This window comes from Corylus avellana, chromosome 1, assembly GCF_965113065.1.
Source record: "Corylus avellana chromosome 1, dhCorAvel1.hap1.2, whole genome shotgun sequence".
Taxonomy (NCBI): domain Eukaryota; kingdom Viridiplantae; phylum Streptophyta; class Magnoliopsida; order Fagales; family Betulaceae; genus Corylus; species Corylus avellana.
Genome location: NC_142490.1, coordinates 44,867,079 through 45,141,798, shown reverse-complemented (window position 1 = coordinate 45,141,798; position 274,720 = coordinate 44,867,079). Strand labels below are relative to the sequence as shown.

The window sequence follows — 274,720 nt, the reverse complement described above, 5'->3', positions numbered from 1 at the left end:
GTTTTTCTGTTGCTGTAATATTTCATAAATAAGAATACATTTTCCCTTTAGTTATGATCTTTCTTCTACTTTTGGTTGTATGTCAATGGACTAGTATAACTTTGTTGCACGACTTGAAAATCGGTTTTTCCTCAACTTTTGGACACTGTATTTTTCTTACAAGAAGTTCATCTCAGGCTGGTATGTAAGAATTTAATGTCCCACGTGACATGGCACATATGAATATTTATTAGACTCCTTAAGTTATGAGATTATTTAATCCTAATCCTTAATAAACTGTTGGTTAATTAATTAAGAGAAGTGGTTTCCTATTGAATTAACTCTTACTTTGATGGGAAGTTGAGTTATAAAGGAATAAAGGAAACCGGTCCTCTCTCTGCCCTATAAATGTACGCAATTTCCATCATCTTCGGGTACCTTAAGTGGGTCAAGTGAGAGAAACCGATTTCTGGTATTTAGGCTTTTAAAGAAGAATTAAAGAAGCAATGGATTCTGGTATGTTTTCTTTTATCAATTTATTGTGAAATTCATGATAGTTAAGATCTTGAAGTTATAGTATGTTATGTCAATTTTATGTTTTACATGTGGTATCAGAGCCTTAGTTGTAACTTTCATGATTTTCCATTAAGAAATATGTTAAATATTAATAGTTAACCTCTTAATTAAATCCGTATCTATCGTAATTTATTTTTGCATATGCCAATGTGATGTTTTTGTATTTGTCACTTGTGTATGCAAAACTAAAACGACTAGATGCTAAATTGAGGTTTCTATAATTATAGTACATTGAATTTGGAATCTATATTTATTTATGCATGTCATGTACACCTATTTCGTAATTATGATTTATGACATGTGACTGATTAATAATACTCTTCATGAAACGTCCCAACATATAGGTATATTGGTGATCTCTTTTAGGTTATGATTTCTAAAAGAGTTATTGTGTGGACAATAAAGAATTGGGACCCTACTATACGAATTGCACTTGCTATTAATTGTTTGTATTATTATGGTATAAAATAAATATTTTGCTGTTACGGTTTATGTCATTTTGCTAATATATTCAGAAGCCATTTTGGTACGTGTTTGGCATATATGATTCTGAGTTTGGCATAAAGTGCATAATTACAAAACATATGCACCATTAAAAGCATGAACTCGTGGATGTTATGTGCAATAAAGGCTAGTTCAGTCTTTATTGTGTACGTATGAATGATAAACCTTCTCAATGTTTATTGTGTACACATGTATGTCTTTATTTCTATATGATTAATCGAGTTCTTTCTTTTATTATGCAAAACTCTTAGTGCACAGTTTAGAAATATCATTTAATGCAAATTATAAATATTGACAAATGCAAAAGTTTTATGTAAATATATTTGCTATTCGCAAAATTCATTGCTCCAAATTTACTGTTGCTTTAAAGAATTGAATTAATGTTATGACAGTAAATGTTGTCTTTAAGAGATTGATTATTTTATTTCATGTATTACTTTTGTTATCTATAAACATGAATATTTATGTGAATCAATGTTAAAAAGGCATATTATGACTATTCGGTTTGCATTGTCATTATTTCGAATTGAGATCTATATTATGAAATAGTTTGGTGATCACCAAAGTGACCCAACTAAAAGGATACATAGATTTCAAGTCGTATGTTAGAAACTTAATACCCATATCCCAGGTATTAAGATAATGGCATTGCAAATTTTTGACGGTTTTTCTAATCACATGAATATTTTGGATAGGCCTAAAGGTGCACCACCTTTCAAGTGATTGATAAACTAAGATAGGATAATTAATGTGCATCCTTAATTGAGAGTTGGAACCGGATACCCAAAGGTAACGGATCTATCGAATTACGGATGCATTATTAATTATTCCTATAGGTGAAAGGGAATCACCATAATGATCATATATATATTTTTAGTATATCGTAATTTCCACCCAAAGGTGAATTGCGGTAGTACTACTTAAAATATTATTTTATTTTTTATAACTCATAGCATTAATATAGTGAACATTTATTTTATTGCAGTGTCAGTTCCTATTTCGCTACATTCGCATGCTTCATCTGTTCCGATTCTTAATGGAACAAATTTCTCTGACTGGTCTGAACAAGTTCAGTTTCACCTTGGTGTTCTGGATCTTGATTTGGCACTTCGGACTGAGAAACCGCCTGCTATTACTGATTCAAGCAGTGCGGAAGAAGAGGCATTATACATGTCTTGGGAAAGATCGAACAGATTGAGCATTATGTTCGAACAGATTGAGCATTATGTTTATGCGAATGAGCATAGCGAATAATATTAAGTCAACACTTCCTAAATGTGATAGTGCTAAAGAATTCTTTACAACTGTGGAAGAACGTTTCCGTTCAGCTGACAAATCTCTTGCTGGGACATTGATGGCTGAACTTACCACCATGAAATTTGATGGTACACGTGGGATGCATGAGCATATCCTTGAAATGACAAATCGAGCTGCTAAGTTAAAGGCTCTTGGGATGAATGTGGATGAATTTTTTCTTGTGCAATTTATCTTGAATTCCTTGCCTTCTCAATATGGGCCATTTCAAATTCATTACAACACTATTAAAGATAAGTGGAATGTAAATGAATTGGCCAGTATGCTTGTTCAAGAAGAGGCAAGGCTTAAGCAACAAGGATATCATTCTGTTCATCTTGTAAGTCATGGAGCCAAAAAGAAGTGGAAGAAACCTAAGAAGGGCAAAAAGATAGAGTCACCTAAAGTTAATGGACCTCCTCAAGTAATTGAGGTTCATCAAAAGGGACTAAACAGTGTTAAGTGCCATTTCTGCAGAAAGTTTGGGCATGTTCAGAAAGATTGCCTCAAACGTAAGGCATGGTTCGAAAAGAAAGGTAAGCCTTTAGCTTGCGTATGTTTCGAATCAAATCTTACTGTTGTTCCTTCCAATACTTGGTGGATTGACTCAGGTTCTACTGTTCATGTTTCTAATTCGATGCAGGGCTTCCTTACAATCCAGAATTTAAACCCAAATGAAAATTTCATAGTCATGGGAAATGGGGTTAAAGTTCAAGTTGTTGCCATCGGAACCTTTCGTTTGTTTATAGATACTGGTTGTTATCTAGATTTGTTTCAGACTCTTTATGTTCCTTTTATTTCTCGAAATTTGGTTTCTTTATCTAAACTTGATCTTGATGGTTATTCCTTTACATTCCGCAATAAAAGATTCAATTTATTTAAAAACACCTCTTTTGTTGGTTCAGGGAATCTATGTGATGGTCTTTATAAATTGAATCTTAATAGCCATTTTGCTGAAAGCCTTCTAACTCTGCATCATAATGTTGGAACTAAACGTAGCCTGATTAATGAAAATTCTTCCATCTTGTGGCACAAAAGACTGGGTCATATATCCAGAGAAAGATTAGAAAGATTAGTAAAAGATGAGATTCTTCCGAATCTAGATTTTTCTGATTTTGGTGTGTGTGTGGATTGTATTAAGGGAAAACAAACCAAACACACAAAGAAAGGTGCTACAAGAAGTGGAGGACTTCTTGAAATTGTCCATACAGGCATTTGTGGACCTTTTGACTCGCCATCTTTTAGTAGAGAAAAATATTTTATCACCTTTATTGATGATTTTTCACGTTATTGTTATATCTATTTGTTGCATGAAAAATCTCAAGCAGTAAATGCTTTGGAGGTATACATTACTGAGGCTGAAAGACAATTAGATAGAAAAGTGAAAGTTGTCAGATCAGATAGAGGTGGCAAGTATTATGGAAGGTATGATGGATTGGGTCAATGCCCTGGCCCATTTGCTAAACTCCTTGAAAAGCATGGCATTTGTGCACAATACACTATGCCAGGTACGCCTCAGCAGAATGGAGTAGCTGAAAGGCGTAATCGTACTCTAATGGATATGGTTAGGAGTATGTTAAGTAATTCCTCTTTACCCATTTCATTGTGGATGGAAGCCCTTAAGACCGCTGTATATTTATTGAATAGAGTCCCTTCTAAAGCAGTTCCAAATACTCCTTTTGAACTGTGGACTGGAAGGAAACCAAGTTTAAGACACCTGCATGTTTGGGGTTGTCCTGCGGAGGCTAGAATTTACAATCCACATGAAAAGAAATTGGATTTGAAAACCATTAGTGGTTACTTTATTGGTTATCCAGAAAAATCCAAAGGGTATAGGTTTTACTGTCCTACACATAGTACGAAAATTGTTGAAACCGGTAATGCCAGATTCCTTGAGAATGGTGAAATCAGTGGGAGTGATAAATCACAAAATGTGGTTATTCAAGAAGTTAGGGTAAAAGTCCCACTACCCATAACTTCTAAAGAAGCTGTTGTTCCTACAGTTGTACAATCATTTGACAATGTTGAACAACAAGTTATTGATCAATCACTCCATGATGAGATTATCACCAATGAACCAATTATAGAAGAATCACAAGGAATAGCATTAAGAAGGTCTCAAAGAGAACGAAGATCCGCTATTTCAGGTGATTATGTTGTTTATTTACAAGAATCTGATTTTGATATAGGGACAAGTAAGGATCCGGTTTCATTTTCACAAGCCATTGAAAGTAATGATTCTGTTAAATGGATTGATGCCATGAATGATGAGTTGAAATCAATGGACCAAAATAAAGTCTGGGATCTCGTTGAATTGCCTGAAGGATTTAAGACAGTCGGGTGTAAATGGGTCTTCAAGACCAAGTGCGACTCACATGGCAATATTGAACGATATAAAGCCAGGCTTGTGGCCAAAGGTTTTACTCAGAAAGGAGGCATTGATTATAAGGAGACATTCTCTCCTGTGTCTAAGAAGGACTCACTTAGAATCATTATGGCTTTGGTAGCTCATTATGATTTAGAGTTGCATCAAATGGACGTGAAAACTGCATTTTTGAATGGGAGTTTAGAGGAGGAAGTCTATATGGACCAACCTGAAGGTTTCTTAATAAAGGAAAAAGAGCACATGGTTTGCAAATTAAATAAGTCAATATATGGACTTAAACAAGCTTCCAGACAATGGTATCTTAAGTTCAATGATACCATTACTTCCTTCAGTTTTAAGGAAAACACTGTTGATCGGTGTATATACTTGAAGGTTAGTGGGAGCAAGTTTATGTTCCTAATTCTATATGTTGACGACATATTGCTTGCTAGTAGTGATCTTGGTTTATTGCACGAAACCAAGGAATTTCTCTCTAAGAACTTTGAAATGAAAGATATGGGTGAGGCAACCTATGTGATAGGAATAGAAATATTCCGAGATCGATCACGTGGACTGTTAGGGTTGTCTCAAAAACAATATATTGAAAGAGTTTTAGAGAGATTTGGCATGGAGAACTGTTCAGCTAGTGTTGCTCCAATTCAAAAAGGGGATAAGTTTAGTCTCATGCAATGTCCACAGAATGAATGGGAACGTAAACAAATGGAAAGAATTCCTTATGCTTCAGCGGTAGGAAGCTTGATGTATGCACAGACATGCACTAGGCCAGACATCAGTTTTGCAGTTGGTATGCCTGGCAGATACCAAAGCAATCCTGGAATGGATCATTGGAAAGTTGCAAAGAAAGTGATGAGGTACTTACAAGGACCAAAAGATTACATGCTCACTTTTAAGAGGTCTAATCACTTAGAGGTGATTGGCTACTCCAATTCAGACTTTGCCGGATTTGTTGATAGTAGAAAATCAACTTTTGGTTATCTATTTTTGTTAGCTGGAGGAGCAATCTCATGGAAAAGTGCAAAACAGACCATCATTGCTTCATCCACAATGAAAGCTGAATTTGTGGCATGCTTCGAGGCCACTATTCATGGCTTATGGTTGCGGAACTTTATTTCAGGACTTGGAATTGTCGACACTATTGCCAAGCCGCTGAAAATTTATTGTGATAATTCTGCAGCTATGTTTTTCTCCAGGAACAACAGGTATTCTAATGGTGCTAAACATATGGAGATTAAATATTTTGTCGTTAAGGAGGAAGTTCAGAAACAAAGAGTGTCTATAGAACATATTAATACAGAGCTCATGATTGCAGATCCATTAACAAAAGGGTTACCACCAAAGACATTTAAGGAACACGTTAACAGAATGGGTCTTAATTGTAACCCGTTGTGCCCATAATGTTTATGGATTGCATAATGTTTGTTTATGTTATTAGACATTTTTGAGATCTCATTAAATATGTTTCTGATTTTCCTGTTTTCCATTTTGTACGTACATATAAGATTGGATGAATGACAACAGGGATAGTCTTTGAAAAAAGACATTTTTGTGGACCATTTTTAGACACTTCTCATTTATGAACCATGATTGAACAGGTTGCTAGTGTTGTGGCACATGGAAGGGACTATGTCGTCTTTTGATGTACAACCGCCATGACTCATACTAGTTGGTTGTTTAATTATGGTATTTAGGATTGCCAAATTAAATAAGGATGGATTAAATTTTTGTGCACCTAATGTTAACCTCATTGAGTCTAAAACAATATTAGTCATATGGGCCAAGTGGGAGAATGTAAGAATTTAATGTCCCACATGACATGGCACATATGAATATTTATTAGACTCCTTAAGTTATGAGATTATTTAATCCTAATCCTTAATAAACTGTTGGTTAATTAATTAAGAGAAGTGGTTTCCTATTGAATTAACTCTTACTTTGATGGGAAGTTGAGTTATAAAGGAATAAAGGAAACCGGTCCTCTCTCTGCCCTATAAATGTACGCAATTTCCATCATCTTCGGGTACCTTAAGTGGGTCAAGTGAGAGAAACCGATTTCTGGTGTTTAGGCTTTTAAAGAAGAATTAAAGAAGCAATGGATTCTGGTATGTTTTCTTTTATCAATTTATTGTGAAATTCATGATAGTTAAGATCTTGAAGTTATAGTATGTTATGTCTATTTTATGTTTTACATGGTAAACTTGGAAAATTAGTCCAAGGCAAATAACATTTTACATATTAATATATCCAAGGCAGATTTTGTCCTCGTCATCACATGGGTGGGGAGAAAAGGACTAATTTTGATGTGCTGCGGCCTGCGTGCGTGGAAGAGCTCGATTTCTATATCCATATATCTCGTGCAGCCTTCAATTAGTCCCAAAGCTTCCTAACTAAAAAAATCAACGAATTAGGATTTTCTCAACTTCAAAAGAACCTAGACTATCCCGTTAATTATATTTAGAGAAATGTTTGGCTTCATTAAAAAGTCCATCTTTTGTCCATTTTAATCCTAGGTGGCATGGTCAATTTTAAAATTGATAGATTTTAAATAACAAATTAATAGATTTATAGAAAATGGGTCATGCCACTTAGGATTAAAATGGCCTAAAGATGAACTTTTTAATGAAGTCAAACATTTTTCTTATATTTAAGGGGTATTTTTGTCATCTTAAAAGGTGAAAAAAAAATATCATTTAAATATAATTAACTGGATACTGATGCAGCATGACTTAGTGGCTGTAGCGAAGAACATCAATAAGCAGCAGATAAATATTTATAGATCTTGATTCTATCAATAATTTAAGAAATCTTTTTGACAAAAGATAAATACTCTCTAGGTTTTTAAAGAAAAGAAAGAAGAACATTCAACTAGTCTGAGGTTTCTTATTTAACAAAATCAATAATCAACATAAACTGCTTTTCTCTGGAGGCTATAAGCATATATTTATAGCCTAAAACCCTAAACTTAATAAAATATGACATAAATACCCCCAAAACCCAAAACCTAATAAAATAACGAAATAAAGACTCCCAAAACCCTAACCCTAATAAAATAACAACATAAAGCCGGCTAAAAAATAAAACAAACTGACATATGGCCATCCAAACGGCACGACACTTAAATGACAAAAACATAAAATAACATATGGGATCGGAATACACTCCGATCTACATCAGATACTCTCCAGTTCATTTGAACTAGGGAGGATCCAGTTCCTTTATAGTGTTGTGCATCACCATAGAATGATAATAAAGGGTAATTTGTTGCTTTTTTCACGTGTGTGAGTTGTGGACAAGGAGATGTGGAATTTAAAAATGGGGTTCAATACAATATATATAACATTGGAATTTAGTTAAGCTACTTGGTTTCTGGTTGGAAGGAAATGAAAGATTTCTTATCTTTGAGTTTGTGTCTAACACAAGCCTTGATCACAATATATTTGGTGCCACTGAATTTCTATTTGCACATTATGATCAAAATACTTTTATTTGGGTACCTAAAAAGAGCAAATTTTAAATATTTGACTAAAAGATATGATTTCTTGAATACGCAGATCTTGTGAAGCGTGCAAACTTGAATTGGGGAAGGTGATACAAAATTATAGGTGGCATTGCTTGAGGGCTTTTATACCTTCAGGAGGATTCCCGACTTCAGATCATTCATCATGACCTCAAAACTTGTAACATTCTATTTGATGCAAAAATAAATCCTAAAATTTCAAGATTTGGCATGGCGAGATTATTTATGTTCAATCAAACTGAAGGCAGTACAAATAAAATTGTTGGGACCTAGTAAGTATCAAAACAAGTTATCTAATGACTACAACTATACATGCTTGTATAATTGATACTTACGTATAAGTAATTGCATCGGATTATCATGCCAAGATAACAATAGAAAAGATTGAAATTAAGTGATTTTAACATAGACATTAGCAACTCTATTACCATTTAAACTAAAGCAACATTTACTAATATTGATATGCAGTGGATATATGGCTTCAAAATATGCAATGTTCAGGCACTTTTCGACAAAGTCGGATGTCTTCAGCTTTGGTGTCTTGATTTTGGAGATTGTAAGTGGTCAAAATATTACTAATTTCTGTGACACACGAAATATGAAGTACCTTAATTCTCAGTTATATATGTATATCAATTAGTACCAGATGCTTGACTTTTATTAAAAAGAAGTTCAAAAATTAATTATACACCCTTTTGTTTAACATGCATGCGCGCATTGATATATTTATGCAGGCATGGAGAAATTGGAGGGATGGGACAGCTTCTAATCTCATAGATCCAGCCTTGTTGAAGGGCACCAAACGTTTGTGTCCTCAAGCTTTCGTCATTTTGCCATTTAGACCACAAAACATTAACGCGTACCATTACAAGTTTGTAAGGATTTATAATAGGCCTATATCAAATAAGTGAGGGAGTAATTAGTTAAGACAGTTGGCCAAGGTTAAGGGTAGTTGGGCTTAACTATTAAAGTAGTTATCAATCAATAGAGCTTTATAAGCCCAAAGTGTAGAAGAGATCAATACGAAATTGCTTTGAAGCTTTTGCTTGTAATCCGAAACCATGGAGACTTGTTGAGTGTCTCGAAGACTCAATACAATTCCTTTGGATTAGTCCAACTCCATCTCACTGCCCTTTCCATCTCTCTATCCCTTTCATCTCTTACATTCATACGTACATCCTATTCTATATACAGAAAATATATAAAGAATATCAAAATTCTTTACAAGTGGTATCAAAGCAATTTCCTATTGATCTCTTCTACAGTTTGAGCTTATAAAGTCCTACTAATTGCTAACTACTTTAACAGTTAAGCTCAACTACCCTTAACCCAACCCAGCTGTCTTAACTAATTACTTCTTCACTTATTTGATATAGACCCATTATAGATCATTTACAAAGTTACGCACTCCATTAACTTCTAACGTTAAAGAACAAAAAAAATATCACAATTGACATGTACGTGAACGTTTTAATTTAAACTACCAATCCCACGAGCTGTGGGGCTAGTGGGTCCACCCTAACTAGTCGAGGGAATAAGTACTGTAGATGCTAAATTGGTATTGGACCTTTCTTTAATATCTTGGGCCAAGACTTGACGTCATTGGGGTTGGGCCATTTTGGTTTGATGGGTTCGTACCTTATGGACTAGTAGTAAACAAATGGGCTCTTAATTATTATCTCTAATTAATTTTTTTGTTTTCCCCTTGATAATAATGATTGAGAAAAGGGAAATGATAGAGAAATGAGGAAAGGAAATAGAGTGTGTATGCATTTTTCGTTTGTTATCCTGACTTTCCCACCGCCCTATATTTCAACAACTCCTCCCTAAAGTTAATTTGTTGGAACTAGTGGCTCATATTAATATCAGTAGAATGTGAATTTTTCTATATATATGTATGATGTAACTCTGAATCATTAAAAGTAAAAATATAGCCGTCTCTATGTAGATGTAGGCAAATTACCGAAACACGTTAAATCTGTATTTCGACTCTCTCTTTTCGATTCTATATTATTCATTAATTATTGTGCACGATAACAACACAATTGAATGTGGCTGGATTGACTTGGTCGTCAAGCAGACCCCTTGTCGTAATGGCAAATGTTTGCATCTTCCTATGCTTTCAACATTGTACCAACACAAACCTGATTTCTGCTTGCCATAAATCTGTGCATGTTACAGACACACACATGGCAATGGTTTCTTCAAGATTGCTTCGTTTTTTTTCTTCAATTTCCATATTAGTTACTCTAGCCTCTGCCCAGCCACCCTTCATATACCATGTCTGCTCAAACATTCAAGGTAATTATACCAAAAAGAGTACCTACGAGGCGAACCTCAACCACGTCCCGGACTTCAGCAAAATACATCTGCTTGTGCAATGTACTCTTGATTTGTCCCACCAAGAATGCAGTAATTTTTTTTTTTTTTTTTTGAAGATAAGAATGCAGTACTTGCTTACAAATCATTTCTCGAAAAATTCCACTCTGTTGTGTTGGGCAGGCCGGTGCGAGATATTATACTCCCAGCTGTAATTTTAGGTACGAGAGTTTCGACCTTACAGCTGCTCCCTGGTCGCCGGTAAAAGGTACGCTAATCCTATGAACTTTGTTTGTTACGAATTTTGTGATTTTGCTGTGAACTTTGTTTGTGGTAAACCTTAATTAATTACTGAAACAGAATCAGCAGTTGACATGCCTTTAATGGCCTGCTTTTGATTTTTCACAGCAAGGGGAGAAACACTTGAATTGCTATCATCATTGTCGTTCCGATTGTTATTGTGATGCTACTTATTCTCAGTATTTGCATCATTTTAAGAATGAGGAAGGCAAAGGATAATTTTGAGGCTAAGTTAAAATTAGTTCATGTGTGGTATGCTTTCACATGGAGTAAAAAAAAAAAAAAAAAAAACTTTCAGAGGAAATAATTATTCTGAAAATATTTACATTTGGTTTGAGTTAACTCTTGGGTAGTAATTTCAAATCTTTCCCTAAAATGGGATCATGATACGTAATCACTAACTGTTGATAATGGTTCAAATTGTCAACAAGTGTGAAGATAATTGCTGGAAAATATCAATATTCAAGTTGGTGGGCTCAAGTCATATTTATCTATAAGAAGATAAGGTTAGTTTTAAAAGGAGTCCAAGAACAACTAGAATTGGATTTTTGGAGAAAACGTGTGTGGATAAACATGTGGGCTGAAATGCTTATCTTCATCATGGAAAAGACTTTGTATTCATGATGGTTTCGTTTTCTCAGCAGCAATTGGATTATAATTGTTTCTCCTCTTTTTTCGTGATTAAACCTCTATAAAAGGACATGCAGTCCTTGGTTAAGTGGGGGATCCGAAAATTCAAATTGGTGAGAGCACTTTGTGACATTTACAAAGTGTAGAGAGTTTTTCTTTACTGGGTATTTGAGAGGGACAGTTGAGTGGGGTGTACAAGGGGTTAAGGGCTTGGGTTTGAGATATTAAACTTGAGCGGTTCAGGCTTGTACCATTATACTCAATATTTCTCAATAGTAAAGAAGGAGACCGGATCACGCCCTGTGGACGTAGGCATATTCCCGAACCACGTAAACTATTTGTGTACGTGTGTGATTGGTGTGTGTTCTCGTGTGTTTTCTTTCCAAACTTATCTTTCGCATAAAGGGCTGGTAGGAAATTGGTAACCAATTAATTATCAATTTTCCCAACACTAACCCATTTCAAGCTCCTCTGCTTCACTTACTTAAAAGAATACACTTTAACCATTTGAATATGTATTAACTTGTTCCTCTTCTCTGAAGCTGCGGATGAAATAACAAGTGTCGGATGAAATAACTTGTATCCATAATGGCGAGAATGTAGAGTATCTTCCAAGCTATGTGAGTATGAATCTCATTGGATAAATTCTGGTTTTACTTGAAACAATGCACATGAAGTTGGAAAGTAATTGGAGTATAACTGATCTGTTTCTTTAATTTTGTGCAGGCATGGAAAAATTGTGTTGTGACAAATGCAAATTCCAAGATCACCAAAGAAGTAGAAAAGTACAAAATAGAAAAATAACACAACCACATAAGACACTAAGATTTAAGTGGTTCGGCTTAACAAGCTTACATCCACTAGCGGAGACGCTCTAGGAGAAATTCACTAACAAAAGAGTGAAGTATAAAGAGTAGTATGAATAAAACCACTCAAACCCAAAAGCCCCAATACACCCCAATTTCACTAAAAAAAATAAATAAATACAAAAGAGAAAATATTCTCTAGAATTTTCTAAGCTTTTCAGCATTCCAAATGTGAGATCAAACTAAATAAAATTGGTGTATTTCTTCTTCCCCTTGCAACACAAGTCTTTCTCTCTCTCTCGGCAACTTCAGCTCTTTCTTTCTCTCTATTTTCTCAACTAAAGTTGCTGCATTCTCCTTATGACCGAATGGCTTCAACTTTTAACTACAAAGCCATTTTGTCAAAGCTTCTAGAAGAAGCTTAATGAATGAAGAGACAAATGGGCGTGCATGAAGAAGGTAAGTCAAAAATGAATAATGGGGTGTAAAAGTAACCATAATGGTTTGGGGCCCACGGTAAGACTTGTGAAAACAAGTCACCTAATCTGACAAATTGGATGGAGGGCACTGTGTCAAATCTTATAAGCTATGTTTGGCAAGGGGAAGCCCCGCACTGTAGCTGGAACAGCACTGTTCCAGCTACAGTGCGGACTGACACATGGCTGACTTTTTCAGCTTAAATTTTTTTATTTTAAGCAAAATATTAAAAAAAAAAAGAAAAAAAAAGGAGGAAAACGCTGGAGCCACCCCCTGGCCGATTTGGGGGTGGTCGAACCACCCCCGTGGCCAAGGGGGTGGTCCGGCCACCCCCTTGGCCAAAAAAAAAAAAAAAAAAAAAAGGGAACGGTGCATTTGGGGGTGGCCGGACCACCCCCAAGGGGCTGGGGGTGGTTTCGGCCACCCCACCGGCCGTATGGGGTGGCCGAAACCACCCCCCAGCCCCTTGGGGTGGTCTGGCCACCCCCAAATGCACCGTTCCCTTTTTTTTTTTTTTTTGGCCAAGGGGGTGGCCGGACCACCCCCTTGGCCACGGGGGTGGTTCGACCACCCCCAGATCGGCCAGGAGTGGCTCCAACCACCCCCTTGGCCAAAAATGGGGTGGTCCGGCCACCCCATTTTGGCCAAGGGGTGGCTGGAACCACCCCAGCGTTTTCCTGGCTTTTTTTTTTTTTTTTTTTTTTTTTAATATTTTGCTTAAAAAAAAAAAAAAAAAAAATTAAGCTGAAAATGTCAGCCATGTGTCAGTCCCGCACTGTAGCTGGAACAATGCCGTTCCAACTACAGTGCGGGGCTTTCCCTTGCCAAACATAGCTATAGATCCCACACTGAGGGACAGTTTAATGATAAAAATATGGAGATGCATCCACATTGGATTACCTAATCTTCAAGAAAGCTCGGCTGATAGACCAACCATGGCTTCTGTGGTTTCCATACTTAATAGTCACTCTCTCACTCTCCCCATACCCTCCCGACCGGCATTTTTTTGGCATAGCACCTCATCAACAACAGGAATATAGTTCGGGGGGTAGTCCTAGCGGCAGCAAATGAGGCTTCAGTTGCTGAACTATATCCTTGCTAGGGTTTGAGGATAGTAGCTACATTTGTGGACAAAATCATGGGTTTATTTTGAAAGCTATAGTAGCTTGGTTAAAGATTTTTTCTTTCTTTCTTTTGGTTCTTTATACAAGAAACACATTGAATTGATTTACAGTTGGCTTCAGTGTCATAATTAATAAATGTGTTGAATCTCTTTTGGATGACAAATGAACTTATTCACAAAAAGCAAGAAAAAACAAAACTACATGTTGCTGCCTCCTAGAACTACGTAGTTCACATAATATACAACAAAGCATTTCAAGAGATCCAGAGTCAAGGGCAATCCTGAACTGCACATGGAATAGCTCACAAATTCTTATTTGCAGCGGAATCTCTAAATCTTCCATATCTAAAGAAAGGGTGACAATTCATTTTCGCATGTCGAATTATAATCGTATCAAAATATGAATATAAAACTATATACCTCAACACTAACCCAACTCTTCAAACTAAATGGGCCACGCCCTTTAACTTTAATCTGATAATTTCAAGTTGAAGTTGAATAAGTGCCGGGTTTGTATAAAAAATCCTTGTACTCATTCGACACCAAATAAGATAGATGTGGGCTTTGCCTGCCAGTTTGGTTCAGTTACGGAGCACTGGTGTAAGCCATCCAATCACCATTTAACACATCATTAATTTAAGAAAAATGTAAAAAATAAAAGTGAGAACAAACACACCAAATCAAAATGAAAAAGAGAAAAAAACACTCCTGGCCCGCCAGACCAAGCGGTGGGTCTAGGTTGACTTTCTCACCACCCTATATTTCAACAACTTCTCCCTACAGTCAATTGATTAATGGCTGGATTGACTTCGTTGTAAAGCAGACCCCTTGTCCTAATGGCAAATGTTCGCATCTTCCTATGCTTTGAACATTATACCAACACAAACTTGATTTCTGCCAAACCATTTCCGATTGCCATTAATCTGAGCATTTTACAGACACACACATGGCAATGGTTTCTTCAAGATTGCTTCTTTTCCTGTCTTCAATTTCCATATTAGTTACTCTAGCCTCTGCCCAGCCACCCTTCATATACCATGTCTGCTCAAACATTCAAGGTAATTATACCAAAAAGAGTACCTACGAGGCGAACCTCAACCACGCCCTCTCCTCCATCACCTCCAACACCGATGGTGACAACGGGTTTTACAGTAGCACCTCTGACGGCCAAATCCCCGACAAAGTTTTTGCAATTGGACTCTGTCGAGGAGATGTTAAGAAAGATGTTTGCCGTAGTTGCCTCAAGGACTCTACAGTTGCTCTCACACAGCTTTGTCCCAATCAGAAGGAGGCAATAGGATGGTATGACAATTGCTCCTTGCGCTTCTCAAACACCCCCATATTATGCATCGAGAGAGAAAATCCAAGTTTTATAGTTTGGAACTCAAAGAAGGAATCGGACGTAGATGGGTACGGCGAGGCGCTTAAGACCCTTCTAGATACCATGATAAGTGGAGCTGCATCTAGTGTTTCTCACAAGTTTGCGACGGGAACCTCCGTCGCCCCGGACTTTAGCAAAATACATCTGCTTGTGCAATGAACTCCTGATTTGTCCCAGCAAGAATGTAGTAATTGCTTACAAATCATTTCTCGAAAAATTCCACTCTGTTGTGTTGGGCAGGCCGGTGCGAGATATTATACACCCAGCTGTAATTTTAGGTACGAGAGCTACCCTTTCTTCGACCTTACAGCTGCTCCCTGGTCGCCGGCAAAAGGTACGCTAATCCTATGAACTTTGTTTGTTACGAATTTTGCGATTTTGCTGTGAACTTTGTTTGTTTTCTGGATTTATTTAACGACTGTGAGGTGGTAAATCTTGTTAAATTACCATTTATTTCGAAAGTTTAAACTAATAGAAAAAGGTAAATTTAATTACTTAATTATTACTTTAGTACTCTCCCTTACGTGTGGACTCAAACTCTCTTAAGGCCCAACATATGGGAGTAAATTGACGGAGTCAACGTTTGATCTCAGGACCTTTGACTTTGATACCATATTAAATTACTATTTATCCCAAAAGGTTAAGCTAATAGGAAGAGGTAAATTTAATTACTTAATTATTACTTTAACATATCATATTAAATTATCAATTATTCCAAAAGCTTAAGCTTATAGAAAGAGGTAAATTTAATTACTTAATCATTACTTTAACAAACCAAATATGCAGTTGACATGTCTTTAATGGCCTGCTTTGATTTTCACAGGAAAGGGGAGAAACAATCGAACTGCTATCGTCATTGTTGTTCCGATTGTTATTGTCATGCTACTTGTTCTCAGTATTTGCATCATTTTAAGAATGAGGAGGAAGCCAAAGGATAATTTTGAGAGTAAGTTAAAATTAGTTCATGTGTTGTATGCTTTCCCATGGAGTAAACAAAAAAAAAATAAATAAATAAATCTTTCAGAGGAAATAATTATTCTGAAAATATTTACATTTGGTTTGAGTTAACTCTTGGGTAGTAATTTCAAATCGGATCATGAGACGTAATCACTAACCCATTTCAAGCTCCTCTGCTTCAGTGTGTCCCTGTTTCTTAAACAATTCCCTTTAACCATTTGAATATGTATTAACTTGTTTCTCTTCTCTGAAGCTGCGAATGAGATACAAAGTGTTGAATCCGTGCAATTCGATTTGGGCACTATTAGAGCTGCCACAGACAACTTTTCTGCTGCAAACAAACTTGGGAAAGGTGGATTTGGGACAGTTTACAGGGTAGGAAAACATTATGATATATAAGAAAATGATCATCAATTGTCTGTCAAAATTTATCAAACCAATATATTTAGTTATTCGAAGTTGACTTCCAAAGTTTTACTTATAGTTTGTTAATCTCGCATGCATTCAGGGTAGGCCTTCTAACGGACAAGAGATAGCTGTGAAAAGACTATCAAGAAATTCCAGGCAAGGAGATGTGGAATTTAAAAATGAGGTCCTTCTAGTGGCCAAGCTCTAACACCAGAATTTAGTTAGGCTCCTTGGTTTTTGCTTGGAAGGAAATGAAAGACTTCTTATTTATGAGTTTGTGCCCAACACAAGCCTTGATCGCTATATATTTGGTACCACTTAATTTCTATTCATACATTATGATCAAACTACTTTCATTTGCGTACAAACAAAGCAAATTTTAAATATTTGACTGACTAATACAATTTCATGAATATGTAGATCCCATGAAGCGTGCAGATTTAGATTGGAGAAGACAGTATAAAATTATAGGTGGCATTGCTCGAGGACTTGTATACCTTCATGAGGATTCCCGACTTCGAATTATTCATTGTGATCTCAAAATTGGCAACATCTTATTAGATTCGACAATGAATCCTAAAATTTCAGATTTTGGCTTGGTAAGATTATTCGTATTAGATCAAACTCAAGGCAATACAAATAGAATTGTGGGGACCTAGTAAGTATGAATTTTTTTTTAGCTAATGACTACAACTATGCTTGCTTGTATAATTGAATGATTTTAACATAGTCATTAGGCACTCTGTTACAATTCAAACTAAAGTAAAGTTCGTGGATATTGATATGCAGTGGATATATGGCTCCAGAATATGCAATGTTTGGGCACTTCTCAACAAAATCAGATGTCTTTAGCTTTAGTATTCTAATTTTGGAGATTGTAAGCGGTCAAAAAATTACTAATTTCTGTGACACACGGAATATGGAGTACCTTCTCAGCTATGTATGTATATCAATTAGTACTACATGCCTAACTTTTATTAAAAAAAAAAAAAAGAAAAGTTCAAAATTAATTATACAGCATTTTGTTTAACAAGGATGTGACGCATTGATATATTTATGCAGGCATGGAAAAATTGGAGGAATGGGACAGCTTCCAATCTCATAGATCCCACCTTGATGAAGGGTAGTCCAATGGCTGAAATGATGAGATGTATTCACATCGGTCTGTTATGTGTTCAACAAAACGTAGTTGACAGACCAGACATGGCTTCGGTTGTTCTCATGCTTAACAGCGATTTGGTCGCTCTCCTTGTACCTACACAACCTGCAGGCTTTATGCAGAGCAATGTTCAGTCAGCCACATCACTGCAACCGGACATCAATTGCGGAGGAACTAATTATGAGGTTTCAATTAGTGAGCTATATCCTAGGTAGTTTTTTGTGGAATGAGGCTGTAATAAGCATGTCAGTACATAAATTTAACTTGCCATGATTCATCTGATGCCCCATGACCAAGGGAACTGATTAGGATGCTTCTGCAGAACCCTTTGGACACAGAGTGCCCAACAGGTTTACGGCAACCAAAAGCATGGGAAACGATAGAAAATCATTTGGTTAGTCAAAATCCATGTGGATTTGAATTCTAGAGCAAACAAAAGAGTAATTCTATTCTTCAGCATCATTTATTACAAGCTTTAAGTGTTAAAAATGGGTGTGATTGTGAAGATAGTGATACCACTGATATCGATTAGGGCTCTGTCCCATGTGATGATATACCTGTATAGATCTTCGAAAATTATGTGAATAAAACTTGTGAAGTCCACGAATGTCAAAATTTCCTGTTTGCCATGGCAATGACATACATTAAAAAAATATCCACCAAGGATAAGATTCTTAGATATCCCATTTGTCCACAACCACTCATCTCAAGATCAGTTATATTAATATATTCAGAAGCCTTGAATTAGTCAAGAAATTTGGTGCTATCCCACCCGAGTAGGCTAGTCAATGTAGAAAACAGAAGCTAGATATTGAAATTAATTATACAGAAAAGTAGCACGGGAATAAGAGTGCATAAACCATAAAGAGCATGGAAGCACTTTAAAATATAATTTGGTCCATCCATTTGTAAAATGTAAGAAGTGGTTTCCACGGCTAAAATCCACGTTCTTCTTGTCCAAAATAAATTTGAAAGTTTATAAGACTCGGAATTTTCAACATCGTGCACTTGGGTGCTTGGAATACTGAATTGAACATCGGAATGATGATCATATAGGTTCCGACATCCGAGAATAAAATCTTCCCATCTTACGAACTACAGAGTCTACAGAGAGGAACAACGAAGATGTGTTGTTCAAGACTGCTTTACTATTTCTGCTTCATTCTCTTACATACTGTTATTCTCACATTTCCCCTGCAAGACCCTTACATCTAAATCTGTAAACTACACCAGTAACAGCACCTACAGGGCAAACCTCAACAGCCTGCTGGCCTCCATGTCTTCCAACACAGAAATCGATTACGGGTTTTACAATTTCACTGCCGGAGAAAACTCTGACAAAGTAAACGCGATTGCGCTTTGTAGAGGAGACATCTCTATGGAAGAATGCCGCAGTTGCGTCAATGAGTCGAGTCATGATCTCTTACAGTTGTTAAAATAAACTATAAAATACTAGAGAATATAGGGATAAACTGAATATTGTATTTCTGTGTGTTTTGAACTGTATACAATGGGGTCTATTTATAGTTGAATAAGGCCAGACAGAAAAGGAATTACAATCAAGGAATTAATGTACAATATTACAAAATAATATCAATGTATATACAGGGAAAATATATCAAATCAGCAATTAAGGTGATTATCAGAATATATTCTGATTTTATTCTAACATCCCCCTCTCAAACTCAAGGTGGTAATGTAGATGTCAACTTGAGTTTGGAAACAAGATCATGGAACCGTCCAGGTGGATGTGCTTTGGTGAACACATCAGCCAACTGATCAGCGGAAGCAATGGGACAGAGACGGAGAGTCCCCTGCAAAAGATGATGGCGTACAAAATGACAGTCGATCTCAATGTGTTTAGTACATTCATGGAACACATCATTATGCGCAATTTGAATCGCACTTCGATTGTCACAAAAGATAGGAGAACTGGAGGTCTGAGAAACACCCATATCATGTAGGAGCCAACGAAGCCAAAGGAGCTCAGAAGTGGTGTCAGCAAGAGCACGATACTCAGCTTCGGTGCTAGAACATGCAACAATTGATTGTTTCTTGCTACGCCAAGAGATGAGAGAATCACCAAGTAAGAAACAATAACCCGTGGTGGAACGACGATCAGTGAGATCACCTGCCCAATCAGTATCTGAATATACATGTAAGTCTAATGATGAGTGAGAAGAGAAATGCAAACCATGAAACAAGGTGCCCTTCACGTAGCGAAGGATGCGAAGAACAGCCGCATAATGAACCGAGCGTGGCGCTGTCATAAACTGACTAACAAGGTGGACTGCATAGGCAAGATCCAGACGTGTCACAGTAAGATAGATGAGACTGTCAACTAACTATCGATAGAGAGTGGCATCAAAAAGTAGCTCACCATCAGTGGCACGAAGCTTGACATTTGTCTCTAGAGGGCTATCAATAATTTTGCAATCAGTAAGGCCAGCTCGTGAGGGGAGATCTGAAGCATACTTGGCTTGAGAGAGATAGTAACCATTTGGATCAGAAGACACTTCCAATCCAAGAAAGTAGCTGAAAAAACCCAAATCCTTCATCTCAAATTGTTGGCTCAAAAATTGTTGAAGGTTACGAATACCAGCAGTATCATCTCCAGTAATAATCATATCATCAACATATAGTAAGAGGAGAATGAGACCCGCATCAGATCGCCGGATAAAAAAAGCAGAGTCATAGGGGCTAGAAACAAACCCAATCTGCGCAATAGTGGAACTGAATTTGGCAAACCAAGCCCGTGGAGCCTGTTTCAGACCGTACAATGCCCGGCGAAGTCGGCAAACCTTGTGTGGCGGATGGTCGTACCCAGGAGGAGGCTGCATATAAACTTCTTCACTAAGATCACCATTGAGAAATGCCTTTTTCACATCCATTTGAAAAAGATCCCAACGACGCACAGAAGCCACAGCAAGGAGTGATCGAATATAAGTAAGGCGAGCCACTGGTGCAAAAGTCTCCTCATAATCAATATCATACTCCTGATTGAACCTTTTTGCCACAAGACGTGCCTTGTATCGTTCAATAGACCCATCAGATTTTGTCTTAATCTTGTATACCCACTTGCACCCTACCGCAGTTTTGCCTGGACGTAAATCAACTAAGTCCCAAGTATGGGTTTTGGAAAGGGCATTAAGTTCTTCAGACATAGCATTCTGTCAAAGAGGGTTAGCATGAGCCTCACGGAAGGAGTGAGGTTCATGGAGAGTAGCAAGAGCAGAATAATAGTGATAATCATGAAGATGGGAAGGAAGAGATGTTACCCGAGTAGAACGACGAGGAATAGAGGGAGCGGGCTCAAGAGTAGATGGATTAACAGGCAGGGCAGAGTCATTGGGGTCGACCGTCGGAATGTCGTCTGGAAAGCTTGTCATCCCTGCATCAAGATCAGTAGTGTCGGGGAGCAAATCAAGCGAGACATTAGTGAAGATAGGAGAAGAATTAGAAGGACGAGTAAGAAAAGACTCCATATCACTAAATAGCCTATGTTCCCAAAAAGTGACATGCTGCGAGATGCGGAGCCGTTGGGAAATAGGATCATAACAACGATATCCTTTGTGTTTAATGCCATACCCAAGAAAACAACATAGACGAGAACGAAGTTCTAATTTTGTTCGTTCATGGGGTGGAAGTAGCACGAAACAGACACAACCAAAGAGGCGAAGAGATTGGTAATTAGGAGGAGATCCATACAAAAGTTCATAAGGGGACCTATTTAAGGTAGTGAGAGACAGGACCCTATTAATGGTATAAACAGCGGTAAGAGCGGCTTCTCCCCAAAAGTGTTCAGGGATAGAAGCAGATAGGAGCAAAGCCCTAACAGTGTCTAAGATGTGCCTGTGTTTACGTTCAGCACGACTATTTTGTTGAGAAGTATTAGGGCATGAGTGATGGGGAAGAGTGCCATTTTGTTTAAGGGTAGCAAGGAAGGTAGATTCACAATATTCCATGGCATTATCAGAACGAAAAAATTTTATGTTGCGAGAAAATTGGGTTTGAATCATCCGTTAAAATTCAGAGTAAATTTTTGGAAGTTCAAACCGATTTTGTAAAAGATAAAGCCCTGTGTATCGAGAAAAATCATCCACAAAAATGACAAAATAGCGGGATCCACCCATGGTGGGAATAAGCGCAGGGCCCCATAGATTAGAATGCACCAAATCAAAAGGAGCAGAAGAAACAGTTGCACTATTATTAAAAGGTAAAGCACTTTGTTTTCCAAGTTGACATGCAACACAATCAAATGACTCAGATTCAACAGACCCTAATTGATCACTTGTAGCTAAAGAACGAATACGAGAAATAGATGCATGTCCTAAACGAGAGTGCCATAAACTGAGGGTGGTAGAGGGAGACCGAGATGGAGTGGCAGATGACACAGCAGGAGGAAGATGGAGTGATGAAAGCTCAAACAGACGTCTAATCTTACGACCGGTCCCAATTAGCTGTCCCGTCTATGGATCCTGCACATCACAACCTCGGTTAGAAAAGTGCAGTTCTAAGCCAAGTTCACAAAGTTGACCAACAGATAAAAGATTTAACGAAAGATTAGGCACTAAGTATGTATCAGACACAGATAGTTGATGAGTTGAAACAGACCCGACGTGACTAACAGAAAGATAAGAACCATTAGCAGTGTAAATGGTTGTAGGCCTAGGTAGCACAGATTTTGTAGAAAATATGGAAGAATTCAGTGTCATGTGATTACAACAAGCAGAATCAATATACCAAGAGGAATTACCTGGTGTGGTGGACATGGCGGTATTAAGATTGGACTTAGATAAAACCTGATGAATGAGAGCTTCAATTTCTGCAGGAGAAAGGGTACTGGGTTGGGGTGCAAGATTGGTGTAAAACATATCTGATGTATCAGTATGAGTGACCGCAATAGCCTTATGACTAGGAGCTCGATGATTCCCACGAGAAAGTCTTTTCCTGCATTCACTATATCTGTGGCCAAACTTCTGACAATAGTGGCACTGGATGTTCCGATTGGATGAGGAAGACCCGGCAAGAATAGAATTAGGAGCACGCGCATTGCGGGATGCAGTGGCCATGACCATCTTAGAGGTGTGTAACTTCATAGTAGAGAATCGAGTCTCTTCTCAAACAAGTTCACTAAGAGCACTCTCCAAAGATGGCAGTGGTGAGCGGTGAAGAAGAGAAGCTCGAGTATGCTCAAACTCATCTCGAATTGCTGCAAGGAATTTGGCTAGGCGCATGCTATCGCGAAAAGCGATGTACTCAGAGGCATCAACCTTATCCCTTTACTTTGTCTCACATAGTGCTAATTGATTCCAAAAACAAGTCATTTGTGAATAAAAATCAGTAATACTCTGACCTGGTTCCTGGCGCATGTGATGGAGCTTGGTCACAATCTGAAACCGCTGAGCAAGAGCAGTAGTGCTGTAGCGCTGAGCTAACATGTCCCAGACATCTTTGGCATTGTCAAGATTGCCAAATGTCATGCTGATGGAGACAACACAAGTGTTGGAGAACCAAGAAATAATCCTGTAATGGATACTTTTTCATGTGCGGAGGCGGGTAGAGAAAGCCGCAGCAGGTTCCTCTTTTCCAGCAAGAGGCTTAGGTTCTTCACCAGAAACATACTCCCAAAGACAATGTCCTTTGAGCCACCTACTCATATTTTGAGACCAAGCTGGGTAATTGGAGCCATTGAGAATAGTAGCAATAGGTTGGGTAATATCTTTGGTGTTTGGGAGAGTGGTAGGAGGTACGGCCTTTAATTTTTTTTTTTTGATATAATCCAATGTGGTTGGGTGTAGGATAGGTTCTGTGAGCCTGGTGAGAGAGTTGAATCTGGTGTGGCTGAGTGTATGATAAGGGATATGAGCTTGTTTTAAAGGGTTAGGATTTGGTGTGGTTGAGTGTATAATAAGAAATATAGGCTTGGTTAAAAGGCTAAGATCTAGTGTGGCTGAGTGTATAATAAGTGTGTGAGCTCAAAAAATCAGAGCAAAATCTGGTGTGACCGATTGTAGAGTAAATAGGTGAGCTCAAAAATGACTTACAAAGGTAGCGGTGCGTGGCGGCGCGTGGTGGGTCTGGGTGGTGCGTGCTTCAGTTGGTTAGATAAATCGGCAGCCTCCGATAACGAATCTATGATTCATTTTTGAAAACGGCTGACAGAGGCGGCGCGTGGTGGCTGGAAGTAGCGCGTGGCGATGGTTCAAAATTCTACCGAATGTTTTGGCGGCGCGTAGAATCTCCTGGTGGTGCGTTCTTTCGACAGGTCAGTACATCAGCAACCTCCGATCTGGATTCTAGTAGAATTCTCTGAAAACGGCTGACTGGGGCGGCGCGTGGTGGCCGGAGGCAGCGAGTGAGGCGCGTGAATAGTGACGCAGAAACTTCAGGCGGCACGTGAGAGTGCGTTGAACTTCAGAACGTTGATCTGATAACTCCACAGGATAGATCAGACCTTTTTGAGCCTGTTGGTATAATAATTATACCAAAACAAGATCGAAAAAGCTTTTAAACGGACTGACTTCCTACTTCTCTAGACAAGGCTAAAACTTGGCTCTGATACAATGTTAAAATAAACTATAGAATACTAGAGAATATAGGGATAAACTGAATATTGTATTTCTGTGTGTTTTGAACTGTATACAATAGGGCCTATTTATAGTTGAATAAGGCCAGACAGAATAGGAATTGCAATCAAGGAATTAATGTACAAAATTACAAAATAATATCAATGTATATACAGGGAAAATATATCACATCAGCAATTAAGGTGATTATCATAATATAATCAGAATATATTTTGATTATATTCTAACAACAGTATTGTCCCAACCAGAAGGAGGCAATCATATGGTACTCAACCTGTATGGTGAGATATTCGAACAAACTCATCTTTGGTGTTATGGAAGATAGCCCTTTACTTGCCTACTACAACGTACAAAACGTGTCAGACGTTGAAGGGTTCAACCAGGTGCTAAGACCCTTGTTAGATAGGCTAAGAAACCACGCTGCATCAAAAAATTCTACTCGCAAGTTTGCTGCAGCAAGTGCGGCTACCCCAGACTTTCAAACAATATTTGCAATTTTGATGTGCACTCCTGATTTGGACCAGCTAGAATGCGGCAGCTGCCTGAGGCGGGCTATCGGATATATTCCACAATGTTGTGATGGAAAGCAAGGAGGGAGATATATAGCACCCAGCTGTGATTTAAGGTATGAGAACACTTTCTACGACCCTACAGCCGAGGAGGCACTACCGCCACCACCATCCCCGCTGTCATCGCCACCACCATCCCTCCCATCAGTACCGCCGTTTCCACCAACAGAAGGTATGCTTTTACCAATGTCCAATGTCCATAAGAGCCAGTATCATAAATTAATTTCAAGGCTTAATTATAATCTTGCCAATTTATTGACTCATTCTACCCCTGGTTTTCTCGGTATCCATTGGAAGAATGTTGTAATGAAAGCAGAGTTCTGGTGTTTGCAGGAAAGGAAAGAAACTCATCTCAATCTGCAGTCATCATAACTGTGCCTACTGTTGCTTTTCTTTTGCTAATCAGTTGTATCTACATCTTCTATTTAAGAGTGAGCAGGCCAAGGGAGAAAGATGAAAGTAAGTTCAAAAAATCAGTTTATCTTTCCTTGCTGCTAATGATATCATTTCTAAGTAATTTGGTAGCTAATTGTAAATATATGAGTAACTGCCGAGACCCTTGTTGATGTACATTGTATGCACATAATAACAATTGCATTACTCTTCTTTTGGCAATGCACCAATCTAATTCATATGTATTGACTTGCTCCTATGAAGTAGTGGATGAAATGAGTAGCACTGAGTCATTGCAATTCGACTTTAACACGATTATACTTGCTACCGAGGACTTTTCTATTGCAAATAAGCTTGGAGAAGGTGGATTCGATGCTGTTTATAAGGTGATTTGAGATTATCCAGTGGAAAATTAAGCATATCATCTTTAATAAGATGTTATATCTAAAATTACGAATTCTTGAGAGTTACATATGCTATATCATGAGATATCTGAATTTGTCAGGGAAGACTTCCAAATGGACAAGAAATAGCTATGAAAAGATTATCTAGGGAATCCGGACAAGGAACTCAAGAATTTAAGAATGAAGTCATATTAGTGGCTATGCTTCAACACCGAAATCTGGTAAAGCTCTTAGAATTTCGCTTGGAAGGAAATGAAAAACTTTTAGTCTATGAGTTTGTACCTAATGCAAGCCTTGATTGCTTCATATTTGGTATGGTTGCACTTAAAGTTAAATATTGGATTTTATTCATAATAATTTCTTTTTTAATTGAATGATCTAGTCTTCAAAATATATTTGCTTAATAAAATAGCATTTTTGCTTGCATATGTAGATCGAATCAAGCGTGTCCAGTTGAATTGGGATAGGCACTACAAAAAAATAGGATTTTCTGAAGTGGCTACAGTACATGTTTTGTTGCAACGTCAGAAAAATATTACAGATTATAAGAATTTAAAAATTGTATAATTTCTGACGTGGCGACATTTACCACGTCAGAATTTTTCTGACGTGGTACACTGCCACGTCAGAATACTCTCTCTCTCTCTCTCTCTCTCTCTCTCTCTATATATATATATATATAAACAGATAATTACATATAAATATATAATTATGTAGAATTTTTTTTTTTAGGAGACTTTTCTTGACGTGCGACACATGGCACGTCAGAATTTCCTGATGTGCCAAACATGGCACGTCAGGAAACTTCATGCGGGGAGGCGGACTCACCATGGGCGGGATTTTGAAAATTTTTCCCCCAACTTTTTTCCTCTTTTATTCTTCCCTCTTCTTATTTTGAAATTTCACACACTCTCTCTCTCTCCTCTTTCAATCTCCCTCTTCTGATCTGCACGGCACGAAGCTAGTCTCTAGAGGAAGAAGAAAAAGAAAAGGTGAAGATAAAAATAAGAGAAGCAGCAGATTGAAGAAAAGCAAAAGAAGAAGAAAAAGGAAAGAAGAACAGAAGCAGAAGAAAAAAATAAAATAAAAGGAGAAGAGAAGAATAAGAAGAAGAAGAAGAGAAGATAAGAAGATGTTTTGGGTTTTTGAAGATTTGTTGGGTTTTGAGGTTTGGGTTTTTGATTTGGATTTTTGATTTTTGATTTTTTGAAGACTTTTTCGGTTTGGGTTTTTATAAATAGAGAAAAGAAGAGAGAGACAGTACTGAGAAAATGGAGAGTATGGAGACATGAAGCAGATCTGCAGAAACAAATTGAAGAGAAAAAAAAGGAGAAAAAGATCTTTTCTTTCTCTGCAGAGAAAAGAAAAGAGAAATTGGCGCAACTCCCTCACGTGTGACGAAGCTGCCGTGCAAAGATTTCAAATAAAATAATAATTTAAAATAATAAATTTTTTAATTGAAAAAAAAATCCATAAAAAATTATATATATAAAATTAATTTTTTAAATTTCCTGACGTGGCATTTCTACCACGTCAGAAAATTGTTCTGACGTGCCACACAATAAAACGTCAAAATTTTCTGACGTTCCACCCATTGACGCGTCAGGAAAATTTTTTTCCTGTCACCTATGTTTCTGACAATCTACACGCGTCAGAAAGGACACGTCAGAAAATTTTTCTGAGGCGTCGGACACCATAAATGTCAGAAATCTCCAGTTAAAAAAAATTTGTTTTTTTTTGTAGTGAGGTGTTACAAAATTATAGAGGGAATTGCTCAATGGCTTCTTTATCTTCATGAAGATTCTCGACATCGTATTATTCATCGAGATCTCAAAGCTAGCAATATTCTCTTAGATGAAGATATGAATCCTAAGATTTTAGATTTTGGCGCAGCAAGATTGCTACATCAAACTCAAGGCAATACAAAGAAAATTATTGGGACCTAGTAAGTATATTAACATAGCCTAGAGGTAATAACCAGAATACACCATACTTTTATCCCACCTTCTTGATATATATAAAGCATTGCCAAGCAGCTTTTGGATCAGCCCTTTGTTAAAAAAATAAAAATTTTAAATTTTAAAAAAAAAATTAAAAAAAAAATCCAAGGATTTATTGATAAAGCCATACCAGAAAAGTTGGAGAAAAGTTGGAGAAAAGTGTGGTCTATAGCATTTATAAATTAGTATTACAAGTTATTTGTATCATAGAAACAATATCGAAAAGTCTTCAAATATACTATTAGCGATACCATAAATCGGATGCAAATTCATTGAATTTAACAACATATGGAAAAGGTATTTAGAATTCAAATTAGCTCTTATTTCTCTGAGTAATATTTACAATATAACATGCTCCTATTTATAGAAGAATCATGTTGAATACAAATAGACTTCTACTCTATTTAGGTTAGCTATGTGATATTCTTTACTTACTTTTAAAAATGATTTTTCATTCTTTTTGTTATTATATTATTGCCATCACTTAATCAAATTAAGGAAAAAAAAAAAAAAAGAAAAGAAAACATTTGAGGTGAATATTTAATTCCTCAAATGTGCTAATAACCACCCAATAATTGCTAACCATTTATAATTGCTGCTGCATAACCGCATTTGTAGGCAGTTATAATAAAATTGTTAATCGTCTATCCTTATATATATATATATACATAAAAGAATACTCGCTTATTAATCACCAAAACGACCTCATTTTAATGTTATTATATATATATGCACAACTTTATTATTAAAAAAAAAAAAAAACCTAAAATTATTTAAAATAAATTCAAAAAAGAGGCATAAAGAATGCCCAAAAGCTCATATATAAAAAGCAGTTGTCAACTCCTGGTAATTAGTTTTTGTAACCGCTAACTATGGAGCGGTTGTAGTTATTATAATTCAATAACCGCTTTAAGTAGTTGTAGTTAGTGGTTAGAACCACTAATCACTAATTGTAACTGTTTGTACAAGCCTTGTTTTAGTTAGACTGACTTCCAATAACAAAGTGAAATTTTTTACATTAATAAGCAATACTACATGTGTCCATAATTGGTATTTGAAAAAAAAAAAAAAAACCTTTATTTCAAACATTAGTATTAAAAATCTACATGTTATTGCTTGCACGTATTTTAAATTGTGTCACTCTTAAATAATTACGAACCTAATCTATTCATTTGAATGTTGACTTGTTCCTATGCGAAGTTGTTGATGAAATTAGAGGCGTAGGATCCTTGCAATATGACTTTGGCACTATTAGAGTTGCAACGGATAACTTTTCTGAAAAAATAAGCTCGGCCAAGGAGGATTTGGTGCTGTTTATATGGAATGGAGAAGGTTACCATGCATGTATCTGTCATGATAATTTCAAATCCCTTATGTCTACATGCAATTCATCATTATATGTTGATAGGGCTCTTAGATGGACAATTTATAACTGTAAAAAGACTTCCTGAGAATTTTGGAATAGGAGATTTAGAATTTAAAAATGAGGTCGTATTAGTGGCTAAACTTCAACATCGTAATCTAGTAATGCTACTTCGCTTCTGCTTGGAAGGCAGTGAAAGACTACTAATATTTTTGTACCGAATACAAGCCTTGATCACTTCCTTTTCGGTATGTTTGAACTTTTCTTTTTATTTGATATTGTATTCAGAATAACTTCTAGGTTGAATGCACCTCCACATATTTTACTTCATTGGATCATATACTTGCTCGGATTTGCAGATCGAATTAAACGTTTACGTTTTGATTGGGAAATGCGCTACAAGATTATAGGAGGCATTGCTAGAGGGAGTCTTTACCTTCATGAAGATTCTCGACTTCGTATTATTCATCGTGATCTTAAGGCTAGCAATATTCTTTTAGATGCAAAAATGAATTAAAAAATTTCTGATTTTGGCATGGCAAGATTGTTTTTATTGGATCAAACTCAAGGAAATAAAGTAGAATTGTTGGAACCTAGTACGTATTCTTTTTTATTTGGGGAGAGCTGATGTTTGCTTTGTACAAAAGAAACAACATCAAAGTTCTAACAAAGATTTTTAACTTGTTTTGAAAATCAAGGGAAACTAACAATTTTGAAGAGAAGTATGGAAAGCACTGTGATTATATCCAAATTAAACTAATATTATTGATGTTGACATGCAACGGATATATGGCTCCATAATATGCAATGGAAGGAAAATTCTCTGTAAAGTCTGATGTCTTTAGTTTTGGTGTATTAGTGTTGGAAATGGTGAGTGGACAAAAGAACAATTGCTTCCGAAATTGGGAGAATATGGAGGATCTTCTAAGCTATGTAAGTACAATCATACATGGGTGCAATTCCCTTGTCATATAACTTTGACACCAGTAAATTATCGCATAGGAATTATAATAATTATGTAATAAAACTTTTTGTGTAATATTATGTTTGCCCATCTAAATTATATACTATAGACATGGAAAAACTGGAGAAAGGGGACTAGTTCAAATATTGCGGATCCAACAATAAGGCTAGGCTCGACAACTGAAATTATAAAATGCGTTCACATTGGGTTATTATGTGTTCAAGAAAATGTAGTTGACAGACCAACCATGGCTTCAGTGGTTCTCATGCTTAATAGCTACTCCATCCCTCTTCCAATACCCTCATAGCTTGCATTTTTTTCCTATGGTACCGTTGACTCAGAGGCAGCATCCCGATGGGAGCAAAGCACATGGGTTACAGAGTCAAATGAAAGATCTAAAGAAAACTCCGTCCAAGCCTCAATAAATGAGGTTTCAATTACTGAGCTCTGCTCGCGCTAATACTGCTTTGTAAAAGCTACAATTAAGACTGTATATTTTGTAATGTTAAACTACTATGATCCATGATTATGTATCATATATAGTAGCTTTTTTAGTTCTTTTTTATGTTTGTATGTAGCAAGAGCTGTTTGGTAGTCGAGAAAAAAAAATGATCACATTGTCCCTTTAATCCAATTGAAAAATTTTCTCCCCGTTTTGATTGTAGTAGTCTCATATAATTTTAGTTTATTTTTAGTGCACCATTTAACAATTTTTTCTTTACTGTTAACCCATATTATTGTCATTTGAATATTTGAGCTGAAGAAGGTCTCTTTAGCTTCCCATTTAACTATTCATCTTCCAATTGTCACGTACACTTTAATTTCGAAAATCTTTTGCAAAAATGTCTTAGAAAAGAATAGCAAAAAATATAAATAATGATAATAATGAAAAAAAAAAAGAAGGAAAAAATAAGAAAGAAAAGAAATAAGTTATGCTGCCTGAATTTTGTCACCCGCCTATTTAAATGGTTCATGCCAAATTTGAGAGGAACTCTTTAAGGAAATTAGTCAAGTTTGATTTAACTTATACAATTTTTCATTTACATCTTGACATAATTCAAACCCGATAACAACACCAATATATAAACACCTCTAACAAAAACCAAAAATACAAAATTATGTTCAAAATTTAAAGTTGATGCATGTAATCAACTTTAAATCATGACTATTAAAATGGATAGGTTCATTGTCCCTTTCTTACATGCCATCCCCCTTGACCGCATTATTTAGTAGGAAACGCGTCCTGGACCACTGAAGAAAGTTGTTGTCCATTGATTATGGCGATTGGCGTACTATTCCTTCGTCAATGGAGAAACAGTAAAGTGCACGGCACTTGCATGGACTAGTACTAGATTTTGATTTTAAAGTGTAACTTCTGTCTCAATCAACTGTTGGTCATTTCAGCGATTAGATTATTAGTCAAAGCATGTGAAACCAAAATATTACATTTTAAATTTTATAAAATAATATCTAAATTCTTTCTATACGTCGGTCTTCCAATTGCACTACAAAAAATAAAAAAAATAAAAAAAAAGAAGAAAGATTTAGTGACATAGTTATTGGCCTTTTTTGTCAAAAAAAAAAAAAAAGCATCACAATTGATTTTGCAACGCCACTTTGAAGAAGAGAAAATGCTTTCCTTTGTAAATGATCCCGGCATGTCGGGGGTAAGTCGCTCTTCTTTCTTAAAAACAGACCTTAAGCCTAATAGCCTTTCTCACCAGAAAAAGTTTGTTTCACAAGAAATATTTTTCGAAATAAGCCACATTAAATTTATCAACAGAGAATAGTTTGTTGAGGAATTCGCTGACTCATATGAAGAAGACAAAAAAACAAAGAAAGACATATATATGTGTTGGTCTCATGAATTTCGGTAATAAACATTAACCCTCAGCTGGTATTATCTGGAAAAATGCAGAATTCAAAAGTGGTTTTGAAAATCTCTAGCTATTTACATAATTGTTTCTCTGATTTTGTTAAGCATTACGAGAATTACCTTCGGTAGTAAACTTTTTTTTTTTGGATCAATTGTAATAAAGATTAACCCTCAGCTGGTATATATTATGATTAGCCCTGGCCTTGTCTATACGTAAGCACTAACCCATTTCAAGCACCTCTGCTTCAGTGTGTTACTGTTTCTTAAACAATTCCCTTTAATCATTTGAATATGTGTTAACTTGTTCCTCTTCTCTTAAGCAGCGGATGAAATAACAAGTGTTGATTCCTTGCAATTTCATTTCCGCACTATTAGAGCTGCCACAGACAACTTTTCTGACGCCAATAAGGTTGGGAAAGGTGGATTTGGAGTAGTTTACAGGGTAAGAAAACATCATGATAAAAAATGGATCATCAATTGTTTTTCAAAACGTATCAAACCAATATATTTAACTCTTTGAAGTTGACTTGAATTGTTTTATTTATTGCTTATTTTCATATATTCAGGGTAGGCTTTTAAACGAACAAGAGATAACTATGAAAATACTATCAACAAACTCTGGACAAGGAGATGTAGAATTTAAGAATAAGGTCCTACTAGTAGCCAAGCTCCAATACCAAAATTTAGTTAGGCTCCTTGGATTTTGCTTGGAAGGAAATGAAAGACTACTTATCTATGAGTTTATGCCTAACACAAGCCTTGATCACTATATATTTGGTACCAATAAATTTCTATTTGTACATTATGATCAAAATACTTTCATTTGGGTACCAATAAAGAGTAAATTTTAAATATTTGACTGAAAAATATGCTCATAAATATTACAGATCCCATGAAGCGTGCTGAATTAGACTGGGGAAGGCGGTATAAAATCATAGATGGCATTGCAAGAGGGCTTTTGTACCTTCACGAGGATTCTCGACTTCGGATTATTCATCGTGATCTCAAAACTGGCAACATTCTATTAGATACAGTAATGAATTCTGAAATTTCAGATCTTGGCATGGCAAGATTATTCGTATTTGATCAAATGGAAGGGAGTACAAATAGAATTATGGGCACCTAGTAAGTATGGAAACAAGTTAGAGCTAATGACTACAAGTCTACAACCATGAATGCTTGTGTAATTGTTCAAATTTCATTGTATTAACACACCAAGATAGTCATAAAAAGAGTGAAATTAAATAATTTTAACATAGTTTTTAGCAACTCGATCTGTTACCATTCAAACTAAAGCAAAGAGTATTGGTATTGATATGCAGTGAAAATATGACTCCAGAATATGCAATGTTTGGATAATTCTCAACAAAGTCAGATGTCTTTAACTTTGGTGTCCTAAGTGGTAAGAAAATTACTAATTTCTTTGATACACAAAATATGGAGTGCCTTCTCAACTATGTAAGTATATCAATTGGTAAATCTCTTACTTTTACTAAAAAAAAAAGTTGAAAATTAATTATACAGCCTTTTGCTTAACATTTATGTGGTGCATTGATATATTTATGCAGGCATGGAGAAATTGGAGGGAGGGGACATCTTCGAATCTCATAGATCCCATGCTAATGAAGGGCAGTTCAAAAGCTGAAATGATGAAATGTATTCACATCAGTCTACTATGTGTTCAACAAAATGTAGCTGACAGACTAGACATAGCTTTAATTCCTCTCATGCTTAATACCGATTCTATCGCTTTGCCTGTACCTACACAACCTGCAAGCTTTATGCAGACCAATGTTCAGTCAGCCACATCACTGCAACCGGACATCAATTGCGGAGGAATGACTAATTATGAGGTTTCAATTAGTGAGCTATATCCTAGGTAGTTTTTTTGTGGAATAAGGCTGTAATAAGCATGTCAATATATAAATTTAACTTGCCATGATTCGTCTGATGCCCCAAGATCAAGGGAACACGTGATCGATCTGCTTCCTCTGTTGGATAAAATGCTTGTAGCAACTGTAAAAAAAAAAAAAAAAAAACCCTTCAATGACACAGAGCATGGGAAACGATAGAAAATCATTTGCTTAGTCAAAACCCAGGTGGATTTGAATTCTAGAGCAAACAAAAGAGTAATGCTATTTTTCAGCCTCATTTATTAATTAAAAGCTGTAAGTGTTAAAAATGGGTGTGATTGTGAAGATGGTGATACCACTGATATAGATGTTCGAAAATAATGTGAATAGAACTTGTGAAGTGCACAAATGTCAAAATTTCGTGTTTGCCATGGCAATGACATAGCTTAAAAAAAGATCCACCAAGGATAAGATTCTTTGATATCCCATTTGTCGTCAACCACTCATCTCAAGATCAATTATATTAATATATTCAGAAGCTTTGAATTAGTCAAGAAATGTGGCGTTATCCAACCCGAGTAGGCTAGTCAATGTAGAAAGCAAAAACTAGATATTGAAATTAATAATACAGAAAAGTAGAACGGGAATAAGAGTGCATAAACCATAAAGAGTATGAAAGCACTTTAAAATATAATTAGGTCCATCCATTTGTAAAATGTAAGAAGTGGTTTCCACGGCTAAAATCCACGTTTGTCCAAAATAAACTTGAAAGTTTATCAGACTCGGAATTTTCAACATCGTGCACTTGGGTGCTTGGAATATTGAATTGAACATCGGAATGATGATCATATAGGTTCCGACATCCGAGAATAAAATCTTCCCATCTTACGTACTACAGAGTCTACATAGAGGAACAACGAAGATGTGTTGTTCAAGACTGCTTTTCTTTTTCTGCTTCATTCTCTTATATCCTGTTACTCTCACGTTTGCCCAGAAAGACCCCTACGTCTGCTCTACAAGTGGTAACTACTCCAGTAACAGTACCTACAGGGCAAACCTCAACAGCCTCCTGGCCTCCATGTCTTCCAACACCGAAATTGATTACGGATTTTACAAATTCTCCGCCGGAGAATTCCCCAACAAAGTAAACGCGATTGCGCTTTGTAGAGGAGACATCTCTACGGAAGAATGCCGTAGTTGCGTCAATGCGTCGAGTCATGATCTCTTACAGTATTGTCCCAACCAGAAGGAGGCAATCATATGGTACTCAACCTGTATGGTGAGATATTCGAACAAACTCATCTTTGGTGTTATGGAAGATAACCCTTTACTTGCCTACTACAACGTACAAAACGTGTCAGACGTTGAAGGGTTCAACCAGGTGCTAAGACCCTTGTTAGATAGGCTAAGAAACCACGCTGCATCAGGAAATTCTACTCGCAAGTTTGCTGCAGCAAGCGCGGCTGCCCCAGACTTTCAAACAATATTTGCACTTTTGATGTGCACTCCTGATTTGGACGAGCTGGAATGCAACAGCTGCCTGAGGCGGGCTATCGAATATATTCCACAATGTTGTGATGGAAAGCAAGGAGGGAGATATATAGCACCCAGCTGTGATTTAAGGTATGAGATATACACTTTCTACGACCCTGCAGCTGAGGAGGCACTACCGCCACCACCATCCCCACTGTCATCGCCACCACCATCCCTCCCATCAGTACCACCGTTTCCACCAACAGAAGGTATGCTTTTACCAATGTCCAATGTCCATAAGAGCCAGTATCATAAATTAATTTCAAGGCTAAATTATAATCTTGCCAATTTATTGACTCATGCTACCCCTGTTTTTCTCGGTATCCATTGGAAGAATGTTGTAATGAAAGCAGAGTTCTGGTGTTTGCAGGAAAGGAAAGAAACTCATCTCAATCCGCAGTCATCATAACTGTGCCTACTGTTGCTTCTGTTTTACTAATCAGTTGTATCTACATCTTCTATTTAAGAGTGAGCAGGCAAAGGGAGAAAGATGAAAGTAAGTTCAAAAAATCGGTTTATCTTTCCTTGCTGCTAATGATATCATTCCTAAGTAATTTGGTAGCTAATTGTAATGATATGAGTAACTGCCGAGACCCTTGTTGATGTACATTGTATGCACATAATAGCAATTGCATTACTCTTCTTCGGGCAATGCGCGAATCTAATTCAGATGTATTGACTTGCTCCTATGAAGCAGTGGATGAAACGAGTAGCACTGAATCATTGCAATTCGACTTTAGCACGATTAAAGTTGCTACAGAGGACTTTTCTATTGCAAATAAGCTTGGAGAAGGTGGATTCGGTGCTGTTTATAAGGTGATTTGAGATTATCCAGTGAAAAATGAAGCATATCAACTTTAATAAGATGTTATATCTAAATTTACGAGTTCTTGAGAGTTACATATGCCATATCATGAGATATCTTAATTTGTCAGGGAAGACTTCCAAATGGACAAGAAATAGCTGTGAAAATGTTATCTAGAGAATCCGGACAAGGGACTCAAGAATTTAATAATGAAGTCCTATTAGTGGCTATGCTTCAACACCGAAATCTGGTAAAGCTCTTGGGATTCTGCTTGGAAGGAAATGAGAAGCTTTTAGTCTATGAGTTTGTACCTAATGCAAGCCTTGATCGCTTCATATTTGGTATGGTTGCACTTCTAGTTAAATATCAGATTTTATTCATAATAATTTCTTTTCAATTGAAGTGTCTAGTCTTCAGAATATATTTGCTTAATAAAATAGCATGCTTGCATGAATATGTAGATCGAATCAAGCGTGTCCAGTTGAATTGGGATAGGCGCTACAAAATTATAGAGGGAATTGCTCGAGGGCTTCTTTACCTTCATGAAGATTCTCGACATCATATTATTCATCGGGATCTCAAAGCTAGCAATATTCTCTTAGATGAAGATATGAATCCTAAGATTTCAGATTTTGGCACAGCAAGATTGCTAGATCAAACTCAAGGCAATACAAAGAAAATTATTGGGACGTAGTAAGTATATTAATATAGCCTAGAGGCAATAACCGAATACACCATACTTTTATCCCACCTTCTTGATATATAGCATTGCCAAGCAGCTTTGGATAAGCCCTTTGTTAAAAAAATATAAATAAATCCAAGGACTTATTGATAAAGCCATATCAGAAAAGTGAGATAAAAGTGTGCTCTATAGCATTTATAAAGTAGTATTACAAGTTATTTGTATCATAGAAAAATATGGAAAAGTCTTCAAAAATACTTTTAGCGATGCCATAAATTGGATGCAAATTCATTGAATTTAACAACATATGGACAAGGTATGTTAGAATTCAAATTAAACTAATATTATTGATGTTCACATGCAGTGGATATATGGCTCCGGAGTATGCAATGCGTGGGTACTTTTCAGTAAAGTCTGATGTCTTTAGTTTTGGTGTTTTAGTTTTGGAGATAATATGTGGGCAAAAAAATAGTTCTTTCACTGAAGGAGAAAATGTTGAAGGCCTTCTAAGCTATGTAAGTGTAATAATCTTTGTCTACATTTCTTTTAGCTTCAAATTGTGACTAGCGATGCAAATGATATTGCCAAAGTGAAAGAGTACATAGTTTCTCCTATATTATTTATGGGCATTTAATTAAATTATCTTTATAGGCATGGAAAAATTGGAGGGAGGGGACAACCTCAAATCTTATCGATCGCACATTGAGGGACGGTCCAACAACTCAAATAATGAGATGCATCCACGTTGGTTTACTATGCGTTCAAGAAAATGTTGTTAAGAGACCAACAATGGCTTCAGTCGTTCTCATGCTTGGTAGCTATTCCATCACTCTATCGGTACCAACAAAACCTCCATTTCTCATGTACAGCACCATTGGACCAAACCTTTCATCCCAATCGCAAAATAGATTAGAAGTGATAAAGTCAAATCCATGTCGAAGCAGTTCTGTCGATGCCTCAATAAATGAGGCTTCAATTACTGAGTTATATCCTCGCTAGCATTTGAGAGGAGAAATGTTTTACCATTTTTGTTTTGAAATACAATAGTACCTACCTTTTGTTTTTCTTTTTAAGAGTTTTCCCTTGAAGATAAAATATATTTATCAATGAAATAGGGTTATTTCATTAAATTCAGTGAGGAATTCTTTCATTATTCAATCTCAATAAATCTGATGGAATGACAATCACGTACACAACACAAGCGATTTTTTCCCTGCTCCCTATTTTGCCCTCATTATTATTAACATTTGAGCAATTTATTATTATTATTATTTTTTTTAAAAAAAAAGACCCCTCTACCGGTAAAACGTGATTGTCACATTTGTCCTAAAATTTTGGCATTTTCTTAAGTGGCGATACTACCGCGATGCGGTTATTTCACATCTGCATGTGTGGATAGCGGTTAGTTGCGAGTTGCGTTAATAACCAGCCGCGTGATCGACAAGAAAGTGCCAACAACTGGACTTGTCCCATAAATAACAACCAACACTCAACAATTCGCAAAAGCACAAAAAAATTGTTTGAAAAGTTGGTATATGCTGCCAATCCGGTCTTTTCTTTTGTTTCTTTGATTTCATCGGCTGGATTCCCTTCTTTACTGTTGGTATAATAACTCTTTCTACCCTCCCTTCAGCTGAGCTTGTTGTTGGAGATTTGACTCTAAGATAAATCACTTCTGTTTCCTTATTTCTAGATGTAAACCATGCTGTAAAGGTGGTGGCTGAGCATCCTTAGCAGTTAGCAGCAACGCTGGTAGATGTCACATTGCCAATACCTTTTTCTGTAGCTGGAATTCGTGATTGACAACAGGAATCCTTATGCATCAAAACTAAACAATGGACCCAAAAAAAAAAAAAAAAAAACCAAGTTTCATGCACTCACATTAGTAGCAGGTGGACCATGGCTATACCTTTTACTGCAGCTGGTGTTTGTGACTGAAAACAGGAAGGTTTTTTTCCGGCTGATGTGTGCACCGTGCTGTCTTGCTCCTTGACCAGAGCATTGGTGGTCCTTGCCAGCAACTTATCGTTACCTGTTTTCTCTCTTTTTGACTGGACTACGGGGCGTGAACCAAACTCAAAAGTTTCTAAAGGTTTGCTTGGGAATGTGTTTAATGGGTCTAAAAGTGCGTTTAATACTAAAAAAATCCGTTTGAAGAAAAAAAATATTCGTTTGATAAAAAAAAATTAAAAGCGCTTTTAAGGGTCCAAAAAGCCTAAAAATAGCTAAAAAAATACTTTTGGCAAAAGTTTAAAAATGAAGCTTTTACCCAAAAGCTCTTCTGAATTAAAAGCTCTATTTCTCAACACAATCTCAAATAGGCTCTAAGTCAATAAGCACTAGTACACAACGCTTTTGAAACGCTTTCCATTTCCATCTCCAGACTAAGGTTTTTTGAGACTCGGAATTTTCAACATTGTGGACTTCAAGGCTTGGAATATTGAACAACTTTCCGATAGGGGAACTTTAACCGATAGAATCCATCATTCATTTACTCCATAAAAACTACCGGAATGATCATATAGGTTCAGAGATTAAAACCCTTCCAATTTACGTACTACAAAGAGGAACAACGAAGATGTGTTGTTCAAGAGAAGTTTTCTTTTTCTGCTTCATTCTCTTATATCCTGTTGCTCTCACGTTTGCCCAGAAAGACCCCTACGTCTGCTCTAAAAATGGTAACTACACCAGTAACAGTACCTACAGGGCAAACCTCAACAGCCTCCTGGCCTCCATGTCTTCCAACACCGAAATTGATTATGGATTTTACAAATTCTCCGCCGGAGAATACCCTGACAAAGTGAACGCGATTGCACTATGTAGAGGAGACATCTCTACAGAAGAATGCCGTAGTTGCATCAATGGGTCGAGTAACGATCTCTTACGGTATTGTCCCAACCAAAAGGAGGCAATCATATGGTACAAAAAATGCATGGTGCGATATTCGAACAAACTCATTTTTGGTGTCATGGAAGATAACCCTTTACTTGCCTACTACAACGTACAAAACGTGTCAGACGTTGAAGGGTTCAACCAGGTGCTAAGACCCTTGTTAGATAGGCTAAGAAACCATGCTGCATCAGGAAATTCTACTCACAAGTTTGCAGCGGGAAGTGCGGCTGCCCCAGACTTCCAAACAATATATGCACTTTTGATGTGCACTCCTGATTTGGACAAGCTGGAATGTAGCAACTGCCTGAGTTGGGCTATCAGATTTATTCCACAATGTTGTGATGGAAAGCAAGGAGGGAGATATATGGCACCTAGCTGTGAGTTAAGGTACGAGATATACGCTTTCTATGACCCTGCAGCTGAGGAGGCACTACCGCCATCCCCACTGCCATCACCACCACCATCCCTCCCATCAGTACCACTGCTTCCACCTAAAGGTATGCTTTTGCCAATGTCCATGACATGTAATATATCTTGGATGGTAAAATTGGTAGATTCTTTGTTCTTTCAAAACACATTACAAGATTATGAATCTCGTGTTCATGAGAACCATTAGTTCACCTTTCTCCATAAGAGCCAGTATCATAAATTAATTTCAAGGGTAAATTATAATCTTGCCATTTTATCGACGCATAGGCAACACTTAAAAATCCGCTATCTGACTTAATTCTTGGGTGGAGGATAGCTCAAGTGCTTGACATTTACTTGTGCATTAGCATAGTATAAGCATGTGATTAATTACATGTATGGAGTTTCTTCCCATTATTACAAAAAAAATACACCACACCACGCCTCCTCCCTTCCTTGTCCTCTAGCACCAAAATTGCCAATCGCTTTTGCAATTTGACTAGGTAAAGGCGATGTTATGCCAGACGTTTGCTATATATGGTTACCTCAATGACTCTAGATATCATTTTAGACAGTTCTTCCCATCTAACAAAAAGGCAAGCAGATGGTATAGGATAATCATGTTACACTTCTCAAACCGCACTACTTAGCCTCATGTATGTGATTATCTGTTAGTTTGATACAATAAATTAAGATCTCAGTCAAAAAAATATAAATAAATAAATAAATTCAGATCTCAGATTAATCTGAAGTCTTAAGTCAAGTCAATGTGTTCGGACCTAATAATGTCATATCAACCATTCACTCTCGTCTTTACATGTGTATATTCTAACATCCACCTCCATTGCCATTGCATCAACCAATTTACATAGAAAAGGCACACATGCATGCACTTATGCTCATCACAAATTGTTGTACACACATGTCAACTACGGTAAGTGGTTAGTATGAGTGATTGTGATGTTATATCTATATTGAAGTTTTTATTAGGGTACTTTTGTTTTTCCTCTGTTCTACATACACAAATTGTTTGGCTCCAAAACTTGTAATTATGATAACTTTTTTCCAATGTTCTAATAAAAGCAGAGTCCTGGTGTTTGCAGGAAAGGAAAGCAACTCATCTCGAACTGCAGTCATTATATCTGTTCCTACTGTTGCTTCTGTTTTACTAATCATTTGTATCTACACCTACATCTTCCATTTAAGAGTGAGCAAGCAAAGGGAGAACAATGAAAGTAAGTTAGAAATTGGTTTATCCTTCCTTGTTTCTAAGGATATCATTTCTATAAGTAAGAAAAAATGCCACATTCAGACAATTTGTGTTGTAATGGTGTATGTGCTGCTTTATGTACTAAGCGATAATTGTAAAGATATGAGTTTTCTGTGTAACTTCCAAAACAAAATGAACAATATTACATTAGAAGACATTTTTGTTGCATTTGGAGTTTGGAAGAATGGATTTCAAAAGTCAGTATTGTTGATGTACATTGTAGCAATTGCATTACTCTTCTTTGCACAATGCACAAATCTAATTCAAATGTATAATTGCCTTGTTCCTATGAAGCAATGGAAGAAATCAGTAGCGCTGAATCATTGCAATTTGAATTTAGCACGATTCAAGTCGCTACGGAGAACTTTTCTACTGCAAATAAGCTTGGAGAAGGTGGATTTGGTGCTCTTTACAAGGTGATGTGACAATACGAGTGGAAAAGCATATTATCTTTAAAATGATGTTAAATCTAAAATTCTGAATTCATGAGAGTTGCATATGCTATATTATGAGATATTTGAATTTTTCAGGGTCTATTGCCAAATGGACAAGAAATAGCTGTGAAAAGGTTATCTAGGGGTTCTGGAGAAGGAGATATAGAATTTAAGAATGAATTCCTATTAGTGGTTAAGCTTCAACACCGAAATTTGGTAAGGCTCTTAGGATTCTGCTTGAAGGGAACTGAGATGCTTTTAGTGTATGAGTTTGTACCTAATGCAAGCCTTGATCACTTCATATTTGGTATGGTTGCACTTCTACTTAAATATTAGATTTTATTCATAGTAATTTCTTTTGAATTGAAGTATAGTCTTCAATATATATTTGCTTCGTAAAAACACATTCTTGCATGAATATGCAGATCCAATCAAGCGTGCCCAGTTGAATTGGGATAGGCGGTACAAAATTATAGAGGGAATTGCTCGAGGGCTTCTTTATCTTCATGAAGATTCTCAACTTCCTATTATTCATCGGGATCTCAAAGCTAGCAACATTCTGTTAGATGCAGATATGAATCCTAAGATTTCAGATTTTGGCACAGCAAGATTGTTAGATCAAACTCAAGGCAATACGAGGAGAATTATTGGGACCTAGTAAGTATATCAACATAGGGTAGAGCTAGTATAATACTAAATGTTATATATAAACCAATAGAGTAATGCTAGAAACTACAACTTTTATCTTTTAACTATCTCACAATGCTCACATGACAGTCCAACCCAATCATTGGATCAGTACTTGACAAAAAGACAAATTCGAGGATTGGTTGAAGCTGCCATGTCAAAATTGTAAGATAGTTGGTCAGAATTGTCAGATAGCTGTAGGATAAAATGCGATTTCTATCATTACTCAAAGCAATATTAAGAGTTATTTTGTGTCATATGAAACAATATAGAAGTTCTCAAAAATGCTTTTAGCCCTCCCACATAAATAGGATGAAAACTCAATGAATTTTACAATATATGTAATGTAAAAGCTTGGTTAGAATTCAAATTAAACTGATATCATTGATGTCCACATGCAGTGGATACATGGCTCCAGAGTATGCAATGCGTGGGTACTTTTCAGTAAAGTCCGATGTCTTTAGTTTTGGTGTTTTAGTGTTGGAGATAATAAGTGGGCAAAAAATTAGTTCTTTTGCTAGTGGAGAAAATGGAGGTCTTCTTAGCCATGTAAGTGTAATTATCTTTGTCTTCATTTCTTTTCGGCCTCAAATTGCGACTTGTAATGCAGATGATATTTCCAAAGTCAAAGAGTAGTCTCTCCAACATTATGTCTGAACATTTAAATTATCTTTGCAGGCATGGAAAAATTGGAGGGAGGGGACAACTTCAAATCTCATAGATCCCACATTAGAGGTCAGTTCAACAACTGAAATACTGAGATGCATCCACATTGGGTTACTATGTGTTCAAGAAAATCTTGCTAAGAGACCAACAATTGCTTCAGTCGTTCTCATGCTTAGTAGCTACTCCATCACTCTATCTGTGCCAATAGAACCTCGTGTACAATAGCACTAGACAAGACATGTCATCCTAATGGAAAAATAGTTTAAAGGTGACAGAGTCAGATCCATGCAGTAGCAGCTTCGTCCAAGCCTTGATAAATAAGGCTTCAAGTACTGAGCTATATGCCCGCCAGCATTTGAGAGAATAATGTTATACAATTTTTGTTTTAAAATACAATACTATTACTACCTATGGTTTTTAGTAAGGAATTCTTTTTTTTCTTTTTGAGTAATTTTGTAATAAACCAGGGAAAATGCAAGCTATTTATGCGCTATCACTATAAAAAGGACTTGTTAAGTTGCAATTGAATCTCCTTAAAATCATATATAAAGTCCAATTTCACCTAGTATGGAACCAATGTGAAACTTAGAACCCATGAGCACAACTATAATCCCATCCAGTCAATATGGACAATTTACCTTCTCAATATGAGACTAACCTTACGGGGTGTCACAATTTTTTTTTAGGGTTAAATCCAAAATTGGTCCTTGTTCTTTTGAAGAGAATCAAATCAATCATTGGGTTTTCAAAAGTGATAAAATCAAGAAGGATGATAGAAAAGGAAAGGCCCCTGTAAGCACTAATGACATTCCACCTGGTTTTGAGCCAACTTCCAAGAAAGATGATTTCAAGGCAAAGAGGATAAAAAAAACAAGCCCAAGTGGCAGCTGTGATGTTCTAGTGACATTTGGTTATTTACAGATGGTTTTTATAAATCTGGTTGTGTATTTTAACTGATGCATAGGGAATTTGTTGATGTTGTTAAGTATTAGTGTTTTTTTTTCAACATTACTGTATATACATATGCATGTACTTGAGGTATTTTGATAACACAGTGGGTGTTGTACGTTGCTTAAACATACAATGCTATTTTGGCACTATTTTGGATGTAATGGATGCAGTTTGATATACGTCTGGAAGTATCTGCAATGCTTAAACACTATCTGTATTTTGATATACTTGAAATTCAATGCATATATCGTTTGCTTCTGATTTTGTTCAAAATCTAGTTGGATAACAACTATCAAGTCAAGTGATCCTAAGGCCATAACACACGTCAGGTATTTAGAAATTTCTACAAACACTTGTTATTGGTTTTGTTATTTCAAGTTTGAATCATTGACAAAGCGGTCCTACTACAAAAGGCCATAACTCAAGTTAAGTCAGCCGGAAGTCATTCAGAAATTTCTATAAACTATTGGTATTGTTGCTGTCATTTCAAGCTAGTTTGAATAATGGATCAAGTGGTCCTATTATAATAGATCATAACACAAGTTACATCTACCACAACTCATTCAGGAATTTATACAAACAGTTGGTACGCGATATCTCCTACGTACCCTGTAGAGATTTCAAACCAACATTGCAACATGGAAAGTAGAAGGTACAACAAGAAGCAAACCATTAAACAGACAAAACAACATCGACATACCAAAACAAGAAACTAATACATTACAGCATTAACATTATAACATACCGTAAAGTATTCTGTATAGAGATATTCAAGGCCGGGAAAGGGACGGACGAGGTCCAAGCAGCCTCGGCGCGCTTGAGACAGAGCTTGTCCATAAAGCTCTTCCAAGACTTCTTGTCCCTGCCATTGTGATGGCGGTCATGGTGGCTCAGAGGCTCTCAATGAGGTTTTTCCTCTTTTTTTTTTTTTCATAGTTTTCATATTTTTAACACTTTATTCTCGGGAGCATTTTTCAGAGCTCAACGGCTAAAAAATCACGTGCACCTGACTTTTATTCCGTTCGAAAAGACAGAAAAAATAAACTAAAGGATCAAGGAAGCACTAATTACTTAGAATTTTATTGGGATTGCGTTTGAGAAATAGAGTTTTTAAGTCAAAAAGAGTTTTTGGACAAAAGTTTTATTTTTAAGCTTTTGGACAAAAGCTTCATTTTTAAGCTTTTGCCAAAAGTGCATTTTGGCCATTTTTAAGCTTTTTGGATCCTTAAAAACGCTTTTAATTTTTTTACCAAACGAGTACTTTTTTCTTCATACTGACTTTTTAAGTGTTAAAAGTACATTTGGGTTCCTCAAATGCAATATCAAACAAACCCTTACAATACTTTGATACTTAGTGTTTAAAGGTTAAAACGATAAAACGGTAATACATCGAAAATAAAGTGTATTTTGCTTTAACGCGTGAGTTTGACTCTCTACAATGAAGAATTACTAACATAAGCTTAATTAGTATTAACCGTCTTAAGTTTTATGGATATTCTCGTGGGACTAGGTCAAATTATGGATCAATTGGTTTTAAGGAAACAATTGCAATTTCTAAACACTTTCCAACAAATAGGTGCTAGTATGGTCACACGGTAGAGTAGTTACAGTTGATCGCCATTTCCTACCATTTTGGCTTAGGAAAAAAAAATGGTATATTTTGCTCTTCTTATTTTGATATAAGCCGTCAAACCGATCACCACCTCTGTCAATTTTATCTCATTTTTCCGTTTCTTCCCGCAATTCACCCTTCTGTGTTTCGGTGTAATTTCCTCTTTGTTGAATCGAGTCTTTGACCATCTTATCTGAAAATCAATTGGTGTTCAGTGAGGGAAGCCAAATCCTTTTATGGCATTTGAAATCGCACCTCACAAGACATGTTCTAAGAGCCGTCCAAGTGAGCAGAGCAGCGGCATTATTGAACCTCAACAATCTCTCCCTTAATATGAGGCTCGTGCGACTCGAACCCATGACCCTGGCTCTGATACTATTTGTTAGATTGGGCCTGTAACCATCTCATCTGAAAACCAATTAGTGTCTAGTGAGAGAAGCCAAATTGTTTTATGGCATTCGAAATCGGATCCCGCAAGATATGTTGTAAGAACTGTCCAAGTGAGCAGAACAACGACATTATTGAACCTCAACACTCTTCAAAAGTAATGGCGCAGCCACTCAATGCGTCATGTATGCAAATTGCAATAGACTGAACAATTTCCTAAGTCAATTTCCTAATCCTAATCTAGTGGATCTTCCAGATTTTGAGGTTGCTGATTTATTGATTGAAGGTGGAAGGTCTTGGAATGTGTCTCTCTTGGGTGATTTGTTTGACTCTAATTCAGCTCAACACATTCAAAACATTCATTTATCTCAAGAAGTTTTTAGTGATAGGTGGACATGGGCTGCTTCTCCGAAGGGGCTGTTTTCTGTTAGGTCAGCTCATGAATTAGCCTCTCAGGATTTGGCTTCCCGTTCTTCTCCTCTCTCTCCTGAAGATTGGTCATGTCTTTGGGGTTTGAAGTTGCAGCATAGGTTAAAACATCTTCTTTGGAAGTTGGCGTGGAATATTCTTCCTGTGCGTGCTTCTTTGGCCAGATTTGTTAACTCATTTGATTTGGATCCTTGGTGTTGCCCATTCTGCAAAGGCCCTCAAGAATCTCTCTCTCACATTATGCTTGACTGCTCATTTGCTAAGATTTTATGGAGGAGCTCTCCTTGGCCCCTTCTTACTGATGCTTTTTGTGAGCAGCCTTTTGCAGATTGGATTGTGGCTATTTTGAGGCCTCATCAGAAGCTTGCAATTCCCATTCAGGAAGTCCGTAAGTTCCAACTTCATGCTGCCATCACCATGGATCATATATGGTTTTCTAGGAACCAGCTTGTCCATCAAGCTCTTAATCCTTCCCCTATGCAGTCTCTCTTACTGATTGCTTCTACCATAGCGGATCATCGTAAAGCATGGACTAATTCCAATTTGTCCTCCATTTGGTCTCCTCCTCTGCCAGGTACCACTAAGGCAAATTTTGATGTGGCTTTATCTTCAGATTTTGCAGTGGCTGCCACAGTCGTAAGTGATTCAAATGGTAATATCATTGGAGCTGCTACTAAGAAAATTCTTACGAAGGATGTCGCCTTAGGTGAAGCTCATGCAGCCCTTTTGGCGGTTCATACTGCGGTTTCTTGTGGTGCTTACTCTCTCATCCTTGAAGGGGATGCCCTCAATGTAGTCCTTGCTATTCAACAACCCCAGCTGTTTGCGGGTTGGAATTTTTCTAATGTTATTTATGATATTTCTTTGTATTTACATTCTTTCTTTAGCTGGAAGGTTGAGAAAGTTTCTAGGAGTGCTAACTTTAGAACACATTGTTTGGCTAAATGGGCTGCTTCTCACCTAGTGTTTGGAAGCATTCCCATAGGATCATCTATTCTCTCATCCATACGGATCAAGAGTGGTAAAGATCCCCCTTGTAACCTTTTCCCCTTTTCAATTAGAAAAAAAAAAAAAAAAAGTGTAAACGCAAAGTGTCCATGTCAACATTCACTCACCACCGGACGCTTGATAAACCCTATATTATATTTTTGAAGCTTTTGTTTTGTCTTAGAAGTGTCAACCACGACCATTTATTATTGAACGAGGACGGATATAAAAGTAGCAGAAAAAGGCAATATAAAACTCCTATAGTTTAGTCAAAAAGGAAAGCACAGAAAGGATGAAGATTCTCTAGTTGATTAACATTAAATCAATTTAAACAATTTGAATATCTTCCGAAGGCTAGAAAAATAGTCTGCACTTCGATTCCCTTTGACGGGCATTAACCATTAACAGAGATGGCCAGCATCGTTGACCGTTTAGGACATGTTGTATTTACGGTAAAAGTGAAGATAGTTGACTTCATGCATAGTCCAATCTTGCTGCTAACTCTTTTAGGATGTTGTATTTACACTAGAAGTGAAGATGGCTCCAAAAAATGATTTTCCGGCGACTCTGGCTCTGCCAACAATTGCTTCCATAGACACTTACCATTTCCCGATCGATGATATCTTCCTTAACGCAATTTAAACCTCTGTTAGAAGACGACATCGTTTGGGCATACCGCCCTACACCAAGGTCAAACACCTTAAATCACCACTTTATTTTAAGTTGATTGTAATAAGTAAATTTAATCATTGAATCAATATTTTAACAATATCAACGAGATTGAAATGGTGATTCATAAATAAATAAATAAAACAAAAAACAAAAAAGATGAAAATAAAAAATAGTGATTCAACTAACCTATTAGAGCATTCTCAATAGTCTCACTAGATTTTACTAAATAAAAGAGCTAATCTACTTTCTTGATTTTAATTATCCACTTTTTTAAAGCATACCAAGTAGCTTTACAATTTTAGCTAATCTATTTTTATTATTCCATTCAAATATTCTTTTTCAAAGCCAAACCCAAAAGGAAATAGAAAATGGAGGAGAGAAAAACTTAAATTTTTAATGATTTTTTATTTTTTTTGGTGAGTGAACATTGCTCACACCTATAAGTATTTTAATCTAGCCCATATACAATGATCGCCTCATTCTTGGCTCAAACTCGTAACTTTGTGTTTGGCTTTGAGTAGAACTCACTCTGAAAAACCAGTTTGTAAATGGATGATGTTTAAAAGTTTATATATACATAGTTAATATTATAGTTCACCTATGTAGGATATTAGGTTTATAACATACTGATCACCCACCAAAAATGTCTCATCAAATTGGTGAGATTGAGGGCTATTTTAGACAATTTCAGCAAATTGGCTCACCAAAATAGTTCGTTGAAAATGCTCTTAGGCCTTTGCTCGTTAGGGACCATAATACTAATGGCCTATGGGGCTCGACTACTAAGAACATAAGGAGTCTTCAAGAGATGCCCATGCTAGCGAAGTAAAAACCAAACTCACACCTTAGTCGACTCCCTAGTGTCAGCTCACTCAACTGTTTGCTCACACCAGATAATTATTCCCTTCATGGGTAATGCTATTTGTTACTCTCTTTTATCTCCCAATCCCACGTGGCATGGTCCTCATTGTCGGCGGACCCAACCATTCAAAAATCTGCTTCAACGGCCGCATGCGACGATAAAGACATCGTTTGCAAGATTTGCGACGACAGCCCATGGCTAGGGGCTTCCAGTACTGTTCGATAAAATGCTTGTAGCAACTGCTGGGATGAGAAACTTTTTGGAAAAAACAAAAACTCCAACGACACAGAGCGTGGGAAACGATAGAATAGATATCATTTGCTTAGTCGAAATTCACGTGGATTTGAATTCTAGAGTCAGCGAAAATGGCGATCCCGATCGCTGATCGCGATTGATGATGTCCTAGCCTCTTGAGTCTGTCCCCATGTGATGATTTAGATATCTTAAAACTTATGACATGAACGGCAAAATTTCGTGTTTGGCAGGCAGTGACATTGATGCGCTAGCTATCCACTAAGAATTAGATTCTTTGATTTCCCATTTGTCTCAAGATCAATTTGAATTAGTCATCTCGATCGTGATCAATTATGAAATTATGTTCATATTTAGCAAAAATGGAGGTAGTATTTACCAAAGCACTTAAAAGAGTAAGAGGAATACTAGAAATTATATTTTAATCTTATAATTATTCCTTGCATAAATTTGACAATCTTCAAAATTTCAAATCAATCATTATTAAAAAAAAAATAATAAAAATAAAAAATTAGTTAAAAATATCTTTATGGGATAAAAATGTAGTATAAAAATATCTAATTATAATATCAATGGTTCTCTCTATTTGTGAAACACAAAATGGAAAATGAAAACAAATAAATAAATAAATTGCATGTACTATTTGCCAACTACTTCTAAGGCAAAAAGCCACATGTTGTTCTTTTCCAAAATAAAATAAAGCTTTCGGACTCGAGATTTTCTATATCGTGGACTTTGGTGTTTGCCACTTGGAATACTGAATAAAGAAGCAGTATAAGTTTCCGATAAAGTCCATCGCTCCTTTCCTCCATATATAACAATTTCCGGAATGATGATCATATAGATTCCGAGATTGAAATATCTTCCCAACGTACTGCGAAGAGGAACATCAACGAAGATCATGTGTTGTTCAAGACTAGTTTTATCTTTCTGCTTCATTCTCTTCCATGCTGTTGCTCTCACGTTTGCCCAAGACCCTTACTTCTGCTTTGAAACTGGTAACTACACCACTAACAGTACCTACAAGGCAAACCTCAACACCCTCCTGGCCTCCATGTCTTCCAACACCGAAATAGATTACGGGTTTTACAATTTCTCCGCCGGAGAAGACCCTGACAAAGTCAACGCCATTGCACTTTGTAGAGGAGACATCTCTACGGAAGAATGCCGAAGTTGTGTCAACAAGTCAAGTCACGATCTCTTACAGTATTGTCCCAACCAGAAGGAGGCAATCATATGGTCGCAACATGTATGGTGAGATATTCGAACAAACTCATATTTGGTGTTATGGAAGATAGCCCTCTATCTGCCTATTACAACACAAAGAACGTGTCCGACGTAGAAGGGTTCAACAAGGTGCTAAAACCCTTGTTAGATAGGCTAAGAATCCGCGCTGCATCAGGAAGCTCTACTCTCAAGTTTGCTGTGGGAAGCGCCGCTGCCCCAGATTTTGAAACAATACGTGCACTTTTGATGTGCACTCCTGATTTGGACGAGCTGGAATGCAGCAACTGCCTGAGGAAGGCTGCGGAATATATTCCACAATGTTGTGATGGAAAGCAGGGAGGGAGATATATAGCACCCAGCTGTGATTTAAGGTACGAGGTATACAGTTTCTATGACCCTGCAGCTGAGACGACATCTTCAGAAGGTATAGTACTATTCATGCTTCACGCCTTAGAAAAAAAGCTATCTTATTTGTTTCGTAGCCTCCCAATAAATATGTTCTATATGCCCCCTGCTTTTACCAATATCCATGACATGCGATATATGTTTGATAGTAAAATAGGTAGATTCATTGTTCTTGGCTTTTCCTTTTTTTTTTTTTTTTTTTTTTTTTTTTCACAGGGTTAATTATTTTCATATATAGGAAAACACATGCATCAATGAGTTGGATCAATGTTTCAAAACACTTTTACAAGATTATGGATATATAAGAGATATATAACAGATATATATCTCTTATATATATGTTCACGAGGTGTTTGATCGTATATGTCATTGATCATATACACCAAAATTGCCTGTGGCCTATACTATTTAGCCTATACTATAGTATAGGCCATAGGCCCATTTGGTTATACTATAGGCCTATACTATTTAGCCCTATTTGGTTATTTGTTAGGTTAATCTAAAGTCCTAAGTCAACTCAATGCGTTCGGGTCAAATAAGTATGCCATATCAAGTATTCACTCTTGTGATCACTATGTGTATTTTCTAACATCCACTTCCATTGTTACAGTTTGTTACAGTTTGCTAGATTATTGGTTAAATGATTAAATTTATCATTTTTTATCAATTTTAATTTTAAAAAATAAGTAGTGATTTAACATAATATTAGAACAAAGATCTTGAGTTCGAATCTTGTCTCTATAACTTACTTCCCATTTCAATTAAATATTTTATGTATTGGGCTTCACTTATTAATTACGATAACTTTTTAACTATATCCATTAGAAGAAATGTTGTAATAAAAGCAGTCGTTGTGATGTTTGCAGGAAAGGAACGTCACTCATCTAAAACTGCAGTCATTATTGCTGTGCCTACTGTTGTTCCTGTTTTACTAATCATTTGTATCTACACCTTCTATTTAAGAGTGAGAAAGCCAAGGGAGAAAGATGAACGTAAGTCAGAAATTGGTCTACCTTTCCTTGTTGCTAACCATATCATTTCTCTAAGTAAGAAAAAATGCCACATTCAGACAATTTGTGTTGTAGTTGATGTATATGCTAGTACTTTACGTACTAAGGGATACTTGTGTAAATAAGTAATTGCATACTTAGGGTTAATTTTTGCCACTTTTAGAATATGACATAATTTGGGATTGTCTATTACTTTAAAATAAAATAGCTACCATGCATTTAGTAGACAATAAATCAGTTTTTTTTTTTTTTTTTTTTTTTTTCTAGAAATTATGGCAACTAATTGTAAAGATATGAGTTTTCTTTGTGATCACTTCTCAAACAAAAACGAACATTATTACATTAGAAGACAATTTTTGTAGCGTTTGCAGTTTGGAAGAAAGGATTTCAAACCCGTTGTTGATGTACAATATTGTATGAACAAATCAAATAGCAATTGCATTACTCTTTCTTGGGCAATTAATGCACAAATCTAATTCAGATGTATATATTGACTTGCTCATATGAAGCAGTGGATGAAATATTGAGTAGTGCTGAATCATTGCAAATCGAGTTCAACATGATTAAAGTTGCTACGGAGAACTTTTCTACTGCAAATAAGCTTGGAGAAGGTGGATTTGGTGTTGTTTACAAGGTAATGTGACGTTATGAATGGAAGAGCATATCATCTTTAATTATATGTTAAGTCTAAAATTATGAATTCATGAGAGTTACATATGATATAACATGAGATATTTGATTTTTTTCAGGGTAGATTTACAAATGGACAAGAAATAGCTGTGAAAAGATTATCTAGCAGATCAGGGCAAGGAGATCTAGAATTTATGAATGAAGTCCAATTAGTGGTTAGGCTTCAGCACCGAAATCTGGTAAAGCTCTTAGGGTTTTGCTTGAAAGGAAATGAGAGGCTTTTGGTCTATGAGTTTGTACCTAATCAAGCCTTGATCACTTCATATTTGGTATGGTTGCACTTCTACTTCAAGATTAAATTTTATTCACAATAATTTCTTTCTAATTGAAGCATCTAGCCTTCAATATATACATATATGCGTGCTTAATAAAAAAGCATGCTTGCTTGACTTTGTAGATCCAATCAAGCGTGCGCAATTGAATTGGGATATGCGGTACAAAATTATAGAAGGAATTGCTCGAGGGCTTCTTTATCTTCATGAAGATTCTCAATTTCGTATTATTCATCGGGATCTCAAAGCTAGCAATATTCTGTTAGATGCAAATATGAATCCTAAGATTTCCGATTTTGGCACAGCAAGATTGTTAGATCAAACTCAAGACAATACAAAGAAAATTATTGGAACCTAGTAAGTATATTAACATTGGTAAGAGGTAATAGCCAGAATACACAACACTTTTATCCCCTTTTCCTTATGTGACACTGTCTTTTGTTAAAAGAATAATGTTAAATTTTACACCCTCATTCTACTATATTAATGTGACAGTGATCCAAGAGCTTATGTGTATTGTCATATCAGCTCAATGGAATATGGGTATAGAATGTAGCATTATTCTTGTTAATATATATATATATATATATATATATATATATATATATATATATATATATATATATATATATATATCAATCTAATGGGTGACTGATGGTGCCACATTAGGAAAGTGAGATAAAAGTTGAATAAAAGTGTAGTGTATAGATTACTCATAAAGTAATACTATGAGTTATTTGTGTCTTAGAAACAATATGTAAAAAATCCTAAGAATTCAATGAATTTTAGCACATGAAAAGCAATGATAGAATTCTAATTAAACTAATATTTTTGGTGTCCACATGCAGTGGATACATGGCTCCGGAATATGCAATGCGTTGATACTTTTCAGTAAAGTCCGATGTATTTAGTTTCGGGGTTTTAGTTCTGGAGATAATAAGTGGGCAAAAAAATAGTTCTTTTGCTAAAGGAGAAAATGTAGAAGGCCTTCTAAGCAATGTAAGTGCAATTATCTTTGTCTGCATTTATTTTTGGCTTCAAATTGTGGCTAGTCATATAGATGATATTGTCATAGTCTTTTCTTTTCAAATGATATTGCCAAAGTAAAAGAGTAGTCTCTCCTATATAATGTCTAGTCATTTAAATTATCTTTGCAGGCATGGAAACATTGGAGGGAGGGGACAGTTTCAAATCTTGTAGATCCTACAATGAGCTCCAATTCAACAGCTGAAATAATGAAATGCATCCACATTGGGTTACTATGTGTTCAAGAAAATGTTGCTGAGAGACCAACAATTGCTTCAGTCGTTCTCATGCTTAGTAGCAACTCCATCACTCTATCAGTCCCAACAAAACCTGCATTTCTCATGTACAGTAGCACTAGACCAGACATGTCATCCCAATCACAAAATAGCTTAGAGGTTATAGAGTCTGAGTCAGATCCATGCAGTATTAGCTCTGTCCCAGCCTTGATAAATGAGGCTTCAATTATTGAGATATATGCTTGCTAGCATTTGATGGAAGAAATGTTTTACAATTTTTGTTTTGAAATAAAAAATACTACCTAATCTTGTTTTTTTTTTTTTTTTTTTTTCAAGAGTTTTATTTTGAAGATGATAAAATATACTGATTTATGAATGATATTGTGTTATTTTCCTTCTTCATAGCCACGTTTCATTATTTTAAATAGGAAATTCTTTATATATTTTTCTTAGCTCTTTTCTCTCTCTCTCTCTCTCTTTTTGTTGTTCCCACCATTCCACACCAAAACCCTCCCTCTCAAACCTCACTAGTCACCCTATCAATCTAGTTTGTTTTGAGTGCACATGTTAGTGTCAAGTCTTAGATTGAAGAAAAAATAAACAAATTAAAGTGAGTAGTTAATATACATAACTGGAACCAAACTCGATCATTAGCTTAAGCTTTTGGGTTAAAGTGATATCTAAACATGTTTACTAATGTGCTCTTGATGGACTATTCCTTAAGCAATTCTTTCTACAACAAATTGGTATTAGAGCTTATGGACATAATGGTTTTAACTTTTGGCACATCGAGATGCATGCTTTGTGATGATAACAAGGCTTGGTGAATATTTTGGATGTTGATGTGCCATCACCAAAGGAAGAAATTACGAACTTGAAGAAAAAGCCCATAATGCGATTTAATTTGTTGTCCCTTACAGATGGAGTCTTAAAAAAAGTCATCGATAAAGAAACTGTCACTAGTCTTTGGAGGAAGTATGAAAGTTTGTACATAAAGAAGTCACCATCGTTAGTGTCTTTAAATCAATGATTATATATATACCAACAAGATGAAGGAATGCATACATGCCTCTTTGTCATCATCTTGATAAATTTAATAAAATTATTTTTTATTTGAAAAATATTAATATTAAAGTTGATGACGAGGATAAAACATATTACATCATTATTAATTGGGAAAAGTCCACATAACCCCCTCAAATTACCACTCAATTGATAATGTCCCCCCCAAACTTTCAATTGTGACAATGTCCCCCTCAAACTACCAAAAATTATTAATGTTCCCCCAATGATGAAATTACCCTTAAAAAAAATTAAAAAAAAAGAAAACTAAAACTTCTAGAAAAAACCTAAAACTATATTTTTTTTAAATCAATTTTATAAGAAAAAAATTAAAAAAATTTCGATTTTTTTTTTTTTATAAAAATTGAAAATTTTCGTTTTTTTATTTTTATTTTTGTTTTATAATTTTATTTAAATAAAAATTTACGTTTAAAAAAAATAAAATTTTTGTTTAGTAAAATGAAATTTTTTGTTTTTTAAAACTAAATAATTTTTTTTAAATAAAAATTTCCGTTTTTAAAAAAAATTGTTTTTTTTTAAATATTATTTTTAAATTAAAATTTTTCGTTTTTTAAAAAAATCAATTTTTTTTTTGAATTTATAGGGGTATTTTTGTCTTATTGAGAAATTTATAGGGGCATTTTTGTCTTATTGCTAGTCTTGGGGGGGACATTGACAATATTTTGGTAGTTTGGAGGGGACATTGTCACAATTGAAAGTTTGGGGGGAACATTGTCAATTGGGTGGTAGTTTGAGGGGAGTATGTGGACTTTACCCTTAATTATTAATTCCTCAATTTTGCGTTTCTTCTCGTTATTCAGTCATCTGATTTCCTCATCAAAACTAATGGCGCGGCCACGCAGGGAGTCCTCCTGCTCTCCCACCACATGTTTCTTTAGCTTTAAAAAAGAAAGTGCATCATGTGTATGCTTTAGGTACGCAACCAGATACGGAGCCAATGAAACGTGAAACATGAGTGTAAACACAAAGGGTCAAAGTCGATCGACCCGTCATTATTGAACGAGGAAGGAAATACAAGTGGCCAAAAAAAAGTATATAAAACTCTTGTAGTAAAAAAGGAAAGCACAGAGATTAAGGAAGAAGACTGTCTATAGTTGATTAATATTAAATTAATTTTAAGAATTTGAAATATCATCCAAATTCTAGAAATAGTTACTTGGGATTCCATTTGTGGGACTTTGATTAACCAATCGAAATGGCTAATTACCACAAGGGTGGTAGTTGAGTTGGTAGAAGAATTCATTTCATCCTAGTGGTGGCGTGTTCGAATCCACTTGCGGTAGTAGATGCGTGAACCAGATGCTACTTTAAATGGGCTCTACTGGCTCACATCTTTGTGGGGTTGTGGTGATGAGCTCGCCTTCCTAGGCAGTAGCTATGGCTCAAACCGGATATTCCACAGCGAGTGGGAACCCTGATGGTAACACCCAAGGGAGAAAACTACACTGGCCGCCCCTTCCCACCTTTTTAATTAAAAAAAAAAAAAAAAGAAAAAGAAAAAAAAAGGGGAAGCTGGCCTGTATGGGCAGCATCGATCCTTGACAGTTTAATTAGGATATGTTGTATTTATACTATAAGTGAGGATAGCTGACTTCATACATATATAGTCCAATCTTGCTGCTAATTCTTTTAATTAGTGAATAATCCCCAAGATTTGCCCCGGTAGTAATGCGCCGACGTTTTAGTCGGCTACGTACTTGAAAAGGATGTGAGGAAAATATTTTTCTCTTCAGAACCCCAATAAAATAACGCTTGCAATTTGCGATTTACGACGCACACATGCTCCGGTCCCCCAAAAACAAAAAGAAAAGAGTTTTGATTGCATAATTTCTACTGGTTAATATTATAACAAGGGAGCTAGCAGAAAGAATATTTTCTCGAAACCAATTATTTTCTGCAATTAATTACGTGCAAGCATGCGTTTTACGCGTAGATTTCTCTTCCAATATCAAATCCATGTTTCCCAAATGAATTCTATGAATTTAAGCAACATTAATTTAAACAATTATTCAATTAAACGTAAAGGGATTTGTATCTTGTGCCATCACACAAGGCATTTACAAGCTGAAGATGCATGCCACATCTCTAATTACTCAAGAGGTACGTACCTTATCTTATGTCAACAAACTCAAGCTTTACTTGAACGTAACATATTCTAAAAAGTTTATCTTCCGGAGAAATTTCAGTTGTCCCCTCTTAATTATCAAACATTTTTTAATGTCTCGCTCATAAACTTTAAAAATTTGTAATGTGGGGAATTTGATTTTTTTTTAACCCCTTTAAATCACGCCTTAGGATTTAATTTTTCATTAACTTAAGTGACTAGCATATAAAATGTCCATTCTACTCCAATAAAATTTTTAAAATATTTAATTAACTCAAATGATAAAATCTTAACAATAATTATTATCAATTTACAAAAAATCAAAGTCACCAAATTTAATTTATATAAGGAATTGATACATTAATTGAACAGCAAGTGAATTCTTCGAAAAATAATGAATCAAGTTTTAACATATATATTATCTTCGAAAAATACTGTGTTGGAGCTAGTCTCCTGAGACATACTTCTTCTCTGCATAGTATTTCTTCTCACTCTCAGCCTTCTTTGCATTGCGTTTCTGCATTGAAAATAAACAGCATTTCTTTTGATAAGTGAAACTGTGAAAGCAAAACAAAGCAGGAAAATCAAGCCAAAATTCTTCTGAAAAGAAAAAACAGCATCCTGAAGGACGGTTATCAATTATTTAGATAAAGCATGACCAACATTAACACAAGAAAATAACGAAATAATCTAATGCTCCCCATTCTCCTTCCTTTACAACAAATGAGATCTGACCTACATGCCCAGTTAGATCAAACCAGAAAATACCTTTCATCGAATTGGTTCATTAATTAATACATTCCCCAACAACATGCATAATTTGCTGATTTGTATTTTCAGATCTAAAGAAGTTTCTCATGTAGGCATGCAAGCAAAGCAAAAGAATAAGGAAATACCATGTAAGCCTCATGATTGGCAATTATCCTTTCGGCTACTGAAGTCGTGGTTATATTTTTGGGGCATGTGTTCGAAACAAAATTAAATGAACCAAATTTGAACATTTAATAGTTCTCTACTCGATTACCGTCTTACTCGCTAAATTGAACTTAAAACTTTCTTTTAAACTAAGAGACATACTAAAAATGTACAAGTAATCAGTAGTTATCGATCTGATCAGAAGTCACTCATATAGGCAAAATGATTAAGAAGGCAATAATCAAATCAACAAGTAATTGGATTGCCAATTCAATGTATGCAGCCAATCGTGGCCTACCGTACCAACTGGTCCACTTGCCTTCCTTTACATAAAGAAATATTAGGCCAAAGTTGAATATTTTCAACTTATTGGATTCGTTTCAGATGATAAACATGGGCTTCTTGGAACATAGTGGCAAGTTGCAGCCCCTGCAACTTTATCATTATTTTGCTGCAACTTTATCATTATTTTACTCCTTAGCAGCATAGAATAAAATCTTCCAATGTCACAGAAAACACAAGGGCACTGAGAATGGGGTCTTCATCAAGACTACTCTCTTTCTTCTTCTATGGCTTCCTCATACATCTTGTTAATCCCGCCATTGCGCAGCGAGATCCCTACGTGCTTCACGAATGTTCTACAAATGGTAATGTTAGCAGTAACAGTGCCTACAGGGCAAACCTCAACACCCTCCTTTCCAACCTCTCTTCTAAAAGCCAAATCGATAATGGGTTCTACAATTACTCTGCCGGAGAGAACTCCGACAAAGTTAACGCAATCGCACTCTGCAGAGGAGACCTCACGGCAACTGACTGCCGGAGTTGTGTCAATATGTCTGCTCACGAGCTCTTAGTGTTATGCCCGAACGAGAAGGAGGGCATCATGTGGTATATGAACTGCACAGTGCGATACGCGAACAACTCCATATTTGGTGTTATGGAAATTGAGCCTATGACTTCTCTAATGAGCGTAGCAAATGTCTCGGAGAAGAGTGGGACGTACAAACAAGTGCTTGCGGGCTTGCTGGATGGCCTAAGAAGTAAAGCTGCATCTGGTGATTCCCTTCGAAAGCTTGCGATTGGAGCTGCCAACTCCACATACTTCAATCTATATGCACTTTTGCAGTGCACTCCTGACTTGGATGAGCAAGAATGCAGCAATTGCCTTAATCAGACTATCCGGTATCTTCCAGAATGTTGTGGCGATACGACAGGAGCGAGAGTTCTTACACCCAGCTGTAACTTAAGGTATGAGGACTACAGATTCTATGACAATACTACCGCTGAACTGCCATCATCATCCTATCTTCCTCCTCCTCCTCCTGCAGCAGCTGAAGGTATGCTTCCATTCTCCTCTTTTATTCTACCAGAAAGTCTAAACAGCGTACTTTCATTCCATCCCGCTACTATCTCAGTATGCTGATATTATTAATTAGTTCTTAATTTATTTTTCTTCTTAATTTTAATTAAATTTGATCTAAAGGTGGATTGATAACAACCGGGCGAAACAAAAGTTTAAGTGAGGGGGATGAAAATTAAAAATAAAAATTTAAGGAGAAGAAAACTAATTTAATATAGTCATTTTAATATTACCGGTAGAAAAATAAAATAAACAAAAAGCCTTAAGTTACCACATTTCTTTTCACACTGCACAAGAAGTGCAGCCTTGTGCAGTGTGAAAAACTACATGTCATGTGAAAAAGAATTGCAGTTTCTTTTGATACATGACTTTTTAATATTTTTTTACTTCTTTGTACAGCGTAAAAGTTATATTCTTTTAATTTTAAAGGGGTAAAATAGTAATTTAGGTAGACAAAAAGTGAAATATAAGTAGTAACAGTAGACTTAATAGTACTTTTGTAAAGAGTTTTAAAAAATTTTGGAGGACACTCGTCCCCCAACCATGTACAGAGGTCCGATAACGTACAACACCTTAACATATTGGGATGAGAGTATTTTGAAAAATTCACTTGCAAGAGTCAGCAAGTCTAAAGGTTAAATTGTTGTTAATTTTGTTAATGACTTCTTTCTCCTACATACTCCATGCATCAATTCGATGGTATCAACATTTAGTTCATTCCTATATGGTCTCCTCTCCTCCAACACCAAAATTAATTGACCATGGGTTTCACAATATTCCCAATTATGGCCAAAACACAAACGATTGACCTGCATCTTAGGACCTTGTTGTCTTTATAAGTTTGCAGCAGGAAATGCAACCCCGCCAAACTTTCACACATCAAAAGTATATACTTTATACATGCAGTCGCTTCATCTGTCTGAGCAAGAATGCGACGCCAGAACCAACCCTAACATGGTGATCGAGCCCCTGGATATATATTAGTGGAATGCTAGATCGAGTCGAATTCAAAATTTCATAATGAGCCACCAAACTTCGGGTTGTGCCACATGCTTAAAACATATATAGCAAATACCCAAAAGAAAAAAAAAAAACGGCTGTCACTCACGACAATTTCTCCAAGTGGGCTATTTTTTATTTTCTCTTTTTCTGTTTTCTTAAGTGGGGCTATTTTTTAATTATTCATGCACATGCCTCCACTTTTTTTCGTCGTTTTCTTTTTGGACGAAGGTGGGGTTGGTTTCACACCTGCAAAACTATTTGCAAATTATGATAAATTTAAAATTCAGAATGCTTTATTGAGACGGATTTGTGGTTTTTGCAGGAAAGAAGAGTAACTCATCTCAAACTATCATTATAGTTGTGGCGGTTGTTGTTTTTGTGGTCTTAATAATCTGCACCTGCGTCTGTTTCTATTTAAGAGTGAAAAAGCGAAGGAAGAAAGTTGAAAGTAAGTTAAAAATGTCCTATTTATTAAGGATTTTATTTCTATAAAATATAAAAATAATTTAATAAATACCAAAATCAGACAATTATTACTATATACGTGATATATACATATGCTACTTTCAATGCAGTTATATATCTAATTCAGATGTATTAATTAACTTCTTTCTCATGTGAAGCTGTGGATGGAATTGTTAGTGGTGAATCATTGCAATTCGACTTTGCTACAATTAGAGTTGCTACAGAGAATTTTTCAGAAGAAAATAAGCTTGGGCAAGGTGGATTTGGTGCAGTTTACAAGGTAATTTGGAAATATCAATATCATATAAATTATAATATGCCATTCTTTAATCTTGGATTCTTAAGGGTTACATCTAATATATTCAACATGCTTTTCATTAGGGTATGCTCTCGAATGGACAAGAAATAGCGGTGAAAAGGTTGTCTATGGGTTCTGGACAAGGTGATCAAGAATTTAAGAATGAGGTCTTGCTAGTGGCTAAGCTTCAACACCGTAATTTAGTTAGGCTCTTAGGTTTTTGCTTGGAAGGAAACGAAAGGCTTCTCATCTATGAGCTCATGCCTAATGCAAGCCTTGATCGCTTTCTATTTGGTACAATTAAAATACGTCTCCTTAAATAGTTGATTCTACTCATAATGTTTTATTTATTTTAGATTGCATGTTAGGTTGAACACAATTGGATATATCTTTATTCAATAGATTGATATACTTGAATGAATATGTAGATCCAATCAAACGTTTGCATTTGGATTGGGAGAGGCGTTACAAAATCATAGATGGCATTGCTCGAGGGCTTCTTTATCTTCACGAAGATTCTCAATTTCGTATTATTCATCGTGATCTCAAAACTAGTAACATTCTACTAGATTCAGAGATGAATCCCAAAATTGCAGATTTTGGCATGGCGAGATTGTTTGTACTAGATCAAACTCATGCAAATACAAGAAGAATCGTTGGAACTTAGTAAGTATCCTAACAAAATCTATACAAAATTAGCGATAGTATTGCATGCTTTGAATTATCTATTATATATGAGTAGCGTTATTTTGTTGGAAGAAAGAAATCCTATCAAATATTTTGCCAGTCAAATAACATTGCTATTACTGATGTTCTCATGCAGTGGATATATGGCTCCAGAATATGCAATGCATGGACACTTCTCTGTAAAAACTGATGTCTTTAGTTTCGGTGTATTAGTTCTGGAGATGGCGTCTGGGCAGAAAAATAGTTATTTCCGCATAGGGGAAAATTTAGAAGATCTTCTTAGCTATGTAAGTACAATTATCTTTGGGTAAATTTTCCTTTTGCCAATAATAGTGGCACTAGTGTTAATGCACATGACATTGATAGTGATACTATGTCTACCCATGTAATTATCTTGTAGGCATGGCGAAATTGGAGGGAAGGAACAGCATCCAACCTTATCGATCCCACATTGAGAGCTAGCTCAACATCTGAAATAATGCGATGCATCCACATAGGCTTGCTATGTGTTCAAGAAAATGTAGCTGATAGACCGACTATGGCTTCAATTGTTCTCATGTTTAACAGTAACTCTATCACTTTATCGGTGCCTTCTCGGCCTGCATTTTTTATGCACACCACCGCCGAATCAGATGTGTCATCTGACCAATCCTTCCAAGCGTCAACAAATGAGGCTACGATCAGTGAGTTATATCCTCGATAGTGTTTGATGGAAGTAATAAGAATTCTTCATTCAAGTCTTTGGAAAGGCCATGTAATTTCAGTTCACTTAATGTAAGCTCCATTTGGTTTACGGAATGGGTATTCCATTAAAAAATGAATAGGTATTAATAGGAATAGAAGAAGTTGGAATGGAATAATCATTTCAATTCTTTAATTTGGTAGCAACACATATTTCATAATTATAATTGAACTAAAATTGATCGAATCAGAAGTCTAGTTTCAGCACAAGAGGACGATCCAAATCACAATCCAGAAAGAAGAAACTAAAATGTTTCGAGTGTCACAAGGAAGGGCATTTTCAGAAAAATTGTCCTGAGCTCAAAAATAAAGGGAAAGAGAAAGTCTCTAATGCTAGGAATGCAGCTGTTGTAGAAGGCGATTCCGATGACAATGGAAATGTTTTGGCCGTGTCATCTTCCTGTACTTCCGAAGGCTAGGTTCTTGATTCCGCATGGTCCTTTCATTTATGTCCCAACCGTGACTAGTTTGCTTCTTACAAGAGTACTGAAGGCACTGTTTTGATGGGCAATGACATGGCTTGTAAAATAGTGGGGATCAGAACAATCAAAATCAAGATGCATGATGGAATTGTGAGAACCCTGACTGAGGTGAGACATGTTCCTAAATTGAAACAAAATCTTATCTCTATGGGTGCTCTAGACTCCAACGGTTGCAAAATTGTGTAGCAAAATGGAGTTCTAAAGGTTATTCGTGGTGCCCTAGTCTTGATGAAAGGCAGCAAGGTGGGAAATTTGTATCATCTTGCTGGTGATACAGTGACGGGTGGAGTAGCAGTTTCAACATCAGGTGATAGTGATGTAACCTCAACACACTTATGGAATATGCGTTTGGGCCATATGAGTGAAAGAGGTTTGGAAGAGTTGAGCAAGCGGGGCTTTCTAGGGGGAACGAGAACTGGCAAGTTGGATTTCTGTGAGCATTGTGTATTCGGCAAGCAATGCAGGGTGAAGTTCACGACAGCCATATGTCGCACAAAAGGTACTCTTGACTATATTCATCTTGATGTATGGGGACCCTCACGGGTGTCGTCAAAAGGTGGAGCTCAGTACTTTGTTACCTTTATTGATGACTTCTCTCGGAAAGTATGGCTGTATACTTTGAAGAGTAAAGATGAAGTCTTTGAAACATTCAAGAAGTGGAAGACGATGATTGAGAAGCAGACTGGTAAAAAGATCAAACGATTGAGGACCGACAACGACAGTGAATACACTTATGGGCCGTTTATGAAGTTCTACTAAGACAAAGGTATAGCAAGACACTTCACGGTGAGGAAAATGCCACAGCAAAATGGGGTTGCTGAACGAATGAACCGTACCCTATTAGAAAGGGCTCGATGCATGTTATCCAATGCTGGATTGGGTAGAGAGTTTTGGGCTGAGGCAGTAAACACCGCATGCTACCTTGTAAATCGATCACCTTCCACAGCTATCAATTGCAAGACTCCTCATAAGATTTGGTTAGGAGAATCTGCTGATTACAGTTCTCCTAGAGTCTTTGGTTGTGCAGCTTATTTTCATGTTACAGAAGATAAGCTTCAACCAAGGGCTAAAAAGGAAATTTTTCTGGGATATGCAAGTGGTGTGAAAGGATACAGAATATGGTGTCCTAAAGTGCATAAGTTCGTGATCAGTAGACACGTGACATTTGATGAATCTACTATGCCAGCTTCCCACAAGCAGAAGGACGTGCAAGAGGAGGCTAAGGGAGATTTGGTAGAGGTGGAGTTGAATACTCCAAAGGCATCAATGAGTGAAGCTGATAATGTCCTAGATAATGAGCATCAGCGATTACAACAGCAATCAGTATGACAACAACAACAATCTCTGGCAAGCGGCAGAGCAAGAAGAACATATAAAGCACCGGTTTGCTATGGGTTTGAAGACGTGGTGGCCTATGCTCTGAACATTGAAGAAGATGAGCCATCTTTTTTCAACAAGGCAATGCAAGATGATAATTGCAAGGAGTGGAAGACAGCCATGGACGAGGAGATGTAATCTCTTAAAAGGAACCAAACTTGGGAACTTGTTAGGTTGCCCAAGGGAAAGCGAGCAATTAGATACAAGTGGGTATATGCAAAGAAAGAAGGAATTCCAGGATCCAATAGTATCAGATATAAGGCTCGATTGGTGGCCAAGGGATTTTCTCAAAAGGAAGGTGTGGACTATAATGAGGTATTTTCACCAGTTGTCAAACACACCTCAATACGAGTTATATTGGCCATTGTAGCTCAATTTGATCTCGAACTAGAGTAGCTCGATGTCAAGACAGCCTTTCTACATGGTAATTTAGAGGAGGAGATCTTCATGAAACAACCAGAGGGTTTTGAGATTGCTGGTAAAGAAGATCATGTGTGCAAATTGAGAAAATCTTTGTACGGGCTGAAGCAGTCGCAAAGGCAGTGGTACAAAAGGTTTGATACTTTCATGATGGGATAGAGCTACACCAGAAGTGAGTATGATCATTGTGTGTATTTCAAAAAGCTTCTGGATGGATCATTTGTTTATCTGCTATTATATGTTGATGTCATGCTTATTGCGGCTAAGAGCATGAAAGAGATCAACATATTGAAGACTCAACTCAATAAAGAATTTGAGATGAAGGATTTGGGTGCAACGAAGAAAATTCTTAGTATGGAAATTCATCGAGAGAGGAAGAAAGGCAGATTATATTTATCGCAGCAGAAGTATCTTGAGAAGATTATTTCCAGATTTGGAATGGAGAACTCAAAACCAGTAAGTACTCCATTGGCAGCTCACTTTAGACTCTCAGCTGAGATGTCTCCTAGTACTAAGGAGGAACGAGAGTACATGTCTCGTGTACCATACACAAATGCAGTTGGTAGTTTGATGTATGCTATGGTGTGTACCCGGCCTGATATTTCACATGCAGTCAGTATGGTTAGCTAATACATGGCAAATCTAGGGAAAGAACATTGGCAAGCTATGAAATGGTTGTTGAGGTATCTGCGTGGTACTCTGAATGTAGGATTGGTGTTTCAAAGGGACAATACTTCAGAGTCTCATGTCAGCGGCTATGTCGATTCTGATTATGTCGATGACTTAGATAGACGACGGCCTACGACGGGCTATGTGTTCACATTAGCTCATGGTCCAATCAGTTGGAGGTCTATGTTACAGCCAACAGTTGCTTTGTCTACTATAAAAGTAGAATATGTGGCAATGACTGAGGCTGTCAAGGAGGCATTATGGCTTCAGGGTTTAGTTTGTGATTTGGGATTCTCACAGGAATATGTTAACGTCTACTGTGATAATCAGAGTGCCATTCACTTGGCAAAGAACCAAGTTCATCATGCCAGGACCAAGCACATTGATATTCGGTTTCATTTTATCAAAGAAATTATTATTGGAAATGGTGAGATTTCTTTACAGAAAGTTGACACCAAAGATAATCCGCTGATATGTTGACGAAGATTGTTCCAGCAATCAAGTTCAATCATTGTTTGGACTTGATCAATATTCTACACGTTTGAGCGAGGTGTAAAGGAGAAGACAAGATAGATGATCAGATTTCTAACAAGGTGGAGATACGTTCTTTATTAGACTTGATGGTTTTCAAGTCAAGGTGGAGAATGTTGGGTATGACTTGTCATCCATCAATTATTCTTGCTATCTCATGTTTGAAGAATTGAACATCATAATTGCACATGGGTAGTTGAGAAGCTTATGGTTTAGAGTTGGGTATCTTAATTGCACATGGGGAGTTGAGAGGCTCATGGTTGAGAGTTGGGCATCTTAATTACACATGGATAGTTGAGGGGCTCATGGGCATTTAAGAAGGGTTGGTGGAGCTTGCCTATATAAAGGAATGAGAGCTCATTTGTGGATCATACCATTCTAAGAGAGCTAAAGAATAGTGAGAGAAAGAAGATCCAAAGCTTAAGTGAGCCATTTGAGAGATGAGAGAATTCTCTTTGTAGAAACACTATCAAGTGTTGTTTTGGGTGTACTTGGGTCTTTGGGTGTGAGCCACTATTTGTATCTCCCTTGTTTTTCATAATAAAAGATCTTGATCTGTCTTCTCCAGTGGGCGTAGGCCAAGTCAGGGCCGAACCACTTAAATCCTTGTGTCTATTTTGATAGTTTTGTTTCTTGTTTCTTACTTCTCAATTTATTTTTGTGCCTCTGTTTCTTGTTTCTTTTTATTGTGAGATTTTACTGATTGTATCTATGACGTTGTATTAACATATAGAGCTTTGTGTTATGTTATATATGTAAGAGCGCTATGTTCTGGGATGTTAAAGTTTAAAGCTATTATGCTCTAGATCTAATTTTGAATGGAATATGAAAATTTTCTTACTAAAAAAATAAAATAAAATCTTAATAATTATTAATTAACCAATGATTATTATGAAATTATGAAGAAAAAAAAAATCATGAAATTTACTTTATATAATTAAGGAATTGATACATTAATTGAATAGATCATGAATTGTTCGAAAAATAATGAATGGTAGGTGATAAGATTGAGCTTGATCAGCACATCTTCTAAACAAAATTAAATGAACTGAGTTTGGACATTCAATACAATAGTACTCAACTCTATTGCAACCATACTTACTAAATTAAAATTAAAACTTTTTCTTCTAAACGAAGAGACATAATAAAGATTTACAAGTAAATTAATAATTATCGATATGAGAAGTCACTGATCATGTGATCACTCCTATAGACAAAATGATTGAGAAGGCAATAATGAAATTAATAAGTAATTAAATTGCCAATTCAATGTATGGAGCCAATGGCAGCCTAGCTACCGCACCAACTGATCCACTTGCCTTGCTTTACTTTATATATTGTTGAATATATTGGAGATGAAGGAGTGAGAGAATAGAGAGAGAAGAGAGAGAGTGGAAGCATATAGGACTACATTGTATTGAGTCTGATGATATATTGATGTGATTACAGAGGTCTCTATATATAGAGAGGCTATGAGTGATAAACAAGAAACCCTATATCTCCACATTGGACTGCCCCACAAGCAGGGTGGAAAAAAGCAAATTGGGACGCTAGCCTCGACGTGAACAAGGAGAGAATGGGTATTGGAATTGTGGTTCATGACCATCTGGGCAACGTTCTTGCAGCACGAGTCTTGACACACGAGGGCACACCAGATCCAAGTTTAGCCAAAGCAATGGGTGCGTAATTTGCTGCTTGTTTTTGCAAGGACTTGGGCTTTCAAAAGATTATTATAAAAGGAGATGCAAAGGTAGTGACAAATGCGATTTGTAATAAGGAGATAAATATGTCTCGCTTTGGTCATATAATATTAGATACACAACGAGTCCTACAATGGTTTGGGGAATGGAAATGTAGGTTTGTACGTAGAAATGCTAATGGAGCGGCCCATATGCTAGCAAATATGGCCAAACAATTTTTCATGGATAAGATTTGGTTGGAAGAAATTCCGGGATGCATCCGTGATGTAATTTTGAAAGAGAAGTCTGCTCTTTCTTTTGATTGATATATGAGAATGAACGTTTATTATTCAAAAAAAAAAAAAAAAATCCTACTAAACCCTAGAATATATAAGGCAACATAATAGAATAATATTAAATATTCTAATATGCTCCCTCAAACTTAAGGTATAAGCTTGAGTTTAGGAAAAAGAAAGAGAAATTATGATTTTTTTTTTTTTGTAGCCGGAAAAGTTGCCGGAGTGGTGTCCGGAATGTGGCAGCCGGAGGTGGAGGACGATGGCTGCTGGCTACCGATAGTGGCTGTTGGTGGCAGTGAATGATTTGGGCTATAGACTGGGCCTGAAACTTGGATTGGAGCCTTATAAGATAGGCTATATTGGGCGGTTAATGGGCCATAATAATTAGGCTGAAAACCCGTGGACTATTGAACAAGTCGGTCTGGCCCGAACAGATATGACCCTGGTTTAACCCGGTGAAGCGGGTTGACTGATTTGGACCGGGTTGTAGGAATTGACCCGATTGGCCTATTCAGCTGAACCGGGTAGGATCCGTTTTGTTTCGGATCTGAGTAAACCGAGTCTAACCCATTGAATCGGGTTGACTATTTGGACCAACTTTGGCAACTGGGCCGAAAGTGATTGGGCCAGTTAGAAATCGGTTTTTGACTTGTTTAAAACCTGATGACTCGGTTTGAAGCCAATTTTGGACTGGGTTGGAGACAAGGGCTTACGTGGACCACTGAAAGGTTGACACGTAGTAGAAGGAAAGGAAGCATTGTCTGGCGAGTGCGCCTGCAGCGCTATGGCACGTGAAGCCCACGCGCAGAGACTTCGGACGGCCTGTGGTGGCGCATCGAAGATCCTTTGGCTGCGTTCTTAATGCATTTTGGAAGGCTGGTGGCAGATCTGTTCAACGGGAGCCTGAGTGAAGCGAACAGACCAACTTGGCTTCGACCACCCTAGGCCAGCCGCAAGCAGTGGCTCGGCCACCCCCAAGGGAGTAATTGCAGTTTCTGAACATTTCTCAATAAATAGGTGCTACTATAGTCATAGGGTAGAGTAGCCACAATTGATCACCCTTTCTTACGACAATTTTCTCTCATTTTTTTGTTTTTCCCACAATTCACCCATCTGTGTTTCGGTGTGATTTCCTCTTCAAAACTAATGGCGCAGCCACCCAATGCATCATGTGTGCAAATTGCAATAGACTGAACAAGTTTCGGTGTGATTTCCTCTTCAAAACTAATGGCGCAGCCACCCAATGCGTCATGGATGCAAATTGCAATAGGCTGAACAAGTTTCTAAGTCAATAAAACGTGTTAACATGAGTGTAAACGCAAAGTGTCCATTTCCACTTTGTCAACATTCACTCACCACCTCCGCCGGACGCTTGATAAACCCTATATTATATTTTGAAGTTTTTGTTTTGTCTTAGAAGTGTCAACCTCGACCTTTTTGTTATTGAACGAGGGAGGATATAAAAGTAGCAGAAATTAAAAAGCAATATAAAACTCCTATAGTTTAGTCAAAAAGGAAAGCACAGAGTGACAGAAAGGATGAAGATTCTCTAGTTGATTAACATGAAATTAATTTAAAATAGTCTGCACTTGGATTCCCTTTGATGGGCAATCGGGTATTAACCATTAATAGAGATGGGCAGCATCGTTGACCGTTTAGGATATGTTGTATTTACAGTAAAAGTGAAGATAGCTCCAAAAAATGATTTTCCAGCGACTATGGCTCTGCCGACAATTGCTTTCACACACACTTACTAGTTACCATTTCCCGATCGATGATATTGGGCATACCGCCCTACAACAAGGTCCGAAACCCCCCTAGCCCATGAATAAACATATATGGATGTGGGTCTTAATGATAACGTACGGCATTTGAGGCTAAAGAAAATCACCAATAATTTTTTTTTTTTTTTTTTTTTTTTTTTTTTTTAAGGTCGATAAGAATAAGTAAATTTAATCATTGAATTAAAACTTTAACAATATCAATGAGACTGAAATGGTGATTCATAAATAAACAAACAAAAAACAAAACAAAAAAAAAAAAGACGAAAAGAAAAAATTGTGATTCTACTAAGGACAGAAATTTCCTTCAAATTAGTTTGAAGGAAATATCTTCTAACCCATTTAAAATAGTGTCAAGTGTCTATAAACATTTAAAAGGCACATTAAATTCTTAACTTCATTAATAGCAATTTACTAACTTAGACTAAATCTAATGTGCATTTTAAATATTTATAGACATTTGGCATAATTTTAATTAATGGGTTGAAGGATATTTCCTTCAGATTAGTTTGGAGGAAATTTTTGTCCTTCAACTAATTACTTATTACAGCATTCTCAATAGTCTCACCAGATTTTACTAACGAAAAGAACTAAAAATTTTTTTCTCGATTTTATCTATCCACTTTTTTAAAGCACACAGTAGCCTTACAATTTTAGCTAATCCACTTTCCTTATCCATTTAAATATTATTTTCAAAGCCAAACCCAAAAGGAAATAAAAAAATGGAGAGAGAATCTTAAAATTTTAATGATTTTTTTTTTTTTTTTTTGTGAGTGAATAGTGCTCACACCTATAAGTATTTTATTTCAACTCATAGATCGCTTCCTTCATGGCTCAACCCTATAACTTGGTGTTTGACTCTGATATCAAATGATACAAACATTTAGGTAGAACTCACTCTTAAAACCAACTTGCAAATGGATGATGTTCAAGAACTTATATACATATAGTTAATATTACACTTAAACTACGTAGGATATTACGATTATAACACACTGTTCACCCACCAAAAATGTCTCATCAAATTGGTGAGGTTGAGGGCCTATTTTAGACAATTTCAGCAAATTGGCTCACCAAAATAGTCTGTTGAAAATGCTTTTAGGCCTTTGCTCGACTACTAAGTACATAAGGAGTCTTCAAGAGATGCCCATGCTAGCGAAGTAAAAACCAAACTCACCTAGTCGACACCCTATTGCCAGCTCTCTCAACTGTTCGCTCACACCAGATAATCATTCTCTCTCAACTGTTTGCTCACACCAGATAATCATTCCCTTTATGAGTAATGCAATTTGTCACTCTCTTTATCCCTCAATCCCACGTGGCATGGTCCTCATTGTTGGCGGACCCAACCATTCAAAAATCTGCTTCAACAGCCGCATACGATCGACGATAAAGACATTGTTTTAGAGATTTGCAACGACAGCCCATAGGGGCTTCCAGTATTGTTGGATAAAATGCTCGTAGCAACTGCTGGGATGAGAAACGTTTTGGAGAATTGAACTCCAACGACACACAAAGCGTGGGAAACGATAGAAGATCATTTGATTAGTCAAAATTCACGTGGATTTGAATTCTAGAGTCAGCGAAAATGGTGATCCCGGTCGCTGATCGCGATTGATGATGTCCTCTTGATTCTGTCCCCATGTGATGATGTAGATATCTTAAAACTTATGACATGAATGGCAAAATTTCGTGTTTGGCAGGCAGTGACACTGATGTGCTAGCTATCCACTAAGGATTAGATTCTCTGATTTCCCATTTGTACTCAAAACAAACGTCTCAAGATCAATTTCAAAAAATGTAGTAAAACATTACTCTAATTATAATATTAATGGGTCTCTCTATTTGTGAAACACAAAATGGAAAATGGAAAAAAATAAAAAAATAAAAAAATAAATTTAATTGCATGTACTTTTTGCCAACTACTTCCTAAGGCAAAAAGCCATTCGAAATTTTCTATATCGTGGACTTTGGTGTTTGCCACCTGAAATATTGAATATAGAAGCAGTATAAGTTTCCGATAAAGTCCATCGTTCCTTTCCTCCATAACAATTTCCGGAATGATGATCATATAGATTCCGAGATTGAAACTTCCCAAACGTACTGCAAAGAGGAACATCAACGAAGATCATGTGTTGTTCAAGACTAGTTTTATCTTTCTGTTTCATTCTCTTCCATGCTGTTGCTCTCACGTTTGCCCAAGACCCTTACTTCTGCTTTGAAACTGGTAACTACACAAGTAACAGTACCTACAAGGCAAACCTCAACACCCTCCTGGCCTCCATGTCTTCCAACACCGAAATAGATTACGGGTTCTACAATTTCTCCGCCGGAGAAGGCTCTGAAAAAGCCAACGCGATTGCACTTTGTAGAGGAGATATCTCTACGGAGGAATGCCGAAGTTGTGTCAACAAGTCAAGTCACGATCTCTTACACTATTGTCCCAACCAGAAGGAGGCAATCATATGGTTCACAACATGTATGGTGAGATATTCGAACAAACTCATATTTGGTGTTATGGAAGATAGCCCTTTATCTGCCTATTACAACACAAAGAACGTGTCCGACGTAGAAGGGTTCAACAAGGTGCTAAAACCCTTGTTAGATAGGCTAAGAATCAGCGCTGCATCAGGAAGTTCTACTCGCAAGTTTGCTGTGGGAAGCGCCGCTGCCCCAGATTTTGAAACAATACATGCACTTTTGATGTGCACCCCTGATTTGGACGAGCTGGAATGCAGCAACTGCCTGAGGAAGGCAGCGGAATATATTCCAAAATGTTGTGATGGAAAGCAGGGAGGGAGATATATAGCACCCAGCTGTGATTTAAGGTACGAGGTATACAGTTTCTATGACCCTGCAGCTGAGACGACATCTTCAGAAGGTATAGTAGTACTATTCATGCTTCACGCTTTAGAAGAAAAGTTTATCTTATTTTTTCAGTAACCTCCCAATTATAAATATGTTCTATATGCCCCCTGCTTTTACCAATATCCATGACATGCGATATATGTTTGATAGTATAATAGGTAGATTCATTGTTCCTTTTTTTGTTTTTGTTTTTGTTTTTGTTTTTTTTTTTTTTTTTTGCACTGGGTTAATTATTTTCATATATAGGAAAACACATGCATATAATAAACAAGGAGTTGGATCAATGTTTCAAAACACTTTTACAAGATTATGGATCTCTTATGTTCACGAGGTGTTTGATCATATAAGTCATTGATCTTATACACCAAAATTGCCTATGGCCTATACTATAGTATAGGCCATAGGCCCATTTGGTTATACTATATATACACCAAAATGGCCTATACTATTTAGCCCCATTTGGTTATCTGTTAGCTTAATCTAAAGTCCTAAGTCAAGTAGTCAATGGGTTCGGGTCAAATAATTATGCCATATCAACTATTCACTCATGTCATTACTATGTGTATTATCTAACATCCACTTCTATTCCTACTGCTTCTTAGAGTATTGATTAAATGATTAAATTTATTATTTCTTATCAATTTTAATTTTTAAAATAAATGGTGATTTAACATATAAAGTATCAAAACAAAAGTCTTGAATTCAAATCTTGTCTCCATAACTCACTTTCCATTTCAATTAAGCATTTTATGTGTTGGACTTCACTTATTAATTACGATAAGTTTTTCCCGATATCCATTGGAAGAAATGTTGTAATAAAAGCAGAGTTGTGGTGTTTGCAGGAAAGGAACGTCACTCATCTAAAACTGCAGTCATTATAGCTGTGCCTACTGTTGTTCCTGTTTTACTAATCATTTGTATCTACACCTTCTATTTAAGAGTGAGAAAGCCAAGGGAGAAAGATGAACGTAAGTCAGAAATTGGTCTATCTTTCCTTGTTGCTAACCATATCATTTCTATAAGTAAGAAAAAATGCCACATGCATTCAGACAATTTGTGCTGTAGTTGATGTATATGCTAGTACTTTACGTACTAAGGGATACTTGTGTAAATAAGTAATTGCATATTTAGGGTTAATTTTTGCCTCTTTTAGAATATGACATAATTTGGGATTGTCTATTACTTTAAAATAAAATAGATACCATGCATTTAGTAGACATTAAATCAGTTTTTTTTTTTTTTTTTTTTTTTTTTTTTTTTTTTTCTAGAAATTATGGAACTAATTGTAAAGATATGAGTTTTCTTTGTGATCACTTCTCAAACAAAAACGAACAGTATTACATTAGAAGACAATTTTTGTAGCATTTGCAGTTTGGAAGAAAGAATTTCAAAAGTCATTTCTGTTGAGCCCGTTGTTGATGTAAAATATTGTATGAACAAATCAAATAGCAATTGCATTACTCTTTCTTGGGCAATTAATGCACAAATCTAATTCAGATGTATTGACTTGCTCATATGAAGCAGTGGATGAAATGAGTAATGCTGAATCATTGCAAATCAAGTTCAGCATGATTAAAGTTGCAACGGAGAACTTTTCTACTGCAAATAAGCTTGGAGAAGGTGGATTTGGTGTTGTTTACAAGGTAATGTGACGTTATGAATGGAAGAGCATATCATCTTTAATAAGATGTTAAGTCTAAAATTATGAATTCATGAGAGTTGCATACGATATATCACGAGATATTTGATTTTTTCAGGGTAGATTTTCAAATGGACAAGAAATAGCTGTTAAAAGATTATCTAGCGGATCAGGGCAAGGAGATCTAGAATTTATGAATGAAGTCCAATTAGTGGTTAGGCTTCAGCACCGAAATCTGGTAAAGCTCTTAGGGTTTTGCTTGAAAGGAAGTGAGAGGCTTTTGGTCTATGAGTTTGTACCTAATGCAAGCCTTGATCACTTCATATTTGGTATGGTTGCACTTCAACTTAAATATTAGATTTTATTCAATTCACAATAATTTCTTTCTAATTGAAGCATCTAGTCTTCAATACATATATATGCGCTCTTAATTAATAAAAAAGCATGCTTGCATGAATTTGTAGATCCAATCAAGCGTGCCCAAATATTGAATTGGGATAGGCGGTACAAAATTATAGAGGGAATTGCTCGAGGGCTTCTTTATCTTCATGAAGATTCTCGATTTCGTATTATTCACCGGGATCTCAAAGCTAGCAATATTCTGTTAGATGCAGATATGAATCCTAAGATTTCCGATTTTGGCACAGCAAGATTGTTAGATCAAACTCAAGGCAATACAAAGAAAATCATTGGAACCTAGTAAGTATATTAACATTGGTTAGAGGTAATAACTAGAATACACTACACTTTTATCCCTTTTTGCTTATGTGACACTGCTAAGCAATCATTTGTTAAAAGAATAATGTTAAATACTACACCCTTATTCTACTATGTTAATGTGATAGTGATCCAAGAGCTTATGGGCATTGTCATATCAGCTTAATGGAATAGGGGTATAGAATGTAGTATTACTCTCGTTAATATATATATATATATATATATATATCCAATGGGTGACTAAAATAAGTGAGACATTAGGAAAGTAAGATAGAAGGTTGAATAAAAGTGTAGTGTATATATTACTCATAAAGTAATACTATGAGTTATTTGTGTCATAGAAACAATATGGAAAAAATCCTAAGAATTCAATGAATTTTAGCACATATGAAAAAGCTTTGATAGAATTCTAATTAAACTAATATTATTGATGTCTACATGCAGTGGATACATGGCTCCGGAGTATGCAATGCGTGGATACTTTTCAGTAAAGTCCGATGTATTTAGTTTTGGGGTTTTAGTTTTGGAGATAATAAGTGGGCAAAAAAATAGTTCTTTTGCTGAAGGAGAAAATGTAGAAGGCCTTCTAAGCTTTGTAAGTGTAATTATCTTTGTCTACATTTATTTTTCAAACTGTGGCTAGTGATGCAAATGATATTGTCATTGTCTTTTCTTTTCAAATGATATTGCCAATGTAAAAGAGTAGTCTCTCCTATATAATGTCTAGTCATTTAAATTATCTTTGCAGGCATGGAAAAATTGGAGGGAGGGGACAGTTTCAAATCTTGTAGATCCCACATTGAGCTCCAGTTCAACAGCTGAAATAATGAAATGCATTCACATTGGGTTACTATGTGTTCAAGAAAATGTTGCTAAGAGACCAACAATTGCTTCAGTCGTTCTCATGCTTAGTAGCTACTCCCTCACTCTATCAGTCCCAACAAAACCCGCATTTCTCATGTACAGCAGCACTAGACCAGACATATCATCCCAATCGCAAAATAGCTTAGAGGTTACAGAATCAGATCCGTTAGTGTTAGCTCTGTCCCAGCCTTGATAAATGAGGCTTCAATTATTGAAATATATGCTTACTAGCATTTGATGGAAGAAATGTTTTACAATTTTTGTTTTGAAATACAAAAATACTACCTACGCTTCTTTTTTATTTTTTTATTTTTTATTTTTATTTTTTAAGAGTTCTATTTTGAAGATGATAAAATAGAATGAGTTATCAATGATATTGTGTTATTTTCCTTCTTCATAGCCACATTTCATTAATTTAAATAGGAAATTCTTTATTTTTTTTCTTGGCTCTTTTCTCTCTCTTTTTTTTTTTGTACCCATTCCGCACCAAAACTCTCCCTCTCAAACCCACCAATCACCCTATCAGTCTAGTTTGTTTTGAGTACACATGTTTGCGTCAAGTCTTACATTGAAGAAAAAAAATACAAATTAAAGTGTGTAGTTAATATATATAACTGGAACCAAACTCATTAGCTTAAGCTTTTGAGTTAAAGTGATATTTTAACATGTATATTAATATGCTCTTGATGGACTTCTTAAGCGATTCTTTCTACAACAAATTGGTATCAGAGCTTATGGACATAATAGTTTTAACTTTTGGCGCATCAAGATGCATGTTTTGTGACGACAACAAGGCTTGGTGAATATTTTCTATTGTGTCATCACCAAAGGAAGAAATTATGAACTTGAAGAAAAAGCCTATAGTGCGATTTAATTTGTTGTCTCTTTCACATGGAGTCTTAAAAGAAGTCATCGATAAAGAAACTATCACTAGTCTTTGGAAGAAGTATGAAAATTTGTACACAAAGAATTCACTCACTAACCGAGTATCTTTGAATATGTTGTATATGCACTTATGAAGTTTGTGTCCCACATTAAAAAAGTACAAATAACAAGAGTGATTAATATACCTAAGTGGACCCAAGCCCATTAGCTTAAGCTTTTGAGCTAGAAGTGGTGTCCTAATATGTATATTAATTTACTCTAGCTTGTTTGACTCCCCTTGGTATCAGAGCTCAGGTTCGAGAAATCCAATTGATGACAAATATGGCGAGTACTAAGTTTGAAATGGAGAAGTTTAATAGGAAGAATATAATTTCTCTCTTTGGCAGAAAAGGGCGAATAAACCCGAGAAGATGGAGAATGATATTTGGAAAGAGATGGATGCGAAAGCTGCCAATGCGATCCGTGTATATGACGAAGATTTGTTGGAACACCTGACAAGTTCAACATGTTGAATACATAGTTGCTGAATTTTGCAGTAAAGATTGGAGAAGAAGATAAAGCGATACTTCTGTTGGCATTGCTTCCCCCTTCTTATGATCACATGTTTATGACCTTGTTATATGGGAAAGAGACTCTGGTATTTGAAGAGGTGACATGATCTTTTTTGTCACATGAGACGTAGAGAAAGCCTGTCAATGATCAGGCTGATGGGCTGGTGGCACGGTTTGAGCCAAAACGTGGAAAAGATAAGTTTCAGGGGAATGGCAGAGGGAAGTAGTCTCGGTCTATATCACGATTGGCACAAGGTGGAGGATCTCGGTTCAGATGCAAAAGATGTGGAGTGCTATTATTGTCACAAGAAATGGCAAAACAGAGAGAACACACCTAGTGTGCGCGCATTAGAGAAAACAGCCCACAACAAGTCTTGTTATCATTATCAGTATTGCAATGCCGTACCGCACGTAGAGAAAAAGAAGAGTTTACTCTTTAGTTGGTTTTTTCTCTCTTTTTGTTATTTTTCTCTTTTGAGTGAGAGTGAGACTTGGGTGTATTGGGGATTTGGGTTTTGTGTGATTTTCTTTTTGCTATTGTTTGTACTCCATATTTTGTTAGTGAATTTCTTCTGGGTCGTCTCTGCCAATGAATGTAGGCTTGTTAAGCCAAACTACTTTAATCTTGGTGCCTTATGTAATTGATCTATTTTCTTTTCTGCTTCTTTGGGATCTAGTATTTTAATTCTGTGCACAACAAAATCAATGATTATATACCTGGCCTAAAGATGAAGGGATGTATGCCACTTTGATATCATCTTGATGAATTTAATAAAATTATTTTTCATTTGAAAAATATTGATATTAAAGTTGATGATGAGGATCAAACCTCGATTTTACCTTTTTGTATTGGATAAGGAGAAAATTCTTCCATGCATGACCTCATCAGACTAGTAAAAAACTTATTACAGCATGATTAATTCCTTAATTTTGCATTTCTTCTCATTAGAATACTAGCAGTAGATTTCTTTTGATTTTTCATTAGTTTATAGCATAAATATACTTTTTGCTTCCCTACGAAAATATATTTCACAATAACTTCCCTTATCTTTCCTTATACCATTAAAATATTATTTTTTTTACAAAATTCAAATTCCCTACCTACCCTCACTTTTTTCACAAAATTCCAACAAAATCTCTAATTAAAAACAAAAAGATGAAGGATGAAACAGGAAAGAGAAATGTTTATATTAAAATAATGTATAGGAAACCACTTTTGGTTTCCATACACATTAGAAAATACTGTAGCAACCCTTGAGGATTGGTTAAATGTAGGAAATCTAATGTGAGTAAGTTTTGCAATTTTTTTAAAATTTTTCCTAAACATAATTAAAGAAAAAAATGACATATCAAATATCTGCTGCTAGTGCTCTTATTCAGTCTTATGATTTCCTCTTCAAAACTAATGGCGCAGCCACGCAGGGAGTCCTCCTGCTCCCCCATCAAATGTTTCTTTAGCTTTAAAAAAGAAAGTGCATCATGTGTATGCTTTAGGTACGCAACCAGTTTCGGAGCCAATGAAACGTGAAACATGAGTGTAAACACAAAAGGGTCAAAGTCGATCGACTCGTCATTATTGAACGAGGAAGGAAATCAAAGTGGCCAAAAAAAAAAAGTAAATAAAACTCCTTTAGTCAAAAAGGAAAGCATAGAGATTAAGGAAGAAGACTCTCTAGTTGATCATTAATATTAAATTAATTTTAAGAATTTGAATATCTTCCAAATGCTAAAAATAGTCTGCACTTTTGGATTCCCTTGGTGGGCCTTTGATTAACCAATCAAAATGGCTAATTAAGAGGGAAGCATGGCCTGTATGGGCAGCGTCGATCCGGCCATGACAGTTTAATTAGGATATGTTGTATTTACACTATAAGTGAAGATAGCTGACTTCATATATATATATATATATATATATATATATATATATATATATATATATATTCCAATCTTGCTGCTAATTCTTTGAATTAGTGAATAATCCCCAAGATTTGCCCCGGTAATAATGCGCCGACGTTTTAGTCGGCTACGTACTTGAAAAGGATGTGAGGAAAATATTTTTCTTTTCTCAAAAAAAAATAACCCCAATAAAATAACGCTTGCAATTTGCAATGTACGAACACATGCATGCACCGGTCCCCCAAAAACAAAAAGAAAAGAGTTTTGATTGCATAATTTCTACTGGTTAATATTATAACAAGGGAGCTAGCAGAGAGAATATTTGTTCGGAACCAATTATTTTCTGCAATTAATTACGTGCAAGCATGCGTTTTACTGTAGATTTCTCTTCCAATATCAAATCCATGTTTCCCAATGGAATTCTATGAATTTAAGCAACATTAATGTACACAATTATTCAATTAAACGTAAGGGGATTTGTATCTTGTGCCATCACACGAGGCATTTACAAGCTGAAGATGCCACATATCTCTAATTACTCATGAGGTTCCTTATCTTATGTCAACATATTCTAAAAAGTTTATCTTTTGGAGAAATTTCAGTTGTACGTCCCCTCTAAATTATCAAACATTTTTTAATGTCTCATAAACTATGAAAATTTGCAATGTGTGGGGATTTTGATTTTTTTTAACCCCTTTAAATCACCCCTTAGGGTTTAATTTTTCATTAACTTAAATGACTAGCATATAAAATTTAATTAACTCAAATGATAAAATCTTAACAATAATTAATTAACTAATAATTATAATGAATTTACAAAAATCAAAGTCTCGAAATTTAATTTATATAAGGACTAGATACATTAATTGAACAGCTCATGAATTCTTTGAAAAATATGAATCAAGTTTTAACATATTATCTACTTAATTAGTGACAAGATTGAGCTCAATTGACATGTGTTTGAAACAAAATTAAATGAACTAAGTTTGAACATTTAATAGTTTTCGACTCAATTACAGCCTTGCTCGCTAAATTGAACTTAAGACTTTAATTTTAAACGAAGAGAGATAATGATCCGTAGTTATCGATCTAATTAGAAGTCACTCAAATCACTCATATAGACAAAATGATTGAGAAGGCAATAACGTTTGTTTCGGCGTAAAATATTTTCTATTTCCAGGGAAGTCATTTTACAAGAAAATGTTTTACGATCCAAACATTTTCCAGCGTTTGGCGCGCGCTCAGAAAATCACAATTTTTTTAAAAAAATTATATTAAAATATAAATTATGAAAATATCCCAACTAAGTCTTAGAGGTGTCCGAACCGAATCCCACTAGGAACCCATTGGGACTTACCCGGGACTCACCCGGACCCCGCCTAGACCCTATCAGGACCACTTTGGGATCAGCCCGAGACCCTGGCAGGACCCGTCCAAGACCCAACATGGACATTTTAGTAATTTAGTGTTCAATATGATTTTGTGTACACACCAAATACCGAAAACTGTTTTCCAAGAAGATGTTTTCCAAGAAAATGTTTTTTGGTGACATTTTTCTACGTCGGAGACCCAATCGGGACCCGCTTGATTTTCCGTACATGCAAAATACCGGAAAATGTTTTCCGCCGAAAATATTTTCCGACGAGTCCCGGACAGGTCCTGGATGAGTCTCAGTCAAGTCTCAGGCGGGTCCTGAGTGAGTCCTGGTCAAGTCCTGATCAAGTTTCGGGCGAGTCCCGGGCAGGTTATGGTGGGGTCCTAGGCAGGTCCCGGGCGGGTCCAAGGTAGGTCCCAGGCGAGTCTCGCACAGTTCCGGTTAGGTCCTAGTCAAGTCTCGGGCAGGTCCAATCGAGTCACGGTCAAGTCTTGGGTAGGTCCTGGCGGGGTCCCGGCTGGTTCTGGGTAGGTCCTGGGCGAGTCCCGGTCATGTCCTATCTAGTGGGGTCTTGGGCGAGTCTTAGTAGGGTCCGTCAATTTGAGAATGAGATTATCAAAGTCGAAAAATGGTTTACAGTTTTTAAAATAATAAACCATTTTAAACCGAAAACCATTTTCCGAAAATTAAAGAAGAATTTTCGGCCAAAGGAAAAATATTTTTTGTTGACTATTTTTTTACGTTACACCAAACACCTGAAAATACGGAAAACATTTTCCGTAAATCATTTTACGGCGAAACAAACAGAACCTAAAAGGTAATTGAATTGCCAATTCAATGTATGCAGCCAATCGCGGCCTACCGCACCAACTGATCCACTTGCCTTGCTTTACATAAAGAAATAAGCCAAAGTTGAATATTTTAAAGTTATTGGATTTGTCTCAGATAATAAACATTGGCTTCTTGGAAAATAGTGGGAAGTTGCAGCTCCTGCAACTTAATTTGTCATTATTTTACTCCTTAGCATATATAGGTTAAAATCTTCCCATTGCAGAGAAAACACAAGGACACTGAGAATGGGCTCTTCGTCAAGACTACTCTCTTTCTTCTTCTATGGCTTCCTTATGCATCTTGTTAATCCCACCCTTGCGCAGCGAAATCCCTACGTGCTCCACGAGTGTTCTACAAATGGTAATGTTAGCAGTAACAGTGCCTACAGGGCAAACCTCAACAGCCTTCTTTCCAACTTCTCTTCTAAAAGCCAAATCGATAATGGGTTCTACAATTACTCTGCCGGAGAGAACAACGACAAAGTTAACGCAATCGCACTCTGCAGAGGAGACCTCACGGCAACTGACTGCCGGAGTTGTGTCAATATGTCTGCTCACGAGCTCTTAGTGTTATGTCCGAACGAGAAGGAGGGCATCATATGGTATAAGAACTGCACAGTGCGATACTCGAACAACTCCATATTTGGTGTTATGGAAATTGAGCCTATGAAAGCTCTAACGAGCTCAACAGAAGTCTCGGACGCGAGTGGGACGTTCAAACAAGTGCTTAAGGGCTTGCTGGATGGCCTAAGAAGTAAAGCTGCATCTGGTGATTCCCTTCGAAAGCTTGCGATTGGAGCTGCCAACTCCACATACTTCAATCTATATGCACTTTTGCAGTGCACTACTGACTTGGATGAACAAGAATGCAGCAGTTGCCTAAATCAGACTATCGAATATCTTCCAGAATGTTGTGATGACAGGGCAGGAGCAAGAGTTCTTACACCCAGCTGTAACTTAAGGTATGAGGACTACAGATTCTATGACAATACGACCGATGAACTGCCACCATCATCCTATCTTCCTCCTCCTCCTGCTGCTGCTGAAGGTATGCTTCCATTCTCTCCTCTTTTATTCTACAAGAAGGTCTAAATAGCATACTCTCATTCCATGCCACTAGTATCTCGCTATGCTGACTTGGTATTGTCAATCAATTCTTAATTTATTTTTTCTTCTTTTAATTAGAATTGATCCGAAGGTGGATTCATAACTGCTGGGGCAGAACCAAAAGTTTGAGTGAGGGGGACAAAAATTAAAAAAATATATATATACAAAAAATTAAGGAGAAGAAAACTAATTTTTAAGAGTTTACCTCAAAAAAAAAATATAATTTTAGATAGATGTTTAAATTTTTGGAGGACTAAAGCCCCCAATCCTTGTGCTAAGTTTACCCCTGAAATAAATTTGGTTTAGAACAAAAAGAGGAAATGGAAATTTTTATTTTTATTTTTTACTATAAAACTTGTGAAGGCGTGAAAAATTAGCTTTTTCCTTTTAACTAGCCACTTTATTACTACAGGTAGAAAAATAAAATAAACAAGAAGACTTAAGTTACTAAATTTCTTTTTACACTGCGTGCAGTGTGAAAAAACTACATTTCTTGCGGAAAAGAATTGCAGTTTCTTTACAGGTATGACTTTTCAATATTTTTTTACTTCTTTGTAGAGCGTAAAAGCCACATTCTTTTACTTTGAGGGGGGCAAAATAGTAATTTGGAGTGATAAAAAGTGAAATATGAGGGGTAACCGTAGACTTTATAGTACTTTTGAAGGAATTAAAAATTTTGGTCTGCCTCTGGATCATAACAACACCTTAACATATTGGGATGAGAGTACTTTGATAAAATTCACTTACAAGAGTCAGCAAGTCTAAAGGTTAAATTGTTGTTAATTTTGTTAATGATTTCTTTCTCCTACATACTTCATGCATCAATTCGATGGTATCAACATTTAGTTCATTCCTTTATGGTCTCCTCTCCTCCGACACCAAAATTAATTGACCATGGGTTTCACAATATTCGCAATTATGGCCAAAACACAAACGATTGACCAGCATCTTGGGGCCTTGTTGTTTTTATAAGTTTGCAGCAGGAAATGCAACCCTGCCAAACTTTCACACATCAAAAGTAGATACTTTATACATGCAGTCGCTTCATCTGTCTGAGCAAGAATGCGACGCCAGAACCAACCCTAACATGGTGAGCCCCTGGATATATATTAGTGGAAAGCTAGAGTCGAATTCAAAATTTCATAATGAGCCACCAAACTTCGGGTTGTGCCATCATGCTTAAAACATATATAGCAAATACCCAAAAGAAAAAGAAAAAAAACGGCTATCACTCACGACAATATCTCCAAGTGGGCTATTTATTTATTTATTTTTTCTCTTTTTCTTTTTTCTTAAGTGGGGCTATTTTTTAATTATTCATGCACATGCCTCCACCTTTTTTCGTCGTTTTCTTTTTGGACGAAGGTGGGGTTCGTTTCACACGTGCAAAAATATATGCAAATTATGATAAATTTAAAATTCAGAATGCTTTATTGAGACGGATTTGTGGTTTTTACAGGAAAGAAGAGTAACTGATCTCAAACTATCATTATTGTTGTGGCGGTTGTTGTTTTTGTGGTCTTAATAATCTGCACCTACGTCTTTTTCTATTTAAGAGTGAAAAAGCGAAGGAAGAAAGTTGAAAGTAAGTTAAAAATGGTTTCTTGCCCTATTTATTAAGGATTTCATTTCTATAAAATATAAAAATAAATACCAAAATCAGACAATTATTACGATATCATACGTGATATATACATATGCTACTTTCAATGCAGTTATATATCTAATTCAGATGTATTAATTAACTTCTTTCTCATGTGAAGCTGTGGATGGAATTGTTAGTGATGAATCATTGCAATTCGACTTTGCTACGATTAGAGTTGCTACAGAGAATTTTTCAAAAGAAAATAAGCTTGGGCAAGGTGGATTTGGTGCGGTTTACAAGGTAATTTGGAAATATCGATATCATATAAATTATAATATGCCATTCTTTAATCACATCATGGATTCTTAAGGGTTACATCTATTATATTCAATATGCTTTTCTTTAGGGTATGCTCTTGAATGGACAAGAAATAGCAGTGAAAAGGTTGTCTAGTGGTTCCGGACAAGGTGATCAAGAATTTAAGAATGAGGTCTTGCTAGTGGCTAAGCTTCAACACCGTAATTTAGTTAGGCTCTTAGGTTTTTGCTTGGAAGGAAACGAAAGGCTTCTCATCTATGAGCTCATGCCTAATGCAAGCCTTGATCGCTTTCTATTTGGTACGATTAAAATACTTCTCCTTAAATGGTTGATTCTACTCATAATGTTTTATTTATTTTAGATTGCATGTTAGGTTGAACACAATTGGATATATCTTTATTCAATAAATTGATATACTTGAATGAATATGTAGATCCAATCAAACGTTTGCATTTGGATTGGGAGACGCGTTACAAAATCATAGATGGCATTGCTCGAGGGCTTTTTTATCTTCACGAAGATTCTCAATTTCGTATTATTCATCGTGATCTCAAAACTAGTAACATTCTACTAGATTCAGAAATGAATCCCAAAATTGCAGATTTTGGTATGGCGAGATTGTTTGTACTAGATCAAACTCATGCAAATACAAGAAGAATCGTTGGAACTTAGTAAGTATCCTAACAAAATCTATACAAAATTAGCGATAGTATTGCATGCTTTGAATTATCTATTATATATGAGTAGCACTATTTTGTTGGAAGAAAGAAATCCTATCAAATATTTTGCCAGTCAAATAACAATGCTATTACTGATGTTCTCATGCAGTGGCTATATGGCTCCAGAATATGCAATGCACGGACACTTCTCAGTAAAAACTGATGTCTTTAGTTTCGGTGTATTAATTCTGGAGATGGTGTCTGGGCAGAAAAATAGTTATTTCCTCATAGGGGAAAATTTAGAAGATCTTCTTAGCTATGTAAGTACAATTATCTTTGGGTAAATTTTCCTTTTTGCCAATAATAGTGGCACTAGCGTTAATGCACATGACATTGATAGTGATACTATGTCTACCCATGTAATTATCTTGTAGGCATGGCAAAATTGGAGGGAAGGAACAGCATCCAACCTTATCGATCCCACATTGAGATCTAGCTCAACATCTGAAATAATGCGATGCATCCACATAGGGTTGCTATGTGTTCAAGAAAATGTAGCTGATAGACCGACTATGGCTTCAATTGTTCTCATGTTTAACAGTAACTCTATCACTTTATCGGTGCCTTCTCGGCCTGCATTTTTTATGCACACCACCGTCGAATCAGATGTGTCATCAGACCAATCCTTCCAAGCGTCAACAAATGAGGCTACGATCAGTGAGTTATATCCTCGATAGTGTTTGATGGAAGTAACAAGAATTCTTCATTCAAGTCTTTGGAAAGGCCATGTAATTTCAGTTGACTTAATGTAAGCTCCAATGGTTTGCGGAACGGGTATTCCATTAAGAAAATGAATATGTATTAATACGAATAAAAGAAGTTGGAATGGAATAATCATTTCAATTCTTTAATTTGGTAGCACCAAATATTTCATAATTAGAATTAAACTAAAATTATTAAAAATCTCATGTGATTTATAATTTTTCCAAAACTCAAATTAAAAAGAAAAAGAAAAATGGTTGAAGGTGTGGTGGCCGGCCACCTACAGCAGGCACAGGGGTGACCACGCCACCCCCAATGTCATCGTGGGTGGCCCTAATAAGAATTTGGTGTGGCCGCGGCAACCCAACCGCACTTGGAGGTGGCCAAAACCACCCCAGTGCCATGATGGACGCAACAAATTTCTAAGTCATTATTGAAACATGAAACCGGCATGAGTGTAAACACAACGTGTTCGAAACACCTTACGTGAGTTATGATATATTTCGAAGTTTTTTTTTTTTTTTTTTCTCTTTTTTAAATCTTAAAAGGGTCAAACTCGATGACCAGATTTCATTATTGAACGACGAATTAATTAGGATATAAAAGTAGAAAAAAGAAAGTATATAAAACTCCTTAATTTAGTAGTTTTGTCAAAAAGGAAATGGTTTTTTTTTTTTTTTTTTTTTTTTTCTTAGAGAGAAAGTTAAAATTAAAGGTTGAACGAGGAACGACGCCCCAGATTTCATTAACCAATACAATATGCTGTATTTACACTAGAAGTGAAATCCAATCTTGTGTCATAACACAAGACATGTCCAAGCTGCATGCAGATGCAACATGTCTTCAAGTACTGATGATCTTATCTTATTTCAACAAACTCAAGCTTTTACTCTACAAAGTTTATCTTTTGGAGAAATTTCAGTTGCCCCTCTAAACTATTAAACATTTTTTAATGTGTCATAAACTTTAAAAATTTGCAATTTGAGAATTCTGATTTTTTTTCAACCCTTTTCAGTCACCCATATTTATTAATTTTATAATATTATTTAACTTTGTAAGGTGATCATCTCAAGTATTTAAAAAGATAAAATGAAATTTTTTCCTAATGTATAATAGATATAGTTTAAATTATTGTAGTTGTGACGTTCCACATCGCCTGGGTATAGAGATGGGGATGTGCTTAAATGTATACTACATCCTTAAATGACAACAACGCGTTTTAAAGCAGTGATGGTCATGATCCTATCAGAACTCTGCAGTTGAGCGTGCTTCTACTAGAATAGTACCAGGATGGGTGATCTCCTAAGAAGTCTGGTTTGTGGGAGTCAAAAGCGGACAATATTGTATGTCATTGAGGTGGGGTGTTACAAATGATATCAAAGACATTGCCCAACCTGAGATGGGGGGAGCGTGCACAAGCCCATGAAGGTCGCTAGCGGGCACTCGCTAGGACGGACTCCAAGAATGGGCTAATCCCATGAGGGTCGCCAGCGAGGACGCTGGGTCCTAAGAGGGGGTGATTGTGACGTCCCACATCGCCTGGGTATGGAGATGGGGATGTGCTTAAATGTATACTATACCCTTAATGACAACAACGCGTTTTAAAGCCGTGATGGTTATGATCCCATCAGAACTCTACAGTTAAGCATGCTTCTGCTGGAGTAGTACCAGAATGGGTGACCTCCAGAGAAGTCTGGTTTGGAGGAGCCAAAAGCGGACAATATTGTATGTCATTGAGGTGTGGTGTTACAGTAGTTATGAGTTTTGATATAAATATATGTGTGTTTATGAGTAAATAGTGTATTTATGGGTACATGTGTATATGTGTATATAATAAATGTATTGTATGTGTGTGTATATATATAAACTCAAGATACTTGAGATTTGATTGTTTAAGATTCAAATTAATTTATTTAATTAACTCAAATAATAAAATTAGTTAAAATTTTATATCAACTTGCAAATGTTAGAGAGCACCGCAAACTTATTGCTACTGACCCGTCTCCCCTTCCCTTCTACAACCCTCTTCTTTCCTCCCCCTCCCCTCATTGTTTTTTCTCTTTTCTCTTTCCCGTTTATTGCCATCCCACTAGATTTGATTGAGTTTCTATATCTATTTTCTTCAAAATCATATGTAATTTTCTCCAACAGTTTCGTCCACCCATGCTAGCAGTCACGTCTGTGCTCACTAGCCACCCTTCTTCCAACCGCATGTCTTCATCAATCCATTTTTTGACCACACGCCGGCGTGTCAGTGACGTCGTTACTAGTACAACTTCAGTACATCAGAGTCGCTCCTCCACAATGCCACACGCCGGTCTGACTGCACCGATCGCCAATCCAGTTTTTATGTCACCAATGGGAGTAGGGTGTTCTATAGTTTTTATTTTATTTTATTTTTATGTATTTTTCATTTTTGCTCCCTAGCGTTTGAGCTGAGAAGGGATAGTTTCGGTGTGAGGGGTTATTTATCCTAGCCGGTAAAATAAAGTTTTAAGGAAACTTGGGTTACCCATGTCTTAGATATAATCTGCTTTTGAAAGCTGAAGTAGATCTGTTTCATAAAAGAAGTTGTGTATGGGTTAGCGGAGGTTGCCGTCATAGGTAGTTTTTTATTGTAAGATTTTAGTGATTGTATCTATGACGTTGTATTAACATAGCTTTGTGCTATGTTATGTAATAGCATTATGCTTTGGGATGCTAAAGTTAAAGCTATTATATATGCTCTAGATCTAATTTTGAAAGGAATATGAAAGTTTTCTTTTTTTTTTTTCTTAAAAAAATAAAAAAATAAAAAAAAATAAAAAAAAAATAAAAAAAAAATCTTAATAATAATTAATTAACCTATGATTATTATGAATTTATGAAGAAAAAAAAAAAAGTCATGAAATTTACTTTATATAAAATTCAGGAATTGATACATTAATTGAATAGATCATGAATTGTTCGAAAAGTAATGAATAGTAGGTGATAAGATTGAGTTTGATCCGCATGTGTTATAAACAAAATTAAATGAATTGAGTTTGGACATTCAATAGTACTCAACTCGATTACAGCTATACTTACTAAATTAAACTTAAAAATTTTTCTTCTAAACGAAGAAGAGACATACTAAAGATTTGCAAGTAAATTAGTAATTATCGATATGAGAAGTCACTGATCATGTGATCACTCATATATAGACAAAATGATTGAGAAGGCAATAATCAAATTAATAAGTAATTAAATTGCCAATTCAATGCATGCAGCCAACGGCGGCCTAGCTACCGCACCAACTGATCCACTTGCCATTGTCAAAAAAAAAAAAAAAAAAAAAAAAAGAAAAAAGAAAAAAAGAAAAACTGATCCACTTGCCTTGCTTTACTTTAGATAATCAAAGTAATAAGTAATTAAAGAAATAGGCCAAAGTTGAATGTTTTAAAAAATTATTGGATTCATTTTAGATGATGACCAGTAACCACCGGCTTCTTGGAACGTAGTGGCAAGTTGCAGCACCTGCTACTTTATCATTATTTTACTCCTTAGCAGCATAGATTAAAATCTTCCCATTTCATAGAAAATACAAGGACACTGAGAATGGGTTCTTCATCAAGACTACTCTCTTTCTTCTCCTACGGCTTCCTTATACATCTTGTTAATCCCGCCATTGCGCAGCGAGATCCCTACGTGCTTCACGAATGTTCTACAAATGGTAATGTTAGCAGTAACAGTGCCTACAGGGCAAACCTCAGCACCCTCCTTTCCAACCTCTCTTCTAAAAGCCAAATCGATAATGGATTCTACAATTAATCTGCCGGAGAGAATTCCGACAAAGTTGACGCAATTGCACTCTGCAGAGGAGACCTCACGGCAAGTAACTGCCGGAGTTGTGTCAATATGTCTGCACACGAGCTCTTATTATTATGTCCGAACGAGAAGGAGGGAATCATTTGGTACATGAACTGCACAGTGCGATAATCGAACAACTCCATATTTGGTGTTATGGAAATTGAGCCTATGACTTCACTAATAAGCATAGCAAAAGTCTCGGACGTGAGTGGGACGTTCAAACAAGTGCTTTCGGGCTTGCTTGATGGCCTAAGAAGTAAAGCTGCATCTGGTGATTCCCTTCGAAAGCTTGCGATTGGAGCTGCCAACTCCACATACTTCAATCTATATGCTCTTTTGCAGTGCACTCCCGACTTGGATGAGCAAGAATGCAGCAATTGCCTAAATCAGACTATCCGATATCTTCCAGAATGTTGTGGCGGCGACACGACAGGAGCGAGAGTTCTTACATCCAGCTGTAACTTAAGGTATGAGGAGTACAGATTCTATGACACTACTCCAGATGAACTGCCACCATCATCCTATCTTCCTTCTCCTCTGCCTGCGGCGGCTGAAGGTACACTTCCATTCTCCTAGCTCTTTTATTCTGTCAGAAAGTCTAAATAGTGTACTCACTATGATGGCTTGATATTGTCAATCAGTTCTAGGAATCCTTTATTGAGACGGATTGGTTGTTTTTGCAGGAAAGAAGAGTAACTCATCTCGAACTATCATTATTATTGTCGAGGCGGCTGTTGTTTTTGTGGTTTTAATAATCTGCATCGGTGTCTGTATCTATTTAAGAGTGAAAAAGCCAAAGACGAAAGTTGAAAGTAAGTTAAAAATGGAAACTGGATGAAATGGAGACGATTCATATAGTGCATTTAGAATGATACTATTGTCTTTTTCTTTGGGGAGGTAAATTTTTTGGATAAATTTCTACTCCTAAATACACTAAGGCCCCGTTTGGTTCGCGGATTAGACCCTTGGATTGGACTAGCTAACACTAGGTATAGCTAGTCCTTTGTTTGGTAACACTCTATTCCTGGGAATAGCTATTCCCATGGGATTACTAATCCTATATACACGGGGTTAGCTAAGCCACTAAAAAACGAGTGGCTTAGCTAATCCTTTCCTGTGGGATTAAAATTATCGTGTAAATTGCCCACAAAAACCCCACCCTTCTAGCACCCACGTTTTTCAAGGAGACTCTGCAAAACGATCTCCATCTCTCAAAGAGCAACGATCTCTCTTCTCTGCGCAAGCGATCTCTCTCCCCCTCTCTTCTCTTCGATTTCTCTTCTTTGTTTCTTGGTTATTTCATTCTCTCTCTATTTCTTGGATTTTTTTTTTTCTCTGTAACATTTCTCTGTTTTTTTTTTTCTTTTGATTTTCTGTATCGTTTCTCTTTGATTCTGTTTAGGCTTTTTTTTAAAAAAAATTAATTAATTAATTATTTTTATTCTGTTTCTCCATCTCTCTTTCTCTATACTTTCTTAGTTTGATTTTTAATTCAGTTATATATATATATATATATATATATATATATATATATATATATATATATATATATATAACCTATGTTCAAGCGTACAACCTGTGTTCAAGCGTATATATATATACACACACGCTTGAACACTGGTTATTCATACCTGTTCAAGCGTGTGTATGTATATATATATACCCAAAACGTTTCTGAGTTTTTTTTATTTTTCTTCTGTTTTTTTATTTCTTTTGATTCTCTGTATCGTTTCTCTTTGATTCTGTTTAGGGTTTTTTTTTTTTTTTTTTTTTTAATTCTGTTTCTCCATCTCTCTTTCTCTATACTTTCTCAGTGTGATTTTTAATTCAGTTATATATATATATATATATATATATATATATATATATACTAAATTAAAAATCACACTGATATATATACACACACACTTGAACACAGGTTATTCATACATGTTCAAGCGTGTATATATATATACATGACATAACTAAAAAAAAAAATTTATAGTAAAATTGTTTATGTTTCAAAAAAAAAAAAAAAAAAGAATGAAAGTCCTTAATAATATAAATTGTATTTATATTATAAGGGTATTTTAGGAAATAAGATCACAATACAATTCCATTCACCAACATATTGCACTATACCAAATGAAGGAATAAGATTAGGTAGTCTATTCCAGCGTTACAACCAAACAAAGGAATAGGACTAGCTAATCTATTCACAGTGGTAGCTAATCCCAGTGGTAACTAATCATTTTCCAATGGACAAGACAATCCGTGAACCAAACGAGGCCTAAATGGATACTCTCTATTTCATTTGGAATAGAGAGGATCCTTTTCCATTAAAAATGTGTTTCTTGTCCTATTTATTAAGGGTTTCAATTCTATAATATATAAAAATAAATGCCAAATCAGACAATTATTACGATTGATATACTTGCTATATATGCTACTTGATTAATTAAGTTAATTAGTTGTACGCCATATTGGGAGCGGTATTAGAAAGATTAAATTGATTTTCAAGGTACAAATTAATTAAGTTAATTAATCGTGCATGCACATAACTTAAAATTGCATCTTGCTCTTATTTAAGCAATGCACTTATATATTAGCTAATTCAGATGTATTAACTTGTTCCTCATGTGAAGCTGTGGATGGAATTCTTAGGGCTGATTCATTGCAATTCGACTTTGCTACAATTGGAGTTGCTACAGAGAATTTTTCAGATGCAAATAAGCTTGGGCAAGGTGGATTTGGTGTTGTTTACAAGGTAATTTGGCAATATAATTCTTTGTCATAACAAGTTAGATCCATAATCTAGGATTCTTACGGGTCGCATGTAATATATATTCGATATGCTTTTCATCAGGGTATGCTCTCGAATGGACAAGAAATAGCTCTAAAAAGGTTGTCTAGTGGTTCTGAACAAGGTGATCAAGTATTTAAGAACGAGGTCTTGTTAGTGGCAAAGCTTCAACACTCTAATTTAGTTAGACTCTTAGGTTTTTGCTTGGAAGGAAGTGAAAGACTTCTTGTCTATGAGCTCATGCCTAATGCAAGTCTCGATCACTTCTTATTTGGTATGATTAAAATACTTCTGCTTAAATCTTTGATTCTACTCATAATTTTTATTTTTTATTTTAGATTGCATGTTAGGTTGAACACAATTGTATGTATCTTTGTTCAGTTGATTGATACACTTGAATGAATATGTAGATCCAATCAAACGCTTGCATTTGGATTGGTAGAGGCGTTACAAAATCATAGTAGGCATTGCTCATGGGCTTCTTTATTTTCACGAAGACTCTCAATTTCGTATTATTCACCGTGATCTCAAAACTAGTAATATTCTACTAGATTTAGAGATGAACCCCAAGATTGCAGATTTTGGCATGGCAAGATTGTTTATACTAGATCAAACTCATGGAAATACGAGAAGAATCGTTGGAACTTAGTAAGTTTCATAACAAAATCTATACAAAATTAACGATAGGATTTCATGCTTTCTATTATCTGTTATATAATTAGTGTTATTTTTTTGGAAGATGGAAATCCTATCAAATATTTTATTGCCTCCTATAAATTATAATCAATTTCTAGAAGATCTATTGCCCGTCAAATAACAATACTGCTATTACTTGATGTCCTAATGCAATGGCCGGATATATGGCTCCAGAATATGCAATGCATGGACACTTCTCAGTAAAAACTAATGTCTTTAGTTTCGGTGTATTAATTTTGGAAATGGTGTTTGGGCAGAAAAATAATTGTTTCCATATAGGAGAAAATTTAGAAGATCTTCTAAGCTATGTAAGTACAAATACCTTTGGGTAAATTTTACTAAAATTTTCCTTTTGCCAATAACTGTGGCACTAGGGTTAATGTACATGATATTGATAGTGATATTATGTCCGCCCATGCTATTATCTTGCAGACATGGCAGAATTGGAGAGAAGGCACAGCATCAAATCTTATTGATCCCACATTGAGAGTTAGCTCAACATCTGAAATAATGCGATGCATCCACATAGAATTGCTATGTGTTCAAGAAACTGTAGCTGATAGACCAACTATGGCTTCGATCGTTCTCTTGCTTAATAGTCTCTCTATCACTTTATCGGTGCCCTCGCGGCCTGCATTTTTTATGCACACTACTGTTGAATCAGACATATCATCAGACCGATCAGTAAGTTATATCCTCAATAGCGTTTGATGGAAGTAACAAGAATTCTTCATTAAGTCTATGGGAAAGGCCATAGAATTTCAGTTCACTTAAGGGTCATTCGGCTTAAAGGGCTATTTATGTAACAGGAGATGAGTGTATTCGATTGCCATTCAGCATTAGATATACTACCATATAAACCGTGTTTATGGGTGGGTTTTTCAATAAAATATAATTTTTTTTATTATTCATAAAAATGTCTTAAAAAAGAAAAGCAAAAAATAAAAAGAAAAAAGAAAAGAAAAGAAAGCTTATAAATTATGAAATTCATTAAATTTAAACATCTATTGATCGAGATTCAAATCAGTGACCTCCACTTTATGAAGTGTGGTCCTTAGCCGATTGAACTATTCCTTGATGATAATTATTTGATGATTGAATTAAACTCACATTAAAAACAAAAACAAAAATCATAAAATACTACTTATCACATATTTAGAGCCTGCTTGGGATTGCGTTTGAGGGGCTTAAAAGTATTTTTAACACTCAAAAAGTACGTTTGAAGAAAAAAAAAATATTTTTTTGGTAAAAAAATTAAAAACGCTTCTAAGGATTCAATAAACTTAAAAATTGCCAAACAAAACACTTTTGACAAAAGCTTAAAAATGAAGCTTAAGCCTTTTTTGACTTAAAATGTCAATTTCCCAAGCGCAATCCCAAACAGACTCTTAGCCACCCTAAAACCATTTTACAAATTGAATTTTGGTTCTTTTTCAACCTCCTTTTTATTTACCATTGTTAGTAAAAGAATTTGCATAACTATTATTTCTTCGTTGGACGGGTTTCAGTTTGATGGTGGTTGGAATTTTCCTCTTCAGGAAGATGATGAATTTGCACCGAAATATGAATTTGCTAGAAAGTTTTCCTATTTAACAATTTAAGTCATCCTAAAACCATTCAAAATGTTAAATTTTGGTTATCAGTAAGGTAATATATTTTATTTTAGTGCACCATTTAACAATTTTTTTTTTCTTTACTGTTGACGCTTATTATATTGTCATTTCAATATTTTGGTTTAAGAAGGTTCCCTTAGCTTCCCATTTAAGTTTTAACTATTCGTCTTCCCATCATCACTCTTCTTTTTAATGGCTACATTACACTTTAATCTCAAAAAAATTTTGTGAAAATGTCTTAGAAAAGAATAGCAAAAAATATAAATAATGATAATAATGAAGAAGAAAAAATAAGAAAGAAAACAAAATGACTTATGCTGGTTGAATTCTTTCACCCGCCTATTAATTTAAATGGTTCATGTCAAAGTTGAGAGGAATCGTCGTTTAACTAAATTAATCGAGTTTGATTTGACTTATATAATTTTATATTCATGTCTTAACATAACCTAAACCCGACAACATAGTAATTTTATAAATCTTCCTAAAGTTTTTCTAGAGTCATCTCAAATGTAATGTGGCTTTTAAAATCACCAATAGATCAAAAATCAGTAAATCACATCTTAAATTCAACGATGATTTTAAAAGGCACATCACATTTTGGATGACTCTAAGAAGACTTGTAGCATTACTTCCCGACGACAGCACCAACAAACACCTCTAACAACAGAAACCAAAAATCACAATAACTTTACTCTAAAAAAAAAAAAAAAAATTCACAATAACTTTTGTTGTTTTGCAAATGAATATATATTTTGACTCGTGGCCTCTATTTTATAGTCCAGATTTAAAATTAATGCATGTAATCTGACTATTAAACAAAATACTATCGATTTCAAATTAAAACAGAAAGAATCGATGTCCCTTTCTTACACACATTTGAATTCCCTCCAGTACATTTCGTTGTTATTGCTGGGACATATAATTGTCCCCAAAATCTGCCTATGCAATAATAAGGACCGGATCCCGTCTAATCCAAATGGATTCGATTGACTGGAGAGGATCCAGTCCTTCTTACACGCCATCTCCCTTGATCGCACTAATAGGAAACGCGTACTGGACCACTGAAGAAAGTTGTTGTCCATTGATCATGGCGATTGGTGTACGTACGTGGCTTGTCGTCCTCCACTTCTCTCTCAATCAACTTGAAAACTAACATTCATTATCCAACGCGCATGCGAAAGCGAAATCCCTTCGTCAAAAGTTTACGGCAGTTGAATGGACAACGTAGATTAAAAGAAACTATCATAATTTTTACTACTAATATGTGCTAATTATACATTATTTATTTCTACTTAATATTCTCATAAATTGCAGTATATATATGAATAAGTACAATTTTAAATTGCCAAAGGATTGACGAGAGTTAGAAGGATACGTATATCGTGCATGAACTTAATTCTCCATTTCAGCTTGAAAGAAAAAAAAAAAATGTTAACAAATAATTGTAAACACAAACGGCTCATAAAATATTTAAATTTATTTATTTTTATATCACATCAAAATAATAAAAGAAAAAGGGGTGGAGGGCCAAGATCAACAACTGAAAAGTTTTATAGGCCAGTAGAGTCTTCTTTTAGCCTATCAACTTTGAAGCGAAGGAAAAAAGAAAAGGTTGAATGTTTCAATTCAACATTAGAGACTTCGAAAATGGCACCGACCCAAGAGTTATTGCAAATAATCTTGAAGGCTCATTTCACAGAACACAAGGCAATGGTTTCCTCTAGATTACTCTTCTTCCTCTCTGCCATTCTCTTATTCACTGCTCAAGCAGTAGCGCAGACGGCAGATTTCCTTTATTATATCTGTTCAAACGATAAGGGAAACTACACAGCTAACAGTACCTATGAGAGAAACCTCAACCACCTCCTCTCCTCTCTCCACTCCAACGCAGAAATCGACTACGGGTTCTACAATTCCTCTTATGGCCAGAACTCTGACGAAGCATATGCAATTGGATTTTGTAGAGGAGATGTTAACCCAGATGCTTGCCGTGGTTGCCTCAATATATCTACTTCTCTTCTCAAGCAACGATGTCCCAATCAGAAGGAGGCAATTGGATGGTCCGACAACTGCCAATTACGCTACTCAAATCGCTCCATTATGGGCGTTGTGGAAACTAGTCCAAGTTTCTATATGTGGAACACGGCCAACGTATCGGCCAATTACTTGAATCAATTCAACGATGTTCTTAGGAGCTTGTTGGAAAGCCTAAGAAGTCAAGCGGTGGCAGGTGGCTCTCTTCGAAAGTTTGCAGCAGAAAACGCAACGGCACCGAACTTTCAAACATTATATGCACTTGTCCAATGCACGCCTGATTTGTCTGAGGAAGATTGCAACGGTTGCTTAGTTGAGGCTTTTAAAAATATTCCACAATGTTGTGATGGAAAGCAAGGTGGGCGAGTCATTGGTCGCAGCTGTAATATGAGGTTTGAGGTCTACCCGTTCTATAACTCAACAGCGGCAGCGTCACCACCATCACCTCCGGTAGCACCACCAGTATCTCCTCCTCCACCAATATTAACCAACACCAACACAACCAAAGGTAACCGTATATGCCATTATGCTTTTAACATAACAAATTATGGGGTCATAAGATGTTGTTCACGTACATTAGAATCTGAATGACATTTGATCTTATGTTAATTTATTTGTTCAATTACTCCAAACACTTTTAAAGTTATTTAATTATGCATGCTACTAAGATTATTTCTCCAGATCCGAACTCAACCCTTAAGAATCTTCTAATGAGAACAAATTTATGATTTTTGCAGGGAGCGAGAGCAACACATCTAGGACTATCGTCATTATAGTTGTGCCAACAGCTATTTTTGTGGTACTAGTCATCTCCTTCTGCGTATATTTCAGAGTAAAGAGGAAGTCAATAGAGAAACTTGAAAGTAAGAAAAAGTTTGGTTTTATTATTATTTATTCAAATAGTTAGAAAAAGTTTGGTTTTATTATTATTTATTCAAATAGTTAGGCCTCGTGATATCACAGAGGAAATAACAAATTCAGACAATACACACCATGTGCTTCGATAACTGATAGGCACGTTAATGTTGGGAATAAGATTTCGCTGCTATTACGAGTAAAGTTTTGCCAGCATATATTAGCATATAACGTGACATAATTGGGGAAATACTTATATATATGTCAGCAGGCTCAACTCATGATCAAGTAGATCGAATTAGAAAGTTCTCTAAGAAGTGACTTCCAATAAAGCTAACAAGAAATATTACATTTAGTAGACATTACTGTACGTGTCATTTGGGATTTGAAAAACTTTATTCAATCATTGGTATTGGAAAGCCCGATGCTGTTGTATGCAATATTTAATTTTGTAATATGTTACAAATTATTATTTCAACTATTTTTTTTGCAAATTCCTCAATATTGTAATTGTTGACTCACATATGGGTTCTACAAATTTAATGATGAATTCATTTATTTACTATACGGAGATGAATGAAAAATGGGATGAAGAATGATTTTTATCATTTATCCTTAAATTGTAAGTTACTCTTCTTCAACAATGAACCTAATTGATTCAATTAAGTGTTGACTTGTTCATTATGTGCAGCTGTTGAACATGATGAGATTAGAAGCGTGGAATCCTTGCAATTCGACTTTGACACTATCAGAGTCGCGACCGATAACTTTTCTGAAGCAAATAAGCTTGGACGAGGTGGATTTGGTGATGTTTACAAGGTAATTTAATAAAATCTTATGAAGAAGGGTACCATTTATCAGTAAAAATATATTAATTTCTAACTTCCTTGATGGTTATATATGCTATTTGTTCTTATATATTCACAGGGTAGGCTTTCTGATGGACAAGTTATAGCTATAAAAAGATTATCAATGAATTCTGGACAAGGAGATTTAGAATTTAAAAATGAGGTCTTATTAGTTGCCAAGCTTCAACACCGTAATCTAGTTAGGCTCTTAGGCTTTTGCTTGGAAAGAAATGAAAGACTTCTAATATATGAGTTTATGCCAAATACAAGCCTCGATCACTTCCTTTTCGGTATGTTTGCACTTTTATTTTCACCTAATATTATATTCGTTATATTTCTTTTGGGTTGCCTTCACATATCTTACTTCATGAATCACATACTTGCTTTGAGACATAGATCCAATCAAGCGTGCACATTTGGATTGGCAAAGGCGCTATAAGATTATAGGAGGCATTGCTCGGGGAATCCTTTATCTTCACGAAGATTCTCGACTTCGTATTATTCATCGTGATCTTAAGGCTAGCAACATTCTTTTAGATGCAGAAATGAATCCGAAAATTTCAGACTTTGGCATGGCAAGATTATTTTTGTTGGATCAAACTCAAGGAAATACAAGTAGAATTGTTGGAACCTAGTAAGTATCCTAAGAGGGGAGAGCTGATGTTTACTTTGTACCAAAGAATAACACCAAATTAAGTTCTAACTAAGATTTATAGTTTCGAAAATCAAGGAAAACTAACAATTTCTAAAATAAGTATGGAAAGCTCTATTACACTATTCAAATTAAACTAATATTATTGATGTTGACATGCAGCGGATATATGGCTCCAGAATATGCAATGCATGGACAATTCTCTGTAAAGTCTGATATCTTTAGTTTTGGTGTATTAGTATTGGAAATAATGAGTGGACAAAAGAACAATTGCTTCCGAAATGGAGAGAATGTGGAGGATCTTCTAAGCTATGTAAGTACAATCATACTTGGGTATATTTCCCTTGTCATATGACTGTTGCATCAGTAAATTAACACATAGGAATTATCACCAGTAAATTAACACTTAGGAATTATCATAATTATAGTAGAACTTTTAGGCCTGATATTGTATTTGCTCATCTAAATCATATATTGTAGGCATGGAAAAACTGGAAAGAGGGGACTGTTTCAAATATTGTAGATCCAACAATAAGGCCAGGCTCAACAACTGAAATTATGAGATGCATCCACATTGGGTTACTATGTGTTCAAGAAAATGTGGCTGATAGACCAACCATGGCTTCGGTGGTTCTTATGCTTAATAGCTACTCCATCACTCTTCCGATACCCTTGCAGCCTGCATTTTTTATGCACAGTGACATTGACTCAGAGACGGCATCCCAAAGGGGGCAAAACACATGGAATACTACAAAGTTGGATAACAAATCTAAAGACAACTCTGTCTCAGCAAATGAGGCTTCAATTACTGAACTCTACCCACGCTAGTGTTTTGTAGAATCTACAATTAATAAGGTATATTTTGAAATGTTGGTCTATGATTCTGTACCATTGTACTATGTCCAGACCCTCAATCCAGGTCACAGCCCAGTACGATTTAACTATGCTTGAATATATATATATATATTGGTTTTTTCAGTTTACCTGTGTGAGTAGAACTTGGTGTAGTACGTTGTCTCTGTTTGTATGATAGCAATCCATTCCAAAGACAATCTTTCCAATAAATTAATAAACACTACAAAAAAAAAAAAAAAGGGTTCTTTACTAATTTTTTTAAATAGGTTCAATTGTCAAGGAATTTTTGCTGGCAGATTTTTTTTGTTGCCATAATTAAGTTGTTCCTAGCATATGCGGTTAATTTTTTTAAAAAAATTCTTTTAAAAAGCGGTTAGCGGTTATTAGAGTTACTAACTGCTAGTTAACTGCCTAGGCGGTTACGGTTAGCGGGTTTAGCTAATACCCACTAACTATAACCGCATTTTCACCCCTATATCTTATGATTGTAAAGTTTGTGGAGATGGTAGAGGGTCCTGCAAAATAGAGGGTAAAATTGTAAAACAGTGCTCCAAGAGGGTTCCAAAATCCAACTCATAGCTTTGTTTTGATATACTATATTAAATTTACTACTTATTTATTTAAAAAATTTAAGTTAAAAAATAATAAAATTAATTATTTAATTAATATTTTAATAAAACTGAAATTATTTGAGATTTCTTTGACAAAAACAGGTAGAAAAATTTTCAATTGGATTCAGGGACAATATACTTTTACTCTCATCTCCATAACAAAGAGATTTTTTTTAAAACCACCAAAGAGTTCGAGCTGCGCATACAAACAGAAACAACAAACTAAATATACTACTATGGTATAGAATCATGAGCATAGTACGCAGTTTAAAATTACAAAATATATATTTTTAATTGTAACCTCTATAAGGCACTAGCACGGGTAAGGCTCAATAATTGAAGCCTCATTTTCTAAGGCTTGGATGTAGTTGCCTTTAGGTCTCTCATTTGACTCTAGCTGTAACCCACGTGTTTTGCTCACATCGAGATGCTGGCTCTGAGTCAATGTTACTGTGCATAAAAAATGCAGGTTGCACGGGTACTGGAAGAGTGATGGAGTAACTATTAAGCATGAGTACTACTGAAGCCATGGTTGGTCTGTCAGCCACATTTTCTTGAACACATAGTAACCCAATGTGAATGCATCTCATAATTTCAGTTGTTGAGCCTAGTCTTATTGTTGGATCCACAATATTTGAAGCAGTCCCTTCTCTCCAGTTTTTCCATGCCTACAATATATGATATAGATGGACAAACACAATATCAAAAAGAAAGTTCTATTATAATTAGGATAATTCATGTGTTAATTTACTTGAGCCACTGTTATAGGACAAGGGAAATGCACCCCAAGCATAATTGTACTTACATAGCTTAAAAGATTATCCACATTCTCTCCATTTCGGAAGCAATTGTTCTTTTGTGCACTTACCATCTCCAACATTAATACCCCGAAACTAAAGACATCGGACTTTACTGAGAATTGTCCATGCAATGCATACTCTGGGGCCATATATCCACTGCATGTCAACATCAATAATATTAGCTTCATTTGAATGGAAATAGACCTCTCCATAATTATCTTCATGAAATTTTAGTTTCCCTAACTTTCACAACAGGTTAAATCTTAGTTAAGACTTTAATGTTATGTTTTTTGGTCCAAAGTAGACAAAATGTCTCTCCTCTTAAGATACTTACTACGTTCCCACAATTCTACTTGTGTTTACTTGACTTTCATCCAATAAAACTAATCTTGCCATGCCAAAATCTGAAATTTTTGCGTTTATTTCTGCATCTAAAAAAATGTTACTAGCTTTAAGATTACAATGGATAATACGAAGTCGAGAATCTTCATGAAGGTAAAGAATCCCTCTAGCAATGCCTCCTATAATCTTGTAGCGCCTTTGCCAATCCAATTGTAAACGTTTAATTGGATCTGCATATATCAACCAAGTTGTCAACCTAAAAGATATATTATGAATACATTCTAAGATTTTTTTTTTTTTTTTTTTTTTTAAAAAAAAAAACAAAACAAAAAAAAGTGCAAACATACTGAAAAGGAAGTGATCAAGGCTTGTATTTTGCACAAACTCGTATATTACTAATCTTTCATTTCCTTTCAAGCAGAAGCCAAGGAGCCTAACTAGATTACGGTGTTGAAGTTTAGCCACTAGTAAGACCTCATTTTTAAATTCTAAATCTCCTTGTCTAGAATTGTTTGACAATCTTTTTACAGCTATAACTTGTCCATCAGGTAGCTTACCCTGTTGACATATAATAATGAAGTGCATGTAAACACAAGGGATTTGAAAATTAATTGACATATATATGGATGCTACCCTTCTCTATAAAATTATATCAGATCACCTTGTAAACAGCAACAAATCCACCTTTGCCGAGCTCATTTTCTTTAGAAAAGTTATCTGTCGCAACTTTAACCGTACCAAAGTCGAATTGCAAGGATTCCACGCTTCTAATTTCATCAACACCTTCACATATATAAGTGAAGAAGTCAATACTACTCAATGAATAAATTAGGTTCATAATTATTTAAGAGTAACAATTTAAAATGTATACACAAAAAAGCACCAAATACCAAATGACACAGTAGTGCGTATTAATGTAATAATTTTCAGTTTGTTATTGGAAGCAACTCCTCGACAGAACTTTCTAATTTTCAGTTAATTATATGCTAAAACATGATGGGCTGGAAAAGTTGTAATGGTAATAGCGGTGGAATATTACTCTGCAATATTCACGCGGCATAACTGTTTAAATAATAAATAACAAAACAAACTTTTCACTTACTTTCAAGTGTCTCTTTTGGCCTCCTCTTTACTCCAAAATATACGCAGAAGGAGATGACAAGTAGTACAACAGCAGCAATTGACACAACTATAATGACGACAGTCCTAGATGTGTTGCTCTGCAGGCTCCCTGCAAAAACCATATATATGTTCTCGTTAGAAGATTATGGTGGTTGAGTTTCGGAATTGGGATTAACTTTAAAGTACTGTTTAGCGTAATTAAACAAAGACTTATACATAATGCGTGAACATGCAGCATCTTACATGGCATATATGGGTACGTACCTTTTGTTGTATTGTTATTGGTATTGGTTAATGGTGGAGGAGGAGATGCTGGTGGTGCGATTGGAGATTTTGGGGTTGATGCAGCCGTTGTCGAGTTATAGAATTGGTAGACCTCAAACCTGAAATTGCAACTGGGTGTGACCACTCGCCCACCTTGCTTACTATCACAACAGACTGGAATATCTTGAAATGCCTCAAGTAAGCATTTGTTGCAATCTTCTTCAGACAAGTCAGGTGTGCACTGTACGAGTCCGTATAATGTTTTAAATTCTGGTGCGGTTCTATTTCCTGTTGCAAACTTACGAAGAGAACCACCTGCTGCAGCTTGACTTCTTAGGCTTTCCAACAAGCTCGAAAGATCATGGTTGAATTGAGCCACGTAATTGGCCGATACGTTGTTCACGTTCCACAAATAGAAAGGTGGTCTAATACTTTTCACGACGCCAAAAATGGAGCGATTTGAGTAGCGTAACATACAGTAGTCGTAGCCTCCAATTGCCTCCTTCTGATTGGGACAGACCTGCTTGATAAGAGACGTAGCGTTATTGAGGCAATCGCGGCAAACATCTGGGTTAACATCTCCTCTACAAAGCCCAATTGCATATACTTTGTCAGCGTTTTGACCATAAGAGGAATTGTAGAAGCCATAGTCAATTTCGGTGTTGGATGAGAGGGAGGGGAGAAGGTGATTGAGGTTTTCCTCATAAATACTGTTAGCGGTGTAGTTTCCCTTCTCGTTTATACAGAAATGATAAAGGAAGGCTGGCTGCGCGACTGCTTGAGCAGTGAATCTGAAAATGGCAGAGAGGAAGAGAAGTAATCTAGAGGAAACCATTGCGCAATGCGTAGAATGACACGGTTTAGACCTTGATAAGGGTGAGGTAGCTGACCTTTAGGTTTGTGTTGGGGTGCATTTCTGAAGCCTCTATGAATTAAGTCAATGATCTTTGGTCCTCCCTCTCATGAAATTTTATCAGTGCATTATTAGCTGGTCGGGGAATCAGGTCAAACATGTAAGCCTGAAAAACTATTTTGGTATTGGAACGAAGATAACAAAAACAATAGCGGCCCTCTGCATACTTAAATATCTCTACATGGACTGATCGAGGGGCTTTTCGTGGTTTGAAGTGGTACAGAGGGCAAGCCACGACGCCTAAACCTGATTTGCCCGCCCCATCTTCAATGGACGCGTTACTGTCATCGTGCATTCTTAATTAGGAGTCTTGCTATCCAGCCAAGAATCAGGCAAGTGTAGCCAATGTCTAACGTGACTTTATTTTTTTTAAAAAAAAAAAATGTAGAAATCTATCTCTCTTCTGAGTCTTGCTCGGACATATATTAAAATAATAATAAAAAAAAAAATTGTTAGTTAAATTCCTCTGAGTTAATATTTAGTTTCTAATGCCTCAATACTTGTTTTTTGATTCAAAACTAAAATTTAGGGGTAGAAGGTTAACTCATTAGAAATGGTATCACCCAAAAGGGATTCGATTATCCTAAATTTGGTACTAATGCCTCAAATTTGGTACTAATACTTCAAATTTAGTGTTAATTCTTCAAATTTGGATTTCCCTTTAATATGTCTCTTCTTCAATTAAAAAAAAAATGCAAAATATCTGAGGCTTAGCTGCCTCAATTTTACAGTTGAAAATCTCTACTCAGATTTTTGACCAAATTTTTTTAAAAAAAAAAAAAAAATTCTTAGCCACATCAGACTTTAGTAGATGGTGGGATGGCCCCAGGCTGCCAAAAGTCTCTGCTCCTTAATTAGTATATGTGTCTCTGGTCGATGCGGTGACCGCCAACGGGGGTATTATATGAGCAGTCGCTGCAATGCAGAGTGCTAATTAGAACCCAATTATTGTCCGTTTATTCAATTAATAAATTATGTTATTGTTGAACAAGGAATATATAATTGGATTCTACTTTTGCATGAAAACGGAAGGTTTAAAGAAAATGAGAGACGAGCCGGCCTCTATACCTAATGTACCTCACTTTTTTTTCTTTTCTTTTTTTAAACGGAAGGTTTAAAGAAAATGAGAGAGAGCCGGCCTCTATACCTAATGTACCTCACTTTTTAAAAAAAAAAAAGAAAAAAAAAAAGAGCTGTATCGTTTCCTTAAAAAAAAGAACGGTGGCAAAACAATTCAATGAAATCAAAGCCCTTCCTTTCTTTGCTTCATTATTTTCTCTTCCAAAGAATGCAAAAGCCTAAAAAGTTCATATTACAAATGACTAATGTTTGAAGAAGACTAAGATCTCTAATCTAATCTAATATATATAATGTTTACTTTTAACTTTTAATAAACATGATTTCAAAAAAAAAAAAAAAACTTTTAATAAACATGATGGTCTAATAGCTTGACAAGTGGCGTTCTATTTATCTGACAAATGTTTTCATTTAATTAAACTGTGCATTTAAAACAAAACAAACAAATGAAGAAAAAACAAAAAACAAAACAAAACAAACCGTTTCTACAAATGAACAAAAAATAAAAAACCAAAAAACTGTTCTCTCGTTTTAAAACAAACAAATGAAGAAAAAAAAAAAAAAACAAACAAACCGTTTCTACAAATGAACAAAAAATAAAAAACTAAAAAACTGTTCTCTCAACCAATAAACAAAACAAAACCGCTAAAACACTTTCTACCCCATTCAACAACAAACACCCTCTAAAACAGTTTCTACTTCATTATACCCTCTGAAACATCCTTCATTCTACACCCAGGAAATTTATTCTATTCCTTTTATAAACTGTCATTTACTGTATGCATTTATTTAAGTTTATTTTAAACAAAATCCCCATTGTTAAAATTTCAATTGTTTTTATTATGTTTACAAATTGCCATTGTTCAATGTTATTGTTTATGTTAACACTGTCATTCGCTGTTATTGTTCGATTTGTTGTTATCATTTTTGATGAGTCTATTTCAAAACACGTTTCATTGGTTACAGTTCAAAAATTCTCGTGCAAACCCCAGATAAAAAAATGGCTGAATTCTCAAATCCATGTTCACAGAAATGAAAGCAAAAAAAGAAGGGGTTTTCCTTAGAAAAATTAAAGTTATGGATATGATTAAGTAGTGGAGTTATTTCCCACTTTCTTTTCTATAAATTGTTTCTACGTTTTGTTTTTTCTACATTCCGGTTTGAAGGCCAAATTTTTTTTTTTTTTTTTTTTTTTTTTTTTGAGAAAAGAACAAATTTTATTGCATATTCCTAGGGGTGTCAACCCGGTCCGGTTTCCCGGTTTTTGGCCAAAACCAGAACCGGAACCGGGGTACCCCGGTTCTTGGTTTTGGGAAACCGGAACCGGAACCGGGACCCCGGTTAACCGGGGTCCCGGTTCCCGGCCGGTTCCGGTTTTACCCAGTCCGGTACCCGGTTTTTGAAAATAATTAGTGTTTGGGGCTTATTTTAGGTATTGAGCTTAAAATAAGCCCATTATTTTTTTCATAAGTTAGCTCATTTAAAAAAGAAACTATTAATCTTTTTGTCTAAATTAAAGAGGCTTTATTGTGATTGTTTCAAATAATTAAAAAATAAACCTAAAAAAGCATAAAAATCCTAAATAATCAATGTTTTTGCCTATACGAGCCTTAAAAATAAAAATTCAAATTTTTTAAAATACCCTAAACATAATTTTAAATTAGATACATAAATAAAACATTAAAACAATAAAAAGTATTGTTTTATATATATACTGAGTATTGCGTAATACTAAGAGTAAAAGAATTAAAAAAAAAAATATATATATATATATATATATATATATATATATATATAATTTAATACCCGGTTCCGGTTTTCCCGGTTTTGACCGGGTGCCAAAAACCGGGACCGGAACCGGGGTCCCGTTTTTTTTTTTTTTTGAAACCGGAACCGGAACCGGGTCCCGATTTTCCGGTTTCCGGTTTCCCGGTTTCCCGGTTTTCCGGTCCCGGTTCCGGTTTCCCGGTTATTTTTGACACCCCTACATATTCCTTATGCTAGAGCTAATTGCTCATGCAAAATGGTATCACAAATACATTCAGGAGGCTCACTCCAAACATTATCAATTCCATGTTGTACAGCATACCTCGACAGAAGGTGTGCCCACCATATTCCCTGCTCTCTTCACAAAACACATATGCCATTGGGTAAACAGTTGAAGCTTCACCTTCATATCAGCCACCAAATGCCCCAGACTACTCCCATCATTCTCCTCACAGTTGACAGCTTCAATGATACCTTTGGCATCCCCTTCCAACTGGACATGAGTAAATCCCAACTCATAGCAGGTATCAATGGCCAGCAAAGCAGCCTTAGACTCAGCTGCAGCCGGTGAGAGGTTCTCCTGGCGCGAGATGCTTCTGGCCTTAATCAGACGACCGTGATCATCTCGAATGACAACACCACAGCCTAGGCGACCAGAAGCACTATCAATAGAAGCGTCCCAATTGGCTTTCACCCATCCAGTACACGGGGCTGCCCAACGGATCATGCCTCCAGCGTCGTTATCCTGTGTAGGTGCAAGCCGGTCTTCTTGAGCGGCCCTGTAATCTTCTGTCGCCCGAACAGTCAACTGAATCAAAGTTGCGGGATGAGAAAAAAGTTGAAGGCCAAATTTTGATCTATAAGTAATAAACGTTTTGAGATAATGAAGATAGAAAGCCGACGTAGAAACTGTAGAAAAATCCAAATGGAATATCTATCAAAATGTTCTAGAACTTTTTGGGTTCTTAGTATCCTAAAAAAGATTGGGAAACTATATATAGTATATGCAAATAATTATAGTATAATTATTAAATAATCATTAAAATCATTTAATGATTTCTAAAATTGGAATTAGTTATGAATTAAATTAGAGGAATGATAGGGACCCAACTTTTTTGCCCAACAAAAGTCCAACTTTTACCTTATTTATTTTTTAAAAATAAAATAAAATAAAAAATGGAAAAAATGTTTGAAACAACCCTATCTATTTTTTGTCTTTCTTATATTTGGTATTTTTTAAAAAATGAAAAATGGTATTTTTTTTCATAATAATGTCATTTTTTTCAAGAAAATGTCATTATTATGAAGAAAAATACTATTTTTCATTTTAAAAAAAATACTAAATAAAAGAAAGGCCAAAAATAGATAGGGTTGCTTCAGACATTTTTTCCATTTTTCATTTTGTTTTTTTTAGAAAAAAAATAAAGGGTAAAAGTTGGACTTTTGTTGGGCAAAAAAGTTGGGCCTTTAGCATTTCTCATTAAATTAATATCAAAAGGTTTATTATATCTCTTTTTAAAATTTAGTTGCCTTTTTAGACCCCAGTTAGATCTCCATCTTCTTCCTTGCTTTCTGTTTACTTTGATTTGAAATGAATCAATTCAGTCTCATTCATTGATAAACGAGCTTAAAATTCAAATAACACAGAGCAAAAACTCTGAAGTAACCATAGCCGAAGCTACGAGGTTACAAGTGTCAAAGATAACGTATTACATTCTAAATTCAAACAAAATCCGCTAACCTATAACTAATTTTCAAATTAAACAGCAACTCTGTGCCAAACAGACTCAAACTAATGCATAGGTAGCTCTTATTCCTTGGCACTGAGGGTAGAGAACCCCAAGCCAAAGTTCATCCTCCTCAACCCGAAAGCCAGGATAACGTTCACATCTACAACCCAAAGGTTTGAACCAAAGAAACAAACCAGAAGGGCATCAAGTGGGTAGATCGAGAGAGAGGACCGAGCATTATTACAAGCAAAAACAAAAACAATTACTGGGAAACAAAACAAAACAGAAAGAACAAAGAAAGAAAGGAAAGCCAGACAAAATTACAGGGAAATAAACAACATAAAAAGCGCCTCAAGAGGATGACAGCAGCCGAAAAGAAGAGCCGATTGCGCGCTTGTCGGAAACCGAAAATGGAAGGGGCGTTGGAAGCTCATCGTGGTGGGGGCGCGGAAAAGGCCCAGCAGAGGACATTAGGCGACGGAGCACGCGGAGGAGATCGGCGGTGCACTCAAATGGAGGGGGAAGTTTGAGTGAAACCCTAAGAGCATCACCCATAAAGTGCACCTAAACATGCAGAAAAAACAACAAAAGCAAATACAGAAAGAAACTAGAACAACTAGGGACCAAAGGAGGGGGAAAAGGTGGAGAGGAAGGGAAAGGAAAAAATCACCCAAAGAGCTAAGGGCATCAGGTAAATAGGCTAGCTCGCTAAGCGAAAGAGGGCGATGGAAGGGGAGAGGGGAGGCAAAAGAGGGAGAGGGGAGGAGGGCCGGAAGGGGAGGACGGCTGCTAGAGATGAAACCCTAGCAGAGAGGGAAGAGCAAAACTCCATTCACATGTGTTATTTTATGATATCTTAATATCTTTATAGTTCACAATTTGCAGTATAAAACTCCATTCAAATATGTGTTCTAGATTCCTTTTTTAACGCCACTATATAACGGCATATATTTACTGTTGACGTACACATTCATATTTCTTTTTTAATTTCATTTAAATGAAGCAACATGTCGATCAGTCGTAATACTAAGATTTGGCAGAACCAAATCATAGAAAAAAGCCCAAATTAACCATAGGTCTAATTAAAAATCTAATATATCGAGAAAAGTGAATTTCATGAAATTATGGCATGCAGAAGATGGTATAAATTATGAAAGATTATATCCGAAACAATATTAAAAAAAAAAAAAAAAAAAAAAAAAAAAAAACCCAAGCAATCCCCACTAAATTATGATCTAATCACAATAATATCTTTAGTCCCACATTTTATTGTTTGGATCGCCTTAAAAATTTTCAAGCCAAGAATATTTGTGACATAATAAAAATAAGAGGCCCATTTCATTATTATTTTTGCCATGATTCATTCACAGGTGAAAAAAGGGATAAATTAAACCGTTGGGAGTATTTTATGTGTTTCGTTCTGTTTCCTAAATTTTTCTACTGTGGGAAATTTCCCGACAATTGGGTCTAAAATGCAGCCTCTCAATCCCTACAATTGAGTCCATTATAGATCGTGTTGTTAGTGGGTTAGTTTGTTAGAAGTTATAGTCACCAAGGACTGCAGGTTTTTCTTTTGTTCTTTTGCTTCTTCTTTTTTTCCTGTCATGTATTAGAAGAAAAAAAAAAATCAAATTATACACGTACTTAAACTATTAATTCACTGTCATGCCAGAATATTCCGTCTGCATAAAATTATTTCCTTAGTCTAATTATTTGATATTTGTTGCCAATATCCTGTTTGGATGACAACATAATATAAATACATCGATCTTTCATCTAAAGTTGTTAATGCTTTTTGCTGTACTTTCCCAAAAATTTTATTCAGTGACAACATTTTGTTTTGTAGCATTAATTTCTTAATATTTTCACAGTACATAAATACTTTTATTTATGTCTAAAATGCTATTTGTTATTCGTTATTGGGTTTTTTTTTTTAAGATTACAATATTATGTACACAATCTCTTGAATTAACGTTTAAAATTATTAAATACATGTGCTTTCTTTTGCTTCATTAATATTGGGAATTCAATTGTAATATGCGTTGATGTATTCTAATATATTATCTACTATCTATTATGTATTATCTATTCTATTATCTATTATCTAATATCTAATGTAATCTAATATCTAATCTAATCTTCTTCTTTTTTTTTTTTCTTTTTTTTGAATAGGGGAGTTTTCTACAGGAGAGTCTAATAACTTTACACGTGGCATTACATTTAATTGACAGTTGTTTAGTTTAAATTAAACTTTGCCAGGAGAGGCTAATACCATGACATGTGGCATTCCATTAATCTGACAAGTGATTATTTTAAATGAAACTGTACGTTTAAGTTTGTAAATCAAAACACACTTGACACATTTTCACATGGCTTCAAACTGCTCTAGATCTCTCTCTCACGCTCAATTGTCATCAAGGGTACAAAATATATAACTTTGTATAGTTTCTTTTAGCCATAAAACTACTCTATCTCCCTTCCTCTATTCTGCTGTTCTTTCCAATTGTTTCACAACCCTCTGAAATTTCACTCTATCTACATCGAGTAAGTTTATTTTATCTCTTTTCAAAATTTAATTACCTTTTGAGATTGCCGATTAGATCTCCGTCTTTTTCATTGCTTTCTGTTTATTGAATTTCACTTAAATATGTATATTTTAGATTCTTTTTTCAAATACATTTATTTTAGGCCAAATATGGGTGTAGTGAATTGATATTAGGGGATTTGGGAAAAATGGGCGTAAATGGCATTGAATTGGGTACTTTTGTTTGGTTTAACTTTGGTTGGTTGGTTGGTTTCTATTTTCACAAAATATTTATCTCTCTTTCTTTCATCGCCTCTACATATAACTAGGGTTGGTTATCGGTCGGTTCGGACCGGTTAATGGGCTTATCAGTCGGTTAATCGATAAGCTATCGGTTAACCAAATCCTAATCGATTACCGACCGATAAGAAGTGTTAACAAAAAATTATCGTTAATCGGTTAACCGGTCGGTTAAATCGGTTTGAGCTTTTGTGGGCTTTTACTGGTTGCTAATTGGGCCAAAAATTAATTGTTTTGGAGGCCCAAATACGTTTTGTTGGGCTAAAGCCTAAAATAGCTTATTAAAAATTAGTTATTTTAGAATATATTTTTGGCTGAAATAGCTTATTGAAGCTTTTTTTTTTTTAAAAAAAAAATTTATTTTATATTTTATATATTGATCCACTACAATAATAAATATAAAATTCTAAAAAATTAAAAATTAAAATAGCTTATCGGTCATATCGGTTTTTCGATAAAAAAATTTTTAATCGACCGATTACCGATCGACCGATAAGCTTATCGGTATAAAATTTTTAACCGATTACCGACCGATCGATAATTATGAGTTACGGTTAATATCGGTTCGGTTAAAGTCGGTAATGGGTTAATCTGTCCACCCCTACATATAACGACGTATTCTTCCCGAAAAAAAAAATGATGGATTATTCTACGCCGGTGAGAACAGACGTTTCAGAAGTAGATTTTTTTTTCTGAGTAGTATAATTTTCAAAGCGAAGCATGCACGTTGCCACTTTGAGTTCATGAAAATCATGGATGCCATTAATCGTGGTTGCGGTAAAGCTTTTTGAACAACCCATGCGGTAAATCATAAATGGAGTTTATTCTACAAATGTAAAAAAATAAAAAAATAAAAAAATCCCAAAAACTGTACGCTCAACCACCATCAACATTTTAAAAAACAAAACAAATTAAAACCACAAAAGAAGTTTCTACCCCATTCAACAACAAACACTTACAATTCTCTTATGTATAATATCTCATTATACCCTCCGAAACATTCTTCATTCTACACCCAGTAAGTTTATCCTATTTCTTTTAAAAATTTAGTTTAAATTGTGTTTATTATGTTTACAAACGGCCATTTATTATGATATTTAGTCAACATCAGATTTTTTAAATTTCAATTGTTTTTATTACGTTTACAAATTGCCATTGTTCAATGTTATTAATGTTTATGTTAACACTGTCATTCACTGTTATTGTTTGATTTGCAGTTATTATTTTTGATGAGTCTAATTGAAAACACGTTTTAATGGTGTTATTGTTCAAAAATTTCCCTGCAAACTCCAAATTAAAAAATGGCTCAATTCTCAAATCCCAAAACGTTTTCCAACATTTTGCTAGAATACTCATTTTGTTTGAATACTCATTTGGGATTTTTCTGCAATTTCGACATGGTGTTTCTCTCTTCATTATCTCAACATTATTCTCAATTGCTTTTGTTTTCCTGTAAGGGTGTTGACAAAATTATGGTTCATTGAAAAACAACAAATTAAATAGATTTCATTACCGCTTTTTTTGTTGTTCAATTCAATGGGTTCAAAATTATGACCTTTTCTAATGTGGTTAAATGTAATCCAAAATAAATTGCTATATATATATATATATATATATATATATATATATATATATATATATATATGTATGTATGTATATATATATATATATTCTTTTTGGAGTTCAACAATTGCTAAATTCAAGGTCTACTTTTCATTTTATTTGATAACAATTGTCTCTTCCTATTTAATTATTCCCCATAACCACAAGCGAGTCGCTTTTCTACGGTACATATTTTTGGCATAAGAAAAAGTGTTGTAGAGGGAAATAAAATTTAATTGAAATTATTAGTATTTTTCTAAGAAGTAAGAAGTTAAAACAAAAAATGCTCAATTTTACGAACCAAGTATAGAATGATATTTGTCTTTGTCTATGCATGATTCAGGAATAATGTTTTCTCATCTTAAATAAAGTTATTTTGGGCAGTCAAAGATCATGATCTTTTTGTTAGTGTTGTATTATAACAGTTTTTTGCACACCTTTTAATTTTGATTATTAGTTTCAATATGTGATTCTTTTTTAAATATATAAATTCTTTTATATTTGGTAGAAATTGCAGATACATATAGCAGTTGGTATTCAAGCACAAAGCCAATTAGCGTAATAGCTTTTCACAATCTCTTTTTAATACGGGTTTGTAATATTTTTCATATGTAATACAATTTGAGCAATTTTTCTTTTTATTAATTAGAAAAAATACAACTTGAGCATTTATGTTGTTGTAAATATTCTCTTAATGCTTTTCTTTTTCTTTAAAGCTTTATAGAACGCCTTTTTTTTGCTTGTTTCCTAGCTACTTGAAACTTTCTTTTTTCTTCTTTCATTTATGTATCCACTAATTATTATTATTATTATTTTCCTTTTGTCATTTTTAGCAACAAACCCGTGCAATGCACGGGTTTCAAGCTCGTTTCATTATAATTAATGTGTTATTTTGGCTGAGTTATAAATAGACTTAAAATACTTTAGCAATTAGCATACTGTTAGACCTCTGCACATGCCACACCATATACACTAAACTATACAAAAGTAAGTTTATATTTTTTCGTCTAACTGAAAAAAATAAAGAAACAGCTAAAAAAAAAAATAGAAACAAACAAAAAGGAAAAAAAAAATATATATATATATCTGAATTTTTTCTTAAGGTATTTTTGTTATTTTGGGAGCGGAAGGAAGACATTACGTACAACTCAGGTGGTAGATTAGGGTAAACATTATAAAAATTAAAATTTAGGAGATCATTGCAAATAAAATAATAGTTAGAGGGGATCAATATAATGCATAATGCTCATGAACAAAATAATAAATTAGTTTGTTATTAAAATAAATTGATAAAGTTTACATGAAATACTGAATTATATGTTAAACTATTTAGGAGGGACGTCGTCTCTACGGAGTTGGAGTTGTGACATGAGAAACTGAATTTGCTGCTCCATCTGTCTCTGATTGGCTTCCATTTCTTGCTGCCGCTGTGTTTGTTGTCTCTTCATGGAGTTCACTTCCTCCTGCATCTCTCTATGAACGGAGCTTATTTTCTCTTGCTGTCTGTGAACCTCTCTCTCTGCCTCCTCACACCTCTTCTTATACTCATCCAACTCCCTAGTGAGCTGACTCACGTGGGATGAGCGTGATGAAGAGGATGAGGAAGGCCGCCGCCACCGTCTTGGGGGCCTTAACTGGACTGCATCATCATCAGTTTCCGAGGATCCATCAGGAATAGGCAGGTCCTCGTGGATCTTCAAATGCACACACAAAGTGAAAAATTGTTGCATAATTTGTGTACGTAGTTAAATTTTTTTTTAAAAAAAAAATTAACAAATTATTATTGTGTTGAAATTGAGTAAATTGCCTACCTCTTCTTCATTAATATTGGGAGTGACAAAAGATCCATTTTTCTTCTTCCGCATGCCACTGAGCTTCTTCTTAATCTGAGTGTACCTCTATATATTTCATTTTAAACACAATTAAAAACCATGACATACTATATATATAGAAAGAGAAATAGTTAAGGAAATACGAACTTATATACACCAATACATACTATATATTTTGAGGAAATTAAGAACATTTATCCCCCTTCCAACTTCCAACAAATTTGTAAAGTCCTCCCCAAATATTTTAATTGTTGTGATATCTCCTCCATTTAATATATCATTAATCTTTTAAGGGGAAACTTTACTTTGCCCCCCTAAACTACCATCATTTTTGACATACCCCCCTTGAATTTCAAAACCTCTTATTTTGCCACCTTAAACTTTTAATTTCTATCACTTTGCCCCCCTCTGTTAGTTTTTACCGTTAAACTCAAACGATTTATATTTTTATGCCTATTATACCCTTACTCAGTCCACTTGAAATTCTGAAAACACCCCCAAACTAAGCACCCACACTCAGCTGTGTAAAGTAATGGAAAGTTTTTGGTGTACTGTATTCATAGTGGAAAATTTTTTATGACTTTTAAAATCATAATTAAATTTGTGATTGACTATTATTGAATTTTAATCTAATAGTGATTTTAAAAACGACATCAACTTGGGAAGATAAAATTAAAGATGGTCTGTGGCATTACTTGAGAAAGTAATAAGCCACATATTGAAGTATGTTAAATTGTATTTTATATATTTATAGAGAGGTGGAAGAGTAGCCAACAAAAAATTTAGACTAAATGTGGAAGAGAATAAACCTACAAGAAAATAGGATAAAGCCTTAATATAGAGAATATAAAAGGGTAAAATCAAACCTAAATGGGAAATATTCTTACAAGAAAACTAAACCAACTTGCGATGACATTTTTCGTCATTAAATAATTTACTTCCCCAACTGGCGGTTTAAGTTATAATAAGTACCATTCTAGATAAAAATAAAAAATTATATGCAATTACCTCGTAAATAGTACCATATCCACCTTGCCCATGCTTATTTGCTTCAGAACCACGGTTTACTTGCAAGGATTCCAATTCTATGCGTGTAATTTCATTCGTAGCTTCACATAAGAAACAAAGTCAACTCTAATTAATGAATTAACCAAGTCAACTAAGTATAAGATGAGTTCCATATTTTAAAATGTGTGCGTACAATTAACCTGAATATGTCTAGAAATAATTAAACTTTTTAGTGACACATTATATATGTCTAGAAATGTAACAAATTTCTTTTTGTTTTTATTAATTGGAAGTCACTTAATTAACTTAATTATTATGATTCAATCCTACTTGATGCGGGCTAAATAATAATATCCTCTGATCATATTGAACTATTTGCCACATTAATTATGTGAAGTTAATTATATCCTAATAAATAAATATTGAAGCATATGAATCACTTTTGTGATACACGCAAAGCCTAACTTTTTGGAAAACAAATATAACAAAACCAAAATTTACTTACTTCCGTCGTTATTCCTTCGGCACACGTACTTCACACTCGTACGGATGCCCAGGCCGATGATTAGTGCCACAACTGCAGAACCAGTTAGCACAAATATAATGATGACGAATATTGGATATCGCTTGCTACCCTGCGCTGCAAAAACTATAATCCTGTATCATTTGTAATTTATAAATTACGAGTGTCCTATGGAAAATATAATGGAGCTCATGAGCAAGCCGTACCTTCTCTTTTATTTTCATTGGTTGGTGTACGTGTAGGCCACGCAGGAGTTGTAGGGTTATAGAACGGGAAAACCTCAAACCTGATATTGCAACTGGGTGTGATCACTCGCCCACCTTGCTTCCCATCACAACATTGTGGAATATGTTTAAAAGCCTCAACTAAGCAACTGTTGCAATCTTCTTCAGACAAGTCAGGTGTGCACTGCACAAGCGCATATAATGTTTGGAAGTTCGGTTCCGTCGCGTTTCCTGCTGCAAACTTACGAAGAGGACCACCAGCTACAGCTTTACGTCTTAGGCTTTCTAACAAGCTCCTAAGATCATCGTTGAATTGATCCACGTAATTGGCCGATACGTTGTTCACGTTCCACATATAGAAACTTGGACTAGTTTCCTCGACGCCCAAAATGGAGCGGTTTGAGTATCGTAACATACAGTAGTCGTACCATCCAATTGCCTCCTTCTGATTGGGACAACTCTCCATGAGAAGAGACGCAGCGTTATTGAGGCAACCACGGCAAGCATCTGGGTTAACATCTCCTCTACAAAGTCCAATTGCATGTACTTGGTCAGGGTTTCGGCCGTAAGAGGAATTGTAGAACCCATGGTCAATTTCGGTGTTGGAGGAGAGGGAGAAGAGGAGGCCATTGAGGTTTTCCTCATAGGTACTGTTACCTGTGTAGTTACCCTGGTCGAGTGCACAAAAATGGTAAAGGAAGGCCGGCCGCGCGACAGCTTGGGCAGTGGGCATGAAAATGGCGGATAGGAAGAAAAGTAGTACTCTTGAAGAAACCATTGCCTTGTGTTCCGTAAACTACCTTCTCTTTTTTCCTTCTCTGTCAGGAAATTTGAGCACAATTGCATGTAAACCTAAATGATTTATGTATATTTAATTAAAAGCTAAAGCGTCTCTATCAAAAAGAAAAGAAAAAAATTGGAAGTGTGACAAGTGTCAATGGACCATGGCGAATGGCGATCAAATCACCTCTCGGGATTAATTAGTACGCATTTTTTTTTTGTCAATGCATGCGGCTAAGAGGGAAATTGCTATGAACTAGCTGGGCGGCGTGCCAATTCCATATTCCAATATGTGAAATTTCCACGAGTCCATCCGACGCAAAGGGATAGACATCAAATAAAGAAATTATATTATTTCAGCGGTATGGATAGTAAGTCCCGAATTTTCAAATTTTTTTATTTTTACTTTTTAGAAAAAATGTGAAATCAATTTATATGATTTACCTGATTTATATAATTAGCTCTATGTAGTTTTCTCAAAAGTCCTAGGTATGCCAAAAAAACAAGTTGTTGCTAATTAATAAGAATGTACCAATACAATACTATAGAGAATATATTCTCAACCAGTACAATACTATAGAGAATATATCATAAGTTGATTTTTTGTTTTGTTTTGTTTTGTTTTTTTTTTGGGTTCTGAGCGAATTGATTGTATATTCCATTATTCCTTAATTTGGCTTAAGTCGTCGTCTTGGTCAACGTCAAGTTGATGGTAATTGCAAACAGCTGGAAAGTACAAGTGAGGTGGGATTTCATTGAGGGAGTCTTAAAAGGTAGTTGGGTAATTAATTTTTAAATTGATATTTAAATACATGAATATTCTACTATATATAGTAGGTATTCAAGAACGGTACACGAAATATTAATGAATTTGAAAGAAACAATTAAGAATGGGCGTTCGCCTAAAAAAATTTAGGAATCGTGGCCTGTCATCTACCACATTTGTCTCGATCAAGCCGCGTGAATGCATGACGGAATTGAAAATCAGATCGTTATTCAAAGCATGTATGAAAAACCCCGGTCCTCAGTCAATCTAGAAATATTTAAGTATCCAAACTTGGTAATTTCTTCTTTTAGATAATGATAAATAATAAAAATTATTCTCTTAATTATTTTTATATAGTGAATGAGTCAATTTATTATTGAAGTTATGTGAGACCTAATGAATTCAAAAATTTAATAATACATTTATTAAATAAAAAAAAAAAATTGAGATGATATATATATATAACATATACCTCATAAACAAATAATTTGTTAGGTTTACGTGCTTTAAGATAGAACTCACATATTTAAAACCTACTAATATTTTTTTAAGCTAAAATAGAGCAGGTAATTAGAAAAGGTTGAATGTGAATTCAACATTAGATTTTTCAACATCATTGACTTAAAGTCAGCCCACTACATACCTCACCACCTCACCCTTCTCTACGGGTCTAAACGAGTTGAACTTGAGCGAGCTTCTCTTATTTTGACTCGACTCGTTTAAATTTTACTCGAATTCAAGTCGAGCTCAAAGTCGAGCCAAAAAAATCACATAGTAGCGTTGACTCAAAGGCAGCATTCCGATGGGAGCAAAGCACATGGGTTACAGAGTCAAATGAAAGATCTAAAGAAAACTCCGTCCAAACCTCAGTAAATGAGATTTCAATTACTGAGCTCTACCCACACTAATACTGCTTTGTAAAAGTTACAATTAAGAATGTATGTTTTGTAATGTAAAACGACTATGATCCATGATTATGTATCATAGTAGCTTTTTTAGTGCTTTTTTATGTTCGTATGTAGCAAGAACTGTTTGGTAGTCGAGAAAAAAATGATCACATTGTCTCTTTAATCCAATTGAAAATTTTTCTCCCCGTTTTGATTGTAGTAGTCTCATATAATTTTAGTTTATTTTTAGTGCGCCATTTAACAATTTTTTCCTTACTGCTAACCCATATTATTGTCATTTGAATATTTGAGCTGAAGAAGGTCTCTTTAGCTTCCCATTTAACTATTCATCTTCCCAATTAATTATCACGCTTCTTTACAATGGCTACATTGCACTTTAATTTCGAAAATCTTTTGCAAAAATGTCTTAGAAAAGAATAGCAAAAAATATAAATAATGATAATAATGGAAAAAAAAATAAGAAAAAATAAGAAAGAAAAGAAATAAGTTATGCCGGCTGGATTTTATCACCTGCCTATTTAAATGGTTCATGCCAAATTTGAGAGGAATCAGTGTTAAATTAGATTAGTCGAATTCGATTTGACGTATGCAATTTTTTATTTTCATTTGACATAATTCAAACCCAACAACAACACCAACCTATAAACACCTCTAACAAAAATAAAAAATTACAAAATTATGGCCGAAATTTAAAGTTGATGCATGTAATCAACTTTAAATCATGACTATTAAAATGGATAGGTTCGTTGTCGTTTCTTACATGCGCCTTGACCACATTAATAGGAAACGCGTACTGGACCACTGTTTAAAGTTTGGCCCGCGAAGAAAGTTGTTGTACGTCCATGGATAATGGCGATTGGCGAGGAAGTCACGTTGCGGCCTCGTACGTGGCTTGTCCTCCACCACTTCTCTCTCAATCAACTGGAAAACTGGCATTCATTGTTCAACGAATGCGAAACCCTTCGTTCATGGAGAAATAGTAAAGTATACGGCACTTGCATGGACTAGTACTAGATTGCGATTTTAAAGCGTAATTTAAAAAGGACGAAAATTTCTTTTCAATTAGCTTCGAAGAAATTTCTTCAAACTTATTTTTATTAAGAATTATTTGTTATCATTCTAGTAGTTTAGAAACTTAAATATTATTTTTTGAAAAATTTAAATATGTTGAATGAAACTTATCACCTATTAAAATACGTTAAAAGAAATTCTTTCCAAATTGATTTGAAGCAAATTAATAGAATAGTGATTTTCATTTAAAATTTTTTGTTCATTTAAAAATAGTAATTTTTAAATGTGCGATTTAAAAATGTAAATTTAAAAAACGCAATTAAACGTTTAATAAAATTGTAATTTGGCCTCTAAAATCACAATTTAGTCTTCCACTAACTGCAACATCAACTAGTGGGCTCCAACGTCCATCACGATCTAAGACTCTAAATAGTAAATAGTTGGGGAATACTGGTGACCGGTCCATGGGGAATTTTACCAAACCCAAAAGCAAATTGGTATCAAATATCAATAGAGTGAAATGTTACAAAGTAATCTCAAATGCTTATTTTTTAAAATTTTTAAAATTCATTTTTATTATTGGATGCTATATATACTTTTATTTTATTTATTATATCTATTGTCACATTAAAAAATAAATACTTGAAAGTATATTCGTGTAAAACTCTTTATTTGTAAATCACGATGCGAATATTTGACTATATAATTTAGACATATTTAAGTATGCAAAGTGGGTCATTTCTTTTGTCATCTTCCAATAGACAAATGTTTCAATTCAAAGTTAGATTTTTCTAACATAATGGGCTTTAAAGGATTCCAAAATGGCACCCAACTTAAAAGTCAGTCTACGACTCTACTATAGCTCCCCCTTCTGAATAAAGAGCCTGTTAAAATATTCAAGGCCTAATCCTTGCCATTTTACGGAACAAAGGGCAATGGTTTCCTCTAGATTACTTTTCTTCCTCTCTGCCATTTTCATGCTCACTGCTCAAACAGTCGCGCAGGAAGCCTTCCGTTACCATCACTGTTTCAATGGCACGGGTAACTACACCGCCAACAGTAGCTATGAGACAAACCTCAATCATCTTCTCTCCACCTCCATCTTAAACACCGAAATTGACAATGGGTTCTACAATTCCTCTTATGGCGAAAACTCTAATCACAAAGTATATGCAATTGGGGTTTGTAGAGGAGATGTTAACCAAGATGTTTGCGTTCGTTGCCTCTTTGACGCTAGGTCTCTTCTCAAGCAGCTCTGTCCCAATCAGAAGGAGGCAATTGGATGGTACGACGAATGTATGTTACGCTATTCAAATCGCTCTATTCTGGGCATCCTGGAAACTCGTCCTACTTTCTATTTGTGGAGTTCGAACAACGTATCGGCCAATTACGTGGATCAATTCAACATTAAGCGTTGGAGCTTGTTGGAAAACCTAAGAAGTCAAGTTGTAGCAGGCGGTTCTCTTGGTAAGTTTGCAGTAGGAAACACACCGGCACCGTATTTTCAAACATTATATGCACTTGTGCAGTGCACAGCTGACTTGTCTGAGCAAGATTGCAACTATTGCTTAATTGGGGCTCTACAAGGTATTCTAGTCTATTGTGATGGTAAGGAAGGTGGGCGAGTCCTTAAACCCAGCTGTAATATCAGGTTTGAGGTCTACCAGTTCTATGACTCGATAGCAGCTGCGTCAACCCCGTCATCTCCAACCCCGTCATCTCCACTAGCACCACCATTATCCAACACCAATACAACAAAAGGTACCCATATAATATAATATAATGCCATTATGCTTTTAACATAACAAATTATGGGGTGATCATAAGATGTTGATCACACTTGAACAATTGGGCTATCTTATCCACTCATTTGAATTTGAATGACAGTTGACTTTATGTATTAATTAGTCTTTGTTTAATTACTCCGATCACTTCAAATTTAATTATGCTGCTAATTAAGATTATTTCTCCAAATCCCAACTCAACCTTCAGAATCTTTTAATGAGATTTTTGCAGGGAGCAAGACCAACACACCTAAGACTGTCATCATTATAGTTGTGTCAAGTGCTGCTTTTGTGGTACTAGTCATCATCTCCTTCTGCATATATTTCAGAGTAAGAAGGAGGCCAAGAGAAAAACTTAAAAGTAAGTAAACGTTTGGTTTTGTTACTTAAAGCTAAAATCATTTATTAGCTTTAAACGTGATATAATTTGGGATATACTTTAATTTTATACGACATATTTAGCTCCTCTCAAGTATGAGCAACTTTAAAGCTAAAATATTTATCGAAAAAAAGTACAACTTTTTACTCTAACTACTTCAACATATTCTTTGCTTACTTTTAAAAATTATTTTTCATTCTCTTTTAAGTAATCGTAACTGCTTGTACAAGCCTTGTTTTAGCTAGACTGACTTCCAATAACAAAGTGAAAATTTTTACATTAATAAGCAATACTACATGTGTCCATAATTGGTATTTGAAAAAAAAAAAAAAACCCTTTATTTCAAACATTAGTATTAAAAATCCCGATGTTGTTGGATGCACATATTTTAAATTGTGTTACTCTTAAATAATTACGAACCTAATCTATTCATCTGAATGTTGACTTGTTTCTATGCGAAGTTGTTGATGAAATTAGAGGCGTAGAATCCTTGCAATATGACTTTGACACTATTAGAGTTGCAACGGATAACTTTTCTGAAGAAAATAAGCTCGGCCAAGGAGGATTTGGTGCTGTTTATATGGTATGGAGAAGGTTGCCATGCATATATCTGTCATGATAATTTCAAATCTCTTATGCCTACATGCAATTTATCATTATATGTTAACAGGGTAAGCTCTTAGATGGACAAGTTATAGCTGTAAAAAGACTTTCCAAGAATTCTGGACAAGGAGATTTAGAATTTAAAAATGAGGTCGTATTAGTAGCTAAACTTCAACATCGTAATCTAGTGATGCTACTTGGCTTCTGCTTGGAAGGAAGTGAAAGACTACTAATATATGAGTTTGTACCGAATACAAGCCTTGATCACTTCCTTTTCGGTATGTTTGCACTTTTCTTTTTATTTGATATTGTATTCAGAATAACTTTTAGGTTGAATACACCTCCACATATTTTACTTCATTGGATCATATACTTGCTGGGATTTGCAGATCCAATTAAACGTTTACATTTTGATTGGGAAAAGCGCTACAAGATTATAGGAGGCATTGCTAGAGGGATTCTTTACCTTCATGAAGATTCACGACTTCGTATTATTCATCGTGATCTTAAGGCTAGCAATATTCTTTTAGATGCAAAAATGAATCCGAAAATTTCTGATTTTGGCATGGCAAGATTGTTTTCATTGGATCAAACTCAAGGAAATACAAGTAGAATTGTTGGAACCTAGTAAGTATTCTTTTTTATTTGGGGAGAGTTGATGTTTACTTTGTACAAAACAAACAACATCAAAGTTCTAACAAAGATTTTTAACTTGTTCCGAAAATCAAGGGAAACTAACAATTTTGAAGAGAAGTATGGAAAGCTCTATTATTATATCCAAATTAAACTAATATTATTGATGTTGACATGCAGCGGATATATGGCTCCAGAATATGCAATGAATGGAAAATTCTCTATAAAGTCTGATGTCTTTAGTTTTGGTGTATTAGTGTTGGAAATGGTGAGTGGACAAAAAAACAATTGCTTCCGAAATGGGGAGAATATGGAGCATCTTCTAAGCTATGTAAGTACAATCATACATGGGTGCAATTCCCTTGTCATATAACTTTGACACCAGTAAATTATCGCATAGGAATTATAATAATTATGTAATAGAACTTTTTGTCTAATATTATGTTTGCCCACCTAAATTATATTCTGTAGACATGGAAAAACTGGAGAAAGGGGACTAGTTCAAATATTGTGGATCCAACAATAAGGCTAGGCTCGACAACTGAAATTATGAAATGCATCCACATTGGGTTACTATGTGTTCAAGAAAATGTAATTGACAGACCAACCATGGCTTCAGTGGTTCTCATGTTTAATAGCTACTCCATCCCTCTTCCAATACCCTCACGGCCTGCATTTTTTTTCCATAGTAACATTGACTCAAAGGCAGCATCCCAATGGGAGCAAAGCACACAGGTTACAGAGTCAAATGAAAGATCTAAAGAAAACTCCGTCCAAGCCTCAGTAAATGAGGTTTCAATTACTGAACTCTACCCGCGCTAATACTGCTTTGTAAAAGCTACAATTAAGAATGTATATTTTGTAATGTAATGTTAAACTACTATTATCCATGATTATGAATCATAGTAGCTTTTTAGTTCTTTTTTATGTTTGTATGTAGCAAGAACTGTTTGGTAGTCGAGAAAAAAAATGATCACATTGTCCCTTTAATCCAATTGAAATTTTTTCTCCCCGTTTTGATTGTAGTAGTCTCATATAATTTTAGTTTATTTTTAGTGCACCATTTAACAATTTTTTCTTTACTGTTAACCCATATTATTGTCATTTGAATATTTGAGCTGAAGAAGGTCTCTTTAGCTTCCCATTTAACTATTCATCTTCCCAATTATCACGCTTCTTTACAATGGCTACATTACACTTTAATTTCGAAAATCTTTTGCAAAAATGTCTTAGAAAACAATAGCAAAAAATATAAATAATGATAATAATGAAAAAAAAATTAAAAAAAAGAAAGAAAGAAAGAAAAGAAATAAGTTATGCTGGCTGAATTTTGTCACCTGCCTATTTAAATGGTTCATGCCAAATTTGAGAGGAACTACTGTTTAATTAAATTAGTTGAGTTTGATTTGACGTATGCAATTTTTTATTTATGTCTTGAGATGATTCAAACCCGACAACAACACCAATATATAGGGGGTGTTTGTTAAACAACACTCCCCACCATGACACTGTTTATTTGTAAAAATAAATAAATAAATAAATAAAATAGTGATTAATATGAAAAAATAAAAAAGTAGTATTGAAAAGTGAAAAATTTTGTTTTGTAGTGATTTTTTTATTTGAATGGTAATAAAAATTAAATGATGTAGTATAAAAAGTGAATTATTTGAAGTAAAATAAATAAATAAATAAAGTAGGAATATTTTGTGTCTTTGTTAATATTTTTTCATTCAAACTAGAGTTTGATTTTTCAGATGTACAGTTTCTTTTGCAGACTAAACATTAAGCACAGCTTAAGATAATTACTTTTTGAGGAATTAGTGAAGCTTAAAAAATAAAAATAAAAAGTGTAATTACCACATTAATAGTAAAAATTATGATACTTTCTTTTAGGGTGCATTGTCATTGCAATTTCATAAATAAAAAGCACAATTTTAAAGACTAAATTGTGATTTTAGAGGCCAAATCACAATTTTACTAAACGTTTAACTAAGTTTTTTAAATTCACGTTTTCAAATCGCATATTTGAAAATTATTATTTTTAAATGAATAAAAATTTTCTCTAACCTATTTCAATAAGTGACAAGTGTCATTCAACATCTTTGAATTTCTAAAAAATTAATGTTTAAATTCTTAAGTTAGTAGAATGACTCTTTAAAAATATTAAATAAAATATGTAAAAAATGAAACTTGCACTTATTAGGAGTAATGTTATAAGTCTTTCTATAGTCCTCCTAGATTCATCCCAAATGTGATGTGACTTTTAAAATCATCAATAGATCAAAAGTTAATAAATCACATCTCAAATTGAACGGCGATTTTAAAAGCAACATTATATTTGGGATGACTCTAAGAAAACTCTAAGAACACTTATAACATTATTCACTTAAGTTAATTTCCACGAAATTTCTTCTGAAATAAATTTCTATCCTTTTTAAATTACACTTTAAAATCGCAATCTAGTACTAGTCCATGCAAGTGCCGTGCACTTTACTGTTTCTCCATTGACGAAGGAATAGTACGCCAGTCTAGTACTAGATTCAAAGACTACCGACGACTTTAGAAGCCAAAATAGAAAAGTCACAAAGAAAAGGCCGGCTGAATGTTTCAACCCATTAATGTACGTTAGAGACTTCAAAAATGGCACCAACTCAAACCTAGAAAATCAGGCCAAGATTTTTTTAATGTTTTCTTGCAATGGTTTCGTCTAGATTGCTTTTGTTCCTCTCTGCCATTTTCATACTCACTGCTCAAGCAGTCGCACAACCATTTTACCGTTACCATTTCTGTTCAAATGACAAGGGTAACTACACCGCCAACAGTACCTACGAGGCAAACCTCAATCACCTCCTCTCCTCTCTCTACTCCAACACCAAAATTGACTATGGCTTCTACAACTCTTCGTATGGCCAAAACTCTGATGAAGTACACGCAATTGGACTTTGTAGAGGAGATGCTAACCCACGTGATTGCCGCAATTGTCTCAAGAACGCTACGTCGTCTCTTCTCAACCAGCTCTGTCCCATTCAGAAGGAGGCAATTGGATTGTACGACGAATGTATGCTACGCTACTCAAATCGCTCCATTTTTGGCATCCTGGAAACTTATCCTACTATCCTCTTGTGGAACCCGAACAAAGTATGGGCCTACGTGGATCAATTTAAGGATGATCTTAGGAACCTGATGGAAAAGCTAAGAAGTCATGCTGTAACAGGTGATTCTCTTCGTAAGTTTGCAGCAGGAAACGCAACGGCATCCAACTCTCAAACAATATATGGACTTGTGCAGTGCACACCTGATTTGTCTCAGTAAGATTGCAACAGTTGCTTAGTTGAGGCTATTAAAGGTATTCCAGACTGTTGTGATGGGAAGGAAGGTGGGCGAGTCGTTAAACCCAGCTGTAATGTCAGGTTTGAGGTCTCCCTATTCTATAACTCGACAGCGGATACGTCATCTCCAATATCTCCTGTAGCACCACCAGTATCTCCTCCTCCACCATTAACCAACGTCAATGCAACAAAAGGTACCCATATATGCCATTATGCTTTTAACATAACAAATTATGATGTTGACAGTTGAACATGCAATTGGGCTATCTTTTCCACTCATTGACATTTAATTGCTCCAAACACTGTAAAGTTATTTATGATTATTATTCCAGATCCGAATTCAACCCTTAAGAATCTTCTATTGAGAACAGATTTATGATTTTTGCAGGGAGTGAGAGCAACACATCTAGGAGTACTACTATCATTATATTTGTCCCAACCGCTATTTTTGTGGTACTAGTCATCTCCTTGTGTGTATATTTCAGAGTAATTGGAGGAGGCCGTCAAGAGAGAAACTTGAAGGTAATTAAGTAAAAGTTTGGTTTTGTTATTTATATTCAAATAGTTAGGCCTCGTGAATATCACAGAGGAAATAACAAATTGAGACGATGCACACTGCAGTACGTACTGATGCATGTGCTTCGATAAGTAACAGGCACAATGTTTGGAATAAGATTTCTCTGCTATTACGAGTACAGTTTTCGCAGCATCTATTAGCATAATTTGAGAAAAATATCAGCAGGCTCACCTCAAATAGATTGAATAAGAAAGTTCTGTCAGAAGTGACTTCCGATAAAACTAATAGGCAATGGCTATGTTTGCCATTGAACACGAAAAAGGAAGTGGCATTTGATTGATGTGAAAAAAAAAAAAAAAAAAAAAAAAGTAAGAATATTTTGTATGAAGAAGTGAAAAAATTTTGTTTTGTAGTGATTTTTTTATTTGAATAGAGATAAAAAGTTATTGATGTGATGTAAAAAGTAAGAACATTAGGGGTTGATTTTGAGATAAATAGTTTATGATTTTTTTGGGGTCCTTTGGTAAACACAGCTAATATTACATTTTGTAGACACTAGTGTGTCATTTGGTATTTGAAAAACTTTATTTCAATCATTGGTATTGGAAAGCATGTGGCTGTTGTATGCAATATATATTTAAATTGTGTGATTCATTTAAGTGTGTTGACTTGTTCGTTGAGTGAAGATGATGATGAAGAAGATGAGGTTAGAAGCGTGGAATCCTTGCAATTCAATTTTGGCACTATCAGAGTTGCGACAGATAACTTTTCTGAAGAAAATAAGCTCGAGCAAGGTGGATTTGGTGATGTGTACAAGGTGATTAATATAATCTTATGGAAAATGGGTACTATTTATCAGTAAAAACTTGTTAATTTTCAACTTCCTTATAGTTACATATGCTCTTTGTTCTTATATATTCACAGGGTAGGCTTTTTGATGGACAAGTTATAGCTGTAAAAAGATTATCGAAGAATTCCGGACAAGGAGATTTAGAATTTAAAAATGAGGTCCTATTAGTTGCCAAGCTTCAACACCGTAATCTAGTTAGTCTCCTAGGCTTTTGCTTGGAAAGAAATGAAAGGCTTTTGGTATATGAGTTTATGCCAAATACAAACCTTGATCACTTCCTTTTCGGTATGTTAGCACTTTTATTTTCACTTTAGATTATATTTATTATATTTCCTTCGGGCTGCCTCCACATATCTTATTGCATCAATCATGCTTGCTTCGAGATGTAGATCCAATCAAGCATGCACATTTGGATTGGCAAAGGCACTACATGATCATCGGAGGCATTGCTCGGGGGATTCTTTATCTGCATGAAGATTCTCAACTTCGTATTATTCATCGTGATCTTAAAGCTAGCAACATTCTTTTAGATGCAGAAATGAATTCAAAAATTTCAGATTTTGGCATGGCAAAATTGTTTTTATTGGATCAAACTCAAGGAAATACAAGGAGAATTGTTGGAACCTAGTAAGTATCATAGGAGGGGAGAGCTATGTTTACTTTCTACCAAAGAAACAACATCAAATTTCAAACTAAGATTTAACTCATTTCGAAAATAAAGGGAAATTAGCAATTTTGAAGATAAGTATAGAAAACTCTATTACCATATTGTAATTAAACTAATATTATCGATGTTGACATGTAGCGGATATATGGCTCCGGAGTATGCAATGCATGGACAATTTTCCGTGAAGTCTGATGTCTTTAGTTTCGGTGTATTAGTATTGGAAATAGTGAGTGGACAAAAGAATAATTGCTTCCAAAATGGAGAGAATGTGGAGGATCTTCTAAGCAATGTAAGTACAATCATACTTTGATACATTTCCCTTATCAATAACCGCGGCACTAGTAAATTAACACATATGAATTATCATAATTATAATAGAAATTCTTGTCTAATATTGTGTTTGCCCATCTAAATCATATATTGTAGGCATGGAAAAACTGGAGAGAAGGGACTGCTTCAAATATTGTTGATCCAACAATAAGGCCAGGCTCGGCAACTGAAATTATGAGATGCATCCATATTGGCTTACTATGTGTTCAAGAAAATGTAGCTGATAGACCAACTATGGCTTCTATAGTTCTCATGCTTAATAGCTACTCCATCACTCTTCCAGTACCTTTGCAACCTGCATTTTTTATGCACAATAATATTGACTCATCCCGATGGGAGCAAAGCACATGGATTACAATGTCAGATGAGAGATCTAAAGGCAACTCCATCGAAGCCTCAGTAAATGAGACTTCAATTACTGAGCTATACCCTCGCTAGTGCTTTATAAAAGCAACAATTAAGAATGTATATTTTGAAATGTAAAACTATTTTGGTCCATCCTTATGTACCATAGCAATAAATTCAATTGACAATTTGGTGATGGAACCCTTGTCCAAGTCACGGCATAGTACGTTGTCTCTGTTTGTATGCAGCTACAATTGTTTGCTAGTTGGATAAAATTATCTTTAAGGGTGAGAAAATCTAGAGAGTTTGATCGATCGTCTGATAGTTTCACTATCGGTCGTACTAGTGCAAGGAGATATGACACAAAAAATCAAAGAATTCAAACACCATACTAGAACACCAGGATGATGCAAAATCTAGAGAGCTTGATCGTACCACGATCCATTGGACTAGTGCACTAAGATGATACAAAATTCAAAGAGTTGAAGTGATCCTTCGATCGTATCATGTTCGATTGGGATGATACAAAACCTAAAGAGTTTGAACAAACTATATACATAAATTAAGTATAGTTCATTTTATTAGTGCACTAGGATGATACCAAATATAAAGATTTCAGTCGATCCTTCGATCGTATTATGATTGATCGGATTAGTGCACCTACAAAATCTAAAGAGTTGAATCAGTCATTTAATCGTATCATGATTGATTAGATTAATGCATTGAGATGAAACAAAATTCAAAGAGTTATTCTTTGATCATATCATGATTGATCAAACTAGTGCAAAAAAAATCAAAACTTTCGATCGTATCATGAATGATCGAACTAGCACTATTAATGCAAATGACATCGATAAATAAACAAATTCGTTTGGTCGATATAATGTCTACCCATGTAATTATCTTGCAAGCATGGCGAAATTGAAGGGAAGGCACAGCATCAAATCTTATCAATCCCACTTGGAGAGCTAGTTCAACATTTGAAATAATGTGATGCACATCACCATTGAATCAGACAAGTCATCACATTGATCCTTCCAAGCATCAACAAATGAGGCGTCAATCAGAGTTATATCCTCGCTACTGTTTGATGGAACTTAGAAGTCACAATAAATATTCATTCAAGTCTTTGCAAAAGGCAATAAAATCCATTTAGCATAAAAGGCTATGCAACTAGAGATGAGTGCATTCGACTTAAGGCCTCGACTTATACGTAGGGCTAGGAATTTTCGACATGACCTACGAATCTAACATGAACCCAAAACAAAATTTAGAATTATGGTTGAAGAGCCTGATCTATTTAATTAAATGAGTTGGGATATGGTTGACTTATATAGTCGTATATCCATGCCTTTACATGACCAAAACCCGACATACGAACACAAATTATCACCCCTACCTATGCGTGTGTCTATGTAAACCCACCTCATTCCTTCGTTGTTTTTCTCATAGGACAATTGTCATGAGACTAGTTGTTTTGACGTAAAATGGTTTTTTTAAAGTAATTTGGCGCAACATAAAATATTTGTCAACTTGAAAACGTTCTTAATTGACCTAGAAAAATAACTTTTACTAGGTGTAAAATATTTACATATACCAATTTATCCTACACCTTCACAACCCCGAGTAGGCAATTGTGAGAGGGCCTCTTCTGGGATCGATCTGCATAGGCAAGTCTCGGGCAAGTGAACCTCACCAATATATTCTCACAATTGCCTACGTACCCAAATTACAAACAATACATGCTGGCAATTAAAGTGGATCTTGATTCCATTCATGAAGGCTTTCTATTCTTATACACTCTTCATCAAATTATATGAAAACATATATATGTTGATTGGTAGTCAGCATATATATGTACATTTTAATTAAACATGATATTAAGTTATTATGATTGAATAAAAATACTAAACAAACCCGACTAATGGTATGCTAGTCATTTTAACCCAAAATCATGGCAACTTCTGCTGTTTTGCAGAAGAATATTTTGACTCGTCTTCCTTGTCGACCCGACTAATTAATACGAAAGCCACTTGCCTACATAAACTATAAAGAATCGACGAAGAAAATAGTGTCCGTGGTCCATGGATTGGGATCTCACTCTCCAACAGTTTGCTGGAAATCCCAATCCTCACGTTTCAGCCCCGTACGTGGCTTTTCCTCCGCCACTTCTGAGTTCTGTCTCAATCCACCGGATATCTACAAACGACGGACAAATATTAAAGTATAGTTGCACGGACAACGTAGATTAAAAGAAAGCATCATAATGTTTACTATTAATATGTGCTAATTAGTAATTACACATTATTTATGTCCACTTAATCTTCTCATAGATCGCAAACTCAGTATGAGTAATGGTATAAGTCTTTTTTGTGTCATGCTTGTACCCCTCCAAGAATAATTACAATTTTAAATTGCCAAAGCAATGATTTCAGTTAAAAGGATAAGGTAGTCATGAATAAGGTTTTGATTATGAATTTTTAGTCATTAGAATATTAATTAAATTATTAAATTTATCAACTTGATTTTTTGAGAAAATAGATACTTTAATATTATATCAGAAAAAATCCTATATTTTAAAAATCTGATAATGCTCCGTACGTGTTTGTAATGTAAATTTCTATAGACAGTAGTTTGTAATTTGGTTTACATGCTTGACTTAATTCCCCGAAAATTAAAGTATTTTACTTTAATTGGTATGACATTCAACAAACAAGCGAAGACTACTGACAACTTTGGAAGTCAAAATAGAGAAGCAGAAGAGAAAAGTATGAAAGAGACTTCGAAAATGGCACCAACACAAACCTTAACAATCAGCCCTAAACATTGCCATATTTATTTTTTCTTGTAAATGCTCCTAAACATTGCCATTTCAACTCACGGACCACGAGACAATGGTTTCCTCTAGGCTCTAGGAGTAATGCTACCGAGCAGCAATATGATACAATCATAATTATTTAATACTATCCCAAGTCGTGGGTTAAAGTCCAATAAGGAGTATTTCTCTATAAATTTTATAGTCCAATAAAGAGTTAGATTTCTTCCTTAATAAAATCATCCTAGTCCTAGAAGTCAAGACCTAATTGGTCTATTATGTAATCGATGGTCTATTATTTCTCCATTGAAAGTGGAACTCTCAATAACAAAGCTTGGTATAAGTTGAATATTGATTTAAAATACAGTTTAATGTATTTTGGAAGTCAAAGTTCACTCGAAATAGCTATTAAAGATTATGGCTTCCTCAAACCAGCTGATCCATCCCTTTCCATGGTTTGTCACTAGTTGATTCGCATCACAATCCTTTTTCAAGCCATCTGTTTTTTTGAACTGGCTCAATTAACTGAACCACTTTAATTAATATTCTAACAAAAGTAAAATTATTTGAGATTACTACAACTAAAACGGATAGAAAAAATTTCAATTGGATTCAGGGACCATGTACTTTTATTTTCATCTCGTTATCAAAGATTTTTTTTTTCTTTTCTTTTTTGGACCGCCAAACAGTTGTAGTTGCATAGAAACAGAAACACCAAACTAAATATACTTTTATGGTATAGAATCACGACCATAGTATAGTTTAAAATAAGAAAGTACACATTCTTAATTGTAACTTCTTTAAAGCACTAGCGCGCGTAAAGTTCAGTAATTGAAGCCTCATTTTTTGAAGCTTGGATAGAATTGCCTTTAGATATCTCATCTGACTTTGTAACCCATGTGCTATGCTCCCATCGGGATGCTGGTTCTGAGTCAATATTACTATGCATAAAAAATGCAGGCCCAAATGGTACTGGAAGAGTTATGGAGTAGCTATTAAGCATAAGAACTACTGAAGCCATAGTTGGCCTGTCAGCCACATTTTCTTGAACACATAGTAACCCAATGTGGATGCATCTCATAATTTCAGTTGCTGAGCTTAGCCTAATTGCTGGATCCACAATATTTGAAGCAGTTCCCTCTCTCCAATTTTTCCATGCCTACAATATACGATTTAGATGCATCAAAAAGCATATTCTATTATAATTATTATAATTCCTATATGTTAATTTACTCGTTCCACATGCATAAGACATGGGAAATGTACCCAAGTATAATTGTACTTACATAGCTTAGAAGATCCTCCACATTTTCTCCATTTCGAAAGCAATTGTTCTTTTGTCCGCCTACCATCTCCAACATTAATACCCCGAAACTAAAGACATCAGACTTTACTGAGAATTGTCCATACATTGCATACTCTGGGGCCATATATCCACTGTATGTCAACATCAATAATATCAAATTAATTTAAATGGTAATAGACCTCTCCATAATTAATTATCTTAAAAAAATTTTGCTTCTCATTAACATTCACAATAGGTTAAATCTTAGTTAAAAATTTGATGTTATTTTGTGGTATGAAGTAAACATAAGCTCTACCCTCCTAAAGACACTTACTAGGTTCCCACAATTCTGCTTGTATTCACTTGAGTTTCATCCAATAAAACTAATCTTGCCATGCCAAAATCTGAAATTTTTGGGTTCATTTCTGCATCTAAAAGAATGTTGCTAGCCTTAAGATCACGATGAATAATACGAAGTCGAGAATCTTCATGAAGGTAAAGAATCCCTCTAGCAATGCCTCCTATAATCTTGTAGCGCCTTTCCCAATCCAATTGTAAACGCCTAATTGGATCTGCATATATCAATTGAGTTGTCAACCTAAAAGATATATTATGAATACATTCTAAGATAAAAAAGAAAAATGCAAACATACCGAAAAGAAAGTGATCAAGGCTTGTATTTAGCACAAACTCATATATTAATAGTCTTTCATTTCCTTCCAAGCAGAAGCCAAGGAGCCTAACTAGATTACGGTGTTGAAGTTTAGCCACTAGTAAGACCTCATTTTTAAATTCTGAATCTCCTTGTCCAGAATTCTTTGATAGTCTTTTTACAGCTATAACTTGTCCATCAGATAGCCTACCCTGTTAACATATAATAATGAAGTGCATGTAATTAACCAGCCACATGGGATTTGAAAATCAACATGTTTTGACACACACACACACACACACACACATATATATATATATATGGATGCTACCTTTGTCTATAAAATTATATCAAATTACCTTATAAACAGCACCAAATCCACCTTGGCCGAGCTCATTTTCTTTGGAAAAGTTATCTGTCGCAACTCTAACTGTATCAAAGTGGAATTGCAAGGATTCCACGCTTCTAATTTCATCAACAGCTTCACATATATAATTGAAGAAGTCAAGACTCAAATGAATTATAAATTGGGTTCATAATTATTAGTAATATTGAAAAGCCAATTGCTTTTTTGTGCATAATTTTAAATTGTGTTACTCTTAAATAATTTAAAATTATGCACAAAAAAGCAATGGGCTTTTCAATACCAATGATTAAAAAGAAGTTTTTTTTTTTTTTTTTTTTTTGACACAGTATTGCGTATTAATGTAATAATTTCCAGATAATTTGTTATTGGAAGTCACTTCTCTATAGAACTTTCTAATTCAAACCTTACTTGAGAGGAGCTAAATATTGTCTTATATAAGTATATATTTCCGAAATTATATCACGTTACGTACTAATTAAAAATGCAGGAAAAGTTGTAATCGTATTAGCGGTGGAATGTTACTCTGCGATATTCACAAGGCATAACTTTTTGAATAATAAATAACAAAACAAAACTTTTACTTACTTTCAAGTGTCTCTTGTGGCCTCTTTACTCTAGATCTGAAATATACACAGAAGGAGATGACTAGTACAACAAAAGCAGCAATTGGCACAACTATAATGATGACAGTCCTAGATGTGTTGCTCTGGCTCCCTGCAAAAACCATTTATCCGTTCTCATTAGAAGATTCTGAGGGTTGAGTTTGGGATTAATTAACACTAGTTCTGAATCTTGAGAAATAACCTTATATAGTAGCATAAAAAACTTTAAAGTACTGTTTAGCGCGAGTAATTAAACAAAGACTAATACATAACGCGTTGATCATAAGATAGCCCAATTGTTCCAATATGTGTACGCATATATCTTATGACCCATAATTCATTATGTTATAAGAACAATGGAATGGGTACCTTTCGTTGTACTATTGGTGTTGGTTAATGGTGGAGGAGGAGATACTGGTGGTGCTATTGGAGATGTCGGAGGTGACGCAGCCGCTGTCGAGTTATAGAACTGGTAGACCTCAAATCTGATATTACAGCTGGGACTAACGACTCTCCCACCTTCCTTCCCATCACAACATTGTGGAATATATTTAAAAACCTCAACTAAGCAATTGTTGCAATCTTGCTCAGATAAATCTGGTGTGCACTGCACAAGTGCATATAACGTTTGAAATTTCGGTGCCGTTGCGTTTCCTACTGCAAACTTACGAAGAGAACCACCAGCTACAGCTTGACTTCTTAGGCTTTCCAACAAGCTCCTAAGATCATCGTTGAATTGATTCACGTTATTGGCCGATACGTTGTTCAGGTTCCACATATAGAAACGTGGAATAGTTTCCTCGACGCCCAAAATGGAGCGATTCGAGTATCGTAACATACAGTTGTCATACCATCCAATTGCCTCCTTCTGATTCGGACAGCGCTGCTTAAGAAGAGACGTAGCGTTATTGAGGCAAACACGGCAAACGTCTGGGTTAACATCTCCTCTACAAAGTCCAGTTGCATATACTTGGTCGGAGTTTTGGCCGTAAGAGGAACTGTAGAAACCGTAGTCGATTTTGGTGTCGGAAGAGATGGAGGAGAGGAGGTGATTGAGGTTTGCCTCATAGCTACTGTTAGCGGTGTAGTTTCCTTTGTCGTTTATGCAGAAATGATAAAGGAAGCCTGCCGTCTGCCCAGCTGCTTGAGCAGTGAGCATGAAAATGGCAAAGAGAAAGAAAAGTAATCTAGAGGAAACCATTGCACCGTGCGTAAAATGACAAGATTAATTTAGGCCTTGATAAGGGTGAGGTAGCTGACCTTTAGTTTTGCGTTGGGGTGCCACTTCTGAAGCCCCTGCTATGAAGTCAATGATCTTTGGTCCTCCCTGTCATGAAATTTTATCGGTGCATTATTAGCTGGTCGGGGAATCTGGTCAAACATGTAAGACTGAAAAACTATATTTTTTGTATTGGAATTGAAGATAACAAAAACAATAGCGGCCCTCTGCATACTTAAATATCTCTACATTGACTGAGTGGCTTTTCAGGCTTTGAATACTAAGTTTGAGCGAAACAGAAGTGAAATAGGACAAGCCACGACGCCTAACCCTGATTTGCCGCCCCGTCGTCAATGGACGCGTTACTGTCTTCGCGCATTCTTAATTAGTATGTGTCTCCGGTCGATGCGGTGATGGGGCTAAGTATACGAGTCAATATTTTATTTTAATATTAAATGCATGTGCAACCTGGACAACGTGTTAAGAGGATATGGATATTTTAATATTATAACCCAATTATTGTCCGTTTATTCAATTAATAAATTATGTTATTGTTGAACAAGGAATTGAATATATAATTAAATTGGACACTTTGGAGGAAATTTCCTTAAAAAAAAAACGGTGAGAAACTAATTCAATGAAATCAAAGCCCTCATTTTCTTCCTTTCTTTGCTTAATTATTTTCTCTTCCAAAAGAATGCAAAAGCCTAAAAAGTTCATATTACAAATGACTAATGTTTGAAGAAGACTAAGATCTCTTAACTAATTTCATTATATTGTACGTGTTATTTTGGCTGAGTTATAAATAGACTTGAAATACTTTAGCAATTAGCATGTGGGGTGTTAGGCCTCCGCGCGTGCGACCTACAATATTAACAAACTATACAAAACTTGCTATTACCAAAGTGTTATTTGGTGTAGGTATGCGATTAAGTGAAAGCAAATGCTAAGTCGTGTTCGTGATGTTGATTTTTTTTTTTTTTTTTTTTTTCCCTATGGGAAACATAAAGTTGATTTTTTTTCAAGCACATTGTGATGATTCTTGATGCAATAATTAATTTCGTTGTTCTTTCTTCTTCTTCTTTTTATTACTTGTCCTTTTTTTTTGCAAAACAAAGCAAAGAGTCGGTTAATTAATTTTTCAGGTATTTGTCAAAGCAAAAAGTTTAATATTTAAGTACGTATTTTTCCGTTTAACCAAAAAAATAAAGAGAAAAAAAAAATTAGAAACAAACAAAAAAGCAAAAAAAAAAAATCTGAACTTTTTCTTAAGGTATATACAACTCAAATGGTAGATTGTGGTAGACATTGTAAAAATGAAATTTTTAGGAGAGCATTGTAAATAAAATAATAGTTAGAGGGGATCAAAATAATGCATAATGCTCATGAACAAAATAATAAATTAGCATGTTATTGAAATATATAAATTGATAAACTTTACATGAACTACTGAATTATATGTTAACCTAATATGTTTTTCAATTCATTATAAAACAAAAAAAAAAAAACAAACAAACAAAAAAAAAACAAAAAAAAAAAAACTATGTAGGAGGCCGGGTCTCTACGGAGTTGGAGTTGTGACATGAGAAACTGAATTTGCTGCTCCATCTGTCTTTGATTGGCTTCCATTTCTTGCTGCCGCTGTGTTTGTTGTCTCTTCAATATGGAGTTCACTTCCTCCTGCGTCTCTCTATGAACGGAGCTTATTTTCTCTTGCTGTGTGTGAACCTCTCTCTCTCTGCCTCCTCACACCTCCTCTTATACTCATCCAACTCCCTAGTGAGCTGACTAGAGGATGCGGAAGGCTAGGCCGCCGTGACCATCTTTGGGGCTATATATGACCTCTCCGCCAAGAGCTGCCGGACTTCATCATCATCACTTTCCGAGGATCCATCAGGATTAATAGGGTGCTTTTGGATCTACAATTGCACAAACAAAATTAAAGTAAAAATTGGTTCCCTAATTAGCGTAGTTAAATTTTTAAAGTAAATAAAGATTTAACAAATTATTATTGTGTAGAAATTGAATAAATTGCCTACCTCATTCTCTTCATTAATTAATATATATTGGGAGTAACAAAATATCCATTTTTCTTCTTCCCAACACACTGAGCTTCTTCCTAATCTGAGTGTACCTTTATATATATCATTTTAAACACAATTAAAAAAAAGGAAATATCCTCCAACTCATTTAAAATAGTGTCAAGTGTATATAAACATTTAAAGCGTTAGCACTACAAGAAATTAGCTCTTTAGGGGCGACTTAAAGTCGCCCCTAAAGACCCTAAAGTGGACGCTGTTGGCAACAGCGTCCACTTTTCGACCCTAAAAGTGTCGACCCTAATAGTCCGACCCTAATGATCAAACGTCTGATCATCAGGGTCCACTTAAAAGTCGACCCTAATGATCACTTTTAGCGTCCACTTTATCGCCCCTAAAAGTCGCAATGTTTGGACCCTAAAGATGATGTAAACGGGAGCGAAAGTCGACCCTAATAGTCAAGCAATAGCGTCCACTTTTAGTTAACCATTAGCGTCGACTTTATGGACCCTAATATCCCTTTTAAAAAAATAATAATAATAACTATTAGCGTCCAAATAAGAGTGGACGCTGATAGTTAAACCATTAGCGTCCACAAAAGTGGACGCTAATGGTCCTAAAAAATTAAAAAAAAAACTAACTATCAGCGTCCACTTAGAGTCGACCCTAATGATGACTTTTAGCGTCCACTTTATCGACGCTAAAAGATACATGTGTTTGACTCTAAAGATGATGTACACAAAAGAATTAGTCGACGCTAATAGTTGACCATTAGCGTCCACAGTTGTGGACGCTGATGGTCCAAAAATATTAAAAAAAAATTGACTATCAGCGTCCACTTTGAAGTAGACGCTGATTAGTTGACCATTAGGGTCGACAATTGTCGACCCTAATGGTCCCTAAAAAAAAAAAAAAAAAAAACTGCGATCGATCGCACACTTGTGTGCGATCGATCGCATCATCAGTAGGTTTTCAAAATTTGGAGATCGATCGCACTTGGACTGAGATCGATCGCAATTTTCCGAAAACCTACTGATGCTGCGATCGATCGCACTCCAAGTGCGATCGATCGCAGCATCAGTAGGTTTTCGGAATTTGGAGATCGATCGCACTTGGAGTGAGATCGATCGCAATTTTCCGAAAACCTACTGATGCTGCGATCGATCGCACTTGAGTACGATCGATCGCAGCATCAGTAGGTTTTCGAAATTTTGGGATCGATCGCACTCCCAAGTGCGATCGATCGCAGCATCAGTACGTTTTCTAATGATTTCCAGTTCAAGTGATTCTCAATTCACACAAAGAACATCAAAAAAGCAACTGACTAGTCTTAGCAAAAAGAGTCACTAATAGAGTAAGATCTTGATGGCTTAAAATATATCATATTTGTAACTCTGACAAATGACAACTAAAACGCCAAAGTGCAGTCCATTCTTATCCATGCAACACATATCAATGATGTTAAAAATTAGACTTTTAGTCAGCTCATTATTTATCAACCCACTTAACTTGTCTCAAGAGTCATGGAGAGATGAAGACCACATGAAATTAGTCAAAATACAACCACCAACCTCTTGTTGAATGTGGACACCGAAATCTCCAAATACAATGTTCCCAAACGCATCTTTAGCATTAGTTTTCTGAATAAAATTCTGCATCAAAAAACAATAACATACTGAATTTTACTCTTCATCTTGGGGAAAAATATAATGAAGAAGTTATAAGATCTATGCAATGCAATGAAATGAACACAGGCAGTTTTTCACAGTATTTCATGAAGCCAAAAAAGAACTGCACAATTAAAATCTCCTGATCAATTAATAGTATTCAACCCAAAAGCGAAAATATGAATTCCTTACGTAACTCACCTGCCGTGCTCCCTCTGCGACACAAATAACAGCCGAACCCTTTGTCTCAATCAGGTATTTCAGATGACTCAAAACACCATGAGGCCCGTGCAAATTAAAAGATACCTTAGATGTGCATATCAGTAGAATCAGTAACAGCTCACAAAGATAACTATCCAATTAATTGCTAGTAATAAGTACCTCATGAATCAAACATATGTCAATTTGTCCACTAGCTAGGGATGCATGCATAGCTATATATCTACTGCTACGGCCCATCAATTTGACAATGCCAACACCATGATAAGCATTGTGCGCCTAACAAGATTGAGGCCAAAAAAAAAAGTTCACTATGAAGAAACCAACACTAAAAGAATTCAGCAGGAAAACTTATCCGGAGAAACATAACTCCATGCATGGGCAAATAAAATGCACGTAGAGTACCTCTATAAGAAACATTGCATTTATGTTTAAGTACACAACAACATTCTTTGATGAATCAATTAATATATGAAATAATCAAACTAATCTAAATGCCCACAAGAAACATAACTCAAAATGACTAACCTCATCAAAATCATAAAAAATATGTGAGAACTGCCCCATTAACCAAACCTGTCAAGGGAAAAAACTATTAAATATTTTTTTTACAATTCATGGGCAGCAAAATTCCAAAACCCAAAATAAAGTACTTATCTGCATTCTCTTCCTTGCCAATTCATCCTCATAAGCAATTTGAGTAATCTACCACAATGAACCAATATATAATATCAAAGACAATGAAAATGAAACCCAAAATGATAGAGAAAGAGATACTAAAAATGTGTTTCTTCATGAAATATATTAAAGCGAGAACCTGCTTGGGCGGTTTAACTTTCTTGTACTCTTGTCATCCTGCATACACTTAAAAATAAAATTTAGAAAGATATTATTACTCCCTTGCATTGTTTACTCAAAGTTCTTTAACCTTGATAACCATGTCAAGGGAGATTTACTAACTCAAAAGTTGTTGAACCAAAAATTTTGCGAATATCTTAATATAATATAAACCAAATAAAAAGTACCAACAGATATACATTACCAAACAGATCACGATCAACAAATAGTCAAATACACATTAGCAAATAGAAAGTACCAACAACTATCCAAATACATAGTATCAAAAAATATATCACAAATACATGCTATCAAAGAGTACATCCTAAATAAAGTTATTCCAAAGCTCCCTCAATTGTTGGCTTCACTTGATGCACCTCCAAGCAAGCTCCCTCCAGACCTAATAGAATAAAATTTCATATAATGATCAATAAGCTTTTTAACGATTACTTAGTATGTGTGTTTTTGTAAAATTAATGCATAGGTAAAGTTTCACTAACCCTCCAATACGTGACATTAAGAACTCAACAGTGGCTTTTAATTTGTTCGTTTCCTCAACGTTGGCTTGCAAATTCTCTCTGTACTGATGAAGTTCAATTCTAGTCTGTTGAAGCTCGCTTTGAGTATCTTCTTGTCTTTTCCTACACTCATCGTGGTTGTCGAACTGGGTGAACGCTTGAGATGAAGTTCTTAAAGGGGTAGGAATAAGACCGCATCCCATTCCTCTAACGTGCCCAGTTCGTCGGCCCCCTAGTACTTGTGTGACTATTTCTTGCATTCGGTCATCCACACTTGTTCCCTCCACATTGCCTTCCTCTAAGCCCTCACTGGTTGTTAATTCTTGCATTTGAAGCTGCACAAGTCATAGTTGGCCTTAGTTTAACATATACTTCATGCAAGTTTACTATTCATGTTCTTCACTAATCAACTTAATGATCGGAGCGTAAACAATTACTTACATATAGACTTTTGCATTTGTCGTTCACAAACTGTTTATCCTTTTTTCTTGTATGGGTAACCTCATACAGTTCAACAGGATTAGGCTTCACTTTTGTTTCTTGTTCCTACACATAATACATATAATCAAAGTTTACACTAAATAACGTTACTTTCATTAAATTATGGTACGAGATACTTACCTTTTTGTAAATGACATTGACAAATGAACAAGTCCCAGCTGTGTGATTTGTTTCCAATTTGCTTCTGTTTAGGGTATTTCGTTCAGACTTTTTCTATGAAATTTGGAAAGAAAAAAAAAACACAATTATTCATAAAATGTCCTCAAGTGCATGCAAATTATATCAATTTGAATATTCTAATCAGTATAATAATATATATTTACCTTCCATTTACCGTCATCAAATGAGTCACATATTAGGTTCCACTGTTGAGGACCATACCCTGCTGGCACGTTTTCCCTCCCAATAGCCTTAGCCCTGGCAATCCCCTCATCATCGTCTTTATCAATGCCGTCAAAATATTTCTTGTAATGATCCCTATACAAGTTCGAACGAAGCCTAGCATATGCACGACCCAATTTATTTTCAACAGCTTTGATGTGCTCGTATCGTTCCATATTCAGTGCGAAGTTTGACTGATACATAATAGATAAGAAAACAATGGTAAAAAATGTGTCACATTAATTTTCCATACGAAACATATTATTAAACATTACATTGATATTCATACCTGAACATGAAACAACAACTTGCTCTTTTCTTCAGCTGGGACCTTTTTCCATTCACCGTGATGGAGTTCGCACATGTTACGAATAATCTCCCCAATCTTGCTTGCAAACCATGATGCATTCTCGCCTACAGGTGCCCGGTGTCTATTTGGGATGTTTAGCACTACGGGACCATGCTTAAGTACATGGTCACTCAACTTCTTACACTTGGCCTTACCCCTTACACTTCTGACAGACGTGGTAGCTGTTATGCAAAACATGGTAACGTAGTAAGTTATATTTGGAAAAGTATATTGTCAAATGTCTATAACAAACCAAAATAATACAAAAATAACAGTTCATAAATATAAAATTCATGAACTTACAAGATGCAGTAGGGGCGGCTCCCTGTGAATCCAATCCTGCCACTGAGTGAATAGGATTATTAGACTCATGCGAAGGATGCCCATCCACTGACTCGAGGAGGAGGGGGGGCGAGGGCGACACATGCATATCTGTATCACCAAACCCAGAATTGAGAGTCGGACTCTCATGCTCGTCAATAAGGCCCCGGCCTTGACCTTGGCCTCGGCCTCGGCCTCGTGCTGCTGGAACACGTTTGCGTCCTGTTGTTGTCATTGTTATGATCAATCTGCTAACAAGTCAAAAACCACAAAATTATATTAGTCAATTTATAACCATATAGCATGTTCAATATTTTTGACAAACATACAATAATCATGCTAGTAAAAAATAAAAATAAAAACACCACAATATATATATATATATATATATATATATAGAGAGAGAGAGAGAGAGAGAGCATCAATTTCATTAAATATGCTAATACACTTTGTACTTACACCAAATTTGAGCTTATGTGTTCAACACATTTCATCATCAGATTCATATTCAGAATCTGTAGCACTGTTACTTGAAGATGATTGTTCGTGTTCAGAGTCCTCTTCGTGTTCAGAGTCCTCTTCGTGTTCAGAGTCTATATCGTTGTCGCTACATAACTCCTCTTCCTCATCAAAGTTTGTATAATGGTCCTCGTCTGGCAAGTTATCGTTGGCAAACATGCTTGCATCAAGTTGAATATATAATTCGTCAATTGCTATTGTCGCATCATCTCTACGTAATTGAGTGGAGGCTTCAACATTCGCTTCATCAACAAAGACCATATTACCCCCAACACATTCACCTTCCTGGTATACGTCATCACTGAGTCTTTGGTCATCTTCTGTATTATCTCCCTTTTGTACTGTTGGAATATCATAGATGTCTCTATTGATCCACTTCTGCACCACTTTCCAATTACCACCCAATTTGGGATCATCCAAGTAAAACACTTGCGAAGCTTGACATGCTAAGATGAACGGGTCGGATTCACACCATTTACGAGAAGTATTCACAATCGTGAAGCCTTGGTCCATTCGTACTCCTGTTGCACTCCCAGTGTCCCACCAATCACACTCAAACAAGTACACGAGATTTTGGCCAGGGTAACGTAACTCTAGAATATTTTTTAACTCACCATAATACTCCGTTATTGAGGTTTCGTCCTCACCTGAAACAGAAACACCACTGTTCTGAGTAGTACGAGTTTCTGCACATTCTTTTGTGTGATACCTAACCCCATTCACGATGCAACCTCTATACGAATGAACATGACGATCAGGCCCACATGCAAGATCATATAAGTGTTTTGAGTCATTGGCTGCAGTACGCCCACTATTGTATAAACGTTTATGGAACCAACGTTCAAAGTTAGCTTCATGCTTTTTATCAATGTCACGGCCGCCTTCTCTTTTGATCATATTATAATGTTCACTGCATGAAAAATAAACGTATTGGTAAATGATCATCAACCCTACAATTATAACATGTCGTAACAAGTAAAACACAAAGGCCATTACTAAACTTACTCCAAATATGAGGCCGTTTCGTTACAATTGGTAAGCACATACCATCGTGCCCTAGCAAAATCATTAGCATCCAGTGTTACTAATTTAGCTGCTCCTAACGGCCGAACTCGTTGGGAGAACACATCCAAGCGCTGGCTCAATTCTACAACATCAACGTCAACATTTCTCCGTTCACGGTTCCATCTTGTCTCAATCCCCCGAAGGTACCTGGAACAGAAGGTCAAGCTCTCCTCAGCTAAGTAACACTCGACAATAGACCCCTCTGGACGCGCTTTGTTACGCGTCCACTTCTTATATCTTCCAAGTTCTCTTTCGAACGGATACATCCAACGGTTTTGTACGGGACCAGCAAGCTCGGCCTCCCGAGGTAAATGAAGTGCTAGATGGATCATAACATCAAAAAAAGCTGGCGGAAATATTTTTTCCATTTTGCATAAAATTGTTACAATGTCGACTTTCATTTGTTTTAGGATATCAACTTTCAACGTCCGTGCACATAACTGCGTAAAAAATGTACTGAACTCGGTCAATGTTGTTCGTATTTCCGACGTAGAGAAATTTCGAATTGCAACAGGAAGCAAGCGCTGTAAGAAGACATGACAATCGTGGCTTTTCATACCCGAAATTTTACCAGGAAGCTTGTTCACACATCGACCAATGTTAGATGCATACCCGTCAGGAAATTTAACACCTTTCAACCACTCACATAAACTCTTCTTCTCATCTCTTGTCAAGGTGTACTTCGCAAGTGGCATCCTATAAGTTTCACCATTTGGCTGCACATGCAATTCTTTACGTATACCCATCAACTGTAAATCTCTTCGTGCCTTGACTGTGTCCTTGGTCTTCCCATCGATATTCATCAACGTACCTAAGATACTTTCACATATGTTCTTCTCAATATGCATTACATCTAAATTATGACGTAGTTTCAAGCTTGACCAGTAAGGCAACTCAAAGAAAATACTTCTCTTCTTCCAATTCAACACAACATCTGTGTTCTTTCTCTTTCTCCCGCTTGTTTTTCGAAATTGCAAACCCTCAGCATCTCTTAGCTGTTTCAACAATTGACTTTCAGACAATTCTTCAGGTTGCAATCTATGCTCCTCTGTACCATCGAACAAATCTCCTCTTTTGCGCCATGGATGCTCTTGAGGAAGCCACCGACGATGACACATGAAGCACACCTTATGCCCATACTTCAAATACCTGAACGATGTATCCTTATTACATACTGGACATGCAAGCTTTCCAATTGTAGACCACCCAGATAATTTTCCATATGCAGGAAAATCATTTATAGTCCATAGTAATGTCGCATGCAATTGAAATGTCTCTTTCTTTGATGCATCGTACACGCGTATGCCTTCATTCCATAAATCTTTCAAGTCATCAACCAATGGCCGCAAATATACATCAATATTCTTTCCAGGATCTGAAGGCCCTGGGATAATAAGGGGCAACATCAAATTTGGACTCTTCATACACATCCACGGAGGGAGATTGTACACCGTTAACATTACTGCCCATATGCTATATGTTGTACTCATATTACCATATGGGTTGAAACCATCACTTGCTAAGCCAAGCCGCACGTTGCGGGAATCACTTGCAAACCACTCATGTCTTTTATCAAACTCTTTCCATACAATAGAATCGGCGGGGTGTCTGAGAGTATTGCCATCATCTTCTCGACCTTCTTTGTGCCACCGCATTTCCTTGGCCATTTCTTTTGTCATAAACAACCGTTGTAACCTCGATTTTATTGGGAAATACCGTAAGACCTTTTGAGGAATATTACTTTTTCTGCCTTTGCCATCAATCCATCTTGAATTGTTGCACTTTGGGCATACCACTTTGTCTGCATGTTCTTTCCAAAAAAGCACACAACCATTCTTGCATGCGTGTATCTTATCGTAACCGAATCCCAAGTGTCGCCTAAACTGTATTGCTTCTCTATACGAGCGTGGCAATGTCTCTCCATCTGGGAGGGCCGTCTTTATCAAGTCAATCATCATATCAAACGCCTTGTTACTCATGTTGCAGAACGCCTTTATATGAAGCATCTTCAGTATAAAAGCAATTCGTGTAAATTTCTTGCAGCCTGGATAAAGTTCTCGTAAACCATCTTCCCAAAATTGGTAGAAGGAGCTTGTTTGTTCGTGATTATCAGTTGTGGGGCCCTGTGAAGTAGAGGATTCTCCGATGTTAGCATCAACAAATGTCCCCATACATACATCGTCTAACAATTCTTCAACTGCATCAACCTCCTCCATCATTTCACTTGTATGTGTGTGCATGTTTGTAGAAGTGTTTTCCCTAAAATGATCTTCCCCGTGAAATATCCATCTAGTGTATGTCGGAGTAAATCCATTCATATACAAGTGACCCTTCACCTCGCTAATATGAGAATAATATCGATTTGCACAATCACGGCATGGACACTTTGTCATATCACGTGAATCAACTGATTTAACTGCCATTCCCATGAATTCTTCCACACCTTTTTGAAATCGCTCTGAACATCGCGTACTTTCCCGCATCCAACTCCTATCCATATTGATGTCCCTATTAAAGGTTATTCGTTACGTACATGTACGCACACAAGGGAATTAGAAGATCAGATTCTTAAGAATTGAATTAATAGAATTAAATGGGAGGTCTGTTCTCAAATATTAAGAGAGGGAAAGTTTAAAAGGAGCATGAGTAATGAGAGAATTCTAGAAGTGGGTTACTAGTTTAGAACAAATATATACGAAATGATGCTAGCTCAATGCGATGTTACCTAACAAAATATTCTAGAAGTGGGTTACTAGTTTAGAACAAATTTCTATTTGTAATTTATTTACTAGTTTAGCTCAATGACAGTTTTACATTTTTTAGAGAAATGTTAGCGGTCAATAAGTTTTTGATATTTGGCTTATATTCTCTTACACACTCAAGAGATCAACCATTAGACTTATGTAGTCCACCATTGATTTATGTGGAGTCAACATAAGTCCACAAATATAATATTTGATTTGTAAGATTAAATTGACTAAATATGGGAAGAATGGCAATGCTAGGGCAACGAGGATGGGTTAGGTGTGAAAGAAACCCATCCATGTGGAGCTAGGGACAAGATGAAAAATTGATTTGGAAGTATTTGATTATTGTCGGGAAATGATTATGCGGAGATAGTACACATAACACAACGTAATTTTACCATTTTTAAAAACTCAAAAACACATGGGCCACTTTCGTATTTAACCCTAATTTTAAAGCCTAATATTAGCAATTACATGAGCAAAGTTCCAATAAACTTTACTTTACTTTAATCCATTAATCCATTAAACTTTACTTTAATCCATTAAACTTAACTAATCGGAATCAGAGCAAACTGCGATCGATCGCATGATCGATCGCAGTACCAGACACCCAATGTGAGGAACCTACTGATGCTGCGATCGATCCTGCGATCGATCGCAGTACCAGACACCCAATGTGAGGAACCTACTGATGCTGCGATCGATCGCAGGATCGATCGCAGTACCAGACACCCAATGTGAGGAACCTACTGATGCTGCGATCGATCGCAGGATCGATCGCAGTATCAGACACCCAATGTGAGGAACCTACTGATGCTGCGATCGATCGCAGGATCGATCGCAGGATCGGACACCCAATGTGAGGAACCTACTGATGCTGCGATCGATCGCAGGATCGATCGCAGGATCAGAAGCTGAAACTGAGAAACAGAGTACCCTGCGATCGATCGTAGGCCTGATGCGATCGATCGCAGATAGGCGTTTGCAGAACATCTTCCTGCTTCTGTGGACACAAATAGAGGACCTTATACACCAGACATAGAGGACCTTATACACAAATAGAGGACCTTATTTTTGAATTTTAATCGTATTGATTAGGGAAGAAAACAAGAAGAAGAAGAAGTTGTAATGCATATTAGGGCCATGATTTCTAAATGAAAGGTCATCTAACATATATGCAATAACCTTTATTTATACAAAAGATTAATTTCATAAAATTAATCAAAATCCAGTTCAATTATTTGATGTGTTTGAGAAGAGAAAAATAAATATATAATCAAAGGTCATCTAACAGATGTGTTTGAGAAGAGAAAAATTGCAAAGATTAATTTGATCCAATTCCATTTCCTCCGGTTTAGTTAACACTTTAGAAAAAAAAAAAAAAAAACATACTCATACGAAAAAGAAATCATGGGACTTAATCCAACATCAGCTAAGGACATAGAGTATGGTGTGCTCTTAAGAATTGTTGAGTCCTCTTCAAGCAAACAATTGCCTAAAATAGAATGCTTTCGTAGATCCCGCTTTTGAGCCTCTCTCTCCTATGCAATTCCGATAGTATCGTTTCTCCAAGAGCTACCACAAAGCTCTTGGACTCCTCATCTAAACCAGAATCATTGGCCATAATTCTATCCATTAACTTGCACCACCAACACTAAAACCTCTACCAGCAGCATAATCCACAAAGCTGTAAAGAGGTACCACACTCTCACCATACTTCTCAAAGCCATCCAATTCCTGCTTGGCCTTGGCCCTAAGCTCCTCTGCTACCTCCATTGCCTTTCATTTATTGGGTATTAGGGGCCTCTCACAATAGCTATGGACTGCAATCTGGATAGGAGATTGTAGCCACTAGCTACATCCCAAAACTCAATCGAACGCTTGTCATGATTCTTCTTAATTTCCCCAATATATAAAAGGGTGGAAAGTAATATCTTAAACTCAAATCTTTCAAAATAGGAAAAGCAAACCCTTTTTGTAATTTGCTCAGGTAACAGGAGGGGTGACCAAGATCCCTAGTGATAACTTCACATGCACACCATGGTGGCTCCCTGTTTGGCTTGTGATTCAAACCCTAGAGAGAGAGAGAGAGAGAGATAGAATCTTTCTATTGGGGAAAGATAAGAAAAAGATGATGTTGGGGCATGTCTAGTGTATAAGGATCAAAGCCACATAAAGACTGTTTGTGTAATGAGAAAAGGGGGGAATTGGACTCTCTCATGGTACATAAAGATTAAAGGGTCCTCTAATACCCAAGTAGTAACTTTGCTTTTTTCCTTTTGTGATTCTTTTGACTGCCTTCAAAATTCTCGTAGGGATATACAACTCTTTTAAGTTTCTTATTATTTTCGTCCATGAATATAAGTTTGTTAAGACGAATAATGTAAATCTTAGTATGTTTTATGAACTTATTTTATTCTTTATTTTCTACTTGTGATATGAAACATCAATTTGTCACAACATTCTATAAGTTGAGATAAACGAACCCACCTAATTTCTAAAAGGCAATGGAGGTAGCAGAGGAGCTTATACAAAAAAAAAAGCTTCATTTAAGTGATTTTTTTTTTAATTTTCTAAATGAAAGGTCATCTAACATATATGCCCAATAAATGAAAGGTCATCTAACATCCAATTTTTAAATGAAAGGTCATCTAACATTGATATAAGTTGGCCGCTTTAAAGTTTCTGCTTCATCTTTGTGAGTTGTAAAAGTTTATTAATATTATTTACTTAAGAAATACTAAAACTACACTCTCATCCCACCAAGTTGATATGACATTTCCATCGATCCTTAATTTTCGTTTCTTTGTTACCAAGGATTTATTGGTTGATGAACACTACCAAGTTAGCCTAAATGAAATGAAAATTGTATTTCTTAAGTAAATTATCAATAATTTTTTACATCAATGAATATCAATAATTTCAAATTTTAAGCACGAAATAACATCCAAGATCTCACAACATTTGTGCAAATTATCACAATCAACCAACCAACCACTATAAGTCCAATAGTCCACTATCTATCTTCCAATTAAATGTATATAGAGGTTCATGAGAAATGAAGCAATATAAGATGGTGTAAAAAGCAACAAGTAGACAATCAAACGTACCATCTAGAACCTCTATTAGAGTTTGAATTTACAAGCAATTTCATGAGAAATGAAGCAATATTGTGAAACTAATTCATTATTTACCCATTCTTGAGCTATTAGAGTTTGCATTTACAAGCAATTTCATGATAAATGAAGCAATATTGTGAAACTAATTCATTTGAGAATGGGTAAAGAAATATTGTGAAACTAATTCATTATTAACCCATTCTTGAGCTATTAGAGTGTGAATTTATAAGAATTGTGATAACTTTCTTTACCCATTCTTGCTCCTTTTCTTTACCCATTTCTTCAAATCACAATTCATGGATATTATTGAGTGATTGAGAGGCATTTAAGGTTTGCAAGGGTTTAGGAGAAACTCATACCTGAGAGAGCTACAAGAGAGTTGATGAACACTGGAGTGAGAGCTGGCAGTGAGAGAGGTGCGCCGGAAACAGCTGCCGGAGAGAGAGAAACTTGCGTGGAGTGAGTGAGAGAGAGAGAGAGCTCGAGAGAGAGGGAGGGAGAGAGTGAGAGTGAGCTCGAGAGAGTGAGAGAGTGAGATTGAGAGACAGCGTGAGAGTGAGAGTGAGAGTGAGAGACAGCTAGCGTGAGAGTGGGGAACTAAAAGTGGCGCGCGGGAGGTCTTCAGACAATAAACAGTGCCCAAAATTTTAGAACCCCCGCCACTTTCAGACAATTCTGAAATTCTTTTAGTTCAGCAAAATTTTAGACAGATACCACTTTTAGTTCAGCAAAATTTAGTTCACAAAAAAGCTATTGGTAAACTTTTTTGTGCAACTAAATATTTGGGGTATTTTATTTACAAAAAAAAAAAAGAAAAAAATATAAATAACTACAGTAGCCTGTCAAACTATCAAATTGTATCAAAAAGTCTACTTATTTTGTTATATTTTTATAATACCCCTATTCTTTTAACAAAGTAAAATCAAATGTACGGTTACTTTAATACGATATGAAGAAATTTGTAATTTAGGTAAACTACAATGATTAATTATTTATTATTTCTTCCAAAAAACATTTAATAAAAATAACACACGGATATCCTACGTGAATCAATTCTATTGCAATTTACAAGATGATGCAAAAGCAATCCCGAATAAAAAAAAAAAAAAAAAAGATTAAAAAATAATATTTAATAAAATAAAGAATATGGAGTTGGTATTAAAAAATTAGTAGCTAAAATATAGAATTGTGCTTTGACTAGGTAGAATACATCTTACTGCTGAAGATGCTCTTGAAAGTTCATTGTAGCAGTAATAGGAAAATCTTCTATTTTACAGTGTCTATTGGAGCAAGAAAAGTTAACAAAATAGCTAAATTTAACTAAAAAGCTAGTTTAAAAATACTACTGGAGATGCTCTAAATTTTAATATTTTTTAAAATGTGTGTGTGTGTGTTTTATTTTTTTGCTTTGGTTGTAATATAATATAAAATTAAGGTTTTAGTATTTTATATATTGAGATATTTTGTTATTGTTTTTAAATTTTTGTTAAAAAAAAAATAAAAAAATGGCCTGATACGTGGACAGTTGAATATTAGATTAGTGTTGGAGACAGATGCCCTGATTTGTCAATAAAGGGAAATTCAAAAAGAAAAGAAAAAATTGCACTAGAATTATAGAATGAGAGAAGTGAAAAAGAATAAAAAATGAAGTAAATAAATATGACACTAATTTGTATGTTTATTAGGATCGATCGGATCGGATGTTTGATAGATCAAAAATGAAGTAAATAAATTATAACACTAATAGGATATCCGTGCGATCAATCGAACTAATTCATTAGGATCGACCGGATGTTTGATCGATCATTTAATCATATCGCGATCAATCGAACTAATTCATTAGGATCGACCGGATGTTTGATCGATCATTTAATCATATCGCGATCAATCGAACTAATTCATTAGGATCGACCGGATGTTTGATCGATCATTTAATCATATCGCGATCAATCGAACTAATTCATTAGGATCGACCGGATGTTTGATCGATCATTTAATCATATCGCGATCAATCGAACTAATTCATTAGGATCGACCGGATGTTTGATCGATCATTTAATCATATCGCGATCAATCGAACTAATTCATTAGGATCGACCGGATGTTTGATCGATCATTTAATCATATCGCGATCAATCGAACTAATTCATTAGGATCGACCGGATGTTTGATCGATCATTTAATCATGTCAAGTTTTATTGATTGTATCCCGATCAATTTAAGTAATGCACTAATATAATAGAAAATGCTTAGAGTTCAATTAAATGTTCGATCGAACATTTAATTTGTTTGAATTTTGTTCGATTATTTGATGTTATCACGATCGATCTTACGAATGCACTAGGTTGGACCAATTGGATGTCTAATCAAACATTCAATTTCAATTGTTTCAAGTTTGATCTCACATTTGATCATATCATAATCGAAGTTGTTGTACATTATGCAATAAAAATTAAAAAAAATAATAATTGCATAAAATATAAATATATATATATATGTATGTATGTATGGTGATTCTGTGATTGCGATCGATCGCACATTGGGTGAGATCGATCGCAATCACAGAATCAAACACGCGGATCCTTGGCCAAGTGCGATCGATCGCACTAGGTGTGCGATCGATCGCAATCACAGAATCAAACACGCGGATCCTTGGCCAAGTGCGATCGATCGCACTAGGTGTGCGATCGATCGCACTCGGACAGCACACCACGTGACCTATTTTAGGTCACTTTCCCCCCACCCCCACAAAAATTTCCTTCTCCCCACTGCGCCGTACACCTCTCCAACGCTTGGTCCACGCACCTCCGGCACAACTAATTCGTCCACCATTGCCAATCACTTCTACCACACAACCACCACACGGTTGTCTTCTCCGGCAACCATACCAGGTACGTTTTCACCACCTCTAGTACTTTACACCCCATTCCCCATTCCCATCAACACCCCAACCACGAGCACCTTCACGAGATTTTTTTTTTTCTCATATTTCTGCAATTGTGGGTGTTCATCCACCCACATTGCTTTGTTGTGGTTGGGTTTGGATGTTTTTGCAGGGGGTTTTGAGCGAAGTTGTGTTGTTTTGCAATTTTGCCTATCTCTAGTGCACGCCAGGTGTTCGACAAAAGTCCCCAATCACGCTCATCATGCCAAGAACTCGAGCTTCGTCCTCCCGAGGGTCTGATACCCGAGCCACTTCTCCCCCGCCCACTTTTGAGGAACGGGAGCTGCTATTTGAGACCACTTTCGCCATTCGCGAAGACTTTGAAAATCTTGAGGGGACTCAATGGGCGGTCGCCGAGTTCAAGCGACGGGGGCTAAAGAAGCTTTTCAAGCCGGTCACCCCCACTGCTTACAGAAAATTGGTGATCGAGTTTTATGTCCACCTATATCATGACTGCAGGAACATAGCTGCCCTCTCTTCGAAAGTGCAAGGCAAAGCTATTGACATAACACGGGCCGACATTGCTGCTGCCCTTCAATGCAATGATGAGCAACCTCCAGAAGCCGCACAACTTGCTGACCAACCGGACAGCTTCTACGTGGCGGAAATTATTGACGACATGTGCGAAGGGATGTATGCCGATGCCCACCATAATGCCGCCAGCCGATCAAAGCTACCTCAACGGCTTTGGTTTGTGGACTCCGTATTACACCGTAATGCGTTTCCCTTGGGGCACAAAAGTCAGAGGCGGGATCAATTTCTTCAAGCACTCTACGCCTTCCATAAAGGTGCTTGGTACTCCATTCCCGACATAATTTGGAGGCAAATTTACAAATTTTGGAATGGGGTGCACGTTGGAGGAGCGGGGTCCACACATTCATGGGGGTTGCCTTTCCCATACTTAATCTCCTACATCCTCCGGAAGAAAGGCGTCAAGGGTACCGCAGCTGATGAACCAGTCACTACTACTCCCATATTTGGCATTCGCCAATGGAACAAGAGCCTCTCCCACATGCCCCAGGTAGCTCCAGCACCAGCAGCTGCTGCGGAAGAGTATGAGGCCGAGCCAATGGCCGAAGATGAACCAATAGTTGATTCAGAGGCAGCTGAGGAGGAGGCCCCGAGAATTTTTCGTGAAGCACGAAACCGCTCAGTTAGTGAAGAAATAGCGGGCCTTCGGAGAGAGTTGGCTGGCCAAAGAAAGGAGGCTCGGAAAAATTACGAATCAATGGACAAACGCCTAGGCGCCTTAGAAGAATTGATGCAGTCCATTGTCAACCGGTTGCCACCACCATCTGCAGGAGCATCATCTTCTAGACAACAGTAAGCAGGGACTATCGTCTGGCTGAAGACATTAAACTTAGCGCTCATGGGAGGCACCCCATAGTTTACCCTTTTTATTTTGTTTAGTATGTTTTAAGTTAATCTTTTTATTTGTCTTTAGTTTTGTTTCTTTTGACTTGCTTTTGTGTTTTCTTATGGGAATGACCCCGTATTTGCACATCATAGATGGTTTTTGAATTGCAAGGTATCAATATATTTTCACTTAAAACTGAGATGAATTATTTTACGGTTTAGATTTTATTTTGTTATATTTAACAGTGTAAAATCTTTCCATAAGGTATCAATATATTCATCATATAATATATATACACTATTAGATCTGTAAAATTTAATATGAATTATGAAATGAGAATTAACTCTTCAAATTAGTCCATATGTAACAACTAACCAAATGGCAAATATATACAATTTAAAATCTTTCTTTAGGAGGATGGAATCGACGGTGCATATTGTGTCACTTTATTTCAAAATTTTAAATAATGCAGTGATATATATATACACAATTTTAGTAGATGTTATTGGGCAGCAATAAAATATATATATATATTTGAGCTTTTCTGCATGGGTGCGGTCGATTGCAATAACAGAAAGTTGGAATCAAACTTTCTGTTACTGCGATCGATCGCACCTTGTGTGCGACCGATCGCAATAACAGAAAGTTTGATTCCAACTTTCTGTTACTGCGATCGATCGCACACAATGTGCGATCGATCGCAGTAACAGAAAGTTTGATTCCAACTTTCTGTTGTTGCGATCGGTCGCACCATGGTTACGATCGATCGCAGTAATCGAATATTGGATTTCAACATTCTGTTACTGCGATCGATCGCACATTGTGTGCGATCGATCGCAATAACAGATGGATTATTTTTTTTTATTTTACTACGGACTCTTTAGGGTCGACAAAAGTCGACCCTAATACATAACCATTAGGGTCGACTTTTAGAGTCGACCCTAATGATGTATCTTCAGCGTCCACTTAGAGTGGACGCTATTAGTCATCTATTTTAATTTTTTTAACTTTTTTTTTATTTTACTACGGACTCTTTAGGGTCGACTTTTGTCGACCCTAATAAATACGCATTAGGGTCGACTATAAGAGTCGACCCTAATGATGTATGTTCAGCGTCCACTTAGAGTGGACGCTATTAGTCGTCTATTTTAATTTTTTTAACTTTTTTTTATTTTACTACGGACTCTTTAGGGTCGACTTTTGTCGACCCTAATACATACACATTAGGGTCGACTCTTAGAGTCGACCCTAATGATGTATCTTCAGCGTCCACTTATAGTGGACGCTATTAGTCATCTATTTTAATTTTTTTAACTTTTTTTTATTTTACTACGGACTCGTTAGGGTCGACTTTTGTCGACCCTAATAAATACGCATTAGGGTCGACTATAAGAGTCGACCCTAATGATGTATGTTCAGCGTCCACTTAGAGTGGACGCTATTAGTCGTCTATTTTAATTTTTTTAACTTTTTTTATTTTACTACGGACTCTTTAGGGTCGACTTTTGTCGACCCTAATACATACACATTAGGGTCGACTCTTAGAGTCGACCCTAATGATGTATCTTCAGCGTCCACTTATAGTGGACGCTATTAGTCATCTATTTTAATTTTTTTAACTTTTTTTTATTTTACTACGGACTCTTTAGGGTCGACTTTTGTCGACCCTAATACATACACATTAGGGTCGACTCTAAAAGTCGACCCTAATGATGTATCTTCAGCGTCCACTTAGAGTGGACGCTATTAGTCATCTATTTTAATTTTTTTAACTTTTTTTTATTTTACTACGGACTCTTTAGGGTCGACTTTTGTCGACCCTAATAAATATACATTAGGGTCGACTCTTAGAGTCGACCCTAATGATGTATCTTCAGCGTCCACTCTAAGTGGACGCTATTAGTCATTTATTTTAATTTTTTTAACTTTTTTTTATTTTACTACGGACTCTTTAGGGTCGACTTTTGTCGACCCTAATACATACACATTAGGGTCGACTCTTAGAGTCGACCCTAATGATGTATCTTCAGCGTCCACTTAGAGTGGACGCTATTAGTCATCTATTTTAATTTTTTTAACTTTTTTTATTTTACTACGGACTCTTTAGGGTCGACTTTTGTCGACCCTAATACATAAGCATTAGGGTCGACTTTTAGAGTCGACCCTATTGAACTTTTTTTGTGATTTTTTTTTGTTTTTTTTTTTTTTTCCCAGCTTATAGCGTCCACTTAAGTGGACGCTATTTATTAATTATTAGGGTCGACTATTATGGACCCTAAAAGTTTTTTTTTTGCCGCTTAAATTTTTCCCGCCCCTCGGATAATTCCCGCGCGTGTATTAGGGTCGACTTATTAGCGTCCACTATAAAGTGGACGCTAATAGTGCAATTTTCGACCCATTATTAGCGTCGGCTATTAGGTGGACGCTAATACTGAACTATTAGGGACGACTTTCAAAGTCGCCCCTAATAGTTCAGTATTAGGGGCGACTTTTTAGTCGCCCCTAATAAGTCGCCCCTAATGAACAACTTTCTTGTAGTGTAGTCTAAGTTAATAAAATGCTATCAATGACATTAAAAATTTAATATGCGTTTTAAATGTTCATAGACACTTGACATTATTTTAATGGGTTGGAATATATTTCCTCCGGATTGGTTTAGAGAAAATTTTTATAAAAATTTTTGTAGACTATGTTTATAGAAATTTTTTTTTGTTCTCTCGATAAAATGACACATTTTTAATATGTAGCATATTCTAAGCGTTTTGATGCCTAAAAACGCATAAATTACGTAATTTAAAAATTTAAAATTTTAAAGAAATTATAGAAGATCCTGACCCAATTATTTCAGCATCTTCGCTGCTGCAAGGCTTACCAATTTATTTTAATAATACACAAATTTATTATTTTGTTCAGTAATATGCATTATACTGTTCAATAGAGAAAATAATAATCAACCCATTCGTTTATAAGAAAATTAATAACACTTTTAGGAACAAACTCTTCATCGATCGCCAATAATCCAACTCTTTGAGTGAGAAAATTTCAACTCCTCCTCGCTAATAGTACTGTACGTACTGTTAATCTTCGGAACAAGTTGTTGCTAATTAATAATAATGTACCAATTAATACTATAGAGAACATATTCTCAACCAGCTAGTCAAAATAATTTTTGGGTTATTTGGCTAGTCACAATTCTAAAATAGAATCAAAATGAACTGCATCTAGCTTAGCAAATTGGAGAAATATTCGGTGATTGAGCTCCGTTAACTCAACAAATTAATGTATAATTTTTTTTTTTTTTTAAAAAAAAAAGAAAAATCTAACGTTTTCTCTCTTTCAAAGAAGAATAATTTTACTTTGAAAAATAATATTTAAATAGAATAGCAAAAATAGATAGCTAAAATAGAGAGCCTTATTTGAGCAACTTTTTTTTAAAAAAAATAAGTTGCTCAAATAAATAAATAAATGTAATTTTTTTTTTTTTAACTACAATAAAGAATAAATTTGTTGAGCCACGATAGTGACCATCTAAATTCATCCTACTAAACACTTTTAGTGACGAAAATACTTCATTATTAATGATGATACCAAAATATACGCTACATGTATTCTTGTGCTATTTCGTATTAATTACTAAATATATTCGCATACTGCATATATACATACGCATAGAAAATCTGGAAATGGATTGAATTAGCATTAATAATTTAATACACAATTACAAAAAAACAGACTAGCTAGCTCGCACACAAAGGGAAAGGAAGGCCGGGTCTACTGACATAAATTTTGCTACGTGGGTTGATGCCTATTTAACTGAGGAATGCTTCACTGCATTCTACAAACCATCTCGATCCCCACCATCTCTTCACTTTAGAATCTTGATTTTTTTTTAAATAAATAAAGAGATCGAGACAAGATGGTGGGGAGATGGTTGGTAGAATGTAAAAAAGCATTCCTCCTATTTAACTAGACCTTCATCCTTAGGTGGGATTTCATTGAGGGAGTCTTAAAGGTTGTTGGGTACATAATTTTTAAATTGATATTTAAATACATGAATATTCTACCATATGTAGTAGGTATTTTAATGAATGTGAAAGAAACAATTAAGAATGCATGTTTGGTGCACGCACGAAGACAGTAACCCATGGACTTCGGGGCTTAAATTTAGGCATCGTGGCTTGTCCTCTATCGCTTTTGTCTCAATCAAATTAACTGCGTGCATGCATGACGAGAAATCATATCGTTATTTAAAGCATGGATGAAAAACCCTGGTCCTCAGTCAATATAGAAATATTTTTAAGTATCTAAAGTTGGTAATTTCTTCTTTTAGATAATGATAAATAATAAAAATTATTCTCTTAATTATTTTTAGACAGTAAATGAGTGAATTTATTATTGAAGTTATGTGAGACTTAATGAATTCAAAAATTTAATAATAAATTTATTAAATAAATAAATAAAAAATAATTGAGATAATGATAAACAAACAATTTGTTAGGTTTACCTGCTTTAAGATAGAACTCACATATTTAAAACCTACTAATATTTTTTGGAGCTAAAATAGAGCAGGTAATTAGAAAAGGTTGAATGTTTGAATTCAACATTAGATTTTTGCAAGATCATTGACTTTAGAGGCTTCAAAAATTACACAAACGGTCCAACACAAGCCTACGTCACCGCTCCGCCGGAGAAGACCCTGATAAAGTCAACGCCATTGCACTTTGTAGAGGAGACATCTCTACGGAAGAATGCCGAAGTTGTGTCAACAAGTCAAGTCACGATCTCTTACAGTATTGTCCCAACCAGAAGGAGGCAATCATATGGTACACAACATGTATGGTGAGATATTCGAACAAACTCATATTTGGTGTTATGGAAGATAGCCCTTTATCTGCCTATTACAACACAAAGAACGTGTCCGACGTAGAAGGGTTCAACAAGGTGCTAAAACCCTTATTAGATAGGCTAAGAATCCGCGCTGCATCAGGAAGCTCTACTCTCAAGTTTGCTGTGGGAAGCGCCGCTGCCCCAGATTTTGAAACAATACATGCACTTTTGATGTGCACTCCTGATTTGGACGAGCTGGAATGCAGCAACTGCCTGAGGAAGGCTGCGGAGTATATTCCACGATGTTGTGATGGAAAGCAGGGAGGGAGATATATAGCACCCAGCTGTGATTTAAGGTACGAGGTATATATACAGTTTCTATGACCCTCAGCTGAGACGACATCTTCAGAAGGTATAGTACTATTCATGCTTCACGCCTTAGGTAGATAGTAAAATAGGTAGATTCATTGTTCTTCTTTTTTTTTTTTTTTTTTTTTTTTTGCACAGGGTTAATTATTTTCATATATAGGAAAACACATGCATCAAGGAGTTGGATCAATGTTTCAAAACACTTTTACAAGATTATGGATATCTCTTATATATGTTCACGAGGTGTTTGATCATATATGTCATTGATCATATACACCAAAATTGCTTATGGCCTATACTATTTAGCCTATACTATAGTATAGGCCATAGGCCAATTTGATTATACTATACACCAAAATGGCCTATACTATTTAGCCCTATTTGGTTATCTGTTAGCTTAATCTAAAGTCCTAAGTCAACTCAATGCGTTCGGGTCAAATAAGTATGCCATATCAACTATTCACTCTTGTTATCACTATGTGTATTTTCTAACATCCTCTTCCATTGCTACTGTTTGTTAGATTATTGATTAAATGATTAAATTTATCATTTTTTATTAATTCTAATTTTTAAAAATAAGTAGTGATTTAACATAGTATCAAAACAAAGGTTTTGAATTCGAATCTTGTCTCTGTAATTCACTTCCCATTTTAATTAAACATTTTATGTGTTAGACTTCACTTATTAATTCAGATAACTTCTTCCCTGTATCCATCGGAAGAAATGTTGTAATAAAAGCAGAGTTGTGGTGTTTGCAGGAAAGGAACGTCACTCATCTAAAACTGCCGTCATTATTGATGTGCCTACTGTTGTTCCTGTTTTACTAATCATTTGTATCTACACCTTCTATTTAAGAATGAGAAAGCCAAGGGAGAAAGATGAACGTAAGTCAGAAATTGGTCTATCTTTCCTTGTTGCTAACCATTTCATTTCTATAAGTAAGAAAAAATGCATGCCACATGCATTCAGACAATTTGTGTTGCAGTTGATGTATATGCTAGTACTTTACGTACTAAGGGATACTTGTGTAAATTAGAAAGAAAAAAAAAAAAAAAAAAAAAAGACAGAAAAAAAGGGATACTTGTGTAAATAAGTAATTGCATATTTAGGGTTAATTTTTGTCTTTTAGAATATGACATAATTTGGGATTGTCTATTACTTTAAAATAAAATAGCTACCATGCATTTAGTAGACATTCAATCAGGTTTTTTTTTTTTTTTTTTCCTTTAGAAATTATGGAACTAATTGTAAAGATATGAGTTTTCTTTGTGATCACTTCTCAAACAAAAACGAACAGTATTACATTAGAAGACAATTTTTGTAGCATTTGCAGTTTGGAAGAAAGGATTTCAAAAGTCATTTCTGTCGAGCCCGTTGTTGATGTACAATATTGTATGAACAAATCAAATAGCAATTGCATTACTCTTTCTTGGGCAATTAATGCACAAATCCAATTCAGATGTATTGACTTGCTCATATGAAGCAGTGGATGAAATGAGTAGTGCTGAATCATTGCAAATCGAGTTCAACATGATTAAATTTGCTACGGAGAACTTTTCTATTGCAAATAAGCTTGGAGAAGGTGGATTTTGTGTTGTTTACAAGGCAATGTGACGTTATGAATGGAAGAGCATATCATCTTTAATAAAATGTTAAGCCTAACATTATGAATTCGTGAGAGTTACATATGATATAACATGAGATATTAGATTTTTTCAGGGTAGATTTACAAATGGACAAGAAATAGCTGTGAAAAGATTATTTAGCAGATCAGGGCAAGGAGATCGAGAATTTATGAATGAAGTCCAATTAGTGGTTAGGCTTCAGCACCGAAATCTGGTAAAGCTATTAGGGTTCTGCTTGAAAGGAAATGAGAGGCTTTTGGTCTATGAGTTTGTACCTAATGCAAGCCTTGATCACTTCATGTTTGGTATGGTTGCACTTCTACTTCAATATTAAATTTTATTCACAATAATTTCTTTCTAATTGAAGCATCTAGCCTTCAATATATACATATATGCATGCTTAATAAAAAAGCATGCTTGCTTGAATTTGTAGATCCAATCAAGCGTGCCCAATTGAATTGGGATATGCGGTACAAAATTATAGAGGGAATTGCTCGAGGGCTTCTTTATCTTCATGAAGATTCTCAATTTCGTATTATTCATCGGGATCTCAAAGCTAGCAATATTCTGTTGGATGCAAATATGAATCCTAAGATTTCCGATTTTGGCACAGCAAGATTGCTAGATCAAACTCAAGACAAAACAAAGAAAATTATTAGAACCTAGTAAGTATATTAACATTGGTTAAAGGTAATAGCCAGAATACACAACACTTTTATCCCCTTTTGCATATGTGACACTGCTAAGCAGTCTTTTGTTAAAAGAATAATATTAAATACTACACCCTCATTCTACTATGTTGATATGACAGTGATCCAAGAGTTTATGTGCTTTGTTATATCAACTCAATGGAATATGGGTATAGTATGTAGCATTACTCTTGTTAAAAAATATATATATCGATCTACTGGGTGACTGATGGTGCCACATTAGGAAAGTGAGATAGAAGTTGAATAAAAGTGTAGTGTATATAGATTACTCATAAAGTAATACTATGAGTTATTTGTGTCTTAGAAACAATATGGAAAAAATCCTAAGAATTCAATGAATTTTAGCACATGAAAAAGCTATGATAGAATTTTAATTAAACTAATATTATTGATGTCCCCATGCAGTGGATACATGACTCCGGAATATGCAATGCGTGGATACTTTTCAGTAAAGTCTGATGTATTTAGTTTTGGGGTTTTAGTTATGGAGATAATAAGTGGGCAAAAAAATAGTTATATCGCTAAAGGAGAAAATATAGAAGGCCTTCTAAGCTATGTAAGTGCAATTATCTTTGTCTGCATTTATTTTTGGCTTCAAACTGTGGCTAGTGATGTAGATGATATTGTCATAGTCTTTTCTTTTCAAATGATATTGCCGAAGTAAAAGAGTAGTCTCTCCTATATAATGTCTAGTCATTTAAATTATCTTTGCAGGCATGGAAACATTGGAGGGAGGGGACAGTTTCAAATCTTGTAGATCCTACAATGAGCTCCAATTCAACAGCTGAAATAATGAAATGCATCCACATTGGGTTACTATGTGTTCAAGAAAATGTTGCTGAGAGACCAACAATTGCTTCAGTCGTTCTCATGCTTAGTAGCTACTCTATCACTCTATCAGTCCCAACAAAACCTGCATTTCTCATGTACAGTAGCACTAGACCAGACATGTCATCCCAATCACAAAATAGCTTAGAGGTTATAGAGTCTGAGTCAAATCCATGCAGTATTAGCTCTGTCCCAGCCTTGATAAATGAGGCTTCAATTATTGAGATATATGCTTGCTAGCATTTGATGGAAGAAACGTTTTACAATTTTTGTTTTGAAATAAAAAATACTACCTAATCTTGTTTGTTTGTTTGTTTTTTTTTTTTTTTCAAGAGTTCTATTTTGAAGATGATAAAATATACCGATTTATGAATGATATTGTGTTATTTTCCTTCTTCATAGCCACGTTTCATTAATTTAAATAGGAAATTCTTTATATATTTTTCTTAGCTCTTCTCTCTCTCTCTCTCTCTCTCTCTCTTTGTTGTACCCACCATTCCACACCAAAACCGTCCCTCTCAAACCTCACTAGTCACCCTATCAATCTAGTTTGCTTTGAGTGCACATGTTAGTGTCAAGTCTTACATTGAAGAAAAAATAAACAAATTAAAGTGAGTAGTTAATATACATAACTGGAACCAAACTCGATCATTACCTTAAGCTTTTGGGTTAGAGTGATATCTAAACATGTTTACTAATGTGCTCTTGATGGACTATTCCTTAAGCAATTCTTTCTACAACAAATTGGTATTAGAGCTTATGGACATAATAGTTTTAACTTTTGGCACATCAAGATGCATGCTTTGTGATGATAACAAGGCTTAGTGAATATTTTGGATGTTGATGTGCCATCACCAAAGGAAGAAATTACAAACTTGAAGAAAAAGCCCATAATGCGATTTAATTTGTTGTCTCTTTCAGATGGAGTCTTAAAAAAAGTCATCGATAAAGGAACTGTCACTAGTCTTTGGAGGAAGTATGAAAGTTTGTACATAAAGAAGTCACTATCGCTAGTGTCTTTAAATCAATGATTATATATATACCCACAAGATGAAGGAATGTCTACATGCCTCTTTGTCATCATCTTGATAAATTTAATAAAATTATTTTTTATTTGAAAAATATTAATATTAAAGTTGATGACGAGGATAAAACATATTACATCATTATTAATTGGGAAAAGTCCACATAACCCCCTCAAATTACCACTCAATTGACAATGTCCTCCCCAAACTTTCAATTGTGACAATGTCCCCCTCAAACTACCAAAAATTATTAATGTTCCCCCAATGATGAAATTACCCTTAAAAAAAATTTACTTGAACCTTTTCTCATGTCAAAAACTCAAGCTTTACTTGAACGTAACATATTCTAAAAAGTTTATCTTTTGGAGAAATTTCAGTTGCCCCCTCTAACTTATCAAACATTTTTTAATGTCTCACTCATAAACTTTAAAAATTTGTAATGTGGGGAATTTGATTTTTTTTAACCCCTTTAAATCACGCTGCCTTAGGATTTAATTTTTCATTAACTTAAATGACTAGCATATAAAATGTCCATTCTACTCCAATAAATTTTTTAAAATATTTAATTAACTCAATTGATAAAATCTTAACAATAATTATTATCAATTTACAAAAAATCAAAGTCACCAAATTTAATTTATATAATGAATTGATACATTAATTGAACAGCAAGTGAATTCTTCGAAAAATAATGAATCAAGTTTTAACATATATATTATCTTCGGAAAATACTGTGTTGGAGCTAGTCTCCTGAGACATACTTCTTCTCTGCATAGTATTTCTTCTCACTCTCAGCCTTCTTTGCATTGCGTTCCTGCATTGAAAATAAACAGCATTTCTTTTGATAAGTGAAACTGTGAAAGCAAAACAAAGCAGGAAAATCAAGCCAAAATTCTTCTGAAAAGAAAAAACAGCATCCTGAAGGAAGGCCATCAATTATTTAGATAAAGCATGAACAACATTAACACAAGAAAATAAAGAAATAATCCAATACTCCCCATTCTCCTTCCTTTACAACAAATGAGATCTGACCTACATGCCCAGTTAGATCAAACCAGAAAATACCTTTCATCGAATTGGTTCATTAATTAATACATTCCCCAACAACATGCATACTTTGCTGATTTGTATTTTCAGATCTAAAGAAATTTCTCATGTAGGCATGCAAGCAAAGCAAAAGAATAAGGAAATACCATGTAAGCCTCATGATTGGCAATTATCCGGCCTTTCGGCTACTGAAGTCGTGGTTATATTTTTGGGGCATGTGTTCGAAACAAAATTAAATGAACTAAATTTGAACATTTAATAGTTCTCTACTCGATTACCGTCTTACTTGCTAAATTGAACTTAAAACTTTGGGGAAACTTCACTTATACCCCCTATACTTTCACCCTTTTTGCAGACACCCCCCCATTGTTCAAAAACTCTCACTTTGGTGTATCAAACTTTCATTTCCTTTCAAATACCTCCTACCGTTAACTTTTGCAGTTAAATCAAACGTTTAATTTAGTAAAAGACCTTTATACTCCTAAATTTTTTAAAAATTTCAAATTTACCCTTATTTATAAATAAAAAATTATAATTATAATTATTATATTAAAAAATAATATATAAAATATATAAAAAAGTGACCCACCGGGGGTCACAAAGTGACCCACCGACGGGTCACAAGTGACCCCCGGTGGGTCACTTTTCAAGAGACCCCCGGTGGGTCTTGTGACCACCGGTGGGTCACTATTTTTTTAAAAAAAAAAAAAAAAATATATATATATATATATATATATATATAATAATGTCACTATTTTTTTTTTCTTTTTTAATATATATATATATATATATATATATATACACAATAATAATAATGTCACTATTTTTTTTCTTTTATATATATATAAATATATATATATATATATATATATATATATATATAATAAGAATAATAAGAATAATAATAATGCCACTATTCTTTTTTTCATTTTTAAAATATATATATATAATGCCACTAGTTTTTTTTCTTTTTTCTTTTTTTTTTTTTAAATATATATATGTGTATATATATATATATATATATATATATAATGCCACTATTTTTTTTTTCTTTTTTAAAATATATATATATATATATAATAATATGACCCGTGGGTCACAATACGGGTGGGTTAGATCCACCGGTAAACCCACGGGTTAGGATTTAAAAAAAAGAAAATTATTTTTTAATAAAAGATAAGGGTAAGATTGGAATTTCACACCCTTCCGTTAGGGTTTCACGGAAAATTCTAACGGAAGGAGCAAAGTGAAAGGAAATGAAAGTTTGATAGACCAAAGTGAGAGCTTTTGAACAATGGGGGGTGTCTGCAAAAAGGGTGAAAGTATAGGGGGTATAAGTGAAGTTTCCCCTAAAACTTTTCTTTTAAACTAAGAGACATACTAAAAATGTACAAGTAATCAGTAGTTATCGATCTGATCAGAAGTCACTCATATAGGCAAAATGATTAAGAAGGCAATAATCAAATCAACAAGTAATTGGATTGGCAATTCAATGTATGCAGCCAATCGTGGCCTACCGAACCAACTGGTCCACTTGCCTTCCTTTACATAAAGAAATATTAAGCCAAAGTTGAATATTTTCAACTTATTGGATTCGTTTCAGATGATAAACATGGGCTTCTTGGAACATAGTGGCAAGTTGCAGCCCCTGCAACTTTATCATTATTTTGCTGCAACTTTATCATTATTTTACTCCTTAGCAGCATAGAATAAAATCTTCCAATGTCACAGAAAACACAAGGGCACTGAGAATGGGGTCTTCATCAAGACTACTCTCTTTCTTCTTCTATGGCTTCCTTATACATCTTGAAACGTGAAACGTGAAACATGAGTGTAAACACAAAGGGTCAAAGTCGATCGTCGACCCGTCATTATTGAACGAGGAAGGAAATAAAAGTGGCCAAAAAAAAGTATATAAAACTCTTGTAGTCAAAAAGGAAAGCATAGAGATTAAGGAAGAAGACTCTCTATAGTTGATTAATATTAAATTAATTTTAAGAATTTGAAATATCTTCCAAAGTCTAGAAATAGTCACTTGGGATTCCGTTTGTGGGACTTTGATTAACCAATCGAAATGGCTAATTAAGAGGGAAGCTGGCCTGTATGGGCAGCATCGATCCTTGACAGTTTAATTAGGATATGTTGTATTTATACCATATATATGTGAAGATAGCTGACTTCATATATATATAGTCCAATCTTGCTGCTAATTCTTTTAATTAGTGAATAATCCCCAAGATTTGCCCCGGTAATAATGCGCCGACGTTTTAGTCGGCTACGTACTTGAAAAGGATGTGAGGAAAATATTTTTCTCTTCTCTGAAAAAAAGAACCCCAATAAAATAACGCTTGCAATTTGCGATTTACGACGCACACATGCACCGGTAGGGGTGCAAAGGCGGTTACGGTTAGCGGTTAGTGGCAATAACCGCTAACCGTAACCGCCCTAGCGGTTAGTAAATTTCACTAACCGCAACCGCTAACCGCCTAGCGGTTAGCGGTTAGCGGTTAGTGGCCGGTTAGCGGTTAGTGAAATAGATAACCGCCCGCTAACCGCTTTTTTAAAATTGGGCTTTTTTTTGGGCTTTTTGGGCTTTTTTTTACCCTCAATTTTTTTTCTTGTATTTTTAATATCTTCTTGGGCCCAATTGCTATAAAAAGAGCCCATATTGAAAAATCAAAAATATTTGACCCAAAATTTACATTTACTTGTACTTAAAAAAAATTTCCTTAAATATTAAATCAACACTCGTTAACTTTTTTTTTTAGGAAAAAAAAAAGTTTAACACAACATACAAAAAAAAGTTCAGAATTCAGATAACTGTCACAACATATAAAAAAAAATATAAAAAAAGTTCAACACAAAGCATATAAAATAAGTTCAAATAAAACATTAAATGATACAAATAGTCAAATAAAACATTAAAACTTCATCAATCTTCTCATTTGGTCCTCTAGCAAATCCTGTGGACATCAAAAGAAGAAAAGTTATAATATTAAACATAATAATATTAAGGCACAAGCATGTACACATATCAAAACGTGCTTAATATAATTGTATTGTAATTAAAATACTATGACAATTTAAAAAATAATAACCTTCGTTACTAACAAACCTCTAGGCAAAAGATGAAGCAGCACTTAAACTTGAAGGTGGAGTCACATCTATGAATAAATAATTAGAATAAATTAATAAATAATGAAAACTAAATGAAGTTGCAAATAACTAATTTATAAACATTTACCTAGCTCATCAAATTCTGCCAAAAACGCCTCCAACTCGGCATTGCTTAGGCGGTTCTTTATCCAGTCGTGTGTGCAAATCAAGGCTTCAGCGGTAAGTGGAGACAATGAACTCCTAAAGCAATCCAATACACGTCCACCGGTGCTAAATGCGGATTCAGAAGCAACAGTGAAAATAGGAATGGCAAATACATCACGAGCTATTTCTGCGAGGGTAGGGTATTTAGACGCATTAACCTTCTTATCATATTAATGTCCTAGTGAGGCTAAGTCAGATTATGATTTAATCGAACTTGAAAAAACACCTACAATTCTTACAGTCTAAGCTCAAACCAATACAATTCAATACAATCCAATACAATTCCTACAATTCTTAAATTCTTATCATATTTACTTATAATCTTTTTTCTTTGAATTGAACTTAATATCTAATGGTAAATGGTAATGTTCAAACTCCTAAATCCTAAATTCCTAAAGTATCTAATAATGCTTTAATTAAATTGTAGACTTGTAGTTATAAGTAACATATTGTTTAATTCAATTGAATCAATTGTGATTATCATTGTACATGAATCATATGATTAACTTGTAGACTTATGACTTATGAGTTATGCCATATTATATATGTATTATTTATTATTATATAATCATATGATTTAATGATCAAGTCATCATGTGATATAATCATATCAATTATAGTGATAATATATAAATTACTAAAATTATAATGATAATACATTAATACTTAAATTATGTTTATAAGTAATACATTGATCATTGTTTAATCCAATGTCAATTATTTAATTTGATATTATACGAATCATATCATCATTGTACATTAATAATATGATTCACTTGAAGTCTTGAAATAAGTATTTGAATTGTCATTGAATCATATGATTAACTATTGATATTATACATTTATATTATTCATATACATATGTAGACTTATATAGACTTATAGGTTTATAACATACATTGGAAATAAGTCTCTAGATATTTAATTGTTGTATTAGTATGAATTGGTATACTTATGAGTTATGTCATATTATATATGTATAATTTGTTATTATATAATCAAATGATTTAATAATCAATCTCATGTGATATAATCATATAAATTATAGTGATAATATATTAATACTCAAATTGTGATTTAATTATTTTTTTAAAAAAATTGTGATTTAATGATCAAGTGATTATATGATATAATCATAAAAATTATAGTGATAATATATTAATACTCAAATTGTGATTTAATTATTTTTTAAAAAAATTGTGATTTAATGATCAAGTGATTATGTTATATGTATAAATATTTTTATAATTATAATTATAAAAATATATTATATAAAAAGGCGGTTAGCGGTTAGCGGTTACGGTTAGTAGACCCAATAACCGCTAACCGCTAACCGCTAGGCGGTTATGGCGGTTAGGCGGTTAGCGGTTAATACGGTTAGACGGTTAGGCGGTTAGGCGGTTGGCGGTTATAGCGGTTAGCGGTTAGCGGGCGGTTAAAAACCGCCCGCCTTTGCACCCCTATGCACCGGTCCCCAAAAAACAAAAAGAAAAGAGTTTTGATTGCATATATAATTTCTACTGGTTAATATTATAACAAGGGAGATAGCAGAAAGAATACTTGCTCGGAACCAATTATTTTCTGCAATTAATTACGTGCAAGCATGCGTTTTACGCGTAGATTTCTCTTCCAATATAAAATCCATGTTTCCCAAATGAATTCGATGAATTTAAGCAACATCAATTTAAACAATTATTCAATTAAACGTAAGGGGATTTGTATCTTGTGTTGGAAGTCCCACATTATCTGGGTATTAAGGAGATGAGCCATTTGTAAGGTGAGTGGAAACCTCAACTCATGAGCTAGCTTTTGGGTTGAGTTAGGCCCAAGACCCATTTCTAATATGGTATCAGAGCCTAACCCAATTGGCTGTGGCCCACCGTCACCCATTGTCGCACGTGTTGGCTTGAATGTCCTCCCGCCACACTTGAGGGGCATGTTGGAAGTCCCACATTGCCTGGGTATTAAGGAGATGAGTCATTTATAAGGTGAAGGGAAACCTCAACTCTTGAACTATCTTTTGGGTTGAGTTAGGCCCAAGACCCATTTCTAACATCTTGTGCCATCACACAAGGCATTTACAAGCTGAAGATGCATGCCACTGTGTAATATAGTATGATTCGTATCCAAACAAAGTCTAGCCCCTATTTCATTGCACCCCTCCCCTCAACTGCTCCAGGTCTACCTCCTCAGTGCCCTCCAACCTTGCCCCTCATGCTCGTGCATCCGAACGTTTTCTTTCTCTGTCTTTATTGGTAAAGGAAAATTCTCTGATTTTCAGGGAGAAGTTGCAGGGAAGAGGTTTAGTTGGTGGATATAAAGGAGACAAAGAATGTGTGGTTAATTTCCTTAAATTATTAAAACTTGTCAATGTTCTCCAATGACAAAAATATCCTCCATAAAAATAAAAAAATAAAAAGAGGTTTCATTATTCCTTGGCTCGTGTAATTTAAGGCCATGGCACAAGCTAGTCGGACGTCTCGGACTCTTACAAAAGCGCAGCTAGCGTCATAGAGGCAGATCATGGTGGCAATGATATATATGATGAAAGAGCCTGGTGGAAGGTTGAATCAACTGCGAAGGGCTAGTTATTGTAATTTGTAAAGCTCAGAAGAGAAAATGCGGGTCTGCTCATTGCGCTTCCATTAATATGATAAATGATGGGGAATTGGGTCCATCCGTCTAACAAATTTGGAAACCGAATATTTTGACTCGATCTTCTAATTAATAATACGTGTGGATACTACTTTTTACGCTTCCTTTGTGTTGGAAGGAAGTTTCACGTACAGTGGGGCATCTAATTAGCACTAATCTGCATGTCATTAAGAGGAAAACACATACTAATTAAATTGTAGACGTGCATTTACACAAACAATTGAGAATGCGCGTTTGCGCAAGAAGACAGTAACGTGTCCATGGACTTCGTGGCTTGTCCTCTACCACTTGTGTCTCGATCAAACCGCGTGCATAACTAATCAGATTTATTTGTATTCAAAGCATGCATGAGAAACCCCGGTCCTCAGTCAATGTAGAAATATTTAAGTACGTAAAGTGGGTCATTTCTTATGTTATCTTCCACAGACAAATAATTTTTTAGGTTTACGTGCTTGACCCTGATTCCCGGACCAGCTAATATTGCACTCATCAACTTTTTGAATAGAAAAAAACTTTCATGGCAGACTCACAATTTTAAAACCTACTAATACTTTTTGAAGCTAAAATAGAGCAGGCACTAGGTAATTAGAAAAGGTAGAATATTTGAATTCAACATTAGATTTTTCAAGATCAATGACTTTAGAGGCTTCAAAAATGCACCAATACTACCTCACCACCTCACCCTTCTCAATAAAAAGCCTCTTATATTAATTTTACGCACTGCGCAATGGTTTCCTCTAGATTACTTCTCTTCCTCTCTGCCATTTTCATTTTCACTGCTCAAGCAGTCGCGCAACCATCCTTCCTTTATCATTTCTGTTTAAACAACAAGGGAAACTACACCGCTAATAGTACTTATGAGGAAAACCTCAATCACCTTCTCCCCTCCCTCTCATCCAACACCGAAATAGACTATGGCTTCTACAACTCTTCTTATGGCCAAAGCTCTGATCAAGTACATGCAATAGGACTTTGTAGAGGAGATGCTAACCCAGATGTTTGCCGTGGTTGCCTCAATAACGCTACGTCTCTTCTCAAGCAGCGCTGTCCAAATCAGAAGGAGGCAATTGGATGGTACGACTACTGTATGTTACGATACTCAAACCGCTCTATTTTTGGCGTCGAGGAAACTAGTCCAAGTTTCCAAAGGCAGAACCTGAACAACGTATCAGCCAATTACGTGAATCAATTCAACGATGATCTTAGGACCTTGATGGACAGCCTAAGGACTGAAGCTGCAGCAGGCGGTTCTCGTCGCAAGTTTGCTGCAAAGAATGCAACTACAGCAGAATTTAAAACATTATACGGACTTGTGCAGTGCACACCTGATTTGTCTGAGCAAGATTGCAACGATTGCTTACGTGGGGCGATTGAAGGTATTCCACAATGTTGTGATGGAAAGCAAGGTGGGAGAGTCGTTAGACCCAGCTGTAATATCAGGTTTCAGGTCTACCCATTCTATACCTCGACAGCGACTGCGTCATCTCCAGTAGCACCACCAGTATCTCCTCCTCCACCATTAACCAACACCAGTACAACAAAAGGTACGTACCCATATAATGCCTTTGTGCTTTTAACATAACAAAACAAATTATGGGGTCATAAGATGTTGCTTAAAGTTATTTATGCTACTAAGATTATTTCTCCAGATCCAGAAGTAATGCTAATTACAAAGTCAACCCTCAAAATCTTCTAATGAGAAGAGATCTATGGTTTTTGTAGGGAGCGAGAGCAACACATCCAGGACTGTCATCATCATAATTGTGCCAATCGTTGCTTTTGTTGTACTAGTCATCTCTATCTGCATATACTTCAGAGTAAGGAGGAAGCCAAGAGTGAAAATTGAAAGTAAGTAAAAGTTCGGTTTTTTTATTTATTAGTCAAACAGCTACGCCTTGTGACTATCGCAGAAGAAGTTATTGGCTATTACAATTACAAATTTTCCAGCATTTATTAGCTTTAAACGTGATATAATTTGGGAATTACTTTTATATATATATAAGACGATAATTATTTGGGAAATTAAACTAAGGTTTGAATTAGAAACGTTCTGACGATAAGTGACTTCCAATAACAAAATGGAATATATATATATATATATATATATATATATATATATATATATATATATATATATATATATATTATTTCGATCATTAGTATTGAAAACGCCGTTGATTTTTTGTGCATACATTTTAAATTGTGTTACTCATTAATAATTATGAATCTAATTTATTCATTTGATCGTTGACTTTCTTTTGTGAAGCTGATGATGAAATTAGAAGCGTGGAATCCGTGCAATTTGACTTTGGCACTATTAGAGTTGCAACAGATAACTTTTCTGAAGAAAATAAGCTTGGCCAAGGTGGATTTGGGGCTGTTTATAAGGTAATTTGATATAATCTTATGGAGAAGGGTACCATCCATATATATGTGAAAACATGTTAATTTTCAAATCCTTTGTGGTTACATGCACTTCATTATTAATTGTATGTTAACAGGGTAGGCTTTCGGATGGACAAGTTATAGCTGTAAAAAGACTATCAAAGAATTCTGGACAAGGAGATTTGGAATTTAAAAATGAGGTCTTATTAGTGGCTAAACTTCAACACCGTAATCTAGTTAGGCTCCTTGGCTTTTGCTTGGAAGGAAATGAAAGACTATTAACATATGAGTTTGTGCTAAATGCAAGCCTTGATCACTTCCTTTTCGGTAAGTTTGCACATCTCTTTTAGGTAGACAGTTTGGTTGGGTACACCTCCACATATCTTACTTCATTGAATCATATACTTGCTTGGATTTGCAGATCCAATTAAGCGTTTACATTTGGATTGGCAAAGGCGCTACAAGATTATAGGAGGCATTGCTAGAGGGATTCTTTACCTTCACGAAGATTCTCGACTTCGTATTATTCATCGTGATCTTAAGGCTAGCAACATTCTTTTAGATGCAGAAATGAACCCGAAAATTTCTGATTTTGGCATGGCAAGATTGTTTTTATTGGATCAAACTCAAGGAAATACAAGTAGAATTGTTGGAACCTAGTAAGTATTCCATTGTATTTGGGGAGAGTTGATGTTTACTTTGTACCAAAGAAACAACATCAAAGTTCTAACTAAGATTTAACTCATTCTTAAAATCTAGGGAAACTATCAATTTTGAAGATAAGTATGGAAAGCTCTATTACCATATCCCAATTAATACATATTATTGATGTTGACATGCAGCGGATATATGGCTCCAGAGTATGTTATGCATGGACAATTCTCTGTAAAGTCTGATGTATTTAGTTTCGGTGTTTTAGTATTGGAAATATTGAGTGGACAGAAGAACAATTGCTTCCGAAATGGAGAGAATGTCGAGAATCTTCTAAGCTATGTAAGTACAATCATACTTGGGAACATTTACCTTGTCCTATAACTGTGGCACCAGTAAATTCACACATGGAAATTATCATAATTATAATAGAACTTTTTATCTGATATTGTGTTTGCCTATCTAAATCATTTATTGCAGGCATGGAAAAACTGGAGAGAGGGGACTGCTTCAAATATTGTGGATCCAACAATAATAAGGCCAAGCTCGACAACTGAAATTATGAGATGCATCCACATTGCGTTACTATGTGTTCAAGAAAATATAGCTAATAGACCAACCATGGCTTCAGTGGTTCTCATGCTTAATAGCTACTCCATCACTCTTGTAATACCCTCGGAACCTGCATTTTTTATGCACAGTAACATTGACTTAGAAACAACATCTCAATGGGAGCAAAGCACACAGGTTTTAGAGTCAAATGAAAGACCTAATGGCAACTCTGTCCAAGCCTCAGTAAATGAGGCTTCAATTACTGAGCTCTACCCGCGCTAGTGCTTTGTAGAAGTAAGAGTGTATATTTTGGAATGTTAAACTACTTTGGGACATGATTCTGTATTCTGTACCATGTAGTATATTAAATTCGTTGTTCTTGTTTGTATGCAGCTACAACTATTTCTTTGATAATAATATTGTCCTTTATAATCAAATGGAACATTTTTCTGCCTGTTTCGGTAGTAGTAATTGTGTTAGAATATTAATTAAAAGAAATGTTTGGAGCACTAACTCTATCTTTTATTAACAGACACTTAATAAAGTAATATATAGCTCATTCATTAGAGAAGAACAAAATAATTAATTATGAGAAATGTAACGAGTATCAATGAATGAGCTACATATCAATTTAGTACGCCTATGTTAATAAAAGAGTTAGTATCTTTTAGTATTTTTCATTAACTAAATCATTAAATTAATTCTTTATATCTATTTAAATTTTTAAAATTACAAATTAATGATTTAATATTGTATCCAAACAAAATCCAGCCCCTATTTCACTGCACCCCTCCGTTCAACGCTGACTCCATGTACTACCTCCGGCCACCAACCTTGCCCCTCATGCTCGTGCATCTGAACGTTTTCTTTCTCTCTCTTTATTGGAAAAGGAAAATTTTCTCTGATTTTCTGGGAGAAGTTACAGGAAAAGTGGAGGTTTAGTTGGTGGATATAAAGGGGACAAAGAATGTGTGGTTAACGTGACAAGTAAGTAACGCTTTCCTTTTTTCTTTTTTCTTTTTTTCTTTTTTCTTTTCTCTTTTTTCTTTTTCTTTTTTTCTCTTGCTCTTTTTTCTTTTCAATGCGGCTGACTTTATTATCTTTAGCTTTAGGTGGGGACTGGCCGGAAGGACTAATTTCCGTCCTAATTGGGTTGACTAGTATTAATTATCTAGTGGTTCCCAAGAGGTAGTTTAATCGGCTGGGACTACGTCTAATGAAGTGAAGGTCACTCGTTTGAATCCCCCTCTCTCTCTTATACAGACATGTAAAAAAAAAAAAGTATTAATTATCCAGTAGGATAATACTATGAACTATTTATTCATGAAGAGTTTGAAATGGCGTGCATGAGATATAAATGTGAACATATTTGTTTGTTTGGTAGCAAAACTTACAGATTACAATCACCGTACTGGCAGCCTTGCTTCAAACCACACCCCTCATGTCATCCAAATTTTGGTAGCAAAACCATTTATGACGATTTAGCTCTCCCGTCTACTAGGCTAATTTGGCTATTGAGTTTTTCTTTCTGCGAAAAAAATGTAAAATTAGTCTTTGTGGTTTTAGGTTTTGACAAATAACTCATCGATGTTTAAAACTTGATTAAACAAGACTCCATAGGATAAGCAAGAATAAAAAAATAAAAACAAATGGGCCATGTTGGTAAAAAAGTTGACAGAATCTGTTAATGAGGCATATCAGTACTAATAATCACATTGTGACATATGTCACATCAATACTATTTTTTTTCATTTTTATATTATTTGTTTATATATATTTTTTATTATAAGTTATGTGACATGATTTTATTGGTTCGGACGTAGTACACCAAAAGAAACTGTCACGTTTTGACGGAATTTGACAGCATGGCATATATATATATATTGTGCATACCTCATGGATCTCTGAGAGTACATTTGGTTAACACAAATAACTTATTGCAAATCAAGTAAACCATAAGAATTAATTGCATTTTTTCCTTTATATTATGATGATCAAAACTGCGAATTTATGAATTATCTTCATGAAAATATATAAAGAAGCCTTCTAACAATGTGAACTATGAATCTATAATGTCTTTCACAATCCAAATATATATGTGGTTGTTTAGATCTAAAGCCATTTTACTCAACACAAGTGTAGGTGTTCAACCAGAAGATGAAGTGATTGAGACTACTTTAATTAGTTTCAAGGTAATAGATGCGAAGATGTTAAAGTTTTGATTAAATAATTAAATTTACCCATTCCTATTATTTTAAGCTTTTAGGATAAGTGGTAATTTAACATATCAGAGCCAAATGTCCTAAGATCGAACATTGACTTCGTCAATTCACCCCCGTTTAAATTAAATATTCCACATGTTTGACCCCACCTATTAAATGGGAGTTTGAACCCACACGTGAAGGGAAGTGTTAATCTCTGACTCTCTCCCCTGTGCCCTCAGTCTCTCTCTCTCTCTCTGCAGAAACAAAGATGGGGTTTGGAACTCAGAGGTGTTGTTCCATCCTTGTTACCTTCTTGGTGATTTACACAGTACCTCTTTGTTTAGCAAAGAATAGAAGAAGCAATGTGAAGTGGAGAAAACGTCACTGCAACTTGTATGAAGGAACTTGGGTGAAGGATGATTCTTACCCTCTCTATGACTCTCTCACATGCCCTCACATCCGCAAGGAGTTTGACTGCCAAAAGTACGGCCGCCCTGATAAACTCTACCTCAAGTATAGATGGCAGCCAAATGAATGTGATTTGCCCAGATTTGATGGTCAAGATTTTCTACAGAGGCTTAGGGGGAAGAAGATCATGTTTATAGGGGACTCCGTTACTCTCAACCAGTGGCAATCTCTACTATGCTTGCTTCATGCTGATGTGCCTGATTCCAAAGTCATAGAGCAGATAAATGTGTCAATTTCTACCACCACCTTCCTGGACTATGGAGTTTCAGTTATTCTGTTTAATTCTCACTACTTGGTAGACATCGAAGAAGAACAAGTTGGTCGAGTTCTAAAGCTTGATTCTCTGAAGAATGGCGCCCTATGGAAAGAGATGGATGTTCTGGTTTTCAACACTTGGCTTTGGTGGTATCGTAGAGGACCTAAGCAACCATGGGACTATGTTGAAGATGAGAACAAGATTGTCAAGGACATGGATAGGATGGTTGCTTTTCGCAAAGGTTTGACTACCTGGGCCAACTGGGTTGATGCAGATGTGGATCCGACAAAAACTAGAGTCATTTTTCAAGGAATTTCTCCTTCTCATTACAATGGGACTGATTGGGGCGAGCCAGAAGTGACAAACTGCTCAAAGGAGACAGAGCCAATAAGCGGGTCAACATTCCCAGGTGGTTTGCCACAAGCAGCATTGGTAGTACTGAAAGATGTGTTAAGCAGATTAAGGAAACCTGTTCATCTGCTTGATATAACAAAACTCTCACAACTAAGAAAAGATGCACATCCTTCCTCTTACAATGGATTCAAGGGCATGGACTGCACTCATTGGTGTGTTGCTGGGGTTCCAGACACCTGGAATCAACTTTTGTATCTGCTGCTCTGATAGCTAATTGAATTTCTTGAATACACAAACACAAAGAAAGAGCTAATTAGCCATGAAAGCAAAAGTTCTCAAATAGGAAATTTCCTTGATTGGTAACATATTCATTGATTTGATTGTTATTGAAAACAATCATAGGGCTAGATGACAATGTAGTAGTTGGGATGGAACTTATGAAACTTCTTTTCAAGTCGAAAAAAAAAAAAAAAATCATCCATTTAAATTAAATATTCTACATATGGGCTACCACCTATTAAAAGTGAGTTTGAACCCATACGTGAGGGGGAGTATTAAAATTATCATGATTAAATAATTAAATTTACATCTTGCTATAATGTTAAGCTTTTTAAATAAATAATAATTTAACAGAAGTTTCTCATAAGTTTCCGAGTAGGTACCTAAAAGCTTAACTAAATTCCGGTCGGCCATGAAACCTGGCCACTAATAAAACCTTTTTCTTAAATTCATGGTTACTTTCTCTAGAGACAGCATTTTTATGACTACGTACAATCAAAATAGTGTGGGGTCATACGTGTGGAAGGATCTCCTTGTTTCACAGGCATGCACGATGACAATTGACAAAACAAGTCTTCAATGGCGAAAGTCTTTTAATATATGAATTCATGCCAAATATATGCAATCCTTGATCACTTCCTTTTCAATATGGTTGACCATTTCTTTTTCCTTTTTTTTAATTTTAATTTTAATTTTTTAATTTTTTATCGCATATTGTATTCATAATATATCTTATTTCAGTGCACCTCCTTGAATTTAATTTACTTCATTGAATCATATAGTTTCTTGGACTTGTACATCCAATCAAGCATGCACATTTAGATTGGGGAAGGCGCTACAAGATCATAAGAGGCATTGCTTGAGGGATTCTCTACCTTCGTAAAGATTCTCGACTTCGTATTATTCATTGTGATCTTCAGGCTAGCAACATTCTTTTATATGTAGAAATGAATCTAAAAATTTCAGATTTTAGCATGAAAAACCTATTTTTATTGAATCAAACTCAAGGAAATACAAGTAGAATTGTTGGAACCCAGTAAGTATCGTAGTAAGGAAGAGCTGATGTTTACTTTCTACCTATTATTTAACTCATTTCGAAAAACAGAGGGAAAGTAGCAATTTTGAAGCTAAGTATGGAAAGCTCTATTACCATATCCAAATTAAACTAATATTATTAATGTTGACATGCAGTGGATATATGGCTCAAGAGTATGCAATGTATGGAAAATTCTCTACAAAGTCTAATGTCTTCAGTTTTGGTATTTAATATTGGAAATAATGAGTGGACAGAAGAACAATTGCTTCCGAAATGGAGAGAATGTGGAGGATCTTCTAAGCTATGTAAGTACAATCATACTTGGAAACATTTCCCTTTACCTATTTCTGTGACGCAGCAAATTAACACATAGGGAATATCATATTTATAATAGAACTTTATGTCTAATGTTGTGTTTAATTTGCCCATCAAAATCATATATTATAGGCATGGAAAAACTGGACAGATCACCACTACAAATATTGTGGATCCAACAATAAGGCTAGGCTCATAAATTGAAATTATGAGAAGCATCCATAATTCCATATTGGGTTACTATGTATTCAAGAAAATGTAGCTGATAGACCAACCATGGATTCAGTGGTTCTCAATCTTAATAACTACTCCTCACTGATCTTCCAGTACCCTCGCAGCCTGCACTTTTTATACACAGTAACATCGACTCAAAGACAACATCTCAATGGGAGCAAAGCACACTGATTACAGAGTCAAATGAAATATCTAAAGGCAACTGATCTGCCCAAGTCTTAGCAATTGAGGCTTCAATTATTGAGGTCTACCCGTGCTAGCTAGTGCTTCGTTGAAGCTACAATTAATTTTGAAATGTTAAACTTCTTTGGTCCATGATTCTGTAGAAAAAAATCTCTTTGATCACGTTGTCCTTTAATCCAATTGAAAATTTTCAGCCCGTTTTGGTCGTAGTAGTCTTATATAATGAATGTGAGATTACTACTAATTAGATCAATTGAAAATATGAAACGGGTATTAGCTAGGTTAATTAGTAGTAGCTTTAACCCACTTGCAACAATATACCTATCTTTAAATGAAATGTTTTGTCTATGATTCTTTATTGATAATAATAATAAAAAAAAAAAAAAAAATCACCAAATGGGGTGATAAGTTTGCATCATTTGTTATGTGAGAGCATGTTTAAACCCCATTTGTTCGTATTCGGACATGTGCAAGTCCTATTCACTTAGACTGCCTGAGCACCGGTCTGGACAAATGGAGTCGAGACAGGATCTTACAGGGAGCTGCCCGATTGAACAGATCTCCTTAAAACAAAAAACAAAAACAAAAACAAAAAATCTAAATTGTAAAGATGACAAAAAGTAGGAATAACACGATATTGACCAAGCCATATTTAAGGTTTGGTTTGGAATAAGATACTTCCGGCAGTTCCTTAATTTAGTCTCAACTAATCCGACCCACCATCATAACTTGAGAAAAGATCAGATGAATTCTCCGCAGATAAACCAAAAATTAATTCACAAACTAATATATAATCATAACTATATATGATTAGAAAGAAACATCTGATAAGTACAAATGCACTAGTAAGATGGGCCAAATATATATTATATATCTTTAAGAACATATATATTAGTATTCATATATAGCATGAATCGGCCAATCAGTGGATCAATTTGATTATAGATTTTAGTGTAAAGATCTTTTTATTATAATTATGGATCATGGTAGCAAGATCTTTACATAAATTGTAAAGAGATTAAGCCGCTGTCGAGTTATAGAACGGATGATAATTATAAATCATCATTCCTGTTGTTTAAACAGGAATGATTAAGGAAGGATGGCTGCGCGACTGCTTGAGCAGTGAGCATGAAAATGGCAGAGAAGGACGAGAAATGTAATCTTGAGAAAACCATTAATGCCTTGTTTTCAGTGACAATGTTTAGGCCTTTAAGATTATTGTACAGGCTTTTTTATTGAGAAGGGTGAGCTAGTTAGCCTCGAAAGTCCATGATCTTCAAAAATCTAATGTTGAATGGAAACATTCAAACCTTTTCTGATTACCTTCTCTACTTTACCTTAAAAATTATTTGTACGTTTTAAATATGTGACTCTTTCATGAAAGTTTTTTAGTGCAATATTAGCTGGTCGGGGAATTGGGTGAAGCATGTGTCTATTGGAAGATAACTAAAGAAATGACCCCCAGTCTAGCTGCTCTTGTTCTCTTGATGTGTCGAGTCATTTATTTATCTTATTTATGGTTATTTTGTGTTTGAGTTGTGCACCCTTTTGTAATTTTTTCTTTTCTGTTTCAATATTTTGAATAGAAAAAAAAAAAACAAAAAACAAAACAAAACAAAATGAAAAAGAAAAAGAAAAAAACAAAGAAATGACCCCCTTTGCATGCTTTAAATATTTCTATAAGACTATAATGACTCATGGGGATAGGGGTTTCTCCTGCTTTGAATAGAGGAGAAGCCACGATGCCTAAAGCGGATTTGCCTTTTCCAAGCGCACAATCTTAATTATTAAGGGTCTGTTTAGAATTGTGTTTGTGGACCCAAAAGTGCATTTAACACCCTAAAGCTCATTTGAAAAAAAAAAAAATCAAATCAAATCAAAGCGTTTTTGAAGGTTAAAAAGCCTAAAAATAGCGAAAACGCACTTTTGGCAAAAGTTTAAAAATGAAGCTTTTACCCAAAAGCTTTTTTTTTACTTAAAAGCTCCATTTTTCAAATGTAATACCAAAAAGACCCTAAATGTTTGTGGAAAGGAAGCGTGAGAATTATCCACATGTATTATTAATTAGAAGAGTCAAAATATTCGGTTTACATTGTGATTTACAAATACCAAATTTGCTTTTTTGGGTTGGAATGATTCAGGCCAATACTTTATGTTTACATTGTTTTTTTTTTTTTTTTTTTTTTTTTTTTCACTCATTGATCACTTTATCAGTTCATTGTGACGCCATCAGAGCCCAAAGCCAACATATATCTTCTTCCTCTCGCCTCTCATCTCTTATTCTCTTATTCATTTCATGTGTTCCTTTCTCGTATAAATGTATAACACTAGGGCAAAAAGGCAAAAATAATGTATATTTTCAAAACATTAAGGCTTCAAAAAAATTTAAACAAGCTAAAACACTAAAAATCTGCTCAAATTATTTTTAAAATCATTTAAAATATACCCCTAATAGAGACCCAAAAAAGGCCCAAGAAATTAAAATATGCCAGAAAAGCCCATTACTTAATATACAGATAGCGATAATAATCGCAATAACCTTATAAATGTAATTAGTAAAAAATGAATCAAATGATACATACGCGGATATCTAAAAATAATATCCTTAATTTGCAGATAACTGCATATACATTCGCATGCATACCTCTACTTTTCAGGTTACTGATTTTGGCTTTTGATAGGATATTTAACCGTGGTTGTTAAATGAGTTCATTTGGTCACTAAGTTTTTTCTTTTATTGAGTTTCATTTGGCCACAATGTTTTTCTTTTATCTCACTCTCGTTCTCGAGAGCTATGATCTTCTCTTTTTCTCTTTGGCTTCCCATTTACCTCTCATGGCTTCACTTCTTCTTCTTTTGTTTCTTTGTTTTTATTATTTTTTTTTTTTTGGGTCATCGGCTTGGGGGAAATTACATGGAAGATGCCCGAGGAAGAAACCCTGGTTTTTGTTTTTATTTTTTTAACATATATATATATATATAAAGAATTTTAAAATTGACGGATTTGAAATCTAGACATTCAAAATCCAGTACTTTGAAATCCAAAATCCAAACTTGCCGGTGTAACTTTAGACAAAGGGAATAGTTTTGACCGTTTCAACGATGACAATTGACTAGCTAACATCAGCGGCCCGCCCGCCACAACCATCGGACGCATTCTGAATTTCCAAATCCAATGGCGTCGTACAGGTTTCCATAATATCATTATGAGTGAGACAAACGGAAAAGTTATCTTCCTAAGTTGAACAAGTAGTCCAAGGTTGCCTCCAATAACATTATTATTTCACTTGTTTTCCTATACATGAGAAGATTATTGTCTTGTATGGATTATCTGCCATAATTAGGAATATGTTCATGGACACATTTTCTGTTGAAGCCTGGGAGGGATAATGTTTTTCTTCCAGAAAGCCTTCTTTTTTCTATTACTTGCAGGATGTTGGCTTATGAGCTCCATTAATTGCCAGCCAACCTATAATTACCACTATTGTCTAGATCAATCTAAAGAAACCCCCAGCCTCTTTCCAATCAAACCTCTCAGTCCTGTTGGATTCTTTATCCTCTAAAGCTTCTCAAAACAACAGCTTCTACAACGATCGATACTTTTAATGGCATTTACGGCCTCTTCCTCTGCCGAGGTGACGTTAACAGCAGTATTTGCCAAAGTTGTGTCAGTTATGCGACTCAAGATATCACAAGTCGGTGTCCATCTAATACAACAGCCACCATAGGGTTCGATGAATGCATGTTAAGGTACTCCGATACTAATTTCTTCGGAGTGGAACAGACATCGCCAGAGCTGCTCGCGTGGAATACTATAGGAAATACCACTTCACCTGATGAAGCTAATTTTGGAGCACTGGCCCTAATGAACGGACTAATAGATGAAGCTTTAGGAACAGATATGTTGTTCAAGGCAGGAAACCGGCCTGTGGGTAAGGAGTCTGATGAGGTTAGGTATGGGTTGGTGCAGTGTACTAGAGATATCAATACTACTTCATGCAGCAATTGTTTGGGACAGTTGATGAATGACGCCAATCAGTGTTGCCAACAGAAGCAAGGGTGGCGCATTTTGGCCCCAAGCTGCAATATAAGGTATGAGAACTACTTATTCTTTCAGAAACCACCTGTGCCGCCATCCCCCCAACCTGTGCCTGCAGCACCACAGCCACCGCCCGATAATGGTAAGGCCCCTGCATAACTTGGATTAATAAATATGAGCATGTAAGCCAACTTTTAGATCAGTGCTTGAGTTTACAGAAATAATAATCATCTTAATACCTTCTGATCATAAAGTACTAGTATTAGAAAATCAAATGTTTTATTCTTCAAATGATAAAGACCTTAGTAGATCTAAGAAAATCAGTTGACAGGGGCTGATTGGTATAAGAAATTTGGATATGTTGTGAATGTGTTGTGTCCTTGCCAAACACTGGTTAGGGCAATTGTATTTATAAGTAAATCAGTTACAAGAGATTGAAATGATTACAAGTTGTATTTTATATAAACAGTACATAAGAAAAGCTGTACACAGATTCTCATCCAAGATTTGAACATGAATGTTTTGCATCTTAATCATGATTGATATCTTGAGCTTTTGAATTCATCTCGATCTTATCCGTAGTAGGAGTCGCTGAAGTGGATATATCTCTAACAATTGGAAAAATAAACAGACGATATATGACAATTAAGGATAACGACAGTCTTCAAAATTGTGGAGTTATTGGGACAAAGGAACTCCGTAAACATTCACTGAAGCTGGCAAACTTGAATGTAGTAGAAGTTCTCCCTTATGTTTGATTTAGAACTTGCATTTATCAGGCAAATTTAGTGGAATTCCCCATTCACTGCTAGGAACCTTCATGAAATACTGAATCCATCATTTCTACTGAGTGGTAACAATGACACTTGCAAAAGGGGTGCTTGTGGATTTGTCTAACTTGTCACTATTTGTGTAGGCTATATCCCTATATTAATTGATGCATCTTTGTTTTAAGATATTGTAAGCAAACTTAAACTTGTCTTGTATGATGAGACAGGAGGCGGGGGAGGGAAGAATACAACAAAGATCGTAATCATTACTTTATCATCAATTACCGTAGTTGCGGCCCTCTTGGGTTTTTGGTACTCATATTCATCATTTGACCGGAGGAAAAGAAAAGAAGGTAGATTACGTGCTACTCAAGGGGAAACGAGCCAATTAATTCTATTTCATTTGTACTTCTAGACTGCCACTAATTCTAAATCTAATTTGTTACTCAGAAGGGGATATGAGCCAAGCAAGTATGTTAGGAAACTGGGAAGCTTCACATACAATAGGAAGTATCCAGGCCAGAGATCAAGACAACAGTGGAGAAATGCATTACTTCAATATAAGTACCATGCAGGCTGCTACAAATAATTTTTCTGATGCAAATAAGCTTGGAGAAGGTGGTTTTGGACCAGTTTACAAGGTTAAAACACTGACTAGTTTTTTTGTCACATGCATTTTTGGAAATTATTGTATAATTTGCATTTGAAAATAATAAATAGCAATAATTGAGTATCAATGGCATCTAAAGATTGCTGTTATAATTTGGTTTTAGAAGGAGAAATGAACTACAAGTGAACCCTAATGTTGTGACAGATAGCAATGTGTGTCTACCATTACCATATGATAAATTTTCTTTGGTTGAGAAAGTTTGAAAAACTTCCAGGGAATGCTGATTAATGGAAAGGAAATAGCAGTTAAAAGGCTTTCAATGAAATCAAAACAAGGTCTTGAGGAGTTCAAGAATGAAGTGTTGTTAATTGTCAAACTTCAACACAAGCATCTAGTGAGGCTGTTGGGATGCTGCGTGGAAGTAGGTGAAAAGCTTCTAGTCTATGAGTACATGGCCAACACTAGTCTTCATACCTTCCTGTTTGGTTTGCTCTCTCTCTCTCTCTCTCTCTCTTCTTCCCCAATACCAAGGCACCAATCTCCTATCTGAGACAACTATTTGCCTTCCTGTTATTACAAATTTACAATGCAGATCCAAAAAAAAGTGGAATACTAGATTGGGCTAAGCGCACAAACATTCTCAATGGGATCGCTAGGGGCCTTCTATATCTACATGAAGACTCTCGACTCAAAATCATCCATAGAGATATGAAAGTAAGCAATGTATTGTTAGATGATGACATGAATCCAAAGACTCTCTAACTCTCTACATTAAAAATTAAAAATTTCAAAGTTTTTAAATTTCCCCACTGCTCATTTTGTGCTTGTACTTCAGAGTCACCGAAAGAGAGAGAGAGAGAGAGTGAACCGAGAGAAACCGAGAGAGTTAAGAGGGTTTTCTGGCAGTGAGTGGTGCGACAGGGAGCAAGTTGGTTGAGCTACCATCGTGGTGCTGTGGGCAGCGTCTGGAGCGGTGGACCTCAGCCCAACTCCGGCTAGCTCTGTAGTTGGGTCTCTGAGCTTCCTCTGTTTCCAAGCAAAGGGAAACACGTTTTGTTAGGTAATCTCTTCCCTTGACTACAATCGTAGGATTTCGTGGTTTTTGGTGTTTGATTTTCCTGATTTAGGGTTTGAATTATCATGGCCTATTGTGGTTTGAAATTGGGATGTCCGTGTTATGTTGATATGGGGACTTCGGTTATGGCTTGAGAAGAACCGAATGGTCGGGTCATGGGTGTTTCGATTGCGGGTTTCGGTTGTTGTTGGGTCTAGAGTGACGGTGTTGAAATTTCGGGTTTCGGTTGTTGGGTCTTCAATTATGGCTCTTTCCCCACTCATTACTCATATTCCTCGTTGGCGCAGGGGTGGGTAAAATATTCGATTACAACCTTTCAATTGTCACCAAATCGGCGTAGACTGTCTGCAGACTTTACTAACTTTCGGTTATTGGTAGTCGAAATAAAAATTTATACAGATATCGGTAACCGAACTGAACTTAACCAAAAAAATAACCACCAAAGTATAGTAGGGCAGTGTCTTACTAATATTAATCTCTTCTTATTTAATTTTATCCATATTAGTGACAATTTATAATCATCTAAGATAATAATTATGTTAAGGATGTTTGTAAACATGTCAAATAAACACTTATTTAACCCTAAAAAAAAACCATTTGAGCCAAAAAATAAAAACAACCCATTTGGGACTCAGCTCATAAAAATAGATTTGGCTCATTAAAGTTAACCAATTTAACTAACTTTTGACTTAACTGAGTGACAATTAATCAACTTTACCAAATTAATCAAAATTGTTGACATTAATATATATAGGTATAAAGTCGGTTAATTAACCAATTTTGTCGGTTCGGTAGGTGAAAATAGGTCTACTAACACAAATTTACCGATACCCTACCCTAATTAGCAGCCGGATCTGCTCTTCAGCCTCTTACTACTTGCTCTTGGAGCCCATTTTCCTCTTGGGTTGGATTGGGATGGGTTGGGTTGGGACACTAGAGATTCGAATCTTGGATCTCTTCGGAAGAGGCCATCATATCTAATGGCGTTTGAGTGAGTTTTAATAATAAATTATTATTATTATTTTCAGAATTTTCTTATGTTTAATGCAAATGCCAAGAAATTTGTTGGCGTTTCACAAAAGACAAAACTCGGCACTTCTAATACGCTAGAAAATAAACGCCTAGAAAATCTTATTAATATTTATATAATATATTCAGTGTTTAAAAAAATGTTGGAAAACTCAAAACTGCATGTTTTTTTTGAATTCAAATTTTTTTTTCTAATTGAATAAAAAAAAGGGGAAAGTTCACATACCCCCTTCAAACTACCACTCAATTGTCAATGTTACTCCCCAAACTTTAAATTGCGACAATGTACCCCACAAACTATCAAAACATTGTCAATGTCCCTCTCATTAACGAAACTACCTTTAGTAATTTTAAAAAAAAAAAAAATACTAAAATTTCTGGAAAAACCTAAAATTAAAAAAAAAAAAAAAAAAATCTTTTTATTTGAAAATTTTTCGTTTGTTTTTTGGTTTTTTTTTTTTAAAAAAAGAATGTTTTATTTATAATTTTTAAATAAAAATTTCCGTTTTAAAAAAAATTAAAATATTTTTGTTTAAAAAAAATAAAATTTTCGTTTTTTAAAACATATTTAAAAAAAATCTAAAAAAATAAAAATTGATTTTTTTTTAAATAAAAATTTTGGTTTAAAAAAAATCGTTTAAAAATTAAAATAATTTTTTAAAAAAATTAAAATTTTCGTTTAAATTTTTTTTTTTTTTTTGAATTTTAGGGGTATTTTTGTCATATTGATAAATAAATAGGAGCATTTTGATCTTTTTGCTAGCTTGGTGTGGGGGGGTGGGGGGTGGGGGGGAGGGAGATATTGACAATATTTTGGTAGTTTTGAGGGTACATTGTCGCAATTGAAAGTTTGAGGGAAACAATGTTAATTGGGTAGTAGTTTGAGGGAGTATGTAGACTTTACCCTAAAAAAATGATTACAGGGTAGGATCTTTTATCACTCCAAATCCGAAGGAAAGGAGTGGATGATCCTAAAAATAAAAATAGGGTGAGCTCCTTAACAATAGATTTAAAACAAATTAAAATAATGCAGAAATAATTTAAAAGAAAAGAAAAAAAAAAAAAAAAAAAAGAGAAGAAAAATTAATCAAACAAATGACTCGATCATCCCGAAAACTCACACTCAAAACGGCGAGAGAAGCAAAGGAAACACATATCTAAACTCATTCTCGCCGGAATTCAAATATTCTCTCACAAACATTTCTAAAGTCTTATTTTCATGCTTTGAATAGTAATATGAGATGGAGACTGAAGTGGTTGAGGACAAGCTGATTTGGCTGCCCCCCGTCCAAATTGTTTTATCCATGCAGACTACAAATTAGACGAGTCAAAATACATTTGACCGGATTTCCATCATATCTCTAAAATAAAAAGGAACGCATGCATAATTCAAAAATACAAAACATGCAATCCCATGGTCAATGATGTCCCGGCCACTACAGGAGGAAGGGGTCTCCCTGTTTCACACGCATGCAAGTTGACAAAACAAGAGTCTCTAATGGCTGCTGTTGCCAATTCTATATATGGTTAGACTCTACCTGTTCGAGCATTTGGAAGATAATTAAATTATTAATATTAATTAATACTATACAATTTTATCGTTTTTTTGGGCAAAAATAAAGGAGCTTTTTTCTTTTATAAATTTTAATTTTCAATCCTAAAATATAACACAGTTGCAATGTCCCATAAAATATAGAAAAATGTTTGCTTTCATGTTTTTTACATGTCTCTGGTGACTTGTCCATTTTTTTTTTTTTTTAGAAAATATTAAGGCATTTTTATTGGGCACCATAGCTACTCAACAAATGATTGGTTACTTTGTTAAGCCGAATGTAAAGTGTTTTTAACCATATAGTTGAACAAAATAACTAAAATATTATTTTCTTGAGTCGGATGTGAGCCCTCCATGCACGTTAAATGGTTAAATTTATTAAAAAAATTACCATTTGAAAAAATTAAGAAAAAAAAAAAACTAAAACCATCAAAAATGGGTTTCCCTTTCATATTAGCTCTCTTTTTTTTTTCAAATGATTATCTTTTATATATATTTTAATTTATTTATTAATAACTTTAAAAATATTTTTTTAAAAAAAAGTGTTTAATGTAACAGTGATAATGCATATGGGGTATCAATATTTTGGGAGGAGTAAAATATAACTTAGTCAATGGGAGTAGTTTTGACTTTTTTTTTTTTTTTTTTTTTTTTTAGAGAAGTAATTTTGACCTTTCAGCGGTGATAATTGACTAGCGGACATTAGCCGTCACAACAATCGGACGCAAATTTCCACATTGTATTTATGAGTGATAAAAGTATCTACCTAATAGAAAAGCCCAAAGAACTCCAGCGAGGTTACAAATAGACTTAAAATACTTTAGCAATTAGCATGTGGGGTGTTAGGCCTCCGCACATGTGAGTCTGCGACACCTACAATATTGACAAACTATACAAAAAAAAAAAAAAAATACAAAAAAATACAAAACATGCTATTACTAAGACATGTTCATGATGTTGATTCTTTTTTTTTTTTTTTTTTTTTTTTTTTTTTTTTTCTCGTATGGGAAACATAATGTTGATTTTTTTTTTTTTTTCAAGCACATTGTGTTGATTCTTGATGCAATAATTAATTCCGTTGTTCTTTCTTCTTCTTCTTTTTTGGATTACCTGTCCCTTTTTTTGGCAAAACAAAGCAAAGAGTCGGTTAATTAATTTTTCAATTATTTGTCAAAGCAAAAAGTTTAATATTTAAGTACGTATTTTTCCGTTTAACCGGAAAAATAAAGAAAAAAAAATTAGAAACAAACAGAAAAGCAAAAAAAAAAAAATCTGAACTTTTTCTTAAGGTATATACAACTCAAATGGTAGATTGGGGGTAGACATTGTAAAAATGAAAATTTTAGGAAAACATTGCAAATAAAATAATAGTTAGAGGGGATCAAAATAATGCATAATGCTCGTGAACAAAATAATAAATTAGCTTGTTATTAAAATAAATTGATAAACTTTACATGAAATACTGAATTATATGTTAACCTAGTATGTTTTTCAATTCATTAATGTTATATCGTGGAGTTCAAAAATAATAGTCACAGTATAAGACTATTACTGACTTACAGTTGAAGAATATCACTAAGTCACACTTGAAGACTATCACTGAGTTACAGGTGAATAGTTAAAGATTATTACCTAACTAACCTAGATAGAGTAGAAGTCTATTTGTATTCAACATGATTCTCCTATAAATAGGAGCATTTTATATTGTAAATATTACTTAGAGAAATAAGAGCAGCCTTAGGGCTTGATCTAGCTTAGGTCATAAACCGAACCATGTGAGCCTACCACAGGACAAATGAGGCCACACTTGAGGCCCACACTTCTTACCCCGTAATAAAGACCAGGAAAAATACTAGCCTGCACTTAAATGAGGGTGTTGAGGAATAATCCTACATTACTTGTGGACAATATCTTGGGCATGTGAAGGAGGGTGTTGAGGAATAATCCTACATTGCTTGTGGACAATATCTTGGACATGTTTATAAGGAGTGATCAATTCTCTCTTATAGAACCGGTTTTATGAGATAAGTTAGGCCCACGAATTTCTTCAACTTATCCTCTTAAATTCCTGAGGTTTTCGTGCTCTAATACCACATGACCTGACGTTATCATGAAAGAATTCATAATGCGAAAATAATAAGATAGTGATACAGAGATTGACCTATATCCACGAGATCAAGCCCTAAGGTTGCATTAAACTCTTATTTCTCTGAGTAATATTTACAATATAACATACTCCTATTTATAGAAGAATCATGTTGAATACAAATAGACTTCTACTCTATCTAAGTTAGCTAGGTGATATTTTTTTGCTTACTTTTAAAAATTATTTTTCATTCTTTTCTTTATTATATTATTGCCATCACTTAATCAGAGGGGGAAAAAAAAAACAATAAACAAAGAAAAAGAAAACATTTGAGGTGAATATTTAATTCCTTAAATGTGCTAATAACCGCCCAATAATTGCTAACCGTTTATAATCACTACTGCATAACTGCATTTGTAGGTGGTTATAATAAAACTATTAATCGTCTATATATATATATATATATATATATATATATATATTATGCACAACTTTATTATTTAAAAAAAAAAAGTTATTTAAAATAAATTCAAAAAAGAGGCATAAAGAATGCCCAAAAGCTCGTATATAAAAAGCAGTTGTCAACTCCTGGTAATTAGTTTTAATAACCGCTTATTATAATTCAATAACCGCCTTAAGTAGTTGTGGTTAGTAGTTAGAACCAATAATCACTAATTGTAATTGCTTGTACAAGCCTTGTTTTAGCTAGACTGACTTCCGGTAACATAGTGAAAATTTTTACATTAATAAGCAATACTACATGCATGTGTCCATAATTGGTATTTGAAAAAAAAAAAAAAAAACCTTTATTTCAAACATTAGTATTAAAAATCCCGATGTTGTTGCATGCACGTATTTTAAATTGTCTTACTCTCAAATAATTACGAACCAAATCTATTCATCTGAATGTTGACTTGTGCCTATGCAAAGTTGTTGATGAAATTCGAGGCATAGAATCCTTGCAATATGACTTTGGCACCATTAGAGTTGCAACGGATAACTTTTCTCAAGAAAATAAGCTCGGCCAAGGAGGATTTAGTGCTGTTTATATGGAATGGAGAAGTTTACCATGCATATATCTGTCATGATAATTTCAAATCCCTTATGTCTACATGCAATTCATCATTATATGTTAACAGGGTAAGTTCTTAGATGGACAAGTTATAGCTGTAAAAGACTTTCTAAGAATTCTGGACAAGGAGATTTAGAATTTAAAAATGTGGTCGTATTAGTGGCTAAACTTCAACATCGTAATCTAGTGATGCTACTTGGTTTCTGCTGGGAAGGAAGTGAAAGACTACTAACATATGAGTTTGTACCGAATACAAGCCTTGATCACTTCCTTTTTGGTATGTTTGAACTTTACTTTTTATTTGATATTGTATTCAGAATAACTTTTAGGTTGAATACACCTCCACATATTTTACTTCATTGGATCATATACTTACTCGGATTTGCAGATCCAATTAAACATTTACATTTTGATTGAGAAATGTGCTACAAGATATGAGGCATTGTTAGAGGGATTCTTTACCTTCATGAAGATTTTCGACTTCGTATTATTCATCGTGATCTTAAGGCTAGCAATATTCTTTTAGATGCAAAAATGAATCCGAAAATTCTGATTTTGGCATGGCAAGATTGTTGTTATTGGATCAAACTCAAGGAAATAAAGTAGAATTGTTGGAACCTAGTAATTATTCTTTTTTATTTGGGGAGAGCTAATGTTTGCTTTGTACAAAAGAAACAACATCAAAGTTCTAACAACAATTTTTTACTTGTTCCTAAAATCAAGGGAAACTAACAATTTTGAAGAGAAGTATGGAAAGCACTGTGATTATATCCAAATTAAACTAATATTATTGATGTTGACATGCAGCAGATATATGGCTCCAGAATATGCAATGGAAGGAAAATTCTCTATAAAGTCTGATGTCTTTAGTTTAGGTGTATTAGTGTTGGAAATGGTGAGTGGACAAAAGAACAATTGCTTCCGAAATGGGGAGAATATGGAGGATCTTCTAAGCTATGTAAGTACAATAATACATGAATGCAATTCCCTTGTCATATAACTTTGACACTAGTAAATTATCACATAGGAATTATAATACTTATGTAATAGAACTTTTTGTCTAATATTGTGTTTGCCCATCTAAATGATATACTGCATGTAAACATGGAAAAACTGGAGAAAGGGGACTGGTTCAAATATTGTGGATCCAACAATAAGGGTAGGCTCGACAACTGAAATTATGAAATGCATCCACATTGGGTTAATTACCATGTGTTCAAGAAAATGTAGTTGACAGACCAACCATTGCTTAAGTGGTTCTCATGCTTAATAACTACTCCATCCCTCTTCCAGTACCCTCACAACTTGCATTTTTTTTTTCCCATAGTAGCGTTGACTCAGAGGCAGCATCCCGATGGGAGCAAAGCACTTGGGTTACAGAGTCAAATGAAAGATCTAAAGAAAACTCCGTCCAAGCCTCAGTAAATGAGGTTTCAATTACTGAGCTCTACCCGCGCTAATACTGCTTTGTAAAAGCTACAATTAAGAATGTATATTTTGTAATGTTAAACTACTATGATCCATGATTATGTATCATAGTAGCTTTTTTAGTTCTTTTTTATGTTTGTATGTAGCAAGAACTGTTTGGTAGTCGAGAAAAAAATGATCACATTCTCCCTTTAATCCAATTGAAAATTTTTCTCCCCGTTTTGATTGTAGTAGTCTCATATAATTTTAGTTTATTTTTAGTGCACCATTTAACAATTTTTTCTTTACTGCTAACCCATATTATTGTCATTTGAATATTTGAGCTTAAGAAGATTTCTTTAGCTTCCCATTTAACTATTCATCATCCAATTGTCACGCTTCTTTTCAATGGCTACAAATTACACTTTAATTTCGAAAATCTTTTACAAAAATGTCTTAGAAAAGAATAGCGAAAAATATAAATAATGATAATAATGAAAAAAATAAATAAATAAGAAAGAAAAGAAATAAGTTATGCCGTATTTAAATGGTTCATGCCAAATTTGAGAGGAATTACTGTTTAAATAAATTAATCAAGTTTGATTTTAATTATACAATTTTTTATTTATGTCTTGATATAATTCAAACTATATAACAACACCACATATAAATACCTCTAGCAAAAACCAAAAGTACAAAATTATGGTCAAAATTTAAAATGGATAGGTTCGTTGTCCCTTTCTTACATGCATGCCATCCCCCTTGACCGCATTAATCAGTAGGAAACGCGTGAACCACTGAAGAAAGTTGTTGTCCATTGATTATGGCGGTTGCCGTACTATTCCTTCGTCAATGGAGAAATAGTAAAGTGCACGGCACTTGCATGTACCAGTACTAGATTGCGATTTTAAAGTGTAATTTAAGAAGAATAAAGATTTAGGGTAAAGATAAACAGACACGCCGCCTGCAAAAAGATTTTTTTTATTTAAAAAAAAAAAAAAAAAAAATTTTGCACTGTCGTGCGTGGGCGTACGACGCGTGCTCCCAATTAGTACTCAAAGATTTATTTTGAGCCGAAGAAATCTCGTGGAAATTACTCTAATAAGTGAGTAATGATATAACTTTTTTTAGAGTCATCGTGATGTGACTTTTAAAATTGTTGTTGAATTTGAGATGTGATTTATTAACTTTTCGATGCTACTGTTTTTGCACTTTTTAGCGGCAATCTGCAACGTCAACTTTGCCAGTTCAGTTTCAAAACCTTTCTTCTGATCAGCTATTTGGGCATTGAACTGTGACACAGGGAGCATAGCTTCTTCGTCAACCCACATAAAATAATCACAACCACGATCACCTTCACTCTGCATATTTGGTAAATGAGAATTACTAACCAATTCACAAACATAGTGTAATGTAATTTAGTGCTAACTGAAAAACAATGGGTTCTTCAAAGTCATCTACTAATAATTTATCTTTTTAAATAGTTTAAAGTTTATAGTTTATATTACTTCATTTAAATATACAGATAATGGGTTCTTCATAGTTTATATTACTTCATGTAAATATACAAACAATGGGTTCTTCATAGTTTATATTACTTAATTTAAATATATAGATAAGTTCAATATAAATTCTCACCCAAATAAATATTCCAATAGGTTCACATTTGATGAGTGCCACTCATACAATTGTGGATATTCTATTCTTTTTTCTCCTCACGGCCACAGAACTAAAAAACATGGAACATGTCACCTCAACTAATAACATTTAGGATGTGAAATTATGACGTAGGATTAATGACCACAAACCAATTTGGTAAAATATATATATTTTTTACTTGATTAATGAATGATGATCCTTACAAAAAAAAAAAAAAAAATTAATGTCTCCTCAAACAATGGAGTTCTGCATGAACTATTTTAGCACTCCATTTCCAAAAGTAAATAGCATTTATTGAGCACAGGCAATAGCAATAATTGAGCATTTGGAGGAATTAAGCATTATCGTCAATTTGTTGAACATTCTCGTTCAGCAATTTTGATTGTTGTTGCCTTCATAATTCTGCAGTCTTGGGTAAGTTAATAATTTATTATTTTGTTGTCAAGATGTTTAACTTTTAAACTCCATTTTTAATAATGGCAACGAAACTTCCCAGTCGTTTTTTATTTACTCACCTTTCATTTTTATATGTAAATATTTGACTGGGGCTACTATTTGTTTTGATAGCTCTACGTACTGCTATGATTAAATGGGTTCGGCTGGACTTGATTTTGAGATTTTGGGGAGCAAAATAAAATGGAGTTTAAAAGTTAAACGTCTTCACAACAACAATCAGAATTATGAAGTCAATTCATTCAACATTTTTGAATTGACTTCAATGCTTAATTCCTCCAAATACTATTTAAACAAACGGAGAAATAAAATTCAAACCAACAATCCCACTGTACAAAATTCAAACCGACAATCACTGTACAAAATTCCCACAAATACAAACCAACAATCAATGTACAAAATTCAAACAAACGGAGAAACGAAGAAAGCAAGAAATCGAAAACTCCTAATTTTTAAATCCCTAAATTCGCACCTTGTATTTACCGCATCCAATAAATCTTCTACCAAAATTTTTCTGCATGCGAGAAGTCATCACTGGTGATTCAATTCCGCACAGGCATTTCGTACACGCAGAGGTAGACTTCGCCGGTGAACTTTCCATAGACAGTACACAGCCACTCGCATCATCGTCAACGAGCTCACTTCCAATCTTCTCCATTGTTGACGAGCTGTTGGCCGAAATCTTCACACTATAAAGTCAATCTTTCTTCACACTAAATCAGACCATCAATACATCTGCAAAACGCCCAAAATCATTCTCCACAAACCCAAAAAAAAAATAGGAACAACTCAATGGGTTACCTTCAGTGACCGATTGGGCTGTTTGGAGGAAAAGATTTGTGGCTTCTTCGGTTTTGCAGGACGACGGCGTGACGAGGGGACGATCGGAGTTGAGGGGGACGAACGACACGACCTGTTGGGTTTTTGGTTTTGCAGGACCACGGCGTGACAACGGCAAGATCCGATTGGGCTGTTTGGATGGAATGATTTCTGGGTTTTTGGGTTTTGCAGGACGACGGCGTGACGACGGACGCTCGGCGTGAGGGGCTGGATCACCGGAGCTGTGGGCGTGGAGAAGCGAATCGGCCACGGCGTGCATGAGGGGGAGGGGGGGAGATGTTTGCGTGGGACTGATTGAGAAGGCCAAATGGGTTCTATTAACCCTAAGCAAAACGGTGCCATTTTGCTTAAACCCATTTGGAAGCAAAACAGCGCCGTTTTGCTCCCCCTTAAAATATATATATATATATATATATATATATATATATAGAAGGACATTTTTGTAACTTAACCGTAGCCAAACGACGTCGTTTTGTAGTTTCCGTCCAGACTGACGGTGTTGACTAACGGAGTGGCCAAAATGCGACAGTTTGGTAGTTTAGGGGGCTACTTTATGACTTTTGGAACATCAGGTGACTAAATCGAAAACGGCTAGTAGTTTGGGGGGTTTATATTTTTCCCATAAAGATTTAACAAATTATTATTGTGTAGAAATTGAATAAATTGCCTACCTCATTTTCTTCATTAATTAATATATATTGGGAGTAACAAAATATCCATTTTTCTTCTTTCCGCCACACTGAGCTTCTTCCTAATCTGAGTGTACCTTTATATGTATCATTTTAAATACAATTAAAAAAGAGAAAATATCTTCCAACTCATTTAAAATAGTGTTAAGTGTCTATAAACATTTAAGTTAGTAAAGTGTTATTAATGACATTAAGAATTTAATATCCGTTTTAAATGTTTATAAATACTTGACACTATTTTTAATGGGTTGGAAGATATTTCCTCCAGACTAATTTGAAGGAAATTTCTATGGACTATGTTTATAGAAATTTTTATAGACTGTTTATAGAATTTTTTTTTTTTTTGTTCTCTCGATAAAATGACACCTTTTTAATGTAGCATTTTCTAAGTGTTTTGATGCCTAAAAAAGCATAAATTACGTAATTTAAAATTTTACAATTTTAAAGAAATTATAGGAGATCCTGATCCATTTATTTCAACATCTTGACAACCACAAGTCTTACCAATTTATTTTAATAATACACAAATTTATTATTTTGTTCAGTAATATGCATTATACTGTTCAATAGAGAAAATAATAATTAACCCATTCGTTTATAAGAAAACTAATAACACTTTTAGGAACAAACTCTTCATCGATCGCCAATAATCCAACTCTTTGAGTGAGAAAATTTCAACTCCTCCTCGCTAATAGTACTGTACGTACTGTTAATCTTCGGAACAAGTTGTTGCTAATTAATAATAATGACCAATTAATACTATAGAGAACATATTCTCAACCAGCTAGTCAAAATAATTTTTGGGTTATTTGGCTAGTCACAATTCTAAAATAGAATCAAAATGAACTGCATCTAGCTTAGCAAATTGGAGAAATATTTGGTGATTGAGCTCCGTTAACTCAACAAATTAATGTATAAATTTTTTTTTTTTTTTTTTAAAAAAAAAAATCTAACGTTTTCTCTCTTTCAAAGAAGAATAATTTTTCTTTGAAAAATAATATTTAAATAGAATAGTAAAAATAGATAGCTAAAATAGAGAGCCTTATTTGAGCAACTTTTTTTTTTTTAAAAAAAAAAAAAGAAAAAAAAGAAAAAAAGTTGCTCAAATAAATAAATAAATGTAATTTTTTTTTTTTTTTTTTTTAAACTTCAATAAAGAATAAATTTGTTGAGCCACGATAGTGACCATCTAAATTCATCCTACTAAACACTTTTAGTGACGAAAATACTTCATTATTAATGATGATACCAAAATATACGCTACATGTATTCTTGTGCTATTTCGTATTAATTACTAAATATATTCGCATACTGCATACATACGCATAGAAAATCTGGAAATGGATTGAATTAGCATTAATAATTTAATACACAATTATAAAAAAACACAGACTAGCTAGCTAGCACACAAAGGGAAAGGAAGGCCGGGTCTAATGACACAAATTTTGCCACGTGGGTTGATGCCTATTTAACCGAGGAATGCTTCATGCACTGCATTCTACAAACCATCTCCCCACCATCTCTTCACTTTAGAATCTTGATTTTTTTCTTTTTAAATACATAAAGAGAGACGAGACGGTGGGGAGATGGTTGGTAGAATGCAAAAAAGCATTCCTCCTATTTAACTAGACCTTCATCCTTAGGTGGGATTTCATTGAGGGAGTCTTAAAGGTTGTTGGGTACATAATTTTTAAATTGATATTTAAATACATGAATATTCTACTATATGTAGTAGGTATTTTAATGAATGTGAAAGAAACAATTAAGAATGCATGTTTGGTGCATGCACGCACGAAGACAGTAACCCATGGACTTTAGGGCTTAAATTTGGGCATCGTGGCTTGTCATCTACCGCTTCTGTCTCAATCAAATTAACTGCGTGCATGCATGACGAGAAATCAGATCGTTATTTAAAGCATGCATGAAAAACCCTGGTCCTCAGTCCATATAGAAATATTTTTAAGTATCTAAAGTTGGTAATTTCTTCTTTTAGATAATGATAAATAATAAAAATTATTCTCTTAATTATTTTTTTATAGTGAATGAGTGAATTTATTATTGAAGTTATGTGAGACCTAATGAATTCAAAAATTTAATAATAAAAAAAAAATTGAGATAATGATAAACAAATAATTTGTTAGGTTTACCTGCTTTAAGATAGAACTCACATATTTAAAACCTACTAATATTTTTTGAAGCTAAAATAGAGCAGGTAATTAGAAAAGGTTGAATGTTTGAATTCAACATTAGATTTTTGCAAGATCATTGACTTTAGAGGCTTAAAAAATTACACAAACGGTCACCGCCTCACCATTCTCAATAAAAAGCCTCTGATATTAATGTTACCCACTGCGCAATGGTTTCCTCTAGATTACTTTTCTTCCTCTCAGCCATTTTCATATTCACTGCTCAAGCAGTCTCGCAGCCAGCCTTCCTTTATTACTTCTGTATAAACGAAAAGGGAAACTACACCGCTAAAAGTACTTATGAGGAAAACCTCAATCACCTTCTTCCCTCCCTCTCGTCCAACACCGAAGTAGACTATGGCTTCTACAACTCTTCTTATGGCCAAAACTCTGATGAAGTAGACGCAATTGGACTTTGTAGAGGAGATGTTATCCCAGATGTTTGCCGTGGTTGCCTCAATGACGCTGCGTCTCTTCTCAAGCAGCTCTGTCCTAATCAGAAGGAGGCAATTGGATGGTACGACTACTGTATGTTACGCTACTCAAATCGCTCCATTTTTGGCGTCGTGGAAACTAGTCCAAGTTTCTATATGTGGAACGTGAACAACGTATCGGCCAATTACGTGAATCAATTCAACGATAATCTTAGGAGCTTGTTGGAAAGCCTAAGAAGTCAAGCTGCAGCAGGTGGTTCTCTTCGTAAGTTTGCAACAGGAAATGGAACCGCACCAGATTTTAAAACATTATACGGACTCGTACAGTGCACACCTGATTTGTCTGAGCAAGATTGCAACAATTGCTTAGTTGGGGCATTTCAAGATATTCCAGTCTGTTGTGATAGTAAGCAAGGTGGGCGAGTGGTCACACCCAGTTGCAATATCATGTTTGAGGTCTTCCAGTTCTATAACTCGACAACGGCTGCATCAACCCCAACATCTCCAGTAGCACCACCAGCATCTCCTCTTCCACCATTAACAAACACCAATACAACAAAAGGTACGTACCCATATAAAGCCATTATGCTTTGAACATTACATAACATATTATGGGCTCATAAGATGTTGTTTAAAGTTATTTATGCGAATTCCGAAGTCAACCCTCAAAATCTTCTAATGAGAAGATATATATATATATATATATATATTGTTTTTGTAGGGAGCGAGAGCAACACATCCAGGACTGTCATCATTATAATTGTGCCAATCGTTGCATTTGTTGTACTACTCATCTCTATCTGCATATACTTCAGAGTAAGGAGGAAGCCAAGAGAGAAAATTGAAAGTAAGTAAAAGTACTTTGGTTTTTTTTATTTGTTAGTCAAACAGCTACGCCTCGTGACTACCGCAGTAGAAGTTACAGGCTATTACAATTGCAAATTTTTCAGCATTTATTAGCTTTAAACGTGATATAATTTGGGAAATACTTTATATATATAAGTCGATAATTATTTGGGAAATTAAACCAAGGATTGAATTAGAAAAGTCCTGACGAGAAGCGACTTCCAATAACAAATTGGAAATTATAATTACATTAATAAGCACGCTGCACTACTGTGTCATTTGCTATTTGGGAAAAAATAAAAAATAAAAAAATTATTTCGATCATTAGTATTGAAAAATCCGTTGCCTTTTTGTTCATACATTTAAAATTGTGTTACTGATTAATAATTATGAATCTAATGTAATTATTCATTTGATTGTTGACTTGTTTCTTTTTTGAAGCTGACGATGAAATTAGAAGTGTGGAATCCTTGCAATTTGACTTTGGCACTATTAGAGTTGCGACAGATAACTTTTCTGAAGAAAATAAGCTCGGCCAAGGGGGATTTGGTGCTGTTTACAAGGTGATTTGACATAATCTTAAGGAGAAGCGTATCATCTATATATATGAGAAAACATGTTAATTCTCAAATTCCTTGTGGTTACATGCACTTCATTATTAATTATATGGTGACAGGGTAGGCTCTATGATGGACAAGTTATAGCTGTAAAAAGACTATCAAAAAATTCTAAACAAGGAGATTTAGAATTTAAAAATGAGGTCTTATTAGTAGCTAAACTTCAACACCGTAATCTAGTTAGGCTCCTTGGCTTTTGCTTGGAAGGAAAAGAAAGACTATTAATATATGAGTTTGTGCCAAATACAAGCCTTGATCACTTCCTTTTCGGTATGTTTGCACATCTCTTTTAGGTAAACAGTTTGGTTGAGTACACCTTCACATATCTTACTTCATTGAATCATATACTTGCTTGGATTTGCAGATCCAATTAAGCGTTTACGTTTGGATTGGCAAAGGCGCTACAAGATTATAGGAGGCATTGCTAGAGGGATTCTTTACCTTCACGAAGATTCTCGACTTCGCATTATTCATCGTGATCTTAAGGCTAGCAACATTCTTTTAGATGCAGAAATAAACCCAAAAATTTCAGATTTTGGCATGGCAAGATTAGTTTTATTGGATGAAACTCAAGTGAACACAAGCAGAATTGTGGGAACCTAGTAAGTATTCAATTGTATGTGGTGAGAGTTGATGTTCACTTTGTACCAAAAGAAACAACATTAAAGTTCTAGCTAAAATTTAACTCTTTCTTAAAATCTAGGGAAACTATCAATTTTGAAGATAAGTGTGGAAAGCTCTATTACCATATATATCACAATTAATATATAATATTATTGATGTTGACTTGCAGTGGATATATGGCTCCAGAGTATGCTATGCATGGGCAATTCTCTGTAAAGTCTGATGTATTTAGTTTCGGTGTTTTAGTGTTGGAAATACTTAGTGGACAGAAGAACAATTGTTTCCGAAATGGAGAGAATGTAGATGATCTTCTAAGCTATGTAAGTATAATCTTACTTGGGAACATTTACCTGCTTGTCCAATAACTGTGGCACCAGTAAATTCATGCATGGGAATTATCATAGTTATAATAGAACTTTATGTCTAATATTGTGTTTGCCCATCTAAATTATATATTGCAGGCATGGAAAAACTGGAGAGATGGGACTGCTTCAAATATTGTGGATCAAACAATAATAAGGCCAGACTCGACAACTGAAATTATGAGATGCATCCACATTGCATTACTATGTGTTCAAGAAAATGTGGCTAACAGACCAACCATGGCTTCAGTGGTTCTTATGCTTAATAGCTACTCCATCACTCTTGTAGTACCCTCGAAACCTGCATTTTTTATGCACAATAACATTGACTCAGAAACAACGTCTCGATGGGAGCAAAGCACACAAGTTATAGAGTCAAATGAAAGACCTAATGGCAACTTTGTCCAAGCCTCAGTAAATGAGGCTTCAATTACTGAGCTCTACCCGCGCTAGTGCTTTGTAGAAGCTATAAATAAGAGTGTTGAAATGTTAAACTACTTTGGGACATGATTCTGTAGTCTGTACCACGTGGTATATTAATTTTGTTGTTCCTGTTTGTATGCAGCTACAACTATTTTGTAGTCAATAAAACAAAATCTCTTTGATCACAATATTGTCCTTTATAATCCAATGGAACTTTTTTCTGCCCGTTTCCATGGTAGTAGTGGTGTTAGGATATTAATTAAATTATTAAATTAATTATTTATATCTATTTAAATTTTAAAAATAACAAATGATGTAATATAGTATGATTAGTATCCAAACAAAGTCCAGCCCCTATTTCACTGCACCCCTCCCCTCCCTTCAACTGCTCCATGTCTACCTCCCCAGTCCCCACCAACCTTGCCCCTCATGCTCGTGCATCCGAACGTTTTCTTTTTGTCTTTATAGGAAAAGGAAAATTTTCTCTGATTTTCTGGGAGAAGTTGCAGGGAAAGTCGAGGTTTAGTTGGTGGATATAAAGGGGACAAAAAATGCGTGGTTAATTTCCTTAAATTATTAAAACTTATCAATGTTCTCCAATGACAAAAATATCCTCCATAAAAATAAAAAAAATAAAAAGAGGTTTCATTATTCCTTCCTTGGCTCGTGTAATTTAACTACTATTTAAGGCCATGGCATAAGCTAGCTGGACGTCTCCGACTCTTACAAAAGCGCAGATAGCGTCATAGAGGCAGATCATGGTGGCAATGTGCTAGTGTTATTCCACATCGGTTCTGGAAGAAGCTGATGGTCAGTTTATAAGTGTGAGGGAAAGCCTCACCTCTTGAACTGGTTTTTGGGGTTGAGATAGGTCCAAGACCACCAAACATTGATATCAAAGCCCAAGTTTACCAACAAGTCTCAGCCTAACAGTACACGGGTGAATGTTGGGGTTATCCCATATCGGTTGTAGAAGGGGCTGGTGGTTATTTTATAAGTGTTAGGGAAAACATCACCTCTTGAACTAACTTTTGAGGTTCAAATAGGTCTAAGACCACTCAACACAACAATCTTATGATGAAAGAGCTTGGTAGCCGGAAGGTTTTATAGTTATTGTAAAGCTTAGAAGAGAAAATGGGGCCATTAATATGATAAATGATGGGGAATTGAGTCCATCCGTCTAACAAATTTGGAAACCGAATATTTTGACTCTTCTAATTAATAATACGTGTGGATACTGCTTTTTACGCTTCCTTTGTGTTGGAAGGAAGTTTCAACGTACAGTGTATTGGAACACATTCTTATCCAAAGTCTTAGTCCAACCGAAAGTCTATCTTTCTTAATTTGAATTGTATTTTGAATTCAATACAGATTAGATCATTTTTATTATCTATATTATGAAACACAACTCAATGGAAATACTCGGCTGTTTTTACAGATATATATTAACGTAACTTTATACAGTGCCCCACATCTTAATTGATCCAGTTAGCACTAATCTGCATGTCATTAAGAGGAAAACACATACTGAGAAAAAGGAAGACAGTAACGTGTTTTCTCAAAAGGAAAACACATACTAATTGAATTGAATTGTAGACATGCATTTACACAAACAATTAAGAATGCGCGTTTGGCGCACGAAGACAGTAACGTGTCCATGGACTTCGTGGCTTGTCCTCTACCTCTTGTGTCTCGATCAAACCGCGTGCATAACTAATCAGATTTATTGGTATTCAAAGCATGAATGAGAAACCCCCGTCCTCAGTCAATGTATATATGTATATAATGTAGAAATATTTAAGTATGTAAAAGTGGGTCATTTCTTCTGTTATCTTTCATTAGACAATAGTTTTTTCAGGTTTACGTGCTTGACCTGATTACCCGACCAGTTCATATTATATATAGCACTGATCAAGTTTCATGACAGACTCATATTTTTAAAACCTACTAATATTTTTTAAAGCAAAAATAGATTAGGCAATTAGAAAAGGTTGAATGTTTGAATTCAACATTAGACTTTTCAAGATCATTGACTTTAAAGGCTTCAAAAATGCACCAACACAAACCTAAAAGTCAGCCCACTATGGTTCACCTTTCTCAACAAAAGCCTATTATAATCTTCAAGCTAGGCCTAAACATTGCCATTTCACAGAACGCAAGCTTAAGGCAATGGTTTTCTCAAGATTACTTTTGTTCCTCTCTTCCATTTTCATGCTCGCTGCTCAAGCAGTCGCGCAGCCATCCTTCCGTTACCAGTATTGTTTCAATGACAGGGGTAACTACACCGCCAACAGTAGCTATGCGAAAAACCTCAATCAGCTCCTTTCCTCCCTCTCCTCCAACACTGAAATTGACTACGGGTTCTACAATTCCTCTTATGGCCAAAACTCTGACCAAGTATATGCAACTGGACTTTGTAGAGGAGATGTTAGCCCAGATGATTGCCGCAGTTGTCTCAATAATGCTACGTCTCTTATCACGCAGCTTTGTCCCAATCAAAAGGATGCAATTGGAGGGTACGACGAGTGTATGTTACGCTACTCAAATCGCTCCATTTTGGGCTTCGTGGAAACTAATCCTACTTTCTATTTGTGGAACCCAAACAATGTATCGGCCAATTACGTGAATCAATTCAACGATGATCTTAGGAGCTTGTTGGAAAGCCTAAGAAGCCAAGCTGTAGCAGGTGGTTCTCTTCGTAAGTTTGCAGCAGGAAACGCAACGGCACCCAACTTTCAAACGTTATATGCGGTTGTGCAGTGCACGCCTGACTTGTCTGAAGAAGATTGCAACAGTTGCTTAGTAGGGGCTTTTCAAGGTATTCCAAAATGTTGTGATGGGAAGGAAGGTGGGAGAGTGGTCACACCCAGTTGCAATATCAGGTTTGAGGTCTCCCCGTTCTATAACTCGACAGCGGCTGCGTTAACCCCATCATCTCCAGTAGCACCACCAGTATCTCCTCCTCCACCATTAACCAACACCAATACAACAAAAGGTACGTACCCATATAATGCCTTTATGCTTTTAACATAACAAAACAAATTATGGGGTCATAAGATGTTGCTTAAAGTTATTTATGCTACTAAGATTATTTCTCCAGATCCAGGCAACCCTCAAAATCTTCTAATGAGAAGAGATATATGGTTTTTGTAGGGAGCGAGAGCAACACATCCAAGACTGTCATCATCATAATTGTGCCAATCTTTGCTTTTGTTGTACTAGTCATCTCTATCTGCATATACTTCAGAGTAAGGAGGAAGCCAAGAGTGAAAATTGAAAGTAAGTAAAAGTTCGGTTTTTTTATTTATTAGTCAAACAGCTACGCCTTGTGACTATCGCAGAAGAAGTTATTGGCTATTACAATTACAAATTTTCCAGCATTTATTAGCTTTAAAGGTGATATAATTTGGGAATTTTATATATATATATATATATATAACGATAATTATTTGGGAAATCTGACGATAAGTGAGTTCCAATAACAAAATGGAATATATATATATATATATATATATATATATTATTTCGATCATTAGTATTGAAAAACCCTTTGCTTTTTTGCGCATACATTTTAAATTGTGTTACTCATTAATAATTATGAATCTAATTTATTCATTTGATTGTTGACTTTCTTTTGTGAAGCTGATGATGAAATTAGAAGCGTGGAATCCTTGCAATTTGACTTTGGCACTATTAGAGTTGCAACAGATAACTTTTCTGAAGAAAATAAGCTTGGCCAAGGTGGATTTGGGGCTGTTTATAAGGTAATTTGATATAATTTTATGGAGAAGGGTACCATCCATATATATGTGAAAACATGTTAATTTTCAAATCCCTTGTGGTTACATGCATTTCATTATTAATTATATGTTAACAGGGTAGGCTCTCTGATGGACAAGTTATAGCGGTAAAAAGACTATCAAAGAATTCTGGACAAGGAGATTTGGAATTTAAAAATGAGGTCTTATTAGTGGCTAAACTTCAACACCGTAATCTAGTTAGGCTCCTTGGCTTTTGCTTGGAAGGAAATGAAAGAGTATTAATATATGAGTTTGTGCCAAATACAAGCCTTGATCACTTCCTTTTCGGTATGTTTGCACGTCTCTTTTAGGTAAACAGTTTGGTTGAATACACCTCCACATATCTTACTTCATTGAATCATATACTTTGCTTGGATTTGCAGATCCAATTAAGCGTTTACATTTGGATTGGCAAAGGCGCTACAAGATTATAGGAGGCATTGCTAAAGGGATTCTTTACCTTCATGAAGATTCTCGACTTCGTATTATTCATCGTGATCTTAAGGCTAGCAACATTCTTTTAGATGCAGAAATGAACCCGAAAATTTCTGATTTTGGCATGGCAAGATTATTTTTATTGGATCAAACTCAAGGAAATACAAGTAGAATTGTTGGAACCTAGTAAGTATTCCACTGTATTTGGGAAGAGTTGAGGTTTACTTTGTACCAAAGAAACATCAAAGTTCTAACTACAATTTAACTCATTCTTAAAATCTAGGGAAACTATCAATTTTGAAGATAAATATGGAAAGCTCTATTACCATATCCAAATTAAACTATTATTATTATTGATGTTGACATGCAGCGGATATATGGCTCCAGAGTATGCTATGCATGGACAATTCTCTGTAAAGTCTGATGTATTTAGTTTCGGTGTTTTAGTATTGGAAATATTGAGTGGACAAAAGAACAATTGCTTCCGAAATGGAGAGAATGTAGAGGATCTTCTAAGCTATGTAAGTACAATCATACCTGGGAACATTTACCTTGTCCTATAACTGTGGCACCAATAAATTCACACATTCAAATTATCGTAATTAAAATAGAACTTTTTGTCTGATATTGTGTTTGTTCATCTAAATCATATATTGCAGGCATGGAAAAATTGGAGAGAGGGGACTGCTTCAAATATTGTGGATCCAACAATAAGGCCAGGCTCGACAACTGAAATTATGAGATGCATCCACATTGCGTTACTATGTGTTCAAGAAAATGTAGCTAATAGACCAACCATGGCTTCAGTGGTTCTCATGCTTAATAGCTACTCCATCACTCTTGTAGTACCCTCGGAACCTGCATTTTTTATGCACAGTAACATTGACTCAGAAACAACATCTCTATGGGAGCAAAGCGCACAGGTTTTAGAGTCAAATGAAAGATCTAAAGATAACTTTGTTCAAGCCTCAGTAAATGAGGCTTCAATTACTGAGCTCTACCCGCGCTAGTGCTTTGTAGAAGTAAGAGTGTATATTTTGAAATGTTAAACTACTTTGGGACATGATTATGTAGTCTGTACCATGTAGTATATTAAATTCGTTGTTCCTGTTTGTATGCAGCTACAACTGTTTCTTTGATAATAATATTGTCCTTTATAATCAAATGGAACATTTTTCTGCCCGTTTCGGCAGTAGTAGTTGTATTAGAATACTAATTAAAAGAAATGTTAGGAGGACTAACTTTATCTTTTATTAACGGAGACTTAATAAATTGATATATAGCTAGCTCATTCATTAGAGAAGAACAAAATAATTAATTAAGAGAAATGTAACGAGTATCAATGAATGAGCTACATATCAATTTAGTACGCATATATTAGTAAAACAGTTAGTACCCTTAGTATTTTTCATTAATTAAATCATTCAATTAATTCTTTATATCTATTTAAATTTTTAAAATTACAAATTAATGATTTAATATTGTATCCAAACAAAATCCAGCCCCTATTTCACTGCACCCCTCCCTTCAACGCTGACTCCAGGTCTACCTCCAGCCACCAACCTTGCCCCTCATGCTCGTGCATCTGAACGTTTTCTTTCTCCCTCTTTATTGCAAAAGGAAAATTTTCTCTGATTTTCAGGGAGAAGTTGCAGGGAAAGTGGAGGTTTAGTTGGTGGATATAAAGGGGACAAAGAATGTGTGGTTAACGTGACAAGTAACGCTTTCCTTTTTCCTTTTTTCTTTTTTCTTTTCTCTTTTCTCTTTTTCTCTTTCTCTTTTTTCTTTTCAATGCGGCTGACTTTATTATCTTTAGCTTTAGGTGGGGACTGACCGGAAGGACTAATTTCCGTCCTAATTGGGTTGATTAGTATTAATTATCTAGTGGTCTTCAAGAGGTAACTCAATTGGTTGGGACTATGTCTAATGAAGCGAAAGTCATTAGTTTGAATCCCTCTCTCCCTCTTGTGCGAACATGTAAAAAAAAAAAAATAATAATTAATTATCTAGTTGGATAATACTATGAACTATTTATTCATGAAGAGTTTGAAATGGCGTGCATGAGATATAAATGTGAACATATTTGTTTGTTTGGTAGCAAAACTTACAGATTACAATCAACGTACTGGCAGCCTTGCTTCAAACCACACCCCTCATGTCATCCAAATTTTGGTAGCAAAACCATTTATGACGATTTAGCTCTCCCGTCTACTAGGCTAATTTGGCTATTGAGTTTTTCTTTTAGGAAAAAAAAATGTAAAATTAGTCTTTGTGGTTTGAGGTTTTGACAAATAACTCATCGAGGTTTAAATTAAAACTTGATTAAACAAGACTCTATAGGATAAGCAAGAATAAAAAAATAAGGGGAAACTTCACTTAGGACCCCCAAACTTCCACCCGTTTTGAAATACCCCCCCTGAACTTCAAAGTCTCTCAATTTAGTCCCCTGAACTTTCAATTGCTATCAATTTGGACCCTTTTAACTTTTTATACCCATTTTACCCTCGACTAAAACTACGCCGTTTTGGACTTAAACAAAACTACGTCGTTTTTACTCCAAAACTACACCGTTTTGAGCTTCAGAACTACATCACCACCCAACCCAAAACGACGTCGTTTTGGTCATTAATATTAAAAAAATAATAATAAATAAAATAAATTAAAAATAATAATTTAAAAAAAAAAAAAAAAAAAAAAAAAAAAAAAGAAATCGGGGGTGGCTTCAGCCACCCCCTTGGCCAAAATGGGGTGGCCGGACCACCCCATTTTTGGCCAAGGGGGTCGCTCAGCCACCCCTGGCTGGTCTGGGGGTGGCCGGACCACCCCCTTGGCCATGGGGGTGGTCCGGCCACCCCCAAAAGGCCGAAAAAAAAAAAACGCGGGGGGGGGAGGGGGGGGGTGGGGATCGTGGGGGTGGCCGGACCACCCCAAGGGGCTGGGGGTGGTTTCGGCCACCCCATACGGCCGGTATGGGGTGGCCGAAACCACCCCAGCCCCTTGGGGGTGGTCCGGCCACCCCCAAAGCACCCCGATCCCCTTTTTTTTTTTTTTTTTTTTGGGCCACGGGGGTGGCCGAACCACCCCCTTGGCCATGGGGGTGGTCGAACCACCCCCAGATCGGCCAGGGGGTGGCTCCAGCCACCCCCTTGGCCAAAAATGGGGTGGTCCGGCCACCCCATTTTGGCCAAGGGGGTGGCTGAAGCCACCCCCGATTTCTTTTTCTTTTTTTTTTTCTTTTTTTTTTTTTAAAATTTATTTATTTTGCTTTTCTTTTTTAAAAAATAAAAAATAAAAAAAATTAATGCATAAAACGACGTCGTTTTGGGCTGGGTAGGTGTTGTAATTTTAGGACACAAAACGACGTAGTTTTGGGGAAGGGTAAAATGGGTATAAAACATCCAAAACGACGTAGTTTAATGTTACAAGTGTCCAAATTGATAGAAATTGAAAGTTCAGGGGACTAAATTGAGAGACTTTGAAGTTCAGGGGGGGTATTTCAAAACGGGTGGAAGTTTGGGGGTCCTAAGTGAAGTTTCCCCAAAAAATAAAAACAAATGGGCCATGTTGGGAAAAAATTTGACAGAATCCGTTAATGAGGCATATCAGTACTAATAATCACATTGTGACGTATGTCACATCAATACTAATTTTTTTCATTTTTATATTATTTGTTTATACATATATTTTTATTATAAGTTACGTGACATGATCTTATTGGCTCGGATGTAGTACACCAAAAGAAATTGTCACATTTTGATGGAATTTGACGGCATATATATATATATATATATATATATATATATATATATATATTGTGCATACCTCCTAGATCTCTGAGTACATTTGGTTACCGCAAATAACTTATTACAAATTAAGTAAACCATAAGAATTAATTGCATTTTTTCCTTCATATTATGATGATCAAAATTGCGAATTTACGAATTATCTTCATGAAAATATATAAAGAAGCCTTCTAACAATGTGAACTATGATTCTATAATGTCTTTCACAATCCAAATATATATGAATGGTTGTTTAGATCTAAAGCCATTTTACTCAACACAAGTGTAGGTGTTCAACTAGAAGATGAAGTGATTGAGACTTCTTTAATTAGTTTCAAGGTAATAGATGCCAAGCTATTAAAGTTATGATTAAATAATTTACATCTTCTTATTATCTTAAGCTTTTGGGATAAGTGGTAATTTAACATATCAGAGCCAAAGGCTTCACTCCAATTAAATTAAATATTCCACATGTTTAACCTCACCTATTAAAAGGGAGTTTGAACCCACACGTGAGGGGAAGTGTTAATCTCTGGCTCTCCCCTGCACGCTCACTCTCTCTGCAAAAACAAAGATGGGGGTGGGAACTCAGAGGTGTTGTTCCATCCTTGTTGCCTTCTTGGTGATTTACACACCTCTTTGTTTAGCAAAGAATAGAAGAAGCAATGTGAAGTGGAGAAAACGTCACTGCAACTTGTATGAAGGAACTTGGGTGAAGGATGATTCTTACCCTCTCTATGACTCTCTCACATGCCCTCACATCCGCAAGGAGTTTGACTGCCAAAAGTACGGCCGCCCTGATAAACTCTACCTCAAGTATAGATGGCAGCCAAATGAATGTGATTTGCCCAGATTTGATGGTCAAGATTTTCTACAGAGGCTTAGGGGGAAGATCATGTTTATAGGGGACTCCGTTACTCTCAACCAGTGGCAATCTCTACTATGCTTGCTTCATGCTGATGGGCCTGATTCCAAAGTCATAGAGCAGATAAAAGTGTCAATTTCTACCACCACCTTCCTGGACTATGGAGTTTCAGTTATTCTGTTTAATTCTCACTACTTGGTAGACATCGAAGAAGAACAAGTTGGTCGAGTTCTAAAGCTTGATTCTCAGAAGACTGGCGCCGTGTGGAAAGAGATGGATGTTCTGGTTTTCAACACTTGGATTTGGTGGTACCGTAGAGGACCTAAGCAACCATGGGACTATGTTGAAGATGAGAATAAGGTTGTCAAGGACATGGATAGGATGGTTGCTTTTCGCAAAGGTTTGACAACCTGGGCCAACTGGGTTGATGCAGATGTGGATCCGACAAAAACTAGAGTCATTCTTCAAGGAATTTCTCCTTCTCATTACAATGGGGCTGATTGGGGCGAGCCAGAAGTGACAAACTGCTCAAAGGAGACAGAGCCAATAAGCGGGTCAACATTCCTAGGTGGTTTGCCACAAGCAGCATTGGTAGTGAAAGATGTGTTAAGCAGATTAAGGAAACCTCTTCATCTGCTTGATATAACGATCGAATCTCTCACAACTAAGAAAAGATGCACATCCTTCCTCTTACAATGGATTCAAGGGCATGGACTGCACTCATTGGTGTGTTGCTGGGGTTCCAGACACCTGGAATCAACTTTTGTATCTGCTGCTCTGATAGCTAATTGAATTTCTTGAATACACAAACACCAAGAAAGAGCTAATTAGCCATGAAAGCAAAAGTTCTCAAATAGGAAATTTCCTTGATTTGTAACATATTCATTGATTTGATTGTTATTGAAAACAATCATAGGGCTAGATGACAATGTAGTAGTTGGGATGGAACATCTGAAACTTCTTTTCAAATCCAAAAAATAAAAAATAAATAAAAAATCATCCTCCATTTAAATTAAATATTTTACGTATTGAGCACCACCTTTTAAAAGTGAGTTTGAACCCACACGTGAGGGGGAGTATTAAAATTATCATGATTAAATAATTAAATTTACATCTTCCTATTAAGCTTTTTGAATAAATTGTAACTTAACAGAAGCTTCTCATAAGTTTCCAAGCAGCTAAATTCCGGTCGGCCATGAAGCCTGGCCACTAATAAAACCTTTTTCTTAAATTCATGGTTACTTTCTCTAGAGATAGCCCTTTCATGACTACGTACAATCAAAATATCGTGTGTGGGGTCATACGTGTGGAAGGATCTCCTTGTTTCACAGGCATACGCATTGACAATTGACAAAACAAATCTTCAATGGCGAAAGTCTTTTAATATATGAATCCATGCCAAATATATGGAAGCCTTGATCACTTCCTTTTCGGTATGGTTGCCCTTTTCGTTTTTTCTTTTTTTAATTTTTTTAATTTTTAATTTTTTTATCGCATATTGTATTCATAATATATCTTATTTGAGTGCACCTCCTTGTATTTTACTTCATTGAATCATATAGTTTCTTGGACTTATAGATCCACATTTAGATTGGGGAAGGCACTACATGCAAGATCATAAGAGGCATTGCTCGAGGGATTCTCTATCTTCATGAAGATTCTCGACTTTATATTATTCATTGTGATCTTAAGGCTAGCAACATTCTTTTAGATGTAGAAATGAATCCGAAAATTTCAAATTTTGGCCTGGCAAAACTGTTCTTATTGAATCAAACTCAATGAAATACAAGTAAAATTGTTGGAACTCAGTAAGTATTGTAGTACGGAAGAGCTGATGTTTACTTTCTACCCATTATTTAACTCATTTCGAAAAACAGAGGGAAAATGGCAATTTTGAAGCTATGTATGGAAAGCTCTATTGCCATATCCAAATTAAACTAATATTATTGATGTTGACATGCAGTGGATATATGGCTCAAGAGTATGCAATGTATGGAAAATTCTCTACAAAGTCTGATGTCTTCAGTTTTGGTGTATTAATATTAGAAATAATGAGTGGACAGAAGAACAATTGCTTCCAAAATGAAGAGAATGTGGAGGATCTTCTAAGCTATGTAAATACAATCATACTTGGAAACATTTCCCTTTACCTATTTCTGTGAGGCAACAAATTAACGCATAGGGAATATCATATTTATAATAGAAGTTTATGTCTAATACTGTGTTTAATTTGCCCATCCGAAGCATTATATTATAGGCGTGGAAAAACTGGACAGAGTGGACCGCTACAAATATTGTGGATCCAACAATAAGGCTAAGCTCAGAAATTGAAATTATGAGATGCATCCATATTGGGTTACTATGTATTCAAGAAAATGTAGCTGATAGACCAACCATGGATTCAGTGGTTCTCAATCTTAATAGCTGCTCCATCACTCTTCCAGTACCCTCGCATGCTGCCTGCACTTTTTATACACAGTAACATTGACTCAGAGACAACGTCTCGATGGGAGCAAAGCACACTGATTAGAGTCTCAAATGAAATATGTAAAGGCTACTGATCTGCCCAAGTCTTAGCAATTGAGGCTTCAATTATTGAGGTCTACCCGTGCTAGTGCTTCGTTGAAGCTACAATTAATTTTGAAATGTTAAACTTCTTTGGTCCATGATTCTGTAGAAAAAAAATCTCTTTGATCACTTTGTCCTTTAATCCAATTGAAAATTTTCAGCCCGTTTTGGTCGTAGTAGTCTTATATAATGAATGTGAGATTACTACTAATTCAATTGAAAATATGAAACGGCTATTGGCTAGCTAAAGTACGTCAGACTACCTGACACGTCAGAAAAAGTACGTCAGAAAAAAATCGATTTCTTGTAGTGTAGGTTAATTAGTAGTTGCTTTAACCCACTTGCAACAATATAGCTATCTTTAAATGAAATGTTTTGTCTATGATTCTTTATTGATAATATAAAAATAAAAATAAAATTAAAAAAATCACCAAATGGTGTGATAAGTTTGCATCATTTGTTATGTGAGAGTATGTTCGAACCCCATTTGTTTGTATTCGGACATGTCTAAGTCCTATTCACTCAGACTGCCTGAGCACCGGTCTGGACAAATGGAGTCGAGACAGAATCTTACATGGAGCTGCCCGATTGAACAGATCTCCTTAAAACAAAACCAAAAAATCTAAATTGTAAAGATGACAAAAAGTAGGAATAACACGATATTGACCAAGCCATATTTAAGGTTTGGTTTGGAATAAGATACTTCCGGCAGTTCCTTAGTTTAGTCTCAATTAATCCGACCCACCATCATAAATTGAGAAAAGATCAGTTGAATTCTCCGCAGATAAACAAAAAATTAATTCACTAACTAATATATAATCATAACTATAAATGATTAGAAAGAAACATCTGATAAGTACAAATGCACTAGTAAGATGGGCCAAATATTATATATTATATATCTTTAAGAACATATATATTAGTAACATATATAGCATGAATCGGCCAACCAGTGGGTCAATTTGATTATAGATTTTAGTGTAAAGATCTTTTTATTATAATTATAAATCATGGTAGCAAGATCTTTACATAAACTCGCTGTCGAGTTATAGAACGGATGATAATTATAAATTATCATTCTTGTTGTTTAAACAGGAATGATTTTCCCTGTAGCCTTTTTTTCCTTATTCAATTAGAAAAAAAAAATAATAATAATAATAATAATAGAGAAAAGAGAAATGATTAAAGGAAGGATGGCTGTGCGAAAGAAATGACATCTCGTCTAGCTGCTCTTGTTCTCTTGATGAGTTGAGTCATTTATTTGTCTTATTTATGGTTATTTTGTGCTTGGATTGTTCACCTCTTTTATTCTATTTTTCATGTTGTAATTTTTTCTTTTCCGTTTCCATATTTGAATATTAAAAAAAACAAATACCCGCTTTGCATGCTTAAGTATTTCTAGAATGACTCATGAGGACCGGGGTTTCTCGTGGTTTGAATAATAATCTAATGAAGTAATACACGCAGCTTGATCGGGACAGAAGTGGTAGAGGAGAAGCCACGATGCCTAATCTGAATTTGCGCTCCCCAAATGCGCAATCTTAATTATTAAAAGCCTGTTTGATATTGCGTATAAGAAATAGAGCTTTTAAATCAAAATGAGCTTTTAGGCAAAAGCTTTATTTTTAAATTTTTGTCAAAAGTGTGTTTTAGCCATTTTTAGGCTTTTTTGACCCTTAAAAGCGCTTATAATTTTTTTACCAAATGAGTATTTTTTTCTTCAAACGGACTTTTTAAGTATTAAAAGCACTTTTAGGCTCATCAAACGCAATCCAAACAGGCCCCAAGTGTTTGTGGAAAAGTCTGTTAAGGATAAACTCCCATCATTCAAGGTGATTAACCGGCCATGATTTAAGCTTGAAAAACGTTATGCCAAGTACTCCAAATACCAATTAATGTGAAATTAACAAATAAGAGGCAATAAATAATTCATTCACCAAAATATGTAAAGCAATAAAGCAAATAGACACAAGATATTTTAGTGACAAAAATGAAGTCTTTTAAAAAATAATTTAAAAGTAAAACCTTTCCGAGACAGCTAAATCCAGAAAACTTAGTGTTATACTCCATCATAAAAATATCATCTATCATACTGGTAAGCCAATGCCTTTCCAGATCAACCATACAATTCACATTTATAAAATATCACATATAAATCTCATGATGTCAACAGTATACCAAAAATCACACTATGCATAATTTTTATCAAAATATAGCTTGACTCACTATTTGCACGATTTATTTAAAAATTTCACATTTCTTTTAAGAATCAATGATAATAAAACATATGCACATGTATATACACCCAAATACATTTTATTCAAAGTAACTTTTTATTTTAAAAATCCTGCATTTGGGTGTATTATTTTCCTAAAACCTTGATCAATTAGTTCTACTTACCTCAAGCTAAAGCTATGTATAATACAAATATCAGCCTAAATAATAAGCCTTTAATTGTATGTTTTAACTTACAAGTGCACAAGATCAAATAAATAGTATTATAGCAAATAAGAGATCATTTCCACGAGGATTGAATTAATTGTGTTTAAAGATTATTAATTAAAGCTTCTATCTAAATGAAATGAAACAAATAACATATTTGAATAACCAACCTAGATTGCACTAGTGAAAGAAAATCGTAAAACAGATCTGAAACTAGAATTGAAATAATGAGAAATTAAGTTAAGGGCTCGATATTCACCACTAATTATCTTCTTTAAAGCAAATGACTTGCACAATGCTACAAACTAGATTTAGATGCTCACTGTTTGTCAATTTAAGGACATGGTATCTACTCCTTATGCTATTGATTTTCTTAAACAATGAGTTAAGCATGTATATCTACTCTGATTCTTTTCATTCTCAAAGTATTAGCATGGTATTTACTAAGTTGCACTTCAAGAAATCATAAAACAATGGAAAATGGAAATAGATAAATACACAAAACCTTGAACATGGTATCTATTATGGTTTTTCATGTTGATTAATCTCAAGAACCCATAATTGGTTCCTTCGTCACTTAGTATAGGAATAAGACTCGGTCATCTAAATTTACCTATATGACAATCTCCATACAACAAATGTATATGGTGATCAACCATAACACATAAACCATATGAAGAATGAAATAAAACCTTAAAGTAATCAATTAAACATCACAAAAATTGTTTGTAACAAGGAAAATCGAAATCCTTAAGAAAACATGATTAGGACTTCAATTGAGACTTAACTAAAGTATTTAGTTACATATAATTTAAATGAAAAATATTGTTATTATAAAATAATAGATAAAAGAGAAAAAAAAAAAAAAAAAAGGGCCTCGTTTGCTAAACGATTTTTGTTCTTTTTATTTTTCTCTTTTGTTGAACATCACGCATGGTACCCACGAGCATGGCTTTTCTTTTATTTTGTTTTTTTGTGCAATTTTTCTCTCTTTTCTCACGTGTCTTGCACTTTTTGGCTTGCTCTTCTTTTCTATTTTTTTTATTCTTTTATTTTTCTAAAAAGGCATTAACTTGCATTGTAATATTATTTTAAGCTCACATTTAATAATTAAATATTATTTCACAATTAAATATAAAATGTAAGAATTTGTATAAAATGAAGCTTGGTAAAACTTATTTTGATAGAGAAAATAGACACTTTTAAGCTATTATCACTACGTGACTTGTTCCTAAAAAACAAAATAATTAAATATCAATACCTAAAATAACAAAATACATGCTATTTAAATAATAAACTGCCTAAGAGTCAAATTTTCATTATCTTTCCTACATCTCCCTTCTCCCTCTCTTCCACACCGTACATGACCATTTCTGTTCTTCCACACTTTTGTCTTTCTATTCTCTAGCTCCTCTTCTCTCTTGCTTCCATCTCTTTCTCAAAACTTTCTCAGCTCTTGCACCCTTCCCGGTTTTGTAGCCCTCTTCATTACTCTTCTTTTTCTCATTTTCTTTCTTTTTCTCTCCCTCTCATTCTCGTACGGTTAATTCTCTCTTCTGTGCTAGACCCCCGAACCACTTTCAAAATTAAACCAAAACTCTCAACAAATCAAACCCATCTATCTTCAAAATCAACCCATTTTTATTTCTCAATACAAATTCAAGCTTCAAATTGAATGGATATTCTGAGAAATCTTACCTTGCCGGAGAGAGCTTATCTGCCTCTTTTACTACCTCCCTCTCTCCCTTTCTCTCCCAGACGGACAACCCATTAATTTCTTCTTCTTCTTCTTCTTCTTCTTCTTCTTCAGCTTCTTCCCCCAATAGCACTTCCGGTTTTCTCTCTCCCTCTCGTAGTTCAGCCCCACATCTTTATTTATTTTTCTTCCTCTTCTTTCCTTCTCTTTTTCTCCTCTGTTTCTCTCTCTTTCTCGGTTCTCCGTTCTCTCTTTCTCTCCTCCCTCCTCTTTTCTATTCTTCTCTTCTCTGTTTTATCTTGTCTCCTCTGTTTTAGTTTTTCTTCTCTTCTATTCAGCTGCAGCAACGAAGGTCTTTTTTTTTTTTTTTCTCTAAAAATATATATATATTTTGGGAATGAGATTCATATGCTTCCATAAGTAACAGGCAAAATTTTGGGAATGAGATTCCTAATCATTCAAATAAGCAGGAACTAGGCCTCTACGATGAGTTTGGACGAGGACATTTGTTCTGCAACTTCTAGTTTCTGATCATCTAAAATAAGACATAAAAAATTATAAGAAAAATAATATCCAAGTCAACTGCTCTTACATGTAGTTAACTTGTTGATTCATTAATTAGAGTTGATCATGACTGGTTTTGAATTTTGATCTCATGTGAAGCTACGAATGAAAGCCCAAGCATAGAACTGAATTCCTTGCGAGTAGGTCCTGTTTCTTCTGATGCTGTTGACGAGGTAATTGAATATAATTTTCATCTATAATTAAATGTACTTACTTCAACGGAAGATATGGCAGTACGTATAGGTATGGCTGCGTTGACAAAGGCCTTTTGCTTTTTAAGTGTAGCAGAAATTAATTGATGTGAAAAAATATATATATATATTTGGTATAAAAAAGTGAAAAAAAAAAAAAAAAATTGTTGTAATTTTGTTATTTAAATAGTAATAAAAAATTATTGATGTGATATAAAAATTAAGAATGTTAGGAAGTTGAATTTTTTTGGAAAAATTATACTTTACCCCCCTCAAAGTTTGTGGCGATTTTCAATTCGACTACCAGTGTTTCAATTTTTGCAATGTACCCCTCCAAACTTGCAAATTTTTGTTAATTCGACCAATTTCATCCAAAAATTTCCATATTGCCCCTAATTTTTTTACTTTTTTATTTTTAATAAAAAAAAAAAATTGGGGGTTGCAAAAATGGCTAGATGGCCAAAGCGGTGGCTACGGCCACCCCGAATATTTTTTTTAAAATTTTTTTATAAATTTTTTTTATAAAAAATAAAAATAAATAAATTAGGGGCAATATGAGAATTTTTTGATGAAATTGGTCGAATTGAAAAAAATTTGCAAGTTTGGGGGTGCATTACAAAAATTGAAATATTGGTGGTCGAAATGAAAATCGCCCCAAACTTTGGCGGGGTAAAGTGTACTTTTCCCAATTTTTTAATACCAAGTATCAATGATGATTATTTTAGGAGATATATATGTTATTTAGTATACTCTCATGCTACTGCTATACAATTTATATGATGATGTAATAGTAAAAATCAGTCATTGATTTTTTCTTGTTATAAGCCCTTCGTTAATTCAAAGGCTGATTTTCATGGCAACATTATCATAGTTATATAAAAGTAGTATAAGAGTTTATTAAATAACTTTATTCTTATTTTAGAGTTCGGTATTTTGATGAGAAATTCTTCAAAAAATTGTAGGGGAGAGGAATATTAGCAATAAGGCATGACTGCTCACTAGCTAATTGAGAATTTTGAGGGTATTAGCGACTAGTGTTTTTGGTTGCTAATATTAACTGATTTTTGTTTGATTGTTTCTATACAAAGAGTACTTGTTTCATAAATTGCCAATCCACCATTAACAGATAAACATTTGCTATGAAATCACACATGTCACTTTATTAGATGAGTTTGTATGAATTAGCTTTTAGTAAATTTTTTACCACCATTAGCAGTGTCATGTCAATATTGTGATATATAACATTTTTTCAATGAGAAATGGTTGAAAATTTTATCCATTTATCAATAAGACAGTATATCAAAACTTATAATAATTATAAAATAAATTTACATTACCGATAATTAATTCAATAAATCATGTTATTTTTGCATTGTTTTTCTTGGTGAAGTAGTCATTAACATTGTAATATTTTTCTGTAGGATAAGCCTAACCGAAATGCTTCAAATAAGAACAAGTTGATCAAGAAGGTAAGTCACATATTTTTCTGTAGTATGTCATGAATTTTAATTGTGGTTAAAATGATATCGAGGTACACTCAGATTAGGATGACGCTCAATTCCTTGTATAAATCACGCAAGAAGAAAGATGAATCTTTTGTCAGTACTCTCATTAATGAAGAAATTAACGAGGTAAGCAATGTATTCAATTTCTGCACAGCAATAATTTGTTAAATCGTTATTTACTTTTTGAATTTTACTATACAACTTATACCACGAACTTTCACTTTATTTAATTGTGAAAATGAAGATCCAAGGGCCTATACCTCATCCTATGCCTGAGAGTGACGATGATGCTGTGATGCCATCCTCATCCACTGGCGAGTTGGAGTATAAGCTGAGGTATGAGGAGGCAGAAAGAAAGCTCAACAGACAGGCAGAGAAAATAAGCTCCTTGCGTAAAGAGATGCAGGAGGAAGTGAACTCCATGAAGAGACAACAAACACAGCAGCAGCAAGAGATGGAAGCCAAGCAGAGAGAGATGGAGCAGCAAATTGAGTTTCTCCGCTCACAACTCCCACTCCATAGAGACGTCCCTCCTACATAGTTTTTTTTTTTTTTAGTGAAAAACATTTTGGGGTTAACATATAAATTCAGTATTTCATGTAAAGCTAATTACCAATTTATTTTAATAATACACAAATTTATTATTTTGTTCAGTAAGATGCATTATACTGTTCAATAGAAAAAATAATAACCCATTAGTTTATAAGAAAATTAGTAACACTTTTAGGAGCAAACTCTTGATCATCGCCAATAATCCAACTCTGTGAGTGAGAAAATTTCAACTCGTCGTCGCTAATAGTACTGTACTGTTAACCATCGGAACAAGTTGTTGCTAATTAATAATAATGTAGAGAATATATTCTCAGCCAGCTAGTAAAATTAATTTTTGGGTTATTTGGCTAGCTAGTCACAATTTCTAAATAGAATCAAAATGAACTGCATCTAGCTTAGCAAATTGGAGAAATATTTGGTGATTGAGCTCCGTTAACTCAACAAATGTATAAAAATTAAAAATTAAAAAAACAATTCTCTATCGTTCTCTTTCAAAGAGGAATTTTTTTTTTTTTGAAAATAATATTTAAATAGAATAGTAAAAATAGATAGCTAAAATAGAGAGCCTTAATTACTTAAGTACTTAAAAAAAAAAAATAAGTTGCTCAAATAAAAAAATAAAAAAAAGTGATTTTTTAACTACAATAAAGAATAAATTTGTTGAGCCACGCTAGTGACGATCTAAATTCATCCTACTAAACACTTTTAGTGACGAAAATACTTCATTATTAATGATGATACCAAAATATACCCTACATGCATTCTTGTGCTATTTCCTATTAATTACTAAATATATTCGCATACATACGCATAGAAAATCTGGAAATGGATTGAATTAGCATTAATAATTTAATACACAATTATAAAAAACAGACTAGATAGTACACAAGGAAAAGGAAGGCGGGGTCTAATGACACAAATTTTGCTACGTGGGTTGATGCCTATTTAACTAGACCTTCATCCTTACACAAGTGAGGTGTGATTTCATTGGAACAGGATCCTCTCTAGTCCATAATGGATCGGAGAATATCTACTATCTAGTTCATGGCTAGGATTTCTTCTTAGAAATTCTATGGTCACAAATAGAACACATATCCTACTAATAAAAATAATAATAAAATATTATTTTAAATTAAAAAAAAAATTAATAAACAAATAAGATAAAAAGAAGGGGGTGGCCGGGTAGGGGGTGGCTCAAGCCACCCCCATGGCCTATGGGGGTGGTTCGGCCACCCCCATCTTGCACAAGGGGGGTGGCTCGCCTTGGAGCCACCCCCCTTTTGCAAGATGGGGGTGGCCGAACCACCCCTATAGGCCATGGGGGTGGCTCGGCCACCCCCCTTTTGCAAGATGGAGGTGGCCGAACCACTCCTATAGGCCATGGGGGTAGCTCGGCCACCCCCTGGCCGGCCATCGGTGGTGGCTCAAGCGAGCCACCCCTACCCAAAATGGGAGTGGCTTCTTTTTTCTTATTTTTTTTTTTAATTTAAAATAATATTTTATTAGTGAGATATGTGTCCCATTTATAGTTATAGGATTTCTGAGAAGAAATCATAATCATGAATTGAATATTCTCCAGTCCATTATGGACTGGAGAGGATCATGTTCCGATTTCATTGAGGGAGTCTTAAAGGTGGTTGGGTAATTAATTTTTAAATTGATATTTAAATACATAAAAATTCTACTATATAAAGTAGGTATTCAAGAACAGTACACGAAATATTAATGAATTTGAAAGAAACAATTAAGAATGCGCGTTTGCCTAAAAAAAATTTAGGAATCGTGGCTTGTCGTCTACCTCTTCTGTCTCGATCAAACCGCGTGCATGCATGATGAAAAATCAGATCTTTATTCAAAGCATACATGAAAAACCCTGGTCCTCAGTCAATGTAGAAATATTTAAGTATCTAAAGTTGGTAATTTCTTCTTTTAGATAATAATAAATAATAAAAATTATTCTCTTAATTATTTTTATATAGGTGAATGTGTGAATTTGTTATTGAAGTTATGTGAGACCTAATGAATTCAAAAATTTAGTAATAAATTTATTAAATAAAAAAAAAAAATTGAGATAATGATATATAACATACCTCATAAACAAATAATTTGTTAGGTTTACGTGCTTTAAGATAGAACTCACATATTTAAAACCTATTAATATTTTTTGAATCTAAAATAGAGCAGGTAATTAAATAAGAGTGTTGAAATGTTAAACTACTTTGGGACATGGTTCTGTAGTCTTTACCATGTAGTATATTAAATTCGTTGTTCCTGTTTGTCTGCAGCTACAACGACTATTTTGTAGTCGATAAAACAAAATCTATTTGATCACAATGTTGTCCTTTATAATCTACCTCCCTGCAACTGCTCCAGGTCTACCTCCTCAGTCCCCACCGGAAAGGAGCCATTTAGGCAAAAATGTGAAACAATTGAGACAATATTATTCCCATTTTTTAAGATAAGGACAATTATATCCCACATTTTTTCTAAATGGCTCATCTCCATTTCATTTGAAATGAAAAGGATCCCTTTCCATCCCCACCAACCTTGCCCCTCATTCTTGTGCATCCGAACATTTTCTCTCTCTATCTTTAGTGGAAAAGGAAAATTTTGAGGTTTAGTTATTTTTATTTTTATTTTTTTTGACATGTCCGCATAAAAGGGGAAAAAAAGAATTTGAACTAGTGACCTCCGCTTCATCAAGCTTGATCTCAGCCAATTGAACTACCTCTTGGGGACAAGTAAAGATTTAGTTGGTGGATATAAAGGGGACAAAATTGTGTGGTTAATTTCCTTAAATTATTAAAACTTGTCAATGTTCTTCAATGACAAAAATATCCTCCATAAAAATAAAAAAATAAAAAGAGGTTTCATTATTCCTTGGCTCATGTAATTTAAGGCCAGTGGCGGACCCAGGAAATTCGTCCATGAGGGGCATGGTTTTTTTTTTATTTTTTTTTATTTTTTTTAAATGAATACAAAAAATAAAGTTTAACAAAAATATAACAAGCCGAATAAGTGAATAATTCAACAAAAATTTTAATTATGTTCTAAAACATGTAAATATAACTTACAATTTGTTTTGTCACGACTAGCACTAAGGCAATTGTCCTCGACGAGTCTTCATACCTTAGAATCGCTTCATGATTTCTTCATTATTGATAGTCTTGAATATATCTTTCTCAATGTAGGTAACCTAGGCATTAAATGGTAGCTTTTGTTTTACCGAGGTTTAAATGATTTTATAGACCATTAGATTTAAAATAAAGGGCCACGATTAACAATTGGAGAATTTCCAATTTTTTTTCAATTGAAAATTTTTTAATTTTTCCCTAATTAAAGGAGATCCGGATCCGAATTTGCAGCCTGACAGGCCTAACGCCTGGCCTGCCCCCTTGGCCCATGGCCTTGGACTTGTCTTACACGTATCCCCTGGAGGCATAATTTTTTTTTGTCTTGTGTGTTGTGTCAATGACAACATATTATAATTTTATTAATTTATAATATTATTTTTTCCACTCCAAAGTCCAAAGCAGGCTGCACCTGTACAAAATTGTCAAATGAAAAACAGTGCATTTGAAAACTGAACTGTTCATCATCTTCAAGCTTTCAACATTTCATTTTTCTGCAAGACTGCAACATTCAAATTCTTAAAAATTTTCAAATTTCAACGGAGCATAATATGGCTAGAGCTTGAGGAAGGGGACATAATCATGAGTAAGAGGGGCATAATCAGGACATAAAAAAATTTTTACCATACTAGGGGGGATTTTTGGGAGTTGAAGGTGGGCGGATGCCCCCCCTCGACCCCCCCTGGATCCGCCCCTGTTTAAGGCCATGGCACAAGCTAGTCGGACGTCTCCGACTCTTACAAAAGCTCAGCTAGCGTCATAGAGGCAGATCATGGTGGCAATGATATGATAAAGAGCTTGGTGGAAGGTTGAATCAACTGCAGAGGCTAGTTATTGTAATTTGTAAAGCTCAGAAGATAAAATGGGGGCCTGCTCTTTGCGCTTCCATTAATATGATAAATGATGGGGAATTAGGTCCATATATCCGTCTAATTAACAAATTTGGAAACCAAATATTTTGACTCTTCTAATTAATAATACGTGTGGATACTGCTTTTTGGAACAGATCTTCTCCAGTTTAAATGAATTGAATAATATCTAATTAATTATAGTGAATGAGTATTTTTGTCTTTATCCAGTTTAAATAAAATGAAAGGAAGTTTCACGTACGGTGGGACGAAACAGGATATTCTCCAGTTCAAATGAACTGGATAATATTCAGTTAGTTATAGTAGAGGAGTATTTTTGTCTTTTCATTTTTTGAGGAGACAAAAATACTCCTCCATTATAACTAACCGGATGTTATCCAGTTCAAATGAAATAGAGAAAATCCTAATTCCGGTGGGACATCTAATTAGCACTAATCTGCATGCATGCCATTAAGAGGAAAACACATACTAATTAAATTGTAGACATGCATTTACACAAACAATTAAGAATGCACGTTTGCGCATAGAGACAGTAGCGTGTCCATGGACTTCGTGGGCTTGTTCTCTACAACTTGTGTCTCGATCAAACCGCGTGCATAACTAATACTCTACCACTCAGTCAATGTAGAAATATTTATTTTTTATTTTTTTTATAAGTACATTGCAAGAAACCAAACAACAAAACAACAAACTACAAGAGACAAACAGAGAGGGGAGGATCCTTCCAACTAGCTAGAGGAGAAGAAATATTTAAGTATGTAATTAGATAAGGTTGAATGTTTGAATTCAACATTAGATTTTTCAATTCGAAAATGCACCAACACAAACCTAAAAGTCAGCCCAGTACCTCACCGCCTCACCCTTCTCAATAAAAAGCCTCTTATATTAATTTTCAAGGCCTAAACGTTGCCATTTTACGCACTACGCAATGGTTTCCTCTAGGTTAGTTTTCTTCCTCTCTACCATTTTCATATTCACTGCTCAAGCAGTCGCGCAGCCTGCCATTTTCATATTCACTACTCAATCAGTCGCGCAGCCAGCCTTACTTTATCAGTTATGTTCAAACGACAAGGGAAACTACACTGCTGACAGTACCTATGAGGCAAACCTCAATCGCCTCCTCTCCTCTCTCTACACCAACACAGAAATTGACTACGGGTTCTACAATTCCTCTTATGGCCAAAACTCTGACCAAGCATATGCAATTGGACTTTGTAGAGGAGATATTAACCCAGATGTTTGCCGTGGTTGCCTCAATAACGCTACGTCTCTTCTCAGGCAGCGCTGTCCCAATCAGAAGGAGGCAATTGTATGGTACGACTACTGTATGTTACGCTACTCAAACCGCTCCATTTTGGGCGTCGAGGAAACTAGTCCAAGTTTATATATGTGGAACGTGAACAACGTATCGGCCAATTACGTGAATCAATTTAACGATGATCTTAGGAGCTTGTTGGAAAGCCTAAGAAGTCAAGCTGTAGCAGGTGATTCTCTTCGTAAGTTTGCAACAGGAGATGGAACCGCACCAGAATCTACAACATTATACGGACTTGTGCAGTGCACACCTGATTTGTCAGAGCAAGATTGCAACGATTGCTTACGTGGGGCGATTGGAGGCATTCCACAATGTTGTGATGGAAAGCAAGGTGGGAGAGTCATTGGACCCAGCTGTAATATCAGGTTTGAGGTCAACCCATTCTATAACTCGACAGCGACTGCGTCATCCCCGCCATCTCCAGTAGCACCACCAGTATCTCCTCCTCCACCATTGACCAACACTAATACAACAAAAGGTACCCCATGCCATTTTGCTTATACCGTAACATATTATGGGGCCATTAGATGTTGTTCACACTTGCACAATTGGGCTATCGTATTCACTCATTTAAATCTGAGGGACATTTGATCTTATATATGTATTAGTCTTTGTTTGATTACTCCAAACACTTTAAAGTTATTTATGCTACTAAGATTATTTCTCCATATCCAAACTCAAACCTCAGAATCTTCTAATGAGAACAGTGTTTTATGGATTTTGCAGGGAGCGGGAGCAACACATCTAGGACTGTCATCATTATAGTTGTGTCAACTGCTGCTTTTGTGGTACTAGTCATCTCCTTTTGCATATATTTCAGAGTAAGGAGGAGGCCAAGAGAAAAACTTGAAAGTAAGTAAACGTTTGGTTTTGTTATTTATCAAACAGTTACGCCTCGTGAATATCGTGCGCATATCAGGAATTATCAAAGACAACTCATACTTATATAAGACCATATTTAGCTCCCCTCAAGTAAGATTTGAATTAGAAAGTGATCTGTAAAGAAGTGACTTCCAATAACGAACTAGAAATTATTACCTTAATAAGCACTATTGTGTCATTTGGTATTTGAAAGAAAAAAATCTTTATTTCAATCATTAGTATATTGAAAAGCCCATTGCTTTTTCGTGCATACATTTTAAATTGCATGTGTTACTCATAAATAGTTATGATCTCTCAAATAATTATGAACCTAATTTATTCATTTGAGTGTTGACTTGTTCCTTATGTGAAGTAGTTGATGAAATTAGAAGCGTGGAATCCTTGCAATTCGACTTAGACATTATTAGAGTTGCAACAAATAACTTTTCGGAAGATAATGAGCTCGGAAAAGGTGGATTTGGTGCTGTTTACAAGGTGATTTAATTTAATCTTATGGACAAGGGTATCATGTATATATATGTCAAAACATGTTAATTTTCAAATCCCTTGTGATTACATGCACTTCATTTTTATGTCTTAACATGGTAGGCTATTTAATGGGCAAGTTATAGCTGTGAAAAGACTGTCAAAGAATTCTGAACAAGGAGATTTAGAATTTAAAAATGAAGTCTTATTAGTGGCCAAACTTCAACATCGTAATCTAGTTAGGCTCCTTGGCTTCTGCTCAGAAGGAAATGAAAGACTATTAGTATATGAGTTTGTGCCAAATACAAGCCTTGATCACTTCCTTTTTGGTATGATTGCACTTTTCTTTTTCTCTTAGAGTTGAATATACCTCCACAAATTTACTTCATTGAATCATATACTTGTTTGGAAATTCAGATCCAATTAAGCGTTTACATTTGGATTGGGAAAGGCGCTACAAGATTATAGAAGGCATTGCTAGAGGGATTCTTTACCTTCACGAAGATTCTCGACTTCGTACGTATTATTCATCGTGATCTTAAAGCTAGCAACATTCTTTTAGATGCAGAAATGAACTCAAAAATTTCTGATTTTGGCATGGCAAAATTATTTTCATTGGATCAAACTCAAGGAAATACAAGTAGAATTCTTGGAACCTAGTAAGTATTCTTTTGTATTTTGAGAGAGCTGATGTTTACTTTCTACCAAAGAAACAACATCAAAGTTCTAATAAGATTTAATTAACTCGTTCCAAAAATCAAGGAAAACTAACAATTTTGAATATAAGAATGGAAAGCTTTATTACCATATCAAAATTAAACTAACATTTATTGATGTGCAGCGGATATATGGCTCCAGAGTATATAATGCATGGACAATTTTCTGTAAAGTCTGATGTCTTTAGTTTCGGAGTATTAGTATTGGAAATAGTGAGTGGACAAAAGAACAGTTGCTTTCGAAATGGAGAGAATGTGGAGGATCTTCCAAGCTATGTAAGTACAATCATACTTGTGAACATTTCGCTTGTCCTATAATTGTGGCACCAGTACATTAACACATAGGAATTATCATAATTAAAATAGAACTTTCTCACTAATATTGTAGGCATGGAAAAATTGGAGAAAGGGGACTGCTTCAAATATTGTGGATCCAACAATAAAGCTAGGCTCGACAACTGAATTTATGAGATGCATCCACATTGCGTTACTATGTGTTCAAAAAAATGTAGCTAACAGACCAACCATGGCTTCAGTGGTTCTCATGCTAAATAGCTACTCCATCACTCTTTCAGTACCCTTGCAACCTGCATTTTTTATGCATAGTGACATTGATTCAGAAACAACATCTCAATGGGAGCGGGAGCAAAGCACACGAGTTATAAAGTCAGATGAAAGATCTAAAGGCAACTTTGTCCAAGCCTCGGTAAATGAGGCTTCAATTACTGAGCTCTACCCACGCTAGTGCTTTGTAGAAGCTATAAATAAGAGTGTATATTTAGTTAAACTATATACTTATGTCCATTATTCTGTACCATGCATGTAGTATATTTAGTTCGTTGTTCCTGTTTGCATGCAGCTACGTACAACTATTTTGTTGTCGAAAAAACAAAATCTCGATCACAATATTGTCCTTTATAATCCAATGGAACCTTTTTTTTTTTTTTTTTTTTTTGCCCGTTTCGGTTGTAGTAGTTATGTTAGAATATTAATTAAATCATTAAATTATTTATTTATATCTATTTAATTTTTTTAAATAACAAATGATTTAATATAGTGTCCAAACAAAGTCCAGCCCCTATATATTTCACTGCAGCCCCTCGTGCATACGAACGTTTACTTTCGGAAATGGAAAATTTTCTCTGATTTTCTGGGAGAAGAAGTTGCAGGGAAAGTGGAGGTTTAGTTGGTGGATATAAAGGGGACAAAGAATGTGTGGTTAACGTGACAAGTAGCGATTTCCTTCTTTTCTTTTTTTCTTTCTCTTTTTAATTTCTTTTCAATTAATGCGGCTGAGTTTATTATTTTTGATTTAGGTGAGGGCTGGAAGGAGTAATTTTCATCTTGTTTTGATTAGTATTAATTATCTAGTGGGATAATAATATGAACTATTTATTCATGAAGAGTTTGAAATGGTGTTCATGAGATGTAAATGTGAATTTATTTTTGTGTTTGGTAGCAAAACTTACAGATTAGCAAAACCATCCTAATCGTCTTTGGGGAGAGAATGTTAAATTACCAAATAGATTAAGTTCAACATGTCAAATATTTAATTGAAGTTGGTGGTTGTTAAACTAATGATTAAGTGATTAAATTTACCTCTTCCTATAAGCTTAAGCTTTTGGAATAACTGGTAATTTATCATGGTATCAAAGCAAAAGGTCCTGAGATTGAACCTTGACTCCATCAATTCACCCCTATTTAAATTAAATACTCAACGGGTTAGGCTTCACCTATTAAAAGGGAGTTTGAACCCACGCGTAAGGGAGAGTGTTAAACTAACGATTAAGTGATTAAATTTACCTCTCCCTATTAGCTTAAGTTTTTGGGATAACTAGTGATTTACTAGTAATGAATGATTGAGATAATGTTCGAACTCAGAACCTTAGGCTTTAATAACATGTTAAATCACTACTTATCTCAAAAGGTTAAGAGGATAGGAATATGTAAATTAATCAATTAATCAATTAATACTTTAACAGAAAAATTTCTCTCTTCTCTAGTTTTTTTTCAAAAAATAAAATAAAATAAATAAAACATAAGAGTGGAATTGAGAAACAAAAAATGAAAAGGACAGGGAAAAAAATAAATTAAATGGAAACGATACACTTACCCTTCTGAGCTAAGGTAGGATAGAACTTTCACCTTGTCTTTGATGATTTCTCCTTATGCTGCTTAATTTGTATTGTCATGTTTAAATAGTGGCTAGCTGCCCGAAGAAATATTTAGGAAAACTTCATAAAATTCTTAATTTAGGCTATCAAACTTTCAATTGTTTACAATGTCCCCCAAGTGATAGTATTTTTCGTTAAGTCTTATCAAAAATTTCAAAATACCCATTTTAAAAAAAAAAATGTAAAAAAAAAAAAAAATTACAAAGATCTAGACATAGATATTTTTGCTAATTCGGTTAAATCTTAACTGACGCATGAATTGTCATAATTATTTTTCATTTTTTTATAATAGAAAAAGATGATCTATTCAGACTGCCTGAGCACGGTCCGGACAGGATCTTACATGGAGCTGCCAGATTTTCCCCTTCAAAAAAAAAATAAATAAATAAAAAAAGAAGAAACCCAAATTGTAAAGATGACAAAAACTAGGAATAACACGATATTGACCAAGCCAGGCCATATTTAAGGTTTGGTTTGGAATAAGATACTTCCGGCAGTTCCTTAGTTTAATCACAACTAATGTCCGATCGGCCTCCATCATAAATTGAGATATCTGTTGAATTCTCCGCAGATAAACCAAAAATTAATTCACAAACTAATATATAAATATATAATCATAACTAAGTAAGATGGGCCAAATTAATATATATTATCTTTAAGAACATATTAGTATGCATGCCATGAATCGGCCAACCAGTGGATCAATTTGATTATAGATTTAGTGTAAAGATCTTTTTATTATAATTATAGATCATGGTAGCAAGATCATTACATAAATTGTAAAGAGAGACTAAGCAGCTGTCGAGTTATAGAATGGGTAGACCTCAAACTTGATATTACAGCTTGGATTAACGACTCTCCCACCTTGCTTCCCATCACAACATTGTGGAATACCTTCAATCGCCCCACGTAAGCAATCGCTGCAATCTTTCTCAGACAAATCAGGTGTGCACTGTACAAGTGCATATAATGTTTGAAAGTTCGGTGCTGTTGCGTTTCCTGCTGCAAACTTACGAAGAGAGCCACCTGCTACAGCTTCCCTTCTTAGGTTTTCCAACAAGGTACTAAGATCATCGCTGAATTGGTCCACGTAATTGGCTGATACGTTGTTCGAGTTCCTCATATAGAAAGTAGGAAGAGTTTCCAGGATGCCAAAAATAGAGCGATTTGAGTAGCGTAACATACAGTAGTCGTACCATCCAATTGCCTCCTTTTGATTGGGACAAAGCTGCGTGAGAAGAGACGTGGCATTATTGAGACAATCACGGCAAACATCTGGGTTAACATCTCCTCTACAAAGTCCAGTTGCATATACTTTGTCAGAGTTTTGGCCGAAAGAGGAATTGTAGAAGCCATAGTCAATTTTGGTGTTGGAGGAGAGGGAGGAGAGGAGGTGATTGAGGTTTTCCTCATATGTACTATTGGCGGTGTAGTTTCCCTTGTCGTTTAAACAGGAATGATAAAGGAAGGATGGCTGCGCGACTGCTTGTGCAGTGAGCATGAAAATGGCAGAGAGGAACGACAAATGTAATCTTGAGAAAACCATTTCCTTGGGTTCAGTGAAAATGTTTAGGCCTTTAAGATTATAATATAGGCTTTTTTTTTTTTTTTTATTGAGAAGGCCGGGTGATCTAGTTAGCCTCTAAAGTCCATGATCTTGAAAAATCTAATGTTGAATGGAAACATTCAAACCTTTTCTACTTTGCCTTAGAAAATTATTAGTAGGTTTTAAATATGTGACTCTTTCGTGAAAGTTTATCAGGGAAATATTAGCTGGTCGGGGAATTAGGTGAAGCGTGTGTCTATTGGAAGATAACAAAAGAAATGACCCCTCTTGTCCTCTTGATGAGTTGAGTCATTTATTTGTCTTATTTATGGTTATTTTGTGTTTGGATTGTTCACCTTTTAATGTTTTTTTTTTTTTATGTTGTAAATTTTTCTTTTCTATTTTCATTTTTGAATAAATAAAAAATAAAAAATGACCCCCTTAATTTGCATGCTTTAATATTTCTTTCTAGAATGACTCATGAGGATTGGGGCTTCTCCTGGTTTGAATAATAATCTGATGAAGTAATACACGCGGCTTGATGAGGACAGAAGTGGTAGAGGAAAAGCCACGATGCCTAAACTGGATTTGTCCTCCCCAAAGGCGCAATCTTAATAAGTGTTTGTGGAAAAGTCTACAATTTAATTAGTATTTGTTTCGTGTTAATGACATGCAGAGTGCCAATTAGGTGACCCACTGTGAAAATTGTTTCTAACACAAAGGAAGCATGAGAAATATCCGCATCATGTATTATTAATTTGAAGAGTCAAAATTTTCCTTTACATTGTGATTTACAAATACCAAATTTGCTTTTTTGGGTTGGAATGATTCAGGCCAATACTTGATCGATGTTTACATTGTCTTTGGATTTTTTTTTTTTTTTTTTTTTTTTTTTTCACTCATTCGTTTTATCACTTCATTGGGACGCCATTAGAGCCCAAAGCCAACATCTTCTTCCTCTCGCCTCTCATCTCTGATTCTCTCATATCACATACTCTCATTCACTTCACGCTGTGATGTTGTTGGAGCTCAGAGCCACTATCTTCTTCCTCTAGCCTCCTGGTCTCTGAATTTCCTTCGGCTAAGACAAAATTTAAAGTAGGTTTCAATATTTTCGTTGGGTTTACTCTGCAACCGATTGAGTGTGGGTTTTCTTGAGAATTTCTTGATTTTTGTAGGTGTTGGTTGTTCTTTGAAGATCTTGAGTTCTTTTTACAGCAATTTCTTGTTCTGACCGAAAATGGGTGAATGGAGAGATTTTGATTTCTCGGTTGCTTCGCCCGCCACCAAATGGGTGTTGGGATGAATTTTTTCTTTTACATTTTCCTTTTTAATGTTTGCTGGATTATTTCTACTGGAACATAATTTGTACTATGCGCGAAATTCTTCATTATAATTTAATTTTAAAACTTAAAAGCATCTCCATTGTACTTTTTATATAGGTTAAAAAAAGTCGTAGCTCTTTCAAATGAATTAAAACAAAAGACCTTTAATTTTAGTTTAATTCATAAAAATTTGAATATGCTAAAATCTTTGTGAGCATAGGTGTAGTTTAAAAAATAAAAAAAAATAAAAGTAACTTTTAATATAAAAATAGATAGAAAATAAAATCAAATACATGTGAAACTTTTACCGTTCGACTTTTGTTGCATAGCCTAAAAAGCTTTTACGTATTTATGTTTTTTTTTTTTGTGTGTGTGTGTAGTTGTGCAATAATAATGGGATGCGGGGTTTTGATGGAATTAACGGCAAAATCGACTTTATACACGTTGGGGAATGAAACTGAAACTGATTTCATAATAGGAAGATGCACGCAACGCAAACTAAATACATTAAACCCTATAGCCTCAAGTTAAAAACGCACAGTTTTATCAAATTGCAACAAAGGCAGACAATATATATGAGTATTGCTAATTCTTATTAACAATACAAAACATAAAAGTTAAATAAAAGCACACTATATTTTTATCAAAGAAAAAACATACACCGAGTATGTTTAGTGAAAGATTTTGTCTTCTAGCTCTTATATTACATACATAGAGTATATTTAGAAAAAACAACTCGTATGTTTTTTAGATAATTTATAAAATAGATATTTCTTTTTAGAAAAAAAAAATGTTAATTAGAAAAAGAGGATCCTGAAGAAGATTCCACAAGCTCATAACTTCATTATAATTTAATTTTAAAATTTAAACGCATCTTCATATGTGTGGAGGCACGTCTACAAAATAATGGGAGATCTTCATTTTGTAGGCCCTATTCTTTTGTAGATAATCTATTATTAATCAAATTGTTTTTCAATGCCTTAATATTTAGAAAAAAAAAAAAAATCTTATTTTATAAAATATCTATTATTACATGCACAATATATTTAGAAAAAAAAACAATTCATCTTCTCTAACCTCTTCTAAATTTAAATTAAAAATATTAAAGTGACTAAACCTATTAATACATAATAATTTGATTTGTATTATTTGTTTCCTTATTTGATTTGGACATTAATAATACTTAATATCGAACATTAAATTTTTGAGCTTAATGAAATCACATATAAGGAAAATTCTTGGGAATATAATTAAATGCCCTTAATTAATCTAATTTAATGACTGGTTCACTCTTAATAAACTGGTTAAAAAATTATGCATTAAAAAACCGGTTTAGCATTTTTTTTAAAAAAAATGAGTTCACGCCACATGTCGCAATTTAAGACTTCCTCTAAAGAGTGATTCGGCTATTATATATATATATATATATAGCTGCACGGTTATTTGAAAAAGCTAGGTTCCCTAATGAAACTTTTCACGGGGAGTTGGAACTTGGAAGTGTAGACATATGACCAAAGTGTGTAACTTTTTTTTTTTTTTTTGTAATAATTTGGCATTCATTAAATCAAAAGAAGTTACAAAACAAGATTTGACAGGTCAAACACAGAACTAATACAAGTTTAGACAGAAAAATTCATTCCAGACAGACCACTAGAGGAGAAAGTGAAGGACACTTGCAGATGCAACCGATGAAAGCAACGGCGTACTATGATGAGTACTACCATCTGGAGTACGAATACCCCTATATAACATCTAAAGAGGCTTTCAAAGAAGTTGTGGAGATTTGGATGAAAATGAACAATGAAAAAAAAGGTTCCCTTCACAGACAGTGAGTTCGAACCGGCTAGGGTTATATTTAAAAACCCCATCCAGGCAGACTACTAGCACTTCAAAAAATTGGAAGGAGACCATAAAGATGAAAAAAAGATCAACTGCACAGACAAAGAGTCTGAAGCCCAACCGAATCGGGTTAAACAGTAAGCAATAGAACACTATAGGGAATAAATAAATAACATAACATAAAATAATAGGAAAAACTCAAAAAAAAAAAAAAAAAAAAAAAAAAAGCAGTTGTGATGGAGGAAGGCGTCGAGAGGGAACTGCTTGGGTCCCACGCACCAACGCGTTAGATCCACTTGCCGGAGCATGGGAGTTGGGAGGAGACGTAGAAAGCTGCGCCGGGGAGCTGGGACGCCGGTTACAATGGTGGAGAGGCCCAAGCATGTAAACCTAGACCGTGACCTATTCTGTCAGGAAATTTTAGCCCAAGCATGTAAACCTAATGAGAAATGATACAAATAATTCTCTTAATCACTTTTCAATCATTTCTATAAAGTGAATGAGCGAATTTACCATTAGATTTTTGTGGGACCTATCTGAATTCATAAATTTAATGGTGTATCCATTAAATTTACATAAAAGAGATGATTAAAAGATGGTTAAGAGAATAATACATGCATATCTCAAACTTACAAGACTTTTGTTATAAGAGGAAAAATTAGGAGTATTATGGGATTTATTCTATGTTGTTGTCATGTTGATACACGTGTTGCATATATAGTACTTCAATATTTATACATATATAATTAATAAATGCGCGTTTGTCTCGCGTAAGAAGTTAAAGTGTCAATGGACCATGGTGATCAAATCACCTTCCATTTTAAATTAGTATGTGATTTTTTTTTTTTTTTTTTTGTTCAATTCATGCGGCTAATTGCTAAGAACTAGGCAGCGTGCCAATTCGATACTCCATTGTGAAATTTCCACGATTCCATCCGACGCAAATAATGAAACACCCGGGCTGATGACTTAAAAACCTAGCCACCTTCCTTTTAATTAGTCTCATTCACTCGATCGTCTAGAAACCCCTAGAAGAGAGAGGGAAGGAGAAATGAGGAGACTTTCACCTTAAAAGAGGATAAGGATCGGAGGAGCTAGCAAGACTTTAAATATGAGAAATCTAAACTTTTGGTAACTTCTTACGCGTAGGATGCATGAATCATTTCGTGGTTGCGTAGTAGGCGTGTGTGTGCGTGCGCTTTGAAAGTTTAGATTGTTTCAACAAAGCTTAAGCCTTTGAAAGTTTAGAAAATGGGGCCATTAATATGATAAATGATGGAGAATTGGGTCCATCCCCCTAACAAATTTGGAAACCGAGTATTTTGACTCTTCTAATTAATAATACGTGTGGATACTGCTTTTTACGCTTCCTTTGTGTTGGAAGGAAGTTTCACGTACAGTGGGAGATGTAATTAGCACTAATCTGCATGCAGTCATTAAGAGGAAAAGACATACTAATTAAATTGTAGACATGCATTTACACAAACAATTAAGAATGCGCGTCTGCGCACGAAGACAGTAACGTACGTGTCCATGGACTTCGTGGCTTGTCCTCTACCACTTGTGTCTCGATCAAACCGCGTGCATAACTAATACTCTTACCACTCAGTCAATGTAGAACTATTTTTTCTGTTATCTTTCCATAGACAATAGTTTTTTCAGGTTTACGTGCTTAACCTGATTACCCGACCAGCTCATATATATAGCACTGATCAACTTTCATGACAGACTCACATTTTTAAAACCTACTATTAATTTTTGAAGCTAAAATAGAGCAGGTATTTAGAAAAGGTTGAATGTTTGAATTCAACATTAGACTTTTCAAGATCATTGACTTTAGAGGCTTCAAAATGCACCAACGCAAACCTAAAAGTCAGCCCACTATGGTTTACCTTTCTCAACAAAAGCCTATTATAATCTTCAAGCTAGGCCTAAACATTGCCATTTCACAGAACGCAAGCTTAAAGCAATGGTTTTCTCAAGATTACTTTTGTTCATCTCTGCCATTTTCATGCTCGCTGCTCAAGCAGTCGCGCAGCCAGCCTTCCTTTATCATTTCTGTTCAAACGACAAGGGAAATTACACCGCTGACAGTACATACGAGGCAAGCCTCAATCGCCTCCTCTCCTCTCTCTACACCAACACAGAAATTGACTATGGGTTCTACAATTCCTCGAATGGCCAAAACTCTGACCAAGCATATGCAATTGGACTTTGTAGAGGAGATGTTAACCCAAATGTTTGCCGTGGTTGTCTCAATAACGCTACGTCTCTTCTCAAGCAGCTCTGTCCCAATCAGAAGGAGGCAATTGGATGGTACGATTACTGTATGTTACGCTACTCAAATCGCTCCATTTTTGGCATCCTGGAAACTCTTCCTGCTTTCTATATGTGGAACTTGAACAACGTATCAGCCAATGACGTGGACCAATACAACGATGATCTTAGGAGCTTGTTGGAAAGCCTAAGAAGCCAAGCTGTAGCTGGTGGTTCTCTTCGCAAGTTTGCAACGGGAAACGCAGCGGCACCGAGCTTTCAAACGTTATACGGACTTGTGCAGTGCACACCTGACTTGTCTGAAGAAGATTGCTACAATTGCTTACGTGGGGCGATTGAAGATATTCCAGGATGTTGTGGTGGAAAGCAAGGTGGGAGAGTCATTGGACCCAGCTGTAATATCAGGTTTGAGATCGACCCGTTCTATAACTCGACAGCGGCTGTGTCATCCCCACCATCTCCAGTAGCACCACCAGTAACCAACACTAATACAACAAAAGGTACCATTAGATGTTGTTCACACTTGCACAATTAATTAATGGGCTATTGTATTCACTCATTTAAATGTGAAGGACATTTGATCTTATGTATTAGTCTTTGTTTGATTACTCCAAACACTTTAAAGTTATTTCTCCATATCCAAACTCAACCCTCAGAATCTTCTAATGAGAACAGAGTTTATTGATTTTGCAGGGAGCGGGAGCAACACATCTACGACTGTCATCATTATAGTTGTGTCAACTGCTGCTTTTGTGGTACTAGTCACCTCCTTTTGCATATATTTCAGAGTAAGGAGGAGGCCGCCAAGAGAAAAACTCGAAAGTAAGTAAACGTTTGGTTTTGTTATTTATTCAAACAGTACTTACGCCTCGTGAATATCGTGCGCAGAGGAATTATCAAAGACAGCTCATACTTATATAAGACGATATTTAGCTCCCCTCAAGTAAGGTTTGAATTAGAAAGTGATCTGTCAAGAAGTGACTTCCAATAACAAACTAGAAATTATTACCTTAATAAGAATTATTGTGTCATTTGGTATTTGAAAAAAAAAAATCTTTATTTCAATCATTATTATATTGAAAAGCCCATTGCTTTTTTGTGCATACATTTTAAATTGTGTTACTCTTAAATAGTTATGATCTCTCAAATAATTATGAACCTAATTTATTCATTTGAGTGTTGGCTTTTTCCTTATGTGAAGCTGATGATGAAATTAGTAGCGTGGAATCCTTGCAATTCGACTTCGACACTATTAGACTTGCGACAAATAACTTTTCAGAAGATAATGAGCTTGGTAAAGGTGGATTTGGTGCTGTTTACAAGGTGATTTAATATAATCTAATGGACAAGGGTATCATGTATATATGTCAAAACATGTTAATTTTCAAATCCCTTGTAGTTACATGCACTTCATTTTTATATGTTAACAGGGTAGGCTATCTGATGGACAAGTTATAGCTGTAAAAAGACTGTCAAAGAATTCTGGACAAGGAGATTTAGAATTTAAAAATGAAGTCTTATTAGTGGCTAAACTTCAACATCGTAATCTAGTTAGGCTCCTTGGCTTCTGCTTGGAAGGAAATGAAAGACTATTAGTATATGAGTTTGTGCCAAATACAAGCCTTGATCACTTCCTTTTTGGTATGATTGCATTTTTCTTTTTCTTTTAGATTGTATTTAATATATATTTTAGGTTGAATCTACCTCCACAAATTTACTTCATTGAATCATATACTTGCTTGGAAATACAGATCCAATTAAGCGTTTACATTTGGATTGGCAAAGGCGCTACAAGATTATAGGAGGCATTGCTAGAGGGATTCTTTACCTTCACGAAGATTCTCGACTTCGTATTATTCATCGTGACCTTAAGGCTAGCAACATTCTTTTAGATGCAGAAATGAACTCAAAAATTTCTGATTTTGGCATGGCACGATTGTTTTCATTAGATCAAACTCAAGGAAATACAAGTCGAATTGTTGGAACCTAGTAAGTATTCTTCTCTATTTGGAAAGAGGTGAGGTCTACTTTGTACCAAAGAAACAACATTAAAGTTCTAACTAAGATTTAATTAACTCATTTTGAAAATCAAGGGAAACTAACAATTTTGAATATAAGAATGGAAAGCTTTATTACTAGATCAAAATTAAACTAACATTATTGATGTTGACATGCAGTGGATATATGGCTCCAGAGTATGCAATGCATGGACAATTCTCTGTAAAATCTGATGTCTTTAGTTTCGGTGTATTAGTATTGGAAATAGTGAGTGGACAAAAGAACAATTGCTTTCGAAATGGAGAGAATGTGGAGGATCTTCTAAGCTATGTAAGTACAATCATACTTGGGGACATTTCCCTTGTCCTATAATTGTGGCACCAGTACATTAATACATAGTAATTATCATAATTATAATAGAACTTTCTCACTAATATTGTAGGCATGGAAAAACTGGAGAGAGGGGACTGCTTCAAATATTGTGGATCCAACAATAAAGTCAGACTCAACATCTGAAATTATGAGATGCATCCACATTGCGTTACTATGCGTTCAAGAAAATGTAGCTAACAGACCAACCATGGCTTCAGTGGTTCTCATGCTAAATAGCTACTCCATTACTCTTTCAGTACCCTTGCAGCCTGCATTTTTTATGCATAGTGACATTGATTCAGAAACATCTCGATGGGAGCAAAGCACACGGCTTATAGAGTCAAATGAAAGATCTGAAGGCAACTTTGTCCAAGCCTCAGTAAATGAGACTTCAATTACTGAGCTCTACCCACGATAGTGCTTTGTAGAAGCTATAAATAAGAGTGTATATTTTGAAATATTAAACTACTTTGGGACATGATTATGTAGTGTGTACCATGTAGTATATTAAATTCGTTGTTCCTGTTTGTATGCAGCTACAACTATTTTTTAGTCGAGAAAACAAAATCTCTTTGATCACAATATTGTCCTTTATAATCTAATGGAACATTTTTCTGCCCGTTTCCGTAATAGTAGTCATGTTAAAATATTAATTAAATCATTAAATTAAATATTTATATTTATTTAAATTTTTGAAATAATAAATAATTTAATATAGTATTCAAACAAAGTCCTGCTCCTATTTCACTGCACCCCTCGTGCATACGAACGTTTACTTTCGGAAATGGAAAATTTTCTCTGATTTTCTGGGAGAAGTTGCAGGGAAAGTACTGGAGGTTTAGTACGTTGGTGGATATAAAGGGGACAAAGAATGTGTGGTTAACGTGACAAGAAGTGATTTCCTTCGATTCTTTTCTTTTTTTTCTTGCTTTTTTTCATTTCAATGCGGCTGAATTTTCATCTTGGTTTGATTAGTATTAATTATCTAGTGGGATAATAATATGAACTATTTATTCATGAAGAGTTTGAAATGGTGTTCATGAGAATTTATTTTTGTGTTTGGTAGAAAAACTTACGGATTAGCAAAACCATCCTAATCTTCTTTATGGAGAGAATGTTAAATTACCAAATAGATTAAGTTCAACATGCGAAATATTTATTTGAAATTGGGGGTGAATGACTGAGATAATGATCGAACTCAAGATCTTAGGCTTTAATATATAATATGTTAAATCATTACTTATCTCAAAAGGCTAAGTGAATTGGAAGATGTAAATTAATCGTCTAATTAATTAATACTTTAACAGAAAAGTTTCTCTCTTCTCTAGCTTTTTTTTTTTTAAAAATAAAATAAAATAAAATAATAAATAAATAATAAATAATAAATAAATAAAAAAGAGTGAAATTGAGAAACAAAAAATGAAAAGGACAGGGAAAAAATCAATTAAATGGAAAAGATACACTTACTCTTCTGAGCTAAGGTAGGATAGAACTTTCACCTTGTCTTTGATGATTTCTCCTTATGTTGCTTTGTATACTGTCATGTTTAAATAATAGTGTAGCTAGCTGCCGGAAGAAATATTTAGGAAAACTTCATAAACTTCTTTGAACTTCCATGTTTTTTGAAATTACCTTAATCCTAATTCGGTTAAATCTTGACCAATGTATCAATTTTCACAATTATTTTTCATTTTATTTTATTTTTATAATAAAAAAAAGATGATCTACTCAGACTGCCTGAGCATGGTCCGGACAAATGGAGTCCGGCCGGACAGGATCTTACATGGAGCTGCCCGATTGAACAGATCCCCTTCCAAAAAAAAAAAAAACCCAAATTGTAAAGATGACGAAAACTAGGAATAACACGATTGACCAAGCCAAGCTATATTTAAGGTTTGGTTCGGAATAAGATACTTCTTCCTTAGTTTAGTCACAACTAAGGTCCGACCCTCCATCATAAATTGAGATATCAGTTGAATTCTCCGCAGATCAACCAAAAATTAATTCACAAACTAATATATAATCATAACTATAGATGATCAGAAAGAAACATCTGATCAGTACAAATGCTGTAGCTAATAAGATGGGCCAAATTAATATATATTATCTTTAAGAACAGATTAGTATATATACATAGCATGAATCGATCGGCCAACCAGTGGATCAATTTGATTATAGATTTAGTGTAAAGATCGTTTTATTATAATTATAGATCGTGGTAGCAAGGTCTTTACATAAATTGTAAAGAGACTAAGCAGCTGTCGAGTTATAGAATGGGTAGACCTCAAACTTGATATTACAGCTTGGTCTAACGACTCTCCCACCTTGCTTCCCATCACAACATTGTGGAATACCTTCAATCGCCCCACGTAAGCAATCGCTGCAATCTTTCTCAGACAAATCAGGTGTGCACTGTACAAGTGCATATAATGTTTGAAAGTTTGGCGCTGTTGCGTTTCCTGTTGCAAACTTACGAAGAGAACCACCTGCTACAACTTCCCTTCTTAGGCTTTCCAACAAGGTACTAAGATCATCGTTGAATTGGTCCACGTAATTGGCTGATACGTTGTTCAAGTTCGACATATAGAAAGCAGGAAGAGTTTCCAGGATGCCAAAAATGGAGCGATTTGAGTAGCGTAACATACAGTAGTCGTACCATCCAATTGCCTCCTTTTGATTGGGACAAAGCTGCGTGAGAAGAGACGTGGCATTATTGAGACAATCACGGCAAACATCTGTGTTAGCATCTCCTCTACAAAGTCCAGTTGCATATACTTTGTCAGAGTTTTGGCCGTAAGAGGAATTGTAGAAGCCATAGTCAATTTTGGTGTTGGAGGAGAGGGAGGAGAGGAGGTGATTGAGGTTTGCCTTATGTGTACTTTTGGCGGTGTAGTTTCCCTTGTCGTTTAAACAGGAATGATAAAGGAAGGATGGCTGCGCGACTGCTTGTGCAGTGAGCATGAAAATGGCAGAGAGGAACGACAAATGTAATCTTGAGAAAACTATTGCCTTGTGTTCAGTGAAAATGTTTAGGCCTTTAAGATTATAATATAGGCTTTTTTTATTGAGAAGGCCGGGTGAGCTAGTTAGCCTCTAAAGTCTATGATCTTGAAAAATCTAATATTGAATGGAAACATTCAAACCTTTTCTGATTACCTTCTCTACTTTGCCTTAGAAAATTATTAGTAGGCTTTAAATATGTGACTCTTTCATGAAAGTTTATCAGGGAAATATTAGCTGGTCGGGTAATTAGGTGAAGCGCGTGTCTATTGGAAGATAACAAAAGAAATGACCCCTCTTGTTCTCTTGATGAGTTGAGTCATTTATTTGTCTTATTTATGGTTATTTTGTGTTTGGATTGTTCACCTTTTAATGTTTTTTTATGTTGTAATTTTTTCTTTTCTGTTTCCATATTTGAATAAATAAAAAATAAAAAATGACCCCCTTAATTTGCTTGCTTAAATATTTCTTTCTAGAATGACTCATGAGGATTGGGGCTTTTCGATCGTGGTTTGAATAATAATCCAATGAAGCAATAAACAACAGAAGTGGTAGAGGAAAAGCGACGATGCCTACACCGGAATATTTGTCCTCCCCAAACGCGCAATCTTAGTAAGTGTTTGTGGAAAAGTCTACAATTTAATTAGTATTTGTTTCGTGTTAATGACATGCAGAGTGCTAATTAGATGACCCACTATGAAAATTGTTTCTAACACAAAGGAAGCATGAGAAATATCCGCTTCATGTATCATTAATTTAAAGAGTCAAAATTTTCCTTTTACATTGTGATTTACAAATACCAAATTTGCTTTTTTGGGTTGGAATGATTCAGGCCAATACTTGATCGATGATTACATTGTTTTTGGTTTTTGGTTTTTTTTTTTTTTTTTTTCACTCATTCATTTTATCACTTCATTGGGACGCCATCAGAGCCCAAAGCCAACATCTTCTTCCTCTCGCCTCTCATCTCTGATTCTCTCATATCTCATACTCTCATTCACTTCACGCTGTGATGTTGTTGGAGCTCAGAGCCACCATCTTCTTCCTCTCGCCTCCTGGTCTCTGAATTTCCTTTGGCCAAGAGACAAAATTTAAAGTAGGTTTCAATATTTTCATTGGGTTTACTCTGCAACCGATTGAGTGTCGGCTTTCTTGAGAATTTCTTGATTTTTGTAGGTGTTGGTTGTTCTTTGAAGATCTTGAGTTCTTTTTACAGCAATTTTTTGTTCTGACCGAAAATGGGTGAATGGAGAGATTTTGATTTCTCGGTTGCTTCGCCCGCCACCAAATGGGTGTTGGGATGAATTTTTTCTTTTAGATTTTCCTTTTTAATGTTTGCTGGATTATTTCTACCGACACATAATTTGCACTATGCGCTAGATTCTTCATTATAATTTAATTTTAAAACTTAAAAGCATCTCCATTGTACTTTTTATATGGGTTAAAAAAAGTCGTAGCTCTTTCAAAATACTTCAAAAAATGTCTCAAATGAATTAAAACATAAGACCTTTAATTTTAGTTTAATTCATAAAAATTTGAATATGCTAAAATCTTTTTGAGCATAGGTGTAGTTTAAAATGAAAATTTAAAAATAAAAAATAAAAAAAAAATAAAAAAGTAAAAGTAACTTTTAATATAAAAATAGATAGAAAATAGAATCAAAAACATGTGAAACTTTTACCACTCGACTTTTGTTGCATAGCCTAAAAAGCTTTTACGTATTTATGTTTCTTTTTTTTTTTTTTTTTGGTGTAGTTGTGCAATAATAATGGGATGCGGGGTTTTGATGGAATTATCGCAAAATCGACTTTATACACGTTGGGGAATGAAACTGAAACTGATTTCATAATAGGAAGATGCACGCAACACAAACTAAATATATTAAACCCTATAGCCTCAAGTTAAAAACGCACAGTTTTATCAAATTGCAACAAAGGCAGACAATATATATGAGTATTGCTAATTCATATTAACAATACAAAACATAAAAGTTAAATAAAAACACACTATATTTTTATCAAAGAAAAAACATACACTAAGTATGTTTAGTGAAAGATTTTGTCTTCTCTTATATTACATACATAGAGTACTATATTTAGAAAAAACAATTCGTATGTTTTTTAGATAATTTATAAAATAGATATTTCTTTTTAGAAAAAAAAAAAAAATTGTTAATTAGAAAAAGAGGATCCTAAAGAAGATTCCACAAGCTCATAACTTCATTATAATTTAATTTTAAAATTTAAACGCATTTTCACCGTGTGTGGAGGCATGTCTACAAAATAATGTGAGATCTTTATTTTGTAGGCCTTATTATTTTGTAGATAATCTATTATTAATCAAATTGTTTTTCAATGCCTTAATATTTAGAAGAAAAAAACAATTTTTATTTTATAAATGATCTATTATTACATGCACAGTATATTTAGAAAAAAAAAAAAAACAATTCATCTTCTCGAATTAACCTCTTCTAAATTTGAATTAAAAATATTATAGTGACTAAACCTATTAATACATAATAATTTGATTTGTATTATTTGTTTTCTTATTTGATTTGGACATTAATAATACTTAATATCAAACATTAAAATTTTGAACTTAATGAAATCACATATAAGGAAAATTCTTGGGAATATAATTAAATGCCCTTAATTAATCTCATTTAATGACCGGTTCACTCTTAATAAACCGATTAAAAATTTATGCATTAAAAAATTGGTTTAACATTTTTAAAAAATGGATTCGTGCCACATGTCGCAATTTTAGACTACCTCTAAAAAGTGATTTGGCTATATATATATATATATATATAGAGAGAGAGAGAGAGAGAGAGAGATATGCTCCTTTGCATTCTCTGCACCATCTACTCACCATCTATGTGTCTTAATTTTATTTTATTATTATTATTTTTTTTTGAAAAAGTCAAGATGCACTCACATGAGATGGTGAGTAGATGGTCTTGGGAATGAAGAGAAGCATTCCTCATATAGATATATAAAAGTAGCTGCAGGGTTATTTGAAAAAGGTTCCCTAATGAAACTTTTTACGGGGAGTTGAAACTTGAAAGTGTAGACATATGACCAAAGTGTGCAACTTTTATTTTATTTTTTTGTTTGTAATAATCTGGCATTCATTAAATCAAAAGAAGTTACAAAACAAGATTTGACAGCTCAGACGCGGAACTAATATAAGTTTAGACAGAAAAACTCATTCCAGACAGACCACTAGAGGAGAAAGTTGAGGTCACTTGCGAATGCAGCTGATGAAAGCAGCGGCGCACCATGATGAGTACTACCATCTGGAGTACGAATATCCCTATATAACATCTAAACAGGCTTTCAAAAAGTTGTGGAGATTTGGATGAAAATGAACAATGGAAAAAAATGTTTCATTCACAAACAATGAGTCCGAAGCCCAACCGGTTAGGGTTATATTTAAAAAACGCCATCCAAGCAAACCACTAGCACCTCAAAGAATTGTAAGAAGGCCAGAAAGATGAAAAAAAGATCAACTTCACAGACAAAGAGTTTGAAGCCCAACCGAATTGGGTTAAACAGTAAGCAACAGAACACTATAGGAAATAAATAAATAAGTAAATAAAAACATAAAATAATAGGAAAAACTCAAAAAAAAAAAAAAAAAACAGTTGCGATGGAGAAAGGCGTTGAGAGAGAACTGCTCAAGTCCCACGAGCCGACGCATTAGATCCACTCGCCGGAGCGTGGGAGTTGGGAGGAGACGCAGAAAGCTGCGCTGGGGACTAGGACACCGGTTACAATGGTGGAGAGGCCAAAGCATGTAAACCTAGACCGTGACCTATTCTGTCAGGAAATTTGAGCCCAAGCATGTAAACCTAAAGAGAAATTATACAAATAATTCTCTTAATCACTTTTCAATCATCTCTATAAAGTGAATGAGTGAATTTATTATTAGATTTTTGTGGGACCTATCTGAATTCATAAATTTAATGGTGTATCTATTAAATTTACAAAAAAAAAATAATTAAAAGATGGTTGAAAGAATGATACTTGCATGTCTCAAACTTAAAAGACTTTTGTTATAAGAGGAAAAATTAGGAGTATTATGGGATTTATTCTATGCTGTTGTCATGTTGATACACGTGTTGCATATATACTTCAATATTTATACATATATAATTAATAAATGCGCGTTTGTCTCGCGTAAGAAGTAAAAGTGTCAATGGACCATGGCGATCAAATCACCTTCCGGTTTAAATTCATTCGTATGCGTTTTTTTTTTTTTTTTTCCAATTCATGCGGCTAATTGCTAAGAACTAGTCAGCGTGCCAATTCGATACTCCATTGTGAAACTTCCACGATTCCATCCGACACAAATAATGAAACACCCGGGCTGATGACTTAAAAACTCTAGCCACCTTCCTTTTAATTAGTCTCATTCACTCGATCGTCTAGAAACCCCTAGAAGAGAGAGGGAAGGAGAAATGAGGAGACTTTCAACTTAAAGAGGATAAGGATCGGAGGAGCTAGCAAGACCTTAAATATAAGAAATCTAAACTTTTGGTAACTTACGCGTAGGATGCATGAGTCATTTCGTGGTTGCGTAGTAGGCGAGTGTGTGCGTGCGCTTTGAAAGTTTAGATTGTTTCAACAAAGCTTAAGCCTTTGAAAGTTTAGAAATTGGGGCCATTAATATGATAAATGATGGCGAATTGGGTCCATCCCCCTAACAAATTTGGAAACCGAGTATTTTGACTCTTCTAATTAATAATACGTGTGGATACTGCTTTTTACGCTTCCTTTGTGTTGGAAGGAAGTTTCACCTACAGTGCGACATGTAATTAGCACTAATCTGCATGCAGTCATTAAGAGGAAAAGGCATACTAATTAAATTGTAGACATGCATTTTCACAAACAATTAGGGAAAATTTCACTAAGGACCCCCAAACTTTCACCTGTTTTGAAATACCTCCCTCAACTTCAAAATCTTTTAATTTAGTCTCTTGAACTTTCAATTGATTTCAATTTGGACCCCTCCGTCAGATTTTAAACGTCACATGACGTTTATACCCCTGACTTTTGTATAAAATTTTAACTTCTAAAACATTTTTTTATTTAAAAAGAAAAACAAAAATTAGGGATATTTTGGTCTTTTTTTAAATTTTTAACAGCTAAAATTAACAGAAGGGTCCAAATTGAGAGCAATTGAAAGTTCAGGGGGCTAAATGGAGAAATTTTGAAGTTTAGGGGGTATTTCAAAACGGGTGAAAGTTTGGAGGTCCTTAGTGAAGTTTCCCCAAATAATTAAGAATGCGCGTTTGTGCACAAAGACTGTAACTGAAAATTCTAAAACGACTCCAAACGACACCTATTCAAATGTCTAGGTGATTCACAAATATTAAGCGGAATAAGATTTGACCTAACAATCAATAATCAACCAAATACAGATATGTAATGAAAATCAAGAACACAGATATTTGGTTACGAAGAGGAAACCATTTAGAGAACTCTCTAAATGTAAAACCTCTCCGGGGCAGCCAAACCCAGGAAATCAATTCACTAAATAGAAGAATAAGGAATACAAGAAGAATAACAAAACCTTTGACTCTTCCTTGCACACGACAAGTGACCCACTTGACTTCTACCTCAGTAGCCCTTTCCAGAACATCTGGCACGATTCTTCTAAAAGATTTCCTTTCACCGGAACTCCGATTGGCTTCACGTATTTTCTCTTCAACAATAATCTAGAACAAATTCTCTCTCTCTAAGCACCCAGATATTTGCTCAATAAAATACGTACTTGTAAATGTAGCAAAATCGTGTTTAAATAGAAAATAACCCTAATAAGTCACCCAGGTCCGGACCCTGCAGATCTGAGGTCCGGACATGCCTCATAAAATGCACTTTCGGGAACTGGGGTCCGGACCCGGGGAATTGAGGTCCGGACCCTGCTTGAAAAATCAAGTTTCTGGAAATGGGGTCCGGACCCGGCTTCTGGAGGTCCGGACCCGGACTGTCCAGTCTTCATCAACAACTCCGATCGATGGGCGTTTGTGGTCCGATTGAGCTGAAATTTTGCAGGGACGTTCATAACACATGAATCTACATTATGAACGGTGGAGATTGGATTCTGAGCATTCTATATCAGTGTTTGAGCCGTGAACAGTAGCATCTGCATTTTGGAACTGAATTAAGCCAACACAAGAACTAACAGTAACGTACGTGTCCATGGACTTCGTGGCTTGTCCTCTACCACTTGTGTCTCAATCAAACCGCGTGCATAACTAATACTCTTACTACTCAGTCAATGCAGAAGTATTTCTTCTGTTATCTTTCCATAGACTATAGTTTTTTCAGGTTTACGTGCTTCACCTGATTCCCTGACCAGCTCATATATATATATATATATATATATATATATATATATATATATATATATATATATAGCACTGATCAACTTTCATGACAGACTCACATTTTTAAAACCTACTAATATTTTTTGAAGCTAAAATAGAGCAGGTAATTAGAATAGGTTGAATGTTTGAATTCATGAAAATGGCTGATAGGAAGAAAAGTAGTCTTGAGGAAACCATTGCCTTGTGTTCCGTAAGTTGCCAGGGTTTATAAGGTTTAGGCCTTGAAGAGTACTACGCTAGTCTTTTTATTTATTCAGGGTTGTGCCCGTGCCATCTTCGAAGCCTCCATGACATTGTCAATGAACTAATTAAAAGTTGAAACGCTCAAACCTTTGCTTTCTTCCTTCTCTACTCTTGCTAGCTTCAACAAGAAAGGCTGGCACGTTTTAGACTGTGACCTATTCTGTCAGGAAATTTGAGCCCAAGCATGTAAATCCAATCAGAAATTATAAAAATAATTCTCTTAATTACTTTTCAATTATCTCTATACAATGAATGAGTCAATTTACTATTAAATTTTCGTAGGACCTGCATGAATTCATAAATTTAATGGTGTATCAATTAGATTTGCGGAAAAAAATGATTGAAAGATAGTTGAGAGAATGATTCATGCATATCTCAAACCTAAAAGACTTTTGTTATAAGAGGAAAAATTAGGAGTATTATGAGATTTATTCTACGTTGTTGTCATGTTGTTGCACGTGTTGCATATATACTAATATTTATACATATATAATTAATACATGCGTGTTTCTCCCCCGTAAGAAGTAGAAGTGTTAATGGACCATGGCGATCAAATCACCTTCCGGTATGGATGTCGTTTAATGTGTCTGTGTTTGTCCTGTAACCTTTATCTACTTTAATGAATGTCATTTTGTTATTAAAAAAAAAAAAAAAAAAAAAAAAAAATCACCTTCCGGTAGATATTAGTTTTTTGTCAATGCATGCGGCTAATTAAGGGGGTAATTGCTAAGAACTAGGCAGTGTGCCAATTCGATACTCCATTGTGAAACTTCCATGATTCACTACAAGAAATTAGGTCTTTAGGGGCGACTCAAAGTCGCCCCTAAAGTGGACGCTGTCGACGCTAATAGTCCGACCCTAATGATCAAATGTCTGATTATCAGGGTCCACTTAAAAGTTGACCCTAATGATCACTTTTAGCGTCCACTTTATCGCCCCTAAAAGTCGCAATGTTTGGACCCTAAAGATGATGTAAACGGAAGCGAAAGTCGACCCTAATAATCAAGCATTAGCGTCCACTTTTAGTTAACCATTAGGGTCGACTTTATGGACCCTAATGGCCCTTAAAAAAAAAAAACTATTAGCGTCCAAATCAAAGTGGACACTGATAGTTGACCATTAGCGTCAATGGTCCTAAAAAATTTTAAAAAAACTAACTATCAGCGTCCACTTAGAGTCGACCCTAATGATGACTTTTAGCGTCCACTTTATCGACCCTAAAAGACGCATGTTTTGACTCTAAAGATGATGTACACAAAAGAATTAGTCGACGCTAATAGTCGACCATTAGCGTCCACATTTTGTGGACGCTAATGGTCCAAAAAATATTAAAAAAAAATTGACTATCAGCGTCCACTTTTGAAGTGGACACTGATAGTTGACCATTAGGGTCCACACTAATGGTCCTAAAAAATCAAAAAAAAAAAAAAAAAAAAAAAAACTGCGATCAATCGCAGCATCAGTAGGTTTTCAAAATTTGGCAATCGATCGCACTTGGAGTACGATCGATCGCAGTATCAGTAGGTTTTCAAAATTTGGCGATCGATCGCACTCCAAGTGCGATTGATCGCAGTATCAGTAGGTTTTCGGAAATTTGCGATCGATAGCACTTAGAGTGCGATCGATCTAGCGTCAGTAGGTTTTCGAAATTTTGGGATCGATCGCACTTGGAGTGCGATCGATCGCAGCATCAGTAGGGTTTTGAAATTTTGCGATTGATCGCACTTGGAGTGCGATCGATCGCAGCATCAGTAGGTTTTCTAATGATTTCCAGTTCAAGTGAAGAACAATTCACACAAATAACATCAAAAGTCAATTGACTAGTCTTAGCAAAAAGAGTCACTAATAGAGTAAGATCTTGAAGGCTTAAATATAGCATATTTGTAACTTTGACAAATGACAACTAAAAGGCCAAACTGCAGTCCATTCTTATCCATGCAACACATATCAACTGATGTTAAAAATTAAACTTTCAGTCAGCTCATTATTTATCAACCCACTTAACTTGTCTCAAGAGTCATGGAGAGATGAAGACCACATGAAATTAGTCAAAATACAACCACCAACCTCTTGTTGAATGTGGACACCGAAATCTCCAAATACAATGTTCCAGACGCATCTTTAGCATTAGTTTTCTGAAGAAAATTCTGCATCAAAAAACAATGACATACTGAATTTTACTCTTCATCTTGGGGAAAAATATAATGAAGAAGTTATAAGATCTATGCAATGCAATGAAATGAACACAGGCAGTTTTTCATAGTATTTCATGAAGCCAAAAAAAAAACTACACAATTTAAATCAACTGATCAATTAATAGTATTCAACCCACAAGCGAAAATATGAATTCCTTACGTAAATCACCTGCCGTGCTCCCTCTGCGACACAAATAACAGTCGAACCCTTTGTCTCAATCAGGTATTTCAGATGACTCAAAACACCATGAGACCCGTGCAAATTAAAAGATACCTTAGATGTGCATATCAGTAGAATCAGTAACAGCTCACAAAGATAACTATCCAATTAATTGCTAGTAATAAGTACCTCAGGAATCAAACATATGTCAATTTGTCCACTAGCTAGGGATGCATGCATAGCTATATATCTACTGCTACGGCCCATCAATTTCACAATGCCAACACCATGATAAGCATTTTGCGCCTAATAACAAGATTGAGACAAAAAAAAAAAAAAAAAAAAGTTCACTATGAAGAAACCAACACTAAAAGAATTCAGCAGGAAAACTTATCCGGAGAAACATAACTCCATGCATGGGCAAATAAAATGCACGTAGAGTACCTCTATAAGAAACATTGCATTTATGTTTAAGTACACAATAACATTGTTTGATGAATCAATTAATATATGAAATAATCAAACTAATCTAAATGCCCACAAGAAACATAACTCAAAATGACTAACCTCATCAAAATCATAAAAAATATGTGAGAACTGCCCCATTAACCAAACCTGCCAAGGAAGAAAACTATTAAATATATGTTTTACAATCCATGGGCAGCAAAATTTCAGAACCCAAAATAAAGTACTTATCTGCATCCTCTTCCTTGCCAATTCATCCTCATAAGCAATTTGAGTAATCTACCACAATGAACCAATATATAATATCAAAGACAATGAAAATGAAACCCAAAATGATAGAGAAAGAGATACTAAAAATGTGTTTCTTCATGAAATATATTAAAGCGAGAACCTGCTTGGGTGGTTTAACTTTCTTGTACTCTTGTCATCCTGCATACACTTAAAAATAAAATTTAGAAAGATATTATTACTCCTTACATTGTTTACTCAAAGTTCTTTAACCTTGATAACCATGTCAAGGGAGATTTACTAACTCAAAAGTTGTTGAACAAAAAATTTTGCGAATATCTTAATATAATATAAACCAAATAAAAAGTACCAACAAATATACATTACCAAACAGATCACGATCAACAAATAATCAAATACATATTAGCAAATAGAAAGTACCAACAACTATCCAAATACATAGTATCAAAAAATATATCACAAATAGATGCTATCAAAGAGTACATCCTAAATAAAGTTATTCCAAAGCTCCCTCAATTGTTGGCTTTACTTGATGCACCTCCAAGCAAGCTCCCTCCAGACCTAAGAAGAATAAAATTTCATATAATGATCAATAAACTTTTTAACGATTACTTAGTATGTGTGTTTTTGTAAAATTAATGCATAGGTAGAGTTTCACTAACCCTCCAATACGTGACATTAAGAACTCAACAGTGGCTTTCAATTTGTTCGTTTCCTCAACGTTGGCTTGCAAATTCTCCCTGTACTGATGAAGTTCGATTTTAGTCTGTTGAAGCTCGCTTTGAGTATCTTCTTGTCTTTTCCTACACTCATCGTGGTTGTCGAAGTGGGTGAATGCTTGAGATGAAGTTCTTAAAGGGGTAGGAATAAGACCGCATCCCATTCCTCTAACGTGCCCAGCTCGTCGGCCCCCTAGTACTTGTGTGACTATTTCTTGCATTCGGTCATCCACACTTGTTCCCTCCACATTGCCTTCCTCTAAGGCCTCACTAGTTGTTAATTCTTGCATTTGAAGCTGCACAAGTCATAGTTGGCCTTAGTTTAATATATACTTCATGCAAGTTTATTATTCATGTTCTTCACTAATCAACTTAATGATCGGAGCGTAAACAGTTACTTACATATAGACTTTTGCATTTGTCGTTCACAAATTGTTTATCCTTTTTTCTTGTATGGGTAGCCTCATATAGTTCAACAGGATTAGGCTTCACTTTTGTTTCTTGTTCCTACACATATAATATATAATCAAAGTTTACACTAAATAACGTTACTTTCATTAAATTATGATACGAGATACTTACCTTTTTGTAAATGACGTTGACAAATGAACAAGTCCCAGCTGTGTGCTTTATTTCCAATTTGCTTCTGTTTTTTATATTTCGTTCAGACTTTTTCTATGAAATTTGGAAAAAAAAAAAAAAAAAAAAAAAACACAATTATTCATAAAATGTCTTCAAGTGCATGCAAATTATATCAATTTGAATATTCTAATCAGTATAATAATATATATTTACCTTCCATTTACCGTCATCAAATGAGTCACATATTAGGTTCCACTGTTGAGGACCATACCCTGCTGGCATGTTTTCCCTCCCAATAGCCTTAGCCTTGGCAATCCCCTCATCATCGTCTTTATCAATGCCGTCAAAATATTTCTTGTAATGATCCCTATACAAGTTCGAATGAAGCCTAGCATATGCACGACCCAATTTATGTTCAACAGCTTTGATGTGCTCGCATCGTTCCATATTCAGTGCGAAGTTTGACTGATACATAATAGATAAGAAAACAATGGTAAAAAATGTGTCACATTAATTTTCCATACGAAACATATTATTAAACATTACATTGATATTTATACCTGAACATGAAATAACAACTTGCTCTTTTTTTCAGCTGGGACCTTTTTCCATTCACCGTGATGGAGTTCGCACATGTTACGAATAATCTCTCCAATCTTGCTTGCAAACCATGATGCATTCTCGCCTACAGGTGCCCGGTGTCTATTTGGGATGTTTAGCACTAAGGGACCATTCTTAAGTACGTGGTCACTCAACTTCTTACATTTGGCCTTACCCCTTACACTTCTGACAGACGTGGTAGCTGTTACGCAAAACATGGTAACGTAGTAAGTTATATTTGGAAAAGTATATTATTAAATGTCTATAACAAACCAAAATAATACAAAAATAACAGTTCATAAACATAAAATTCATGAACTTACAAGATGCAGTAGGGGCGGCTCCCTGTGAATCCAATCCTGCCACTGAGTGAATAGGATTATTAGACTCATGCGAAGGATGCCCATCCACTAACTCGAGGAGGAGGGGGGGCGAGGGCGACACTTGTATATCTGTATCACCAAACCCAGAATTGAGAGTCGGACTCTCATGCTCGTCAATAAGGCCCCGACCTTGACCTTGGCCTCGGCCTCGGCCTCGTGCTGCTGGAACACGTTTGCGTCATGTTGTTGTCATTGTTATGATCAATCTGCTAACAAGTCAAAAACCACAAAATTATATTAGTCCATTTATAACCATATAGCATGTTCAATATTTTTGACAAACATACAATAATCATGCTAGTAAAAAAAAAAAAAAAAAAACACCACAATATATATATATATATATATATATATATATAGAGAGAGAGAGAGAGAGAGAGAGAGAGAGAGCATCAACTTCATTAAATATGCTAATACACTTTGTACTTACACCAAATGTGAGCTTATGTGTTCAACACATTTCATCATCAGATTCATATTCAGAATCTGTATCACTGTTACTTGAAGATGATTGTTCGTGTTCAGAGTCCTCTTCGTGTTCAGAGTCTATATCGTTGTCGCTAAATAACTCCTCTTCCTCATCAAAGTTTGTATCATGGTCCTCGTCCGGCAAGTTATTGTTGGCAAACATGCTTGCATCAAGTTGAATATATAATTCGTCAATTGCTATTGTTCCATACATGAGAAATCTAAACTTTTGGTAACTTCTTACGCGTAAGATGCATGAGTCATTTCGTGGTTGCGTAGTAGGCGTGTGTGTGTGTACGCTCTTTGCAAGTTTAGATTGTTTCAACAAAGCTCAAGCCTTTGTTGAAAAAATATGGTCAAAGCTTAAGCCTTTATTTACAAAGAGAAAATCATTTAGAGAACTCTCTAAAATATAAAACTTCTCCAGGACAGTAAAACCAAGGAAATCATTTCACAGTAAAATAACAAGAAACTACACAATGTCGAAGACTTACAAAACCTTTGTATTTGACACTCATGTATACTAGATAAGCGACCCACTAATCTATTACCTCAGTAGTTCTCCCAGAACATCTAGATTGTTTCTTCTAAGTGATCTCCTTTTACCGGAACTCCGGTTGACTTCAATTGTTTCTAGCACCGTGGATGATCAATCATCCCTTTCTCTAATAGAGGGAAGTAACGCTCTATAACAAAAACTCCCTTAGCACAAATCTCACAAACTCCAGATGTAGAATTCTTGCGTCTACAGATCTGTATAGTTCCATATAAGTAGACTACAAACCCCTAGTCTAATGCAACACAAATTCTGTTCAAAATAGACTAAATTTACACAGGGCGTCCGGACGGAACTAGTTTAAAAACGTTAAATCCTAGTTCTCTGGCACAGCGCGTCCGGACAGCTTGCAGATGAGGCTTTCATCTAGACGGCATTGCAGACGAGCTTCAAAAGGAGGTTTCTGGAATTCAGATTTAGCCTTCTCGTTCGGACGGTTGCAGACGAGATTGCAGACATTTGCAGATGAAGTTGCAGACGAAGCTCTCATTGCACACTTAAACCGAACATGTCAACCTCAAGTATTTTGTTCACACGAATCCAGCTAAGACAAAATAAAACTAACACCATGTATTAATTATATTAAATTCGTTGTTCCTGTTTGTATGCAGCTACAACTATTTTGTAGTCGAGAAAACAAAATCTCTTTGATCACAATATTGTCCTTTATAATCCAATGGAACATTTTTTCTGGCCGTTTGTTGTGTTAAAATATTAATTACTTTAATATAAAATAACAAACGATTTAATAATATAGTATCTAAACAAAGTCCAGCCCCCATTTCACTGCACCCCTCCCTTCAACTGACTCCAGGTCTACGTCCCCACCAACCTTGCCCCTCATGCTAGTGCATCCGAACGTCATAGAGGCAGATCATGGTGGCAATGATATGATTAAAGAGATTGGTGGAAGGTTGAATCAACTGCGGAGGATAGTTATTGTAAATTAAGCTTAGAAGAGAAATTGGGGCCATTAATTAATATGATAAATGATGTGGAATTGGGTCCATCCCCCTAACAAATTTGGAAACCGAATTTTTTGACTCTTCTAATAAATAATATACGTGTGGATACTGCTTTTTACGCTTCTTTTGTGTTGGAAGGAAGTTTCACGTACAATGGGACATCTATCTAATTAGCACTAATCTGCATGTCATTAAGAGGAAAACACATACTGATTAAATTGTAGACATGCATTTACACAAACAATTAAGAATGCGCGTTTGCGCAAGAAGACAGTAACGTGCCCATGGTATTCGTGGCTTGTCCTCTACCACTTGTGTCTCGATCAAACCGCGTGCATAACTAATCAGATTTATTTGTATTCAAAACATGCATGAGAAACCCCGGTCCTTAGTCAATGTAGAAATATTTAAGTACGTAAAGTGGGTCATTTCTTATGTTATCTTCCACAGACAAATAATTTTTTAGGTTTACGTGCTTGACCCTGATTCCCGGACCAGCTAATATTGCACTCATCAACTTTTTTAATAGAAAAAAACTTTCATGGCAGACTCACATTTTTAAAACCTACTAATACTTTTTGAAGCTAAAATAGAGCAGGCACTAGGTAATTAGAAAAGGTTGAATATTTGAATTCAACATTAGATTTTTCAAGATCATTGACTTCAGAGGCTTCAAAAATGCACCAATACTACCTCACCGCCTCACCCTTCTCAATAAAAAGCCTCTTATATTAATTTTACGCACAACGCAATGGTTTCCTCTAGATTACTTCTCTTCCTCTCTGCCATTTTCATATTCACTGCTCAAGCAGTGGCCCAACCATCCTTCCTTTATCATTTCTGTTTAAACGGCAAGGGAAACTACACCGCTAATAGTACTTATGAGGAAAACCTCAATCACCTTCTCCCCTCCCTCTCATCCAACACCGAAATAGACTATGGCTTCTACAACTCTTCTTATGGCCAAAGCTCTGATCAAGTACATGCAATAGGACTTTGTAGAGGAGATGCTAACCCTGATGTTTGCCGTGGTTGCCTCAATAACGCTACGTCTCTTCTCAAGCAGCGCTGTCCAAATCAGAAGGAGGCAATTGGATGGTACGACTACTGTATGTTACGATACTCAAACCGCTCTATTTTTGGCGTCGAGGAAACTAGTCCAAGTTTCCATATGTGGAACTGGAACAACGTATCAGCCAATTACGTGAATCAATTCAACGATGATCTTAGGACCTTGATGGACAGCCTAAGGAGTGAAGCTGCAGCAGGCGGTTCTCGTCGCAAGTTTGCTGCAAAGAATGCAACTGCACCAGAATTTAAAACATTATACGGACTTGTGCAGTGCACACCTGATTTGTCTGAGCAAGATTGCAACGATTGCTTACGTGGGGCGATTGAAGGTATTCCACAATGTTGTGATGGAAAGCAAGGTGGGAGAGTCGTTAGACCCAGCTGTAATATCAGGTTTGAGCTCTACCCATTCTATAACTCGACAGCGACTGCGTCATCTCCAGTAGCACCACCAGTATCTCCTCCTCCACCATTAACCAACACCAATACAACAAAAGGTACGTACCCATATAATGCCTTGATGCTTTTAACATTACAAAACAAATTATGGGGTCATAAGATGTTGTTTAAAGTTATTTATGCTACTAAGATTATTTCTCGAGATCCAGAAGTAATTCTAATTCCAAAGTCAACCCTCAAAATCTTCTAATGAGAAGAGATGTATGGTTTTTGTAGGGAGCGAGAGCAACACATCCAGGACTGTTATCATTATAATTGTGCCAATCGGTGCTTTTGTTGTACTAGTCATCTCTATCTGCATATACTTCAGAGTAAGGAGGAAGCCAAGAGTGAAAATTGAAAGTAAGTAAAAGTTCGGTTTTTTTATTTATTAGTCAAACAGCTACGCCTCGTGACTATCGCAGATCTAGAAGAAGTTATAGGCTTTTACAATTACAAATTTTCCAGCATTTATTAGCTTTAAACGTGATATAATTTGGGAATTACTTATATATATACAAGACGATAATTATTTGGGAAATTAAAATAAGGTTTGAATTAGAAAAGTTCTGACGATAGGTGACTTCCGCCAATAACAAATTGGAAATTATTACATTAATAAGCACTACTGTGTCATTTGGTATTTGGAAAATATATATATATATATATATATATATATATATATATATATATATAGATATATATTATTTCGATCATTAGTATTGAAAAACCCGTTGCTTTTTTGTGCATACATTTTAAATTGTGTTAGTCATTAATAATTATGAATCTAATTTATTCATTTGATTGTTGACTTTCTTTTGTGAAGCTGATGATGAAATTAGAAGCGTGGAATCCTTGCAATTTGACTTTGGCACTATTAAAGTTGCGACAGATAACTTTTCTGAAGAAAATAAGCTTGGCCAAGGTGGATTTGGGGCTGTTTATAAGGTAATTTGATATAATCTTATGGAGAAGGATACCATCCATATATATGTGAAAACATGTTAATTTTTAAATCCCTTGTGGTTACATGCACTTCATTATTAATTATATGTTAATAGGGTAGGCTCTTCAATGGACAAGTTATAGCTGTAAAAAGACTATCAACAAATTCTGGACAAGGAGATTTGGAATTTAAAAATGAGGTCTTATTAGTGGCTAAACTTCAACACCGTAATCTAGTTAGGCTCCTTGGCTTTTGCTTGGAAGGAAATGAAAGACTATTAATCTATGAGTTTGTGCCGAATACAAGCCTTGATCACTTCCTTTTCGGTATGTTTGCAAATCTCTTTTAGGTAGATAGTTTGGTTGAATACACCTCCATATATCTTACTTCATTGAATCATATACTTGCTTGGATTTGCAGATCCAATTAAGCGTTTACATTTGGATTGGCAAAGGCGCTACAAGATTATAGGAGGCATTGCTAAAGGGATTCTTTACCTTCACGAAGATTCTCGACTTCGTATTATTCATCGTGATCTAAAGGCTAGCAACATTCTTTTAGATGCAGAAATGAACCCGAAAATTTCTGATTTTGGTATGGCAAGATTGTTTTTATTGGATCAAACTCAAGGAAATACAAGTAGAATTGTTGGAACATAGTAAGTATTCCATTGTATTTGGGGAGAGTTGATGTTTACTTTGTACCAAAGAAACATCAAAGTTCTAACTAAGATTTAACTCATTCTTAAAATCTAGGGAAACGATCAATTTTGCAGACAAATATGGAAAGCTCCATTAATTACCATATCCAAATTAAACTAATATTATTGATGTTGACATGCAGCGGATATATGGCTCCAGAATATGCTATGCATGGACAATTCTCTGTAAAGTCTGATATATTTAGTTTTGGTGTTTTAGTGTTGGAAATATTGAGTGGACAGAAGAACAATTGCTTCCGAAATGGAGAGAATGTAGAGGATCTTCTAAGCTATGTAAGTACAATCATACTTGGGAACATTTACCTTGTCCTATAACTGTGGCAACAATAAATTCACACATTGAAATTATCATAATTATAATAAAACTTTCTGTTTGATATTGTGTTTGCCCATCTAAATCATATATTGCAGGCATGGAAAAACTGGAGAGAGGGGACTGCTTCAAATATTGTGGATCCAACAATAAGTTCAGTTTCGACAACTGAAATTATGAGATGCATCCACATTGCGTTACTATGTGTTCAAGAAAATGTAGCTAATAGACCAACCATGGCTTCAGTGGTTCTTATGCTTAATAGCTACTCCATCACTCTTGTAGTACCCTCGGAACCTGCATTTTTTATGCATAGTAACATTGACTTGGAAACAACATCTCAATGGGAGCAAAGCATACAGGTTTTGGAGTCAGATGAAAGATCTAAAAGCAACTCTGTCCAAGCCTCAGTAAATGAGGCTTCAATTACTGAGCTCTACCCCCGCTAGTGCTTTGTAGAAGAGTAAGAGTGTATATTTTGAAATGTTAAACTACTTTGGGACATGATTCTGTAGTCTGTACCATGTAGTATATTAAATTCGTTGTTCCTGTTTGTATGCAGCTACAACTATTTCTTTGAGCATAATATTGTCCTTTGTAATCAAATGGAACATTTTTCTGCCCATTTCGGTAGTAGTAGTTGTGTTAGAAAATTAATTAAGAGAAATACTAGGAGTATTAACTCTTTTATTAACGGAAATTTATTAAACTGATATACAGCTCATTCATTCGAGAAAAACAAAATAATTAATTAAAAGAAATGTAACGAGTACCAATGAATAAGCTACATATCAATTTAGTACGCCTATATTAGTAAAAGAGTTAATACTCCTAGTATTTCTTATTAATTAAATCATTAAATTAATTATTTATATCTATTTAAATTTTTAAAATTACAAACTAATGATTTAATATTGTATCCAAACAAAATCCAGCCCCTATTTCACTGCACCCCTCCCTTCAACGCTGACTCCAGGTCTACCTCCGGCCACCAACATTGCCCCTCATGCTCGTGCATCCGAACGTTTTCTTTCTCTCTCTTTATTGGAAAAGGAAAATTTTCTCTGATTTTCTGGGAGAAGTTGCAGGGAAAGTTGGAGGTTTAGTTGGTGGATATAAAGGGGACAAAGCTTTGTCCCCTTTATATCCACACATTCTTAAGAATGTGTGGTTAACGGGACAAGTAAGTAACGCTTTCCTTTTTCCTTTTTTCTTTTTTCTTTTTTCTTTTTTCTTTTCTCTTTTTCTTTTTCTTTTTTTCTCTTGCTCTTTTTTCTTTTCAATGCGGCTGACTTTATTATCTTTAGCTTTAGGTGGGGCCTGGCTGGCAGGACTAATTTTCGTCCTAATAGGGTTGATTAGTATTAATTATCTAGTGGGATAATACTATGAACTATTTATTCATGAAGAGTTTGAAATGGCGTGCATGAGATATAAATGTGAACATATTTGTTTGTTTGGTAGCAAAACTTACAGATTACAATCAACTAGCAGCCTTGCTTCAAACCACAGTACCATTTATGACGATTTAGCTCTCCCCTATAATAGGCTAATTTGGTTATTGAGTTTTTCTTTTAGGGAAAAAAATGTAAAATTAGTCTTTATGATTTGAGGTTTGGACAAATAACTCATCGAGGTTTGAAACTTGATTAAACAAGACTCCATAGGATATGCAAGAATAAAAAAATAAAAACAAATGGGCTATGTTGGTAAAAAAGTTGACAGAATCCGGTAATGTGGCATATCAATACTAATAATCACATTGTGACATATGTCACATCAATACTAATTTTTTTCATTTTTTTATTATAAGTTACGTGACATGATTTTATTGGCTCGGACATAGTACACCAAAAGAAACTGTCACGTTTTGATGGAATTTGACGGCATGGCATATATATATATATATATATATATATATATATATATATATATATATATATTGTGCATATATACCTTATGGATCTTTGAGTACATTTGGTTACCACAAATAACTTATTGCAAATCAAGTAAACCATGAGAATTAATTGCATTTTTTCCTTCATATATTATGATGATCAAAACTGCGAATTTACGAATTATCTTCATGAAAATATATAAAGAAGCCTTCTAACAATGTGAATTATGATTCTATAATGTCTTTCACAATCCAAATATATATGAATGGTTGTTTAGATCTAAAGCCATTTTACTCAACACAAGTGTAGGTGTTCAACTAGAAGATGAAGTGAATGAGACTTCTTTAATTAGTTTCAAGGTAATAGATGCAAAGCTGTTAAAGTTATGATTAAATGATTAAATTTACCTCTTCCTATTATCTTAAGCTTTTGGGATAAGTAGTAATTTAACATATCAGAGCCAAAAGTCCTGAGAACGAACATTGATTCCGTCAATTCACCCTCCTCCCCCCTCTCATTTAAATTAAATATTCTATATGTTTGACCTCACCTATTAAAAGAGAATTTAAACCCACACGTGAGGGGAAGTGTTAGTCTCTGGCTCTCCCCCTGCACCCTCTCTCTCTCTCTCTCTCTCTCTCTCTGTGCAGAAACAAAGATGGGGTTTGGAACTCAGAGGTGTTGTTCCATCCTTGTTGCCTTCTTGGTGATTTATACACCTCTTTGTTTAGCAAAGAATAGAAGAAGCAATGTGAAGTGGAGAAAACGTCACTGCAACTTGTATGAAGGAACTTGGGTGAAGGATGATTCTTACCCTCTCTATGACTCTCTCACATGCCCTCACATCCGCAAGGAGTTTGACTGCCAAAAGTACGGCCGCCCTGATAAACTCTACCTCAAGTATAGATGGCAGCCAAATGAATGTGATTTGCCCAGATTTGATGGTCAAGATTTTCTACAGAGGCTTAGGGGGAAGAAGATCATGTTTATTGGGGACTCCGTTACTCTCAACCAGTGGCAATCTCTACTATGCTTGCTTCATGCAGATGTGCCTGATTCCAAAGTCATAGAGCAGATAAATGTGTCAATTTCTACCACCATCTTCCTGGACTATGGAGTGTCAGTTATTCTGTTTAATTCTCACTACTTGGTAGACATCGAAGAAGAACAAGTTGGTCGAGTTCTAAAGCTTGATTCTCTGAAAAATGGCGCCCAGTGGAAAGAGATGGATGTTCTGGTTTTCAACACTTGGCTTTGGTGGGACCGTAGAGGACCTAAGCAACCATGGGACTATGTTGAAGATGAGAATAAGGTTGTCCAGGACATGGATAGGATGGTTGCTTTTCGCAAAGGTTTGACAACCTGGGCCAACTGGGTTGATGCAGATGTGGATCCGACAAAAACTAGAGTCATTTTTCAAGGAATTTCTCCTTCTCATTACAATGGGGCTGATTGGGGCGAGCCAGAAGTGACAAACTGCTCAAAGGAGAGAGAGCCAATAAGCGGGTCAACATTCCCAGGTGGTTTGCCACAAGCAGCATTGGTAGTGAAAGATGTGTTAAGCAGATTAAGGAAACCTGTTCATCTGCTTGATATAACAAATCTCTCACAACTAAGAAAAGATGCACATCCTTCCTCTTACAATGGATTCAAGGGCATGGACTGCACTCATTGGTGTGTTGCTGGGGTTCCAGACACCTGGAATCAACTTTTGTATCTGCTGCTCTGATAGCTAATTGAATTTCTTGAATACACAAACACAAAGAAAGAGCTAATTAGCCATGAAAGCAAAAGTTCTCAAATAGGAAATTTCCTTGATTTTTAACATATTCATTGATTTGATTGTTATTGAAAACAATCATAGGGCTAGATGACAATGTAGTAGTTGGGATGGAACATATGAAACTTCTTTTCAAATCCAAAAAAAAAAATCATCTTCCATTTAAATTAAATATTTTACGTATTGAGCACCACCTATTAAAAGTGAGTTTGAATCCACACGTGAAGAGGAATATTAAAGTTATCATGATTAAATAATTAAATTTACATCTTTATATCATGTTAAACTTTTTAGATAAATGGTAATTTAACAAAAGCTTTTCATAAGTTTCCGAGTAGATACCTAAAAGCTTAACTAAATTCCGGTCGGCCATGAAGCCTGGCCACTAGTAAAACCTTTTTCTTAAATTCTTGGTTACTTTCTCTATAGATAGCCTTTTCATGACTACGTACAATCAAAATATTGTGTGTAGAGTCATACGTGTGGAAGGATCTCCTTGTTTCACAGGCATGCACGATGACAATTGACAAAACAAGTCTTCAATGGCAAAAGTCTTTTAATATATGAATTCATGCCAAATATATACAAGCCTTGATCACTTCCTTTTCCGTATGGTTGCCCTTTTCTTTTTTCTTATTTTTATTTTTATTTTTATTTTTTATGGCATATTGTATTCATAATATATCTTATTTGAGTGCATCTCCTTGTATTTTACTTCATTGAATCATATAGTTTCTTGGACTTGTAGATCCAATCAAGCGTGCACATTTAGATTGGAAAAGGCGCTACAAGATCATAAGAGGCATTGGTCGAGGGATTCTCTATCTTCATGAAGATTCTCGACTTCGTATTATTCATCGTGATCTTAAGGCTAGCAACATTCTTTCAGATATAGAAATAAATCCAAAAATTTCAGATTTTGGCATGGCAAAACTATTTTATTGAATCAAACTCAAGGAAATACAAGTAGAATTGTTGGAACCCAATAAGTATCGTAGTAAGGAAGAGCTGATGTTTACTTTCTACCTATTATTTTAACTCATTTCGAAAAACAAAGGGAAAATAGCAATTTTCAAGCTAAGTATGGAAAGCTCTATTACCATATCCAAATTAAACTAATATTATTGATGTTGACATGCAGTGGATGTATGGCTCAAGAGTATGTAATGTATGGAAAATTCTCTACAAAGTCTGATGTCTTCACTTTTGGTGTATTAATATTGGAAATAATGAGTGGATAGAAGAACAATTGCTTCCGAAATGAAGAGAATGTGAAGGATCTTCTAAGCTATGTAAATACAATCATACTTGGAAACATTTCCCTTTACCTATTTATGTGAGGCAACAAATTAACACATAGGGAATATCATATTTATAATAGAACTTTATATCTAATACTGTGTTTAATTTGCCCATCAAAATCATATATTATAGGCGTGGAAAAACTGGACAGAGGGGACCGCTAAAAATATTGTGGATCCAACAATAAGGCTAGGCTCAGAAATTGAAATTATGAGATGCATCCATATTGGGTTACTATGTATTCAAGAAAATGTAGCTGATCGACCAACCATGGATTCAGTGGTTCTCAATCTTAATAGCTACTCCATCACTCTTCCAGTATCCTCGCAGCCTGCACTTTTTATATACAGTAACATTGACTCAGAGACATCTCAATGGGAGCAGAGCACACTGATTAGAGAGTCAAATGAAATATGTAAAGGCTACTGATCTGCCCAAGTCTTAGCAATTGAGGCTACAATTAATTTTGAAATGTTAAACTTCTTTGGTCCATGATTCTGTAGAAAAAAATCTCTTTCATCACGTTGTCCTTTAATCCAATTGAAAATTTTCAGCCCGTTTGGTCGTAGTAGTCTTATATAATGAATGTGAGATTACTACTAATTCAATTGAAAATATGAAACGGGTATTAGATAGGTTAATTAGTAGTAGCTTTAACCCACTTGCAACAATATAGCTATCTTTAAATGAAATGTTTTGTCTATGATTCTTTATTGATAATAAAAATTGAAAAAAAAAAAAAAAAAAAAAAAAAAAACATCACCATGATAAGTTTGCATCATTTGTTATGTGAGAGTATGTTCAAACCCTATTTGTTTGTATTCGGACATGTCCAAGTCCTATTCACTCGGACTGCCTGAGCACCGGTCTGGACAAATGGAGTCGAGACAGGATCTTACATGGAGCTGCCCGATTGAACAAGTCTCCTTAAAACAAAAAACAAAAAATCTAAATGGTAAAGATGACAAAAAGTAGGAACAACACGACATTGACAAAGCCATATTTAAGCTTCGGTTTGGAAAAAGATACTTCCGGCAGTTCCTTAGTTTAGTCTCAACTAATCCGACCCACCATCATAAATTGAGAAAAGATCAGTTGAATTCTCCGCAGATAAACCAAAAATTAATTCACTAACTAATATATAATCATAACTATATATGATTAGAAAGAAACATCTGATAAGTACAAATGCACTAGTAAGATGGGCCAAATATATATTATATATCTTTAAGAACATATATATATTAGTATTCATATATAGCATGAATCGGGCAACCAGTGGATCAATTTGATTATAGATTTTAGTGTAAAGATCTTTTTATTATAATTATAGGTCATGGTTGCAAGATCTTTACGTAAATTGTAAAGAGATTAAGCCGCTGTCGAGTTATAGAACGGATGATAATTATAAATTATTATTCCTGTTGTTTAAACAGGAATGATTAAGGAAGGATGGCTGCGCGACTGCTTCAGCAGTGAGCATGAATTGAAAATGGCAGAGAGGAACGACAAATGTAATCTTGAGAAAACCATTAATGCCTTGTGTTCAGTGAAAATGTTTAGGCCTTTAAGATTATTGTATAGGCTTTTTTATTGAGAAGGGTGAGCTAGTTAGCCTCTAAAGTCCATGATCTTCAAAAATCTAATGTTGAATGGAAACATTCAAACCTTTTCTGATTACCTTCTCTACTTTACCTTAAAAATTATTTGTAGGTTTTAAATATGTGACTCTTTCATGAAAGTTTATCAGTGCTATATTAGCTGGTCGGGGAATTGGGTGAAGCATGTGCCTATTGGAAGATAACTAAAGAAATGACCCCCAGTCTAACTGCTCTTGTTCTCTTGATGAGTCGAGTCATTTATTTATCTTATTTATGGTTATTTTGCGTTTGAGTTGTGCACCCTTTTTATGTTGTAATTTTTTCTTTTCTGTTTCAATATTTGAATAAAACAAAAAAAAAAAAAACAAAGAAATGACCCCCTTTGCATGCTTTAAATATTTCTATAAGACTATAATAACTCATGGGGACAGCCGGATAGGGGTTTCTCCTGCTTTGAATAATAATCTGATGAAGTAATACACGCAGCGCTTGATCGGGACAGAAGTACGTGGTAGAGGAGAAGCCACGATGCCTAAAGCGGATTTGCCCTCCCCAAGCGTGCAATCTTAATTATTAAAGGCTTGTTTGGAATTGCGTTTGTGGACCCAAAAGTGCATTTAACACACCAAAAGCTCGTTTGAAAAAAAAAATTAAAAAAAATCAAAAAAAAAATCAAAAAGTCAAAAAAAAAATCAAAAATCAAAGCGACTTTGAAGGTCAAAAAGCCTAAAAATGGCCAAAACACACTTTTGGTAAAAACTTAAAAATGAAAGCTTTTACCCAAAAGCATTTTTTTACTTAAAAACTCTATTTTTTAAACGTAATACTAAAAAGACCCTAAATGTTTGTGGAAAGGAAGCGTGAGAATTATCCACATGTATTATTAATTAGAAGAGTCAAAATATTTGGTTTACATTGTGATTTACAAATACCAAATTTGCTTTTTTGGGTTGGAATGATTCAGGCCAATACTGATGTTTACATTTTTTTTTTTTTTTTTTTCACTCATTCACTTTATCAGTTCATTGGGACGCCATCAGAGCCCAAAGCCAACATCTTCTTCCTCTCGCCTCTCATCTCTTATTCTCTGATTCACTTCATGTACGTGTTGCTTTCTCGTATAACACTTGGGGAAAAAGGCAAAAATAATGTATATTTTCAAAACATTAAGGCTTAAAAAAAAATTAAAACAAGCCTAAAACACTAAAAATCTGCTCAAATTATTTTTAAAATCATTTAAAATATACCCCTAATTGAGACCCAAAAAAGGCCCAAGAAATTAAAATAGTCCGGAAAGGCCTATTACTTAATATACGTATAGCAATAATAATAGCAATAACCTCATGGATGTAATTAGTAAAAGATGAATCAAATGATGCGGACGCGGATATCTAAAAATAATATCCTTAATTAGTAGATAACTGCATATACATCCGCATGTATACCTCTACTTTCCAAGTTATTGATTTTGGCTTTTGATAGGATATTTAACCGTGGTTGTTAAATGAGTTCATTTGGTCACTAAGTTTTTTCTTTTATTGAGTTTCATTTGGCCACAATGTTTTTCTTTTATCTCACTCTTGTTCTCGAGAGCTCTGATCTTTTCTTTTTCTCTTCTGCTTCCCATTTACCTCTCATTGGCTTCTCTTCTTCTTCTTTTGTTTCTTTGTTTTTATTTTTATTTTTATTTTATTTTTTTTGGGTCATCGGCTTGTGGGAAATTACATGGAAGATGTCCGAGGAAAAGCGTAAGAAACCCTGGTTTTTGTTTTTATTTTTTTAACATATATATAAAGAATTTTAAAATTGACGGATTTGAAATCTAGACATTCAAAATCCAGTACTTTGAAATCCAAAATCCAAACTTGCCGGTGTAACTTTAGACAAAGGGAATAGTTTTGACTGTTTCCACGGTGACAATTGACTAGCTAACATCAGCGGCCGGCCGGCCACAACCATCGGACGCATTCTGAATTTCCCAATCCAATGGAGTCGTACAGGTTTCCATAATATCATTATGAGTGAGACAAACGGAAAAGTTATCTTCCTAAGTTGAACAAGTAGTCCAAGGTTGCCTCCAATAACATTATTATTTCACTTGTTTTCTGATACATGAGAAGATTATTTTCTTGTATGGATTATCTGCCATAATTAGGAATATGTTCATGGACACATTTTCTGTTGAAGCCTGGGAGGGATAATGTTTTTCTTCCAGAAAGCCTTCTTTTTTCTATTACTTGCAGGATGTTGGCTTATGAGCTCCATTAATTGCCAGCCAACCTATAATTACCACTATTGTCTAGATCAATCTGAAGAAACCCCCAGCACCTCTTTCCAATCAAACCTCTCAGTCCTGTTGGATTCTTTATCCTCTAAAGCTTCTCAAAACAATAGCTTCTATAACGATACTTCTAATGGCATCTACGGCCTCTTCCTCTGCCGAGGTGACGTTAACAACAGTATCTGCCAAAGTTGTGTCAGTTATGCGACTCAAGATATCACAAGTCGGTGTCCATCTAATAGAACAGCCACCATAGGGTTCGATGAATGCATGTTAAGGTACTCCAATACTAATTTCTTTGGAGTGGAACAGACATCACCAGAGCTGCTCGCGTGGAATACTATAGGGAATACCACTTCACCTAATGAAGCTAATTTTGGAGCACTGGCTCTAATGAACGGACTAATAGATGAAGCTTTAGGAACAGATATGTTGTTCAAGGCAGGAAACCGGCCTGTGGGTAAGGAGTCTGAGGTTAGGTATGGGTTGGTGCAGTGTACTAGAGATATCAATACTACTTCATGCAGCAATTGTTTGGGACAGTTGATGAATGACGCCAATCAGTGTTGCCAACAGAAGCAAGGGTGGCGCATTTTGGCCCCAAGCTGCAATATAAGGTATGAGAACTACTTATTCTTTCAGAAACCACCTGTGCCGCCATCGCCCCAACCTGTGCCTGCAGCACCACAGCCACCGCCCGATAATGGTAAGGCCCCTGCATAATTTGGATTAATAAATATGAGCATGTAAGCCAACTTTTAGATCAGTGCTTGAGTTTAAAGAAATAATAATCATCTTAATACCTTTTGATCATAAAGTACTAGTATTAGAAAATCAAATGTTTTATTCCTCAAATGATAAAGACCTTAGTAGATCTAAGAAAATCAGTTGACAGGGGCTGATTGGTATAAGAAATTTGGATATGTTGTGAATGTGTTGCGTCCTTGCCAAACACTGGTTAGGGCAATTGTATTTATAAGTAAATCAATTACAAGAGATTGAAATGATTACAAGTTGTATTTTATATAAACAGTACATAAGAAAAGCTGTAGACATATTTTCATCCAAGATATGAACATGAATGTTTTGCATCTTAATCATGATTGATATCTTGAGCTTTTGAATTCATCAAGATCTTATCAGTAGTAGGAGTCGCTGAAGTGGATATATCTCTAACAATTGGAAAAATAAACAGACGATATATGACAATTAAGGATAACAACAGTCTTCAGAATTGGGGAGTTATTGGGACAAAGGAGCTCCGTAAACATTCACTGAAGCTGGCAAACTTGAATGTAGTAGAAGTTCTCCCTTATGTTTGATTTAGAACTTGCATTTATCAGGCAAATTTAGTGGTATTCCCCATTCACTGCTAGGAACCTTCATGAAATACTGAATCCATCATTTCTACTGAGTGGTAACAATGACACTTGCAAAAGGGGTGCTTGTGGATTTGTCTAACTTGTCACTATTTGTGCAGGCTATATCCCTATATTAATTGATGCATCTTTGTTTTAAGATATTGTAACCAAACTTAAACTTGTATTGTATGATGAGACAGGAGGCGGGGGAGGGAAGAATACAACAAAGATCGTAATCATTACTTTATCATCAATTGCCATAGTTGCGGCCCTCTTGGGTTTTTGGTACTCATATTCATCATTTGACCAGAGGAAAAGAAAAGAAGGTAGATTACGTGCTACTCAAGGGGGAACGAGCCAATTAATTCTATTTCATTTGTACTTCTAGACTGCCACTAATTCTAAATCTAATTTGTTACTCAGAAAGGGATATGAGCCAAGCAAGTATGTTAGGAAACTGGGAAGGTTCACATACAATAGGAAGTATCCAGGCCAGAGATCAAGACAACAGTGAAGAAATGCATTACTTCAATTTAAGTACCATGCAGGCTGCTACAAATAATTTTTCTGATGCAAATAAGCTTGGAGAAGGTGGTTTTGGACCAGTTTACAAGGTTAAAACACTGACTAGTTTTTTTGTCACATGCATTTTTGGAAATTCTTGTATAATTTGCATTTGAAAATAATAAATAGCAATAATTGAGTATCAATGGCATCTAAAGATTGCTGTCATAATTTGGTTTTAGGAGAAATGAACTACAAGTGAACCCTAATGTTGTGACAGATAGCAATGTGTGTCTACCATTACCATATGATAAATTTTCTTTGGTTGAGAAAGTTTAAAAAACTTCCAGGGAATGCTGATTAATGGAAAGGAAATAGCAGTTAAAAGGCTTTCAATGAAATCAAAACAAGGTCTTGAGGAGTTCAAGAATGAAGTGTTGTTAATTGTCAAACTTCAACACAAGCATCTAGTGAGGCTCTTGGGATGCTGCGTGGAAGGAGGTGAAAAGCTTCTAGTCTATGAGTACATGGCCAACACCAGTCTTGATACCTTCCTGTTTGGTTTGCTCTCTCTCTCTCTCTCTCTCTCTCTCTCTCTCTTCTTCCCCAATGCTAAGGCACAAATCTCCTATCTGAGACAACTATTTGCCTTCCTGTTATTACAAATTTACAATGCAGATCCAAAAAAAAGTGGAATACTAGATTGGGCTAAGCGCACAAACATTCTCAATGGGATCGCTAGGGGCCTTCTATATCTACATGAAGACTCTCGACTCAAAATCATCCATAGAGATATGAAAGTAAGCAATGTATTGTTAGATGATGACATGAATCCAAAGATATCAGATTTTGGCACTGCTAGGATTTTCGACGGCAATCAAATAGAAGCCAACACTAACAGAGTCGTGGGTACATAGTAAGTCATTCCTCTTGTGTACATGTGTTGGGGTGGTTCATTCCTTTTGAACTTCTTTGTTTCGTAAATCTTGTTTGGATGTCACTTTTCCTAAAAATGATAGTATATCACATCTAGAACAGTTCTGGTTTCATTTCTTCAACTGATTGAAGCCATAAATCATAATATTTTCTCCAATAGTGGATACATGGCGCCAGTAAAGTCCGATGTTTACAGCTTTGGAGTTTTAATGCTAGAAATCATAAGTGGGAAAAAGAATGTGGGCTTCTATCATCCAGAGCATGCAGAAAGCCTTCTCCCACATGTAAATCACTTTTTATTTTCATCTGTATCTTTAGTTCAGATATGAAGTTTTTGTTTACTGCATTGATATAATTAAAAACAATATAAAACAGGCATGGCGACTATGGAATGAAGACAAAGGACTGGAGTTGATAGATCAGACCTTAGTCGACACTTGTCCTCGAAGTCAGGCTCTGAGATTGATCCATATCGCATTATTATGTGTTCAGGAAGATCCCAATGAAAGACCTACAATGTCAATGGTCGTCCTCATGCTTGGAAGCAGCTCGATAAATCTTCATCGTCCATTACCACCTCCATTTTCTTTAGGTAGATCTATCTTATCTGATCAAACTTCAACAACTGCGGGCAGGGTAGGATTTTTCGCATCTGATCAATATTCAACAGGTGCTTCTATCCAGTCAAGAGATTAACTGGAGTATGGTGTTCCATCCATCCACTTAAAAACATGAATTTTCCATTTTGATTACAGAATTTCCTTCCTATCAGGGGATGCATCATTTTCCTGCAAATACTACAGGGTAGGAATTATAGTGCTTCTATAACCATATCCTACTTCTATTCTTGAAATAGATTTTGCTGTGAATATATTTGCACACGAAGAGAAACAACATGAAATTAGCATATAAACCAAATTATAGAAAACAAATTCACACACAAAAAGTAAATGACTACTGTCCCTAAAGGAGGACTTCATCTTCATATTTTACACTAGAGGCTGTTCTGGAGCGGTGGTTGCAAGTCCACCCAGACTCTCTAACTCTCTACATTAAAAAATAAAAATTTCAAAGTTTTTAAATTTCCCCACTGCTCATTTGGTGCTTGTACTTCAGAGTCACCGAAAGAGAGAGAGAGTGAACCGAGAGAAACCGAGAGAGTTAGAGGGTTTTCTGGCAGTGAGTGGTGCGACAGGGAGCAAGGTGGTTGAGCTACCATCGTGGTGCTGTGGGCAGCGCCTGGAGCGATGGACCTCAGCCCAACTCCGGCTAGCTCTGTAGTTGGGTCTCTGAGCTTCCTCTGTTTCCAAGCAAAGGGAAACACGTTTTGTTAGGTAATCTCTTCCCTTGACTCCAATCGTAGGATTTCGTGGTTTTTAGTGTTTGATTTTCCTGATTTAAGGTTTGAATTTTCATGGCCGATTGTGGTTTGAAATTGGGATGTCCCTGTTATGTTGATTTGGGGACTTCGGTTATGGCTTGAGAAGAACCGAATGGTTGGGTCATGGGTGTTATGACTGCGGGTTTCAGTTGTTGTTGGGTCTAGAGTGATGGTGTTGCAATTTCGGGTTTCGGTTGTTGGGTCTTCAATTATGGCTCTTTCCCCACTCATATATATTCTTCGTTGGCGCAGGGGTGGGATTTTAAAATCTTCGATTACAGACCAAATCGTCATAGACTGCCTGCTGACTGTATTGACTTTTGGCGATCAGTAGTCGAAATAAAAATTTATACAGATATCGGTAACCGAACTGAATTTAACCAAAAAAAAAACCACCAAAATATAGT

The 274,720-nt window shown here is 35.1% G+C and overlaps 16 protein-coding genes, 1 long non-coding RNA gene and 17 pseudogenes across 91 annotated transcripts; 28 read left to right on the top strand and 6 right to left on the bottom strand.

The window, feature by feature from the left end:
- The first annotated feature begins 14,853 nt into the window (after nucleotides 1-14,853).
- Nucleotides 14,854-18,361, top strand: LOC132170044 (cysteine-rich receptor-like protein kinase 26; annotated as a pseudogene). Its single transcript, XR_015909793.1, has 7 exons — nucleotides 14,854-15,622; nucleotides 16,112-16,234; nucleotides 16,499-16,620; nucleotides 16,754-16,964; nucleotides 17,074-17,311; nucleotides 17,443-17,593; nucleotides 17,716-18,361. The product of XR_015909793.1 is annotated as a cysteine-rich receptor-like protein kinase 26 (transcript).
- Nucleotides 18,362-18,937: 576 nt separating this feature from the next.
- Nucleotides 18,938-33,854, top strand: LOC132171929 (cysteine-rich receptor-like protein kinase 26; annotated as a pseudogene).
- Nucleotides 25,640-30,555, top strand: LOC132170043 (cysteine-rich receptor-like protein kinase 44; annotated as a pseudogene).
- A 740-nt stretch (nucleotides 33,855-34,594) lies between the features above and the next one.
- LOC132171927 (cysteine-rich receptor-like protein kinase 25) lies at nucleotides 34,595-37,888 on the top strand. Of its 5 annotated transcripts, none has more exons than XM_088512628.1 (7): nucleotides 34,595-35,566; nucleotides 35,728-35,853; nucleotides 36,055-36,173; nucleotides 36,293-36,503; nucleotides 36,624-36,855; nucleotides 37,209-37,359; nucleotides 37,496-37,888. In XM_088512628.1, the coding sequence occupies exons 1-7, from the start codon at nucleotides 34,747-34,749 to the stop codon at nucleotides 37,841-37,843; spliced, it is 2,007 nt and encodes a 668-aa protein (XP_088368754.1). In that variant the 5' UTR covers nucleotides 34,595-34,746; the 3' UTR covers nucleotides 37,844-37,888. The 5 variants fall into 5 exon arrangements, with proteins under 5 accessions (XP_088368754.1, XP_059439326.2, XP_088368752.1 ...); XM_059583343.2 differs by having other exon boundaries at nucleotides 36,052-36,173; XM_088512626.1 differs by having other exon boundaries at nucleotides 35,692-35,853; nucleotides 36,052-36,173.
- Nucleotides 37,889-38,300: 412 nt separating this feature from the next.
- On the top strand, nucleotides 38,301-43,555 carry LOC132170040 (cysteine-rich receptor-like protein kinase 26; annotated as a pseudogene).
- Nucleotides 43,556-46,334: 2,779 nt separating this feature from the next.
- LOC132170039 (uncharacterized) lies at nucleotides 46,335-47,544 on the top strand. Its single transcript, XM_088515811.1, has 2 exons — nucleotides 46,335-47,409; nucleotides 47,468-47,544. The coding sequence occupies exons 1-2, from the start codon at nucleotides 46,335-46,337 to the stop codon at nucleotides 47,542-47,544; spliced, it is 1,152 nt and encodes a 383-aa protein (XP_088371937.1).
- A 2,710-nt stretch (nucleotides 47,545-50,254) lies between these two features.
- LOC132170057 (cysteine-rich receptor-like protein kinase 26) lies at nucleotides 50,255-54,468 on the top strand (annotated as a pseudogene).
- Nucleotides 54,469-58,818: 4,350 nt separating this feature from the next.
- Nucleotides 58,819-62,954, top strand: LOC132170038 (cysteine-rich receptor-like protein kinase 26). Its single transcript, XM_059580957.2, has 7 exons — nucleotides 58,819-59,658; nucleotides 61,006-61,131; nucleotides 61,307-61,428; nucleotides 61,530-61,740; nucleotides 61,875-62,112; nucleotides 62,270-62,420; nucleotides 62,534-62,954. Exons 1-7 carry the CDS (start codon nucleotides 58,854-58,856, stop codon nucleotides 62,834-62,836), a joined length of 1,956 nt encoding a protein of 651 aa, XP_059436940.2. The 5' UTR covers nucleotides 58,819-58,853; the 3' UTR covers nucleotides 62,837-62,954.
- Nucleotides 62,955-72,242: 9,288 nt separating this feature from the next.
- LOC132170037 (cysteine-rich receptor-like protein kinase 29) lies at nucleotides 72,243-76,431 on the top strand (annotated as a pseudogene).
- Nucleotides 76,432-81,983: 5,552 nt separating this feature from the next.
- On the top strand, nucleotides 81,984-86,186 carry LOC132171937 (cysteine-rich receptor-like protein kinase 26; annotated as a pseudogene).
- A 3,558-nt stretch (nucleotides 86,187-89,744) lies between these two features.
- LOC148589932 (cysteine-rich receptor-like protein kinase 26) lies at nucleotides 89,745-94,185 on the top strand (annotated as a pseudogene).
- A 2,597-nt stretch (nucleotides 94,186-96,782) lies between these two features.
- On the top strand, nucleotides 96,783-100,304 carry LOC132170036 (cysteine-rich receptor-like protein kinase 29). Of its 8 annotated transcripts, none has more exons than XM_088512218.1 (7): nucleotides 96,783-97,629; nucleotides 97,859-97,984; nucleotides 98,668-98,795; nucleotides 98,904-99,114; nucleotides 99,221-99,458; nucleotides 99,639-99,789; nucleotides 99,957-100,304. In XM_088512218.1, the coding sequence occupies exons 1-7, from the start codon at nucleotides 96,798-96,800 to the stop codon at nucleotides 100,302-100,304; spliced, it is 2,034 nt and encodes a 677-aa protein (XP_088368344.1). In that variant the 5' UTR covers nucleotides 96,783-96,797. The 8 variants fall into 8 exon arrangements, with proteins under 8 accessions (XP_088368344.1, XP_088368343.1, XP_088368341.1 ...); XM_088512217.1 differs by having other exon boundaries at nucleotides 96,786-97,629; nucleotides 97,859-98,023; nucleotides 98,644-98,795; XM_088512215.1 differs by having other exon boundaries at nucleotides 96,798-97,574; nucleotides 97,867-97,984; nucleotides 98,644-98,795.
- A 951-nt stretch (nucleotides 100,305-101,255) lies between these two features.
- On the bottom strand, nucleotides 101,256-117,748 carry LOC132170035 (cysteine-rich receptor-like protein kinase 26; annotated as a pseudogene).
- A 3,607-nt stretch (nucleotides 117,749-121,355) lies between these two features.
- On the top strand, nucleotides 121,356-124,683 carry LOC132170032 (cysteine-rich receptor-like protein kinase 26). Of its 4 annotated transcripts, none has more exons than XM_088512182.1 (7): nucleotides 121,356-122,196; nucleotides 122,452-122,580; nucleotides 123,060-123,181; nucleotides 123,269-123,479; nucleotides 123,591-123,828; nucleotides 124,015-124,165; nucleotides 124,306-124,683. In XM_088512182.1, exons 1-7 carry the CDS (start codon nucleotides 121,371-121,373, stop codon nucleotides 124,654-124,656), a joined length of 2,028 nt encoding a protein of 675 aa, XP_088368308.1. In that variant the 5' UTR covers nucleotides 121,356-121,370; the 3' UTR covers nucleotides 124,657-124,683. The 4 variants fall into 4 exon arrangements, with proteins under 4 accessions (XP_088368308.1, XP_088368307.1, XP_088368310.1 ...); XM_088512181.1 differs by having other exon boundaries at nucleotides 122,452-122,586; XM_088512184.1 differs by having other exon boundaries at nucleotides 121,371-122,196; nucleotides 122,428-122,580.
- A 1,848-nt stretch (nucleotides 124,684-126,531) lies between these two features.
- Nucleotides 126,532-127,146, top strand: LOC148589931 (cysteine-rich receptor-like protein kinase 26). Its single transcript, XM_088515794.1, has one exon. It carries the CDS (start codon nucleotides 126,532-126,534, stop codon nucleotides 127,144-127,146), a length of 615 nt encoding a protein of 204 aa, XP_088371920.1.
- A 1,620-nt stretch (nucleotides 127,147-128,766) lies between these two features.
- Nucleotides 128,767-129,965, top strand: LOC148589930 (cysteine-rich receptor-like protein kinase 8). Its single transcript, XM_088512245.1, has 4 exons — nucleotides 128,767-128,815; nucleotides 128,920-129,157; nucleotides 129,336-129,486; nucleotides 129,624-129,965. Exons 1-4 carry the CDS (start codon nucleotides 128,782-128,784, stop codon nucleotides 129,963-129,965), a joined length of 765 nt encoding a protein of 254 aa, XP_088368371.1. The 5' UTR covers nucleotides 128,767-128,781.
- A 3,530-nt stretch (nucleotides 129,966-133,495) lies between these two features.
- Nucleotides 133,496-232,990, bottom strand: LOC132171936 (cysteine-rich receptor-like protein kinase 10). 15 transcript variants are annotated; one of them, XM_088512209.1, is made up of 9 exons: nucleotides 232,241-232,990; nucleotides 210,838-210,859; nucleotides 142,561-142,579; nucleotides 135,573-135,683; nucleotides 134,984-135,086; nucleotides 134,626-134,836; nucleotides 134,307-134,544; nucleotides 133,974-134,124; nucleotides 133,496-133,846 (listed from the first exon to the last, which is right to left on the bottom strand). In XM_088512209.1, the coding sequence occupies exons 1-9, from the start codon at nucleotides 232,988-232,990 to the stop codon at nucleotides 133,496-133,498; spliced, it is 1,956 nt and encodes a 651-aa protein (XP_088368335.1). The 15 variants fall into 15 exon arrangements, with proteins under 15 accessions (XP_088368335.1, XP_088368325.1, XP_088368329.1 ...); XM_088512199.1 differs by lacking the exons at nucleotides 142,561-142,579; nucleotides 210,838-210,859; nucleotides 232,241-232,990 and adding an exon at nucleotides 135,949-136,794 and having other exon boundaries at nucleotides 134,984-135,105; nucleotides 135,577-135,727; XM_088512203.1 differs by lacking the exons at nucleotides 142,561-142,579; nucleotides 210,838-210,859; nucleotides 232,241-232,990 and adding an exon at nucleotides 135,949-136,794 and having other exon boundaries at nucleotides 134,984-135,105; nucleotides 135,577-135,697.
- On the bottom strand, nucleotides 141,887-143,000 carry LOC148589929 (uncharacterized). The gene is made up of 5 exons (XM_088512262.1): nucleotides 142,917-143,000; nucleotides 142,714-142,806; nucleotides 142,534-142,638; nucleotides 142,075-142,427; nucleotides 141,887-141,974 (listed from the first exon to the last, which is right to left on the bottom strand). Exons 4-5 carry the CDS (start codon nucleotides 142,419-142,421, stop codon nucleotides 141,926-141,928), a joined length of 396 nt encoding a protein of 131 aa, XP_088368388.1. The 5' UTR covers nucleotides 142,422-142,427; nucleotides 142,534-142,638; nucleotides 142,714-142,806; nucleotides 142,917-143,000; the 3' UTR covers nucleotides 141,887-141,925.
- LOC148589928 (uncharacterized) lies at nucleotides 143,026-143,891 on the bottom strand. Its single transcript, XM_088512395.1, has 4 exons — nucleotides 143,627-143,891; nucleotides 143,264-143,505; nucleotides 143,077-143,168; nucleotides 143,026-143,032 (listed from the first exon to the last, which is right to left on the bottom strand). The coding sequence occupies exons 1-4, from the start codon at nucleotides 143,877-143,879 to the stop codon at nucleotides 143,026-143,028; spliced, it is 594 nt and encodes a 197-aa protein (XP_088368521.1). The 5' UTR covers nucleotides 143,880-143,891.
- Nucleotides 150,483-163,994, top strand: LOC132170031 (cysteine-rich receptor-like protein kinase 26; annotated as a pseudogene).
- Nucleotides 168,638-168,993, bottom strand: LOC148589927 (uncharacterized). The gene is made up of 2 exons (XR_015909786.1): nucleotides 168,942-168,993; nucleotides 168,638-168,789 (listed from the first exon to the last, which is right to left on the bottom strand). It is a non-coding gene; the product is annotated as an uncharacterized LOC148589927 (long non-coding RNA).
- LOC132171827 (cysteine-rich receptor-like protein kinase 10) lies at nucleotides 172,530-175,672 on the top strand. 9 transcript variants are annotated; one of them, XM_088512235.1, is made up of 7 exons: nucleotides 172,530-173,320; nucleotides 173,541-173,650; nucleotides 174,069-174,190; nucleotides 174,304-174,514; nucleotides 174,609-174,846; nucleotides 175,030-175,180; nucleotides 175,319-175,672. In XM_088512235.1, the coding sequence occupies exons 1-7, from the start codon at nucleotides 172,530-172,532 to the stop codon at nucleotides 175,670-175,672; spliced, it is 1,977 nt and encodes a 658-aa protein (XP_088368361.1). The 9 variants fall into 9 exon arrangements, with proteins under 9 accessions (XP_088368361.1, XP_088368360.1, XP_088368354.1 ...); XM_088512234.1 differs by having other exon boundaries at nucleotides 172,530-173,334; nucleotides 173,525-173,650; XM_088512228.1 differs by having other exon boundaries at nucleotides 172,530-173,346; nucleotides 173,525-173,650.
- On the top strand, nucleotides 177,863-178,939 carry LOC132172865 (protein trichome birefringence-like 38 pseudogene; annotated as a pseudogene).
- On the top strand, nucleotides 184,050-197,572 carry LOC132170030 (cysteine-rich receptor-like protein kinase 10; annotated as a pseudogene).
- Nucleotides 198,896-203,522, top strand: LOC148589926 (cysteine-rich receptor-like protein kinase 10). Of its 13 annotated transcripts, none has more exons than XM_088512256.1 (8): nucleotides 200,357-201,139; nucleotides 201,245-201,249; nucleotides 201,352-201,467; nucleotides 201,908-202,029; nucleotides 202,143-202,353; nucleotides 202,448-202,685; nucleotides 202,877-203,027; nucleotides 203,169-203,522. In XM_088512256.1, exons 1-8 carry the CDS (start codon nucleotides 200,357-200,359, stop codon nucleotides 203,520-203,522), a joined length of 1,980 nt encoding a protein of 659 aa, XP_088368382.1. The 13 variants fall into 13 exon arrangements, with proteins under 13 accessions (XP_088368385.1, XP_088368382.1, XP_088368381.1 ...); XM_088512255.1 differs by lacking the exon at nucleotides 201,245-201,249 and having other exon boundaries at nucleotides 200,357-201,182; nucleotides 201,342-201,467; nucleotides 203,169-203,410; nucleotides 203,456-203,522; XM_088512257.1 differs by lacking the exon at nucleotides 201,245-201,249 and having other exon boundaries at nucleotides 200,357-201,186; nucleotides 203,169-203,410; nucleotides 203,456-203,522.
- Nucleotides 205,662-208,737, top strand: LOC132170029 (cysteine-rich receptor-like protein kinase 29). 8 transcript variants are annotated; one of them, XM_088512226.1, is made up of 7 exons: nucleotides 205,662-206,444; nucleotides 206,624-206,771; nucleotides 207,135-207,256; nucleotides 207,370-207,580; nucleotides 207,676-207,913; nucleotides 208,098-208,248; nucleotides 208,387-208,737. In XM_088512226.1, exons 1-7 carry the CDS (start codon nucleotides 205,662-205,664, stop codon nucleotides 208,735-208,737), a joined length of 2,004 nt encoding a protein of 667 aa, XP_088368352.1. The 8 variants fall into 8 exon arrangements, with proteins under 8 accessions (XP_088368352.1, XP_088368349.1, XP_088368347.1 ...); XM_088512223.1 differs by having other exon boundaries at nucleotides 205,662-206,487; nucleotides 206,646-206,771; XM_088512221.1 differs by having other exon boundaries at nucleotides 205,662-206,487; nucleotides 206,646-206,774; nucleotides 207,129-207,256.
- On the top strand, nucleotides 212,084-213,155 carry LOC132172745 (protein trichome birefringence-like 38 pseudogene; annotated as a pseudogene).
- LOC132181576 (cysteine-rich receptor-like protein kinase 26) lies at nucleotides 226,821-230,015 on the top strand (annotated as a pseudogene).
- Nucleotides 232,991-238,123: 5,133 nt separating the features above from the next.
- LOC132172036 (cysteine-rich receptor-like protein kinase 26) lies at nucleotides 238,124-241,318 on the top strand. Of its 10 annotated transcripts, none has more exons than XM_088512242.1 (7): nucleotides 238,124-238,906; nucleotides 239,109-239,253; nucleotides 239,633-239,754; nucleotides 239,862-240,072; nucleotides 240,183-240,420; nucleotides 240,609-240,759; nucleotides 240,872-241,318. In XM_088512242.1, exons 1-7 carry the CDS (start codon nucleotides 238,124-238,126, stop codon nucleotides 241,217-241,219), a joined length of 1,998 nt encoding a protein of 665 aa, XP_088368368.1. In that variant the 3' UTR covers nucleotides 241,220-241,318. The 10 variants fall into 10 exon arrangements, with proteins under 10 accessions (XP_088368368.1, XP_088368364.1, XP_088368370.1 ...); XM_088512238.1 differs by having other exon boundaries at nucleotides 238,124-238,919; nucleotides 239,077-239,253; XM_088512244.1 differs by having other exon boundaries at nucleotides 238,124-238,920; nucleotides 239,132-239,253.
- A 1,733-nt stretch (nucleotides 241,319-243,051) lies between these two features.
- Nucleotides 243,052-257,305, bottom strand: LOC132170028 (cysteine-rich repeat secretory protein 38 pseudogene; annotated as a pseudogene).
- A 1,226-nt stretch (nucleotides 257,306-258,531) lies between these two features.
- LOC132170294 (cysteine-rich receptor-like protein kinase 25) lies at nucleotides 258,532-261,820 on the top strand. 10 transcript variants are annotated; one of them, XM_088512193.1, is made up of 7 exons: nucleotides 258,532-259,305; nucleotides 259,535-259,652; nucleotides 260,116-260,237; nucleotides 260,351-260,561; nucleotides 260,656-260,893; nucleotides 261,079-261,229; nucleotides 261,368-261,820. In XM_088512193.1, exons 1-7 carry the CDS (start codon nucleotides 258,532-258,534, stop codon nucleotides 261,716-261,718), a joined length of 1,965 nt encoding a protein of 654 aa, XP_088368319.1. In that variant the 3' UTR covers nucleotides 261,719-261,820. The 10 variants fall into 10 exon arrangements, with proteins under 10 accessions (XP_088368319.1, XP_059437201.2, XP_088368313.1 ...); XM_059581218.2 differs by having other exon boundaries at nucleotides 258,532-259,348; nucleotides 259,527-259,652; XM_088512187.1 differs by having other exon boundaries at nucleotides 258,532-259,348; nucleotides 259,527-259,655; nucleotides 260,110-260,237.
- A 2,005-nt stretch (nucleotides 261,821-263,825) lies between these two features.
- On the top strand, nucleotides 263,826-264,896 carry LOC132168769 (protein trichome birefringence-like 38 pseudogene; annotated as a pseudogene).
- A 329-nt stretch (nucleotides 264,897-265,225) lies between these two features.
- Nucleotides 265,226-266,678, top strand: LOC148589925 (cysteine-rich receptor-like protein kinase 8; annotated as a pseudogene).
- A 3,243-nt stretch (nucleotides 266,679-269,921) lies between these two features.
- Nucleotides 269,922-274,416, top strand: LOC132170026 (cysteine-rich receptor-like protein kinase 10). Its single transcript, XM_088512260.1, has 7 exons — nucleotides 269,922-270,837; nucleotides 271,696-271,818; nucleotides 271,916-272,106; nucleotides 272,347-272,557; nucleotides 272,675-272,912; nucleotides 273,093-273,216; nucleotides 273,308-274,416. Exons 1-7 carry the CDS (start codon nucleotides 270,051-270,053, stop codon nucleotides 273,626-273,628), a joined length of 1,995 nt encoding a protein of 664 aa, XP_088368386.1. The 5' UTR covers nucleotides 269,922-270,050; the 3' UTR covers nucleotides 273,629-274,416.
- Nucleotides 274,417-274,720: the final 304 nt, after the last annotated feature.

Bases quoted from the DNA above. Each gene is read 5' to 3' on its own strand.
- LOC132171927 (XM_088512621.1), top strand. From the start codon at position 34,747: ATGTGTTGTTCAAGACTGCTTTTCTTTTTCTGCTTCATTCTCTTATAT. The intron at 36,174-36,292 runs GTGATTTGAGAT...TTAATTTGTCAG, and splicing joins GATTCGGTGCTGTTTATAAG to GGAAGACTTCCAAATGGACA. The intron at 37,360-37,495 runs GTAAGTGTAATA...TTATCTTTATAG, and splicing joins TTGAAGGCCTTCTAAGCTAT to GCATGGAAAAATTGGAGGGA.
- LOC132170039 (XM_088515811.1), top strand. From the start codon at position 46,335: ATGTATGCAAATTGCAATAGACTGAACAATTTCCTAAGTCAATTTCCT. The intron at 47,410-47,467 runs GTTGGAATTTTT...TTCTTTCTTTAG, and splicing joins ACAACCCCAGCTGTTTGCGG to CTGGAAGGTTGAGAAAGTTT.
- LOC132170038 (XM_059580957.2), top strand. From the start codon at position 58,854: ATGGGGTCTTCATCAAGACTACTCTCTTTCTTCTTCTATGGCTTCCTC. The intron at 59,659-61,005 runs GTATGCTTCCAT...TGGTTTTTGCAG, and splicing joins TCCTCCTGCAGCAGCTGAAG to GAAAGAAGAGTAACTCATCT. The intron at 61,429-61,529 runs GTAATTTGGAAA...GCTTTTCATTAG, and splicing joins GATTTGGTGCAGTTTACAAG to GGTATGCTCTCGAATGGACA.
- LOC132170036 (XM_088512217.1), top strand. From the start codon at position 96,798: ATGGTTTCCTCTAGATTACTCTTCTTCCTCTCTGCCATTCTCTTATTC. The intron at 98,024-98,643 runs GTTAGAAAAAGT...GATTCAATTAAG, and splicing joins TATTATTATTTATTCAAATA to TGTTGACTTGTTCATTATGT. The intron at 98,796-98,903 runs GTAATTTAATAA...ATATATTCACAG, and splicing joins GATTTGGTGATGTTTACAAG to GGTAGGCTTTCTGATGGACA.
- LOC132170032 (XM_088512183.1), top strand. From the start codon at position 121,371: ATGGTTTCCTCTAGATTACTTTTCTTCCTCTCTGCCATTTTCATGCTC. The intron at 122,203-122,421 runs ATATAATATAAT...TCCCAACTCAAC, and splicing joins CAATACAACAAAAGGTACCC to CTTCAGAATCTTTTAATGAG. The intron at 122,588-123,060 runs AACGTTTGGTTT...TCTATGCGAAGT, and splicing joins GAAAAACTTAAAAGTAAGTA to TGTTGATGAAATTAGAGGCG.
- LOC148589931 (XM_088515794.1), top strand. From the start codon at position 126,532: ATGGTTTCGTCTAGATTGCTTTTGTTCCTCTCTGCCATTTTCATACTC.
- LOC148589930 (XM_088512245.1), top strand. From the start codon at position 128,782: ATGCCAAATACAAACCTTGATCACTTCCTTTTCG. The intron at 128,816-128,919 runs GTATGTTAGCAC...TTCGAGATGTAG, and splicing joins CCTTGATCACTTCCTTTTCG to ATCCAATCAAGCATGCACAT. The intron at 129,487-129,623 runs GTAAGTACAATC...CATATATTGTAG, and splicing joins TGGAGGATCTTCTAAGCAAT to GCATGGAAAAACTGGAGAGA.
- LOC132171936 (XM_088512195.1), bottom strand. From the start codon at position 136,794: ATGGTTTCCTCTAGATTACTTTTCTTTCTCTTTGCCATTTTCATGCTC. The intron at 135,706-135,962 runs GTACCCATTCCA...TGGTTTTTGCAG, and splicing joins CACCAATAGTACAACGAAAG to GGAGCCAGAGCAACACATCT. The intron at 134,125-134,306 runs GTAAGTGTCTTT...GTTGACATACAG, and splicing joins AGCAGAATTGTGGGAACCTA to TGGATATATGGCCCCAGAGT.
- LOC148589929 (XM_088512262.1), bottom strand. From the start codon at position 142,421: ATGCAAGAATTAACAACCAGTGAGGGCTTAGAGGAAGGCAATGTGGAG. The intron at 141,975-142,074 runs GTTAGTGAAACT...TTATTCTATTAG, and splicing joins TTAATGTCACGTATTGGAGG to GTCTGGAGGGAGCTTGCTTG.
- LOC148589928 (XM_088512395.1), bottom strand. From the start codon at position 143,879: ATGACAACAACAGGACGCAAACGTGTTCCAGCAGCACGAGGCCGAGGC. The intron at 143,506-143,626 runs GTAAGTTCATGA...TTTGCATAACAG, and splicing joins AGCCGCCCCTACTGCATCTT to CTACCACGTCTGTCAGAAGT. The intron at 143,169-143,263 runs GTATGAATATCA...ATTATGTATCAG, and splicing joins AGTTGTTGTTTCATGTTCAG to TCAAACTTCGCACTGAATAT.
- LOC132171827 (XM_088512227.1), top strand. From the start codon at position 172,530: ATGGTTTCCTCTAGATTACTTCTCTTCCTCTCTGCCATTTTCATTTTC. The intron at 174,515-174,608 runs GTAAGTTTGCAC...TTGGATTTGCAG, and splicing joins CCTTGATCACTTCCTTTTCG to ATCCAATTAAGCGTTTACAT. The intron at 174,847-175,029 runs GTAAGTATTCCA...GTTGACATGCAG, and splicing joins AGTAGAATTGTTGGAACCTA to CGGATATATGGCTCCAGAGT.
- LOC148589926 (XM_088512246.1), top strand. From the start codon at position 200,357: ATGGTTTCCTCTAGATTACTTTTCTTCCTCTCAGCCATTTTCATATTC. The intron at 202,686-202,876 runs GTAAGTATTCAA...GTTGACTTGCAG, and splicing joins AGCAGAATTGTGGGAACCTA to TGGATATATGGCTCCAGAGT. The intron at 203,028-203,168 runs GTAAGTATAATC...TATATATTGCAG, and splicing joins TAGATGATCTTCTAAGCTAT to GCATGGAAAAACTGGAGAGA.
- LOC132170029 (XM_088512219.1), top strand. From the start codon at position 205,662: ATGGTTTTCTCAAGATTACTTTTGTTCCTCTCTTCCATTTTCATGCTC. The intron at 206,772-207,134 runs GTAAGTAAAAGT...TCTTTTGTGAAG, and splicing joins GCCAAGAGTGAAAATTGAAA to CTGATGATGAAATTAGAAGC. The intron at 208,249-208,386 runs GTAAGTACAATC...CATATATTGCAG, and splicing joins TAGAGGATCTTCTAAGCTAT to GCATGGAAAAATTGGAGAGA.
- LOC132172036 (XM_088512236.1), top strand. From the start codon at position 238,124: ATGGTTTTCTCAAGATTACTTTTGTTCATCTCTGCCATTTTCATGCTC. The intron at 239,755-239,861 runs GTGATTTAATAT...ATATGTTAACAG, and splicing joins GATTTGGTGCTGTTTACAAG to GGTAGGCTATCTGATGGACA. The intron at 240,073-240,182 runs GTATGATTGCAT...TTGGAAATACAG, and splicing joins CCTTGATCACTTCCTTTTTG to ATCCAATTAAGCGTTTACAT.
- LOC132170294 (XM_088512186.1), top strand. From the start codon at position 258,532: ATGGTTTCCTCTAGATTACTTCTCTTCCTCTCTGCCATTTTCATATTC. The intron at 260,562-260,655 runs GTATGTTTGCAA...TTGGATTTGCAG, and splicing joins CCTTGATCACTTCCTTTTCG to ATCCAATTAAGCGTTTACAT. The intron at 260,894-261,078 runs GTAAGTATTCCA...GTTGACATGCAG, and splicing joins AGTAGAATTGTTGGAACATA to CGGATATATGGCTCCAGAAT.
- LOC132170026 (XM_088512260.1), top strand. From the start codon at position 270,051: ATGTTTTTCTTCCAGAAAGCCTTCTTTTTTCTATTACTTGCAGGATGT. The intron at 272,107-272,346 runs GTTAAAACACTG...AAAAACTTCCAG, and splicing joins GTTTTGGACCAGTTTACAAG to GGAATGCTGATTAATGGAAA. The intron at 272,913-273,092 runs GTAAGTCATTCC...TTTCTCCAATAG, and splicing joins AACAGAGTCGTGGGTACATA to TGGATACATGGCGCCAGTAA.